Below are 288,358 nucleotides of genomic sequence, written 5' to 3' on the forward strand. Positions count from 1 at the left end.
CGATCGTTAGCGCTCCTGGATCACCGTCATATAATCTGGCAAAACACTTGGCCTCTCTGCTCCAGCCACACGTGGGGAAGACCGACACATACATTAAGGACTCAGGACATTTCATTGAGAAGCTTAAGAAACTGACATCCAGGTCAGCTTTGATGTTGTTTCGTTATTTACGAAAGTGCCACTCAGTGACGCTCTGGAGCACATCGATTCCATTTTCCCGCAAGACATCAGAAAGCTCTTCCATGCATGTCTCACCACGAGCTGTTTCACGTGGAATGGCGATTTCTACGAACAGCTGGAAGGCGTCGCCATGGGTAGTCCTCTCAGTCCAGTGGTGGCCAACTTCTTCATGGAACAATTCGAAGCACAGGTACTGGACTCGGCGACTTGCAAACCTAAGGTGTGGTACAGGTACGTCGATGATACTTTCGTGGTGTGGAGCCATGGTGAAGAACAGCCCGGTGACTTCCTAAGACACTTGAACAGCCTCCATGCCAACATAACATTTACCATGGAAGTAGACAAGGACAAGAAACTGCCATTTCTAGATGTGTTGGTCACAAGGGACGGCGGAAACCTGGGACACAGTGTGTATCGAAAACCGACACACACGGACCGATACCTGCACAAACTGTCAAACCACCACCCGAGCCAGAAAAGAGGCATGATTAGTACGCTCGTAACGAGAGCAGGACGAATATGTGAGCCGCAACACCTCAAACGAGAAATGCAACACCTGGAAACTGTCCTGAGGAGCAATGGGCACTCCACAAATTATATTAGAAGTGTAACAGAGCCAAACACTCGGCGAAGTAAGGAACCAGAAAAAGAAATATCGGGTACGGCCTTTCTGCCCTACATTCCCAGAGTGACGGACAGAATCGGCCGTATATTGCGCAAACGTGGCGTAAAGACGATTTTCAAACCCACAAGGAAGATCAAAGAGTGTCTTAGATCGGCGAAGGAGAAAAGAGACCCACTTGCAATGTCAGGAATATACCGTATACCATGCACGTGCGGAAAAGTTTGTGTCGGAATGACTGGACGATCCATTAACACCAGGATCAAAGAGCATAAACGACATTGCAGGTTGGGGCAGGTGGAGAAATCGGCCGTGGCAGAGCACGCACTGAATGAGACCGACGACGTATTAAAATTCGCTGACACGCAAGTTCTGGCTGTAGAGAAGCACTATCACACGCGCTTGTTCAGAGAAGCTGTGGAAATACAAAAACACGCGAATAGTTCGAACAAGAAAGAGGAAAGCCTTAAGGCACAGGAAGGAACAGTATTGGAAGCGAAGCAACCTCGGCCTCAACCTGTTTGTTCGTCAGAGAATATTGAAGCGGCACTAGTTGCTGTACAGAGAAGTCCCAGGAAATCGTGTAGAAAGGGAGCAGTGCAACTGGGAATATCCAGACGCTCCGTTCATCGCATTATTAAAAGTGACCTCCATATGTACCCATACAAGATGACCTGTGCACAGAAGCTCACTGAAGAACACAAGCAGCAGAGACTATTATTTGCTCAGTGGGCGGAGGATAGGGAAGAAACTCTCAACAACGTTTGGTTTTCAGACGAGGCGCATTTTCATTTAGACAGTGTGGTTAACAAACAAAATGTACGCTTTTGGGCCACTGAAAACCCGCAAGTGCTTCATGAACGACAACATTATGCTCCGAGGATTACAGCGTGGGCAGCAATTTCCAGTCATGGACTTATTGGACTCTTTTTCTTTGAAGAAACTGTGAACAGCGAGCGTTATTTGAGAATGTTTCGCAATAGCTTCATACCACAGCTTCTTGCTACAGCCTTGCCCTTCAACACGCAGTGGTTCGTGCAAGATGGAACAAGGCCACATACTGCAAACATTATGTTGGAGTTTTTACACGAGCATTTCGACATGCGGATCATTTCACTCAGGTTTCCAGGTCGCTTCTATGACGGAAAAAATTGGCCCCCCATTAGTCAAGACCTCAATCCACGTGACTTTTTTCTTTGGGGGCACCTAAAGGTAAAAATTTTCCCGAAACGTCCACGTGATTTAAAGGAGCTCAGAAGACTTATTCTTCAAGCTTGCAGTGAAATTACGGAATACATGTGCCGTAGGCTGATCACTAACTTCAGTGTTCGTTTGAAGGAAGTTAGGAAACGAAATGGTGGACATACTGAGCATGTGCTGAGTTAGAACAAATCTCCATGCACGACTCTTCATTGTACACTACTGGCCAATAAAATTGCTACACCAAGAGGAAATGCATATAATAAACAGGTATTCATTGGACAAATATATTATACTAGAACTGACATGTGATTACATTTTCACGCAATTTGGATGCATAGATCCTAAGAAATCAGCAGCCAGAACAACCACCTTTGGCCGTAATAACGGTCTTTATCCGCCTGGGCATTGAGTCAAACGGAGCTTGGATGGCGTGTACAGGTAGAGCTGCCCATGTAGCTTCAAGACGATACCACAGTTCATCAAGAGTAGTGACTGGCGTATTGTGACGAGCCAGTTGCTCGGCCACCATTGACCAGACGTTTTCGATTGGTGAGAGATCTGGAGAATGTGCTGGCCAGGACAGCAGTCGAACATTTTCTCTATTCAGAAAGGCCCGTAAGTACCTTCAACATGCGGTCGTGCATTATCCTGCTGAAATGTAGGGTTTCGCAGGGATCGAATGAATGGTAGAGCCACGGGTCGTAACACATCTGAAATATAACGTCCACTGTTTAAAGTGCCGTCAATACCAACAGGAGGTGACCGAGACGTGTAACCAATGGCACCCCTTTCCATCACGCCGGGTGATACGCCAGTATGGCGATAACGAATACACGCTTCCAATGTGCGTTCACTGCGATGTCGCCAAATACGGATGCGCCCATCATGGTGCTGTAAACAGAACCTGGATTCATCCGAAAAAATGACGTTTTGCCATTCGTGCACCCAGGTTCGTCGTCGAGTGCACCATCGCAGGCGCTCCTCTCTGTGATGCAGCGTCATGGGTGACCGCAGCCATGGTCCCCGAGCTTATAGTCCATGCTGCTGCAAACGTTGTCGAACTGTTCGTGCAGATGGTTGTTGTCTTGCAAGCGCCCCTATCTGTTGACTCAGGGATCGAGACGTGGCTGCATGATCCGTTACAGCCATGCGGATAAGATGCCTGTCATCTCGACTGCTAGTGATACGAGGCCGTTGGGATCCAGCACGGCGTTTCGTATTACCCTCCTGAACGCACCGATTCCATATTCTGCTAACAGTCACTGGATCTCGACCGAAGCGAGCAGGAATGTCGCGATACGATAAACCGCAATCGCGACAGGCGACAATGCGACCTTTATGGAAGTCGGAAACGTGATGGTACGCATTTCTCCCCCATACACGAGGCATCACAACAACGTTTCACCAGGCAACGCCGGTCAACTGCTGTTTGTGTATGAGAAATCGGTTGGAAACTTTCATGTCAGCACGTTGTAGGTGTCGCCACCGGCGCCAACCTTGTGTGAATGCTCTGAAAAGCTAATCATTTTCATATCACAGCATCTTCTTCCTGTCGATTAAATTTCGCGTCTGTAGCACGTCATGTTCGTGGTGTAGCAATTTTAATGGCCAGTAGTAAAGTATATGTTCCTTTCAGATTGTATTGACAGTAAAGTTTATATTCAAAAACAAAATGGTAACACATTTCGTGCGCCACCCCGTAGGTATCTCGGACTCGTGCGGTTTTTGCGCGTGAGGTTAGGTCCGTGTGCGCCATGAACAACAATTCGCCAGTGTTGCAGGCACCGCTGCGCACCACTCAGTGTCAAGGTCGAGCGCACGGCGCGACCTCTAGCACCCGCGATCCGCGGAGACCTGAAGGTTATGGGCGCGCTGCAGAAATAGTGAGGTCCGGGGGTGGCGACCGAGTTGCCGGACGCCGCCGAATGGCAATAACAGGAGCGATAAACAGACGCTGCGGCAGCCAATAGTTCGACAACGATGTGGCGTGTTGGCGGCGGGAGGTGCGATAACCCCGGGACCGATACGCGAGGCGGGCGGAGCGGCGCGGAGCTGTGGCGAGTCTTCTCCGGGACGGAACGTACAGCAGCCGACTGCTCTGCTCCGCTGCGTTACCCGAGACATGTCGGCAGCGAGAGCCGACTCCGCCGCTGCGGCTGCCAACTACTCCCACGGCCGCGTGCGCAAGAGGGCTCCTCCGGGCCGACCCCTCGTCTGTCGTGAGTACCGCAGCCTTCATACTCTCCTGTACTCCCCAGAGCGAGTGATCTGACAGCGGCGTGTAACTAGTGACCTACGTATGGACTCCTCAGTGCACGGCGTGCTCGCTGCATTTTCTATAATACTATACAGGGTGTTACAAAAAGGTACGGCCAAACTTTCAGGAAACATTCCTCACACACAAGTAAAGAAAAGATGTTAATTGGACATGTGTCCGGAAACGCTTAATTTCCATGTTAGAGCTCATTTTAGTTTCGTCAGTATGTACTGTACTTCCTCGATTCACCGCCAGTTGGCCCAATTGAAGGAAGGTAATGTTGACTTCGGTGCTTGTGTTTACATGCGACTCATTGCTCTACGGTACTAGCATCAAGCATGTCAGTACGTAGCATCAACAGGTTAGTGTTCATCACGAACGTGGTTTTGCAGTCAGTGCAATGTTTACAAATGCGGAGTTGGCAGATGCCCATTTCATGTATGGATTAGCACGGGGCAATAGCCGTGGCGCGGTACGTTTGTATCGAGACAGATTTCCAGAACGAAGGTGTCCCGACAGGAAGACGTTCGAAGCAATTGATCGGCGTCTTAGGGAGCACGGAACATTCCAGCCTATGACTCGCGACTGGGGAAGACCTAGAAAGACGAGGAGACCTGCAATGGACGAGGCAATTCTTCATGCAGTTGACGATAACGCTAATGTCAGCGTCAGAGAAGTTGCTGCTGTACAAGGTAACGTTGACCACGTCACTGTATTGAAAGTGCTACGGGAGAACCAGTTGTTTCCGTACCATGTACAGCATGTGCAGGCACTATCAGCAGCTGATTGTCCTCCACGGTTACACTTCTGCGAATGGTTCATCCAACAATGTGTCAATCCTCATTTCAGTGCAAACGTTCTCTTTACGGATGAGGCTTCATTCCAACATGATCAAATTGTAAATTTCCACAATCAACATGTGTGGGCTGACGAGAATCCGCACGCAATTGTGCAATCACGTCATCAACACAGATTTTCTGTGAACGTTTGGGCACGCATTGTTGGTGATGTCTTGATTGGGCCCCATGTTCTTCCACCTACGCTCAATGGAGCACGTTATCATGATTTCGTACGGGATACTCTACCTGTGCTGCTAGAACATGTGCCTTTACAAGTACGACACAACATGTGGTTCATGCACGATAGAGCTCCTGCACATTTCAGTCGAAGTGTTCGTACGGTTCTCAACAACAGATTCGGTGACCGATGGATTAGTAGAGGCGGACCAATTCCATGGCCTCCATGCTCTCCTAACCTCAACCCTCTTGACTTTAATTTATGGAGGCATTTGAAAGCTCTTGTCTACGTAACCCCGGTACCAAATGTAGAGACTCTTCGTGCTCGTATTGTGGACGGCTGTGATACAATACGCCATTCTCCAGGGCTGCATCAGCGCATCAGGGATTCCATGCGACGGAGGGTGGATGCATGTATCCTCGCTAACGGAGGACATTTTGAACATTTCCTATAACAAAGTGTTTGAAGTCACGCTGGTACGTTCTGTTGCTGTGTGTTTCCATTCCATGATTAATGTGATTTGAAGAGACGTAATAAAATGAGCTCTAACGTGGAAAGTAAGCGTTTCCGGACACATGTACACATAACATATTTTCTTTTTTTGTGTGCGAGGAATGTTTCCTGAAAGTTTGGCCGTACCTTTTTGTAACACCCTGTATACCAGTGTTGTTGACAGTAAGGTATCAAGATGGCGCCGACCGCCGTGACTTTACGCAGCGTCGCAGTTTCTAATGTCGAAGGTCACATGTCCAAATCTCACTTGGAGAATATTAAAGGAGGAGGAGGAGGGGAGTTTCACTGTGAATGTGATGTTTTTTCTGTATCCTGCAAATATACAGAATGCGAAATTAGTCTAAGCAAAGCAATAATTAAAATAAACAATACAATAGATGGTGAGTGTATTCAAAGATGACTCGATTATAAATCTGGAGTACCTGCCGTAAGGGCTTAGGGGTCAAACACCACATTAAATAGTAATCTAATATATAAAAATGATTTTATTTCTTCGTCTTCTATGTGTCCCTGTACTATTCACCAGGTTACGATGAAACAGAGGTGAGTTGTTGCGCTCACGCCTGCGAAGGTTTCTGTGTGAGTAAGAATCACTTACCGCCCATAAAGGTGCGTGTCAAAAGGTGGTGGACTAGAAGCTTAACTCGGGCACTTTTAGGGCAATTTCAGTCAAATTTTGTGTGTAAATGCTTCGTTATGTGTATAATTATTTATAAGAAAACATTGTGGCGGTAATATGCCACAGGGAAGTGTTACGGGACCATTGCTTTTCACCTGTAGATAGTGTCGGAGGTTCCATGCGGCTTTTCGCGGATGATGCTGTAGTCAACAGAGAAGTTGCAGCATTAGAAAATTGCAGCGAAATGCAGGAATATCTGCAGCGGTTAGGCACTTGGTGCAGGGAGTGGCAACTGACCCTTAACATAGACAAGTGAAACGTATTGCGAATACATAGGAAGAAGGATCCTTTATTGTATGATTATATGATAGCGGAACAAACAATGGTAGCAGTTACTTCTGTAAAATATCTGGGAGTATGCGTGCGGAACGATTTGAAGTGGAATGATCATATAAAATTAATTGTTGGCAAGGCGGGTGCCAGGTTGAGATTCATTGGGGGAGTCCTGAGAAAAAGTAGTCCATCAACAAAGGAGGTGGCTTACAAAACGCTCGTTCGACCTATACGAGTACTTAAGTATTGCTCATCAGTGTGGGATCCGTGCCAGATCGGGTTGACAGAGGAGATAGAGAAGATTCAAAGAAGAGCGGCCCGTTTCGTCACAGGGTTATTTGGTAAGCGTGATAGAGTTACAGAGATGTTTAGGAAACTCAAGTGGCAGACCCTGCAAGAGAGGCGCTCTGCATCGCGGTATAGCTTGCTGTCCATGTTTCGAGAGGATGCGTTTCTGGATGAGGTATCGAATATATTGCTTCCCCCTACTTATACCTCCCGAGGAGATCACGAATGTAAAATTATGGAGATTCGAGCGCGCACGGAGGCTTTCCGTCAGTCGTTCTTCCCGCGAACCATACGCCACTGGAACAGGAAAGGGAAGTAATGACAGTGGCACGTAAAGTGCCCTCCACTACACACCGTTGGGTGGCTTGCGGAGTATAGATGTAGATGTAGATGTAGTCACTCCTGAAGATGGGAGTGAGTGTGAGAAGATGTGACAGGTAAAAGTATTCGATATCGACCGATATTAGTGTGAAGTCGATAGTTTCCTGTTTCGCTAGTCTTATCAGTGACAGTCTTGACGAATTTCCACCCCTAGAGTTGCAGGTACAAAAAAATGGCTCTGAGCACTACGGGACTTAACATCTATTGTCATCAGTCCCCTAGAACTTAGAACTACTTAAACCTAACTAATCTAAGGACATCACACAACAACCAGTCATCACGAGGCAGAGAAAATCCGTGACCCCGCCGGGAATCGAACCCGGGAACCCGGGCGCGGGAAGTGAGAACGCGTTGCAGGTAGAGCGGTTGCAAAGACAGGGAGCTACCGACGTAGCCTATATCTGTAACTCCTGAAAGAATGTCTACCAGAATTGGCACAGATACCAGTTGCTGTCGAAACAAAATATATTTCACTTCCACTAAACTTTTGTGTCATGGTTTCATCGGTAGAAGAATTAGTTAAGAAACTTTCCCCATAAATTGTCGCCAAGTACGGAAATCACGTACGGCTTTTCCAACGTACCAGTTTGGAAAGAATAAACACCAACGTCAATGCAACCAGTTGCGCAATCAAGAAACAAATTGTGGGCGAGTCTGTCACCTAAAAACGATTGACAGCCCCATGAATGCCGATGAAATTTTAAATTATTTAGCTGAGCTCCACCAGCCTGTCACTGGAGATCGGCACACCAGTATTTCTTTTGCGCAACATTAATCCACCACAGCTGTGCAATGGAATCAGGCTCCCTTTCAAAAAACTGATATCAAACGCCATTGAAGCGCCACTTCTTAATGGCGAGTCGAAAGCAGAAAATGTGCTGCTTCCCTATATTCCCAGCGTTTCCACCGACATGCCATTTGATTTCAAACGACTGCATTTCCCCGTTTCCTTTAGTTCTCAATTACCATAAAAAAGGCGCAAGGTCAATCTCTCCAAGTGTCTGCATTAAATCTTGAATATCCATGCATTTTTCATATCCTGTAAATTGATTCTTTTACATTGCCTCGAAAAAAGAAATGGTCAAATGAGCTACGGAACATGTTGCTAATTAACTAACATGATTAATTATATGTTCCGTTTTCATTAGAGCGAGAGCCGAAAAAATCGTTTTTGCAGAAGATGGAAAACTCAAAAATATTGTATATCCCAAAGCACTTGAATAATATTTTTCAAAGTGAATTAAATGCACAAGATATCACTTTCTTTCATTTATTTTGTACATGTAAATGTGTTTGCTCTGTAAATGTGTACCTACATAGAAAGAAAAAGAAGCCCTGCTATGCATGCCGGGCTCAGATAGAAATAATCGTAATCGTAACAATAAAACAAACTGGCTGCTGCCAGTCTTAGTTTCAGACAAGACCAGAGTTGATGATATTGGTTCAATACAGTCGGAACTTGACATTGGAAATTTGTTTTGGGAATGGTCTAGTTGTCTGTGGAAACAAGGTGTGAAGGTACAGCAGAGTTTCCAACATACCTTCGTGGATGTCAGAATGATCTACATCGCTTGGAATGGCCAACATATCGCTCGGGCTTACATACATTTAATAACAAAGATCTCACACAACGGAGAAGCAACAGGACAGCGGTGACACTAGCAAACATGAGACATGGGTGTTGTATCTCACAAAAGATAACAAACGGAGTGATCATCTAATTACGAAATGAATTAATCCCTGTTTATTATAAAGTTCGCTGATGACACAAATGAATTACAGATTTTTAAAAGACATGTTAGATCACCAGAAATGGAGACAATAAGAAAATTGACAACTGTTGACATGGGATAGTGCTAATCTAGCACTTGAATATTCCGGTAAAGATTGGATAGTTTAGGTGAATCAGACAAGACCTAATCTACGCATATATCATAGATAGATAAATCTGTGTTGGGCAGGTGCTGATCACAAGAGTCCTCCAGAAGAATGAAAAAAACTGTACAAGCTATCAACATTTCTGACTGAGCCTTGAACGAGCCTTCATTCACTCGAGAAAAGTATTAAATTCGTGAAATGTGGTTACACTAACAATACAGTTACAAATGCACGGCATTTCTCATACCCTGCTCGCTAAGATGCGTTTTCTCAACGACATTCAGCACTCAGCCGTATGAAGCGTAGTGAGTACGGTGACCTGTCACAGATGCGATACATCAACTCTCTATCAGGTCAGCGGACGATATTCCCTTCAAGGTCCTCAGGCAAAGTCTCCCCCTCCGCATCCCAAACAGAAGTACCATCTCCTCCCTTCAAGTCAGAGAATCCCGTGTGCCAATAACAAAGGCTCTGCAGGGTGCGATTCTAGGCGCTACAGTCTGGAACCGCGCGACCGCTACGGTCGCAAGTTCGAATCCTGCCTCGGGCATGGATGTGTGTGATGTACTCAAGTTAGTTAGGTTTAAGTAGTTCTAAGTTCTAGGGGACTGATGACCTCAGAATTTAAGTCCCATAGTGCTCAGAGCCATTTGAACGATTTTCAGGGTGCTGGACAATGATACTTTTGTGACAATTCTTTGCCCCCCTAGTAAAGATTTCACAATACTGAGCAATCGTTACTCACCCATACATGCAGTTCTTAACCAGTTCTGTGTTACTCTCCCACTCCGCAACTATACTACTCGAGCCAATACAATCTCTGGTGGCCTGAACTCCTACTTTTCTGTTTATATGTATATATATTAACGAATGAGGAACCTTCTCACAACTCTTCAGGCCAGGGGTTATTCAACCCATGGAAAACGGCGCCGAGAAATCGGCCCATCGCATTACAAAGAGAAAGGAATCGCTGTCTACAATGAAGGTCTCTCGCTTCTCACGCAATGCGATCTTTATCTAACTTCCCAGAAGACGACCTATCAGCGAAGAAAACAAGGGGTCTTTGGAGCATGTTTTTTGCGTATGGCACAGCTTGTATACTGTCTAGTCACATTAATCTGACCACCTGTGTCATACGTTGTACTGTGCTGCTGTTAAAATGCTGAATAACCACCTGGTGCAGTGCGAGACGTGCGGGAAGGAAGGTACCGACACGAATGTGGAGCCGTGCCAACTCCTGTGCAGAGGCTAAATGTGCCAGGTCTCTCGACTGAGAATCGATAACCTGAACAGCCCGATCGAGGGGGTCCCACAGAGTCTAAATTGGGTTTGAATACGCATAATTTGGTGGCCATGGGAGTACAGTAAACTCATTCTGGTGCTATTCGAACCATGCTCGAACAATGTGAAGTGAGTGACAAGTTGCACTTTCCTGCTGGAAAATGCCATTGTGCCGAGGTAAAACAAAACCACATGTGGGTGTGGTAATAGTCCCAAAGGACACGTGCATACTGTAGTTGATCCGTTGGATTTTCCAGAATGGCGAGATCTTCGAGGCAATGCCACAAAACGTTCCACGCAGCATTACGCTCCCTTCTGGTAGCAGGGTGTATTAAAATACACTATTATACACATTCTCTAATTAATAGTGTATTTTAATACGACAGTGTGCCATCTTACGCAATTTATAACACTTGTAAGTAAGCATTGCAAATATGGATTCTTATACGGTTATATCACTCGTTATGTATTTCACTGTTATTGTCTAACCTGCTTTCAGAAAACCCTTGATAATGCCACTTTGAAGCCTAAATCATGATTGTGTAAGTGTAAATGTAACACTTTAAATAAACAATAGTCTAATGGCGGTACTGACTTTAAAGAAATATATTATGACTGTAGCCCCGCAGTATGCAAAAATCTTCCTCCACTGTACGTATTACACAATACTGTGATTCTGTTTCATATCCTACCCCACTTTTTCCTGAAGCCCAGTAAGGCTATCATCCGGCACCGTCGAAAAGCATCTACATCTCCTTACTTCTTGTTTGCCACTACACATGATGGAATGTAACATTTTCCAGACGTTCGCCTAACCCAAACCATTCTATCGGATTTCCACATGGTATAGCATTATTCATTATTCCAAATCACTCGCTTGCAGTCATCCAATGTCCGGGAGCGTTGCTCTTTTCACCAAATCGAGCGTCCCTTAGCATTGGCTACACAAATGTATGGTTTATGAGCAGACGCTGGACAGCTGTATCCCATTCTTTTAACTACCTACGCGCAGTCGTTGTTCAACCTGGACTGCTGGTAGTACTTCGGAAATCATGCGTGGTTGCTTCCACTGATGTCATGCAATTTTTTGTAGAACCACCCTCCGCGATGTTCGACTGTCCCCGTCCGTCAACACATGCGATCTGCCTGGTCTTGGGATAACTGTGAGTTTTCTTCGAGTTTCCACCTCACAGTCACAGCACCAACAATGGACTTGGGCATCCTTAGAAGGGCTGAAATGTTTTTGATGGATGTGCTAATCAGGTGACGTCCAATGACCAGTATACGTCAATAAGCTGTCTTGACCGACGTATTGTGCTGTACTCTACTGAGAACACAATTCTCTCGCCTCATTTTATACTGGCGGGTGTCCGCACCTCTTGGTCGTGTGGTAGCGTTCTCGCTTCCCACGCCCGGGTTCCCGGGTTCGATTCCCGGCGGGGTCAGGCATTTTCTCTGCCTCGTGATGACTGGGTGTTGTGTGATCTCTTTAGGTTAGTTAGGTTAAAGTAGTTCTAAGTTCTATGGGACTGATGACCATAGATGTTAAGTCCCATAATGCTCAGAGCCATTTGAACCATTTTTTTTACTGGCGGGGCCGTCTCTGGTGACATCTAGTGGTCAATCCCGCAGTACATAGGGGCGACCGGATACTTCTGATCAGATATTTTGTTACTGTTTTTACCTTAGAACAGCCTCTATGCAGCTAATTAAGGACACTATTTGTTTTGCTAAACACGCCTCTCCTCCTTTAAGGCAGCACTACTGTCTGAGGGCGCTGACATCGCTCTGGTTCACAAGCAGTACAACAAAAACGCATACAGAGCAATATCATCACATTCAGCCACTGAAGATATCTTAATAAATTGCCGCGAAACGCGTCTGAAAAAACAAATATTGTGTTTATTTAGCTGTATACAGGCAGTCTTAACCTAAAAGCATTCATACAATCTTTTCTAAGCAACTCCATCAATACTTTGACCTCTGTTCCGTCTGGGAACCGACCGGATAAATGTGAGATAATCTTCGCTTAAAAGAGTGTTAAATGGAGAAGCCAAAGACGTAATATTTTGCAAAGTAAATGAATTTGGGAAGGCTTAGTGGCAAGTAAACGATAAATTCACCAACTGCTTCGACCTCCAACCTGGAGGACCACTAAATTTTTTTTCAATGGTTTCTTCCTTTAGAAGTAGTCCAAACCTGAAACTGCATGGTTGAAAATGTTAGTTTTGGTCTGCCTCAGATGTTTTATTTCCCCAGTACTCCCCGTATAACGGGGGATGTTCCCCTATCTGCCATCTGAGTTTGGCTCCAATTGGGAGACTAACAACTGGAGTTTATTTAATGGAATTCTCCGCTATTAGCACATTCGAACTGATGCTATATGTAGAATATTTAAAACAATAGTCAGGAGCACTAATACATATGGTTCAGAGAGTTTGGATGATGACATGGTAACCAAACTCAAAATTAGTAGCTACAAAGATGAGTTTGTGCAGACAATCATCAGTGATAGAAGGAAAAGAAGAAAGAAAAGTTGAAGCAATTAGAGACAAAATGAATGTCGAAAATTAGGTTATTGATTTTATGTCCACGGAACGTAGGAAGAAAAGCTGCCAAAGTGTGTAATGGACTGGATTCCAAATAGAAGTAGGAAAAGGGACGACCGCCTAATAGTTGCGTCAAGGGGATTTTGTCATTAATATTGGAGAAGAATATTTCTGCACAGCTATAGGGGAATACAGAAGAACGGAGAAAAAAATTAGACACAACCTATATAGGGTGTTAGAAAAAATATTCCGTATTTTGCAGGACCAAAACGAGGTAAAAAAGTCCAGCAAACAAAGGCCCTAAAATGTGTACCTTAATATATATAAGTACCGTTATTTTAAATTAATGGATGGGCAGGAATAACTGGCGACAGACTAATAGAACCTTACATATTACCAAACAGGCTGACTGGTGCCTAGTAAGCATCTTGCCTGTCCTGCTAGAGGAGGCATCGTTCCGGCAACGGCTGGAGGTTTCATTCACACACGATGGAGCACCATCCCAATTTCCCAGACATATGCGAGAACAAATCATACAGACATTAAATCGGCCATGAATTAATTTTTCGGTGATCTCCAGTATGTTGGCCATCTCGTTCACTGATCTCAATCCCTTGGATTTTTCATTCTGGGGATACTTGGAATTTTGGGTGTAACCAAGTCCGTTTAACGAGCTACAGGAAAGTATCATCAAGGCCTTCCAGTACAGCAGCGAACAGCTCTTAAGGTATGCATTTTAGAGCCCATTTTTACTGGGCATTTTTTCATGTATTCGTGCGTGCTGTCACCTCTTAAAATATGGAATATTTTTTAATTACTCTGTATAGGTGTAAACGTTGTTAAATCAGAAATAATGTTTTTAAATTTCTCTTTTTGGGTGTTTATCACGTAACCTGTTGCTTAATGTCACTCACAAAATTGTGGGCAACATCACCTGCAGACAAAAGTAGGCACATTCATATCTTAAATCGTACTCACACTCAAAGTTCACTTCTTCATTTGTTTCATTACTTCAATACGTCGATAATTTTTTCAGCCGTTAAGGGCCCTAACATGACAAATTATCAGACGAAAAGACAGACATCGCCCACGTCATATCTCCAGGGTTCGTGCCGTATTGTTCAGACTGAAAAAGCTGATAAAACGTTTGCAGCGTCAAATTAAACTGTTCGAGCCTAGGAAAAACAAGGAAGGGGAAAAAGTACGAGCTGACAGTGTATTTGTAAACAAGGAATGTTAATTAGTGCAGCGACATGAAAAACATGTTTTTATACATGGAACAGAATAAAGTAGATGGCTTCGCCACTACCTCCAAGGAGTAATCTTCCCTGTCGGTTTCTCAAAACAAACAACAGTGCTGACCAAAAGTATTTGGCTTGATCGTCCAAGAGGAAGCAAACGTCGTCAGTTAGGGCTTTCAAGATTTCAAATAACAAAACGTGATTTTTTCCCTGATCACTTTGAAGAGAAGCTATGGTTCATAAGCTTTCATTAGGAGAAAAGGAAAATTCGGTACGATCGCACCGGCTTGCTAGCTGCATACCCTGTACCTTAATGTCGTGTATTTTCTAGCCGTTGAAATCTTAGAATTTTTTTTACGTACTCTTTTCTCACAATGTGACCTTGTTGCAAACTGCAAAATTAATTAAAGACATGGAATTAAAATGAATACTAATCTAAATTGTGAGTGTGAACAAAGGTATTAATCTAGCACGTTATTGCACTGGAATTACGTGTCCATTCGGTTATACCTCTTTTTGTCTAGATGAAGAGACTAACAGTAGTCTCGCATCATATTTGTTTTCCAGCGACTCTGGTACCGCATTTCCATCATTTTGATAACTTAATGAAAGCTTTCGCCTTGTTCTCCACTACCACTGTCCAACTTTTTAAGAAAAATACGAGGTGAATGTTCAGAAATTCAATCTTACGCTCATCAAAAAACCTCACAGCTTGAACATTCAAGAATGTTGCTTACAACAGAAGTAAAGTATGGGACTTTTTGCTGCCTAAAAACTTACTACGACCTCCTTGAATAGTTCGTAAGCCTACCTGAAACTCACGATCATTTCCATTTCGAATTTGGGTCCGAACGGCATTTTTCAAAGGTCCAACAGCCACGACTTCAGTTTCATTTCTCACACGTGAAGAAACTTCTAACAGAGATATTTCAAACATTCTCAAAAAATGATTAAGGCTTTCACAAAGTGTTTCATTAGGCCCATCTTGTACGTAAAGGGGCTAATATAATTTTTTGTACTAGTTATCTTGGAAGAAACGGTACTAAGTGATGCGTGACTGCTTTTCATGGTGAATCTTGCCCACTGTATTGTGTTTTTCGAAAGTAATAGATTGGAAACAAATACGAGATTGAACTTAATTTTCTGGACAATCTGCGAAATATTCACAGGCCTACGATTTCGTCTTCGTTGCCATCAACATACACTGCAGATATAACATTTAGTGCAGCCTTTCCCTGGCAAAAGAATGATAACAGCTCCAGTTAAATGGTAGAATTTTCCTCGAATGTTTTTTGGAGATACAGAGCCACCAAGTTGCACGTTGCAATGAAGAGAAGGCCACACCACTCTTTATGACTCTGCATATTGGATCATTCCGCAGGACGCCCGAGCCTCTTGTACACAGACTATCGGAATGCCACGAAATTGTGACGTCAGACGCGTGTTAACATTCGCGAGAGTTTCATGGGCTTTCCATCATGAGAAATACATCGAGAAGTTCTACACTGAAGTGCCGAAGAAACTCGTATAGGCAGAGATATGTAAACAGGCAGAATACCGCGCAGCGACCGGCAATGCTCATATAAGACAACAGTTGTTAGACCGGTTACTGCTGCTGCAATGGCAGATTATGAAAAGTTAAGTGAGTTTGAACCTGGTGTTGCAGTCGACGCACGAGCGATGGAACACAGCATGTCCATGGTAGCTATGGAGTGATTTTCCGGTACGACCGTTTCAAGATTGTGCCGCGAATATCAGGAATCCGGTAAAACATCAAATCTCCAGCATCACTGCGACAGGAACAAGATCCTGCAAGAACGGGACCAACGACAACTGAAGAGAATCGTTCAGCGTGACAGAAATGCAACCCTTCCGCAAATTGCTACAGATTTCAAGGCTGAGCCACCAACAAGTGTCAGCATGCGAAACATTCAACGAAACATCATCGATACGGGCTTTCGGAGCCGTAGGCCCACTCGTGTACCCTTGATGACTGCACGAGACAAAGCTTTACACCTCGCCTGGGTCCGTTAACACCACCATTGTACTGATGATGACTGGAAACATGTTACCTGATCGGACGAGTTTCGTTTCAAATTGTATCGAGCGGATGGAGATGTACGGGCATGGAGACAACCTAATGAATCCATGGACCCTACATGTCAGCAGGGGAATGATCAAGCTGGTAGAGGCTCTGTAATGGTGTGGGGTGCATGCAGTTAGAGTGATAAGGGACCCCTGATACGTCTAGATACGACTCTGTAAGGTGACACGTACGTAAGCATCCTGTCTGATCACCTGCATCCATTCATGTCCATTATGCATTACGGCGGACTTGGGCAATTCCAGCAGGACAATGCGACACCCCACAAGTCCACAACTGCTACAGAGTGGCTGCAGGAAAACTCTCTTGAGTTGAAACACTCCGCTGGACGCATTATTGATTATTGAGCATATCTGGGATGCCTTGCGACTTGCTGTTTAGAAGAGATCTCCACCCCCTGGAAGTTTTACTGATTTATGGACAGAACTGCAGGATTCATGGAGTCAATTCCCTTCAGCACTACTTCAGGCGTTAGTCGAATCCAAGCCAAGTCGAGTTGCGGCACTCCTGCTTGCTCGCGGGGCCCTACACGAAATTAGGCAGGTTTACCAATTTCTTTGGTTCTTCAGTGTAATTTCCCGTCCCTACCTTAGTGCCGACACGGAAACGCTGCATGAGCCGGCATTATGCAGGGGTCCTGTTGTGGGCAATAGAAGAGCCAGTGACGTGCCATGCTGCGAAAACCGTAGCGTGTGCAAGTAGCCAAAGGTGTGGGTATCTTCACTGCATAAATCGATCGCCAAGTTGACAACTCTGTATCCTGAAAACCAGAATAATTCTCCTGTGACACACTGGTGAAGGAACGAGGTCAGATACGCGGCAGGGCTTGTCATGTCGAGTGCATTTAGAAAAAACCAAGTGCAATTATCGAAACAGAACAAACACGCCGCCTTGTGCTTGTGTATCACTGCCTCCTAAGGTACATTCCGCGTGTTCGAACTGTGACCCTAGTATGTTTGTACTGGGTGGCTATACACAGTAATTAAAGTGCAGCAGCTACTCATGGAGTCCCAGTGTGGGTTATAATTATCATGTCGTAGCGAAACTTGGTAGACATGCTAAAGCGAAAATGCGGAACCGATTTACGCTGGAAAAAATTAGTTGTAATTTTGGACACCAGGTGCAAATCTGGCACAGACAGCATCTTGTTGACGTCTCTGATGCTCGTATTAAACAAACTATGTAAAAGGCGGTTAATAATAGAATCAACATTACACCTTTCTCCCTTGTCTGACTTTTTCTGCCCACGTCTCATTCTAACCCATTACGTATGGAAACATTTCTATACGTGTTCCTTGCTGTCACAACCAAATCGGAACTAATTTTTTCCTGCGTAAATTTGTTTTGCATCAACGCATTAGAATATGTACCCCAAGCTTCGCTGCCATACGACAATTACTGGACCTCTGTGACTAGCTGCACTTTGCTTGTAACCACGTTATAACCATCCGGTACTACAAAGTTTTGAAGCGAAGCCCCTTCTGCGTCCATTGCTTCAGGTTGGCTGGTTCTGGGTGAAGTGTTACTTGTGTGGGAAGCTGTGGTGTGGGACCTCCCGAAATGCACCGAGTGCAGAGTCAACAGTGGTTACTCAGCAGTAACATTCTGTATTAGCTGGTGCCTTCAATGCTAGTGGCCCAAAAGCTGGTTGCGTCTAGTAGGTAGCCTATGACATCCCCTGCTGAGACAGCGGTGGCTGGTGCCGGTTCAAAATGGTTCAATGGCTCTGAGCACTATGGGACTTAACATCTATGGTCATCAGTCCCCTAGAACTTAGAACTACTTAAACCTAACTAACCTAAGGACAGCACACAACACCCAGCCATCACGAGGCAGAGAAAATCCCTGACCCCGCCGGGAATCGAACCCGGGAACCCGGGCGTGGTAAACGGCTGGTGCCGGAAGTGGCCTTGTTGACACAAGTCGTCTCTTCATCTACATCCACATCTACATCTACATCTCGCTGCCATAAGCCCAAGCCAGGTGACGGAATACCGCTGGCGTCGGTGATTCTGACGGGAAGTGTGCAGCCCCCCTCCCCACCCCCCTCCTCACCCCCTTCCCGTCGAATCTAGAATTATCAGAGACTGCCTGGAACTCAGATGCACTCACTGGGCAACCTCGCCTCGGCAGACCCAATTTGAAGCTCGGAACCATCAGAGCTGTCTGACAGCTTATAAACCACCAGCTTCGCCTAGTTGTTGACGCTATTCTATGAGGCTGGAATAGCTTAGTCTCAAATCACGTCGATGAATAGTATCGTATCATTGTCATCCTTTCACCTTGAATTTTAATTCCATTCGTGAATCTTTCTTTTATTTCCATCGTTGCCCTTTTCTACCTTGTGTACGCGGTACTACCGCCATATTTATATGTGTTTACCTTGGTCACCTCAGAGTATATCAGACGATAACTGAGTGAGACGAAAGCCGGTTAAGTCAATTATTATCCGCAATTTAGTTGTATTTTTATTTATTTTGGTAGTACTGTCGTTTTATGTTCATGACGCATGCTTTGTTTATTTGTTGTTTGCGATTTTCAAGCTGCTAGGTTAGTTTCGTTATCGCTGCCGTGCTGTTAATCATGGTTGCTCCGCTGTCTATTTGCACCGAAGAAGAGCAACGTTCAGTGATCCGTTTCTTGTGGTCAGAAGGCGTCTCAGAAGCCGAAATTCATAGACGACTTTCGGTACAGTACGAGAACACTGTTTAGCCACAACGGAGTGTCTACGAATGGATTGAAAACATCCGAAATGGTCACACAAGTGACACGATGAAGGAGCCGGACGACCGTTTACCGCCACAAATGAAGAAACCATTGAGCGTTCACGTGAAATGATTCTCTTAGACAGACGATTAACTGTTGACGAAGTGGCACATCGTCCGCAAATAAGTCATGGTTCCACCTACGAAATCATCCACAACAGACTTGGGTTTCATAAAGTTTGTGCAAGATGGGTCCCAAAACAACTCACTGAGTTGCATAAACAAACGCGCTTGGACATCTGCAAAAAACATTTGGATCGCTATGGTAACGAAGGGAAAAACTTCTTAGACAGGATCATTACTCGTAACGGAACATGCATCCATAATTACGGGATGGAGAGTAAACGGCAGAGTATGGAAAGGGAACATCCAAATTCGTCGCGCAAGAAAAAGTTCAGGACCCAACCGTCCGCTGGAAAACTGATGCATATGGTTTTTTGGGACGCACAAGGTCCAGTACTGGAACATCATAGGGAAAGGGGCACAACAATAAACAGTGTACGTTACAGTGAAAGGTGTAGTGTTGTTGCACGACAATGCCCGTCCGCATACTGCTGCCCACACTGCTGAAACGCTACAGAAACTCAAATTTGAAGTACTGGATCATCCTTCATATAGTCCCGATCTTGCTTCTTCTGACTGTCACTTGTTAGGTCCACTCAAACAGGTATTAAGGGGCCGTCGATATGGCTCGGACGAAGCAGTGAAAGAAGCAGTGCATTCCTGGCTCGCAGCTCAACTGAGAACCTTCTTTTATGAGGGCATCAGGAAGCTTGTACAACAATGGACCAAGTGCGTTGAAACGCAAGGAGACTATGTCGAAAAATGAAGTTCTTGTAGTTTCCTATTTGATTACAACAAAATTTTATAACTACTTTGAGGATAATAATTGACTTACCCTCGTACATCAGTAGAGTGTAACATTCGCATTTCGTTTTTCTTAAACACGAAATTTTTTCTACCCGAAAGGCCGACTGGAGTGGCCGAGCGGTTCTAGGCGCTACAGTCTGGAACCGCCCTAACGCTACGGTCGCAGGTTCGAATCCTGCCTCGGGAATGGATGTGTGTGATGTCCTTAGGTTAGTTAGGTTTAAGTAGTTCTAAGTTCTACGGGACTGATGACCTTAGAAGTTAAGTCCCATAGTGCTCAGAGCCATTTTGTTGTATCAGACAACAAACGGCGCCTCTGTAATGACAAATTGTTAGTCGCGGTCATAACGGTGTTTCTGCGTAGCTGTGCGACCATTATATTGGAACCAAGTGAATTCGAACGTGGACTAATTGTTTGTGTTCGTATGGTGGATGCTTCCGTAACCCAGGCAGTCAAAATGTTTGTGATTTAAGAGGAATCGTACCAAAGATTTATACCACGGAGAAATATCGTCCGCTAAGACACAACGCGGCGAAAATTTGTGCAGTGTGATCGTGGCGGACGGGCATTGAGAAAGATTGTGAGGAAACATAAGAGGGCAGCAGTTGCAAAAATCATTGCAGACGTGAATGTCGTATTCGCAAACCCTCTCGGCAGCAAAACAACTCAAAAAGAGCTCCATAAGCAGGGAATCGCAGGGCGAGATGGAATTCCAAAACTACACATCAGTGGTGTAAAAGCCTGAAACAGGAAAACGAAGCCGTAAAACCAAGACTATGCAGCAATGGAAGAAAATCATTTTGTGGGTGAGTCTTGAGTCTTGTTTCGTACTGTTTCCAACTTAGGTCGAGTTTCCTTTCCAAAAGTGAAAAATGTCGTGGTTTCGGTGGCAATTTGGGCAGCCGTATCGTGGTATTCCATGGGTCCCACGGTTACTCCGCAATGTTGCATTACGGCTGAGGTATACGTGACCATTTTGGCTGATCAGGCCCATCACATGGAACGATGCTATGGTGGCGCTGTGTTCTAAGACGACAGGACGGCTGTACATGAAGTCTTCACGGGTTGTCAGCCGAGTAGCGCCGTCGTCTCGTAGCAACGTTTCGATGGAATGCGTCTCCATCATCTTCAGGCGAAGACAACCCGTAAAAACTTTATATATGGAATTCGCCGAGAAAGCCTGCACTCACACCACTTCGCCTGAAGATGAAAGAGACGCATTCCATTGAAACGTTGCTACGAGACGACGACGCTACTCGGCTGACAACCCGTGAAGACTTCAATATATGAAATTCGCCGAGAGAGCCTGCACTCACATATGATAGGACGGCTGCTCACACAGCTGGCTTTGTGACCACCACATCTCCTGCGACTGCCACAGTCGTCACATCTCAATATCATTGAGCTTTTATGGAATACTTCGGAGAGAAGAGTCCGTAACCTCTGTCCACCTTCGTCAGAGTTACCTGAACTTACCACTCTTTTGCAGGGAAGGTGTTATAAGATTCCCTTGAAAACGGTAAAGGATCTGTATTTGTCCATTTTAATATGACTGGAAGTTGTTTTGAATGCCAACGGTTTTTCTGCACTTTATTTTTCTCCACTCCCTGTTCACCAAAGTAACTAAGTCACTCTCCTTAAAATTAACTGATAGTCAATAAGACTACACTCTGCATATGCCTCATATTTATTTTAAATAAATAACTAAGAAAGTAATGTTGCCAAAGTTTTGTTTCGTTCAGTACAAAACCGGATCACTTATAAACAAATGAAATTACAAGAAATAAAAATGTTCAAATGTGTGTGAAATCTTATGGGACTTAACTGCGAAGGTCATCAGTCCCTAAGCGTATATACTACTTAACATAAATTATCCTAAGGACAAACACACATACCCATGCCCAAGGGAGGACTCGAACCTCCGCGGGACCAGCCGACAAGAAATAAAAATATCTCCTCTACCTGCGCTTACGACACCTTGTGTTCTTACGGTCAGTGCATACTGAGAGGCCACGCCTTGATAAGGTTTTCATTCACCTGTCGTTGACTTCTAATTGGCGTCTTCTAAAAATTTTTGAGAACGTCTCGTAGGACATGTAACTAACATTTTGTTTATCTTAGTGTACTGGCTTAGGACACGAGTTGAAGATTACGACAGAATAAACAACTAACTTACATAACACATACACAGATAACCTCACTGCTTACAAATTGCATATGGCCACTATTATATCAGATACAGCCATCTGTTTACAACAGCAGGTTACCCATTTCCCACGAACAAGAGCAGACTGTGTGCTTAATAATTAAGATTTGCGATGCTTTCGTATCCGAGAGGAACCCAATTTTTTCATGTAAGATGTTTCATGCGAGAGACAGGCTCGAATACTTACAACATTTGTGACACATTTATTGTATTTTTCAGAACCCATTAGTAAAGGAAAACCATTGTACTTACTCGGGAGAAATATGCATATTACGAGTATTTCATTACTTCGAATTCTAAGGCTATGACTTTACTTATTCTTGTTTATTAATTATGCAATTGAAATCATCCTCTTAGAGCGATTCAGCACTCTGATTGGTTTCTTTCTCTATCTACAGTTTTCACGGTAACAAGCACTCCTCAACAGTCTCCCCAAAGCATGGGCGAATGTTCGTAATGAATTTGTAAGGTAGGACGGCACAACAGCTATGAGGGTGGGTGATGATTCGTGGTTGGATAACGCAGTCGTAATTGGCACGGTAGCTCATCGTGTTCGGTTAGGGGACTGGCCACACTCTGTAATAAACTGAAGTTTGCACCGATGGATTCTGAGAGGTGTCGTGTGACATCCGCACAGAACTGCTGACGAAAAACAACGAAGAACTACGTAGTTATAACTAAAACAAAAGCCAGTAGAGTTGTTGCCCACGAAAGGTAGATAACCAATGTTCGAATCCTGGTCTGGCACACGGTTTCAATGCGCCGGGAACTTCTAATATATCTAATATAGTTCTTTAGTTGGTTTTCCTCGATTGTCTTTTTTTCTTCCCCAGCAGCCTGTCTTCCAACACGTCTTGAACAAGCCCTCTCGTCAATGTATGTCCAGTCCAGGGGAGTCAGCTACAATTTAATTCCGTCACAGGCACTGGTTCTTCTTCCGTAATTCATATTCAGTTTATTAAGGCAACATGAGTAGCTGAAACAGATATACATTTTTTTTGTACGCAGCGCTTTTAATTTACATATTCTGCCACTGTACATGTAAGCTACGGCTCTGACCTAGGCACCCTCTGTTCAGTGTCTGTGTGTGTGTGTGTGTGTGTGTGTGTGTGTGTGTGTGTGTGTTGTCTAGCCATGATCATTAGTGAGTGTTTGTTTATATGCATCTGGTCATTTATTAGTCGCTTGTTCCCTGTTAGGGCTTTTTGAATGTGACAGTTTTTCTTGTATGAGGACAGGAATTTATTGTGGTTATTTACTCTGACAATTCTCAGGCCTTGCTCCGTATTAGCAAGGCGATGGCAGTATTGCTTTAAATATACTGCAAATGTGTAGTGCTTAGTATAATTATTCTAATTACTAATATGGTATTTACATCTTGTGCTAAAATTTCCGCTTGTCATTCCAACATACCATGCATTGCAGCTTTGACATTTGAGTTGGTATATGCCTAACTCTTGGATCTGTTTCTCTTGTTGAAAGGAATGGGAAAGTTATGTACCCTTTTTATGCAAATCAATATTCACGAATTCTATCGTTACTGTACTGCAGCTCTCAAATGTGAAGTTGGAAGAACACGAAATAAACCATTTCATACGTAAAATGACAAATTGAAGATATATTACGCAGCTGCTACGACTAAACGGTGCACGTTGTCGCGAAAGACGCGAAAGGTTGTATTAGTGGACCAAAAGATATAGCGTCGTAATTTTGGAAACGCTGTTCTTCCTCCGGGATTGGACAGCGGAGGCTACTTGGAGAATGTCATCGAGCGAGTGTGGCCCTCTTCGCCTTGAACGTCTACACCGCGTACTGTCAATGCAAAAAAAATTTACACGCATGGCTGCCTGTTCCAAACGATAGGCGATGTCCGTAACCCATTTCTATAAACACAAAAAATGATAGTAATTAGTGACTACACTATTGGAACAGGCTGGTAAAATTCCGTCTCACATTTGTATGCACTTGCAACAGGTTAAATTTCAGTACTCATCCAAAAGTCATCAAGTAAACAAGTCCAGTAAACCAATAATAATTTCAGCAAAATATTTTCCTCTCTCAATTTTATTGTGTTCGTACAACATTACTTTCTCCGCTCATGGGCGTGCCGTGATTTTCTGTTGACAGTGTCAATCGCTTGTTATTACTCGGTTAAGAGGTTAACAACATGTTTCCCCTTCTAATGTTCCCAGGAAATCGATTTCTCATGTCTGTAGATGATTTTTGCAGCTACTATTGCTCACAACTTTACTGTATAATTCACATTTTTCAGAAAGTATATTTATTCCTTATAGCAGCTTATTCGGTGCCAAAAAAACTACTTACCAATCTCGATGGTACGTCTTCAAGTTTCAGAGCACGCATTTCCTTGTCTCCCACCTCCATAATTCTGAAAACTAACCATAATGAGCTCCCTTACGAGTTCAAAGCGAGACTACACGACTGCGATCCTACAGACTACACATTAGCAATGAGTGTACACTACTGACCATTAAAATTGCTACACCAAGAAGAAATGCAGATGATAAACGGGTATTCATTGGACAAATATATTATACTAGAACTGACATGTGATTACATTTTCATGCAATTTGGGTGCATAGATCCTGAGAAATCAGTACCCAGAACAACCACCTCTGGCCGTAATAAAGGCCTTGATACGCCTGGGCATTCAGTCAGAGCTTGGATGGCGTGTACATGTACAGCTGCCCATGCAGCTTCAACACGATACCACAGTTCATCAACAGTAGTGATTGGCGTATTGTGACGAGCCAGTTGCTCAGCCACCATTGACCAGACGTTTTCAATTGGTGAGAGATCCGGTGAATGTGCTGGCCAGGGCAGCAGTCGAACATTTTCTGTATCCACAAAGGCCCGTACAGGACCTGCAACATGCGATCGTGCATTATCCTACTGAAATGTAGGGTTTCGCAGGGACCGAATGAAGGGTAGAGCCACGGGTCGTAACACATCTGAAATGTAACGTCCACTGTTCAAAGTGCAGTCAATGCGAACAAGAGGTGACCGAAACGTGTAACCAATGGCACCCCATACCATCACGCCGGCTGATACGCCAGTATGGCGATGACGAATACACGCTTCCAATGTGCGTTCACCGCGATGTCGCTAAAAACGGATGCGACCATCATGATACTGTAAACAGAACCTGGATTCATCCGAAAAAATGACGTTTTGCCATTCGTGCACCCAGGTTCGTCGTTCAGTAAACCATCGCAGGCGCTCCTGTCTGTGATGCAGCGTCAAGGGTAACCGCAGCCATGGTCTCCGAGCTAATAGTCCATGCTGCTGCAAACGTCGTCGAACTGTTCGTGCAGATGGTTGTTGTCTTGCAAACGTCCCCATCTGTTGACTCTGGGATCGAGACGTGGCTGCACGATCCTTTACAGCCAAGCGGAATGGATGCCTGTAAATTCGACTGCTAGTGATATGAGGCGGTTGGGATCCAGTACGGCGTTTCGTATTACCCTCCTGAACCCACCGATTCCATATTCTGCTAACAGTCATTAGATCTCGAGCAACGCGAGCAGCAATGTCGCGATACGATAAACCGCAATCGCGATTGGCTACAATCCGACCTTTATCAAAGTCGGAAACGTGATGGTACGCATTTCTCCTCCTTACACGAGGCATCACAACAACGTTTCACCAGGCAACGCCGTTCAACTGCTGTTTGTGTATGAGAAATCGGTTGGAAACTTTCCTCATGTCAGCACGTTGTAGGTGTCGCCACCGACGCCAACCTTGTGTGAATGCTCTGAAAAGCTAATCATTTACATATCACAGCACCTTCTTCGTGTCGGTTAAATTTCGCGTCTGTAGCACGTCACCTTAGTGGTGTAGCGATTTTAATGGCCAGTAGTGTAATTTCCTTGTTTTACCAACCGCACTTCATCATAAATGTCAATATAGAGTAAAAATGGTTCAAATGGCTCTAAGCCATATGGGACTTAACATCTGAGGTCATCAGTCCCCTAGACTTAGAACTACGTAAACCTAACTAACCTAAGGACATCACACACATCCATGCCCGAGGCAGGATTCAAACCTGCGACCGTAGCAGTCGCATGGTTCCAGACTGAAGCGCCTAGAACTGTTCGCCCTTAATATAAAGTCACAAAGTGCTTACACTTATAGTCAATACAGCATGCGAGTAGTTTAGGTCGGTTTACTCTTAAATTCCAGGACCTTACGAGAAGATGATTGAATTGTTCATAGAACTGCTATTTGAGTTCCAATAACAATTCTGCAAGCAAATACATATATAGGGAAAGTTTCATGGTAAGAGCCAGTTAGCGTAATCTAGAGTTACATAATTGTTAACATTTTACCTCAGTTTTTTAGCTGATACGTAGTGGATGGAAAAATTGATGTCATCACGAAATACATCAAAATTTTGTCGAATGACCAGTTCTTCATATGGTGAAGTTACGACCCATTCGGTGGCTTGCACTTACAGTGTCCAGATGAACACTGAGAGGTTGATACAGGCCAACTGTTTGGATTCCCAGATCTACAGTCGATTTCTTCTCGTGGGGCCACTAGAAGCACGTAAATGAAACCACTATAAGCGTTCAATAAGTAAAACAACACTTTATTTCTGAAAGCAGGATGGATTCATTCGGGATTCCAGTACACCATATTGTTCCCCACTCTTTTGGATAAAAAAACTATTTTTCAACATAATCTCTGTTCAATGCGATTCAGTGCGACAGCCTTAAACCACCTTACTGTGAGGGCCTGTTTGCTCCATTGGTCGACGTCGAAGCCAATGTCTTGCTGCATCAACAACCTTCCCATCATCCACGTGGAGTGCATCCTCGATTGGGCGCAACAGACGGAAGTCGGCAGGTACGAGATCCGGGCTGTAGGATGGATGAGCAAGGACAGGATTTTCGGCAGCTCCTGTCAAGTGCGCAGACTTGGGTCAGGCCTTGAGTTATCATGGAGAAGGAGAAGTTCGTTTGCATTTTTTGCGTTTTTGTGGTGACGAACACGCTGAAGCCGCTTCTTCAAATTCCTGAGGGTAGCACAGCACACTTCAGCGTTGATTGTTGCAACATGAAGGAGGATATTAAACAAAATAACTCCTTCAGAGACCCAGAAGACCGTCACATAACTTTACCGGCCGAGGGTGCGGTTTTTAACTTTTTCTTCTGAGAAGAGTTGGTGTAGTGCCACTCAATGGGTTACTGTTTTGTTTTCGTTGCGAAGTGTTGAACCAACGTTTCATCGTCTGTTAAGATGTTCCAAAAAAAAACTGTCACGTTCAGCCTCGTTGCGAACAACACAAGCTATTCCTCACAGATGGTCCTTCTCTTTACGGTCCAACCAAACGAGCAGACAATTTTGAGCACCCCAGCTGCTGGAAGAGTGTCAGCACCACCAGCGGAGACATCCAGTTGTGCAGCAAGGTGGATGATAGTGATCCGTCGATCACCTCTAATGAGAGTGTTCTCCAAGTTCCAACATTGCAGGAGTCACAGCAAGCGAGAGATCGGACACGTCTGCGGGACATTGTTGCGTTGATGACAGAAGCCTGGCTTTTGTTCACTGTCAGATTTCCGTAGACATTGTGCAAGCGCCTATGAATAGCTGCAGTGTTCTGGTTTTCCGCCAAAAGGAACTCAATGACAGCCTTCTGTCTGGAACGCATCTACATTAGAAACGCCATTTTGAAGGCTGTGTACAGCGCTGCCACCTGTCGGAACATCATGAAACTGTAGGGGCTGAAGCGAAAATATTCCGCGATGTCCCGCAACAAATTCCGCATTTGTTCAAACGAAATTGGCCGAGAAAAAAATGTGTTGTATTACTTATTCAACGTCCCTCGTTCTTATCTGAATTAATTGTAAACTCGAAAACATTCCTCACAGTAATCCATAGCTTATTGATACTTGGCGTTTTCTGACAAATCGGAGGAGGGAAAGGGCGAACCACCTCCGCAATAAACTTCTACATCACAATTGTACAGAATTCCGTACGTCGCCTGCGTTCATTACTCGCCTTACGACGACGATTGTCATTCGTGACAACGATGCAGGCGATGTGACAGCGAGATGAGTGAGTCGTTAGTTAGCGACACAAATTTGAAGGCAAGTGTCGGGAATCAGAGCACATCGAGAGGCGACCCGTGTCTAGTGTTGTGCCTCATGTTTTCTCATAAGCTTCCCGCCCTTATCGCCTAGTAATAACACTGTAGATAAGCGCTCTGGACCCTGAGCTCCAGCCTGCAGTTTCTGGCCTGGCAGGTCGGAAGGATACTGTTGCGCCGGGGGTTCGCGGCTCGAGGCCCAGATTACATTTTAGAGCAGGTCTCAGCGCGTCGGTGTTAAAGGATAAGCATTGCCAGAAGTGAAGGTAGCATCAGATGCACCTCGAGGTAGTGTGATTGTATATCTGCCGTTCACTACACGCAAAGTATAGATGACGTGGAGTCGCAATGGACTCACATTCGCTATACCCATTGTGCCATCACGATGGGAGTTTACAGTCACTACCCCAAATCGCTTAAGGCCCATGCCAATAAGTACCTTTGTAAATGACCTGAGTGGCTTCTTTCCGCCATCCTACGCCTGTCCGAGCGCGTAAGCCGTCTGTAACGACCTCATCATAGTTACGAGAACCGGCTTTCAAATTTTGACAAAAACAACGAAAGAAAAATTGTTTGGTACAAATGATTTTCTAGTTTCTCAAGTTACACTGTGTGATCAAAAGTATCCAGACACCCCCAAAAACATACGTTTTTCATATTAGGTGCGTTGTGCTGCCACATACCACCAGGTACTCCACATCGGCGACCTCAGAAGTCATTAGATATCGTGAGAGAGCAGAATGGGGCGCTCCGCGGAACTCACGGCCTTCGAACGTGGTCAGGTGATTGGGTGTCACTTGTGTCATACTTCTATACGCGAAATTCACACACTCATAAACATCCCTAGGTCCACTGTTTTCGATGTGATAGTGAAGTGGAAACGTGAAGGGGCACGTACAGTACAAAAGCGTACAGGCCGACCTCGTCTGTTAACTGACAGAGACCGCCGACAGTTGAAGAGGGTCGTAATGTGTAATAGGCAGACGTCTATCCAGACCATCACACAGGGATTCCAAACTGCATCGGGATCCACTACAAGTACTATGACAGTTAGGTGGGAGGTGAGAAAACATGGATTTCATGGTCTACCGGCGGCTCATAAGCCACACATCACGGCGGTAAATGCCAAAGGACGCCTCGCTTGGTGTAAGGAGCGTAAACATGGGACGATTGAACAATGGGAAAACGTTGTGTGGAGTGACGGATCACGGTACACAATGTGGAGATCCGATGGCTGGATGTGGGAATGGCGAATCCCCGGTGAATGACATCTGCCAGCGTGTGTAGTGCCAACAGTAAAATTCAGAGGCGGTGGTGTTATGATGTGGTCGTGTTTTTCATGGAGGGGGCTTGCACCCCTTGTTGTTTTGCGTAGCATTATCGCAGCACAAGCCTACATTGATGTTTTAAGCACGATCTTGCTTCCCACTGTTGAAGAGCAATTCGGGGATGGCGATTGCGTCTTTCAACACGATCGAGAACCTATTCATAATGCACGGCCTGTGACAGAGTGGTTGCACGACAATAACATCCCTGTAATGGACTGGCCTGCACAGAGTCCTGACCTGAATCCTACAGAACACCTTTGGGATTTTTTGGAACACCGACTTCATGCCAGGCCTCACCGACCGACATCGATACCTCTCCTAAGTGCAACACTCTGTGAAGAATGGGCTGTCATTCCCCAAGAAACCTTCCAGCACCTGATTGAGCGTATGCCTGCTAGAGTGGAAGCTGTCATCAAGGCTATGGATGGGCCAACACCATACTGAACTCCACAATTACCGGTGGAGGGCGCTACGAACTTGTAAGTCATTTTCGACCAGGTGTCCGGATAGTTTCGGTCACGTAGTGTATTAAACATTAAAATTTAAATTTACGAGCGCCCGAAGCACTTCTGAGACCATTTCCCGCAATATAATAAAGGTAACTCATAAAAAATACTTTCGAATAGATTCTACAGATACTTTATCTACATGATTACTCTGCAATGAACAATTAAATGGCTGGCAGATGGTTCATCGAACAACCTTCAAGCTGTTTTTCCACCGTTCCACTCTCGAACAGCGCGCGAAAAAAGGAACACTTTAATCTTTCTGTGCGAGATCTAATCCTCTTATTTTATAATGATGATCATTTCTCCTTATGCAGATGGGCGTCTACAAAATATTTTAGTATTCGTAGGAGAAAGCGGTGATTGAAATTTCACGAAGGGATCATGCTGCAACGAAAAACTTTGTTCTAATGATTCTCATCCCAATTTAAGTACCATATCCTGGCATTCTCTCCCTGATTTCGAGATAATACAAAACGAGCTGTCCTTCTTTTGAAACGTCTCCTCAGAAAAATTATTAAATTACTGTGCTGATAAACCCCTTACGTTATTTGATTTTCAAACAGCTGAGCAGAACTGAACGTACTCAGACATTTCGCTCTTTACTTATTCTGATCAACACTAAACTGACACACAATATTTTTAGGGCAACACAATCTGACTTTCAAAAATCCCTACAAAAGAAAGGCCCTGACTAACAATAACCTATACCTTTCATGAATCACTTGCCTCACAAAAATCTTCGTTACTCGAACTACTGCAATACAGCGAGCGCCACTACTGCCAGCTAAATAAAAGATTCAAACTACTGAAGGCACTAACTACTGACAGGCATGCTAAGCAAATGAAAGATTTTGATAGAGAACAAACAATGTATTTACCTTAATAGTGTTCAAAAGTCATTTACTGTATCTGATGGACACACGTCCAGATCATCCGCTCTCAAAACTCCGCCATCTCTCTCCCCACATCCACCACTGCTGGCGGCTCACCTCCAACTGCGCAGTGCAACGCGCTGTTCACAGCCAACTGCCCAACACTACAATAGTAAATTCCAACAATGCAAACCAGCCACAGACTGCACACAGCATAGTCAGTGATTTTCATATAGAGCGCTACATGGCGTTACCAACATAAAAACATAAACAGCCTACTTACATAGCCCCCACGCTCCCCACAAAAAATGTTACAAATTGTTTTGGTTCCCATATTGTCTGTTTCTATGGTTGTCTCTGTGATATTCATTACCATGAAAATGCGATCTTTCTCTGTAATTATTATTATTCTGCCAACGGTTGTCATACGGGTGGTGTCTGTTTTGTTCACGATTTGCGTTGTAAGAATAGCCTTGTCGTGTCCAGTTATTATTTCTGTCATCGCGGAATTGTGATGAATGTGACCTGTAATTGTTGTGTTCCTGTTTTTGCGTTCCGCGATTGTCAGTGTCAAATTCCAATTCTTGTAAGATGTCGTCTTTGCAACGTCCTGCCAAAATAATATGTCGTAAATGTTCAGGCAATCGGATTAAGCAAATGCGGATGAGTTCTGAGGGGCTGTATGGGTTTGACAGGAACTGATTCTTGCGCAACATGTCTTCAAAATATTTCACAAGACTGGAAACTTCAGATTGTTCGAAATGTTTCATTATTATGATGTTATGTTTTACTCGGTCTTGTGTAGCTTGAGACCAATTAGATTAGATTAATACTAGTTCCATGGATCATGAATACGATATTTCGTAATGATGTGGAACGAGTCAAATTTTCCAATACATGACATAATTAAGTTAATTTAACAACATACTTAAGTTAATATAACAACTTTTTCATTTTTTTGTGTATTTATTTTTGTTTTTTTTATTTTTTATTTTTTTTATATTTTTTGTTTTTTTGTTTTTGTTTTTTAATTTATATCTAAAAATTCCTCTATGGAGTAGAAGGAGTTGTCATTCAGAAATTCTTTTAATTTCTTCTTAAATACTATTTGGTAATTGACCAAAGACTTTAGTGCCAGTATAATTCACCCCTTTCTGTGCCAAAGTTAGAGTTAATCTTGAATAGTGAAGATCATCCTTTCTCCTAGTATTGTAGTTATGCACACTGCTATTACTTTTGAATTGGGTTTGGTTGTTAATAACAAATTTCATAAGAGATTATATGTACTGAGAAGCTGCTGTGAATATCCCTAGATCCTTAAATAAATATCTGCAGGATGATCTTGGGTGGACTCCAGCTATTATTCTGATTACACGCTTTTGTGCAATAAATACTTTATTCCTCAGTGATGAATTACCCCAAAATATGATGCCATATGAAAGCAACGAGTGAAAATAGGCGTAGTAAGCTAATTTACTAGGATGTTTATCACCAAAATTTGCAATGACCCTTATTGCATAAGTAGCTGAACTCAAACGTTTCAGCAGATCATCAATGTGTTTCTTCCAATTTAATCTCTCATCAATGGACACACCTAAAAATTTGGAATATTCTACCTTAGCTATATGCTTCTGATTAAGGTCTATATTTATTAATGGCGTCATACCATTCACTGTACGGAACTGTATGTACTGTGTCTTATCAAAATTCAGTGAGAGTCCGTTTACAAGGAACCACTTAGTAATTTTCTGAAAGACAGTATTGACAATTTCATCAGTTAATTCTTGTTTCTCAGGTGTGATTACTATACTTGTATCATCAGCAAAGAGAACTAACTTTGCCTCTTCATGAATATAGAATGGCAAGTCATTAATATATATTAAGAACAACAAAGGACCCAAGACTGACCCTTGTGGAACCCCATTCTTGATAGTTCCCCAGTTTGAGGAATGTGCTGATCTATGCACATTATGAGAACTACTTATTTCAACTTTCTGCACTCTTCCAGTTAGGTACGAATTAAACCATTTGTGCACTGTCCCACTGCCACAATACTTGAGCTTGTCTAGCAGAATTTCATGATTTACACAATCAAAAGCCTTTGAGAGATCACAAAAAATCCCAATGGGTGGTGTTCGGTTATTCAGATCATTCAAAATTTGATTGGTGAAAGCATATATGGCATTTTCTGTTGAAAAACCTTTCTGGAAACCAAACTGACATTTTGTTAGTACTTCATTGTTACAGATACGTGAAGCTACTCTTGAATACATTACTTTCTCAAAAATTTTGGATAAAGCTGTTAGAAGGGAGATTGGACGGTAATTGTTGACATCAGATCTATCCCCCTTTTTATGCAAAGGTATAACAATAGCATATTTCAGTCTATCAGGGAAAATGCCCTGTTACAGAGAGCTATTACACAGGTGGCTGAGAATCTTACTTACCTGTTGAGAACAAGCTTTTAGTATTTTGCTGGAAATGCCATCAATTCCATGTGAGTTTTTGCTTTTAAGCAAGTTTATTATTTTCCTGATTTCAGAGGGAGAAGTGGGTGAGATTTCAATTGTATCAAATTGCATAGGTATGGGCTCTTCCATTAACAGCCTAGCATCTTCTAATGAGCACCTGGATCCTACTATATCCACAACATTTAGAAAATGATTATTAAAAATATTTTCAACTTCTGTGTTTTTGTTCGTAAAGTTTTCATTCAATTTGATGGTAATACTGTCTTCCTGTGCTCTTGGTTGACCTGTTTCTCTTTTAATAATATTCCAAATTGTTTTAATTTTATTATCAGAGTTGCTGATTTCAGACATGATACACATACTTCTGGATTTTTTAATAACTTTTCTTAATATAACACAGTAGATTTTATAATGTTTGATAGTTTCTGGGTCACTACTCTTTCTTGCTGTCAGATACATTTCCCTTTTCCGGTTACAAGATATTTTTATACCCTTAGTAAGCCATGGTTTGTTACAAGGTTTCTTACGAGTATATTTAAGTATTTTCGTGGGGAAGCAGTTTTCAAATGCATTTACGAAAATGTCGTGAAATAAATTATATTTTAAATTGGCATCAGGTTCACGGTACACCTCATCCCAGTCTAACTGCTGTAGGCTTTCCCTGAAATTTGCAATTGTTAAATCGTTGACTGAACGTACTACTTTGGAGGACTGTTTAGTATTGCTGAATGGAGCTATGTCATATATTGTAACTGGCTGTGCACCATGATCAGAAAGACCATTCTCAACAGGCTGAGCATTTTGCTTACAAAACACTCGTTCGACCTATACTTGAGTATTGTTCCTCAGTGTGGGATCCGTACCAGATCGGTCTGACAGAGGAGATAGAGAAGATCCAAAGAAGAGCGGCGCGTTTTGTCACAGGGTTATTTGGTAACCGTGATAACGTTACGGAGATGTTTAATAAACTCAAGTGGCAGACTCTGCAAGCGAGGCGCTCTGCATCGCGGTGTAGCTTGCTCGCCAGGTTTCGAGAGGGTGCGTTTCTGGATGAGGTATCGAATATATTGCTTCCCCCTACTTATACCTCCCGAGGAGATCACGAATGTAAAATTAGAGGGATTAGAGCGCGCACGGAGGCTTTCAGACAGTCGTTCTTCCCGCGAACCATACGCGACTGGAACAGGAAAGGGAGGTAATGACAGTGGTACGTAAAGTGCCCTCCGCCACACTCCGTTGGGTGGCTTGCGGAGTATAAATGTAGATGTAGATGTAGATTTATCTGGTTAAACTTATCTTGGTCTATAAAGAAGTTATCTATCAGTGAGCTGCTATCCTTTACCACCTGAGTAGGAAAATCAATAACGGGTGTCAAATTGAAAGAACCGAGTAACACTTCAAGGTCATTTTTACTATTACTCTCTTTCAGAGAATCTACATTGAAGTCCCCACAAATAATAATTTGCTTCCCCCTGTCTGATAGATAGCACAACAAGGAGTCCAAATTTTTCAGAAATAGATTAAAATTTCCGGATGGGGACCTATATACAGTTACAATTATAAATGTGCCTTTATTTAATTTAAGCTCACAGGCACATGCTTCTATATGTTTCTCTACACAAAACTTTTTTGTTTCTATACTTTTTGCACAATGATAACTTTTGACATATATGGCAACTCCTCCTTTCTCCATATTTTCTCTCATTACATGTGCAGAGAGCTTATATCCACTTACATTTACCTTATCCATATCAGTAACAATGTGATGCTCAGACAGGCACAGTATATCTATTTCATCCTCAGCTTCTAAATCTTCTATACAAACCAGAAGCTGATCTATTTTATTCTTTAAACTCCCAATATTTTGATGAAATATACTTACATTATTTTTAATTATACTTTTATGAGAACCTTTCCTTATTCTAACATTTGCAGTACTCTCCTGTCTGAGTTTCTCATTGTGCTTAGGCCTAGTTGCTATACCAGTGGTCACATGGTGTTCAGAGAGGCACATTATGTCAACTGGGTTGGGTGACTTTAATTCATCAATGCAATTACCTAGGACTGAGATACAACTTGGTGGAAATAAAATTTCTGGTGATTGGTGAAAATTTATAATTGACAGCTGTGATTGGTGATACAATGCTGAGAGGAATGCATGATAAAATTCTCCTTCACTGTGACAATCGTGAATGACCGATCGCATTCTTACAGCTGGTTCATTCTCCAAGAAGCCACACATAAATTCTAACCAGCGCTCCAATGACCAGTTGAGAGGAAAACAATGAGAGAATTGATGGAGCCATGTTTGTGGATGAATGTCGTTGCCATAATTCTTAAATGTTTTGAATTTACGTATAGTAATAAACAGCTTATAGTCAAAATCATCATGCCGGCGAGTCGCATATCAGTCATTGTTACTTCGTTTCGGCTGTTCCATCTCAAAATTCGGTGTACCTTGCCAACTTCTTTCATAATTTCCGAAGCGCCCTGTGTTATTATTTTGTGCCTGTTCCGTATTTCTATGTCCCTCTTCCCGTATTGGAGCGCGAGTGTCCTCTGAAATATGTAATTCTTGTATTACCTGTGTCAACTGATCTTGTCCTTCCCGGATTTCTCTTTTGTACTGTGTATTGATTTGATTCTGATTTTGTTTGAATTTTCTAATTTTTTCATACACTTCTGTGTCAGTGAAGGCTACCGGTCTTGTGTCATTCAGAGTATCATCTATCTTCATAGATATATTATTTAGCTGATCCGAAAGTTCGACTACTTTCGCTGATAATTAACTAATTCCACCCATGTGTCTTTCTGAACCAATTTTCAGAGTATCTACTGTGTCCTGTAAGTTTTCCTGAGTTTTTGCAAGTTGCGTAACTGAATCGGTAGATTACGTATTTCAAAGAAAGTAGATATACTGAACAAATCACCCTTGATTCTAAAGCGCCGAAGGGACCAAGTAAATAAAAACATGCAGCAGTAATTAATTATACATATTCCGAAATGTTTTTTCTGCAGACTGTAAAAACAAAATTTATGAGAGAATTTCGCTTTCAGTCCATTACGTTGTTGGCAGAGGGCATATCCAGCTTTTACGAATCGTTGCTCAGAAGCTGACAAAGTGCCTATACAGCCGAAATATTCAAAAGAAACTTTTTGTAGCTTTGCGTAGGTTTCACGAATGATGTCATTTCTTATTTCTCATAGATCTTGTCTAAGACCTACAAGCTGATCTTTCAAATAATAACTGAACTGTGGTAATAGGTCTGTTTCTATTCCAGTTTTCTCACGGATCTACAATATCTCCAGCTGCTAGCATGGGTGGTTCACTAGAATGGCAAATAATAGTATTTCGAATAACTGGATGCAGCTGCGAAAATTTTTCGTTGATATAGAACGTTGAATTACATCTAGTGGGTACTGCTTGAATTACCTGTTAAGCAGATTTTGGTCGGGTTAATCAGTAAAAGAATTATTTCACAGTAAACTAAAACATATACCTACAGGGTGTTTCAAAAATGACTGGTATATTGGAAACGGCAATAAAAACTAAACGAGCAGCGATAGAAATACACCGTTTGTTGCAATATGCTTGGGACAACAGTACATTTTCAGGCAGACAAACTTTCGAAATTACAGTAGTTACAATTTTCAACAACAGATGGCGCTGCAAGAGATGTGAAGGATATAGAAGACAACGCAGTCTGTGGGTGCGCCATTCTGTACATCGTCTTTCTGCTGTAAGCGTGTGCTGTTCACAACGTGCAAGTGTGCTGTAGACAACATGGTTTATTCCTTAGAACTGAGGATTTTTCTGGTGTTGGAATTCCACCGCCTACAACACACTGTTGTTGCAACAAGACGAAGTTTTCAACGGAGGTTTAATGTAACCAAAGGACCGAAAAGCGATACAATAAAGGATCTGTTTGAAAAATTTCAACAGACTGGGTACGTGACGGATGAACGTGCTGGAAAGGTAGGGCGACCGCGTACGCCAACCACAGAGGGCAACGCACAGCTAGTGCAGCAGGTGATCCAACAGCGGCCTCGGGTTTCCGTTCGCCGTGTTGCAGCTGCGGTCCAAATGACGCCAACGTCCACGTATCGTCTCATGCGCCAGAGTTTACACCTCTATCCATACAAAATTCAAATGCGGCAACCCCTCAGCGCCGCTACCATTGCTGCACGAGAGACATTCGCTAACGATATGGTGCACAGGATTGATGACGGCGATATGCATGTGGGCAGCATTTGGTTTACTGACGAAGCTTATTTTTACCTGGACAGCTTCGTCAATAAACAGAACTGGCGCATATGGGGAACCGAAAAGCCCCATGTTGCAGTCCCAACGTCCCTGCATCCTCAAAAAGTACTGGTCTGGGCCGCCATTTCTTCCAAAGGAATCATTGGCCCATTTTTCAGATCCGAAACGATTACTGCATCACACTATGTGGACATTCTTCGTGAATTTGTGGCTGTACAAACTGCCTTAGACGACACTGCGAACACCTCGTGGTTTATGCAAGATGGTGCCCGGCCACATCGCACGGCCGACGTCTTTAATTTCCTGAATGAATATTTCGATGATCGTGTGATTGCTTTGGGCTATCCGAAACATACAGGAGGCGGCGTGGATTGGCCTCCCTATTCGCCAGACATGAACCCCTGTGACTTCTTTCTGTGGGGCCACTTGAAAGACCAGGTGTACCGACAGAATCCAGAAACAATTGAACAGCTGAAGCAGTACATCTCATCTGCATGTGAAGCCATTCCGCCAGACACGTTGTCAAAGGTTTCGGGTAATTTCATTCAGAGACTACGCCATATTATTGCTACGCATGGTGGATATGTGGACAATATCGTACTATAGAGTTTCCCAGACCGCAGCGCCATTCAAATATACCGGTCATTTTTGAAACACCCTGTGTATAATATACGAAAAAAAGAAAATTGGAGTTACAATTAAAAATACGTCAGATCACCTGCAGCTTCGATAATTGCCTGGCATTTCCGGGGCATGCTTGAAACCCAGTTTTCCGCATACTCACATGGAGAAGGATTCCAAAAGCGTCGAATTCGCGGTGACAGTTGTTTAAAAGTGGATTTTGCTTCTGTTTGACGCAGTATTAAGAATAAGTTTAGCGAAAAAAGTATAGTAATCATTTTTTTTTCGACTTTTGGAGTTACTTTTCTGATTCTTCAAAGTCATCCACGTTTTTAACCAAATTTTAGCGTGTTACCCACTTTTGCACAAATTTCTTTGATTTCCCCATATATTTAGACGGCGCGGCGTGACTCGTTTTCGTACCTTTGGGGTGTCTACAGAGAAAAACAGCCTCAAAACGAGGCGCATAAGCTGCACTCATGTCTCTTCTTGCGTATCTCAGTCAAGAACTGAAAGTAAATTAATGCTTTATGGACAAGGACAAAGGTTTCCTCTATTGACTGTGAAAGAAGTAAGGCGATATATTTTTCCATCTGTGTGTAATGCCGATCACGCTCTTACTTAACAGACTGTAGTTCTTTTCGTAGCTGACCACTTTATACTTTACGGACCACATTACAATCCTTTTCACATGCTCAGTCAACTCATTCAGTGAGAAAGTCCTTTCTGTAGATTTTTTTGTACCAAATTGAGCATTAGGGTTCAGATGGTTCAAATGGCTCTGAGCACTATGGGACTTAACATCTGAGGTCATCAGTCCCCTAGAACTTAGAACTACTTAAACCTAACTAACCTAAGGACATCACACACATCCATGCCCGAGGCAGGATTCGAACCTGCGACCGTAGCGGTCGCGCGGCTCGGAACTGAAGCGCCTAGAACCGCTCGGCCACAAGAAGTGTTATACAGTATGAGTCACTATTTCCACCAAGAATAACTCCGAAAGTATGATAGGAGCTGGAAAGTTTGTGGGACAAATGTTGCATGGGAAACGGGGCCCATAATATGACGTTGGTTTTTTATTGCTAAGTGGTGTCGCTTCAGAGATATGAAGATCAAATTTGTTTTTAAAATGGGATGCTATTGTTTGGTACTTATTTTGTGATAGCGATTATAGCGACGAATCCGGTGATGTGTAACAGTAAGGTCTTTGAAGGTCAACGAAGGTCACAAAGGTGGCATGAACGTCCATTTACAGAAGATGTTCGAAGTGATGACCATTGGTATCAATGCAGTACTGCAATCTTCTTATCATGGATTGAGTGGTGTTCCTTACCACTTCGGCACTTATCGAAGCACATTCTCTGACAATTCTCTCTCGTATATCGTGCAAATATCCATCTCACGTGCCAGTGTCATGTAAACACCATTCGACGTGTTTGCAGTACAGCACTAATAGGAACGGTAAGACTAGTATCGTCGAATCAAGCGAATGTGAATGATGTATTCCTTCGAAAAACAAGTCGATATGCTTCTCATTTACGCAGAATGCTAACGATTTTCAGTGAGAGCTAGAGACTTATACGAGGTGCGGCTAGAAAAAAACCGGGCTGATGCTGGAAAAAAACATTTATTTACAATTATTTACAATTTCGTGTTATCTCCTTCAATGTACTCTCCTCCTCGGTCTCTACACCGCTCCATACGAATTTTCCACTGTTCATAGCAATGCTGCAGATCATTTTCGGTAAGTCCATACATTACTTCCGTCGCTTTTTCTTTTACTGTTTCAACAGTCTCAAATCTAGTTCCTTTCAAAGCTGACTTGACTTTAGGGAAAAGAAAAAAGTCACAGGGGGCCAAATCAGGTGAGTAGGGTGGATGATCTAAGATGGGAATGTTGTGTTTTGCCAAAAACGTCTTCACTGACAACGCACTGTGAGCTGGGGGATTGTCTTGGTGAAGAATCCATGACTTTTTTCTCCACAAATCGTTCCGTTTTCTCCGTACTCGCTCACGTAGGGTAGCCAGGACGCTAATGTAGTAATGCTGATTCACTGTTTGTCCCTCTGGTACCCAATCAATGTGCACAATCCCTTTGATGTCAAAAAAAAAACAATCATCATTGCCTTGAATTTCGATTTTGACATTCGTGCTTTTTTTTGTCGTGGAGAACCAGGAGTTTTCCAATGCATCGATTTTGTAAGAAGGTGGGATCACTTTCAATGTTTTCCAGGATGTCAGAACAAATCATTCTTCGGCGTTCCTTCTGTTCAATTGTGAGACACTTTGGAACCATTTTTGAACACACTTTGTTCATGTTGAAACTTTCATGAAGAATCTCCCTAACACTTTCCTTGTCAACTCCTGTTAACTCAGACACTGCTCTGATTGTTAAACGGCGATCTTGTCGAACAAGTTTACCGATTTTTTCAATGTTTGCATCAGTTTTTGCTGACAATGGTCTGCCAGTGCGAGTGTCATCACTGGTGTCTTCGCGGCCATCTTTAAATCGTTTAAACCACTCAAACACTTGTGTTCGCGATAAACAATCATCGCCGTACACTTGTTGTAACATTACAAACGTTTCACTTGCAGATTTTCCTAGTTTGAAACAAAATTTGATGTTAACACGCTGTTCTTTCTGTACACTCAACATTTTCCGACGCACAGACAAAACGCCAACTACTTAAAACAGACGCCACGGGCAGACTGAGTGCAGGAGGCAGATGAAACTCGAGCAGTAGGCGGAGCGAGAGTCACGTGACAGGCCACGCGACTTTCAGCCTTATTGCATTCGTTTTATTGTTTCACCAGTACTAGTCCGGTTTTTTTCTAGCCACACCTCATATGCTGAAAGATATCCTCAACGTATTCACCCTGCACGTCGTACATTTAAATATCTGTATGATAAAATGAGAACAACTGTATCTTTAAGGCATCGGAAACATATCCGGCAAAGGAAAGTTACTAACGAGGAAACGGAAATTGATACTCTTGCCACTGTGGTCCGAGACCCTTCTGTTAGTTCGCGTCAAATCGCAAGGGAATCTGGCATGAGCCAGAGGGTTGTTGTTCGTGTTCTGCATCGCCATATTATCCTTACCATATCAGTCTCCACCAAGAATTCGCTGGTACCGATTGCATGCGTCGCTTTGAATTCTGCCGATGGGCTCAACTTCAGATACAGTGGGGTGACACCTTTATTAATTTGATTTTGTTTACTGACGAGGCTACACAGATGAACCACGGAAATGTTAATACGCATGACATGCATTACTGGAGAACTGAAAATCCATGTTGGCTGCGGCAAGTTGCACACCAAAAACCGTGGTCAGTGAATGTATGGTGTGGGATTCTGGAGGACAAAATTATAGTCCCCTATTTCATCGAAGGAAATCTTAATGGTAGGAAGTACACCACATTCGTGCAAGAAACATTAGGTCTGTTATTGGAAGAAATACTGTTGTGTCACCGCCAGACACCACACTTGCTAGGTGGTAGCTTTAAATCGGCCGCGGTCCATTAGTACATGTCGGACCCGCGTGTCGCCACTTTCAGTGATAGCAGGCCGAGCGCCACCACACGGCAGGTCTAGAGAGACGTAGTAGCACTCGCCCCAGTTGTACGGACGACGTAGCTAGCGATGCACACTGACGAAGCCGCGCTCATTTGCAGAGCAGATAGTTAGAATAGCCTTCAGCTAAGTCAATGGCTACGACCTACCAAGGCGCCATTAATAGTACATTGCATGTATCTACAGAGTCTCACTTGTATCATCAATAGCGATGTATCAAGGATGGATTAAAGTTAAGTATTCCAGAAGCTACGTACTTTTCTTTATAGCATTCATTACGTATCCTGTTTCAGACCTCACGCCATCCTTCGTGAGCTTACAGCGTGCATTGCGGTCCCCTCAAACCACACTGTGTCGGCACTTCTGTCGACACATCAAATACCTTTAGGAACAAGGAACAGAATGTCGTATCATCACAATGGGTGTCCGGCACATTTTTCGCTGATGGCCAGAAATGAGTTGCAAGTCGTTGGATTGGATGCGGAGGAGAAGTGTCGTGGTCGGCTAGTTCGCCAGACTTGACACCTCTGTATTTTTTCTTGTGGGGATTCTTAAAAGACATTGTTTATGAAGTCGTTCCAACAACACTTGAAGATATTTTAAAAACAAATTTGATCTTCATATATCTGACGCGACCCCACCTAGCAACAAAGAACCAACGTCATCTCACGGTCCCCGTTGTCCCAAGCAACATTTGTCCCACAAACGTTTCAGCTACTATCGTACTTTCGGAGTAGAAACCTTTGTAAATGGATGGAGGAACATCTGTGAATCGGAGCTGCTCGACATCTCCGAATATATCACCAATGCGTTGCCAAGGAATGGATACTCGTCCATTGAGATAAAAAAAGAGCGTTAGGAAAGCCACGAAAATATCACAGCAGTGTAAGGGCTTCTGCAAAATCCAAGTTGTTCCTGCCGTTCATAAAAGACGTTACTAACTGAATAGGAAATATATTGACGAAACGGAATGCCACTGCAATCTACAAATCCACCCGGAAGATGCAGGAAAACCTTAAATCGGCCAAGGATGCTCGCAAACCGCTGGAACAAGCAGGAATGGACAGCATACCGTGTAGTCGTGCAGACGTGTACGTGGGTGCTACTAAACGAACCGCCGGAAAACGACTTGAAGACCACAAGGACATCTTTAGAATGGAGGAAACTGCAGCCAGGACAACGCCGGACTCTCTTTGGTAAGGGTCAGGCACAAGCGGGTACTATGAACAGCTAAACAGAGAGACCAAAGAAGTTAGTGAACGCCCCAACAACTGTGATCGGAAGGAGCTGCTGAAGAAGATGTGTACCAGTCTTATACCACGGAATGTTTAACGATAGCCGACGACAGCAACTGATATCAGCTATCTGCGATGAAGTTTTCAAACCATGTGACGTCGTGGCTGTGCACGGGAGTACGTGGAAACAGAATTTTGCTTCAGCCTGTAGCTAGTCAGGTTCTACATCGGACCTTCGAAAGAGCTGCAACCGACCTTGAAGATGTCCCTTGCAGATGGGGATGATTCGTTGGGTTTCAACAACAAATTCATCCGACCCCGACTAAAAACCAGAAATATTTCAGTAAATGTAACATTTCCGGCCATGGAAGTTTACATTTCGCTGTCAGTAAACTGCCTCGAAGTGCAGGAAGACCTGAGGATTATCAGCGCTTGGTGCTAAGACATCTTGGACTGTAATGGTAAGGCTACAATTGTGAGGAACAATACTGGAGGATCTATCGAACGAGGGTTTTGTAAGCTCCCTTCTTTACGTCAGGTCTTCACTTCGTCATGATTCTTCCACTGCATCTCAGTATGACACCAGTCATTCCTACAATTGGTTTTAAGTGGTCGTTAGACTGTAAGCCGCATAGTACTCGCGTACGTTGCATTTTGTGGCTGTTTACACTGATTGTCAAATAGTAATGGGTCTTATCTCCTGTTTGTGCACCCGAAAGCTAACGATGGGAACGATAAATACGAGACTGGAATTAATTGGTGAAATTCTCAGCAAATATAGTCCAGAACCGAAGGATCTAGCTTACTAAACGCCCCCGTTCCATCGATATTTGCAGTATGACTCCTCAGTGTGGGACCTTTCACACGTAATACAGAACTTGGTTCCAAAGAACAGTAACGCATTTCGATTAATAACTGCCAAAGCGTGACGGAGACTTTCATCCATGTCTAGTGGTGAAGACACGTCGTCAATCATGAAGACGTTTACTACTAAAATTCCGAGAGCATGCGCTCCTAGGAGGCCCAACCAGCACGTTGCCTTCTCCTACATATATATCTCGCGGAAAGACCATTGTGACAATATTAGACAGACTCGAAGTCATACGAACGCTCCCCAACAGCCATTATGCCGATGCACCATTCGCGGCTGGAACAGAAAGAGGGAGCTGACGTTCGCATACAAAGTACCACACACAGCGTAGGGCGAGTTGTGAAGTATGCCCGTAGATGTAAATGTTGTAAATACTCGAAAACCTGCGATGTCATTTTACTCGAAAGCGGTAGTCACTCACTAAAATCATTGACAACCGTCGCCTATGAGAATCAACCATGAAATACTTAACGACCTCGGAAATCCAGCCGTGTAGAATGCAAATGTCAGCCTGAGAATTGTTGGATGAGTTCCAAGGTCGTAGGATATCACCTACGCAGGATTCATTTATCACGCCCCCTACTGACCAGTTCTTGAATATTGTTTGTCGGGCTAGAACCCTTGCTAAGTACGACTAACAAAAGAAGGAGAGAGAGAGAGAGAGAGACCAAAGATTCTAAGAAGGGCTGCACGATTCCCGTAGGTTCATATACCCAGCAAGAGCGCGTCACAGACGTGCTGAATACACACCATTCAGACTTAGTACAAGTAAGGCATTGTGCATCGAGTAAAGCCGGTTAAAATACGAAGAGCTCACGTTCAAAATCGCTACGTGACCAAAAATATCCGGATACCTATTGTGGACATTAATAAGGGGTGTCCACCCCGATAGCTGAATGGTCAGCATGACGGATTGCCGTCCTACGGGCCCGGGTTCGAGTCCCGGCTGGCTCGGGGATTTTCTCCGCTCAGCAACTGGGTGTTGTGCTGTGTTCATCATCATTTCATCCCCATCCGGCGCGCAGGTCGCCCAATGTTGGGTCAAATGTAAGAAGACCTGCACCAAGGCGGCCGCATCTGCCCCGCAAGGACATCCGGGCCAATGACGACAAACGCTCATTTCATTTCCATAAGGAGTGTGTACCCATCGCCTTTATGACTGCTTGATATCTGCTTGGAACATTTTCAGTGAGCTGTCTGAATTACTTTCGAGGAATGGCAGCCCATTCTTCCTGAAGAGCCGGAAGAACAGACACCATGGTGTATCGTGACAGCGGTGAAGAATGAAATTTCTATGAATTACACACATCAGCTGTATATGGGACGTTGATAGAACCCAGGATCTCCTGCTTTCTACGCAGGGGCTCTAACCCCTAAGCCACCGAGCGCATAACAATTAGTGTGGCTGCGCGGACTTATCCCAAGCACGCCCCCCCCCCCCCCCCCCAGCACATCCACATCATCCATTTTCAACTGACTCCACACACTACGAAAGTAGCGCTCCCTGCAAATTAATCTTAATGGTCGTGGCAAGGACTATTCCCGCATGAGTTCGAGCGTATGTGCGCATTCCCCCAGAAATGATCCTTGGCTTGTGATCGGTGTAATTATTTGTGTATGGTGTCTGTTCTTTTGGACATGTCCGAAAGAACAGACACCATCGTGGGTCGTGATAACGTGAAGAATGAAATTTCAATGAATTGCAAACATCAGCTGTGTATGAGACGTTGATAGAAATCAACGGAGAGCGCCCTAATTCCTGTGTCCTTGGTGGCTTAGGGGTTAGAGCGCCTGCCTTGTAAGCAGGGGATCCCGATCGCACACACGTTTTCAACTCTCCCCGTTGATTTCTATCAACGTCCCATACACAGCTGACGTTCGTAATTCACTGAAATTTCCTAGTTCATTAGCTTTAGGACGTGATTCTGGACAGGGCAGTCCATTTCTGTCTCACAGATGGTACTATGTTACACTTACTCCTCTGTAGTTTGAGCATACTTCCTGTCGTACTTTTTAAGGATTTTGGATATGTGCGATGTCATGCGTTCCTCTGGTAATTCGCCCCCCCCCCCCTTAAGAAAAGTAAATGAAAACATAGGCCGTTAAGAGCTTACCTGTTTCACTTCTCAAGAATTCGATTAGCAATCCATGTGGATCTGAAGCTTGTACATTCTTCGTACTCGCAAGCACTCTTTTGACTTCTGCAGGCACAATAATTTCGTTCTCTTAATAAGATGCAGCCGAGAAGAAACGTCATTTTTTTTTTTTTTTTTTTTTTGCAAAGAAAATATCAAATGCTAATTTCATGCTGCACCTCTCTCTGGAGGAAGAATCCCATAAAATTTCTCTGTTTTGGCCTCCAAAATGCATAACTGAGAACACAGCACCCTGGTCTTATTGCGCTCCAAACTTCCTTAAAAGCGTAGCACGTTCTGTATTACAAAGCTACACTACTGCCCATTAAAATTGCTACACCACGAAGATGATGAGGTGCTACAGACGCGAAATTTAACCGACAGGAAGAAGATGCTCTGAAATGCAAATGATTAGTTTTTCAGAGCATTCACACAAGGTTGGCGCCGGTGGCGACACCTACAACGTGCTGACATGAGGAAAGTTTCCAACCGATTTCTCATATACAGACAACAGTTGACCGGCGTTGCCTGGTGAAACGTTGTTGTTATGCCTCGTGTAAGGAGGAGAAATGCGTACCATCACGTTTCCGACTTTGATAAAGGTCGGATTGTAGCCTACAGCGATTGCGGTTTATCGTATCGCGACATTGCTGCTCGCGTTGGTCGAGATCCAATGACTGTTAGCAGAATATGGAGTCGATGGGTTCTGGAGGGTCATATGGAACGCCGTGCTGGATCCCAACGGCCTCGTATCACTAGCAGTCGAGATGACAGGCATCTTATCCGCATGGCTGTAACGGATCGTGCAGCCACGTCTCGGTCCCTGAGTCAACAGGTGGGGAAGTTTGCAAGGCAACAACCATCAGCACGAACAGTTCGACGACGTTTGCAGCAGCATGGACTATCAGCTCGGAGACCATGGCTGCGGTTACCCTTGACGCTGCATCACAGACAGGAGCGCTTGGGATGGTGTACTCAACGACGAACCTGGGTGCACGAATGGCAAAACGTCATTTTTTCGGATGAACCCAGGTTCTGTTTACAGCATCATGATGGTCACATCCGTGTTTCGCGACATCGCAGTGAACGCACATTGGAAGCGTGTATTCGTCATCACCATACTGGCGTATCAACCGGCGTGATGATATGGGGTGCCATTGGTTACACGTCTCGGTCACCTCTTGTTCGCATTGACAGCACTTTGAACAGTGGACGTTACATTTCAGATGTGTTACGACCCGTGGCTCTTCCCTTCATTCGGTCCCTGCGAAACCCTACATTTGAGCAGGATAATGCACGACCGCATGTTTCAGGACCTGTACGGGCCTTTCTGGATACAGAAAATGTTCGACTGCTACCCTGGCCAGCACATTCTTCAGATCTTTCACCAATTGAAAACGTCTGATCAATGTTATCCGAGCAACTGGCTGGTCACAATTTGCCAGTCACTAGTCTTGATGAACTGTGGTATCGTGTTGAAGCGGCATGTACATCTGTACCTGTACACGCCATCCAAGCTCTGTTTGACTCAATGCCTAGGCGTATCAAGGCCGTTATTACGGGCAGAGGTGGTTGTTCTGGGTACTGATTTCTCAGGATGTATGCACCCAAATTGCGTGAAGATGTAATCACATGTCAGTTCTAGTATATTATATTTGTCCAATGAATACCCGTTTATCATCTGCATTTCTTCTTGGTGTAGCAATTTTAATGGCCAGTAGTGTATAAAAATTGTTCATGCTGCACCTCTCTCTGCAGGAAGAATCCCATAAAACTTCTCTCTTTTGGCCTTCAAAAGGCATAACTGAGAACACAGCACTGTGGTCTTATTTCGCTCCAAACTTCCTTAAATGCGTAGCACGTTCTGTATTACAAACCTAAGAAGGTGGTCGCCATGGCCATACTCCAGCCATTCTTAAACTGTGCAAGGCTGCAAGAATAGTGCATACACAAACCTCTACTTGAACTGCAGATCGCCCACCGTCTAGTTATTGTATCAGAAATTTGCTTTCCTCGTCATCCAGGTGGCCCTACGCGTCATCACCGTGTGACATCTGCTAAGTTGCGTTCCGGCAGCACCGAGCAGCCGCGAAACGTCCGGTTTGCCCGCCGCTGACCCGTCTGGCCGCGATAACCCGGGGCACAGGGAGGCGCCCGCTGCCAACGTGTCTCGAGGCCGCGTCCGTCCATTTCATAACAGGACAGCGCGCCGCTGGCGTACCGTTACGGCTCACCGCACAGTCTGGCGACACTGCTCGCTCACCACTTTGACTCCGATGAACCAAAACGTTATGAGCATGTGCGTAACAGCGTCCACCTTTGTAACTCAAAACAGCAGAGATTCTGCGTGGCATGGACTCGACAAGTCCTTGGTAGGTTTCTTGTGGTATGTGACACCAGATGTCTACAAACGGCTTAAGTCTTCCCGTAAATTAAGGGCCGATGGTCTGTAGGAGCTGAGCTGGCAAACTATCTCGTCAAAGGCGTGTACCATCTGCTCCGGTCAGGCGAATTTGGTGGCCAAGAGACCATCGTGAGTACACTATCACGGTTCTCAAATGACTATAGCATGGTTTTGGACTTGTGACAAGGCCATTATCCTGCTGGAAGATGCCGTCGCCACCAGGGAATAAACGGATGCAGCCGCTTCGCAATAATGTTCACGTAGTTCGTACCTGTCATGGTGCTTCTATTGTCACCACACGTCCCACTGATACACTGGTGAATTCTCCATAGCAAAACGCTGCCCGTACCGGTCTGCGTCTGTGGCGCGGTGCATGCCTTCAGCAGCCATTCGTCTGGATAATGTATTCCAGGCACGACCATTGACCTAGTGTAAAAAGAAACTTGAATCTACCGACCTGGTGACACGCTTCCTTTGATTCACTGTCCAGTATCGATGATCCCGTCTTTACTGCATTCGTAATTGACGGTATCGTTGGGTCAATAGGGAAACAAGTAAGGATCCATCTGCTGGGAGGCCTAACTTTCAATGAGCGCTGAACGGTGTGCTCCGAAACAATTGCGCCTTCACCAGTAGTGTCGTCTGTGGTCGGATATGCCACAGCTCGCCGCCTATTCTGCTCTACAGGGCGGGCAAGCCTCCGACCTCCACGTTCTCTGATGAATAGGGCACGTCCAACAGCGTGTCGCCTACCCGTGATTCCACAATCCTTCGACACTTCGCACGGATGTTCACAACAGTAACACGCGTACAGCCCACCAGCTGTACCGTATGCGAGATAGTCGTTGCCAGTACCGGGCCACAACAACCTGCCATTTGTCAAAGTCGCTTACGTCAGTGAAATCCCCTTTGTGACTCGTACTCTCGCTAGAATAAGTCCCCATTCCTCTCTGCTCTGCTTATTAACTTTCCTTACTGCCATGCCCAGCGGTTCATATTTTGCCTGAGTGGGTAGCTGCTAAAAATGGGACCCCACCACCGTCCTTAGAAATTGCAAATAGAAAAAATTCATATAAAGGAGACTTTTTATTGATAAAAATTGCAGAAAAATTCGAAATTACTCCTTATACATTATTTATTTAATTAAATGCTATTCATTATAAAAAAATCTTTTGTACGATGCAAAAACTGAGGCGCGCTTTGCGTTTAGCGAAATAAATGTATTTCGCAATCATATAAATCTAGTTTATTGATAATGTCGCAGGAAATATACAAAATAGCGATACGAATGAGTTGTTTGCAATCGACATAAAAAATAAAACTTTCATTCATTAGAATATATCCGGGAATCGTAATAGCGAGCGAACATAGCGCTAAACTCTGGAATTAGTCCTCTTGACCATTCATATTTTTAAAAACCCCACAACTTCCCTCAAGTTCTTTGTTTGCTCATTTTGTCTCTTTAAAAGCAGCAAAAATATACTTATCAATCTCTCTCCATCAAAAACCTGTTTTTGTAATATTTTACAATTTCGTCGATGTCTATAGGTTGGCCAAGACTACATTTTAACAGCGATTTAAAAAATATTCGCAGAATCTAATTTTTTTATATATGTTATTCATTTTTAGCCCAATTTGCTCTTTTTTTACAGTATGGCTATTATCGATCTCTCTAAATCATCATGCAATATACGTAGTAGCATCAGCAATCTGTCGTGCCTGTATGGGAACTGCATGTCAAAATTTTGGTGCAACAGAGAATCGACTAGCCGGGCATAGAGACAAACACTGCTTGACGAAAGTTAGTGACACAAATTCTTTTTGTATTGTACAAATGGTGCACGACGTGTCGGTTAGTTTGAAAAATGGTTGTTACAACTCGTCTATAATAAGCGCTTGGAATAAGCATCCTATTGCCTTGAAATTAAAAAAAAATACAAAAATAAAGTATATATAGCACTTCTCTGTGCCACCAACACTCGTTCCTATCTTTAGACTGATTACCTTGTACATATCTAGGCAGCATCCAGTCTCGCGGTTGGTAGCTGTCATAATATTTCGCCTCATCGGCATATATCTGCACTTACATGCCATCGGTTACTAAGATGTGAACTACTGAAAGCACGTTTAATTTCGCAATTACGTGACAGATTAAAGATAGTATGAAAGTGTAAATACATGTTTGCCCAATTTTCTCTGTACCCATACAATGGCCTTCTTCTTTTTCCAAAATGTGTGTGTGTGTCATCTCTACAACCTAATGATGAATTCCACATGATTTCCGAAAGCCCTACTCTTGTTAAACGTAGCTTTCTATGTTCAGTCACAAGATACAGAAACGAGTAGGTAGGGGTACTCCGGTTGATGGCTCGCATATAGGGCTCACGCCTGTGAAATTTCCGAACAGATATGCGACTGAATTGAATACTTCCTAGCGAACAGATCTGTATTTCGCTCTTAATTGAGTGCCGTCATCAGAGACAATGGTTGCTTCTGACGTTACGGCGTGTGAACAAATGGGAGGTCTAACACGATGGAGGCATGGACACAACCTCTAAAATATGAGTATGGAATGGCTGATTTGGGAGACAGCTGTCTGCTGGATATTTGCAAGGAAGCCTTATCAGACGCGCCGGTCATGTTCTGCATTTAAAATGAAGCTCTTGTTTTGACCACAAAATCCTAATTTTACTTTTTCCTTACGCTTTTCAACATTTCACCATTGTCAGAGGAACAGACCACTGTTGATCAAGTTATACTTTGTATGAACAATGGTCTGTTCCTCTGACAACGGCGAAATGTCGAAACACGTAAGGTAGAAATAAAGTAACTCTTTTGCGGTCAAGGCGAGAGTGTCATTATAAGTACAGTTGTCTATGTCCGATAACAGCATCAAAATCAGGGGATTATCTGCATAGACAAGTACATGGAAGCTTACAACAGAGACTACTGACAGCCGCGCGGGATTAGCCGAGCGGTCTGAGGCGTCGCAGTCATGGACTGTGCGGCTGGTCCCGGCGGAGGTTCGAGTCCTCTCTCGGGCATAGGTGTGCGTGTTTGTCTTTAGGCTAAGTAGTGTGTAAGCTTAGGGACTGATGACCTTATCAGTTAAGTCCCACAAGATTTCACACACATTTGAACATTTTTTGACTACTGACCGTTCCTCACACTTGCAAAATGACCATTACCTCAATAACTATTTTCTTGTGTACGCAGGTTCATAGGATATTTTTTTCTAGTTTTTATCTGTGCCGTATGTCCTGTAAGAATATGGGACACATTTTTTGAATCCCTTGTTATACTCTCAGTCACACCTCATGCGGTGACTTACGGAATATTTGAGTAGAAGCAGATATGGATTAGCGAGCTTTCCGCCGCCATGAAACAGATGGATCACTAGCTTTATTAGGTACGTCCCACCACTGCGGAAGTCAAGATTTATTCCGTGATATAGGTGCGTATTCTGGGTATCCGGAACTTTACGCTTAACTTCTGCTCTATTTTCTTCCCTGACGAGAGATGGAACCAGGGCTCGGAACAGGAAATCACATCGCCAGCAGAAAGCGAACGTTACGTTTTTTAAACTGTGTTTAAATGTCGTTGCAGGAACTGAGTGAGATTGTTTATGGGATTCTGTTTGCCGCAAGCCCACCCATAATGATACGAGTATATACACGTAGATTCCCAAGTGTCACAAGCTGACTCTGAGTATCTGTAGAGACCACGTTGTGCCTGACGCTTCCGGCCTCCAAGATGTAGAATCCGTGCTCTGATGGAAAGGGATATTCTTTTTATAGGCCTACATGACATCACTAGAACAGAAATACTGTTTTCATAATGAATTTTCACTCCGCACCCCATGTGTGCAGATTTGAAACCTCCTGGCTGTTTAAAACTGTGTGCAGTACCAAGACTCTAAGCTGAGACTTGTATTTCACAGACAACAGCTCGCCGAATAAGCTGTGTTCAAACACGACTCACGACCAGCCCTCGCAGCTTCATTTCCTCCATTACCTCGTATCCTATTTTCCTAACTTTACTTAAATTCTCCTACATACTTTGCGGATCTAATAATCCTTGAAGAAAGAATTCTGCCACGACCTAGCGCTAATGGAAAAAAAACGTCGTCAGAGGGAGAAAGGTGTCAGGTGTCGCCATTAGGGTGACCACGCACTATGAAGTAAGAAGACATATGGAGACAAAGTACTCATTCAGTATACCAACGCTGTGAAATACTCTCGCCACCACTCCTAAAAAGCGAAGTTTTGACGGCTTTCAGCTACGGCAGGGCGTCCAGAGCAGCTTACCAGACGAGAAAAACAAGTCGAGTGAAGTCTCTAGTGTTTCACGGTAGTAAGTGAGGTTTTGGTTTCCAGGTTAAAGCAGTCACGAGAGAGAACTCTATTCGCCTGGTTCACATAAATACGTAGTAGGCCTACTTGAATCAGACCATCTCCAACAATGTACTAGGATGTTCTCGATGTTCTCAGACAGTGTCCTGGTGTATACATGATGCTAAGCTACGTTGCCAGTGCCATCCTTGGCGAAGCTCGTTTGCAGTACGTGGCGATGCCATCAGTCACTTCTCTGGACTTACGTTCCAGAAAATAAAGCTTGAGTGACAGATCGTGTGCGGACTACCTGGCGTCTCCACCTACTGGGTGACTACCTCCTGAGGGTATCCATCTCCCTTGTGAAACGCGTGTTCAAATCTGGACTGGTTCCTGGCTACCCTGTCGCTGCACACGGGTCTTTCACGATCAGCTTATTGCTGGTCGTCACCCCGAGTGGTCACGCGTTTCGACGTCGATTATGCTGGGGACTGCGGTCCTTCTCCGCGATATATTCCGCGGCCCAAGGTCAGAAACAGCCTGGACCTGGCTGCCATTCGTCGTCCTCGACCGCTAAATTCACCTCGGTCACACTTCTCCGTGACTTTACCGTGACGTGTACAAGCCCAGTTTCGTCTGTCTGCCAGGGATGTCTGTCGACTCTGAGATCGTATCGAATTCTGAGAAGTGAAAGAAGCCGCTCTAAATTTCGTCACTTAGTATTTTATACGTTTTAAATCACTACATATGTCCTATGAATATATGCTGCTTCATATACAGGGTGTTACAAAAAGGTACGGCCAAACTTTCAGGAAACATTCCTCACACACAAATAAAGAAAAGATGTTATGTGGACATGTGTCCGGAAACGCTTAATTTCCATGTTAGAGCTCATTTTAGTTTCGTCCACCTACGCTCAATGGAGCACGTTATCATGATTTCATACGGGATACTCTACCTGTGCTGCTGGAACATGTGCCTATACAAGTACGACACAATATGTGGTTCATACACGATGGAGCTCCTGCACATTTCAGTCGAAGTGTTCGTACGCTTCTCAACAACAGATTCGGTGACCGATGGATTGGTAATGGCGGACCAATTCCATGGCCTCCACGTTCTCCTGACCTCAACCCTCTTGACTTTCATTTTGAAAGCTCTTGTCTACGCAACCCCGGTACCAAATGTAGAGACTCTTCGTGCTCGTATTGTGGACGGCTGTGATACAATACGCCATTCTCCAGGGCAGCATCAGCGCATCAGGGATTCCATGCGACGGAGGGTGGATGCATGTATCCTCGCTAACGGAGGACATTTTGAACATTTCCTGTAAGAAAGTGTTTGAAGTCCCGCTGGTACGTTCTGTTGCTGTGTGTTTCCATTCCATGATTAATGTGATTTGAAGAGAAGTAATAAAATGAGCTCTAACATGGAAAGTAAGCGTTTCCGGACACATGTCCACGTAACATATTTTCTTTCTTTGTGTGTGAGGAATGTTTCCTGAAAGTTTGGCCGAACCTTTTTGAAACTCCTTGTATTAACTATCCCTCTAAAAATCGTCGTCATTGGTACGATTTGTTATAGTTAAATATAAGGTAAAAACATACCAGCTATTAAAATCTTTAGGAGGTGTAAGACAAAAACAGTGACATACTGTTAGTCACCACAATAGCGTGGTGGCTAAACATATTGTATTGAGAAATAGAGTGTAATTTGTTTGCTGGTTCGAGTCGTGCTCCTCTCTTACCTTCTCTTTCTAAAAAAATTGTGGGACCTTCTCACTACTTTAACAGAAGTATCTTATTCAATATTCGATGTCATGTACATATAAGAACGCTCTTTCCCAGGAGTGAGTTGTCACTGACAATAGCTTACAAATCAAGAATGGAACACACAAATGTCAGTAAATATTCGAAACACATTGACCATCTGGTAAAACAAACTCTTCAGAATAAAAGGCATAGAAAATATGTAAGTTGACAGTGCTGCTGACGACGGTTCACTAAGATTCTGCGGTTTACTACGTCATCCAGGGACCAACGACCTGCACATTTTGTAATGTATGAAAGCTGCAGATATCCGAAAGAACAAACACCTCGGATTCTTATAAATAAGCATAGAAAAGACATACATTTGAAAATTAATTAAAAGGTAACGTTGTTTCCGCCGACTTTAAAGTAATGATTTTAGGAGACTTGTTTTCCAGACAAGAAGACCTTCAATCGCAGTACATGTGCAGACGAAATATACGATTCTGGGCTACGGTCGCAGGTTCGAATCCTGCCTCGGGCATGGATGTGTGTGATGTCCTTAGGTTAGTTAGGTTTAAGTAGTTCTAAGTTCTAGGGGACTTATGACCTCAGATGTTAAGTCCCACAGTGCTCAGAGCCATTTTGTACGATTCTGGTACTGGTACAGGATCTTTCCTGCTGCTGTTTCTTCTCGTTGTTTCAGTAACTTTCAACTGCAAAGGAAGAAATTCATTTTTCTCGCAAGGAATTATTATTTTCCGCACAAATTAGAATATACTTCGCACAACCATCACACTTTTACCACTGTGAGAGCTTACAGCATTTCAAAGAAAGGGAAGGTAGCAATAGTTTGCAAATTGCAATTAATTTACCAATTGCATAATGAGTTGCTGCTTTAACTCGTGAGCACGAATGGTACAGTCACAAGGATATTCCGCAATTACAATATTTTTACGATTTCAGAGGAGCGTTAATAGTAATACTTCATTTATTTCCTGGTGCTCAAAGCACGTTTAATTTTGTATATGAAACTAGACGACGTTATGTTATGTATATGTATAAACAGATCAATTAAAACAAAGTCAATTTACAGGTCGAATCGAATAAGATGAGGCAAGATGTGATTTATTCACTGGTGCACAACCCATAAATAGAGAACTTGCCCGCGAAAGGCAAAGGTCCCGAGTTAGAGTCTCGGTGGTCAGGCACATAGTTTTAATCTGCCGGTAAAAAATGGTTCAAATGGCTTTGAGCACTATGGGACTCAACTGCTGTGGTTATCAGTCCCCCAGAAATTAGAACTACTTAAACCTAACTAACCTAAGAACATCACACACATCCATGCCCGAGGCAGGATTCGAACCTGCGACCGTAGCAGTCGCACGGTTCCGCACTGCGCGCCTAGAACCGCGAGACCACCGCGGCCGGCAATCTGCCGGTAAGTTTCAACCCACAAATAAGTTTCCATTCATCAGTAAATAACGAAGCACGCACGAAGATTGTGCATTTGTAGACGGCATTTCTGAAATGAACCGATCCTGGTTAGCCACACTTTCATACTCAGAAGTAATTAGATACTGAAAGCAGCAACCAGTCACATTATTTTTAAGAATCTTTAACTCACAGCAGCAAGTAACCAGATGCGAGCCTCGTGCTACGGGAGATCTACTAATGACCTCCATATCAGCGGCGACCACACCTCTGTACTTAACACGAATTCAGTGGTGCCTTACTAGCGGTCCGTTAATCGAGTCCAGTCACATCCGCCACCCAAGTCGATGAGCACCCACCATCTGTCGAAACTGGGCATGTACACGTCGTAATGACGTCACCGAGGTGCTACCGTCCTGCTGACGTCAGCGGGTGACGCTGCCTACGCACGCCGCCACACAGGCCGTTCTGGTGACGACGACCGCTAAGATTCTGCGACTTACGGTATCCCGGGGACAACTGCATCTGAACACGAATACTAATCTAATTCATTCAATGACGCCAACAATCACATACAACGGATGCTGTGGATGAGCTGGTAATTTTTATACACCACAAAAAGCAAGGAGAAAAAATTTTCAGTGGCAAACTAATTACAAAAACAAACTGTGCAAGTGCTGACTTGTGTTTGTGTGATATTCTGTGCGACGGAGGAGCCACAATGCTTGCAAGTAGAAAACAAAAATGTTGTCTCTAACATTATCACATAAAAAATTCTAGGGTTTTTCCAGAATGAGATTTTCACTCTGCAGCGGAGTGTGCGCTGATTAATCTGCCAGGAAGTTTCATTCTAGGATTTATTCCTCCGATTTTTCCATTACAGCATAACCCCAGAAAGACAAATGAGAGGCAGAAAATGACACATGCAACGTCACAGAAAATATTTATGTAAACAAATGGACTTGAAAGCATGAATAAATTCTGGAAATTCGTTGGGCTACAGTGAAAAAATAAGTAACTGTTGCAGTTTTTCATTATTTACATCATCAATATCAATAAAGTGAAACCCGAGGAATCCTGTAATCTTTCACATCATAAAGTACACTGAAGCGCCGAAGACACTGGTATAGGCATGCCTATCCAAATACAGAGATATGTAAACTGGAAGAATACGGCGCTACGGTCGGCAACGCCTACATAAAACAAGTGTCTGGCACAGTTCTTAGATCGATTACTGCTGCTACAATGGCTCGTTATCAAGATTTAAGTGAGTTTGAACGTGGTGTTACAGTCGGCCACGAGCGATGGGACACAGCCTCTCCGAGGTAGCGATGAAGTGGGGATTTTCCTGTACGACCATTTCACTAGTGTACCGTGAATATCAGGAATCTGATAAAACATCAAATCTCCAACATCGCTGCGGCCGGAAGAAGGTCGTGCAAGAACGGGACCAACGACAACTGAAGAGAAGCGTTCAACGTGACAGAAGTGCAACCCTTCCGCAAATTTCTTCAGACTTCATTGCTGGGCTATCAACAAGTGTCAGCGTGCGAACCATTCAACGAAACATCATCGATGCGGACTTTCGAAGCCGAAGACTTGCTGATGTACCATTGATGACTGCACGACACAAAGCTTTACACCTCACCTGGGCCCGTCAACGCCGACAGTGGATTGTTGATGACCGGTAACATGTTGCCTGGTTGGACCAGTCACGTTTCAGATTGTACTGCGCGGATGGGCGTGTAGGGATATGGAGACAACCTCATGAATCCATGGACCCTACTTGTCAGCAAGGACTGTTCAAGGTGGTGGAGGCTCTGTAATGGTGTGGGGACTGTGCAGTAGGAGTGATATGGGACTTCTGATACGTCTAGGTGTGACTCTGGAAGGTGACACGTACGTAAGTATCCTGTCTGATCACCTGCATGCATTCATGTCCATTATGCGTTCTGACGGACCTGAGCAATTCCAGATGATCAATGCGACACTCCATACGTCTAGAATTGCTTGAGAGTGGCTCCAGGAACACTCTTCTGAGTTTAAACACTTCGCTGGCCACCAAACTGCCCACACATGAACATTATTGAGCATATCATGGATGCCATGCAACATGCTATTCTGAAGACCTCTATCTCTCGTACTCTTACGGATTTATGGGCAGCCTTGCAAGTTTCATGGTGTCAGTTCCCTCCAGCACTACTTTAGACGTTACTCGAGTCCATGCCACGTCGTGTTGCGGCAGTTCTGCGTGCTCGGGAGGGCCCTACACGATATTAGGCAGGTGTACCAGTTTTTGTGGCTCGTCAGCATACATTCTAGCTGCATGATTTCAAGATTAAAATTATATAAATATAATTATTAGTTTTCCTTCTAGGTAGCCTGGCAATATAGGGTGTATCATTTGCTTTACTAGTTATTGAACCACAGTGTTGACTCAATATCTAATCTATTTTTTTCTTGTATAATACACTCCGAAAACGCAAAAACTACCCTTTTACGTGAAATTTAGGTGAAACTATCACTCTGTGGGAGGTATGCTGTGATGAAACTTCTAATAGATTAAAGTTGTGTGACTGGTAAAGATTCTAACCCTTATCTTTGCTTCTCTTCAGTAATGTCCTACCAATGAGAATCACGTCCGTGGAGCATGTTAGCCACTGCATGCTCTTTCTGTCTTCTTTTCTTTTATTTTAGTTTGGTCTTTCGATAACCTGTTAGCCAGATCGATCTTAGAAATCTTACGTCCAAAGCTTATTTATTGACTCATTTGTCGTGAATACTTGACCTTCACTATCTTTCCTCCTTCACCTTTCTGATCTTCGCGACTGTCGTAATGTCGCTCATAAGCTGCGTTTTTTTCAAATGGTATCTTTGTGTGTCACCACTTAGGGCGACACTTACTGCGAATGTCGTTCTTCTTGTTATTCCGAGTGACTACAGGCCATCTTCAAAGGTAACTTATCTGAAATATTATAATTCTTGCACAAGCTTAAGTAAACGTTTTGAATACTAATATTCACGCAACCTATTCAGGGACAACCTTTCCCAGGTGAACAGAATTCGTGGTATCTTCTATTTGTCTTTCGTTGTAAACTTAATACATTACATGTTTTCCATAGTAAACTGGTTCGGACATTTTGTACACAAAATTCTTTGAGAACTCTCTTTGAAATGTGTATCAGTAGACTGAGCGTCTTTCTTAAATTCACATTGTGCACTGTTCGTTTTAGGTCTTTTCGTTGCCTTATATGTTCCTCCCAAATCTATTCAGTACCTAATCGAAATTTTCAGGAACCTTCTTGATATTTCTGTACTCCTCAAGTAGAGCTGTTGTTCAGGTCTAGTTCGCAGTGGTTCCAACAGAATTTTGTGTGAGTTTGTGATGAGTGATGTACTCTATACTTCGTCGCCCAAGTTGTTTCCTTTTTAGGGCTCGGAACCTTAATCGGTAAAAAATCCCTTATAGGATCGCTTAATTGTCGTCTGTTTCTCTGTCCGATTGGCAAACACCCCTTTCCTCAGGAACATACTAAGGACTTGGCGCTGTAAGAATTTTAAGGTCCTAAGTCAATACATCTACATTTATACTCCACAAGCCACCAAACGGTGTGTGGCGGAGGGTACTTCACGTGCCACTGCATTACCTCCCTTTCCTGTTCCAGTCGCGTATGGTTCGCGGGAAGAACGACTGGCGGAAAGCCTCCGTTCGCGCTCGAATCTCTCTAATTTTACATTCGTGATCTCCTCGGGAGGTATAAATAGGGAGAAGCAATATATTCGATACCTCATCCAGAAACGCACCCTCTCAACACCTGGACAGCAAGCTACACCGCGATGCAGAGCGCCTCTCTTGCAGAGTCTGCCACTTGAGTTTGCTAAACATCTCTGTAACGCTATCACACTTACCAAATAACCCTGTGACGAAACGCGCCGCTCTTCTTCGGATCTTCTCTATATCCTCTGTCAACCCGACCTCGTACGGATCCCACACTGATGAGCAATACTTAAGTACCTGATTTCGGAATCCGTGCCTGACCATGATGTAATGTAACTGAAATCTCCCCGTATCACCCTGCCTTTTCCAAGTATACCTCATCCTCTTGTGATTCCTGAACAGAGTATTCGCTATTACTTGCTGAAGTTTATTACAGAACTCAATGTTTCTCCTCTCTCATTCCTTGTCTTAAGCCCATGTTCACCTGTAAAATTTTCTTCTATTCCTCCCCCTACAACTGCATTTCAATCCCCCATGACTGTCAGATTTTCATCTCGCTTTACATACTGTATTACCCTTTCAATATCCTCATACACTCTCTCTGTCTCTTCATTTTCAGCTTGCGACGTCGGCATGTATACCTGAAATATCGTTGTCGGTGTTGGTTCGCTGTCGATTCTGCTAAGAATAACCCTCTCACTGAACTGTTCACAGTAACACACTCTCTGCCCTCCCATCCTATTCATAACGAATCCTACTCTCGTTACACTATTTTCTGCCTATACTCATCTGACTAGAAATCCTTGTCTTCTTTCCACTTCACTGACACCTACTATATATAGATTGGGCCTTTGCATTTCCCTTTTCAGATTTTCTAGTTTCGCTACCACGTTCAAGCTTCTGCCATTCCACGCCCCGACTCGTAGAATGTTATTATTTCGTTGATTACTCAATCTTTTTCTCATGGTAACCTCCCCCTTGGCAGTCCCCTCCCAGAGATCTGCAAGGGGGACTATTCCGGAATCTTTTGCTAAAGGACATATCATCATGACACTTGTTCAATTACAGGCCACATGTCCTATGGATATACGTTACGTGTCTTTAATGCAGTGGTTTCCATTGCATTCTGCATCCTCATGCCGTTGATCTTTGTTGATTCTTCTGCCTTTAGGGGCAGTTTCCACTCCTAGGACAAGAAAGTGCCCTGAACTTCTGTCCGCACCTCCGCCCTCTTTGACAAGGCCTTTGGCAGAATGTGGGTGATTTCTTATGCCGGAAGTCTACGGCCGCTAATGCTGATTATTAATCAGAATTTAAGCAGTGGTGGGAATCGAACCCAGGAGCGAAAACGTTTTGATTATGAATCAAAGACGCTACCCCAAGACCACGGATGCATATCTATATACATAACTAAGTTCATACTACACCTCGCACTCTACATATTCTGCATATGAAATATGTATAGACGTTGGTTACCATAAAATATTGTGGAACGAATTCCCGAAGGCACTGAACGTATGTTACCTTTCATCATGAACTGTTTTGCTATGTCTGCATATTCCTCCATGTGTTTTGCATTTTTTTAGTAGAAAGGGACTCCCTTCGACCTTACTGTTTTATGACTTCCTATAGTAAATCGATCCTTACATGTTATTAACTTTTCTCTTCATTGCTGTCAATGTTTATGTGAATATCTTGCCCGATTTTCTTCTTCCTCCTCTTCTCCTTTTTCTTTTTCTCGTTACGCCTACGTGGTCTTCATTCTTAGGTCACTCACCAGTCCTCGTTGTTAATCCACGAGGCGGATTCGATCGTGGATAGGTTCCCCTCCCCGTATCCAGAAAGCGGCGCTTGAACGCGCTCAAATATACCGACGGGTCATCTTGTAAAATGTTTAACGTGTACACCTAATTCAGGTTCCGCAACTTCCGCCTGTAAATAGTGCTTTGACACTGGTAACACGCTTTGTTCATTGTGCCAAAGTGCTAGATTTCTAACTGCAGCTGGTTCCAGCTATCTCTTTGCTTCGGACATATTTATGTTGCGACTCAAAAATGCAGTGTAAATGAATGAAATGAACTGGAGTGTCATTTAGGAAGTAGCGTAGCGCCATTTAATTTTTAACGTTGTTCTTGTGAGTTATTTTCGGTGAATTTTAAAGATGTCACTGTTAAAATGAAGAACGTCTGCAGGACATCTACACCTACATACATACTCCGCAATCCACCATACGGTGCGTGGCGGAGGGTACCTCGTATCACAACTAGCATCTTCTCTCCCTGTTCCACTCCCAAACAGAACGAGGGAAAAATGACTGCCTATGTGCCTCTGTACGAGCCCTAATCTCTCTTATCTTATCTTTGGGGTCTTTCCGCGAAATGTAAGTTGGCGGCAGTAAAATTCTACTGCAGTCAGCCTCAAATGCAGGTTCTCTAAATTTCCTCAACAGCGATTCACGAAAAGAACGCCTCCTTTCCTCTAGAGACTCCCATCCGAGTTCCTGAAGCATTTCCGTAAGACTCGCGTGATGATCAAACCTACCAGTAACAAATCTAGCAGCCCGCCTCTGAATTGCTTCTACATCCTCCCTCAATCCGACCTGATAGGGACCCCAAACGCTCGAGCAGTACTCAAGAATAGGTCGAATTAGTGTTTTACAAGCGGTCTCCTTTACAGATGAACCACATCTTCCCAAAATTCTACCAATGAACCGAAGACGACTATCCGCCTTCCCCATAACTGCCATTACATGCTTGTCCCAGTTCATATCGCTCTGCAATGTTACGCCCAAATATTTAATTGACATGACTGTGTCAAGCGCTACACTACTAATGGAGTATTCAAACATTACAGGATTCTTTTTCCTATTCACCTGCATTAATTTACATTTATCTATATTTATAGTTAGCTGCCATTCCTTACACCAATCACAAATCCTGTCCAAGTCATCTTGTATCCTCCTACAGTCACTCAACGACGACACCTTCCCGTACACCACAGCATCATCAGCAAACAGCCGCACATTGCTATCCACCCTATCCAAAAGATCATTTATGTAGATAGAAAACAACAGCGGATCTACCACACTTCCCTGGAGCACTCCAGATGATACCCTCACCTCCGATGAACACTTACCAACGAGGACAACGTACTGGGTTCTGTTACTTAAGAAGTCTTCGAGCCACTCACAAACTTGGGAACCAATCCCATATGCTCGTACCTTAGTTATGAGTCTGCAGTGGGGCACCGAGTCAAACACTTTCCGAAAGTCAAGGAATATGGCACCCGTCTGATACCCTTCATCCATGGTTCGCAAGATATCATGTGAAAAAAGGGCAAGTTGCGTTTCGCAGGAGCGATGCTTTCTAAGGCCGTGCTGATGCATGGACCGCAACTTCTCTGTCTGAAGGATTTCATTATATTCGAACTGAGAATATGTTCTAGAATCCTGCAACAAACCGATGTTAAGGATATTGGTCTGTAATTTTGAGGATCCGTCCTTCTACCCTTCTTATATACAGGCGTCACCTGCGCTTTTTTCCAGTCGCTCGGGACTTTATGTTGGGCAAGAGACTCGCGATAAATGCAAGCTAAGTAAGGAGCCAATGCAGTAGAGTACTCTCTGTAAAACCGAATTGGTATCCCATCGGGACCTGGCGATTTATTTATTTTCAACCTATTAAGCTGCTTCACAGCCCCAGGGATGTCAATCACTATGTCCTCCATGTGGGAATCTGTACGAGACTCAAACGGCGGTATGTTTGTGCGATCCTCATGCGTGAAAGATTTCTCAAATGCTAAATTTAAAATTTCAGGACGTGACTGGTATGATTAATTTATAAATTGAAACTGACGTGTATATATAACGGCACAGTATCAGTACGAGAATACCGTTAAAGTAATACTGAAAGTATATGTGCGTGAAGTTGACATATTATGTACTCATGTTACTTGCTATTTTTCACGTAGAATAACGTGTGTTCTCGAACAAGATTTCGCTCCGCTAGAGGACTTGGCGCTTGGTACGCTGCAGTGGGGCGGTGACGGGGGGGGGGGGGGGGTGACAAACCAGAGGCATACAAATCCTCCTTGCAGCCTGCCTGCCTCTATCTCCGCCGCAACCATTTAAGCAGGGCATGTGGTGTACTGAAGGACAGTGGTTAAAGCAGGCCAACGCCGGTTTCCCCTCGGCTGGCGAGCTTCATGGGACTCGTTAAGCCTGCTGCATCTGACAACAGATTGCGCTATCAGCCCAACGTGATTACACAGGTGTATGTTTGCGTAGATACTTTCATTGCAGTTCATTCATTATAACGGTGGAAGCAGCAAAAATCAGCAAACCAAACTTAAAGATGATTGAAGAGAAATTAACAGCTGGGGGAGTACATAACAGTCACGAAACAGGGCGCAATTCCTGCAGGGGAAAATTTGTCGTGCGTTGCATTTATGACGCCCTTCAAATAAATCGGTAGGTGACCCGCAATCCAAATTGTCTAAAAAGTTACTAAACACATGTTCTGGAACCTCGAGTATATTACGACGTGTTTGTAAATTTGACCAGCAATTTCCTCACTCCATAAATATTTTGAAAGAGAACAAAGACTTACTGGGCGATGGACTTGAGGCCATTTAGCAGTAGAAAGTGTATAAAAAATCACCGATTTTAAAAAATCTTAACTATTATGTTATTTGAGATATGTCCGCGAACAACGTACTGTTGGAAAGAGCGAACTCTCGAGTTTTACACGGTTCCCGCTAGGTAGCATCAGCGTGCGCCCACTTCAGTTCTAGTAGAAGTGGTGTCGAGGCAACAGAAAGCATTTATGTTCTACGTTTTGCGCAGTGCGGGTCAGTAACGACTGTTCGGCGCGACTTTCGTACTAAGCATGGTATGGATCCTTCTACAGCACAGAGCATTAGACGATGGCATGAACAATTCCGACAAACAGGTTGTTTGTGTAAGGCATATCCCCGGGCCGTCCCCGAGCGTCTGACACAACGTCGAACGCATTCGCCATAGTTTCAAATGGAGTCCGCAGAAATCCGTTCGCTGTGCAGCTCGACAAAACGAAAATTTCTGTTCCGACACTGACAATGTTGAGTGTTTATGGAAAAAGTTCAAGGCAATCGTAAAATGCGTTTTAGACAGGTACGTGCCGAGTAAAACTGTGAGGGACGGGAAAAACCCACCGTGGTACAACAACAAAGTTAGGAAACTACTGCGAAAGCAAAGAGAGCTCCACTCCAAGTTTAAACGCAGCCAAAACCTCTCAGACAAACTGAAGCTAAACGATGCCAAAGTTAGCGTAAGGAGGGCTATGCGTGAAGCGTTCATTGAATTCGAAAGTAAAATTCTATGTACCGACTTGACAGAAAATCCTAGGAAGTTCTGGTCTTACGTTAAATCAGTAAGTGGCTCGAAACAGCATATCCAGACACTACGGGATGATGATGGCATTGAAACAGAGGATGACACGCGTAAAGCTGAAATACTAAACACCTTTTTCCAAAGCTGTTTCACAGAGGAAGACCGCACTGCAGTTCCTTCTCTAAATCCTCGCACAAACGAAAAAATGGCTGACATAGAAATAAGTGTCCAAGGAATAGAAAAGCAACTGGAATCACTCAATAGAGGAAAGTCCACTGGACCTGACGGGATACCAATTCGATTCTACACAGAGTACGCGAAAGAACTTGCCCCCCTTCTAACAGCCGTGTACCGCAAGTCTCTAGAGGAACGGAGGGTTCCAAATGATTGGAAAAGAGCACAGATAGTCCCAGTCTTCAAGAAGGGTCGTCGAGCAGATGCACAAAACTATAGACCTATATCTCTTACGTCGATCTCTTGTAGAATTTTAGAACATGTTTTTTGCTCGCGTATCATGTCATTTCTGGAAACCCAGAATCTACTATGTAGGAATCAACATGGATTCCGGAAACAGCGATCGTGTGAGACCCAACTCGCCTTATTTGTTCATGAGACCCAGAAAATATTAGATACAGGCTCCCAGGTAGATGCTATTTTTCTTGACTTCCGGAAGGCGTTCGATACAGTTCCGCACTGTCGCCTGATAAACAAAGTAAGAGCCTACGGAATATCAGACCAGCTGTGTGGCTGGATTGAAGAGTTTTTAGCAAACAGAACACAGCATGTTGTTATCAATGGAGAGACGTCTACAGACGTTAAAGTAACCTCTGGCGTGCCACAGGGGAGTGTTATGGGACCATTGCTTTTCACAATATATATAAATGACTTAGTAGATAGTGTCGGAAGTTCCATGCGGCTTTTCGCGGATGATGCTGTAGTATACAGAGAAGTTGCTGCATTAGAAAATTGTAGCGAAATACAGGAAGATCTGCAGCGGATAGGCACTTGGTGCAGGGAGTGGCAACTGACCCTTAACATAGACAAATGTAATGTATTGCGAATACATAGAAAGAAGGATCCTTTATTGTATGATTATATGATAGCGGAACAAACACTGGTAGCAGTTACTTCTGTAAAATATCTGGGAGTATGCGTACGGAACGATTTGAAGTGGAATGATCATATAAAACTAATTGTTGGTAAGGCGGGTACCAGGTTGAGATTCATTGGGAGAGTGCTTAGAAAATGTAGTCCATCAACAAAGGAGGTGGCTTACAAAACACTCGTTCGACCTATACTTGAGTATTGCTCATCAGTGTGGGATCCGTACCAGGTCGGGTTGACGGAGGAGATAGAGAAGATCCAAAGAAGAGCGGCGCGTTTCGTCACAGGGTTATTTGGTAACCGTGATAGCGTTACGGAGATGTTTAATAAACTCAAGTGGCAGACTCTGCAAGAGAGGCGCTCTGCATCGCGGTGTAGCTTGCTCGCCAGGTTTCGAGAGGGTGCGTTTCTGGATGAGGTATCGAATATATTGCTTCCCCCTACTTATACTTCCCGAGGAGATCACGAATGTAAAATTAGAGAGATTAGAGCGCGCACGGAGTCTTTCAGACAGTCGTTCTTCCCGCGAACCATACGCGACTGGAACAGGAAAGGGAGGTAATGACAGTGGCACGTAAAGTGCCCTCCGCCACACACCGTTGGGTGGCTTGCGGAGTATCAATGTAGATGTAGATGTAGATGTAGACAGCTTAACATGTCCTCGATGCCCGTCTGGCGTGTGTTGCGTCGACGTTTACGCATGCAACCATACAAAATTCAGTTACTGTAAGCTCTTCGTGAAGCAGACAAGAAAGTGTGAAGCTCTGTAATTTCGTTCTTGGCAAGATGGAGGATGACAGTTTCCTTCCACGCTTAGTGTTGAGTGACGAAGCAACAATCCATTTAAATGGAAAGATGAACCGTCATAATGTGAGAATATAGGGTACGGAACAATCACATGAAGTTGTACAACAAGAGAGGGACTCTCCAAAATTTAATGCGTTTTGTACAGTTTCACGGGAAAAGGTGTATGGTCCATTTTTCTTTGCCGAGAACACTGTTTCAAAAATGGCTCTGAGCACTATGGGACTTAACTTCTGTGGTCATCAGTCCCCTAGAACTTAGAACTACTTAAACCTAACTAACCTAAGGACATCACACACATCCATGCCCGAGGCAGGATTCGAACCTGCGACCGTAGCAGTCCCGCGGTTCCGGACTGCGCGCCTAGAACCACTAGACCACCGCGGCCGGCGAGAACACTGTTTCAAGAAGCACATATCTCGATATGCTTGAGAACTTTCTTTTCCCACAGTTTGAGACTGATTCGAACGACTTCATTTACCAACAGATTGGGCACCGCCACACTGGCATCTGGAAGTGCGGGAAATTTTAAGTCAAATGATTACTGAACGATAGATAGGTCGCATTGGACCAAGCGATTGAGCCTTACATTACTGGCCTCCAAGGTCACCGGACCTAACTGTATGTGATTATTTCTTGTGGGCGTTTATAAAAGACTCTATGAGCCTCCGATACCAACGACAATGAATGAGCTGAGACATCCCATAAAGCAGCTGTGGAAGCTGTAACTCAAGGCATGCTCTCTGCAGTGTGAAAACAATTTCAATACCGGGTATTCTGAACACCTATGAAAAGGTATGAAAAAACTTTTTGAGTTTCCCGCTCCTCAAAAAACAAAATGTGTTTATCAGATTCAAAATAGAGACGTGAAAAACCGGATGATTGTTTTTGGTACACCCTGTATACGGGTTTTCTAAATGTAGGGTAAACATTGATGGAAACGGCAAAAATATGGCTCAGTGGATATTAAAAGCTTCGTTCTGGTGATATGTAAAGTAGTGCGAAGAGAGCTTAGTACGAAAGAAAAGCTTCTTCTTTCAGACATAAACATTTTAAGTTAACATTGTACGAAAAATGAACTTCTTGTCTGCTAAAATTCGTTTGCGGGAATTTAGAATGAACTATTTTGGTCACTTAAATAGAATGAAATCAGCGAACTTGCTATATTCACCCTGGTAAAAATAATTAAAAGTGATGTAACTGCGGTCCTATTTCGCTGGAACACTCCAAGGTTAAAGAAACTAGACTTCCACAGACTTACTTCAGTTGACGTTGCATTACAGTATATATCTTTAGGTGCTTAGATGCAAAGGATGTCGACTTTCAGAAATGGTTCTCATTAGTGCAGAGAACATGTATTAGAGGTGACCTGATGATGTTTGAAATTAAAATAGCCAGTGCTACTCGAAAGAGGGTGAAGCTGCAGAGAAAACCGTTCATTCGGAAATAAATAAGTCAGCCCTAAATACACCGAAAAGGAAAAAAAAAAAATACAAATAGAATCTCAAGATTTTAAACATGGCTGCAGCAGCAACTGTTGAAATTCTTCACGATAATGGATGACAGCCAAAAACAGTTGCAGGATAAAAATTTATTAAAATTCTTGACCAAGGTTTCGGTACATATAAATATTCGCTTTGACCCTGTGCCTATAGTCATGTTGTACAAATGGAGAAGATGTCTTAATTATTGACGACGCCTTTGGCACAATTGTTTTATTAATCTCCATTGCATGATGTAATTTTAGATTTTTTACTTCTGATGAAGGTATATTTATATGTACCGAAACCTTGGTCAAGAATTTTAATAAATTTTTATCCTGCAACTGTTTTTGGCTGTCATCCATTATCGTGACAAATAGAATCCACCATTTTCTGGCGTACAATGACCCAAAATGTTCATGTATATTTAACTGAGCCTCGTCTTGTGGTACTCGGGTATTTTCATAAACTTCTGAGCCCTACTCAAAACATTACAATGAAAGCGTACAGAATAAACTGCTACGTCACATAGCGCAGCGGGAAGACTACAGTAGCCTGCTATGCTGGGCATAGTTTGGTTTAGATGGGAGTAAAACAGCCGGCCCGTTCTGCTGATAACGCGCGGCAGCTAGCCTGCCTGGCAAACAGGTAGACATCGGCAGATTATAAGCGAAATGTGTGCGCCTGGGTGTGACAACTGGTGCTCGCGAAGATTAAAGGCTGTACTTTCAGAAGGTCATAACAGCGTACTATCAGAATTATGGCGTAAATTTTATCGCGGAATCGATTGTTGGATCTGACATCTTGCACATATTCTATCTCCTTAAAGTACGAGGTCGAATCCGTGATGTTAACTTGTAGGTCAAGTCCTTGTCACGAATTGTGAGTCAGCTCTTGCGGCGCTTGAGCTTTGTAGTGAAGAGAACTTCCTGGCTACTGTTAGGACTGATTTCCAACTTCCAGACAGTACACCGTTGAGTGATTTTGTCCAGATGTCTCTGGACGTGCCTAGCAATGAAGTTGAGGTTATGACGTACCGGTGTTATCGACGTACCGGTCGATTTCCCCTCCTGCCTGCTCAGTTACATCCTGTGTGTCTGATAGAGTACAGCACAGGACACATAACCGAACACTGCGACACCTCAGCTAGCACCCGTTTTATGCTGCTACGATAACTGCCATTTGAAACGTGACTGATCAGCTTAGGTAGGAAACTGAAAGATTCGATACCGCAACATTTAGTTCAATAAGACATGTAATCCCCCAGATTACAATTAACGGTATAATTATAGTGTAAATAAAATGTCATTATCAGTAATTCCTATCTTTTGATTGTTATGCAATGTATACAGTATGATGTTGAAACAGCGATGTGCTACATCTACAGAACTCGATCAGTTAGTAGTAATTAGCAGATTATGAACTCGTGTTTTAACGAGTTGCTCATTTTCAGTTGTCAGCCAGATTTCCTCGACAGTAACATATCCTGTGTACAGCTACTGTTCATTGTGTGATCTACATATGTAGCGGTATTCACTAATTTTCGGAATAATTATGAACATTCATGAGTCACTGTCAATCAGATACTATAAACAAACAATTAAAACCTACTTTCGGTTTGAGTGTCAGAACTTCTGATAATGCTGATAAAAGGTCTGTTCAATCAAACTCCTAAAATACTGTAGTAATCCTGTACCTAATTTACTTATTATGTAATTAACAAAACTGTGAAAAGTGTTGTTTGTGTTGCATATTTTATGTAAATTCCTGTGGTAACTTCTTTTCCGGACTGAATTGTCTATATTGATCGAATGATAGCAATTTTAACATTTCAAACTGTATGTTAGATTAACAAGATTTTTTTAACTGTAACTCGTAAAATTAACGCTAGCAACAATTTTCCATTTGTAATGAAATTTATAGAGGCTCTCTTTTGTTCCGACTTCTTCAACGTAAGATCTGTGTCGCATTGTGAAATAAAATATTATAAAAAGTTTCTCGGCGTGTCCTGAGCTTGTCTCACATTACACACTATACAAACCTAAAATGTGAATCTAGTTCTCGGGCAAGATCTCCAAGAGAAGGAGCAGATCTCAAGCTAAACATTATCCATTACTGAGTTACATGACCAATATTGTTTTATTTAATCGAGCACGTTACACTGCAAAGTGAATGGAATATTTAAGTGCTATCCAAAAGCAAATAGAAACGTAACACGTTCCTAAAAAAGAATTTAGTCTCCTTCAGAAGCGAATCAATCATCTTGAGCTTATTTCCCGGACAGCCTACGAAGTCTGGTTTACACATTGAGTCGTCATCACAAACGCGTTCAAATTCCTTTTCTGTGTCAAGGGAAAACGCCCACTGCTACGTCCTCGGCTCTTTGCTGTGCGGAGGTACTCGACAAAGCGCGGAGGTAGATGGATTCTGGAGTGCTCGGTGCGGAAGCCAACCTCTTCTGGGCAATTCCCCACTCTTCTCTCCTCCGCTTGTACTGGGTGTTAACTAACATGTGGGCAACCTCCTGGGAGTGGATAGAGGACTTACAGAAAAGCAAAAAATTTCTCAGCTACGTACTCTTTTTTGTGGTTACATGTTTGCTTCGTTTCTGTCTTTTTTTCAGATTTCCAGCTTGATTCTATTGGAACTTTTTTTTTTCAAATATTGCCATGTGACGGCAAAATGAAATGTTCAAAATGCCTATCATTAGCTCTAACACAAGCTACTGAACGGCACATCATGGATTCGCTGCCATATGGCAGGTGGCAGCTGTATCTGTTGAAATTCTTCTTGAACACGTCGGCGAAGGACGTCAACAATCGCAATAGGTCTTGAACACACTACAGGGTTATTACAAATGATTGAAGCGATTTCACAGCTATACAATAACTTTATTATTTGAGATATTTTCACAATGCTTTGCACACACATACAAAAACTCAAAAAGCTTTTTTAGGCATTCACAAATGTTCGATATGTGCCCCTTTAGTGATTCGGCAGACATCAAGCCGATAATCAAATTCCTCCCACACTCGGCGCAGCATGTCCCCATCAATGAGTTCGAAAGCATCGTTGATGTGAGCACGCAGTTCTGGCATGTTTCTTGGTAGAAGAGGTTTAAACACTGAATCTTTCACATAACCCCACAGAAAGAAATCGCATGGGGTTAAGTCGGGAGAGCGTGGAGGCCATGACATGAATTGCTGATCATGATCTCCACCACGACCGATCCATCGGTTTTCCAATCTCCTGTTTAAGAAATGCCGAACATCATGATGGAAGTGAGGTGGAGCATCATCCTGTTGAAAGATGAAAATAGCTCCCTGCTTGCTTTATTCGTCGACTTCCGCGGGCTACGCATGAAACTTGCCCGCACGCGTTCAACCTTTTCTTCGCTCACTGCAGGCCGACCCGTTGATTTCCCCTTACAGAGGCATCCAGAAGCTTTAAACTGCGCATACCATCGCCGAATGGAGTTAGCAGTTGGTGGATCTTTGTTGAACTTCGTCCTGAAGTGTCGTTGCACTGTTATGACTGACTGATGTGAGTGCAATTCAAGCACGACATACGCTTTCTCGGCTCCTGTCGCCATTTTGTCTCACTGCGCTCTCGAGCGCTCTGGCGGCAGAAACTTGAAGTGCGGCTTCAGCCAAACAAAACTTTTTGAGCTTTTCTACATATCTGTAGTGTGTCGTGACCATATGTCAATGAATGGAGCTACAGTGAATTTATGAAATCGCTTCAATCATTTGTAATAGCCCTGTATGTCCCTAAAATACCTCCAAAAATGAAAAATCTAATAGACTGAGTTCAGGAGATCGAGCAGGCCAACACGTTTCTCTCCGACGACTTACCTATTCATTTGGGAAACGCTTATTTAAAACCATTCTTGTTTCCAGAGCATAATTAGGTGGTGTCCCATCGTGCATGAAACACATGTTCTGGCGTAAGTGTAGTGGAACGACTGCCAGAACACTTAGATGTTCCATTAAGAAACTGAATGGTTCAATTGATCTGTCTCCAGTTATACCAATCAATACACTAACGTTAAACTGCTGTTGACATCTTGTCTTCAAAACTGTTAACGGCTACTCATCCGCCCACACATGAGTGTTGTAAAAATTCTGCACTCCATCCTGGTAAACTTTGCTACATTACTGAATAGCATGGTAGACAGAAAACATTCTTCTTGAGTACACATTCCCAGCAACCAAGTACAAAAATTTCTCTGGATTGAAAATCTTTTCAAAAAGACCTTGAAGTTTCTGAAAACGATATGCATTAATAAGCTGCTCTCATAACACCTTCCAAACTGTCACAAGACTGACATTCTCAGTTTTTGAAGTTTCTGGGGTACTGGTACAATTAAAGTCCTCAGTATGAGGAAGTACTTGATCTTCTAAAGCAGATGTCGTAACACTCTTTGGTATTGCACAATGAAATACCTTTTCTCAAAAGCGACTGTCTCCACAAGACGCTCACATATTATTTGAAATGTCTGGTTGTTCGGTAAATGTCCGCTAGGAAGTCTTTCAGCATACAAATGTCAAGTTTTATTCAGGCGCATTGCAGTTTGCAGCCCGCATCTCGTGGTCGTGCGGTAGCGCTCTCGCTTCCCACGCCCGGGTTCCCGGGTTCGATTCCCGGCAGGGTCAGGGATTTTCTCTGCCTCGTGATGGCTGGGTGTTGTGTGCTGTCCTTAGGTTAGTTAGGTTTAAGTAGTTCTAAGTTCTAGGGGACTGATGACCATAGATGTTAAGTCCCATAGTGCTCAGAGCCATTTGAACCATTTTTTGCAGTTTGCATGTTCATACATAAGGTGGATGCCTTCCTCGCGCTGAGCAGAATACAGTTTAGCCATAAAAGTGCAACACACAATAGTCCAGAAAGAATATGGCCGAAAAGGCATCACTCCAGTGACTGGGTAACACGTCCTCCCAAGCTGAGATCGCTATGGTAACGCACGCTTCTTCGGTAGCCCCCCTGTCGGAAACAGGCGATTCGGTTCCTGGTGGGAAAATGATGCTTAGTACACACAAAATACTAGTCCAATAAGAAATGCAAAAGTAAACTTCCACTACTGGTAGTGTTCTTAAAGTAAAAGAAGTTCATTATTCATTAGCAACTAAGATAAACAGAATGCTTTAACATAACACATCCCAAAACAAACAACATGTGAAAAGAAAAAAAAATAGCTTCCTGTAGAACCAAGCTGCAAATACGAAAATAAAAAGACATGAAGAAATAAATACGTAAAACAAAACAAAAAACTGTCAGTAACTAAGAAAATACGAAAAATTTGACAATATGTTTATACAACTTCTTTGCTTCCTTTTGCGTCTTCTATGTATTCCCAGACGTTGTTTCGATGTCTTCCTTTAATTCGACCTGGTGGGGATCCTAAACACTCGATCGGTACTCAAGAATAGGTTGCAATAGCGTCCATTTCACATCGCTTTGCAACGTTACGCCTAGGTATTTAAACGACGTGACTGTGTCATGCAGGACATTACTAAGGCTGTATCCGAACATTGTGCGTTTGTTTTTCCTACTCACCCTCATTCACTTGGATGTTTCTACATATAGAGCTACCTGCTGTGAGTTAACGAGCATTGCGCTCTCATTTAAGTATATGGCCGAATGAGTCAGCCTACAGGAATTGTAAAACGAACCCTGTCGTCCAGGACTGCGTGCCACAAAGAGAGCAGACTCACCACGAGATGGGGAAACTCACAGGCGTCTATTGTCTAAGCGCTGTAGTGTGCGAGTGAGACAGACGAGAATCCACGTCATAGGGAAACCCAGTAGATGGCTCTTGTGTTAAATATGGCGGACCTAAGATCGGCCATAAAGGGAAACATTTATGAAAACTACTTAATTCTGTAGTAATGCAGGGAATCAAGCCACAGTATTTTTAATCTGCCATCCTCCCCAAATTTTCATGCTGATCCCAATAAAACTTGCATATTGATCACATTTATAATAGTTTAGGATTTACTGTTAAACTGAAATTCACAAGTTTTTTATCAAAGACCTGAATGCTAAAATCTGAACGCTTTAGTCGATCTTAACAATCGACACTTCATATAGAAGCGCATCATTAAAATGACAAATGTTGTAAATATCAACTCTGAAACTTCATTTGTTTAAAAGATACAGAAAATTTAAATTATCAGTATTTACAGTTAAGCATCAGATCATCATTTCCTCCACACAAAACACATTGAACGATGACAGCATGACACCTTATTGAATCATTAGATAATGGAATATTTGTTGTAAAGTTTAGTGCATAACAGTTACTTTTGTTGTTTATTTATTTATCAGAAAGCACAATGGTGCAAGGCTACTGGCCGTGACATTCAAAGTTAAGAAGGAAATTGTATTGGTTTTATGTAAAAGAAATTAACGTTTATTATGTAATGGATATTAGAACGTGAAAGTGGACAAGCTTTGATTATTTAAATGTGTTGAAATGTAAAATAATGTAGAATAAGCTGCAGCCAATCAGGTGGACGGCTTCAGGAAAGGAAACTGCCCTAGTCAGTTGAGCGAGGATATTCGGCGCGCGGGAAACGCGGCCGGGGACGGGCAGAGGGACATTACTGGTGCAGAGGCGAAAGCGGACAGTTCTGGTCTCTGACACCGACGGTGACAGTTCGGACTGAGACGCGAAAGCGGACAGTCGGTCTTTAAATAGCTAGGAACTGAAACGACTTTGAAAATTTCGCGTTGTGTGGTAACGCGGGACTTAGTCTCTGAGCGGCGAGCAGCCGCTCGCCTGGTGTGAACTCCAACTTTTCGTGTAAATGTCGAGGTTGAGTATTGGATTTGAGTTTCGCGATGAGATTGTGAATGATCGAACTATGTCAAATGGATTTGTGCTCGAGTGTAACAGTAACTCTAAATACGACCACTTTCGCGATTAGTTTGCTTTCTGAATAAACATTTTTCTGGTCAAATCGCAACTGTGTGGCCTACATCATTTATGGGTCGTTAATTTAGTTCCCGATATTATTATTACTGTTATTATGTGTTACATTGACTTTGTATTTTGCAAACTTGCCATCAGCCAGACAATTTAACCAAAGGGTCACAAGTTTCTAATTTTGAGCGTTTAATGCGGTTCAACCCCTGGACGAGTTTGAGGCAAGACATTTCGACGAAGAGGAACCGCATGTGAGACCGAACATCTCTGAGATGTTAGCTCGCAGTGCCACTCATCACACCAATTAGAGATGTCGTCTGAGTCACCTTGTGTCATCCTGTAGTCACTCAATGAAGACCCCTTAGCGTGCAGCACAGCATCATCAGCAAACAGTCGCAGATTGATTCCCACCCTGTCCGCAGGTCATTCAAGTACTCGTATACAGAAAACAAAAGCGGTCCTATCACACTACCCTTACCTGATACCCTTGTCTCTGATGAACACTGGCCGTCGAGGACAACGTACTGAGTTCTATTATTTACGAAGTCTTCGAGCCACTCACATATCTGGGAATCTACAAGTCTTCCATATGCTCTTTTCTTCGTTAACAGACTACAGTGGTGATAATATTTAAACTTCCGCTGTTTGTGAGTTCTTCCATGAAAAATGAGAGATCATAAGACAACGAAACTTTGTGGAAGAATTTGTAAGGGTATACGGAAGAGAAATAACAAATAAACCATTGAAAGAAAAATATTTTAACTTTCATATGAGATCTCAAAAATGATATCGACAGGAAGTGCAAAATGGCTAAGCAGGGATGGCCAGAGGACAAACGTAAGGATGTAGATGCTTAGCTCCCTAGGGGTAAGATAGGTACTGCCTACAAAAAAATTAAAGAGACCTTTGGAGAAAGGAGAACCACTTGCACGAATATCAAGAGCTTTGATGGAAACCCAGTTCTAAGCAAAGAAGGGAAAGCAGAAAGGTGGAAGGAGTATATAGAGGGTCTACACAAGGGCGATGTACTTGAGGACAATATTATGGAAATGGAAGAGGATGTAGATGAAGATGAAATGGGAGATATGATATTGCGTGAAGAGTTTTACAGAGCACTGAAAGACCTGAGTCGAAACAAGGCTCCCGGAGTAGACAACATTTCATTAGAACTACTGACAGCCTTGGGAGAGCCAGTCCTGACAAAACTCTATCATCTGGTGAGCAAGATGTATGAGACAGGCGAAATGCCCTCAGACTTCAAGAAGAATATAATAATTCCAATCCCAAAGAAAGCAGGTGTTGACAGATCGGAAAATTACCGAAATCAATTTAATAAGTTACAGTTGCAAAATACTAACGCGAATTCTTTACAGACGAATGGAAAAACTGGTAGAAGCCGACCTCGGGGAAGATCAGTTTCGATTCCGTAGAAATGTTGGAACACGTGAGGCAATACTGACCCTACGACTTATCTTAGAAGCTAGATTAAGGAAAGGCAAATCTACGTTTCTAGCATCTGTAGACTAAGAAAAAGCTTTTGACGATATTGATTGGGATACTCTCTTTCAAATTCTGAAGGTGGCAGGGGTAAAATACAGAGAGCGAAAGGCTATTTACAATTTGTACAGAAACCAGATGGCAGTTATAAGAGTCGAGAGGTATGAAAGGGAAGCAGTGGTTGGGAAGGGAGTGAGACAGGGTTGTAGCCTCTCCCCGATGTTATTCAATCTGTATATTGAGCAATCAATAAAGGAAACAAAAGAAAAGTTCGGAGTAGGTATTAAAATCCATGGAGAAGAAATAAAAACTTTGAGGTTCGCCGATGACGTTGTAATTCTGTCAGAGACAGCAAAGGACCTGGAAGAGCTGTTGAACGGAATGGACAGTGTCTTGAAAGGAGGGTATAAGATAAACATCAACAAAAGCAAAACGAGGATAATGGAATGTAGTCGAATTAAGTCGGGTGATGCTGAGGGAATTAGATTAGGAAATGAGACAAAGTAGCAAAGGAGTTTTGCTATTTGGGGAGCAAAATAACTGATGATGGTCGAAGTAGAGATGATATAAAATGTAGACTGGCAATGGCAAGTAAAGCATTTCTGAAGAAGAAAAATTTGTTAACATCGAGTTTAGATTTAAATGTCAGGAAGTCATTTCTGAAAGTATTTGTATGGAGTGTAGCCATGTATGGAAGCGAAATGTGGACGATAATAGCTTAGACAAGAATAGAGGCTTTCGAAATGTGGTGCTACAGAAGAATGCTGAAGATTAGATGGGTAGATCACGTAACTGATAAGGAGGTATTGAATAGAATTGGGGAGAAGAGGAGCTTGTGGCACAACTTGACTAGAAGAAGGTATCGGTTGGTAGGACATGTCCTGAGACATCGAGCGATCACCAATTTAGTATTGGAGGGCACCGTGGAGGGTAAAAATCGTAGAGGAAGACCAAGAGATGAATACACTACGCAGATTCAGAAGGATGTAGGCTGCAGTAGGTACTGGGAGATGAAGAAGCTTGCACAGGATAGAGTAGCATGGAGAGCTGCATCAAACCAGTCTCAGGACTGAAGACCACACCAACAACAACATGAGAGAGTAACATGCGTTAATTGTGTACCATGTTAACATCACATGCTACGAACGTTGTTCAGTGTGGCGACCATCTGCATCCACGACAACGTGGGATCACTCTAGAGATCGTTCTACTGGTGCCGAAACATCTCAGATGGGATTCTGGCTATCTCCCTCGCTGTACTGATCTTCAGCCTCCAATGTGTGTTAGTGCCCAGTTGATAAACCGTGTCCTTCAGGTACGACAACAGCAAGAAAACACAGGAATACAAATACGATGATCTTCGTGGCCACGCAATTTGGAGCGATCGGTAATTCGAAATTCTGAATCATGTTCTTCAACCCCAGTGCGCAAAGAATATTTCTCCGTATTCTTTTAATGCTTAGATATTCGCGAAGAGCATAATCGCTATTGCTGTTCTTTTGATAAAACTGCTCTGCACACCTTTGAGTCGTGTGCAGCTCGCATCCTTGCCGTCCATAACTTGGCGTCTTGTAATAGCGGTAGTGGCGTCTCGTTTCCTTCTTGTGTTAATGGCCCCACCAAGTTTGCTAGTAATGTTTGTCGGCGAGTGTCAGCAGCAGCGGTTATCGATAGCCAGTACTGAGGCACTATCTTTGGTCCGACCGCTTGTATTCCTGGGTCGCCGTGTGCGTGCAGGCAGTTCGGCTTCGGACGGACCAGCGGGGAGGTCCGCAGCGCGAGTGCTGGCCGGGACCGCTGGCGGGGTGCAGGCAGTGTTGGATCGAGGGGCTGTAGCCGACGACGAACGCAGGACGTTTGAAGTTGAGTGAACCTTATCCAGTAGTGAAACCTCCACTGTTTGAGATATCGGTGTTGTTTGCTTGTTACTGCTCCCACAGTCGGTGGGACCAACCCCAACAAGTGGAGTCTGTCATGTTGGCGGAAGCTATTAGCCACCTTCTACTGCTTGATATTAGTTTGAATTTAGTGTTGTTATTGCTGAAGTGCAACCAGTGGTATGTTACTGCCTAGTGGCCGCTAAGGCTCCATTTACCTGCCCTGGAGGTTAGCGTAATTTGTGGCAGTGTGCTTTTCCTCGTCTTGCCGATGCCGTGTAATTTGACAGCTTTCTTGATTGGGGTATGGATAACCGTTTTCCTTTTCTACTTTGGTTATAGTTGTTCCTTCTGCATCCTGGTGTTTTAAATACCGGATTCTGAAGATGCAGTGCTATCTGTCACTTTGCCATCGCCTGAATTATTCCATCGTTGTACTGGTTATCTGGCGTTAGGTGGATTTGGCAAGAGGGTTGATCGGCGTTTAAACGGTCTCTAGTTTGAGTTGCCTTCCTTAGGTCAACATACTCTTGGCTGCCAGTTTCACCACTTGCACAGCTGTAGTAATCTTCCTCAGGTCGATCCGTGGTGCACTATCTGTGGATCACTCTGTCTTACTTGGTCAAGTTGTCATAATTTTTTCAAATTTAAATGGCTCTGAGCACTATGGGACTAAACTTCTAAGATCATCAGTCCCCTAGAACTTAGAACTACTTAAACCTAACTAACCTAAGGACATCACACACATCCATGCCCGAGGCAGGATTCGAACCTGCGCCGTAGCAGTCGCGCGGTTCCGGACTGCGTGCCTAGAACCGCGAGACCACCGCGGCCGGCTGGTATCGCAGCATGGTTAGAAAATTCTATGTCCTTAACTTTTTGACAATTGAAGAATCGAGCGCTATAGACTGTGTAGTTTCGCTGCCGACTATCTTATGTGTTCAAATCCCGCTGTTTATGTATACACTGACGCAAAAAATCGCAACAACATAAAACAATTAATGTAAAGCAATGAAATTTCAGGAATACATTTGTCTAAGTAACATATTTAAGTGACTAACATTGCTCGTGATAGGCTAATGTAAGTGCGAGATAAGCCACTGTAAATGTGAAATGCTGATACATTAGCAACCAATGTAACCGTGAGAACAGTAATTGCAAGCATGCAAACGTGCATGTATTGTGTTCTACAGGTGCCGTTTGTCAGTTTGTGGGACGGAGTTCCATGCCTGTTACACTTGGTCGGTCAATACAGGGATGGACAGTGCTGTTTCTCGATTACGATGGAGTTGTTGTCCGATGATGTCCCATATCTGCTCCGCAGGAGACCGATCTGGTGATCGAGCAGCCGAAGGCAACGTGTCGCTTCTCCGTAGAGCATACTGGGTTACAACAGCTGTATATGGGCGATCGTTAACCTGCTGGAAAACACTCCATGGTATCTACATCTACATCTACATGGATACTCTGCACATCACATTTAAGTGGCTGACAGAGGGTTCATCGAACCACCTTCAGCCGGACACTGTGGCCGAGCGGTTCTAGGCGTTTCAGTCTGGAATCGCGCTCCTGCTACGGTCACAAGCTCGAATCCCGCCTCGGGCATGGCTGTGTTTGATGTCCTTAGGTTAGTTAGGTTTAAGTAATTGTAAGTTCTAGGGGACTGATGATCTCAGATGTTAAGTCCCATAGTGCTTAGAGCCATTTCAATTTGAACCAACTTCACAATTCTCTATTATTCCAATCTCGTACAGCGCGCCTAAAAAAATGAACACCTATATCTTTGCGTAAGAGCTCTGATTTCCCTTATTTTATCGTGGTGATCGTTTCTCCCTATGTAGGTCGGTGTCAACAAAATATTTTCGCATTCGGAGCAGAAATTTGGTAACTGGAATTTCGTGACAAGATTCCGTCGCAACGAAAAACGCCTTTCTTTTAATAATGTCCAGCCCAAATTCTGTATCATTTCTGTGACACTCTCTCCCATATTTCGCGATAATACGAAACGTGCTGCCATTCGTTGAACTTTTTCGATGTACTGCGTCACTCCTATCTGGTAAGGATCCCACACATCGCAGCAGTATTCTAAAAGAGGAGGGACAAGCGTAGTGTAGGCAGTCTCCTTGGTAGATCTGTTACATTTTCCAAGTGCCCTACCAATAAAACATAGTCTTTGGTTAGCCTTGCTCACAACATTTTATATGTGTTCCTTCCAACCTGAGATATTGGTAACTGTAATACCTAGGTATTTTGTAGAATTTACGGCTTTTAGATTAGACTGATTTATCGTGTAACCGAAGTTTAACGAATTCCTTTTAGCACTCATGTGGATGATCTCACACTTTTCGTTATTTACGGTCAACTGCCAATTTTCGCACCATTCAGATACCTTTTCTAAATCGTTTTGCAATTTCTTTTGATCTTCTGATGACTTTATTAGTCGATAAACGACAGCGTCATCTGCAAACAACCTAAGACGGCTGCTCAGATTGTCTCCCAAATCGTTTATATAGACAAGGAACAGCAAAGGGCCTATAACATTACCTTGCGGAACGCCAGAAATCACTTCTGTTTGACTCGATGACTTTCCGTCAATTACTACGAACTGTGACCTCTCTGACAGGAAATCACAAATCCAGTCACGTACTTGAGACGATATTCCATAAGCAAGCAATTTCACTACAAGCCGCTTGTGTGGTACAGTATCAAAAGCCATCTGGAAATCCAGAAATACGGAATCGATCTGAAATCTCTTGTCAATAGCACTGAACATTTCATGTGAATAAAGAGCCAGTTGTGTTTCACAGGGACGATGTTTTCTAAACCCATGTTGACTGTGTATCTATAGCCGGCCGAAGTGGCCGTGCGGTTAAAGGCGCTGCAGTCTGGAACCGCAAGACCGCTACGGTCGTAGGTTCGAATCCTGCCTCGGGCATGGATATTTGTGATGTCCTTAGGTTAGTTAAGTTTAACTAGTTCTAAGTTCTAGGGGACTAATGACCTCAGCAGTTGAGTCCCATAGTGCTCAGAGCCATTTTTTTGTGTATCTATAAACAGTTTTCTTCGAGGTAATTTATAATGTTCGAACGCAATATATGTTCCAAAATCCTGCTGCATATCGACGTTAACGATATGGGCCTGTAATTAAGTGGATTACTCCTACTACCTTTCTTTAATATTGGTGTGACTTGTGCAACTTTTGCCGAGCGAACGGTTGTATATGATCGTTAAGTATGGAGATAATGCATCAGCATACTCTGCACCTACATCTACATACATACTCCGCAATCCACCATACAGTACGTGGCGGAGGGTACCTCGTACCACAACTAGCACCTTCTCTCCCTGTTCCACTTCCAAACAGATCGAGGGAAAAACGATTGCCTACATGCCTTTGTACGACCCCTACTCTCTCTTATCTTATCTTTGGGGTCCTTCCGCGAAATATAAGTTGGCGGCAGTAAAATTGTACTGCAGTGAGCCTCAAATGACGGTTCTCTAAATTTCCTCAGTAGTGATTCACGAAAAGAACGCCGCCTTTCCTCTAGAGACTCCCACCCGAGTTCCTGAAGCATTTCCGTAAAACTCGCGTGATGATCAAACCTACTAGTAACAAATCTGGCAGCCCGCCTCTGAATTGCTTCTGTATCCTCCCTGATAGGGGTCCCAAACGCTCGAGCAGTACTCAAGAATAGGTCGTATTAGTGTTTTATAAGCGGTCTCCTTTACAGATAAACCACATCTTCCCAAAATTCTACCAATGAACCGAAGATGACTATCCGCCTTCCCCACAACTGCCATTACATGCTTGTCCCACTTCATATCGCTCTGCAATGTTACGCCCAAATATTTAATCGACGTGACTGTGTCAAGCGCAACACTACTAATGGAGCCGGTCGAAGTGGCCGAGGGTTCTAGGCGCTGCAGTCCGGAACCGCGCGACTGCTACGGTCGCAGGTTCGAAGTCTGCTTCGGGCATGCATGTGTGTGATGTCCTTAGGTTAGTTAGGTTTAAGTAGTTCTAAGTTCTAGGGGACTGATGACCTCAGAAGTTAAGTCGCATAGTGCTCAGAGCCATTTGAACCACTACTAATGGAGTATTCAAACATTACAAGATTCTTTTTCCTATTCATCTGCATTAATTTACATTTATCTATATTTAGAGTTAGCTGCCATTCTTTACACCAATCGCAAATCCTGTCCAAGTCATCTTTATCCTCCTACAGTCACTCAACGACGACACCTTCCCGTACGCCACAGCATCATCGGAAAGAATCCTGATTGGTGTACAGTCTGGACCAGAAGACTTGATTTTATTTAAGTGATTGAAGTTGCTTCACTACTCCGAGGATATTTACTTCTACGTCACTCATGTTGGCAACTGTTATGAATGGCAATACAACAGATCTAATCACCAAAGTGACTTAATCACCAAACAGACGCACAAATTTTCAGTCAGGGTCCGTGGGATGACCACGAGAGTACTCCAGACCAGGTGAAGGTACAGTGTGTCTAGCATGCTGACTGGTCGGTTGGAGGCCCTCAACTGTCCTCTTCCTAACCAACACACGGCCATCACTGGCACTGAGACAGAACCAGCTTTCACCAGAAGTCACAACAGACCTCCATCCTACCCTCCAATGACACCACTGAAGTCGCAAATGGCGGTCGTTTGGGGCCAGTGGAATGCACGTTGCAGAGTGTCTGGCTCGGAGCTGTCCTTGAAGTAACCGATTTGTAACAGTTCGTTGTGCCGCTGTGGTCCCAGCTGCTGCTGAAGTTGCTGCTGCAGATGCAGTACGATGCCCCAGAATCGTACGCCGAACTCGTTGGTGTCCTCTCTCGGTATGCTGTGTGGCCTTCTGGAGCCCGGTCTACTTGCGACAGCACATTCTCCTGACCACTGTCGCCAGAAATGTGTACAGTGGCTACATCCCTGTCAAGGCTTTCTGTATTATCGCAGACGGACATTCAGCTTGTTGTAGCCCTATTACACGACCTCGTTCAAACTTAGTGAGGTGTTGATAATGGCGCCTTTGCCGCCTCAAAAGCTACAAGAGCCATTCTTATGCCACTGGCAACAAATTTTAATAGACAACATTTTTCGGAAGTAGAAACTGGTCTACCAGCTTCTGTTTATCTCGCACAACCCCTTATTGGTGTCCTGATTTTTTACTTCAATGTGTGACGGATGCGGACAGCGTGCGAAACACAGGTTGATTTTTACTCTTACACGGATCTCGAAAAGCATTCTATCGCTTCCCGCTACCCAAGTGGGCCATCTACTAACTCTCTGTCTTTTTTCCTTAAAAGGAGGTCATTTTCTTTCTTCTCAGTGCAAACCGTAAGCTCCTATCTACAAAGATGTGCACGTAGGAATTTTTGTAACTGACAAAACCCTGTTTTGCGAAGTATACGTGGTGCTAGAAAAATTTCTAAGCTCAGTGTTGTCGGTCTGAAGGATCTCGATCTTGGCATAACTTCTTTATTTGAACTGCCTTACACAAAGACACTAATAATTTTGACTCCCGATGAAAATTGATACAAGGTAAACTACAATGGTATGATCAAAATCGGAAACAAACACGAATAACTCAAAGCTATTGCCTCGAGCAAACATCGGCACTAACATCATGAACATAATGTCTAACGAGATCCTCATATCGTATTTAGTATTCGTAGTTTTAATCCTGAGCTGATATCAATTTCAGTCAAATTGCGACAAAGTGCTAGTCACTATTGCTTACAGGGGCGTGAAACTCCGGCTCCTGAGATGTTTAGACATCCTGAACACAATCCCGTAATCAAAATAATAGGTCGTCATAGGACGCAAAATAAAAAAATAAAAAAATGTCGTATGACTAGGGAATCCCGTCGGGTAGACCGTTCGCCGGGTGCAAGTCTTTCGATAGGATGCCGCTTCGGCGACTTGCGTGTCGATGGGGATGAAATGATAATGATTAGGACAACACAAAACCTAGTCCCTGAGCGGAGAAAATCTCCGACCCAGCCGGGAATCGAGCCCGGGCCCTTAAGATTCACATTCTGTCGCGCTGACCATTCAGCTACCGGGGGCGGACATAGGACGCAATATGGTTTCTTCAAGCGTGATCTCAGTAATCGAAAAATGTTTTAACAGTGGTCTCGTGAGTAACGGCTCGCTGCCCAGTTCATACTAATGGCGAAAGAAACCGGATATCACCACAAACTAAGTCTGCTTTTGCACGACAGACAGATTTCATTTCTTTTCCTACGCGATATAAGATTGGAACAAGGAAGTAACAAGAGAAACCTAGGTAATCGGCTGGATGAGTCAGCGAAAGAAGGACGCTGACAGTTGCAATGGGTTGGTCACAGCGGCTTCAGGGGTCTATCTCAACCAGTAACGTAACGCGATTTTGTGAACCACTCTATGGTAATGCCTCAGTGTTGAAACGGCTCTGTATACGGCTGATGTTTTCGCATGCAGGCGTTATCGCTTCACGCTTCAAAATTGGTTCAAAATGGTTCAAATGGCTCTGAGCACTATGGGACTTAATTTCTGAGGTCATCAGTCCCCTAGAACTTTTTTTTAAAAAAAAAAAAAAAAATCTTTATTCTCAATATTCTTATATCATACAAACAACCCACCACCTTATACAATTAGTGGGTCCTATTTGATATATTTGTATTTTATATTAGTACTACAGCTAACACAATTTGTTACTTTTCTGTTGCTCACACTATGGGCACTTCTATTTTCCTACATTGTTATATTCTACTTATGCTAAGCTACTTCTACCTGCAGCGTTTACATTTGTGCCAGAATAGTATAAACCTACATTGTTGGCCCTGTTCACCGAGCTAATCCCGGTGAACGTGCCCCTGGCACCAGGCTGGCCGGAGTTTCGATACGCTGCAGTACTATACTAATGGTTTCTATCCTAGCTTATCCTACGTCTACTCTATCTTAACCTAGTGTCAAAGTTAGTGAGTGTCTCAAATCGGTAGTTGGGCGCACCCTACCTCCTAATCCCAGGCATGGCGGATTCCAGCCGTAAAGCGGCTGGCCAAGTCCTCGCCTCGGCGGAACAGGTCAGAATGCGCAGAGTCTAATTTGGGAATAGTTAGGTCTTAATTGTTGTTCCTTAAATAGTCCCTTATCACTTTGAGTGATATTTCGTTAGATAATTTATTCAAGATTGTAAAGTGGTCCTCATGCCTGAGCAGGTGATACGTGTCGTGATTTGGTAATTGCTGACGAAGTTGCGCGGCTACATCGTCGAAGAGGTGGCACTCATACACCGCGTGTTCCGGGGTGCCTGGTGTGGCCCCACAGTCACACGCTGGTGTAGCCTGTTTCCCAAACCGGCATAGATATGCCGGGTAGGGTCCATGACCTGTGAGGAAGTGCAGCAGTCCTCGTGATGGTGTGAAGTGTTTTAGTTGTAACCTTTCCCTAATATTGGGCAGCAGTTCATGTGTTCGCCGACCGGTTTCCTCGTTATCCCATTGTTCTTGCCAAAGTTCTTCCCCCCTTCGTTTGATTTCAATTTTGTTCCCCACGTATATCCCCATCAAGTCAACTACTTTGTCCCTGTTTCCCTTTTTTATCCAGTACCATGCTGCCTGTTCCCGGATTTTAATGTCGAGCGGGCAGAGCCCCATCAGTACTGTTAGGGCTCCTCCAGGTGTAGTTCTGTATGCTCCCACTGATCTTAGTAACATGCTCCGCTGCACTCTTCTCACAGCCATGGCAGGCATAACCCTCGTGAGTCTGTGGGCCCAGATTCCTGATCCATATCCTACAATTGAAGTCAATATGCTATTATGATATAATTTGATTAGTTCTGGTGGTAAGTGAAATCGCTTATGTCCAATTGCAATGAGATGATTTAATGTTTCCAAGGATTTTTGTGTAACGGTATCTATGTGTGATGTATATGTCCACCTCTCATCGACGACTACGCCCAGGTATCGCGCTTCATGGCGTCGAAGAACTGGTGAGCCGTCTATCCTCACAGTTGGATTTCTAACTAGTTGTCCTTTTAAGAGTAGATATGTAGATTTTGTTGGAGAAATCTTCATTTTGGACAGGTGGCACCATGTACTTAGGATTGTTATGGCCCTTTCAATTTTCGGCTCTAAGTCTTCGCGGCTACGGCCACCAACCAGCAGAAGGAGGTCGTCCGCGTAGGCTATGCCCTCTAGCACATCGTCGCTGTTCTGAAGGTTGTCCAAAAGAGGTTCCATATTAACATCCCAAAAGAGTGGCCCCAGGACTGACCCCTGTGGACACCCCTTGGTGATCTTTTTGCTTACTCTTCCGCTAGGGGACGATAGCCAGACCTCCCTATTCTCACAATAGCTCCTGAGACAGCCATATAGCGACGCTGGGCACTCCTTCTCTCGCAATCGAGAGAAGAGCGAGGGCCACCACAGGTTGTCAAAGGCGCCACTGATATCCACCATGATGCCGACCACGTATTTGTGCGGGGTAGAGGCGCAGACCTCCGCAGCCAGGGCGATGGCGTCAGACGCCGATCTCCCGGTCCTGAAACCGAATTGTCTGTTACCCATCCCGCACAACACTCGATGTGCTGCCAGTCTGTCTGCCAGCAACCTCTCAAAAAGTTTCCCCAGTGTGTCTAATAGACATATGGGCCTGTAGGATTTGGGTTCTCGTGGATCTTTGTCTCGAATTTTCTTGATTATTACAACTGTAGCCCTTTTCCATATTTGGGGGAATTTCCCGAGCCGCAGACACTCGTTGTACAACTTTGTGAGAGGTGCCACCAATTGGGGAGCGAGGAATTGCACCACCTCTGCGGTGATGCCGTCTGGGCCTGGAGCCTTGCCTCTTTTAAGGGCTTTTATTTGTGTAGCTACTTCTTCCTCGGAGAAGGGATATACCATATTGTTGTTTCGGTATTCCTCTAGATCTTGTCTCCGAATCTGCTGTTGTGCCTCAGAGTCCTCATTTTCGCCATCGTCAGGCAGCAGAACACGGAGGAGGACCTCAGCAGTCTCCTGCCAGGTTTCCGTCATCCTGCCCTGATCCCTGACGGTGGACAACACCATGGGTGACCTGATCTTTTCCCGCACTAACTTATATGGTACACCCCATGGGTCTGTAGCTAGTTGCGTTTGTACATATTTTTCCCAACTCTGTAGCCTCACGGCTTTAAGCTCTTGCTGGAAGTGCTCCTTAGCCTCTCTATATCTCAGCAGCCAACGTTGCTTTTCTTCCCAGGCGACACTTCGCTGGTAGTACCTCCTGGCCCTCCTGACCGACTGGCGCATCTGTCCCAGCTCGGTTGACCATGGTGACGGAGAGGCCGCTACGGCTCTCCTCCTGGTTGGTACAGCGGCCTTTACCGCCCTTACGACTGCTTTCACCAGCTCCTCTGCGTATCCCTCGACATTTTCGTCACCGTCGGGCAATGTCGGTATTTCACACTCCCTTGCCAGGCGATCCCAGTCAGCTCTGTTGTAGTTTAGCTGTGTCTCCCACCCCATGTCCCAGCGGCATTCTTCGTCTCCCAATGAGAATGTGATGAGATTGTGGTCACTGGTTGTTACCTGGTCCCAGACCATCCAGTTTGTTACTTTGGTGGCGAGATTGGGCGTGACCAATGTAACGTCAATGTTAGTGCCCTCGCCCCCACCTCCTGCGTAGGTGGGCGGGTTTCCTTGCTTATTGGCGACCATTAGCTGTAGCGCCATGATGGTCTCTTCAGCCTTTTCTCCTCGGTCATCTCGTGTGCCGCTGAACCACAGGGGGGACTTGGCATTTATGTCTGCTGTAATAACACATCGACGTCCCCGCAACGCCGTGGTTACTTGTGTAAGCTTGTCTAGGAATTCATCTATTGTCCGGCCGTACTGGAAATACATGTTTATGATGTATAGTACTCCAGCTGGTGTTTGTAGTTCCACGACGTTGCAGTGATCGTCGGAAAACTGGGAGAGAACCGTGGCTCTTAGCGCTTTGTTGATGATCATTATAGCTGCTCTGGGTTCTGCTCCGCTGTGAATGACCTGCCAGCTTGCTGCCGCAAATGGGATTCGCCCAGCCAGGGAGTATGGTTCCTGCAAACAGAGCACATCCAGACTCCTCTCCTCCACGACTCTGCGGAGTTCCTGCATGACTAATTTGCTGTTATGTGAGTTAATCTGTCCTACGTTTAAATGGGTCTCGTGCATAATATGTTCTAATATGCGATTCGGGCCAGTTCTAGAACTAATTAAACCTAACTAACCTAAGGACTTCACACACATCCATGCCCGAGGCAGGATTCGAACCTGCGACCGTAGCGGCCGCGCGGTTCCAGACTGCAGCGCCTAGAACCGCTCGGCTACTCCGGCCGGCACGCTTCAAAATTGGCAACACCATCTAGACTGTTGTCTAAGGTAACCGAGCGTCCATAGAGCGTGCATATTGAAGGAGTCTCAGTTGATCAACTGAGAAAAATGAATTTCTTTTGTTTTAAATGGGATCTACTGCTGCGTTAAGAGCAGCCTCGAGAGATGGAAGTCTGTGCCAGCTTGCGGAACAGAAGAAACGGTGCATCAATGTCACAGACGCGTGAAAGAGCGTGGTCCAGATTTGCGTATCCCGGTACAACGAACAACAAACAGGCGACTTCTAAGAACTGTAGTCATTCAGCAGCCTGGACTTGACAAGTACGTGATTAATGGCGCGGCGTTATCAACGCAGGCGATTAGTCAATAGCTATGCCAGCGACTTTTGTATCTCCGCCTCCCGCTGTAGATTCGTTTTAATTAATTAACGTCTAATGACTTGTTCTGGCAACGTTGTGAGATAAGCACCCACGTGGAGCACTATGGCTGGATCTGGAAGGAGAAACCTACTGCTACACGAGGCTGCCAATGTGACGATCTGAGACACTATGGGAGACCACGCTATTACTGTGTGAGCCAAGACAAGGCACCAAGAAAGCAGTTGGTACAAGCAGTCTTCGGCACTGTGGTGAAGCGACAGCTAGGAAATGTTCACGTCTTATCCACGTACTCCTCTGTCTGCATTAAAATGCGATATTCTGCCGTTTTCTCATTACGCCATTTGTAGGCACACACAAGAGGAGAACAACGTTCTTCTTAAGCGAAGCTGAACTGAATCAGTTGTGAAGACTACAGTGTCAGATACGCCTACCAGCACAGTTAGTTAATAGACTTCTGAATTCTGCGGTCAATTTTCGTGGTGTTCGTGAGACTACAGTAGTTTCCTGGTGTTTTTCAGGTGTACTTTCTTCTGTTAGGAAATTCAAATTAAGTCTTTATTATTACACATGGTGTTCGGAAATTGCCGCTACGCTTTCCTAGGACTTTTTAATAAGAACCCACGATTGGAAACGTACCGTTCCGTTCTACGACGGTTTCAGTTCAGATGTTTAACTCATCCGATTCTGCTTGAGGAATTGAATTAGCCGTGAATCAGTACAATTATTAGGTTGTTGTTGTTGTTGTTATTGTTGTGGCCTTCAGTCCTGCGACTGGTTTGATGCAGCTCTCCATGCTACTCTATCCTGTGCAAGCTTCTTCATCTCCCAGTACCTACTGCAGCCTACATCCTTCTGAATCTGCTTAGTGTATTCATCTCTTGGTCTCTCTCTACGATTTTTACCCTCCACCCTGCCCTCCAGTACCAAATTGGTGATCCCTTGATGGCTCAGAACGTGTCCTACCAACCGATCCCTTCTTCTTGTCAAGTTGTGCCACAAACTCCTCTTCTCCCCAATTCTATTCAATACCTCCTCATTAGTTATGTGATCTATCCGTCTAATCTTCAGCATTCTTCTGTAACACCACATTTCGAAAGCTTCTGTTCTCTTCTTGTCTAAACTATTTATCGTCCATGTTTCACTTCCATACATGGCTACACTCCATACAAATACTTTCAGAAACGACTTCCTGACACTTAAATCAATACCCGATGTTAACAAATTTCTCTTCTTCAGAAACGCTTTCCTTGCCATTGACAGTCTACATTTTATATCTTCTCTACTTCGACCATCATCAGTTATTTTGCTCCCCAAATAGCAAAACTCCTTTACTACTTTAAGTGTCTCATTTCCTAATCTAATTCCCTCAGCATCACCCGATTGAATTTGACTACATTCCATTATCCTCGTTTTGCTTTTGTTGATGTTCATCTTATATCCTCCTTTCAAGACACTGTCCAATCCGTTCAACTGCTCTTCCAAGTCCTTTGCTGTCTCTGACAGAATTACAATGTCATCGGCAAACCTCAAAGTTTTTATTTCTTCTCCATGGATTATTAGGTAACGATTGGAAAGAAAACATAACGAAACATCCATTTATCACTTATACGTAGGTTGGAACTTAAATAGTGGCAACACCGCTGTGGAGACACTATGCAATGGGATCTACTGTTGTCGCTGATAGCACACGTTGTTGACGTACCTACCTTACCTCCAAGCAAATGGACTCGTCCGCCCTATGTCACCGGCGTGCACACAACTAGGGAAGTACAGTCACTTGTGAGCGAGCGATCTAAGGTAACGGTGTGACTATGTTTTCGAAACAGAAACAACGGAATTGAATCAAGATTGAATTTGCCAGAGGTCGTGCAGCACGACAGTGTCATCAAGGTCTCCAGGAGGCGTGCGGGGAATCGGCATTCCCGTACAGAACAGTGGCACATTGGGTACAACCCTTCAACAAAGGTCGGCGAACTGTTGCAGACGTGCATCCGGCAGGTCGTCCTAGGGTCTCTGGAGAAGAAGTGCATGCTGTTGCCGCGTTAGTGGACAGTGTTCGACGGCATACTATCCGTCTCCAACGAAACCGGATTAGCACATACGACAGTGCTTCGCATCCTGAAGGAACGTCTGGCTCAAATGGCTCTGAGCACTATGGGACTTAACATCTATGGTCATCAGTCCCCTAGAACTTAGAACTACTTAAACCTAACTAACCTAAGGACATCACACAACACCCAGTCATCACGAGGCAGAGAAAATCCCTGACCCCGCCGGGAATCGAACCCGGGAACCCGGGCGTGGGAAGCGAGAAAGGAACGTCTGGGCGTGCGAAAAATTGCATCACGATGGGTTCCACATGACTTGACGGAAATGCAGAAATGGATGCGTTACGATGCTACTCAGACGAACTTGGAGAGCTATGAGCGCGAAGGAATGGCTTTCTTACGCCGTATCGTATCACTGGATGAGACATGGGCCACATCGTACGATCCAAAACTGAAACGCCAATCCAACGAATGGCATCATTATGTGTCTCCGCGAAAGTCGGAAGTGCGTCAGAGCCCCAGTGTGGTGAAAGTTATGATGATTCTCGTGTACGAATGTGATGGTGTTATCCTAACGCATTGCTTTCCTCCACAGCAGACCGTCACTGCACAGTGTTACTGTTCGTTTTTGGAGCATCACCTGCGGCCAGCTTTGCGAAAGAAGCGGCGACACTTTCTGCTCTACCCACCCATCATTTTGCACGACAATGCGCGGGCGCATACAGTGCAAGCTGTGGCTGCTCTGTTCGGTCAATGGGACTGAGAAGTGCTTTACCATCTACCATACTCCCCGGAATTAAGTCCTTGTGATTTTGATTTCATTCCGAAGATGAAGGAACCACTTCGTGGCATTCGCTTCAGAACTGTTCCAGACATTCGACAGGCAGTAGACCGCTCCATTTTCATCATCAACAGAACAGGCTCTGCTAAAGGTGTACAACGCATTCCACATCGCTGGCAACGGATTCTACACAACGCTGGTGACTACTTTGAAAGACAGTAACAGGTGCAAACAGTCTTTTGTATCTGTTTTGTATATATAATTGTCACTATTAAACTTCCAACCCCCATATATTACGTGTTTACACTATTCCAAAACAAAAAAGAACCCAGCACACTCTACGTTCAGAACAGTACCGATACACTATAACAGCGGCTCGATGTGGCGACCATTGACGTTGTTACAAGATTGTACGTACGAAACATGTTCTGGTATACGCTCTCCATCCCATTGGTGTCTTCAGTTTCTAGTGAAACGGCCAGAACTCGTGCCAGCAGATCATCCTCTGACTCTACTGAAGTCTCGCAAATTAAACTTTGCATTTGTTGAGTGACGTCAGGTGACCGTCTGACTTAGTACACGTCATGTATATTGCATACCAGGACAAGCAAAGAGACTTTTCTATTTCTCTCAGGAGATATGGATACGTTACATATCTGAACTGAAACCGTCATAGAACGGAAACAATACGTTTTCGGACATGGGTTCCTTTTCAGAATACATACTCCCCATCATCTACAAGTGTTCGAAGTTTGTAACAGGAATTTCTGAACACTCTGTGATTTCATAATGCTCGCAGAATGAATGTTAATGGATGTTAACAAAATATTAACGAGAAAAGACATAATATCTGGCCAAAAACAAGAAAATCAGAAGTGATGCACCTTTGGCTGTACATGGATTCACTTTGAAGACAGTTGACCGTTTAAGGTAGCTGGGCAGTCTTTTTAGCAAGAACAGTAGAACGCGTATACAAACAGGTGCTCGTCAAGCAACAGCGAACAAAACACTTTCCAGTTTTATTAGAATCTTAAAGAAAATGTCTAACTTCAAAAACCGCTTATATCAAATGGTTCAAATGGCTCTGAGCACTATGGGACTTAACATCTATGGTCATCTGTCCCTAGAACTTAGAACTACTTAAACCTAACTAACCTAAGGACATCACACAACACCCAGCCATCACGAGGCAGAGAAAATCCCTAACCCCGCCGGGAATCGAACCCGGGAACCCGGGCGTGGGAAGCGAGAACGCTACCGCACGACCACGAGATGCGGGCCCGCTTATATCTATCGACTGCTATACCGATAACATTATACGGATGTGAAGTGTCAGTATTTAGAAAGAATGATGAAGAAAAACTGTTAATATTCGAAAGAAAAATACTAAGGCAATTTTTGGACCAGTATTTCACGAAAATAACATGGAATGTAGGATTAAAAAAATTAAGAATTAAGAGAGCTGTACAAACACCGTTACGTAATCGAAGTGTTAAAGAAGAGAAAGTAGAACTGTGCAGGCCTTGTAGCATGAATTACGGAAAAAACATTATCTTAAACAGCATTCAAAACGGGAGGAACAGGAAGACACAGAATCATGTGGACAGATAACGTCCTGGCGAACATAGGTAGGATGAACATCTACATCGAATGGACAAACAATGCACTCGACGGAACAAATGAAAGGGGCTCATAGAGCAGGCGTATCGTAGACAAGACCTGTGCCACTTTTGGAGTAGAGTAAAATAAGTGCTCACAGAATATGAACAGTCTTTCACCTTTAGTGTTTTTATTCCCCAACACTAATTTACTAGTCCGTATCGAATTTTGGTGGTTCATACGAATGCGTTAGACTCTCCTATTATCGTGACGTTGACATTTTCTTTTTCATTCTAAGAACTATCTATGTTTGCTCGTAATGTCTTCAGTATCCTCATCATTGCTATTTATTAATGGCAATAAAATAAGTTTGTATTACACAAAAGTCTACTGGAGAAACTTCTACATAAATCATCAGCAGCTCGTGGCGTAGTTGTTACTGTCACTGTTTCTAGATAACACGGTCCTGGGTTCGATTCTCTGCCAAGTCGGAGATTTTATTCGCTCGGGGACTGGGGCTCTGTTGTCCTAATCAGTTCATCTCGTCTTCATCACAAGTCGCCAAGTAGCGTCAGATAGAAAGACTTGCATCAGGCGGCCGAACAAAGCCAACCAATAATGCCATCATTCGTAGACCGTCGTTGTTCTTCCATTTGTCCCCTGCAACTACTACTTCACCACTTGGATCGATTTTTCTTTTTCGACAAAATATATTCTGGAGTATTCAGTTGTGAAACAGCTAATGCCAGACCACCTGGTCTCCCGTAACCCTTTAACTTATAATTCAATGTTTTTCATTATTTCTTTTAATTCTTCTAGTTTGCTAACCTTAAGTAATGGTCAAATTTTCCACGATAGTTACGAGCTCGCAATTATTTAGTGTTGCCTTTGGAAGAATTTTACGAATGACAACCTGAGAAGCTTTGCTGTAATATCCTGGTCACCACTCCTCATGATCAGTGACCTGACCGAGCGAGGTGGCGCAGTGGTTAGACACTGGACTCGCATTCGGAAGGACGACGGTTCAACCCCGCGTCCGGCCATCCTGATTTAGGTTTTCCGTGATTTCCCTAAATCAATCCAGGCAAATGCCGGGATGGTTCCTCTGAAAGGGCACGGCCGACTTCCTTCCCCATCCTTCCCTAATCCGATGAGACCGATGACCACGCTGTCTGGTCTCCCTCCCCAAAACCAACCAACCAACCAGTGACCTGACTGATTTCCTTCCTTTTTTCACTTCCATCGAACTGGCTGCCAAGCTTCAGGTATGTCTTCAGGAACTTTAACCTAGTGACTCATTGTCTCCTTCCAGACGCTCCCGCCATTCATCTTCAATAACATTACTTCACCTCCGGTGCCAGTTTGTTAGTTACAGAGTAATAGTGTCCTGTTTTTCCCATTGTAGTCATAAGCGACTAGACCACTTATGCCGGCGTCAGTCGGCCCCAGTGATGGCGGATGGCTTTGCCATGGTGATGCGCAAGTTGAAGTGCAACTTGATCAGATTAAAGGCCATCGGGCAAAAAATTTGTCACACCCAGGAGATATCTCACTGATATACTTTAATCAAATGTAATTCCAGACACCTTTACAAGTCTCATACAACTATGATGTATACATGCACATTGAGGTGGCGAATAAAAATTTGTAGCAAGTCGGATTTCGAACCAAGGTCTCCTGCTCACTTTTTTATTCCACAAAAACAGTAACTAAAATGACTAGCTTACTATTACATGACGTAAGTAAGGTGACAGCTAATTGCAGTCACCAATTAAAGCATTGTCCGCCCCGATAGCTGAGTGGTCAGCGTGACGAATTGCCGTCCTACGGGCCCCGGTTCGATTCCCGGCTGGTTCGGGGATTTTCTCCGCTCAGGGACTGGGTGTTGTGCTTTCTTCATAATCATTTTATCCCCATCTGGCGCGCAAGTCGCCCAACGTGGCGTCGAATGTGGTAAGACCTGCACCAAGGCGGCCGGACCTGCCCCGCAAGGGGCCTCCCGGCCAATGACGCCAAACGCTCATTTCCATTTCCAATAAAGCATTCATAGAATGAGGAACGGTATTCAGTCCTTAACATTGCATAAATTTAGCAACGTCCTCCTTTCGAGAGACATCTTCTCTGTCACCTTCAACTGATGGCAGTTCAGCATGCAGATTTTCTTCTTCTGCAGTCAGAAGTTCCTCTTCATCAATTCAAGACCCCACTTCATCACTCATCCTTGCTGAATACTAAGTCTCCTCCAGGGTAAATTATGTCGACAGATGAGCAGTCCTGATCAGCAACATCGCGAAGTCCTTCACTGCCTTGTCATTTCTGTCAGTCTCGGCCGTCTACCAATATCCTTAGGAAGTTCAAGTTCTTCCTTTGTAACAGGCACCAGATTTTTGCCATCATATTCTTGTATCTTGTATCCCTGCCGTGAGGTCAGGGGCGTCTTGCCACGGTTCGCGCGGCTCTCCCCGTCGGAGGTTCGAGTCCTCCCGTTAAGATGGGGAACGCGCCGCAGAAGTTGTGGAGCCTCTCTCCGGCACTGTTAGTGCTTCGTGTCCCAATCGATCCCCTATCCACGAGGATGCCACGTATCCCTAACCTATAGCAATTCTGATGAGCTCTAACAGGGAAATTAAGCGTTTCCGGACACATGTCCACATAACATCTTTTCTTTATTTGTGTGTGAGGAATGTTTCCTGAAAGTTTGGCCGTACCTTTTTGTAACACCCTGTATGTGTTCATGGTGCGTGGAGATTTCTTTAATCATTCCCTTCTGGGTGGTGATTATGGTGCCATCATCGATTTGCAGTTCATCCATGAAAATTCTTCTTCTGTTCTTGGAGTGTCTGACAAGATGGTACAACGGAGCAGTCAATGACTGACTTTGCTTTGGATTTTATCTTAAGTCCCTCCAGTTCCTTACGTTTCAAACTTATTAACTTTGATTTTATTTGTTTGATGTCTTTTAATCTTGTAGGAATTGCAGCTGTCTGATCGCAGAGGTCCCTTAGCACACTACGGTAGAATTCTAGTCTGTTTCCCTTCTCTAGCCTTATCTATAGTAAAATATATAAAACTTTCCTTAGCTTCGGTTTCGCCCGTCGGGTCCACCATTCTAGCACATCTGGAAAGTTGTTCAGTGAACGTGTGGAACAAAAACAGACTGATGTTGTTCCCCGCTGGACACACGTGCGAAAAGCTAGAACATTTTATTTTACCTTTGACTGGAGCATAGCTGTCCCAAATTCTGGCTATTGCTTTTTAACAATGTAATTTTACGATTTAGCAACATTTCATTCTGATGAAAACACCCTTAGTAAGTGTCGGACTCTAGATCAATGTACCTACCATTTATGTGCAACCGATTGACTGTTTAATCCTAAGCTGTCATTAGTTTGTCTTTCACTGGTCACTTTCGAGCGCTGTAGACGGAGTGTAACTGGTACCAGACCACTGACGCAAGCCATGGGGGTGAAGTGGTGTACATGTGGCAGTCGGTAACACAGTGTGTCCAATGAGTAATGGTCAGTATTCAGGGATATGGTAGGAAACATTATTCGAAGCACAAAAAGTCAAGTAAACTCTTAAATCCAAGCGTTAAGAGCCATGAGCACTTCTTCATCGTTGATACTTTGAAAAGAAATCTATGTTTTCCATATTTTGGAAAGAGATAGCGTAGTCCAAAACAAGAAGAAAATTTCTAGTAATCATGGCTCCGAACTACGTACCTTCAGAGCTGAGCAACTGATCAGCAGAAGAGATTTCTTTCATTTTATCGAAGATGAGGAAGTGCTCACAGGTCTTAAGGCTCTGAGCACTATGGGACTTAACATCTGGGGTCATCAGTCCCCTAGAACTTAGAACTACTTAAACCTAACTAACCTAAGGACATCACACACATCCATGCCCGAGGCAGGATTCGAACCTGCGACCGTAGTGGTCAAGCGGTTCCAGACTGAAGCGCCTAGAACCGCACGGCCACACCGGCCGGCTCACAGGTCTTAAGGTACACATTCTAGAACCCATGTTTACTATACTTCTTTGCTTCGAATGATCGTTCCTGTCATATCCATGAATATTGGCCATTCTTCCTGGGAGACACTGCATGCAATAAGCGCCGTAAAATAAGTCGAGACGCAGGCAGAATGGCAGTAAGAAGATATTGTTTCCGGACGTTCCCATGAACACACCATGAATGGAGTTATCCGAAGAGTACTTAGCGGCCAGAAAAAAGCACAGGTGATTCCCAGGGGCTGTAGGACAGATGCACATAATTATAGACCTATTTCGTTGACGTTAATTTGTTGTAAAATTTCGGAACACATTTATGCTCAAGAATTAAGAAGCATTTGGAGAACGAAAATCTCCCCTAAAAAAATCAACATGTATTCCGGAAACAGTGATCTTGCGATACTCAGCTTTCTCTATTCCTCTATGAGATCCATAACGCTGTAGACAACGGCGGTCTGGTTGATGCCGTGTTCCTTGACTTCAGAAAGGCATTTGACGCCGTCCTGCACTGCCATTTAGTGAAAAAAATTGCGAACTTGCCGAGTATCGGACCATATTTGCTACTGGATTCAAGACTCCCTTGCATTTGGAACTGAACACATCACTACTAACGCAATAAAATCAACAGACGTGAAGGTAATTTCCGTAGTACCTCAATAAAGTGTGGTAGCGTCGTTATTCTCTACAGTGCATATAAATGATCTAGTATAAAGCGTCGGGTGCTCTTTAAGGCTGTTCGCGGATGATACGGTTGTCCATAACGTAGTTGCAACGCCAGAGCACAGTATCGATTTGCAGAACGACCTGCAGGGGATTGATGAATTGTGCAGGCTCTGGCAGTTGACCCTGAACGTACATAAATGTAATATGCTACGCACACTTAAGAAATGGAAGCCCCTACTGTACAACTACGCTATTGATGACAATTTGCTGGAAACGGTATCCATCGTAAAATAGCTAGGAGTAACTATACAGAGCGACTTTAAGTAGAATGACTACGTAAAACAAGTAGTACAAATAGTAAGAAAAGCAAATGCCAGACTGATATTCATAGCAAGAATATTAAGGAAATGTAAATCATCCATGAAAGAAGTGGCTTACAAGGCTCTTTTTCGATCGATTCTGGAGTATTTTTCGTCGATCTGGGATCCTTACCAGGCAGGGCTGACAGAAGAGATAGAGACGATCCAACAAAGAGCGCCGCATTTCGTCACGGGACTGTTGGGACTGTTTAGCTTGCGAGGTGCCGGGGCTAGCAGTGTATTTAACACTAAATTGTTCTAGAATCTTCATACGGAAATGATGCTATAAACCCCCCCCCCCCCCTCTTTTCTAACTCCGACTTTTGCTGTTGCACATGGATTACGAAGAAACGCGAACTGACTGTAATCGACCCTGCAAGTGGAGTAAAAAAGAGTTTGGCACCTGCAATAATTTAATTTGATAGAAATTAATTAGATCAAGGAAAGTTTCATTAACCTAGTGAGAAATGAAAGGGTTGCTCTACCGATTAACAGAATGAAAGTTCTGTCCAAAATAACGATTTGATTTATTATGACTAAACTCAAAATAATAAACAAAACACATGAAACATTTACAATATATCAAATTGGATACTCAAATAAATGCTGTGAAGGTGAAGTTGTCCATAAACTAGATTGTGACATTTATGACCAAGTGGTATGTGGACGTGGACTGTGCAGCTGGTCCCGGCGGATGTTCGAGTCCTCCCTTGGGCATGGGTGTGTGTGTTTGGCCTTAGGATAATTTGGGTTAAGTTGTGTGTAAGCTTAGGGACTGATGACTTTAGCAGTTAAGTCCCATAAGATTTCACACACACATTTGGTATGTGGAGCCAATTCCTTGCAACTCAAATCTTAGGAGAAACACCCAGCCAATCCAACATTAATTGTTGCTACAGTAGTTAGAACTCAGACAATGAACACCCAAGGCAGAACAAAGTTAGAAAAGATGAACAGGCGCGCTCTGCTGAGCTCTGATTATCACCTAACAAAATTCCCTAATCTTCTGATGCTGCAGACATACATTACCAAGCTGTCTTCTTAACTGCAAGGACACGATCTGGCGTACCGGAGGCGATGGCTGGTTGCTTCGATGTCCCATCATGGTGATGATAATGTCGCGAGTATAGCTCGAAACAAATTATCTTGGTCTAGTTGTTCCAGACTAAAGACTTCCTAGCAATACAAATGCGTCTCTGAGGGAGATGAAGAAGGCCCGCCACACAATCAATGATGGTACAGTGATTGATTTTAACAATCGAAGTCACTCAGTAACTCCGAAACAGTCAACTTCAGCCAAAACTGCTCAAGACAGACAACATAGGCTGCTTGTACACAGAACGCTCAACTGACAACTGTACCCGGAAAGTTACGTTGAAGTCGAAACTTCAGCAACTTCGTCAAACAGTTAAGGAAGGCAGGCTGTCCAGAGCAGCGAGAGCTCAGTCTTGTAACCTACTCTGACTGAAAGGCGAGAGCCGACTTCTTCAAGAGCACCCGTACAAGCCGAACACAGAACATTCCCGCCCCCACGACAGTGGCCATGGTTAAAGGTTCCAATCAGCATTCGAAAACCGGTGGAAAATTCCACTCTATTGCCGACGCACTACTATTCCACCAATAGAAATACTTGGCACCAATTTCTGCGCCGATTTTGCTACGTCACGGAGCTATCCCCTGAGCAAGCCAATCACAGTTATGATTTTGCAGAAAACGCGGGAATTTGCCCACCAAGACTGCCTGGGAACACAAGTCATTCCCACGCTTTGCTGGTAGCCCGCCAGAAAGAGTTTTCACTAAGTTTCTCTGAAATAACGGAATCTCTAGCCCAGCCACTCCGTCAGGCCCCTGTGAGCTTGTCGCCCCTGCTCTTATGACAATGTCGGCGTGTGGAAAGCATCCACTCGACTCCCTCACACCCGTCGGCTTAACCCTTTCAAGATCAGCAGTATCCGCCTGTCTCCGGACCATGCGGGTGACCCGTGTGACGAGAGACGCTGCATGGGAAGTCCGCGTGTGAAGGAACAGCAACTTTTCGCCGCATGCAATTAGAGAGGAAAATCGCATTACTCAGAGTAAGACAGAAATATGAGAGGGGGCTCATGCCACCTCTCAAGCTGGTGCAAGAACGTTACTAAGATGCTCAAAAAACCCTAGTGGCAGACACTATAAGAGAGGCACCACAGAGAGGTTTATTATCGACATTTCGAGAGAAAACTTTCAGGGAAGAGTCGTGCAACATATTAATTTCTCCCACATACTTCTAGCGGAATGACCGAGACAAGAAAATTTGAAAAATTAGCGCTAATACTGGAGCTTACCGACTATCATTCTTCCCACGAGCCATTCGCGAGTGGAACAGGCGAGGTGGGATCAGTTAGTCGTCCCAGAAGCACCCAGCGCCACACCCCGTTAGGTGGCTTGAGAAGTATGATGTACATGTAGATGTAAATTTGTTGGTGTATCAACCTGCGCTGCTCGAAGTTATGGTGTCCCACTCGCAAACCATGTGACACAGCATATGACCAAAAATGGCTCAAATGGCTCTGAGCACTATGTGACTTAACTTCTGAAGTCATCAGTCCCCTATAACTTAGAACTAATTAGACCTAACTAACCTAAGGACATCACACAAATCCATGCCCGAGGCAGAATTCGAACCTGCGACCGTAGCGGTCGCGCGGTTCCAGACTGAAGCGCCTAGAACCGCTCGGCCACTTCGGCCGGCAGCATATGATCCTAACCGACAGTGATTGGAGTGCCACGTCTTGTCAATGACAGTCGGTTTCAAACCCAAAAGAAATTGCTACTGTCGATGAATGAAAGTCCATCTCAACCAATCTCCGAGCAAACTTTTTGCAATAGACATCTAAAGTCGGCTATAGGGCAAAAGTCCATTGCTCACAGCAGTACTTAAGGGAAGGTTGTGGTAGAGAGGGGCGAAAATTGAGTGAAGTTTAGAATTTCCTTTCATACGAGGACTTCTTTATGAAAACGGTGATTTTACCACTTTATTATACATGCATTCGTGTATGGAAAAATGTTTTTATCTTATAAAAGATTAAAAACGGCGTCTGCAGGACCTATCAAAGTATGCGCCTGGTTTGCGCGCAGATTCGTGGCTATTTCTGAAACACATAAAAAAACACGGTGCAGTTATGAAACATACGTGGAAACAAAAAAATGGCATCTATCTGAAAAGCAAGCCAATTTCTTCGCGTTTTCTCAAGTTCAAATGTTTTAAAAAAATGTACTTAAAATTCGAATACAAAAAGGCTCTCGCTAAGGCGTCTTAAATTTAATTATCTTTCATTTTCAACTTTTGTAGTCCTGTCTTCCTCAGTTGCGTGTAATATCACGGTGTATTGATAATTTTTACTTATGGATCGTCTGACAGCAACTGAATAAAACACAATTTTAGTGCCATTCGCGTTTCGCCTTTATTTTCTGCAAGGCATCATCAGTGGCAGGTTGCGTGGACAATTTCTTACATATTACGTTCCTGTTGCATTTTTGGTGTTGTTCTTCTTCTTATGAATACCAATTTGCGGTTTTTTTCCCACGTTCCACAGCACTATAAACTGAACGCTTGTTTCAATGCAATGTTTTGGTTGGCATTCATAAGAAGAAGAACAACACCAAAAATGCAACAGGAGCGTAATATGTAAGAAATTGTCCACCCAACCTGCCACTGATGATGCCTTGCAGAAAATAAAGGCGAAACGCGTGTGGCACTAAAATTGTGTTTTATTCAGTTGCTGTCAGACGGTCCATAAGCAAAAATTATCAGTGTACCGTGATCTTTCATTTTCTTTATATCAAATTAATCGATTTATCTGTCAGGGCTCCAGAACCCTACGCGCCCTGAAAAATGTTGTTTCGAAAAAACAGGTTTAAAATTTGGAGTAACAAAAAACCGTTATTCTCAAACTTAACGGCTAATGTGGGATGCGAAGACCATAGATGTATTCTTCCTCTTCCTCAGATAAGCTCTGGTGCTGAATCTGGTACTACATTTTCTCAATCCGGGCTCATTTGTCAGATTGAGACATTCCTTGCAACGGGGCGGCCAGGCATTGCATATCAAATAACTCCACGAAGTTTTTGCTATTCGTCCCTGTGACGATTCCTAACATGTTCATGGTCTTCATAATAGATTAATAATATTTCATGTATGTACCAGTAGCTATATATCCTGCTATTTCTGTAGTTTTTTACTCACAATGAAGATGTTTCGTTACCAGTTTCCAAATGTGCCCGTTTAAGCCCTGTTTGTCATTTTGCGTATTGGCACTGGTGCATCTTTTAAGCAAAACTTCATTGGACAGAATTTCATATAGTGGTGGAATCTTTTCGTGAACTAATTCATAGAGGGCCTTTAGCTGCGTATATTTCGGTTGGCGCACTGTTCCATTCAAAATGCTATAACTTCTAAAATAGTTTCACAACCAAAAACTCCTTTTCCAGGCATAATCTATCTACTTCAGGGATGCAAATTCTGTAAAGAAATCCATGTTTTCACCGATCTCTACCAGAACCTTCCCTTAAAGCTGTGTGTCTTTCAGCGGAATAAACAACACTCAAAATGACTGGGGCGTGTCGCCCGTTGCCAGATGATGCAAAGTGTCCAGTGTACCGAAAGACCAATGAGGCTTTTATCTCGCAATGTGTGGAGCGTGTAGCTCATGCTGCAGATGGTTCTGTGATGTTTCAGGGTGTTTTTCTACCATGACTTCCGCCCACTTATAACACTCTCGTCTGCTACTGCTGTACCTTAACCTCAAAACTGGAGGCAGTTTGCAAAACAGAATTATCTTGTTATAGCAATTATGGTATAAAGCAACCGAGCAGTGTTACCCTCTGAGAGGAATTTTGTTATGTTGACCGTGTTGTTCCTAACAGAGGTGGCTTATCGGAAATGAAAGTCAAAATTACGTAAATATTGGAATAGTAACATACAAAATTTTGCCTAGCTATATTGTTTACAGAATAAGGGAAACGGTCGCCAGCCTAATTAGGCAAGAGAAAGATTAACGTTCTCGTTTATGAAAGTAGGTATAAGTAACTATAATGGACAAACACAACCTAGACTTAGCCACACGCGAGTGCAATGAACTCTGACACACATATGTTTTAAGATTGAAGCTAACAACTGGAGCAGCACAAACTATTTACAAAAATTATAAGAGATACCGAAACACCCTATTACTTTCAGGCTTACATAAAGTGAATGGTCTTTATAACATTACTATTAACATGCACTTCTAATACACAAGATACACAAACACTTAGCAAACTTGAATATATAATGTTCCACAACTGCAGCTTTCTCACTTTTACTACAGCGAAACACAATACTGACCAAATTGCAAGAACTGACTCACCTTTAAGAATTTACTGCAGACAATAATGTGATCGTTTGCCTTATAAGCCTCAGTCTTAAGAACTTTTAATATTGAAGTTAGCAACAGCACTTTAAATAGCAGTTTTAATAGGAAGATTATTTTGAGCAAATAACATTTACTTTAACTCACTCTATTGCCACATTAACTTTAACTTTCCCTTTACTAAGTTCAATAGGCATTAATTAGCAAAACTCTAGGCTTTAATTTCTTTTAGTAAGGACACTCGGATATCACTTTAGCTCAAACGGAGAGGAACCTGAGAGGTGTTATGATGAGGAGAAAAATCAAGGTAGGTACATAAATTCAGATACAAATTACCTTATATTTCAGCGCATTAGCACGTCCATTAAGCTGATCCTTCACTATACATCATTATAGTATTACGTTGCAATGATTGCGCAATGTGGTGGCAACTGCCTGTTGGTTGGTGGAATTGTAGGCAGAATTGCTGGAAAAGCCTCTCTCGGAATCAGTACAATATGCACACTTTGCATAGCAGTGCACAGTTTGGTAGCTCATCTCCGACCGGTGGCTCGTCCCCGACTGACTATCAGTTCCACCTTTTCCACCTAGGCCAACCACAATTTGCGCGCGCTACACAGTTCCGTTCCCGAGGGGAACCACTACACCTTTTACATCCAGAATAACTAAGAGCCCTAAGTGAGGATCAGCAATTTACATAACAGCAAACAAATATATTAAATAAGACAGAACATTTTCACATATTGACACTTCTACAAAAAATTATTCACACAAAATTACAATCATATACAGTAAGTTTTGTTCCCTCCAAATGGGACAAAGAATTTAAATTACAGATACACTACTTTGCATAGAATCAAATCACGACATCAAAGGTTTGACAAAGAAAAGAGTACACAATTTTATGTTATCGATTCAAACACATTTACAGAAGATCAACAATGTGACATTAAATAAGCAAAAAAAAAAAAAAATCCATACAGCATAAGAGCTGTGGTGTTACACACTCGTTCGGGATACCATGAACTGGAACCAGTATGTTGATTTCTCAACATTCTCAGTGGCCAACCGTTATCTATTCTTGTACAGTTTCATAATGAATTCTGTATTGCGTCATTCCCGTCTTTCCTAGACGAAAACAGCCGTATTCGAGGGGCTGTACGTCTGCCTTCATAGTTTGATGATCGCTCAGGCACTCTATTACACCTCGACTCGTTAGCTAAGTCAAATGTATGTAATCTGGGACTGTTTTGGAACAGAGGGTGAAACGTTGCAGTCAATTTTGCGTAGATTACTAGCTCAACGACTGCCTTCAGCTGGATATGGCATACATAAAGAATCTAAAGGGGTCTCTGCCACGATATGTGGGGGCATTATCAAGGTTAGAGGCAGTGCTATACTGCTCCTGAGAGCGTAAGTAATATTTTGTCAGGTGTGATTATATCCCTTACGGCTTCTACTTCATAACGATCCAAAATAGACAATGTGCGTTTCCCAGTTAGTTAATATACTTACAGCAATGTTCGCAGACAGCAGGTGCATACCAAATGTGGACGCACAGTAGTTCATGCTTAATCATAGTGGAGCGGGAGGGAAACAACATTGCCAAGGGTGATCGCGCAATGATTGATCGACAGGACAAACACGCCGCTTATCGCTTATTTTGCCTGTCGCTCGGCTTAGCCGAGCTCCAGATAGACACAACGTATTAACTACATGGATATGACGTCAACTACGCGTTCTAGCAGATGCGGAGTCATACCGGAAATACAAAACTGGAGACCTAACACAGAGCAAAGTAACTACAAGAAGAGCGACCACCGTATTGACAATAATGTTAAATTCGCAGTAACCAATTATGCCTTCGTGGAACATCGTAAAACAATTCAGTAGTTGATATGATCAGAGGGAAATGAGAGTTGCAAGAAAATTGCTATATTTACCTTGATATATGATAATTACAATTAACAAATCAGAGATTATTATCACTGTGAATATTTTGTGACTTAACTAAGGATTCTGACTGTGTTAAACTTTATATCTTGATACGAAAATTAAGACACTGTGCGATAGCAGACACAGTTGTTCCATTGGTTTTAACTGACCTGTACAACAGGAAGCAAAGTGTGTCAATTCCACGCCGACTACGCAGCAAAAACGCTCAGAATTTGTAGCAGTCAGTTACGTTTTACCACATGTTTCCAATTTAGATCCTTATTCCATTTGCATGGTCAATAAATGAAAATATTGTCCTACTCTGCATATGACTCAAGCACAAGAGCACGGAGTAATACCAGTCCTGTTACTGAAAAGGAGGCTAACGAAATATTTCTAGGTAAATTAATTTTTGACAACACTTAGTGCATACTATTCACTATTTCTCATGGAACTAGAAAAGCTTTAAAAATAGTCTGCTCAGACAACACAAGAAATAGACTACAGGTGGGTCACAACTCCAAAACCCACACTCCAGAACCAATGAAACGCCTTAGTTTGGTTACGTTCATATAACGCATGATTTTTACAAATTATGATTGAAGAAACTAGTTTATTCTGCAAATTCCCACTCACTAATGACTTACGGAATCATTGTTTCGGCAAAGTGAAGTTGTAGGGATAGAATTTTTCGAAAACAAACGCGTGTTAGGAAAATTATATCAGATGTTAGTTCTATAAATCCTGCTGACACCTTCTTAAAAAAGTTGCATGCAAGTATATACAGTGTGAATTGGAGCTCCACCAATAAATTTCAGACGTGGTACTATGTACCACAACAAGAAAAACATGTACACTAAACATAGGCTCTAAAATGTATACACTGAGAGCTATCAGCACTTGTTCATCTTCGATAAAGTGAAACACATCTCTTCTACTGGAAGCTCCTATTTTTCTATATTTCGTGAGGACATACTATGGACCAAAACAAGAAAAGAAATGTTCAGTAAACGTCGGCTCTAAAGTGCATACCTTAAGAGCTATGAGCACTTGTGCAGTGGAAGAGATGTTTTTCATGGTACCGAAGCTGAACGTTTATCGACTCAGTTCTGGTGCATCCTGTATACAAGCTGCATCATAATTATCAACAAAAATTCACTCGGGTGAAAATTCCCATTAAACGTGGGTTCTCAAACAAGCCGTCTGTGAGGTAACTGCGAGTGTGCGGTTAAGAGTCGCCGTGAATTCAGTATCAAATATTGTCCCAGTTAATACAAATGTATTGGAAATATATTTTCATTGAGTCCCCATCTAATAGACTTCAGTTTTCACTCAAGACGTATCTTGACAAAAAGCATGATACTACTTCAGTACATACATGTTACTATTTGTGGTCCACTGATATACACTACTGGCCATTATAATTGCTACACCACGAAGATGACGTGCTACAGACGCGAAATTTAGCCGACAGGAAGAAGATGCTGTGATATGCAAATGATTAGCTTTTCAGAGCATTCACACAAGGTTGGCGCCGGTGGCGACACCTACAACGTGCTGACATGAGGAAAGTTTCCAACCGATTTCTCATATATAAACAGCACTTGACCCGCGTTGCCTGGTGAAACTTTGTTGTGATGCCTCGTGTAAGGAGGAGAAATGCGTACCTTCACGTTTCCGACTTTGATAAAGGTCGGATTGTAGCCTATCGCGACTGCGGTTTATCGTATCGCGATATTGCTGCTCGCGTTGGTCGAGATCCAATGACTGTTAGCAGAATATGGAACCGGTGGGTTCAGGAGGGTATTACCGAACGCCGCGCTGGATCCCAACGGGCTCGTACCACTAGCAGTCGAGATGACAGGCATCTTATCCGCATGACTGTAACGGATCGTTCAGCCACGTCTCGATCCCTGAGTCAGCAGATGGGGACGTTTGCAAGACAACAACTACCTGCACGAACAGTTCGACGACGTTTGCAGCAGCATGGACTATCAGCTCGGAGACCATGGCTGCGGTTACCCCTGACGCTGCATCACAGACAGGAGCGCCTGCGATAGTGTACCCGACGACGAACCTGGGTGCACGAATGGCAAAAAGTCATTTTTCGAATGAATCCATGTTCTGTTTACAGCATCGTGATGGTCGCATCCGTGTTTGGCGACATCGCGGTGAACGCAGATTGGAAGCGTGTATTCGTCATCGCCATACTCGGCGTGATAGTATGGGATGCCACTGGTTACACGTCTCGGTCACCTCTTGTTCGCATTGACGGCACTTTGCAGTGGACGTTACATTTCAGATGTGTTACGACCCGTGGCTCTACCCTTCATTCGATCCCTGCGAAACCCTACATTTCAACAGGATAATGCACGACCGCATGTTGCAGGTCCTGTACGGGCCTTTCTGGATACAGAAAATGTTCGACCGCTGCCCTGGCCAGCACATTCTCCAGATCTCCTACCAATTGAAAACGCTTGGTCAATGGTGGCCAAGCAACTGGCTCGTCACAATACGCCAGTCACTACGCTTGATGAACTGTGGTATCGTGTTGAAGCTGCATGGGCAGCTGTACCTGTACACGCCATCCAAGCTCTGTTTGACTCAACATCCAGGCGTATCAAGGCCGTTATTACGGCCCGAGGTGGTTGTTCTGGGTACTGATTTCTCAGGCTGTATGCACCCAAATTGCGTGAAAATGTAATCACATGTCAGTTCTAGTATAATGTATTTGTCCAATGAATACCCGTTTATCATCTGCATTTCTTATTGGTGTAGGAATTTTAATGGCCAGTAGTGTATGTTAAAGATGTTCTACGCATCGCCATCGCATGCAGATGCAATACTACACTCCTCTCTACAGTGTGTTCCGTATCATTTCCCAAAGTTTGATAAGACTGTATAGTTCGCTGATGCAGTTCTTCAGCTTTGTCGGCTGGAGTGATGTGCACTTCACTTTTGAGACGACCCCATATAGAAAATTCCAGGGACTGAGGTAAGGTAGTCTTGGTGGCCAAACTGTGAGTTTTCACGGATAATTTTAATACTTTTATCGTTACCAACATTTTACTGCTGAAAACTCAGCGCAAAGCGTGTTTGTGGCCCTAATTCCAAAAACATTGTCAAGGAATCGCATACATCTATTCAGCTACTTGCCACAGCCTATTAAATGTCTTGCAGATGATACGGTAGACGTCAACACTGAATTAAACAACTTTCCACAGGGCAACTCCTCCTCCTTCTACATCTACATCTATATTCTGCAATCCACCTTGCGGTGTGTGGTGGAGCGTACTTTGCTTACCATTGATATTGCTCCATTTTCCCGCTCCAGACGCGAATGAGTCACTGGAAGAACGATTGCGGCTAGGCCTCTGTGTGAGTTCGAATTTCTTAAATTTTATCTCCCTGCTACCCTTGTTTGTATCTTCCCCTTTTCCTCTATTAGTTCCATGCGGTACTTATCCCAGACTGACGGGCAATAATGATGTATTAGTCGAACAACGGTTTTTACACTACGACACTGAACAGAAACTGAATTTTCTCATTATAACAGTATCGAAGTGTAACAATACAAGTCAAGATAGATGTAACGGAACTTGAACAGCGTATTTGCCTCTATTGGTTACGGTAGAGAGATCGATCTTTCGGTCCCGTCTGTATGTTTATATATAATATTGCATGAATAAAGGCTGGGCGAGTGTAAAGCTATCGTTAAAAACGCACGCCGCACGATTTGTTACGATTTGATCGGTCATAATAATAATAATAACATGCTTTTGAATGCAATTAAAATATAACGGCGATACCTGTTTGGTGTTACTGGAAATAATATGTAGTAAATTAATGAGTAAGATAGCCAATCCTATAAGAAGAGGTAAAATTGGTCATCGGCGATACCTGTTTGGTGTTACTGGAAATAATATGTAGTAAATTAATGAGTAAGATAGCCAATCCTATAAGAAGAGGTAAAATTGGTCATATTGAGGTGTTTTGCTTTATATCGGAGAAGCCGATGATACGGCGTCATTTTTTCGTTTACTCTTAGGAATAAACAAGTAAAGAAGTGCTAATTGTGCGTTGTCAAAAAATATAGGGGCGAGTTTTAAATAACTACGGCGTACGATCAGAGTAACAGAGTAACAAAAGGACATTTAGTTACACGAAATCGCGGATAGCGAAGTGAGGTCATTAAATTGAGTACACCTACACGGAGGTCAATTCCGGGATAAATCTATACGCATCTCACGAGGGACGCGGTATTGAGGCCGTTTTTTTTTTTTTTTTTATTATTATATCGCGGAGAGCGGGCTCCAATTCATGAAAAAGAGAAAAACGTTAACTTTTACGCGAACTCTTAATAATAGCGGATCGGAGAGAAAAGTGTGTAATTGTCTTAAACCTAACAAACATTCGTGGAGGGCGGTGGATAAACTAGAAGAGTCAATAACAAAATACTGTATTATTATCATTGACTGTTGGTGTCGAGCAACCAAAACTGTTCATCAAAGGGTTTCGATGGAACTTGGGAGTTAGGGTTCAGGCACTCGCATATACTCAACATCAGAGTGTGAATGAATACTGAATGCGAAATAAAACTGTGAACAAAGTTACGTTAAATAAAACAGAAGAAACAAGACAGTTTGGTCGTATCTGTTATTATTCCATAAACTGTAACATTTCTTATTGTACGGAGCCTTTGTAGACGATCTTTATGACAATTTCCTTCGAAGGGATCTCGTTACGAGCTAAGTTTTGGGGACCTGGTCAAGAAGGGGTAGTTCGTAGATCCTAACTACTGCAGCTATTCTGGTATCAGGTGCTACCGTGTCCGTTGTGTGTTGTCAATGACTTGTTGTTGTTGTTGTTGTTGTTGTGGTCTTCAGTCCTGAGACTGGTTTCATGCAGCTCTCCATACTACTCTATCCTGTGCAAGCTTCATCATCTCCCAGTACTTACTGCAACCTACATCCTTCTGAATCTGCTTAGTGTATTGCCTCAGAACACGTCCTACCAACCGGTCCCTTCTTCTTGTCAAGTTGTGCCCCAAACTCATCTTCTCCCCAATTCTATTCAATACCTCCTCATTAGTTATGTGATCTATCCGTCTAATCTTCAGCATTCTACTGTAACACCACATTTCGAAAGCTTCTATTCTCCTCTTGTCTAAACTATTTATCGTCCACGTTTCACTTCCATACATGGCTACACTCCATACGAATACTTTCAGAAACGACTTCCTGACACTTAAATCTGTACTCGATGTTAACAAATTTCTCTTCTTCAGAAACGCTTTCCTTGCCATTGCCAGTCTACATTTTATGTCCTCTCTACTTCGACCATCATCAGTTATTTTGCACCCCAAATAGCAGAACTCCTTTACTACTTTAAGTGTCTCATTTCCTAATCTAATTCCCTCAGAATCACCCGAATTAATTCGACTGCATTCCATTATGCTCGTTTTGCTTTTGTTGATGTTCATCTTATATCCTCCTTTCAAGTCACTGTCCATTCCGTTCAACTGCTCTTACAAGTCCTTTGCTGTCTCTGACAGAATTACAATGTCATCGGCGAACCTCGAAGTTTTTATTTCTTCTCCATGGATTTTAATACCTACTTCGAATTTTTGTTTTGTTTCCTTTACCGCTTGCCCAATATACAGATTGAATAACATCGGAGAGAGGCTACCACCATGTCTCACTCCCTTCCCAACCGGTGCTTCCCTTTCATGTTTCTCGACTCTTATAACTGCCATCTGCTTTCTGTACAAATTGTAAATAGCTTTTCGCTCTCTGTATTTTATCCCTGCCACTTTCAGAATTTGAAAGATAGTATTCCAGTCAACATTGTCAAAAGCTTTCTCTACGTCTACGAATGCTAGGAACATAGGTTTGCCTTTCCTTAATCTAGCTTCTAAGATAAGTCGTAGGGTCAGTATTGCCTCACGTGTTCCGATATTTCTACGGAATCCAAACTGATCTTCCCCGAGGTCGGCTTCTACTAGTTTTTCCATTCGGTTGTAAAGAATTCGCGTTAGTATTTTGCAGCCGTGACTTATTAAACTGATAGTTCGGTAATTTTCACATCTGTCAACACCTACTTTCTTTGGGATTGGAATTATTATTTCTTCTTGAAGTCTGAGGGTATTTCGCCTGTCTCGTACATCTTGCTCACCAGATGATAGAGTTTTGTCAGGACTGGCTCTCCCAAGTCCGTCAGTAGTTCTAATGGAATGTTGTCTACTCCAGGGGCCTTGTTTCGACTCAGGTCTTTCAGTGCTCTGTCAAACTCTTCACGCAGTATCATATCTCCCATTTCATCTTCATCTACATTCTCTTCCATTTTCAGAATATTGTCCTCAAGTACATCGCCCTTGTATAGACCCTCTATATACTCCTTCCACCTTTCTGCTTTCCCTTCTTTGCTTAGAACTGGGTTTCCATCTGAGCTCTTGATATTCATACAAGTGGTTCTCTTTTCTCCAAAGGTCTCTTTAATTTTCCTGTAGGCAGTATCTATCATACCCCTAGTGAGATAAGCCTCTACATCCTTATATTTGTCCTCTAGCCATCCCTGCTTCGCCATTTTGCACTTCCTGTCGATCTCATTTTTTAGACGTTTGTATTCCTTTTTGCCTGCTTCATTTACTGCATTTTTATATTTTCTCCTTTCATCAATTAAATTCAATATTTCTTCTGTTACCCAAGGATTTCTACTAGCCCTCGTCTTTTTACCTACTTGATCCTCTGACTTAAAGTTACCATATCGCATGCTCTAAGATCGACGCGCCTTTCCACTTGGTATAACGGTGCCTCACGACATCAACGACAACGCCGACGACGAAGGAAGATACGGTAGAGAAGGGCGATCTGTTTTAATTGTTAAAAACCATCCAAAAGCCAAGATCGCACAAAATATATTTCTTATTCAAGACAAATGGTTTGAACACTCTTAGTTGTCATCTTTAGGTCTTAAACATCTTTTTTAGTCCGGCATATTGTAATATTAGTATCTGCTTCGATAGCTTAAATACACTCACATTCGATAATCTAACCATCCAGGCTCATAAAATCCATACAATTTGGGTAAAAATTTCTTAGATCGTCGCTGAGCAGCGACCACCTGATATTTCAAAGAATACTTTACGCGCCACGGCGCGGAATAAGAATTGTTCATAAACTGGATCGATAGAGATACTTTGTTTTCATATTTTTTGACAGCTGAAGACTTGTAATCCTCTTCTGTTACCACAGTCGTGGTATTTTTTAAAGACGGCGGACGCGTACATGGCGTGGTCCGCAATCACTAATTAGTTATTATAAAATGTTACTATTGTGCAGTGCTATGTAAGAATTTATGTGTGCAGCTAAGATGAAAGGTTGAGAATGTTAAAAGACTTTATTTAAAGAAACAGCCAGCAAGATATAAAATTGAAATGTACGGAGCCTATTGTTAGAAATACTGACTAAGGTAATTAAATTGGTTATTGTATTCTTAAATGCTGTAATGCCTGCTTATTACTTAAAGTATTTCTATGCTATCCATCTCCTATTAATAGCAACAGAAATAATGGTGTTTTTATAGTTTTCATACAGCTACCAGGGACCGACTGCATGTCAGCAAACGTCGTAGTTAAGGCAGAAGGCGCATTGCTATTTTACCTTGTTTGTGATTTAAATCCAACTTCTTTTAATGTGTGGTGTAGTATAGCAAAGAAAATTTCCAGCTCTGTGTGGTCCTTTAGGGTTCTCTGTTCGTAGTTGCTATGTCTCATATCCGGTCGTGATCGAACATGATCACGGCACAAATAAATTAAGTGGCAATGCGAACTCTGTTCTTGATCATGAGAACACAACGCCTTCTGACAAACGATTTAAGGTGAAATATAAACTATCACTTACAGTACTTAACTTTTTTGTAAAGTCTTTGCTCTTCCCGCCAAGAAGAGGTGCAAAACTCACAACAGATTTCTGAATCTTCACAAGAGAATAATAATTTGATAAAAATATAAATATTTTTAAAAAAAAGAAATACATCACAATATGTAAACAGATGTGCTATTGTGTACCCTATTTGTATCATGTAACAATACGTATATGGACATGGCTTTTTGGACAAAGTGCCATGTGTTTTTAAATATTTTAGCGATGACAAACCTTTATAATGTGCCGCGTTTCATCCACTTGACATCTTCTGTATGAGGTTCAGTGTAAGATGAACATGTTTTACTACGGAAAAAAAATGTTTAAGACCCGAAGATGACACTTAAGACTGTTGAAACCGGTTATCTCGTGAGCGTGTGGGTGCTATTCTGTCATTCTGTGCAACGGATTAATCTGAGATGTACCCTTTACCCTGTGGCTCCCGCAAGGTGCAATTTCCACCCCCACACTACTACAGAAGTCAGACAGACGCTCCTAACGTTCTAAAGAGAAATGCCTGAAAAACTTTCAGCAATAAATATCTTCTGGAGTCGTCTGCTGTAAGGAAATGACACAAAAATTCACAAAATTTCTTACGTAACAAGTGGGATACTTGGGTACTGGAGTAATGCTAGTTAGTGTAAGAAAAACATGAAACTAACGAAAATTATTACTTATTTTTGCAAAAATTCTGAGAAATCACAATGGCACTTTTAGTTATGAACTGAACAAGTTATTTCCGGGTTCTTTTCGGAATGTGAAGTTACGTCTTAATAGGATTCGCTTATGAAATTTCTATACAAAGTTTAAGATTGTTATTGACTTGGCAGAATGGCTGAGAGCTGCGCCTACTCAGCTTGAATAATTATCCGTTACAATGTTGCTAGCCTCGAGGCTGTCGCATGTGAAATGCAGTGAGGTGTACTGTTGTGGAGGAAATATGAGGCTCGCAGGAGCTGTAGTGCACAATACCATAAGCTGCGATGACTGCTGTCTGCACCACTCGCTGCTGACAAATAAGATAACTCTCGTTCTATCTGGATTGACCTTCGCTAATCAAACTCTCCCTACGCTTTGATGAAGTCAAGGACTCCTATTCGCCCCTAGTCTAACTATTGGCGTGGTACACCGGTCAGAGAACCAGTCCACCGCGATGCCACTCAAAAATTCGCTCGCAGGCGTTTAACTATAACTCTGACCGTTCGCGCCGCACAATAAGTGTGGCAGCCAACACAGTGAACAACGATTAATCACAAGGACTCAGTATAGAGTCGCACTCCGAATCGCTCTTGACAGAGGTGCTCTCCCAGTGAAGTACTGAGGAGAGACTTGTTCCTCCCTCTTTGAGTACACGTACGAGCGCACACGCTCTCGTTAGGTGTTCTCGCTCCAAGAACGACAACGGAACGGCCCCTCTCCATGCCAGACATGAAGAGGTATATCTTTCAGTCTCTTCCATTACTCCTTCAGCTCAAAGCGTCTGGAATATCTGCTGCTAATCAGCATTGCTCTTCTAGAACGGGAGAATGACGTTTCGTTTAAGGCGACGAATCCGGATATCTGTAGCATCGGCGTTTGGCGTTTGCTGTCTCCCTGTGAAAATCTCTGAAACTGCGTGCTATATTTGTAAGGAATGCGTAGGCTGGGCGCTCCCACACAATGTAGCGGAATTTGCTTTTAAGCCAAACACGGGGTCGTTCTTCCTTTCACTCGGGCAAACGCTGTCTGTTCTATGGTCAGTCACCGACCGACATAGATAGGCTGAGTTATCCTCTGAAGTAACCGGCCCCCCAGTGTACGGTTTTTGTCTCCTGAACTAAAAGCCCCTGCGACCATTGTGTCTTGAATGTGTGTGTGTACGCCAGTCTCGAGTATTTCAATCTCGGTGCATATTTGCGATTTATTAGTTATTTGCATATCGTTTACATGAATTCATACAACATTGACTCTATCTTATCGAGTTTGCTTTCGAATGAAGCGTCTTGATGTGCGGAATATGATTGTGAGGGCGGAATATGTAAGTAATGAAGGTCAGGAGACCACGACGTCTTACAATATTGAATAAAAAATATTTTGTGCGATCTTGGTTTTTGATTGGTTTTTAACTGATCAGAAACTTCAGATAAACTCTCAAAAATAATGTTTTATGTTATTTAATGCTCAACGCCTAATAATAAAGTAGGATTTCAGCTCCTCTGTTCCAGTGAGGAGACTCTTCAGATAACTTCTTAGAGATAATGTTTCGCCTGATTTTATAATTAACATTGGGACAGTTATACAGAATGGCGATAATGATGCTAAACAAAGAAGATCGACAGAGCAATGTACCATAAACGTGTGAGTGCGACCGCAGAAGGACGGCATGTAATTAAGTCCAACAGCACCCTCTCTGTGTGACAGGTCACTATTACGTCTAGCTTAATAAGTGATGTGACGTCAAACGAACTGAAAACATGGAAACACATACCAATATTCCTCTTTAACGTCGCAGAGTGACACATTCTCGAAATAAGTATATTATAGTGTGATTTTTCAACTCGTAGAAACAAGGGAAGTGGACTGATGTTTGAAGTCCCGTCAACAGCCGACGCGCACTAGGCATGCTGCTAAAGCAGTGGTAGATAAGTTTAACAACTTGATAGAAAAAGTCGTCCACAAAAAAAAGCGGATAATGAAGCTCTATATATGAGCACCAGAGGTACTGGTCTTCCTTTAGGCGACTCCACGTACAATTCAGCAAAGCAATACCCCGCCTCATACGACGAGGACGTACAAGCGTTCTTTGAACAATCGCGGATACCACCGCTTCCGTGACCTGTACTTAGATATTGCTCATCGAACGTCTCTCGATATGGCTGTTTTGCAATGTATGCCAACAACCAATGTTGATGCTGTCTGTACTCAGACAAACTGCGTGGACACAGACTCCGGAAAATATTCAAGTCCTCTTTTATGTGATGTTGCAATGACATAGAATCTGAGAGCAGCACTTGGCCGGCCGGAGTGGCCGTGCGGTTCTCGGCGCTACAGTCCGGAGCCGAGCTACCACTACAGTCGCAGGTTCGAATCCTGCCTCGGGCATGGATGTGTGTGATGTCCTTAGGTTAGTTAGGTTTAATTAGTTCTAAGTTCTAGGCGACTGATGACCTCAGAAGTTAAGTCGCGTAGTGCTCAGAGCCATTTGAACCATTTGAAGCAGCACTTGGGCGCTTCCATCTAGAGTGAATTCTTGTCATATTTCATCTTTAGTACTCTAAGCCTAACTTTTGTGTATTCTCAAATACGTAACCTAAGGGATGAAGTTTTCCTCTGTCGTGTGTGTCGTGCTTGGCCCTACAATTTTCAGAATTATTAGTGTATCCGTTGATGAAGGAGCATCGAAATACTCTGTAACTTCACTGACATCTTTTAATAGGATTTGGTGTCTGTACGCTCAGTGAGCTACATAACGACGACAAAGCTGTAATCTACATACAAAAATATAAAGAAGAAATTAGCAGTATATGTAGGTGTATCTTTTTTTCACGTTATTGTCTTTTCTCCCAGTTATTCCTTCATCTACTCCTTCTCTAATCAACAATGAAGTTTACATAGTACGGCATTAATAAATATTTATTTCTGAGTCATTCTCTTAAATGATATTAACTATTTTTCACCAAAATGAAGACGAATTATGAACAGCTGAATGGCTGTTGTAATGTATTTCTTTATGCTGGACGTTGCAGTCAATCACATACTTTGTCATAGACCGTAATTTTGAAACAGCAGGATGATAAAAATCAAGTGACCGTGAAACGATTGATGTATTAATAGCAAAAAATAGGTTTTCTTTAATTTAATAATAAAATTGTTTGGCAGAGGTACTTGAAAGTTACGATCAGTAAAGCAATTAAATTGGTTCTATAATGAAAAGTTTTTCTTCTCTCATTTCAGTAGTTCAACTGCATATTGCTTTCATTAATGAATCCACTGCAAAATGAGGAACTGGAAAGTTCTGTTTAATGACGAAAACAAAATAACGTAAGCGGACAGATGTAGAGGAGAGTGCGTGATATATAATTTACTACGTATGGCTCATTTTCATCTACACCGTTCTACTTATTCCAAATTTAATTTATACGGGTAGATGAAAGCCTTTCCGTCTGAGACTGTTGCTGCAGCGTATATGCAACATAGCGGGATTCCTATGCAGGTATATAAGCACCGACATGTAGGCAAAGGACTACGGTGGCATTCTTGTCGTTCCGACGTACGTGCGGTAAATGCGGAAACGTGACCTGTGGTGACGTTATTACAAAATGCAACCAAACAGGACCACTTTGCTGTTGTTCTTTCCTTGGCTGCCGAAGGAAAGCACCGGTACACATCTACAGTGGTGTAAATATTTACTGCATCACCTCTTACAGTTAATTTTTGTTACCATCGTTGAATGACTCGGCTAAATTTGCCTGATTTCTCTTGATTTCTACCAAAAATGCATATACATAATAATTTTTGTCAGTTTGTTTTTAGTCTTAATTTTTGTTTCTATAAAAATGTTTTTTCATAATTTAACACATTCTTGAAAAACGAGTGTAAGTGGATATGTCAGCTATTCTGAAATATGAATACTAATGTCAAAAGAAACACTGCATATTAATGTTGTAACAAAACACTGATGGATTTTAGTGTGTATTGCCTCATATGAACACACTCTTGCATTTAATACTTTGTTGCTCCACCACGCGCCTTAATCACCGCTTGGCATCGTGAAGGCATTGAAAGAATTAACTTTTTGATGTACTCCTCACTCAGTTCATGAAACCACACACGCACAAGGGTCTCCAACAGCTCCCACTTACTCAGTGGCTTCTTTTTGGTGACAGCATTTCCCACAAACTTCCAACAGTTCTCAATAGGATTGAGATCAGGGCTGTTTCCAGGCCGTTCATACTCTAACGCCATTTTGTCGATGGAAAGGATTTACCTGACATGTAGAAGTACGTCATAATCAACCAAGAAAGTAATCTGCTTCGTGTTTGGTACAAATATTCGTCATAAGAGTCACCTTCAAAGCTCTAAGGCAACGAGCTGAGTCATCTTGAAAAATGCAATTAGAAACGTCTCCAAACTGGTCTCTAATAGTTGGCAGAAGCTTCCTTTCAAGGATGCTTATGTAGACATCTACCTTGACAGTGCCCCATTGATAAAGTACAGACGACCTGTGTAGCAACTTTCTTTTCTGGCGTTAATACAACTGACCTGCCCATCTTCTCACTGCAAAGTCTCAACTCAAAATGGCAGTATAAACATTGGTTTCATTGTAAAACCAAACGACAACAACAAAGTTGTGTATTGTTGGAAAACATGCGTGAAGAAGTCAGATTATTGAGGCAAGAATATGTCAAAGTTTAGCAACAATGGGGCTGGTATAACATGAAGCAAACTGCTGCAAAAAGACGAAGTAATTCATGGTGATGCAATAAATATTTCCACCACTTTATCGGCGAATGAAGAATATGTACAGGGCAGTTAAGGCGAACTGCCACAAGGGGTGCTGCAGCTCCATGATGACGCACGTCCCCGTATCACAAATGTCGTAAAGCAGAAGTTTCACCAAATCAGGTGGGAGACACACGAGCGGCCGCCCTATATTCCTGATCCCTCCCCGTACGATTACGCCTTCCGTCCCTTAAAAGTGCCTTGACGGTCAACGCTTCTTACCGGATGATGATGTGCGGCAGGCAGTTGCGGACTTGTTCACGCAGCGGGACACGGTGTGCCAGACGAGTATCATTAACATGTTGCGATGATTTTGCCTGACTCGCATACCGTTTCTGGACTGTATGGTCTTTTCACGGAAAGTTTGTGATCGTCCCTTATACATACTATTAGTTGCGGTCTTCAGTCCAAACAGTAGTTTGGTGCAGCTCTCCATGATTATCTTGTGCAAGTGTATTCATTTCTACAAAACTTTACGTTAGACTCAGTTCTTTATTGAATTCAATCCGTGACCTCGCCCTACTATTTTTATTCCCAACATTCTCCTTCATTAGCAAATGAAGTATTTCCTCGGAATGTGTGCTGTCAACCTATCCCTTCTTTCAGTCAAGTACACTACTGGCCATTAAAATTGCTACACCACGAAGAAATGCAGATGATAAACGGGTATTCATTGGACAAATATATTATACTAGAACTGACATGTGATTACATTTTCACGTAATTTGGGTGCATAGATCCTGAGCAACCAGTACCCAGAACAACCAACTCTACCCGTAATAACGCCCTTGATACGCCTGGGCATTGAGTCAGACAGAGCTTGGATGGCGTGTACGGGTACAGCTGCCCATGCACCTTCAACACGATACCACAGTTCATCAAGAGTAAAGACTGGCGTATTGTAACGAGCCAGCTGCTCGGCCACCATTGGCCAGACGTTTTCAGTTCGTGAGAGATCTGGAGAATGTGCTGCCCAGGGCAGCAGTCAAACATTTTCTGTATCCAGAAAGGCCCGTAGAGGACCTGCAACATGCGGTCGTGCAATATCCTGCTGAAATGTAGGGTTTCGCAGGGATCGAATGAAGGGTATAGCCACGGGTCGTAACACATCTGAAATGTAACGTCCACTGTTCAAAGTTCCGACGATGCGAACAAGAGGTCCAAATGGCTCTGAGCACTATGGGACTCAACTTCTGAGGTCATCAGTCCCCTAGAACTTAGAACTACTTAAACCTAACGGACCTAAGGACATCACACAAAGCCATGCCCGAGCAGGATTCGAACCTGCGACCGTAGCTGTCTCGCGGTTCCAGACTGTAGCGCCTACAACCGCACTGCCACTCCAGCCGGCGAACAAGAGGTGACTGAGACGTGTAACCAATGGCACCCCACATCATCACGCCAGGTGATACGCCAGTATGGCGATGACGAATACACGCTTCCAATCTGCGTTCACCGCGATGTCACCAAACACGGATGCGACCATCATGATGCTCTAAACAGAACTTGGATTCATCCGAAAAAATGACGTTCTGCCATTCGTGCACCCAGCTTCGTCATCGAGTACACCATCGCAGGCGCTCCTGTCTGTGATGAAGCGTCAAGTGTCAAGGGTCTCCGAGTTGATAGTCCATGCTGCTGCAAACGTCGTCGAACTGTTCGTGCAGATGGTTGTTGTCTAGCAAACGTCCCCATCTGTTGACTCAGGGATCGAGACGTGGCTGCACGATCCGTTACAGCCATTGTGTAAGATGCCTGTCATCTCGACTGCTAGTGATACGAGGCCGTTGGGATCCAGCACGGTGTTCCGTATTACCCTCCTGAACCCACCGATTCCATATTGTGCTACCAGTCATTAGATCTCGACCACGCGAGTAGCAATGTCGTGGTACGATAAACCACAATCGCGATAGGCTACAATCCGACCTTTATCAAAGTCGTAAACGTGATGGTACGCATTTCTCCTCCTTACACAAGGCGTAACAACAACGTTTCACCAGGCAACACCGGTCAACTGCTGTTTGTGTATGAGAAATCGGTTGGGAACTTTCCTCATGTCAGCACGTTGCAGGTGTCGCCACCGGCGCCAACCTTGTGTGAATGCTCTGAAAATCTAATCGTTCGTATATCACAGCATCTTCTTCCTGTCGGTTAAATTTCGCGTCTGCTAGCATATTCGTGGTGTAGCAATTTTAATGGCCAGTAGTGATAGGTAATGTTTACTTTGTGAGACTCTAACACTGAGAGACATTCGGAATAGGTCCTACGTTAAAGTTAATTTTGTTGCTTAATATACCGAGTAACATAGTGAACTTCAGGTGTATATCTTTTTTAGATTTTGAACGGTAACTGCCACAAATCTTAATATTGAGCATTTAAGCAAGACAGTTTCTTTGCTTTCGCAGGCACGCTGCTCCTTAGTATTCTGCTGGCGGCCAGCCTGGGTGGTTCCGTCTTCATGTGGGCCCACGACGTCTACAAGAGGACTCTTCAGGACGTGAGTACTGCCCAAAGAACTACATAGTGGTGGCTCATTGCTCTTTTCGACGTAAAGAATACGCAAACTACTTTCTCTTGTTGCTACAGGACTGAGTTCTTGAACGCAGAATAGAATTTGGTGCTGTGTAAGGTGCCAGGATTTGGCCACTTTTACGTTAGCTTACCAACATTAGTATTGATAATAAAGGGACTGGCATGGGCATCAGATCATTGACTTTATTGAATTAAGATAAATATGAGGCACTCTCGAGCAGTATTCCCTGCATGTCTGCGTGATTAAGTCACTAACTTAAAGCGTTGGTGAAACGTCGTGGAAGTTGAGAATTGTGGAATATAAAGTCTGCAGCTGGCCTTAACTCGCCGGGCCGCCGTGGGCGGCAGGTAGCGGTCACCGGAAACGCGGGACAATACGGAGCTTTTGGGGATAGCCCTGCATCCGGAGCCACCTGTGCTGGGCAACACGTGGCGAAGACGGGAATTTCGCTTGCCTAGGGGCGATATGACCTACTCCAACATTGGGTAGAATCTCAGAAATGCCGTTGGAGGGATTTCGGTGGTGTTAGAGCGTTAGACATTGGCCGAAACTGAGTACTCTTCTGCCGCGTTTTCGTACGCGTGGAAGACGGGATAATTGTGGAGAAAGAGGACTTCGCCTTCAGCCATCGAGCGGTACGGACTTGGAGACGGCGTCTTGGCCATCGTCTTCGAAGGGAGATATACGGTCTGTATCGCAGCATTGCACCAACGCGTGTTCCGTGCAGAGTTCTGCGGTAGAGCTCTTTGTGTGCTCAGAAGCGAAATTTTCACCATCGCTTAACCACTTCCAACAACTTACCTAATATTATTGATCTTGTAGTTACCCTTGCGGGGTGCCGATTATTCATCAACGTAGTTGCTAGTAATAGGGGCGCATAATTGTAAATTGTTAATGTGCCATTCTCAGGAGTGTGTGAGTGGACAAAGAAATTCACCTCTTTTTTTTCTTTGTAAAGTTTGTCAGTTGTTGGAAATATCAAATTAAAAATGGTTCAAATGGCTCTGAGCACTATGGGACTTAACATCTGTGGTCATCAGTCCCCTAGAACTTAGAACTACTTAAACCTAACTAACCTAAGGACATCACACACATCCATGCCCGAGGCAGGATTCGAACCTGCGACCGTAGCAGTCGCGCGGTTCCGGACTGCGAGCCTAGAACTATCAAATTAAATGCCAGTATTACAATCGAATTATGGACTTCATTATAGTTAGCATTTACCCTGTCCCAGTAAGCTTTATATGTATCCTAGTCACTGCACAGCTTGCCCAGACGGGAAGGAAAGAAGGTTAGCGGTCTTCTCTGTCTGAGACGGACAAATAAGCTTACAGCTGTAGGCATCGGTACTACACTAAAACATAAACCCTCTTCAACATGAATCAACAACAGCTCCACAATTTCACGCTGTACTTCCAGACCCGTACTTCAGCGTTTTTCTACCATGTCTGAAGCCGTACTCCGGAACATTCTCCATCTCCTATCCAAACGAAACTCCAGCAGTCCACCACCCGACAACGGTATCCTCCCGTCAGAGACGGTTTAAGGCCCATCGACACAAGCCACCGCTTCTGACACCGAGCTGTAAGGAGCGCCAGAGGCGCCTTAACTGTATAAGATTTCTGTCCGGGACGTATCACTATCGTTAGCGGCCGCTTCGGGCGCCAAGTTGAGAGGGACGCCGGGGCGCCGGAGTGCAAGATACGTACACAGTGCGTAGCACAATAAGTAGGGCAAACAGACACGGGTGAAAGTGGAGGAAGGGGAGCCAAATGATAAGTTGCTTAGGAAGAAAAATGTTCTCGAACCGCTCTGTCGTCCTGCTACGTATGTATTCCGTAAGACAAAAATACTGTCCGTTTTTCGCACAATGGGGCTTCTTTCTTTGGTTCGAGACAATGTTTCGGCCATCTAAAAAGAATGCATGACAAAAGGTGACCAAAATTAATTTAAAGAGGTAAGAGAAGATAGCCACTTGGAATATGGAAAGCAGTAGTTACCTGTGAGGCAACGGCATCCAGAGACCTTCAGGAAGGAGATTGGCCGGACATAAAGACGTGCAAAATGGAAATCGAGAACCAGCGGCAGCCGTAAATAACAAAAATGGTTCAAATGGCTCTAAACACTATGGGACTTAACATCTGAGGTCATAAGTCCCCTAGACTTAGAACTACTTAAACCTAACGACATCACAGACATCCATGCCCGAGGCAGGATTCGAACCTGCGACCGTAGCAGCAGCGCGGTTCCGGACTGAAGCGCCCAGAACCGCTCGGTCACAACGGCCGGCCGTAAATAACACTCGCCATGTTATTGTGAGAAGACAGTACAGTGTGAATTTATTCCTTGTTCCCCAATTAACCAGCATTACTATCCTTCAAGTTAGGTCCTAAAATGATTCCGCGAGGCACCGGATAGGAACAGCCTGCACTGTGACTGTCACAATTCACAAACGCTTGGAGTTGGCACTAGAGTCAGATTTTATGCCTGAGATTCGTAACTGCTGTTAACACAAATTTGTGGAATTTTGAATGGAACAAATGCTTCTTTTTGTGAACCACTGTATTCCATTCGTGTGCTGTATTTTTCCAGTACAACCCAAAATTTCTTTTTCAGGTACAAACATAACGTGTCGCTGAGTTGGTTTAGCAGTCCCACTGTTGTTACTTATATGTCATAACTTACAATATAGAGAGTAATACCAGTTCTGTACATAGATACAACAAAAATCTAATATTACTTATTGTACACAAAACATAACCCAACAAAGATAAGCTCGTTCACAGAAGAACTCACTAGCACCAGATAACTTGTTGTCACTTCGAAACGCACTGTTGTTTTGATTCAGAATTACGTGAGAAGGCCCGCTCCTCAGTAGTTCACACTGCAGTGGCGGAACAGATGCTGCTACTAGCGCCAAATGTCTTAAACAACTCTTTGTCCGGCACAATCCGCAACTCGATACTACCTGACTTTCCCCCACGCAAGTTGTACGTGCGTAACAAACTGTAATGTTAGAATGTGCATTGCATCTACATCTACACACATACTCTGCAAGCCACCGTACAGTGCATGGTGGCTGTTACTCTACACAACTATTAGTCATTTCCTCACCTCTTCCATTCGCAAATAGAGTGAGGGAAAAACTACTATTTTTATGCCTCCGTATGGGCCCTAATTTCTCATGTCTTATCTTCGTGGTCCTTAGGCGAAATGTACGTTGTCTGCAGTAGCATCGTTTTGCAGTTAGCTTCAAATGCCAGTTCTCTAAATTTTCTCAGTAGTATTCCTCGAAAAGAACATCACGTTTCCTACAAGGATTCCCATTTGAGTTGCCGAAGCATCTCCGTAATACTCGCTTGTTGTTCGAACCTGCCGGTAATAAATATAGGAGTCAGCGTTTGAATAGCTTCGATGTCTTCCTTTAATCCGATCTGATGGGGATCCCAGACACTCGAATAATACTCAAGAATAGGTCGCACTAGCGTCCTATATCCGGCCTCCTTTACTGATGACCAACACTATCCTAAAATTCTCCCAATAAACCGAAGTCGACCATTCGCCTTTCCTACCAGAATCCTCACATGCTCTATCCATTTCATATTTCTTTGTAACTTTGATCCCAGATATTTAAACAACGTGACTGCATCAAGCAGAACTCTACAGCCCTCCTGTATCACCTGCCTCCATCCTTCTCTGTCCATCGCCTTCCTTCTCCAATTTCTTACCCCCATCGTCTTTAGATCTTCTTCCATATCGTCCAGCCACCTTTTCCTGGGTCTACCTCTTCTCCTTCATCCGTCAGGTTTACCCATGAAAACTTTCTTGACGCTCCGAGTTTTTGGCATTCTCTGTACATGTCCTGCCCATCTTATTCTTCCCTGCCTAAATTTAACATCTGTCCGAAAAGTGTTTGTAGTTCTACATTTGTCCATACTCTTCAGCCATCTTCCTCTCTCACTGCTCCAAAAATCCTTCTCAGTATCTTTCTTTCCCATCTCAGTAACCAGTTCTCCTCCTTTAATGTCAATACCCAGCCTTCTGATCCGTATACTACTATAGGTCTCAATATGGTTGTGTATATTATGATTTTTGTATTCCTACTAACATTCCTGGAATTAAATACATTCTGCAAGGCAATATAGCAACGATTTACACTCGCTATCCTTTATCGAATTTCTACTGGTACTTTATTGTCCTCCGTTATTACAAATATTTAAATGTTTCCGCTCTTTCATATTCTTTCCCATTCATTACTACTGAATTCTTTTGTTCGTTTATATTGCGCTCCCCCATCACCATCTACTTTGTTTTGTTTATGTTTACCTCTACTTCTCTTGCTGCTTCCTCTAACGCATCGTAGTTCCCCTTTAGCGCCCTTACATTCCTTACCTTTAATCCTACGTCATCCGCATATGCTACCACTAGAACTTGCCGATTAAGTATTGTCCCTCCTGGGTTTATCGGCATTTGCCGCATCACCTTTTCTAAAACTAAATTAAGTAGCATTGTGGAGATCACATCCCCCTGTCGTAGTCCCCTCCATACTTGGAATTCACCAGACAGTTCTTGCTCATTCTTACTTTACACACTGTTGTTTTCATAGGACACTGCTAATGCTGTATTCAAACATTACGGTTTTTGTGTACTCATCGCATTAACTTACTTTTTCTACATTTAAAGCTGGCTGCCATTCGTCACACCAACTACCAATTTTGTCTAAATCATCCTGTATCCTCCTACAGTCACTCAACTTCGACACCTTACCGTTCACCACAGCATCATCAGTAAACAACCGCCGATTGCTGCCCACCCTCTCTGCCAGATCATTTATGTATATTGAAAATAGCAACCGTCCTGTCACACTTCCCTGGGGCACTCCTGACAATATCATTATTCCTGATGAACACCCGCCGCCGAAGGTAACATACTGAGTTCTATTACTTAATAAGTCTTCGAGCCACTCACATATCTATGAACCTATTCCATATACTCGTACATTCGTTGACATAAGCTTTTCGGTCTCCAGGAAATTAATTATTGTCGAACCCAAAGTGTGTTCAAAAATTCTGCAGCAAAGCGATGTTTAGGATATTGGTCTGTAATTTTGCGGGTCTGTTGTTTTACGCATCTTGTATACAGGGGTCACATGCACTTTTTCCCAGATGCTTGGGACTTTGCACTGGGCGAGAGATTCGCGATAAATTCAAGCTAGCTAAGGGGCCAATGCCGTAGAGTACTCTTTGAAAAGGCGAATAAGGATTCTATCCGGACCTAGAGACTTATTTGTTTTCAATTCTCATTTGTTCGTCTACGCCAGGGATGCTTATTACAGTAGCGGGTATGTTTGCACGCTTCTCCAGTGTGGACCATAAACGCAAAATTTAAAAGTTTGACTTTAATTTTGCCATATTCTACTGCCACACTTGACTGGTCAACGAGTTAATAGCTGGAAATACATTGGAAAAGTTTAATAGTAATTGACCCTTGTTATTTTAAAAAAAGGCTATAAGAAGTCATGTGTAGTTATGGAATGGAATCTGCCGCGTGTGTCTCATAGGATGCATAACAAACACATTGAACTATCAAGTTGACAGACGATGATTATGGTTTGTAGACGTGGATTCATGCCTGTTTTCATCATCTACTTAGAAAAATATTAGTTCCTCCACGTTCGGAGGTTGGTGCTATTCGTCAGATGCATTCATTTAATGAAACGCCGCTTCAGTTGCTAACAGGTACTTTGTTAAGTCCACGATCGGTTTCGGCCATTACAGTCAGACTAGTTTCAAGTGGGTCTGGAAACTGTGATGTTAAGAAGCAACGTCAAATTCTTAATAAAGTACCTATTAGCAACTGATGTGGCTTTCATTAATTTAGGTGAGTGTTTTGCTGGTTGCCTCTCCCTTACTCAAGTTATCGGTACATAAACTCTCAACATGAAACATTGTTGGAACGTAAACTGCACAGCTTATGGTTTGATGAAACATGATCGTGTCTTTACTTCTCGCTGTAAGGGCACAGCAGTCTTGTAGTAAACGAGGAGGAGTGTGAGGCAATTCTCAAGTGGGAACATTTCATCAACTCAGAACAGAACAGATACCACACAAAATAAATACACAAGTGAACTGGCTACGTAATCTTTGGCGACGGGGCAGTTGAGTAAAAAGTTCCCAGTTAACTTGCCGTGTCATATTTGGAATAAAATCCAAAGCTTTCGATGACTTCCTCCATCATCGTAGTCAGGGCCTAAGTCTGACTGTTGCGAAACTGACAAAGCTGCTACTTTTATGCACCAGAGGACGGTATTCGATTGACTGAACTGCGACATGATGACATCACGGAGATGCCGCATGTTGAGTTGGAGCCCTCTATGTCCGTAAATTGCGTTTGCAATTTCTGTCCAGCGTCGCTTGTGCTTGGGTATCGCAGGAATCACGCAAGAACTTTCGGAGATGATTATTCCAAGGAACGCTTGGATAAAGTTCAATAGAATAAGAACAGGTCGTGCTAGGTGCACCTCCATGAGGCATAGGTGAAGTATACCGATATCTGCGTCTTCTGTGAGGACCATGGACAAGCTGAAGACCTATTAGTGCAAAAGTGCAAAGAATATCAAGTAACTATGAGAAATTTGCAGTCGATTCTATCATTACCTGGATGACTACAGTGATCATAAAAATCTAATATAAAATTGCTTCACTTCCAGAGAGAGTGTTTGAAAATGTTTCACATATCCCTACAGTAGCTAGTATTGGTTAAAACTAGAGTAGAAGTTCGTATAATATGTTCGGAAACCAATATCTGTTGAGATACGGACAATTTCACTTATGATGAGTGATGTGTAGGCTGTCTTACTGTTGCAGTTCGTAGCTCATGTCTGAATGGCTATAATTTCCTGGACACTGTTTCAGGCGTTGATACCAGTCATAGCAGCTCAACGATCTGCTGCGTCAGACAGTTGAGGTTGTGCAGCCCTCACAATATGTTACCGGAACAAGCGCAGTGATTCCGCGCAGTGTGAACAAACTTTGCTGTAAACAGGGCAATGGGAGCCTACTATTCCACGAGGGAAATGGCAGACATGGTATTCTGTCACGGCTTAGCCAATGGCAGAAACCGCAAGACCCGTGAACTGTATGCCGAACGATATCCACAATGCGCCATCCCATCTGCAAGAGTGTTCAGTGGGCTGTTCGGCGAACTGCAGACAATGATTCGCAACCGGATCAACAGGCCGCGACAGGGCTCAATCAGTTTGCTCGCCAGAGATGGAGAAGCACGTGTTGCGACATGTAGAAGTTGACAGTGAAACAGATGTGCGAGGAACTAGAGTTCTGTAGGTAGCAACCATACTCTTGCGTGGTAGTTCTATACGAACAGTTGCTTCCCCCCTATAATATGCAACACGTGCAAGCTGTTCGTCACCAGATCACCCTGCCCGATTACAAAAGAAAATGGTTCAAATGCCTCTGAGCACTATGGGACTTAACATCTGAGGTCATCAGTCCCCTAGTACTTAGAACTACTTAAACCTAACCAACCTAAGGACATCACACACATCCATGCCTCAGGCAGGATTCGAACCTGCGACCGTAGCAGTCTCGCGGTTCCGGACTGAAGCGCCTAGAACCGCACGGCCACCGCGGCCGGCGCCCGATTACAGTTCCGCCATTAGCATCTACAACAGATTGCTGAAGATCTGCAGTTCACAGCCTGCATTTTATTTATAATGAGGCAGGATTCACAATAGATGACACAGTAAAGTACCACAACACGCACAAGTGCGCACGTGAAAATCCTCGACGGGTCACTAAGGCGAGGCATCAAGATCGCTTCAGTATGTACGGGCACAAGCTATCGGTAACATACTCTTAGGACCACACACTTTATCAAACATTAACATGTGCTGCTTATCGCCGATTTCTGCGCGGTAAGAAGATAATGGCTTACCCCAAACTGATTCGGAAACAAGCTTCTTGATTCCCATTAGCTGTTACTGCATTTATACGCAAAGGGGCCCGGGTTCGATTCCCGGCTGCGTCGGAGATTTTCTCCGCTCAGGGACAGGGTGTTGTGTTGTACTCATTATCATTTCATCATCATCAGTGGAAGGCAACGGGAAACCACCACTGGAATCACTTCCCTAGACGCTCGTGCGGTGGACCTTTCTGACGAGGCTTCCCCCATGACAAGACCTGCCATAAGGCAGAACACAAAGGTTTTACATGCAGTAGGAATGGTTAAAAATGTTTGATATTCGCATAATGTAAGTACGGTACCAGCAAAGTTGCAATGTTGGTAGGAAAAACTTATAGCAGATGCTTTTAAGATATTCGTAATGGGTAATGGTTAAATTAGTTTTCTGATTGTTCTTTCATGTAGTTTTATTTGTTCTGCATTTTTTGGGAGTAGTTTTCTCCTCACTTCTCATTGTAACGTATGTTTCAGTTTCAACAACCTTTAATGTCTGTAACAGGTGGAATATGTTGGGATGGGAGGAGTAAAATTGAGCGCTGTTTATAATGGAATGCCTCACAGCAGTTAATAGTCCGTTCAGGACTTCGAGAGTTGCCCAGAAAGTAATGCACCGCATTTTTTTCTTCAACAATTCTTTATTGAACGTAATGAGAATTACACACACGAAAGAATGGTGTTTTATCTGTACATCATATTTTTTCACGTAATCTCCATCCCTTTCTATGACCTTCCTCCAGGGCGAAACAAGGGCGTGTATGCCCTGTCAGTACCAATCCTGGTCCTGGTGACGGAGCCAGTGCTTCACTGTGTCAATCACCTCCTCATTGTCCTCAAAATGTCTTCCACAAATGACATCCTTTAACGGCCATAACAAGTGGAAGCTTGCTGCAACATGTGAGGTGTGACAGCCGTGGATGGTCTCCCCAACCGCTGCAAATCGTGGAGCACCGCCGAACCGTCTTCTGATGACCTCACCCTCCGTGCCCAGCAACTAACTGTACATTGGTCGACAGCAGATGCTCCATAGACTTTGCACAAGCATTTGTAAATGTTCCCCACAGTTTCTTTCTCTGCAGTGAGAAATCCAATGACGGCACGTTGCTTGTAACGTACATCCCCTACAGACGCCATTTTGAAACTGTCCTGGCAGCTATGCTATCTGTCGGAAGTGACGGAAACTTGGCGCACTCACTCAGGAGACTTCAAATGATACATACATCACGTTTCGCATTCGTAGCATTGTTTTCAGCTGAGAAAAAAAAGCGGTGCATTATTTTCTGGGCAACCGTCGCACTACTAAAGTCGGCCCACACAATCTGGGGGGAGGTCGCTGTCTGGAAGAATATCATCCAGATGTTGATTATTATGTTTGCGGGACGTTAGGTCTTCGACGAAGCAATCTTCAATTTGTCTAGGGGGCAGGAGGGGCAGTTCAATCTTCCAATTTGAGATTCCTTTGAATTAAAATCATTTGGCAATCCCAATGACTGGATCTTTCTCCACCATGTCTACCCAAGATGAAATCTGCAGCCCTGTATATTCGTTTGAGGTCAAATGCAAGTAATTTCCTGGTGAACTGCCGTCTCAAAATAAACATATATAATGTGCGGGAAAGCGTTTCTGAAGAAGAGAAATTTGTTAACATCGAGTATAGATTTAAGTGTCGGAAGTCGTTTCTGAAAGTATTTGTATGGAGTGTAGCCATGTATGGAAGTGAAACATGGACGATAAATAGTTTAGACATGAAGAGAATAGAAGCTTTCGAAGTGTGGTGCTACAGAAGAATGATGAAGATTGGATGGGTAGATCACATAACTAATGAGGAGGTATTGAATAGAATTGGAAAGAAGAGGAGTTTGTGGCACAATTTGACCAGAAGAAGGGATCGGTTGGTAGGACATGTTCTGAGGCATCAAGGGATCACCAATTTAGTACTGGAGGGCATCGCGGAGGGTAAAAATCGTAAAGGGAGACCAAGAGATGAATACACTAAGCAGATTCAGAAGGATGTAGGCTGCAGTAGGTACTGGGAAATGAAGAAGCTTGCACAGGATAGAGTAGCTTGGAGAGCTGCATCAAACCAGTCTCAGGACTGAAGACCACAACAACAACAACAATGTGCGGGTTGGGGTTATATGCTATCAAGGACAAGGCTTCGTTGCATGTTTCATTTTTTTAGTTTGGAAGCAAAAAAAAATACAAATGAGAATTTTTTTTCATTTACCCCGTGAATTACAAATATTTGATGGAACAGCTTAGGGCAACTCCTGAAGGTCCCATCTATAAATGAAGTTCTCTACACTTTCAAAAAATCCAAACTGCTTTGGCATGAGAAACCCACAGTTCTCTTTCCAGGGTCATTCACAGTAAGTTGTTGGGCAGCTTCGAAAGGTTGCGTAATCGAGTACCATTAATATTTTTCCTTATTCGGAACAAGTCCTGAGTTGTGAGAGTGTCAGTATCACCGTTAGAGCTAACGCAAGGTGTATAAGTTTGGAGGGGCCTTCACACAAATTTTCTTCAGCCTCTTCTCTTCACAGAATTACTAACTCTCTGCCGGTTTAATATACAAGAGTCATGCTCTTCATGATTGTGGTCCAACTGAAAACCGACGATACAGCTTAAATAATTTAATTTTGCAAAACACTTACATGTTCTCCTCGTACACTTTATCCACCAACGTCATCGACGAGACACTTGTGGAAACAGAATTTATGACCGTCTGCCACCAGCACTTGCTATTATACAGTATCAAGCTCACCGCTCACACACACAGTGCACTGACTATGCACAGGCATGAGTGACCTGTCTGAGCGGCCGTGGAATGGAGTAGCGAATCGCCGCCAACTGAAAACGGATGTTACTGTTCGGCGAACTTATCGAAAGTGGGAAACAGGTCTTTTACTATTCGACCGCAGGGGCATCAATACGGCAGCAGTGAAGGTAACTTTCGTGGCTTCTGCAAGACGGGTCGCCACCCCATTTTCTACTGATCGAGCAACTGGATCATTCCATGTCAATTCAACCAATTTGAGAAAATGTTCCAGCTGATAGTCTCAGATTTAGCTGAAATTTAGCACAACAATGCTACCAAGTGTGGAACACTCATGTACAAAATTTTAAGTTCCTCTGCCAATTAGTTTCAGAATTATGGCTTGTAAAAAAAGGTGGCGTGGCCCGAAAATTGCAACCCGCAATCTATCTTCAGACCTAACTTCAGGTCTTAATAGCTTTGGAACTATTCTGCACAGTCCAGTGAAATTCTTACAACCCAGTAACATCCACTTAGAGAACACACTCTATGAATCAAAACACCAACAACATATTTCTGAGGGAAAATAAAAAATTCCAAAATGTGATTAAAAAATGTAATACGTTAAAAGGTATATATTGTAGGTCCCCTCTATGCCAAATATAATTCACTCAAAAAGGGTACAGTTTTTTTGTGGTAAGCTAAATGTGGCCTAAACACACACAGAACTCATCTCGTCCATATCAGTCACACAAACAGAGTTACATGCACACGAAAATACAAAAATTTGATAAATTATCTGAGAAACATGGATTTTCTAAGTGTGGTAGCACAAAAGGGACAAGTGATATCCAAGCCAAATTTCAAACACTGCATAAGTAGACCTTAATATGATATGTGGCAAAATTTCAACTTGTTATCGCAAGGCATTTGTGTACAATAAAAGTTGACAGAGATGTATTTGGTTACGCTTCTTTTAACACGATTTAGCAAGTAATAGTGATGATGCAGACAGCTTGTTTCAGATAAAGCTGCAGCAATTGTTGGGAACCATTAGGCAACAGAAAGTTAAACAATGGTAGTTTTCAGGGACAGAATGAGTCATTGTTAGGCAGGAACGACAAAGGAAACAAGCAACAATTACAGGTTACTCATGTTTTTACAGTACTGTGCTCCATCGCAACGTTTCGTGGTCGATGGATTGGCCGAAGAGGTCCGGCAGCATGGTCTCCTCGGCTACCAGAGCCGAATCCGTCGGATTTCTGGCTGTGGTAATTTTTAAAGGCATTAGCGCACGCCCAACCCATCGACGATATGCAGACGTTACAGGAGCGTGTTACCAATGTTTGTTTATTTATCTTGATCCAACATCAACTGATTACAAAAAATGTTTTTTTTGTTCCAGTCTTCTGGATAAGTCGGAGCCTTCTTACTAGGGTTACACATTATTGGCTGGCACTTTTATCTACACAACTTTTTCTAAATTTAGTTGAGAGAACAGAATTACATATATGGACTATACATAAAAAAATTTGTTATTGCCATACTTAGATTAAGGAATCTACAGTTTGTAACACAGTATTCATATCTTACATTCAAGTGTTTACAGTTTGTGACACAGTCTGAGACTACATATATTTTTAGATAGATAGTCTTCCATCATACGAGTGTACTAAATCTAGAAACTCATTTATTGAATATACAGGATTGTTTAGGAGCTATAATTTTAATTTCGTTTTTAGTTTTGTAATGGGCAGTTTGGAGATATTAGGTTGCAAGCAATTCAGTAGCTTTATGCCTGCATAGTGAGGGCTTTTCTCATAAAGTGTTGTTCTATGGGAGATGATGTGGGGTCTCTCTCTACCTCTAGTGTTGTGATTGTGTATTTCTTTATTAAGTGTTTTGTTACTGTTTACTGCCATAATGATTATCTTCAGCACATACAGTTAGTATTTTCAAGTCTTTAAACAAATTTCTGCAGGACTCCTTGGCACATTTCTTTCCCATAATTCTGAGTTCCTTCTTTCGTAAGATAAGTACACTTTTCATATTACCTTTACTGCTGGATCCCCATACCTCTATCCCATAGCTTAGATAGGATTCAAATAGTGCAAAATATATTTGCCTCAAAGTGGTGATGTCACAAAAAGGTGTCAGTTTTCTTAGGACATATATGATAGTACATAGCTTTTTGCAAATATCATTCACATGATCAGACCAGTTTAATACTGCATCAAGTGTCAGGCCAAGAAATTTGGTCGAGTATTGTTTTTTAATGTATTCATCACCCATTAAGATTTGGTTTTCATGAGTTTTTTGCCTCACAAGATCAAATTCAATATAGACAGATTTATTTGTGTTTAATTTTAGTTTGTTTTCGTTAAAATATTGCAGAATTAAGCCTGCTGCAGTATTGGATTCCACCTCGAGCTTCGAATAGCTTGGATTGTAGCGTATTAACGTGGTATCATCTGCATATAAGATAGCTGTTGCATGGTTTGTTATGGACTGAATATCATTAACATAAATAATCAATGTCTGAAGCACTGCTCGAATGGAGCCAGGTGTGTTTGAAAGAACGAGTGATTCACTGCGAATAAAGGCTGAAGGATGTTTCAGGATGCGTAAGTAACCACACGCAATACTGCCTACAGTATGTAGTTTTACTTAACAGGCAGATGGGGATGAGAAGACACATTAGTCTATATCCAACAGGTAGTGATTTCCGGACGGATCATTGTATGAAATTTTTTTCTTGTTTTGACCGATAGTAACTCCTATAGAAAAATGCAACGCTATCTTAAAACAACCTATGTATATGTTATACAATTTTATATTTGTATGTTTTGAGGCTATGTGCACTGGCGTACGATCAATAAATTTGCGGCAGATGGTTGGGGATGACTCACGATTAAATCTTTGTGCGTGGTACGCACTGTTACAGAGCGTGGTGCTGGAAAACAACACGCAGGCGTTCATGTGGTGGCAGAAGCCGCCGGTGCAGCCACTCATGAAGATCTACGTCTTAAACTACAGCAACCCCCAGCAGCTGTATGAGGGCAAGGACTTGAGGCCGCGTGTCAACGAGGTCGGGCCCTACACATACAGGTGAGGCCGTTACCAAGTCAGTCTGACACATTTCCGTGCTGGCCTAAGGGATACTCGTTTCTCTTCAGTAAACTTTTTAATGCGATTCTGTCTGTTTTAATTATTCGGGAGTTGACCGTCTGCTTTTAATCTTTCGTTACTTTTTGCGTTTAATTTCATTGGGAAACCGTTGAGATTGAACTTCATATATACATGGATGGACATGAGAAATGAAAGGTTGCAATAAATTTTTCATCTGTGATTATTACTTTACGTATGAAATATTCTATTGCAGATTAATAAAAATGAATTTCTTTGAATATTCAAAAATAATGATTCAAATTTTACTTTTATTCAAGTACTAAAGCTGTTTGTGCAAGAATGAAAATATTATTGTCCATCGAACTTAGCAAACATTTTCACGTTGCAGTGGCTTTTTGTTTAACTGGATATACTCCGACTGTCTTTGAAGCATAAGACTATCTTTACTATATGAAGCCGGCCGTGGTGGCCGAGCGGTCCTAGGAACTTCAGTCGGGAACCGCGCGACCGCTACGGTCGCAGGTTCGAATCCTGCCTCGGGCATGGATGTGTGTATTGTCCTTAGGTTAGTTAGGTTTAAGTAGTTCTAAGTTCTAGGGGACTGATGACCTCAGCTGTTAAGTTATATATATATATATTGCTAAGCTCTCATGAAAATTATCCACTTTTAAATACACTTTACGATATGTTCAGAATATATCACTTTTTTTGAATGAAAATTTACAAAAGCTGCATCTTGCTTCCGCCCGTGAATGCACAGGATAAAATCCTCTTCCATTCAGTCCGTGCAGAAGACAGGCGATTCTATTACAATATATTGCCTATTTATATCTTAACTAATTCTTGTACAGTCTTTGTCATTTTTAATTACATATCGTTTCTTCTGTGGCGGTTTTCACATCCTCCGCCACAGATAGTATTTCACACTCTTTGAATAATCATTATAGTAGCAAAATTCATAATTATCGTTTTCCTCACAAAATTAAGTGTCCTTTTGACATTCAGTTAACAGAAATACATATGAATTATATGTTACAGTGAGCATTATACATCGAAATGTTCTTTTAACTTTCACTTTGGATGCGTGCTGCCAGAGAACGTTACAACTTTATATCTAGACTGTCGGTGAGTGGCCCGTGGCGGAACGGAGAATTCGCTAGTCATTCCGGTACTTCTATATCCTGTCATCGTGTGGTATGGTACACAATTATTAAGTTCCCAATGCATTAAAATCGCTTACTGAACAGGGACAACTCAGACCCGACACAGTGAACACACAATTATCTGCGTCAATACAAAAGAAGTATGGTGCTACATTGGACATAAAGTAGCAAACGTACTAAGAACTACAGCCAGTGCAACCACTCTGGGTAAACTACTCAATCCTATTCCCAAAAGCTCAAAGAAATCCACTCAACTGGTTAATGGGACAGACGGTGTTCTACATATTAACAAAAGAAAAAAAGCGAAGAAGATTTTTTCATACACTTGACTGCACAACATCACCAGCTTGAACAGATAAAAAACTATCGACTGAAACATGCAACTTTTTCAAAGAGAATTTCGATGTAGACTTGAATGTTTAAAAGTCATTGTCTGAATTTAGAGTTTTATTCTCATTTATCTCTGCATTAAATTTAAAATGTTATTTGAAGTTTTAAAGAAAACAAATGGTTTAGTTTACTGCATTGATAAACACTTAAGGGCGTGTGAGTTGACGTAGGCGAACTATGGCACTGTATCTCCAGATCTTCAGTTGTTTTCATTTTATTTGTATTTGTTAGAAGCAGATTAATTAGTTACGAGGAGGGAAAATAATGAGACACTGGAACATGGAACCATTTTTGGTGTTGTTTGTAAATATATACGGCAGAAGATGCTAGTTAATTTCATAGCTTTTCGTTTTACACAAAGAAGTTTACAGTAAAGTAGACCAGAAGTGCTTAATGACTATGATATTATCAGACTTTCAGTAGTATTCGTTTTGAGCCATGTAACACAGCAGAAGACGTTTGTTACAGGGAAAGAAGAAAATATATGGAATAAAAACAGCCACCAGTTGCGGAAGGAAGAAGTCAAAAGCTCTGGAACAAAGTTTCAACCCATATAAAATGTCCTTCTTCAGAAGTCTTATCACGTTTTACATGCATGCCAATAGGCTTAGTCATAAATAAAACGGACAATAGTAAAAACAGCCGTCTACCTTTGTTCAAAATGGTTCAAATGGCTCTGACCACTATGGGACTTAACATCTGAGGTCATGAGTCCCCTAGAACTTAGAACGACGTAAACCTAACTAACCTAAGGACATCACACACATCCATGCCCGAGGCAGGATTCGAACCTGCGACCGTAGTGGTCGTGCGGTTCCAAACTGAAGCGCCTAGAACCGCTCGGCCACATCGGCCGGCGTCTACCTTTGTCATACATAAAATAATACACCTATTAGATGTGGCGTGTGTAACCAGGAACAGATAAATAAGCAACTGCACATCAGATGTGGAGTGTGTGGCCAGTAACGGATAAACATACAGCTGCAAGAGTTCTGAAGAAGGCATATTTATATGAGTTGAAACCTAGGTCCGGAGCTTTTGACTTCTACCTTCCGCAACCATGCTTAAGATTCTAAAAAGGAAGAAAAATGTTTTGGTAGGGGAACACGTTGTACGTAGATGACAGTTTACCCAGGAGCACACTATGTTTCTTTGTCGTGCCTTGTCTAGTGACAGATTTTAGAATCGCAAGAAGGAATACGCAGCAGAGACTGCCGTATACAGTTCCCGGAAATTTCTACAGTTTTGTTGTTGTTGTTAGACATATGGTTCTGTTTTGCGTAACATCAGTAAATATGTCGCGTTCTACTCATTTAAGTACCGTATGATATATGAAAGTTATTTGAAATATGTATTTAATTCTTCAGGTACACAGTTTTACGGTAAGTAAAATGCTATATATTTTTTATAATTATTTATGTAACATGTGGACAGTTAAACCATACTTGATCGGCCGTGTATCATCTTGTGGCTTGAAACAGAGGAAGATCTTCTGATATGGAATGTGTGATACTTGCAGAGGAGCTGAGTTCCTTTAACGTCTTAACAATTTTACCTGTCTTGAAGATAGTAATTTGTGTTAGTTTTCAACAGCTTCTATTTAAACATGCTTTTAACTACTAAATTGTTTCTAACAATACTTACATTAAATTTGCTTTCACTTACTGATTATTGGTGTATAGTAGAGTAATAATCTAACAGACAGAGAATTACGTATTGACGAGATTTTATGGGTTCCAATGCTATTAAATTTCGATCTAATATTGGTACTAAGAACATGTCCATGTTGCACCTTGGAAAATGTTTTCACGTTTGGAAAAACCTTAGTTTTTCCAAAATAATTTTTGTAATTTTAGAAAAAGACTGTGGAACATAAAAGATGAATGCCATCTTTCAAAAATGGAATAGCAAAATATATTAAATTTCTATTACAGAGCTGGCTAGAAACGAAAGTCTAAAAAATATACCAAGGTACAACAGTCCGCCTTCAGAAGACTTTAGTGAATTTAGTAGCCGCTTCTTTTAGCAAATGGCAACTATCTACAGGAAAAGAGGGATGATATACATTCTGGGCAAATCGCATATTCTAATGAAGAACTGAAATTTAAAGGCAATGAAGCCAGGCGAAGAAGGCAAGTCATGGAAGGAGAAAGTAAAAACGGTTGTGAGTCCAATCCTCACCTGAAGCATTGTTCTGCTTCACATCAGCCGGCCCTGAAGTATCGTGGTTATAAAACTAACAAAAATAATTGCTCTGAACTTCACCTGTGAAAGGCAAGTTCCCATGTTCAAGTCACGGTCTAACACAAAGCCTTCATTCACCACTCCACTGTGGAGTGTAAAATTCATTCTGCTCACATTAAGTTGGTAAAACTGAGCTATAGACGTCGAGCTATATCTCTTGGAGCTTTTACGGTTATCTGAAAATCACACCGGAAAACCGAAAATTTTTTGGAGAGGTCGTCCACTAGTTCTCACGAAAGATTACTTACTGCTTGAACAACTGTTCAATAAATGAAAAAGACTTGCAAGTACGTTCCAAGAATATCAGATTTCTATGCCACTCAAAAAACTCCAAGTTTGAATATGTGTGTTCAACGGAATATCCCACTGAAATTCAGAAGTTATCTGGAATGAAATACAAGGAGCGAAAGCCTGATTACATCTCGTAAAGAAAACAGACAGCAGTCACAAGTCTCGAACTTGAAAGGAAAGTCATAACTGATTAAGGATTGAGACAGGGTTGTAGCTACCATCCTTACTAGTCAAGCTGTAAACACACTAATGGCCATTAAAATTGATACACCAAGAAGAAATACAGATGATAAACGGGTATTCATTGGACAAATATATTATACTAGAACTGACATGTGATTACATTTTCACGCAATTTTGGTGCATAGATCCTGAGAAATCAGTACCCAGAACAACCACCTCTGGCCGTAATAACGGCCTTGATACGCCTGGGCATTGAGACAAACAGAGCTCGGATGGCATATACAGATACAGCTGCCCATCCAATTTCAACACGATACCACAGTTCATCAAGAGTAGTGACTGGCGTATTGAGACGAGCCAGTTGCTCGGCCACCATTGACCAGACGTTTTCAATTGGTGAAAAATCTGGGGAATGTGCTGGCCAGGGCAGCAGTCGAACATTTTCTGTATCCAGAAAAGCCCGTACAGGACCTGCAACATGCGGTAGTGCATTATCCTGCTGAAATGTTGGGTTTCGCAGGGATCGAATGAAGGGTAGAGCCACAGGTCGTAACACATCTGAAATGTAACGTCCACTGTTAAAAGTGCCGTCAATGTGAACAAGATGTGACCGAGACGTGTAACCAATGGCACCCCACACCATCACGCCGGGTGATACGCCAGTATGGCGATGACTAATACACGCTTACAATGTGCGTTCACCGCGATGTCGCCTAACACGGATGCGATAGTCATGATGCTGTAAACAGAACTTGGAGTCATCCGAAAAAATGACGTTTTGCCATTCGTGCAGCCAGGTTATTCGTTGAGTACACCATCGCAGGCGCTCCTGTCTGTGATGCAGCGTCAAGGGTAACCGCAGCCGTGGTCTCCGAGCCGATAGTCCATGCTGCTGCTCGTGCAGTCCGCAGCTTGTGGTCGTGCGTTAGCGTTCTCGCTTCCCACGCCCGGGTTCCCGGGTTCGATTCCCGGCGGGGTCAGGGATTTTCTCTGCCTCGTGATGACTGGGTGTTGTGTGATGTCCTTAGGTTAGTTGGGTTTAAGTAGTTCTAAGTTCTAGGGGACTGATGACCATAGATGTTGAGTCCCATAGTGCTCAGAGCCATTTTTTTGCTCGTGCAGATGGTTGTTGTCTTGCAAACGTCCCCATCTGTTGACTCAGGGATCGAGACGTGGCTGCACGACGTTACAGCCATGCGGATAAGATGCCTGTCATCTCGACTGCTAGTGATACGAGGCCGTTGTGATCCAGCACGGCGTTCCGTATTACCCTGCTGAACCCACCGATTCCATATTCTGCTAACAGTCATTAGATCACGACCAAAGCGAGCAGCAATGTCGCGATACGATAAACCGCAATCGCGATAGGCTACAATCCGACCTTTATCAAAGTCGAAATCGTGATGGTATGCTTTTCTCCTCCTTATACGAGACATCACAACAACGTTTCACCAGGCAACGCCGGTGAACTGCTGTTTGTGTATGGGAAATCGGTTGGAGACTTTCCTCAGGTCAGCACATTGTAGGTGTCGCCACCGGCGCCAACCTTGTGTGAATGCTCTGAAAAGCTAATCATTAGCATATCACAGCATCTTCTTCCTGTCGATTAAATTTCGCCAGTAGTGTACTATGAGGTGTCAAAAGTCATGGGATACCTACAAATATCGTGTCGGACCTTCTTTTACCCAGGGTAGTGTCTCAACAAGACGTGACATGGACTCAGCGAATCGTTGGAAGTCTCTTGCAGAATTATTGAGGCACGCTGCCTCTATAGCCGTCGATAACCGCGAAAATGTTCTCTGTGAGGATTTTGTGCGTTAAGTGACGTTGCATAAATGTTCGATGGGGATCATAATGGGCGATCTGGATGGACAAAGCTTTCGCCCGAATTGTCCAGAATGTTCTTCGAACCAATCACGAACAAGTGAGGTCCGGTGACATGGCACACTATCATAGATAAAAATCCCATTGCTGTTTGGGAACATGAAGTCCATGAATGGCCGCAAATAGTGTGCACATAGCCGAAGGTAACCATCTCCAGTCAATAATCAGTTCAGCTAGACATGTAAACATAGCCCACATTGTAGCACACCAGCTAGCACCAGCTTCCACAGTGCCTTGTTGACAGGTCCATGGCTTCGTGAGGTCTCTACCACACTCGAAGCCTAGCATCAGCTCTTACTAACTAGAATCGGGACTCAACTGACCAGGCCACATTTTCCAGTCGTCAATAGTCCAGGAGAGGTGCTGCAGGCTGCGTCGTGCTGTTCGCAATGCACACTCGCGTCGGTCGTCTGCTGCCATAGCCCATTAACGTCAAATTTCGCCGCACTGTACCAACGGGTACGTTCGTCGTACGTCCCACATTCATTTCTGCGATCATTTGACCAAATGTTGACTACACAAACTTCAGCAGCAGTGACGACTCTATGCAAGCCTGCCGCCGTGGCCGAGCGATTCTAGGCGCTTCAGTCCGGAATCGCGCGATTTCTACGGTCGCAGGTTCAAATCCTGCTTCGGGCATGGATGTGTGTGATGTCCTTAGGTTAGTTAGGTTTAAGTTCAAATGGCTCTGAGCACTGTGGGACTTAACATCTGAGGTCATTAGTCCCCTAGACTTAGAACTACTTAAACCTAACTAATCTAAGAACATCACACACATCCATGCCCGAGGCAGGATTCGAACCTGCGACCGTAGCAGTCGCGCGGTTCCGGACCAAAGCGCCTAGATTTAAGTAGTTCTAAGTTCTAGGGGACTGATGACGTCATATGTTAAGTCCCATAGTGCTCAGAGCCATTTGAACCATTTTGAACTCTATTCAAACGACGCTGCTCTGCCGGCCGAAGTGGCCGAGCGGTTAAAGGCGCTACAATCTGGAACCGCACGACCGCTACGGTCGCAGGTTCGAATCCTGCCTCGGGCATGGATGTGTGTGATGTCCTTAGGTTAGTTAGGTTTAAGTAGTTCTAAGTTCTAGGGGACTGATGACCTCAGATCAGGTGTTAAGTCCCATAGTGCTCAGAGCCATTTGAACCATTTTTTTGGACGCTGCTCTCGGTCATTAAGTGAAAGTCGAAGACGTTGTCCGTGGTGAGAGGCAGTACCTGAAATGTGGTATTCTCGACACACTCTTGACACTGTGAATCGAGGAATACTGAATTCCCTAACGATTTACGAAATGAAAAGTTTCATACGTCTAGCTCCGACTACCGTTCCGCGTTCAGAGCAAGTTAATTCCTGTCGTACGGCCATAATCGCGCCGGAAACCCTTTCACATGAATCACCTGAGTACGAATGACAGGTCCGCCAACGCATTGCTCTTTTGTACCCTGCGGGCACGATACTACCGTCATCCATATAAGAGTATGTGCATATCGCTGTCCCATAATTTTCGTCACATCATTGTATAGCATACAGTAAAAGAAACCGAGGTGAAGTGGAGTGGATAGGTCTTGAAAAGAGTTCATAAAATGAACAAGTAAGACAAGGATAATGGAATTAGGAAAACCTGGTATTCTACGGAAAGTAGAGTGTATTTTTATACCCTTAATCACATAAGAAAGTGAGAGAATTAAAAAAAGCGGATAGGTTAAAGCTAAATATAATGGGATTTAGATCATTGGGGCGGCAGAAAGAAGAGGACTGTTAGCCAGGTAAGCATAGAGATGAAACAGGGCTAATGAACAGGAGTGTGAATTACTCTTGGACACATCGTGGGAGCAAAATGGCTCTGAGCACTATGCGACTTAAGAACTTAGAACTAATTAAACCTAACTAACCTAAGGACATCCCACACATCCATGCCCGAGGCAGGATTCGAACCTGCGGCCGGAACGGTCGCTCGGCTCCAGACTGTTGCGCCTAGAACCACACGGCCACTCCGGCCGGCTCGTGGGGGCAGACAGTGATCAATGTAATTACTAATATTACTAATAGTTACTATTAAAATCAGTCTTGATCACAAATTTATATATTCTGGTAACTGGTTTCGACCCCACCTGTGGTCATCTTCAGATCTACAAGTCAAATACAAAGTCTGATCAGAGGACTACATACATTAAAGAAAATTATATAAAACTACAAAGTTATAAAACGATGAATTACCAAAATGCTGTATGAGCAGGAGCCTCCTTCTGGTGGTAAATCACTGCTAGATAGAGCAGTGCAAGTCTTAATTATATACTGGAGACTCCGCCCAATTTTTACAGAATGATGTCATCGCTAACCAATGAGTTAAAAGTCAAATAACAACGTAAAATTTCGTAATTAAAGAACAATGAGAAGAATGAAAAATAAAAAACATGGAACTTAGCTGGTTCAACAGCTATTGTCAGATAAAATATGTAAAAATATTAAAAATATGAGATAAATAAAAACCGTTTCGACAGTCCATGGGTTGCCTTCTCTGAGCCTGTTGGAGAACCATTTAGAACCTGCTAGTTACCATGGTAAGTATAGACGCCATTCCAAAGATGTGGCAGCAGGCTACTCTCCAGCGAAGGTGTTGTAATATCGATAGGCAAACAATGTCACGTCAGACGACGTACCATGAACAACAGCATGTTGTTATGGAAATGATAGACGCTCTGCCAGGGCGCTTTCCATTAAGGAGGCTGCAAACCGTTGACTGACGTATTGCAGTAAATGCTGCACAGATACAAGTGCAAGGTGTAACAAGAGACATCCATTTGTATAGATTATTCGAGAGATAATAATTAGTTCTTGGAAATGAAAACTGAGGAAGAAAGTAATCGATAGGGCACAGTACTTGTGCATAAAAATGCATATATATATATATATATATATATATATAGGAGCGTCATAGGCAGTATATATATATATATATATATATATATATATATATTGCAAATTTTACATGTGCCAGTATTAAACGACACTGCTGTGTTTTATTTTACATGCCAGTCTTATAAACAAAGATATAGTTAAAGTATAAAAAATAGTACTAGAAGACTAAGAATAAAACAATGGTAGTGTAATGTACGGAATTAACAGGTACCTGTGACTAACACTGAAGCAGGTGACATGCATTATTGCCCACTAAAATGTATGCACAAAATTATAATAACAGTTTATATTACCTTTTGTTTCTTAGTAAAATGTAAAGGAAAAGGAAAAACTGAAGAGTGGCTAAAACTTATGAGACAGGCTATGTTATTATAGAATATCACTTGCACATAAGTATATAAAAATGCTTATGAAACAAATATAGAAACATAAATCGCGTATATACCATTAGCCAGAAAGTAGAGGGAATTTAAAATACAATGTTACAAGCCGTAGTGTCAGAATATTAAAAGGATTAGAATTTGCACTACGCATTCTTAAAGGGAGACAGAGTAAACATTCTAAAAACAGATTGTCAGTAATAAAATAATATGTGGTAAAAATAATAAAGGTTAGAAAGTATAAAAAGTTTTTAAAGGTTTGAATAATTTTTAACAAATGAGAAACAGAAGAGTGAGCAACCAACTGCACGAACAGTTCGACGACGTTTGCAACAGCATGAACTATCATCTCGGAGACTATGGCTGCGGTTACCCTTGACGCTGCATCACAGACAGGAGCGCCTGCGATGGTGTACTCAAAGACAAACCTGGGTGCACGAATGGCAAAACGTCTTTTTTTCGGATGAATCCAGGTTCTGTTTACAGCATCATGATTTTCGTATCCGTGTTTGGCGACATCGCGGTGAACGCACATTGTAAGCGTGTATTAGTCATCGCCATACTGGCGTATTACCCGGCGTGATGGTATGGGGTGACGTTGGTTACACGTCTCGGTCACCTCTTGTTCGCATTGACGGCACTTTGAACAGTGGACATTACATTTCAGATGTGTTACGACCCGTGGCTCTAACCTTCATTAGATCTCTGCGAAACCCTACATTAGAGCAGGATAAAGCACGACCGCATGTTGCAGGTCCTGTAAGGGCTTTTCTGGATACAGAAAATGTTCGACTGCTGCCCTGGCCAGCACATTTTCAAGATCTCTCACCAATTGAAAACGTCTGGTCAATGGTGGCCGAGCAACTGGCTCGTCACAATACGCCAGTCACTACTCTTTATGAACTGTGGTATCGTGTTGAAGCTGCATGGGCAGCTGTACCTGTACACGCCATCCAAGCTCTGTTTGACTCAATGCCCAGGCGTATCGAGGTCGTTATTGCGGCCAGAGGTGGTTGTTCTGGGTACTGATTTCTCAGGATCTATGCACCCAAATTGCGTGAAAATGTAATGACATGTCAGTTCTAGTATAATATATTTGTCCAATGAATACCCGTTTATCATCAGCATTTCTTCGTGGTGTAGCAGTTTTAATGGCCAGTAGTGTAACAGCGCCGCGGCACTAACATCAGTTCATAGACTCCTTGGAGTCCAACAAACCGGTACGGATAATAATAACAAGATGTGGTCGATCGTCGTGGAATCAACAAATTGGCTGTACACCCGAAAGCACGACGTACATCAGTCACGTCGATTAAACCTGAGAGATCACACCAAGTCATTGTGACCGAACTACATCCTTCCGCAACTGTAGTGTGGGGAATAAATTATTTCACAGTGGTAGAGGTTGAACCTTCCACTTATCACTGGTTAAAGCATGGATGGCGCCAGCGAGTTGTGATACGCGGTCAGCTGAGTAATGACGTCAGCGCCAAGAAGACAGTTTCTGTGTTTTGCGTCACGATGGCTGCCTGGTGGTATTCACGTTGACGCAGCGATGACACTCTTCCAGATGTTGGCTGACCTACGTAAGCGACTTTCGTGCGCCGCCTTATCAAGGAAGAGAATTTCATCACAGCGACTCCAACGCTGCAGTTTCTTTCGCCGGCGAACTGAAGTCCATACTCGTGTCCGAGTGCGAGAGTAAAGTGCATGAGGTATCGTCACGCTTGCGCGTGCGCTGTACAAAACGCATGAAGATGTGTAAGAGACAAAACTCTGAGGGATTCCGAGAACTACAACTACACAACCACAACGGACAAAAAAAATTACTTCCCTCCATAACAGTCGAGGTGCATTACGAAGCCTGTGAATTCACCAGTCTGGAACGTATGCATGCAGCCTTGTAAACACAAACGTTGTCATCTTGGAGCACAGGAGCGTCAATAGCATACTCATAACGAAGTAGCAGAAAGAGCAGCGGCTCGTCATGAAACAAAAAAGCACCACCAAAATATGACAGAACCATCCACAGCCAGAACTACACCCTCCCCACACTGAGGCTAGAGACCTTATAGGGACGTTGTTGCACTCGAATCCTTAAATCATTTGAAGAGGCAAAATTGTCAGGCCTGGGGCCACACGTCTGCAGCCAGCTGCTGGTCAGTTTCCCCGTTGTTTATCACGTTGAAGACTTGCAGCCTTTGGTTTAGATGCAGGTATCTTGATAAAATATAGATATGTCCATAGTCTTTCCCAAAAATATCGACATACACTCCTGGAAATGGAAAAAAGAACACATTGACACCGGTGTGTCAGACCCACCATACTTGCTCCGGACACTGCGAGAGGGCTGTACAAGCAATGATCACACGCACGGCACAGCGGACACACCAGGAACCGCGGTGTTGGCCGTCGAATGGCGCTAGCTGCGCAGCATTTGTGCACCGCCGCCGTCAGTGTCAGCCAGTTTGCCGTGGCATACGGAGCTCCATCGCAGTCTTTAACACTGGTAGCATGCCGCGACAGCGTGGACGTGAACCGTATGTGCAGTTGACGGACTTTGAGCGAGGGCGTATAGTGGGCATGCGGGAGGCCGGGTGGACGTACCGCCGAATTGCTCAACACGTGGGGCGTGAGGTCTCCACAGTACATCGATGTTGTCGCCAGTGGTCGGCGGAAGGTGCACGTGCCCGTCGACTTGGGACCGGACCGCAGCGACGCACGGATGCACGCCAAGACCGTAGGATCCTACGCAGTGCCGTAGGGGACCGCACCGCCACTTCCCAGCAAATTAGGGACACTGTTGCTCCTGGGGTATCGGCGAGGACCATTCGCAACCGTCTCCATGAAGCTGGGCTACGGTCCCGCACACCGTTAGGCCGTCTTCCGCTCACGCCCCAACATCGTGCAGCCTGCCTCCAGTGGTGTCGCGACAGGCGTGAATGGAGGGACGAATGGAGACGTGTCGTCTTCAGCGATGAGAGTCGCTTCTGCCTTGGTGCTAATGATGGTCGTATGCGTGTTTGGCGCCGTGCAGGTGAGCGCCACAATCAGGACTGCATACGACCGAGGCACACAGGGCCAACACCCGGCATCATGGTGTGGGGAGCGATCTCCTACACTGGCCGTACACCACTGGTGATCGTCGAGGGGACACTGAATAGTGCACGGTCATCCAAACCGTCATCGAACCCATCATTCTACCATTCCTAGACCGGCAAGGGAACTTGCTGTTCCAACAGGACAATGCACGTCCGCATGTATCCCGTGCCACCCAACGTGCTCTAGAAGGTGTAAGTCAACTAGCCTGGCCAGCAAGATCTCCGGATCTGTCCCCCATTGAGCATGTTTGGGACTGGATGAAGCGTCGTCTCACGCGGTCTGCACGTCCAGCACGAACGCTGGTCCAACTGAGGCGCCAGGTGGAAATGGCATGGCAAGCCGTTCCACAGGACTACATCCAGCATCTCTACGATCGTCTCCATGGGAGAATAGCAGCCTGCATTGCTGCGAAAGGTGGATATACACTGTACTAGTGCCGACATTGTGCATGCTCTGTTGTCTGTGTCTATGTGCCTGTGGTTCTGTCAGTGTGATCATGTGATGTATCTGACCCCAGGAATGTGTCAATAAAGTTTCCCCTTCCTGGGACAATGAATTCACGGTGTTCTTATTTCAATTTCCAGGAGTGTATGTCGGTGATATTCTTCCCACTGATACATCAATATCGAAATAGCAATATCGAGTGCCATATTTTTATTTTATGCTACATTTTTCACAATTTTCGGTAAATATTTAAATTGTCCTTTTCTAATTGTAGTAGAACGTAATTTTACTTTATGAAGGAGTCTTACTACCTTTTGAGCTTTCGTCACGTATAAGTAGCACAAACAAGTAGTCCGATAGCATTGTCGGGAGTCGGTGTGAATAGAATAAAAAGATTTCCGATGTAAAGAAATAGCACACCAGTTGCATTAAAAACCAATTTTTAACGCAACTAGTGTGCTATTTGTTCATATCGGCATTCTTCAAAAACAGTTGCTGAAAATGGTGAACAAAAATCTAAATGACAAGACCAATCTTTGCGGTGTGCCGAGACGTGTGAGGGCAAATACTGACGTAGTGGGCACTAAGCGCTAACAACAGAAACTGCAACGTTTAATTTCACCGCGAAAATTTTGACACTACAGCTGCAAGATCGCTGGCATCGGCAGAAATGAAAAAAAAAGAAGAAAACACAGGAAAGTCGACATGAAGTGTTCCTGACAGATCCGCTATGTGACGAAACCGAATGACGAACCCATCGGACACCTTTTACTGTGCCACTCACATGCAATTACCATTGTTGGCAAAGTGGTTATCACCAAGCGTGAACGCGCTCTAACGAAGACGATGCGGCTGCTAGCTTGTTGGCGTACAGAATATCTAAATCAGTACTTAAATATACGACTCTAAAACCGTCCGTACATTTACAATTTACAGCTGACATTTTTATGGGCCGGAACGTCAATATTTTTTCCATCGATTTTTCGCCCTTCTTCGATATAAAGAGGACCAATAATGATACTTTTTTAAATATCGATATATCAGATTCCCGATATTTTTAAAAATATCGACAGTCCTATCTTAGTGTAATCAATTCTCTTTTGCGAGGTGCCAGACTGCACTTGTTCATTGCATGCATTGTTCACTCGGAAACTGGTTGAGATGAATCTTCGTTCACTGATAGCAACAACTGCCACTGACAAGGTGTGACACTCATAGCAAATAGAGAGTCTAAAAAGAACCGGACAAGTGCGAGTAGGACTCGGACGTGTACAATAATAATAAAAATAATAGTAATAATAATTTCGTCTGTCCCAATCGCGTGCTGCAAGTCTTTCTATTGAATGTCACTTCGACGACTTGCGTGTCCCTAACCGACCCCCAATTATCCAACCGGGAAAAGGAAAGATACAGGGAATCCGAACCACGAGCCCGCATCTCGTGGTCGTGCGGTAGCGTTCTCGCTTCCCACGCCCGGGTTCCCGGGTTCGATTCCCGGCGGGGTCAGGGATTTTCTCTGCCTCGTGATGGCTGGGTGTTGTGTGCTGTCCTTAGGTTAGTTAGGTTTAAGTAGTTCTAAGTTCTAGGGGACTGATGACCGTAGCAGTTAAGTCCCATAGTGCTCAGAGCCATTTGAACCATTTGAACCGAACCACGTGTTTGTTTTTGGTGACTCCTCAAAAAGATGAGAGGCGACGGCTACGTGGAAACAAAGACTGAAAAATCCGTAATGCGAATGAGATTCGATCACCCGACCTCGCAGTTTCCAGGCATGCACTTTACCGCTAGATGAGCAGGCTCGACATGTGTATCCACAGTTCGTCTGTTATCTTTCGGTGAGCGAGATGATATAATTACAAATTAACAATTTTCGTATTTCTTACTTTACTTGTACTGTGAAACCTTATTTCTTGGCCTACAGAGTCCGCCAGAAAAATATACACCACTTTAAGGAACAGAAATTATTACTTGTGTGTTTATTTTGCATTTAATAATTGATCACACATGTTGTACAACCTCCAGTTTAGCACGTGGTTACTTTAAATGTTCAAAATGTTCACCGTTGGCGGCCTTACACATAACAGACCGACGAGCGGTCGCAGCAACTACGTCAGTCAATGTTACAGTGGAGATCGCTGCACAGCTCGCTGTTATCTTCTGGCGAGGTTCCTCCAGCGTGCGTGGTCTACGTCGATAGTCGTTATCTTGCACAGTTCACCACAAGTAAAACTCCATAGGTGTTATATCTGGTGACCGTGGAGGGAACTTTATGGGCCCGCTTCGTCTAATGCAATGCCCCAGAAAATTGTCATCCAGGAAAGGATGGTGGTAGTGTGGTGGCGCCCTGCCCTGTTGGTACAATATCTCTTAACCAGCTCCATAAAGCGCAGGTATACCTGGCAAAATTTATGTGCGTAACATTGCCAGGTACACTTCCCCAGTGACAGTAGCATCAAGGAAACAGGGTTTTACTGAGCACCTAGATGATAGTTCACACCATATATTAACCCCTGGTAGAGCGACCGCTTTATCCACATAAAAATGTGGATTTTCCGGTGGCCAGTACACACTGTTATGCCGATTCATGGTTCCATTAAGTTTAAATTGTGCCTCGTCACTCCACACTACCTTCGACACAAATTGTTCATCAGTTACCATTTGCTGATATCATTCGCAAAAATGCATTCGGCGATCAGGATCGTCATTAATCGCTCGCAGCTTTCAGAAATCTTCGTAGCTTGTACTGCTAACCCCCACTTCAAGTGCACATTGCGTAGCAGACTTCTCTGGAGAAATAATAAACGTTTCCAACACGAGAGCCGACGAATCAGGACTTTAGCTGTACGTTGTCTTCCTGATCTTCCTCTATGAATATCACAAGTTGTCCCATGCAATTCCAACTGATCAGTGATGCGTTTAATTGTTAGGTTGGTTGGCGGTTCTGTTTAAAACTCCCGCCTCCACTGACGTTGCACTTCAACGGCATTATCAAACTTGAAAAACCACTTCACAATACATTTTCGTTGCTCGAATGTCAAGCGTGCTCCAGCCACCTTGTTTTCTCAATATCGAGATGGAAGTACTAACATCTGTTGAGCCAAATACCATACTACAACATGTCTGTGTAAATATAAAAATAAATTAATTGTGTTTGCATAAGGCACCTGTGTGTCATCTTCTGTGGGTCAGTTTTTATTTCTGTAAAGCAAAATACAAAATTTGTAATAATATATCTATTTTAGGCCTAAGAATTGCAATATGTGCATTTTGCTTTGTTTTGTTAGACGCTCACCTTATAATTACATCACTAAATGAAGTGCATTCTTATATATCAGTTTTTGTGCCCTTTTTCGTCTTTTTTTTTTTTTTTTTTTTTTTTTTTTTTTTTTTTTTTTTTACAGCATGTCATCTGCAACCTAGTTTGCAGATGATATGCTAAATTATTATAAATTTGGTATAATACTTCACAGAAATAAAAACTGATCCACAGAAGATGACAGGTAGATGTCGAAACATGTCTGAGTAAATATAAAAATAAAAAATTAATTAATTAGTTAACTGTGTTTGCATATGGCTGATTTTCAAAACAAACCAGTCTCCCCATCTGTTTATAACTACGACAACTTACAGTTATTTGAACCCGCTTACTGAATTCAAACTTTGATCTTCTTCTACAATTTTTACCCTCCATTCCTCACACTTTTGCATGTTTTTTCCATTAATGAATTGACAGTTCAGGCTGTGTTCTATCAACCGACCCCTTCATTTAGTCAAGAAGTGCCATAAATTTCTTACTTCCCTCATTCGATTCAGTACCTCCTTATTTGTTGTTCGACCTACCAATCTAATCTTGAACATTCCTCTGTATTACAACATTTCGAAAACTTCTGTCTTCTTTTCGTCAGAACTGCCAATCGGCCACGTTTCACTTTCGTACAAGGCTATACTCCAGACGTACACCTTCAGAAAAAACTTGCTAACACACCTGGGTGTTCTGCGAGTTTTACTGTTGTGTGTAATCTCTGCCTGCTCTCCGACCAACCAACCAACAGTCTGGTTGGAGTCCACACAGCGAGTACACAGAAAGGCAAAACTCGCAGCACCTGAAGACGATGGCTGGGCCTACAGTGCAGAAAATGGAAACAATAGCTCGGCAGAACAGCCAGAAGCTCACTATTAATCAACAATGCCGAGAAAATCTGAGAGACACCTTCAGTTTATACTAGATGCTAACAAAGTTGTCTTTTTCAGTTATGTTTTTCTTCTTATTGCCTGTCTCCAGTGTTTCCAACCCTGGCCATCATCAGGTATTTTGCTACCCAAACAACAAAATTTATGTACTACTTTTAGTATGCCACTGTGCTGAGTGCATGCCACTGTGCTGAGTGCGGAACACGTGGAACTACGATACTGTTTCTCTTCTGAATTTCTACAAAAGTGAAGTGAAACTAAGAACTGAGTTTAAAAGGGCGCAAAATTGTCAAAAGTGAATGTGCAAACAAAATATTTTTTCGACTTTTGCTTATGCTAAAAACGAAAAAGCAATGGTTTGCAGAATATGTAAACAAGACGCAAAAATACCAATGAATAAAAGCTAAATGCGTCTAGTAAATTATTCTTTAATTATAGTAAGTCTAAGACGGAAGAGTTAAGAGTAATTCATTGCAACAGTTGCTGTGGAAGAGGGCAACACTAACAAACCTGTTATGCGTTCATTTTTCCAACGCTTTATTCAAAAGTGGAACGCTTGAGACATAATCTGAAATTAGTTCCTGAACCCTCTGCCAGACAGTGAATTGTGATGTGCGGAGTAATCATGTAACTTACATGTCGACGCAGATGTATATTTATGACGATAAATATTTTCTTTATGAGCATTCTTGTTAAGACATTAATAACGCATTATTCCCACAGCACACGTTTTTTAAATGCCTTTATTTCGCATTATTTGTCATTTTTGTTAGGAGATGAAGACCAACCAGACGAACGCTTCTAATTATCATGTATCCTAGTTCAGACTCAAGAGGTGTTCTTTTAAGAAAGGTTTAATATCGTTTCTAAAATTTGAATTTCAAAACACGATAAACACAGTAAAATAGTAGATAAAAGAGCTGAAGTTAATGCCGTGTCTGTTGATTCCCGTAAAACTTGTAATACAGTTCTGCACGGTCACGTTGTAAACAAAATACGTACATACGGATTATGCCAACAGATACGCAGTTCGAGCGAAGAACCATTATTTTAATCTAATTGTAGACATGATGAAAAGCGAACGTACTGGCGTACTTCACGGTACTGCAATAGTACAAGTCGTGTTCATATGACCTGGTGATAGTGTTGGCAGTTGCGGACAGGGAAGTGAAAGCTGTAGAAATTTGTTACGAAATGCAAAGAGAACCGTAGTTTCTGAATACATAGTGAAAATTTTGACAGTTGACTCTAAATAGAAATAAATGTAATGTAGCGTGTGTAAATACACTATGTGATCAAAAGTATCCGGGCACCAGGCAGAAAGTGGCTTTACAAGTTCGTGGCGTCCTGCATCGGTAATGCTGGAATTCAATATGTTGTTGGCCCACCCTTAGCCTTGATGACAGCTTCCACCCCGCAGGCATACGTTCAATCAGGTGCTGGAAGATTTCTTGGGGAATGGCAGCCCATTCTTCACGGAGTGCTACACTGACGAGAAGTATCAATGTCGGTCGGTGAGGCCTGGCACGAAGTCGGCGTTCCAAAACATCCTAAAGGTGTTCTATAGGATTCAGGTCAGGACTCTGTGCAGGTCAGTCCATTACAGGGATGTTATTGTCGTGTAGCCACTCCGCCACAGACTGTGCATTATAAATAGGTGTTCGATCGTATTGAAAGGTGCAATCGCCATCCCCGAATTGCTCTTCTACAATGGGAAGCAGGAAGATGCTTAAAATATCACATTAGACCTGTGCTGTGATAGTGCCATCCAAACCAACAAGTGGTGCAAGCCCCCTCCATGAAAAACACGACCACACCATAACACCACCGCCTCTGAATTTTACTGTTGGCACTACACACACTAGCAGATGACGTTCACCTGGCATTCGCCATACCCTCACCACGTATCGGATCCCCACATTGTGTACCGTGATTCGTCACTCCACACAACGTTTTTCCACTGTTCAATCGTCCAATGTGAAAGCTCTTTACACCAAGCGAGGCGTCTTTTGGCATTTACCGGTGTGATGTGTGGATTGCGAACAGCCTGTCGACAATGAAATCCAAGTTTTCTCAACTCCCGCCTAACTTTCATAGTACTTGCAGTGGATCCTGAAGCAGTTGGGAATTCCTATGTGATGGTCTGGATAGATGTCTGCATATTACACATTACGACCCTCTTCAACTGTTGGCAGTCTCTGTCAGTCAACAGACGAGGTCGGCCTGTACGCTTTTGTGCTGTACGTGTCCCTTCACGTTTCCACTTCACTATTCTATCGGAAACAGTGGACGAAGAGAGGTTTAGGAGTGTGTAAATCTCGCGTACAGACGTATGACACAAGTGACACCCAATCGCCTGACCACGTTCGAAGTCCGTGAGTTCCGCAGAGCGCCCCATTCTGCTCTGTCACCATGTCTAATGACTACTGATGTCGCTGATATGGAGTACCTGGCAGTAGGTGGCAGCACAACGCACTTAATACGAAAAACTATGTTTTTGGGGTGTCCGGATACTTTTGATCACAAAGTGTGCACCTCCTGCAGGGAAAGCGCCAGAACGTCACCCAGTAAGTCAAAATGCGGACGAAGTTGTGTGTTGAGTGATCGTGACGGACTGTTACTGAAGAGAATTGTCATGAAAAATAAGAGGGCGACAGCTGTAAAAATCACTGCAGAACTGAACGTCGCACTCGCGAACCCTGTCAGCACCAAAACAAGACGAAGGGAACTCCGTAAGTTGTGAATTGTTGGGCGACCTGGAATTCTAAAACCACTTATCAGTGACCGAAATGCCTGAAACAGGAAAACGTGGTGCCGAATCCATAAAACCTCGACTGTGGAGCAAAGGAGAAAGTAATTTGGTCTAATGAGTCTTGTTGCACACAGTTTCCAATTTCTGACCCAGTTTACTTCCCAAAAGCGAAACATGGCAGGGGTTCGGTGATGGCCTGCGCAGACATATCGTGGTGTTCCTTGAACCCCATGACTTCTCTGGAAGCTCGCATTACTGCGAAGGATTATGTGACCCTTTTGACAGATCAGGTCCAGCTAACTCAACAGTGTCTGTGTTCCTCTGTCGAAGTGTTCTAAGACGACAGGGCCCTGTCCACACAGCCTGTGTCATCCAGGACGGTTTTGTGAGCACGTGGATAAATTATTTCCTGGCCACCACAGTCAGCAGATCTCAATATTATTGAACCTGTGCGGTCTACTGTGGATAGGCAGTCGAATTAAAGCGAGACTAATGGAAAAAGTTAGTAAACTGTCTATTATTTAAAAAATAATTGCCATAACCTTAAGCACATTTATCCCCCCTGTGACACAAGACGGTCAGCGCCTTCATGGAAAAATATTTGCGTTTGACTGCGGAACCATAATCGTGCCCAGGTGTGCACCTCTTCATCCGAAGCAAATAGACGGCCACAGATTTCTTCAAGGTTCTAAAAATTTGGAAATTGCATGAGGCAGACCAGAACTGCACGGTGGATATGTAAAGGCTTCCCAGCAAAACTTCCGCAGCTTAGCCGAAACAATGGGAAAGTAATGATGATCTTTTCCTCTGGCTACAAGGGACCGTTGCTCACCGACTTTGTGGAACACGGCGCCACAGTTTAAGAAAGGCAGGATGTGACGCTTTGCCAGGTCCAAACACCCTGGAATGTTGACGGACCAGATCAGTCTGTTGCAGGATAACGCTCGCCCACTTCTTGCCAAAGCTTTTTCGACTACGCTACACAGTTTTTTGCCAGGAAGCCATTACACGTCCTCCGTACAGTCTTGATTTCTCCCCAGGCGATTTCGACATTTTTTCATCCCTGAAGAAAGACTTTCGTGGCTGTCTTTTTACTTCGGACGGACAGGTGAACACCTGGATATTATCATTCTTCCGTAGGCAACCCGAAAACATTTTTCCATGAAGGCATTGGCCGCCTTGTCTCGCAGTGGGATTACCAGCAGTTTACTTACTTTTTTTCATCTGTGTTGCCATTTGACTGGCTCTCATTAATTCCTGGTCGTTTAAGGGGACCTGGACGTGAATGGGCTGCACTTTTATACCTCGCTCTCAGTGCACATTACTCTTGATCTACAATGCGGAGGAAGGTGTGGTTTTTTACCAACAATGAATGATATTAACTGAAGCTGTAAAAGAAAATTTATTGAAATAGCTGTTATATTTTAAGAATTACAGTATTTTGCCTAATAGATGGTTTATAATACAGGTTCCCATTCTGGTACCATTTTCTGATCCATCATCAGTCTAATAGCATTCAAACTGTCGCAGGGTGCTGTCAACATTCATAGGAACACATTATTCCTCTCGTTTTGTAGTTTGGAGTATATCTGAGGAAATAGAAAGACCCTTGTTATACCACATTACTATTTTATCTAAAAAATGCCGCTAAAATTATACACAGAATGACAAACATAGATCATTTCTGCGATGTATTAGGCATAATACTAAGATACTATCCCATTCTTCACTTAAGAGAAATTTGGTGAACATGGATAAAACCATTGTGAAGTTACATGTACCTAATGTTCTGAAAATGTAGTTTCGAGAAAATGAGAAAAGAATGTTCAGTGTTTTTGACTCACCGTATGCCTCTTTCAGAGCATTCCAGCGGCATAATCTTGCTGGCCAGCTGCTTCTTTATCCTCTGTAGACTTCTTCAGAAGCCTTTTCCTTACTCTGGACTCTAGTGGTGGCTTCCACAGCCCTTTCAGCTTCAACTAGTCGCTGACGGTCTATGGCAGTCAGAGCAGCTATCATATTATTTCCTGGCTGGATGCCTAATTTGTCCGTTACTTTTGTCCTGCTGATTACACCAACATTGAAACAGATGCCAGCATCCATCAAATCATTTTTGAGTACTGTCCATCCAACAAACTCTGTTTTTGGTACTCGTTGCCACGCGCAGCTGTTGAAACGCTCATTAGGTTTTGTGTACGGACATGTAGACATTTGCTAAGTAATTTTGTGTCTGCAAGGTCCCTGTATAGTAGTTTTAATGTTTCCATGACTGTGGCAGGGAAGAAATGTTTATGGTGATATTCCTTGCCTGTCGCATGAGCGTGGCTGATTTGCAGACATTTGTTGAAAGAGCGTTTAAGACCAAATCAACAACTGAAAATTAGATAAAAAATACATTTTTTGAAACTTTGATAAAATTGTCTTTCAGATGGTGACAAAAACATGTTTTCGAAAATTTCAGTCATTTCATGCCCAGATTCCCTTAATGTTCGTGAGAGTTCAAGTGGATAACTTTTTAAAAACAACATCGACGACCTAGAAGCAAAAATAAGGCATCAAAATTAGTAAATAAACGAAAAAGATACCGTATATTAGTTATCTGTACATTAATTTCTGTCAGTGAACCCGAGGGCCTACTTGCTAGCCAATCTTGACACTGCCAAACACAGGAACACCATGCCCTCACGGCTAGGTGTTCCAATTAGAGTTTACAGCAGAAGTGTCCACTAAAGTCTGTTGAATCAAATCAGTTACTACGCCAGTGACCTAAGCTCACAAAGGGAAAAAACTATCAAACAACCAAGGCCCCAAAATCCCCTAAGTGGCCTACTACGAACAACGGGCAATTTGAAAGGCGCGTCGTCAACCATTGTGGTAGTAAATTTACGCGCCTTTAGTTATAGCTCATCTTCCTTTGAGTTATATCACAAACATAATGTTGAATACAGCAATTTAATTTACAAACAAACGGCAACTAATCACTGTTAACCGATTTTCTTAGTACTACAAGAAATTTGCCAGGTGAGCGCCAATTTTAGCATTCCGTTGTTTGGTACTCCAAATCTCTGAAGTGAAATGTATTTGGCATCATATGATTTTTTCGCTATCTGATACGCCGCATTATCTAACTGTGCGGTGTTCTCACCAAAGTCTGAACTATTTTACAGCATCACGAAGTGAAAAACTTTCCGCTTCATTTCCAACAGTACTCTCAAATACAGCAGCTACAATTAAAAAATGCCAGACAAGTGCGAATAGGTTTTGATGAGTGAGTTAACGAGTATCAAAAAATGTGAAATAAATGGCCACATCTCTTGACTGCAGTGACTTAGAAGTTTAAGTTTTTTACACCTCCAAGGAACCATAAACCTTAGTATTTGACATAAATTTCAACTTGATACCCCGCCCGTGCCTTAGCAAAAGGGGTCTTAAGAGACGAACAGGCAGACAAATACAAAGTGACCGACTGAGGTATGGAACCCTAAAAAAGGATCGTTAAATGAGTGATATATCACTTCAGAAAATGTTAAGTGCTATGACAGAAAAAAAGTGGCTCTGAGCATTATGGGACTTAACAGCTGAGGTCATCAGTCCCCTAGAACTTAGAACTACTTAAACCTAACTAACCTAAGGACATCATACACATCCATGCCCAAGGCAGGATTCGGTCCTGCGACCGTAGCGGTCTCACGGTTCCAGACTGACGCGCCTAGAACCGCACGGCCACACAGGCCGGCTATGACAGAAAGTCCCCAATATTAAACATCTAAACATTTCACGTACCTGTGAAAGATGATACTGGTTTTCATCCAGAATTTATTTGCGCAATTAAACACTGTATAACTCTTCACCATTTGCTTCGCCTACTCTAGAATTTATACGCAGCACAGTTACGACTAACAAATACTATACATACGCACGGATAAACACATAATATTCGGTTTGTGTCGTTAAAAGTCACAATAAACACCTTCTTAACAGACCACCATAATGACGTCCACCCGAATGGTCAAAATATCCCACGACCTCAGCGCCCTCCGGAAGCCTTAGCAAACTATATTGTTTTACAGTTTACAAGTTTCGTGAAAGGATGTGAGAGATGATGTATGGAGATATAATAGACCTCAGTTTATCGAGAATGCGATAAAATAGTGTTGGTCGGCACAGACGAGTGAGTGTCTTGTGTTTGGCAGGATGCAGCTGGAACGGGTCAACGTCCGCCTGCACCCGGACAACACGGTGAGCTACCAGGAGAAGCGCAGCTTCGATTTCGCGCCGGAGCTCTCCGTTGGCAACCCTGACGTGGACAAGGTGGTCGTGCCCAACATCATCCTCATCGTGAGTAGCCTATTCAGGTGGCAACACTGAGTGTCCATTTTGCGTGCTCTGTGACTCCTGTCAGCCAGACATATGCTACCTTTCCTTCAATACTCCCGCACCACCCCGCCATTTCTTCTTATTTTGAATGTAGAAAAATATTTAATGTTTTAATAATTAATATTTTGTTCTTGATAAAACAAATTCTCTGATATGCAAAGCTTAAGGGGACATTGTATGTCCTATGCCACCAGTGTTAAATTATCGAATTTTGTGACCCATTATCTTGGAAAATTTTTAAGACACCAACAATTTTCTATAATTATTGAACGCACCTTTCTAGATACACTGAACTAGAATTATTACATAAATTGTGTTGTGGCGCATGTTATTTTTTTTTTCAAACACTCAGTTTTTTGACAGAACTTTGTAAATAAATGAACATAAAAACAAAAGAATTCTGGATATTTTAATTATTCTAGTTCCATATGTATTCAATCTTCCACTTGGCATGCTGTGAAAATTTCATGTCTCTACCGTCAGTACTTTTTAGAAAACGGGACATTTATTGTAAAAAATGTTCAGAGACATTGAGGTTTAAAGCTTTTGTTACTACAAATTCTTATACAGACTTAGATTTCTGCGTCATTTATGCACTATAATTGCCCTGGCCTATAGTCTATGTCTTCTTCAGTGTCACAACAACCCAGTGCTTGCCTCCTCCTTTTCTTTCTTGTTTCTTTTGTCATTTGCTGAGCAGCTAACTCTGCTTCACGTACACGAAGCTCATCCAGTTCCTGCAGTCCTTTAGCTGTGTTCTGTCCAAAACTTACCCCTAACTTCTCCAGAACCTTAATTCTTTCATAGTTCCCACCATTAAAGTTATTACAGCATCAGACACTGCTAACGTTAGAATCATAAGGGCAACAAATACATTTTTAGGCACACGGCACCACACAACATTATTGAAGGACTCATTCACATTCTGGGTCTTCCCATGTAAACACTTCTTTAGTAGCTCAGGATTTGCCAGATCTCTGTAAATAGGTCTGATTGCCTCCATTACTGCCAAAGGAAGATGATGTTTATGTGTAAATTTATGCAGGGTGCCACAAAATTCAACTTGCCTATATTTTCAACAAGTGTTTGATGGAGATGTCAACAAAGCATGACATGGTTTGCTTCACTGCTAGCACACGTGTTTTCTAGTACTTCAGAAAATAATTCAGGTCTCACATATCTGTTAACTGCAAATTTGCGTTTCTTGAAGTTACTTCTACGCTTACTCATTTTATTTACGTATAAAAAGCAATAGAAGTTAGCTTACTACAAAAATAGCCGATAATCACACTACTTTCAACGAAAACTAGTATCAGAAACAAAGGACTAATTAGTTTATTTGTAATGCCGTTTCTGAGACGTACCAGTAGGCGCAAAAGTAATTCAGAGCCTTCTAGACTGTGTGGTTCCCAAGGTATGACTGCTCAGCTCTGGCAGTATACGCGTAGCAGCGAAATTTGACAGTCACACGCAAACACTCAAAATATTATTTGAAGGTCTCACAATTGTCTGATTATAATGTATTATACACTAAAATGTTCAGGAAAGTCCAAAGTACATTATGCAGTATAAAACAGAAAATGTCAAATTCCAACGAACTTCACGTACAATGTCCCCTTAAGTACCTGGAAGCAATACGCAATGAGGCGAGCAGAAATTACGCTTGCAATTAAGAGACAATAATTACACTGAACTCACGGCAATTCATGATGGGTCTTGGACATTAGAAATGGTGGCACATCGTTCTTAATGGGATGCATGCTCTGCAACGTGCCCCCATGCTGTCCACAAAGTTGGTAAGGAGTACTGTGGTAATGCGTAACATTCCTCCACCATTGTGATTGGCAAGTGCTAGTTGGTCATTTTGCTGTAGTACGTCTCTCTACCGCATCCACTCGTGCTCTGTCGGATTTAGGAAGGGTCACAGATAGGCCTGTCTATACGCCGGATATTCCCTCGTTCCAAGGGCGCAGCTCGATGGGGTCGACCATTGTTATCCATTAAAATAAAGTGAGATCCAAATGCACCCCTGTAAAGACCTACAATGGGAAAGAGTACAGCGTCACAATAAAGTTGAGAGTACTGTGTTCGAAGTTCCTGAGGCGAGGAAGCCCATGCAAAATTATGCCTCCCCGCAACATAACACCTGGATCACCAAAAAACTGATGTTCGACAGTGTTGCTGGGTGCCTTACTTGTGCCAACATCTCGCCATACGAGAGTAGGTCCAGCCCATTCCTCTGACTTAAATCCCGTCAGACTCGTGTGGGATGTGGTCAGGAGCACAGCCACATGCACAAATGAGCATCCAGCAATTGCCAACCGCGCTGCTAGAGGAATGGAACGCCCTACGGTAATAACTCCTTACCAACGTTGCAGAGCAGGCATTGTGGTTAGTGATGCTCACGTACCCTATTACGAACCATCTCTCGCCTTTCGTATTGTCCAGGGAACCACTATGACTCACGGTGACTTCAGTGTAATTACTGTCTTTGAATGAAAGTGTCATTTCTGTTCGTCTCACTGCGTATATCTTTCAGTTACCTTCTATACTATACGGTACTATACTATGCTATAACAGTTCTTTCTGCGTATGCTCCAAGTTTCATAGACCTTTCCTACTTGGAAGTGAATGATTGTGCTAATGTTACTTTCGTCCTTACGTTCTCCACGCGTGTATATACCAAGGGTTGTAACTTTAATAGTGGCAACTATTTATTTACAGCTCGTGTTTCAAAGCTTTCCTTCCCTTCAAAGTAGTCACCAGTATTGTGTGTAACCCGTTGCGAGCGATTTTGAAGCCGTAGGATACTCTTAGCAGTGCCAGTTGTGTTGACAGTTCACGGTCTATTGCACGATGAACAGTTCTGAAGCGAATGCCGTTAAGTGTTTCGTTCAGTTTAGAAATCGAGTTGAACTCACGAGGGCTTAAGTCAGGGGAGTGCAGCAGGTGGTATAGCACTTAGCAGCCCCATCAGTCAAACAAATCAGTAACAGCTTGCACTGTACGTGCTTGAGTGTTGTCCTGGAAAATGATGGTCAGGTCCTACATTCTACATTCTACATTCTTCATTGATACTCCGCAAGCCACCCAACGGTGTGTGGCGGAGGGCACTTTACGTGCCACTGTCATTACCTCCCTTTCCTGTTCCAGTCGCGTATGGTTCGCGGGAAGAACGACTGTCTGAAGGCCTCCGTGCGCGCTCGAATCTCTCTGATTTTACATTCGTGATCTCCTCGGGAGGTATAAGTAGGGGTAAGCAATATGTTCGATATCTCATCCAGAAACGCACCCTCTCGAAACCTGGCGAGCAAGCTACACCGCGATGCAGAGCGCCTCTCTTGCAGAGTCTGCCACTTGAGTTTGCTAAACATCTCCGTAACGCTATCACGCTTACCAAATAACCCTGTGACGAAAAGCGCCGCTCTTCTTTGGATCTTCTCTATCTCCTCCGTCAACCCGACATGATACGGATCCCACACTGATGAGCAATACTCAAGTATAGGTCGAACGAGTGTTTTGTAAGCCACCTCCTTTGTTGATGGACTACACTTTCTAAGGACTCTCCCAATGCATCTCAACCTGGTACCCGCCTTACCAACAATTAATTTTATATGATCGTTCCACTTCAAATCGTTCCGCACGCATACTCCCAGATATTTTACAGAAGTAACTGCTACCAGTGTTTGTTCCGCTATCATATAATCATTCAATAAAGGATCCTTCTTTCTATGTATTCGCAATACATTACATTTGTCTATGTTAAGGGTCAGTTGCCACTCCCTGCACCAAGTGCCTATCCGCTGCAGATCTTCCTGCATTTCGCTACAATTTTCTAATGCTGCAACTTCTCTGTATACTACAGCATCATCCGCGAAAAGCCGCATGGAACTTCCGACACTATCTACTAAGTCATTTATATATATTGTGAAAAGCAATGGTCCCATAACACTCCCCTGTGGCACGCCAGAGGTTACTTTAACGTCTGTAGACGTCTCTCCATTGATAACAACATGCTGTGTTCTGTTTGCTAAAAACTCTTCAATCCAACCACACAGCTGGTCTGATATTCCGTAGGCTCTTACTTTGTTTATCAGGCGACAGTGCGGAACTGTATCGAACGCCTTCCGGAAGTCAAGAAAAATAGCATCTACCTGGGAGCCTGTATCTAATATTTTCTGGGTCTCATGAACAAATAAGGCGAGTTGGGTCTCACACGATCGCTGTTTCCGGAATCCATGCTGATTCCTACATAGTAGATTCTGGGTTTCCAGAAATGACATGATACGCGAGCAAAAAACATGTTCTAAAATTCTACAAGAGATCGACGTAAGAGATATAGGTCTATAGTTTTGCGCATCTGCTCGACGACCCTTCTTGAAGACTGGGACTATCTGTGCTCTTTTCCAATCATTTGGAACCCTCCGTTCCTCTAGAGACTTGCGGTACACGGCTGTTAGAAGGGGGGCAAGTTCTTTCGCGTACTCTGTGTAGAATCGAATTGGTATCCCGTCAGGTCCAGTGGACTTTCCTCTATTGAGTAATTCCAGTCCTGCAGAAAGTGTCATCACTTCTGTTTCTATGTTGTTCATTTTTGGTTAGGTTAGGGTTAGGTTAGTGTTGTTTAACGTCCCGTCGACAACGAGGTCATTAGAGACGGAGCGCAAGCTCGGGTTAGGGAAGGGTGGGGAAGGAAATCGGCCGTGCCCTTTCAAAGGAACCATCCCGGCATTTGCCTGAAACGATTTAGGGAAATCACGGAAAACCTAAATCAGGATGGCTGGAGACGGGATTGAACCGTCGTCCTCCCGAATGCGAGTCCAGTGTGCTAACCACTGCGCCACCTCGCTCGGTGTTCATTTTTGGAACACAACCTACGACCAGATTATAGATAGAAGTGATGACATTTTCTACAGGACCTGACCATCATTTTGCAGGACAACGCTCAAGCACGTACAGTGCAAGCTGTTACTGATTTGTTTGACTGATGGGGCTGCTAAGTGCTATACCACCTACTGCACTCGCCTGACTTAAGCCCTCGTGAGTTCAACTCGATTTCTAAACCATTCAAAGATAAGGGAAGTTAGAGCTCGTACTGAGGCGTTCAGACAGTCGTTTTTCCCTCGCGATCCGCGAGTCGAAAGGAAGGGGGGGGGGGGGGGGGGGGGAATGTGACTTTGGCGCGAATTGTGCCCTCCGTCATACACTGCTTGGTGGCTAGCGGAGTATATATGTAGATGTAAATTGAAGGAAACACTTCACGGCACTCGCTTCAGAACTGCTACAAATTCTTCGGGCAATAGACTGCTCCGCTCGAACTTTCAACACAGCTGGCACTGCTAAGAGTATCTTACACCTTCCAAATCGCTGGCAACGGGTTATACACAATGTTGGTGACTACTTTGAAGGTTAGTAAAACTTTGAAACACGTATCTATTTTGTACGAGCTGTAAATAAATAGTTGCCACTATTAAAATTCCAACCCTCGTACTTCAGTCACTCGCTGCGCCAAATACTCAGCCAGTGTTTCTCTAGCTGTTTTCCCAGTTTTCATTTCTTCCGTTTTTTTAACAATGATCTATGGCGCTTTTCAGACACAAAGATATGACTAAACGTTTTATCGGCTTGATATCTCGTAAAAAGGAAACTAATTTCCTTTTGATTACAGTTTTAATCTCTGTTCTTCTAGACTGAGGTGGTCCCGGTCGCCTACGGTGGACTGGAGGCTGAGCGGTGACCTCTCCAGTTGTCAGGATGATAGGAAATGACTGTAGACGCATCAGAAATGCCAAAGAAACATTATTAATTCGTGACACCTTTATTCCTGCTGAGAACAATGTGGCCCGCGTAACACAGGCTGGCTGAGCTTGGTGATATCAACGACCTTCCCTCAGTCCTCGCTGACTTGGAGCAGTGACACCAGCTCTGGGCCGCACCACTCTTGCTGGCGCAGTGCCGCCGGCTCAGCGGCGGACAGCAGGCCGCTGTGCGTAGGAGGCTCCAGGTTGGAGTCCCGGCGCTGTTGGCACGAGAAGCATTCTCGTAGTGCGGAGTGTACTCTATCCCACCCCGTCTTCTTCCCTGCTCCTCCTGCTGGCTCGTCTGCAGTGGACGGGCGGAACGGGCTGCAGTCCCCCAGTGCCGTCGGTTCACCCGGTTGTGACGGCGGATGCACAGGACCTAGGCCCCACACGATCTCGACGACAGCTCACTGATGTGGTCAGCATTGGCGGCGAGCGAGTCTGCCACGATGTCTGCTAATCCTGGGTTGATGATTGACAGCGGCAGCAGAGAGGACCAGAGCTGGTACTGTCCTCTCACGTCTGCTGCTGGATGGGCCGCCCTTACTGCAACATCTCCTTAATAAAGATTAACATGTCGACCACCAAACTGAGCGCTACGCAGCATCCCAGTACACATCTAACTGCAAGTGTAACTGCGAGTGTCTTGTTGCTATCAGAGCTGTCGTATTTAAAGGAAGCACGAGCGACGTCCTGACGTCATGCTCGTTTGTAATGAACTCATTTGTTCCACTTATACTGCTGATTTATCTGTCGTACTCGCCCCTTAGGTGTTCTTGTGACAGAGTTACATGTTGTTATGGCAGACTTACACGAAGTTATGAAATGCAGTACAGCTGACGCTATACCTCTGTCTTACACTTCGAAAGTCTCCGCCTAACACAAACCCGCGTGCTAAGCAATTCTCTCTCGGCTGTCGTGTGTAACCAGGCCACTGCTCCTGCGTGACGACTCATTCCGATACATGTGCAATCCTCTTACCTCTTGGCTAACCTACTGCCTCTGGCTCTCGGCATAGGCAACGAAACTTTGACAATATTCCACGTTTCCAACTCTTTACTATTCTGCGACACTACAGTGGAACGACAGAAGTAAAACTGCTCAATGAGAACTATATGGCTGCAGGGTGTTCTAACGATACAGGCTGCGCGGTGAAGCCTGAATTGACACCCAGCTACCACTTCCAAGGGCCGTCCGAGCCTTGGGCGCTGGCTGTGGCCGGCTAACGAACTTATGGGGACTCAACCCTGCTTGCCGCTCGAACGTTCAGTGCGCGCCGAATTATGTACGAGTCAGAATTGACCATTTGAAAATTTTAAGCGACCGCCGGAGAGCTAGACTGGCAGTGGCTAGGCTACCTTCACCCTATCCGAAGGATAGAGGGGAGGTGTACCGTCCGATATCCGGTCATTCCGTGCCGGGCCGTGAGGGGCAAAGGACGTGTCCTAGCATGCAGTGCCGGGCCGAGCTGGGAAAACACGTGTTTTGGTAGTACAAGTGGGTAATGTATGTGTCTGGTGGTGAGAGGTGGAACAGGAAAGTTATATTAACTGTGGATGACCTTATGCGTAACTGGATCTAGCGCAGCGATGCTTCCTAAACTTAGAACCGTAGGTATAAGATCGGTAATCTTATTGTTGTCTTGTTGCACGTTAAGAAGCAACTAACAGTTGGCTACTTCGGTCTGCAGAATAAACTACTGATTACAAGATTGCATTTTATTTATAATTACACTCCTGGAAATTGAAATAAGAACACCGTGAATTCATTGTCCCAGGAAGGGGAAACTTTATTGACACATTCCTGGGGTCAGATACATCACATGATCACACTGACAGAACCACAGGCACATAGACACAGGCAACAGAGCATGCACAATGTCGGCACTAGTACAGTGTATATCCACCTTTCGCAGCAATGCAGGCTGCTATTCTCCCATGGAGACGATCGTAGAGATGCTGGATGTAGTCCTGTGGAACGGCTTGCCATGCCATTTCCACCTGGCGCCTCAGTTGGACCAGCGTTCGTGCTGGACGTGCAGACCGCGTGAGACGACGCTTCATCCAGTCCCAAACATGCTCAATGGGGGACAGATCCGGAGATCTTGCTGGCCAGGGTAGTTGACTTACACCTTCTAGAGCACGTTGGGTGGCACGGGATACATGCGGGCGTGCATTGTCCTGTTGGAACAGCAAGTTCCCTTGCCGGTCTAGGAATGGTAGAACGATGGGTTCGATGACGGTTTGGATGTACCGTGCACTATTCAGTGTCCCCTCGACGATCACCAGTGGTGTACGGCCAGTGTAGGAGATCGCTCCCCACACCATGATGCCGGGTGTTGGCCCTGTGTGCCTCGGTCGTATGCAGTCCTGATTGTGGCGCTCACCTGCACGGCGCCAAACACGCATACGACCATCATTGGCACCAAGGCAGAAGCGACTCTCATCGCTGAAGACGACACGTCTCCATTCGTCCCTCCATTCACGCCTGTCGCGACACCACTGGAGGCGGGCTGCACGATGTTGGGGCGTGAGCGGAAGACGGCCTAACGGTGTGCGGGACCGTAGCCCAGCTTCATGGAGACGGTTACGAATGGTCCTCGCCGATACCCCAGGAGCAACAGTGTCCCTAATTTGCTGGGAAGTGGCGGTGCGGTCCCCTACGGCACTGCGTAGGATCCTACGGTCTTGGCGTGCATCCGTGCGTTGCTGCGGTCCGGTCCCAGGTCGACGGGCACGTGCACCTTCCGCCGACACTGGCGACAATATCGATGTACTGTGGAGACCTCACGCCCCACGTGTTGAGCAATTCGGCGGTACGTCCACCCGGCCTCTCGCATGCCCACTATACGCCCTCGCTCAAAGTCCGTCAACTGCACATACGGTTCACGTCCACGCTGTCGCGGCATGCTACCAGTGTTAAAGACTGCGATGGAGCTCCGTATGCCACGGCAAACTGGCTGACACTGACGGCGGCGGTGCACAAATGCTGCGCAGCTAGCGCCATTCGACGGCCAACACCGCGGTTCCTGGTGTGTCCGCTGTGCCGTGCGTGTGATCATTGCTTATACAGCCCTCTCGCAGTGTCCGGAGCAAGTATGGTGGGGCTGACACACCGGTGTCAATGTGTTCTTTTTTCCATTTCCAGGAGTGTATATCGTTAGGCCTAACCTTATTAAAAGTGTCTGTCGCCTTTTCAAAACTAAATTCTGTGGCGACCAGCTACGTTATATGCTAATCTGTTTTGTTTCTCACTTTATCATGGTGTGATCCAGTGCGTAAATCAGAGGCCAAAGAAGAGAGATGCAGGCAACGCTTGATGGAGCATGAGGTGCCAGAGCCTATAACCAACAACAGATCACTTACTAAATCAACAACCGTGACATTATACGCTGCAGTATTGTACGAAAGGATAACAGTAATCGAGAAAAGAGTGAAACGGGGATGTAGTCTGTCCTCGACGTTACTGAGCCTGTACATTGAGCAAGTTGCGAGGAGAACCATTCATAAGTTTAGAAAGGGAGTTAAAGTTCAGTGAGGAGATCTAGATGTTTGAGGTTTGTCAGTGGCTTTTGTAATTATCAGAGACTACAAACGACTTGGAAGAGCAGTTGAAAGGAATGGATAGTGTCTTGAAAAGAGGTTATAAGATGAATGTTAGCAAAAGTCAGACGACGGTAATGGAGTGTAATAGGATTAAATCAGGTAATTTTGAGCGATTTTGATAAGAAAATGATACATTAAAAGTAGGAGATGAGTTTTGCTATTTGGGCAGAAAAACAACTAATGATGTCCGAAGCAGAGAAGATACATTCTAAGATTTAAAAAAAAGAAAATAAAGAAAAAATACGCACTACGAAGGAGTTATCCGAATGCGACGAAAGTCGGTAGATGTTGTGTATGTTTACGGACAAACAAATGATGATCCCGGCTAGCAAGGTCGCAAAATCTCTACGCAGTTGAGAATGTTTGAAGCTTTATCGGCTGGGGTTTCCAACTCGCTCGAGATTTTGACGATCTAACGCGCCAGCCGGACAGAATTTGGCACAAGATTCTTTATGAGGCCATCCAATAACTCTATCAATCAACACCAAGCCGATGCTGTTTGCATAAGGGCCAGAGGTGGACCAATGAATTACTGATTTGCTCAATTTCTGAAGATTTTTCTCTTGAATAAATCATCCAGTTCTTCAGAAATTGTAATCATTTATTTATCTGTACATGTAATCACATCTACTGATTTCCGTCCCATTTTAACCATTCCTTCACAGTACACCGCGGTTCTTTTTTCTGTCTTTCTTTATTTCTCAAAGTGTTTTAAATATGCCGAAAAGGAAAGAATTTCTAAAAAAAAATTATTTGTAAACATCTAATATTAACTGAAGTGTTAGGAAGTACTTCCCGAAGATATTTAAATGGAGAGTAGCCTTGTGCAGAGGTGAAACGTGACGATACAGAGACACACAGAGAATAAAAGCTTTTGAAATCTGGTTTACAGATGAATGCTGAAGATTAATAGGCATATGGACTAACTAATGAGGAGGTACCAAATCGAATGGCACTACTTGACTAAAAGAAGGAATCCGCTGACAGGCCACATTCTGAGTCATGAAGGAGTCATCAGTTTGATAATGAAAGGAATTGTGGGGATAAAAATTATAGAGGAAGATCGAGACTCAAATACAGAAAGCAGAATGAAGTGGATGTAGGTTGCGGTACTTATGAAGTGACGAACAGTCTTGCACAGTAGATGTATGAGTGGTCAACGAAGCTGACTACCATGTGGAGTACCCTGGTTCGATTCCTGGTAATGCCAGGGACTTTTCGGTGGGAAGAGGCTCACGATGCGAACTGAGGAGTTACTTGAGGGAGTAGTAGCGGCCTCAGGTCACTAAAACTGACTACGGCCGGGACAGCTGATCCTATGACCGTCCACACCGCATTCAGTAACGCCATTTGGAGAGGACAACAGGGTGGTCAGTAGGTACCGTTGTGCCCGCCGAGCCAAGTGGATGGAGTTAACGTTTTCAGTTAGGCTTGTTTACGTTGAGGGTCAACCACCAGTCCTCGTCCCAAACGTCGATTCTGCCGCAGGACACCCTACGTTCCCCTGCAGTTTTCCAGCGTTGCGACTTTTTTATATACAGGGTGGTCCATTGATAGTGACTGGGCCAAATATCTCACGAAAAAACTACGAAGAACGAAACTCGTGTAGCTTGAAGGGGGAAACCAGATGGCGCTATGGTTGGCCCGCTAGATGGCGCTGCCATAGGTGAAACGGATATCAACTGCGTTTTTTTTAAATAGGAACCCCCATTTTTTATTACATATTCGTGTAGTACGTATAGAAATATGAATGTTTTAGTTCGACCACTATTTTCGCTTTGTGATAGATGGCACTGCTGCTCGGTATCCTGGACGACATCATCCAAGTGTCCGGACCGTTCGCCGGATAGTTACGTTATTTAAGGAAACAGGAAGTGTTCAGCCACATGTGAAACGTCAACCACGACCTGCAACAAATTATGATGCCCAAGTAGGTGTTTTAGCTGCTGTTGCTGCTAATCCGCACATCAATAGCACACAAATTGCGCGAGAATCGGGAATCTCGAAAACGTCGGTGTTGAGAATGCTACATCAACATCGACTGCACCCGTACCATATTTCTATGCACCAGGAATTGCATGGCGACGACCTTGAATGTCGTGTACAGTTCTGCCACTGGACACAAGAGAAATTACGGCACGATGACAGATTTTTTTGCACGCATTGTATTTAGCGACGAAGCACCATTCACCAACAGCGGTAATGTAAACCGGCATAATATGCACTATTGGGCAACGGAAAATCCACGATGGCTGCGACAAGTGGAACATCAGCGACCTTGGCGGGTTAATGTATGGTGCGGCATTATGGGAGGAAGGATAATTGGCCCCCATTTTATCGATGGCAATCTAGGATTGGATTGGATTATTTGGGGGAAGATACCAAACATCGACGTCATCGGTCTCATCGGATTAGTGAAGGACGGGGAAGGAAGTCCGCCGTGCGCTTTCAAAGGAACCATCCCGGCATTTGCCTGCAGCGATTTAGGGAAATCACGGAAAACCTAAATCAGGATGACAATCTAAATGGTGCAATGATGCTGATTTCCTACGTAATGTTCTACCGATGTTACTACAAGATGTTTCACTGCATGACAGAATGACGATGTACTTCCAACATGATGGATGTCCGGCACATAGCTCGCGTGCGGTTGAAGCGGTATTGAATAGCATATTTCATGACAGGTGGATTGGTCGTCGAAGCACCATACAGTGGCCCGCACGTTCACCGGATCTGACATCCCCGGGTTTCTTTCTGTGGGGAACGTTGAAGGATATTTGCTATCGTGATCCACCGACAACGCCTGACAACATGAGTCAGTGCATTGTCAATGCATGTGCGAACGTTACGGAAGGCGAACTACTCGCTGTTGAGAGGAATGTCGTCACACATATTGCTAACTGCATTGAGGTTGACGGATATCATTTTGAGCATTTATTGCATAAATGTGGTATTTACAGGTAATCACGCTGTAACAGCATGCGTTCATCAGAAATGATAAGTTCATAATGGTACATGTATCACATTGGAACAACCGAAAAAAAAAATGGTTCAAATGGCTCTGAGCACTATGGGACTTAACTTCTGAGGTCATCAGTCCCCTAGAACTTAGAACTACTTAAACCTAACTAACCTAAGAACATCACACACATCCATGCCCGAGGCAGGATTCGAACCTGCGACCGTAGCGGTTGCGCGGTTCCAGACTGTATCGCCTAGAAACGCTTGGCCACTCCGGCCGGCGGAACAACCGAAATAAAATTTTCAAGCGTACCTACGTTCTGTATTTTAATTTAAAAAAACCTACCTGTTACCAACTGTTCGTCTAAAATTGTGAGCCATATGTTTGTGACTATTACAGCGCCATCTAATACAAAGGGAAAAAAGTGGTCCAACTAAAACATTCGTATTTCTTTACGTACTACACGAATATGTAATAAAAATGGGGGTTCCTATTTAAAAATACGCAGTTGATATCTGCTTGACCTATGACAGCGCCATCTAGCGGGCCAACCATAAGGCCATCTGGTTTCTCCCTTCAAGCTAGACAAGTTTCGTTCTTTGCAGTTTCTTCGTTCGACGCTTATTTCATGAGATGTTTGGCCAGGTCACGATCAATGGACCACTCTGTATACCCGCAATGGAATCGCGCTACATTGCATATAGGCTGCAGCAACGTCCCCAAACAAACTTTTTGATCGCCCCATATACAATATGAACAGTAAAGGTCCCAATACGCTTCCCTGGGGTACGCTCAGAGTTGTTTCTATACCTGTCGACGACTCTTCACCCGAGAGAACATGCTGTGTCTTTCCTACCAAGGAATCCTCAATCCAGTCACAAATTCAGCTCGGTAGCGTGTTCGAACGTACCTAAGGTGACATTGTCTGTGTCGGCAGACGGCGGTGAACGAGCTGCGCGAGCTGTTCTTCGTGTACCAGGTGGCCACGGACGCGGCCATCCGCAGCTTCGGCACCAAGCCCTTCGTGCAGGTGCCCGTGTCCAACCTGCTGTGGGGCTACTCGGACCCGCTGTTCGACCTCGCCAAGCTGCGCCACCCCATGCCCATCGACAAATTCGGCCTCCTAGCCACAGTGAGTATACCAGCTTCCACATACTGCTCATCTCATCTTGGTAACACGGTCCATTGCATCCCTGAACTGCTTCAAAAACTCGCAACTGTTGCCGATGTCTGCATCAGGATGTATCGCTGCCTCCCAGCACACGCCTCATATCTTTTTCTCTTTCTTTCTCTCTTTCTTTCTTTCTTTTGCTACCGCCTTTATCCCACATCGTGTGCAGGGTCGGCAGGGTTAAGTACAGATTTGGCATGGTTAATTGTAATTTTAATAAGTCACAGATGCAAAATACTGAGGCGAATTCTTTACAGACGAATGGAAAAACTGGTAGAAGCCGACCTCGGGGAAGATCAGTTTGGATTCCGTAGAAATGTTGGAACACGTGAGGCAATACTGACCCTACGACTTATCTTAGAAAATATATGAAGTAAAGCCAAACCTACGTTTCTAGCATTTGTAGACTTAGAGAAAGCATTTGACAATGTTGACTGGAATACTCTCTTTCAAATTCTAAAGGTAGCAGGGGTAAAATACAGGGAGCGAAAGGCTATTTACAATTTGTACAGAAATCAGATGGCAGTTATAAGAGTCGAGGGACACGAAAGGGAAGCAGTGGTTGGGAAGGGAGTGAGACAGGGTTGTAGACTCTTCCCAATGTTATTCAATCTGTGTATTGAGCAAGCAGTGAAGGAAACAAAAGAAAGGTCGGAGTAGGTATTAAAATCCATGGAGAAGAAATAAAAACTTTGAGGTTAGCCGATGACATTGTATTTCTGTCAGAGACAGCAAAGGACTTGGAAGAGCAGTTGAACGGAATGGACATCAACAAAATCAAAACGAGGGTAATGGAATGTAGTCGAATTAAGTCTGGTGATGCTGAGGGAATTAGATTAGGAAATGAGACACTTAAAGTAGTAATAGAGTTTTGCTATTTGGGGAGCAAAATAACTGATGATGGTCGAAGCAGAGAGGATATAAAATGTAGACTGGCAATGGCAAGGAAAGCATTTCTGAAGAAGAGAAATTTGTTAACATCGAGTATAGATTTAAGTGTCAGGAAGTCGTTTCTGAAAGTATTTGTATGGAGTGTAGCCATGTGTGGAAGTGAAACTAGGACGATAAATAGTTTGGACAAGAAGAGAATAGAAGCTTTCGAAATGTGGTGTTACAGAAGAATGTTGAAGATTAGATGGGTAGATCACGTAACTAATGAGGAGGTATGGAATAGAATTGGGGAGAAGAGGAGTTTGTGGCACAACTTGACAAGAAGAAGGGACCAGTTGGTAGGACATGTTCTGAGGCATTAAGGGATCACAAATGTAGCATTGGAGGGTAAAAATCGTAGAGGGAGACCAAGAGATGAATACACTAAGCAGATTTGGAAGGATGTAGTTTGCAGTAAGTACTGGGAGATGAAGAAACTTGCACAGGATAGAGTTGCATGGAGAGCTGCATCAAACCAGTCTTTGGACTGAAGACCACAACAACAACAACAACAGTTGTAAGAGGTGGCCGGATGCCCTTCCTGACGCCACCCCGTAACCCCCGGAATCGAATTAGTGTACCCCAGCTGTCTGCGTCTAGTGTAAATCGTGAAATAGTGTGAAGGTGTTTCAAATGTCTGCGAGTCGTGTAACTGAGGCGGGACGCGGGGACCAGCCCGGTATTCACCTAGTAGGATGTGGAAAACCGCCTAAAAATCACAGCCAGGCTGGCCAGCACACCGGACGTCGTCATTAATCCGCCGGGCAGATTCGATCCGGGGTCGGCGCGCCTACCCGAGTCCAGGAAGCAGCGCGTCTGCGCTCTCGGCTACCCTGGCAGGTATATCATTTTCTATTTCCTTTAACGTTATTTCACTCTCCTCGTCCCAAGGGGGGCAATGTGGAGGATGGATTGTCAACTAAAAACGCTGAATTAAAAGGCGAGACATTTACAAATTTATGAGGATGAGGATGAATTTAATGAAGCTTTTGTGCAAAAGAAACATAATTTTCTTCATTTTTTGTGTTCTGTACCTAAATCTGTAAAACCGTAACACTAATGGGACCAATTTGTTGTCTGTCTGTCTATCTGTCCCTATGACTGCTAAAAACCTTTTTTCTCAAGAACGGTTAGACATATCAAGTTGAAATTTATGTTACACACTAAGGTCAATTGTCCTTTGTAGGTGTGCAACACTTAACGCTTCTAATACAGTCAAGAGATACGGCTATTTGTGTCATATACGTGGGTAATCCCAAAAGTAAGGTCTCCTATTCTTTCATAAGTACATAGACCTGTTTATTTCTACAATGGTTTACATCAGTTTACAGCTTCAACATTTAGCTATTTTTTGACATAATCACCATTTCTGTCGATGCATTTTTGTAGACGCTGTAACAGTTTTTGTATGCCCATGTCATACCAGCTCGCCGCCATACTGTTGAGATAGTTATGAACTGGCGTGATTGTTGCTTGGTCTCAGGTGTAAAGTGGTATGCCCAGGTTTCGTCACCCGCGACAATTGAGTCCACAAAGTTGTCCTGTTCGGCTGCAAGGCGGTGATGAAATGTGCAGGAGCCGGCCTGAGTGGCGGTGCGGTTCTAGGCGCTTCAGTATGGAACCGCGTGGCCGCTACGGTCGCACGTACGAATCCTGCCTCGGGCATGGATGTGTGTGATGTCCTTAGATTAGTTAGGTTTAAGTAGTTCTAAATTCTAGGGGACTGATGACCACAGATGTTAAGTCCCATAGTGCTCAGATCCAGTTGAACCATTTGAAGTCCGCGGGAAGCATCAACTCGTTGCCGCAAGTGGTCCTCAGTCAGCATGCGTGGCACCCATCTTGAGCACACCTTGCGGTAGTTCAATGTTTCCGTCAAAATTCTGTGAGCGGTGCTTCGGGAAACCTCAGGAACCAAAGTGCAGAGATCATCCAGGGTGATCCGCCGATCTCCACGCATGCTTTTCTCAACCTTCAACACTGTCTCCTCAGAAACTGACTGTCTCCCTCTTCTTGGTTCGTCGTGAATTTCGGTCCGACCAGCTGCAAATTCTGTACACCACTTACGAACATTTTTGACATCCATGCGCGACTCACCATACACTTCCGTCAATTGGTGATGGATTTCAATCGGCGCAGTGCCCTTTGCCTTTAAAAACCGAATAACTGCGCGCAATTCGCACTTGGCAGTGACATCCAACGGCTACTCCATTCTCAACGGTAGCCAAGCCAAGACTGAGCGCCTCAGCGCGGCGTGAGCATGTTTACACACAGCGCGTGAAGCACTCTTCATAACAGTGTGACCAACTGCCACACAATAAAAGTTCTGTACTCATAAAAAAAATAGGAGACCTTACATTTGGGATTACCGTCGTATTTTGACACTCGGAAACTCACTCATCAGAATGCACAGGCTACTTCCCACTAGCCTAGAATCTTGGAGTTTTGGCAGTTAAAATAGAAATCAGAAAATTGTTAATCTGTGATTATGTCATCTAAAAAGGTATTTCATTTGTCATTGGTTATTCAATTTGAAATTTAAACATTCTCTAAAGTCTTCGAATTCCCGAGACCGATATCTTGCAGCATCTGTTTCCACAACAGGTAAAACTCGTACGTATTCTCGGTTGTAAGGATGGATGTACTGTCTATATGGATACTTAAGTTTGTACAGGACCCTCAGAGCGCGAGCCCCACTCGTATCTGGCCATTAATTTTCTTTGTCATCTAAGACATGAAAGCTAAAAGGTAAAATAAAAACAAGAAAAATATATGCAAATCACGATTTAGAAACTGTCTTAAAATTGAAGCAATGCACTGTCACCACATATTGGAAGACCTGCCCAAGAAGAAATGGAAAGATTACGTGCCCGATAGGGTAGGAAGTGTTACATATGGAAGACTGATAAATGGTATCCATGGGGTCAAAGTGGATGTTGGACAGACAGGGAGTGTAGGTAAGGCCGTAATCTGAAGGAGGAGGAAGGGGGAGGAAAATATGGGGGCGGACAGGAAAAAGGATGAGATGGGTGGAATGGAACTTTATTTGGTGGGATGAGTACATGTCTGGACGGATTTCATTGTACAGGAGAAGTGGACGGTTGAAATATCGTTCGGATATGATACAGAGAGTGTGAAGGTGCATGGCTGGTGGAATTTGTCGGTACAGACGTGTGGGTGTACTAGGAACGTAAATTAGAGAAGAGACAATAGCGTTATTGGAGTCGAGTTTACGAATGGTGTAGGTTTTTCTAAGGTGTCCAATGCAAGCGGGGCAGAGGGTTAGGAAACCGGTATAGTCAACATACTGAAGCAGATGTCGACCAGCGTACAGGAGATAAAGAAGAGGAAGGAAAGCCTCATATATAGAGTGAAGCTGTTAAGATAGAACATCGAAAATACAGGGTGTGTGACCTAGAGGAAAACGCAAACAAATGCTTATAACGAAACAATTTGACATTTTATGTTGTTGGGTAAATACGTAATCCATATAGCCACTCTCCAAGATGTGATCCTCACCATGCCGTAAACAGTGCTGAGCCGTATGACACATGCGAACGAATGTTTACTGTGCTAGCAAGCAGACGTTCTCCTAATAGTCGATATCTGGACGGCGTAACGAAAGGTGTAGGGTCTAGTGCGTGCCATGGTTAGCACAGTTAAAATCTGCAGTACATGTTCAGCGTCATGCAAATAAGGAATGGAACGTGGATCATCCGACACATAAATCTTTTTATCAATCGGATAGAGCTCTTCGACAAACTGGAAGTTGGATTTGAAATGTTTAGAAACATCCTCAAACGACTGTAAATGAAGAAACCGTGGAACGTGTGTTCGAAGTATTAGCTAGAAGGCTACATAAATCCGTTAGACAAACTGGTAGGGAATTAAACGTCCCCCATTCGACTGTGCACGCCACTGCGTACACATGTCTCGTGTTGCGTGCATAATCACAGCAGCGGGTGTGGTTTTGCTATTGAAATACTGCATTGTATAGACGGAAGCGACGACTACCTCATTGCAGTGCTGTTCAGTGATGAATCTACCTTCTACATCTTTGGCAAAGTTAAAAAGCATAAATGTCGAACTAGGGAAGTGAGACTCCACGAGAAGTGTCTGACTACGAAACGGACTCACGAAAAATTAATGTGTGCTTGGGATTACATAAACATGGTGAGATGGTCCATTTTTCACAGAGCCTGCAGTGACGGGACACACCTATGTCAACATGTTGGCCAAGTATGCAGTTTCACAAACTCCTCCCGAAGTCAATTTCCAGCATGGTGGTACCCTCCACTACACCCTCCTCCTCCCTCTACCCTCCACTACACCCTCCCCCTGCCCTTACCCTCCAATACCCCTTCCCCTCCCCTCCACTAGCCCCTCCCCCTGCCCCTACCTTCCACTGCCCCCTCCCCCTGCCCCCTACCCTCCACTACCCCTTCCCTCTCAACCCCCACCCTACACACACACCACAGGTCAACAATCTGCCTTCTCCTTCCCACCATCCTGACACTCGAATATTAACTTTCAAATAAAAAAAAAATCACTCCGTCGTCAGGCCACGAGTGGCCTATCTGGACCATCCGACCGCCGTGTCATCCTCAGTGGAGGATGCGGATAGGAGGGGCGTGGGGTCAGCACACCGCTCTCCCAGTCGTTATGATGGTTTTCTTGACTGAAGCCGCTACTATTCGGTCGAGTAGCTCCTCAATTGGCATCACGAGGCTGAGTGCACCCTGAAAAATGGCAACAGTGCATGGCAGCCTGGATGGCCATCCATCCAAGTGCCGACCACGCCCGACAACGCTTAGTGTGATCTCATGGGAACCAGTGTAGCCACTGTGACAAGCCCATTGCAACTTTGTAATAGATTTATTATTTTTTAATGTTTTACTTGAATGTAATTATATTTAATCTTAATGTGACCAACACCTATGTTCGACGTCAACGTACAATAACCACTGATAGACGACATGGGGCGGATCTAGCTGTGGAGGGTCTGTAAAGGGTATTGGAGAAAACAGTACCGTCGTTGTCATAATGCAGAAACGGAGGGATCTATCTAACGTCCAAAAGGCCACGATCATTGGCTTTCAGATCAAGATTGAAACCGTTTCCGAAACCGCTAAGTCTGTAAACAGTTCACCTGCCACCGTGGTTAAAGTATACCGTGCATGTCAAAATGGCACTATCCGAAATCGGTGTCGAGGCAACAGTTGTGCACCACGGACCATAGATGAGAGGGATGAACGACAGCTGCGGAGATGTGTACGGGCGGCTGTTGAGCGACTGACTGCCCAGATGAATCAAGGGTTTACCAGCAGTGTCTCCTCAACGACCGTTCGGCGAACGCTGCTACATGGGGCCTACGCCGCAGGCGCCTTGTTCGTCCACCCATGCTGACTGCTGCTCGTCGGCGACGAAGGCTGGAATTTGTGTGCTAGTACCGAAACTCGACGTCCACTGAATGACGACAGATGGCCTTTTGAGATTAATCACGTTTCACGTTGCATCGAACAGATGGCCGTTGGCGTGTACACGTCTGAAAGCAAACACCTTGCAACAATTGTCGGTAGGGTCCAGGCCGGAGGAGGACACCTTATGGTTTGGGGAATGTTTTCGTTGCCTGGGTGACGTCATCTTCCTGGAAGGTACAATAGATCGACATAAGTATGCACCTATATTTGGGAACCATGTCCACTCTACATGCAGTGTGGTTTTCCTCGGCTTGATGGCACCTACGAGCAGGGGAATCTTACGTGTCAAGCAGCAGTGTATGTGCGTTCTTCCAAGAAAACCAGAATGAGTTTATTGTACTCCCCTGACCATCAAACTTTTCAGATTTAAACCTAACCGAAAATCTGTGGAACCACCTCAGTCGGGCTGTTCGCGCCGTGGCCCTCAACCGAGAAACCTTACAGCTTGCCACGGCACAGAAGTCAGTATGGTTCCATACCCTGACACTACCTTCCAGAACCTCACAGACTCTCTTCCTGCACGTCTCGCAGTGGTGCACGATGCAAAAACTAATTATCCAGGCTTTTGACAGGTTCTCACTTGAATGTGAATGTACAGAGTATAATGAATAAAACAATAAAGGAAAAAGTACTTACATGGACTCCCTAGTGCTATACTTTTTACAGACTTAATCTACTACTGCAATACATAAGAGCAAAAGGGACGTCTCTATTTCCAACTGTGCGCACTCTGGAACTGCATCCCACGGCATCAAGCTTGCAATTACAGCTGCCGCAGTAGAGGATTCTTTTCGTTGCCTGCAGTAGATTTATAACTTACCTGAAGATATTATTTTCAAGAGCAATCGTCAAATAACAGCACTGAATGTCGTTGCCACACTATCTCGAAATCCTGCAACGGGGTGAAGTGCATCCAAACGAGCGATTTTGAAAAAGGCTGTGAAATCATATCACGCTCTCAGTTGTAAAGGTAATGTAGTTCCTGCTTTATCTTTAAACTAAAATGTTTTTTCTGGACATAATATTGTAATTTGTCGATCTACGACAACATTGTCGTTGCAACAGTACCAACATGTAGATATACTGTTTGCCCCACATCCCTTCCTACTATTTTTCTACTTTTTAGTAAAACAATAGTTAAATCTGCTCCTGTTCCTTCAGTACATCATCCGGTGTCCACAGTTACTGATATCTCGCGTAATCTCACGTAATAAATAAGTACCCTTGTGACCCGAACAGATTTTCAACCCTCCGTTATACGGTTCGAATTTGTCGTAATTGTGTTTTTTTCTGATTGGTGGAGAACTGCAGCCTGCACAGCATTCTAATTTGACAGCTGGTATACACGTGTTTGGGACTAGTTTTCTACAATATTACGCAAGTTGCGTGGGTTTCACAGGTCATTTTACACTACTGGCCATTAAAATTGCTACACCAAGAAGAAATGCAGATGATAAACGGGTATTCATTGGACAAACGTATTATACTAGAACTGACATGTGATTACATTTTCACGCAGTTTGAGTGCATAGATCCTGAGAAATCAGTACCCAGAACAACCACCTGTGGCCGTGATAACGGCCTTGATACGCCTGGGCATTGAGTCAAACAGGTCTTGGATGGCGTGTACAGGTACAGCTGTCCATGCAGCTTCAACACGATACCACAGTTCATCAAGAGTAATGACTGGCGTATTGTGACGAGCCAGTTGCTCGGCCACCATTGACCAGACGTTTTCAATTGGTGAGAGATCTGGAGAATGTGCTGGCCAGGGCAGCAGTCGAACATTTTCTGTATCCAGAAAGGCCCGTACAGGACCTGCAACATACGGTCGTGCATTATCCTGTTGGAATGTAGGGTTTCGCAGGGATCGAATGAAAGGTAGAGCCACGGGTCGTAACACATCTGAAATGTAACGTCCACTGTTCAAAGTGCCGTCAATGTGAACAAGAAGTGACCGAGACGTGTAACCAATGGCACTCCATACCATCATACCGAATGATACGCCAATATCGCGATGACGAATACACGCTTCCAATCTGCGTTCACTGTGATGTCGCCAAACACGGATGCGACCATCACGATGCTGTAAACAGAACCTGGATTCATCCGAAAAAATGACGTTTTGCCATTCGTGCACCTAGGTTCGTCGTTGAGTACACCATCGTAGGCGCTCCTATCTGAGATGCAGCGTCAAGTGTAACCGCAGGCATGGTCTCCGAGCTGATAGTCCATGCTGCTGCAAACGTCGTCGAACTGTTCGTGCAGATAGTTGATGTCTTGCAAACGTCCCCATCTGTTGAGTCAGGGATCGAGACGTGGCTGCACGATCCGTTACAGCCTTGCGGATAAGATATCTGTCATCTCGACTGCTAGTGATACGAGGCCGTTGGGATCCAGCACGGCGTTCCGTATTACCCTCAGAACCCACTTATTTCATATTCTGCTAACAGTCATTGTATCTCGACCAACGCAATAGGTTACAATCCGACTTTTATCAAAGTCGGAAACGTGATGGTACGCATTTCTCCTCCTTACACGAGGCATCACAACAACGTTTCACCAGGCAACGCCGATCAACTGCTGCTTGTGTATGAGAAATTGGTTGGAAACTTTCCTCATTTCCACACGTTGTAAGTGTCGCCACCGGCGCCAACCTTGTGTGGATGCTCTGAAAAGCTAATCATTTACATATCACAGCATCTTCTTCCTGTCGGTTAAATATCGCGTCTGTGGCAGGTCATCTTCGTGGAGTAACAATTTTAATGGCCAGTAGTGTAACTAAGTTTGTATGGAACCCACGGTGTGCGAACCTAACCCTCCCCCTTATCCAGATTTTTATGGATGATAATTCGCGACCACGTCGAACCGATTGGTGGAGGAGCTGTTTGAACGAGAGGATATTTGATGAAAGGGCTGGCTTTCCGATCCGATTAAGAACGCGTGGGATTCGTTGGGGAGACGCATGGCAGTACGTCCACATGCACCAACGATTAGTAAACAGTTGTCAGCTGTGTTACCAGCGAAGTGAATTCTCTACCATGAGAACTCCTTACCAAACTCGTGACCAGAATGGGAGCACGTTGGCATGTTGCAGAGCATGCTTTGCTTTTGGTGGTGATCACAAACCCTATTAAGAACCATGTCCCACCTTTCGTAATGTCCGGGCACCATCATGAATTCCTGCGACTTCAATGTACTGCCTTTGAGTAAAAGTCTCATTACTGTGCGCCTCGTTGCGTATTTCTTTCACTTACCTCCTGTGCCAAACTGCAGCAGTTCTTTCTGTGCACGGTCCAAGTTTCGTGGAATGTATTTTCCGATACAATCTGCTCTTCAGTACTTCCCTACTTTCCCCTACACTGAAGACTGGCAGCAGTTGTTGCGACTTGAGGTTTAGATTAGATTAGATTAGATTCACTTTCATTCCAATTGATCGGTAGTGAGGAGGTCCTCCAGGATGTACAACATGGCAGAAAAACAACAATACATGACAAACATTTACAACTAAAACAAATAAGCTAATGTACCATTCCACAGGTCCCAAGTGGAATGATCATCATTTTTTTTATTGAACACTATGAAAAAGTCATTTTACAAATACTAATGCACTGAATTTATTATAAAAAAAGTTTATTTATCTATTTATAAGGTAATAAAAGTGTAATACAACTACTATAATACTTATTTACAATGAACACATTACTGCACTGAAATGTTGCAGAAGTTAGATTGTACTTACACACACACACTATTGTGTCTGTGTATGTGCGGATGGACATGTGTATGCGAGTGTATACCTGTCCTTTCTTCCCCCTAAGGTAAGTCTTTCCGCTCCTGGTATTGGAATGACTCCTTATCCTCTCTCTTAAAACCCACATCCTTTCGTGTTTCCCTCTCCTTCCCTCTTTCCTGATGAAGCAACCGTTTATTGCGGAAGCTTGAATTTTGTGTGTATGTTTGTGTTTGTTTGTGTGTCTATCAACATGCCAGCGCTTCCGTTTGGTAAGTTACATCATATATATATATATATATATATATATATATATATATATATATATATATATATATATATATAATGGATGCTACCAGACCAGCTAAACAAGTAATGGAATTCTACGAAAATCGAAGTAAAGCTAAATTTGAGACAATAAAATGGATTGCTGCTATAAAAGAGGACATGAAAGAGGCAGATATAAAACAAGATGAAATTCAAGACAGAAAATTATTTAGGCAAAAAATTCATGACTGGGTAGTTGGTCAAGCTGAAAAACCAAAGAAAACTGGAACCACATGGTCTGATGAAAGGAAAAGAGCTCATTCCGAGAGAATGAAAACAATTTGGGCAGAGAGAAAGTCTAAAAGAAAATAACTGAATGCCCCGTGATTGTACTTCGCGTGGTCCAGTAGGGCCCAAACGTGAATAATAATATTTGGTTGTTAAGCTTTTTATGGCTGCTGGCAAGTTATTGAAAATGTGTGTTCCTGAATAATGCACACCTTTTTGTACAAGACTAAGTGGCTTTAAATGCTGGTGAAGATTATTCTTATTTATAGTATTGATTCCATGAATTGAGCTGTTGGTTTGAAAAAGTGATATATTTTAATGACAATTTTCATTAAGGAATAAATATATTGGGAAGCAGTAGTTAGTATCCCTAGTTCCCTAAACAGGCTTCTACAGGATGTTCTTGGGTTCACACCACATATAACTCTTACTGCACGTTTTTGTGCCCGGAAAACTTTAGCTTGGCTTGATGAATTACACCAAAAAATAATCTCATATGACATTATGGAATGAAAGTAAGCATCGTATGGAAGCTTTTTCATTTTCATATTCCCTATGTCTGACACAATTCGCATTGCAAATAGAGATTTGTTAAGACGCTTCAGCAGTTCTCTCTGGAGGGCAAACAGTGCCTGCTGTAAAGACCAGCTACATCCAGATACATGGACTCCTGCCGGACCTTTCAACATAGCTTCATCGTGTTGCAGAAGAACGGCGTGGATCAGCGACGGCTGCGCATCGGCACGGGCGCCGGGGACCCGAACAAGCTGGGCGTCTTCACCAGCATTGACGGGCACTCCTCACTGGGCAAGTGGAGCACGGCAGATTGCAACAGCATCCAGGGCACCGACGGCTCCATCTTCCCACCCTCTGCTGTGTCAACACGCGCCACGCTGCACCTCTTCCAACACGCCCTCTGCAGGCGCATCCCGCTCGAGTTCAGGCACCATTCGCAGGTACTCCGACCTCTTCTTCACTTCACTCTGCTGTCAAAATTCTTGTTCCAACATCATCCAAAAAGTTTCTCCCATGTTTTTCGAGCTCTTCCCACTTCTCTACATCCTTTACTAGGTTTATTTTTCGTTACTTATGTCAATTATGAAAGGAGAAAATATGAAAAGTAGCACATGAAGTAGACAAAAGGAAATACAGATGCTTAAAATTGAGTTAAGAGAAATTGGAAAATTACTAAACAGCAATGGCTAGAGCATAAATGTAAGACTTTAGAAGCACGCATAAATAAGTGCAAGAAACATGCCAACTGTACAAAAATTAAAGAGACTTTTGTGAAAAACAGAAGCATCTGTATGAATATCAAGAGCACGGATGGCAAACCAGTAAGGGAGAGTGTTCTACCTGGGAATAGCGCACTAGGAACCCAATGTATTTCCTGGTCAGTGCTTCAATCTAGCGATAGATTTTAGAATCGCATAAAGGAATACACACTAGAGCCGACCATAAACAATTCCCAGCATTTTCTAATGTTTTTATTGTTGTGTTTTATGCAGCGTTCGTAAATGCTGTGAGATCTAAATTTTTAGTTGTTGAATAGTACACTGAAGAGCCGAAGAAACTGGTCTACTTGCCTAATATTGTGTAGGGCCCAGTGAACATGCAGAGGTGAGGCAACACAACGTGGCATGGACTCGGCTAGTGTCTGAAGTAGTGCTGGAGGGAACTGACACCATGAATCCTGTAGGGTTGCCCATACATTCGTAAGAGTACAATGGGGTGGAGATCTCTTCTGAACAGCACTTTGCAAGGCATCCCATATATGCTCAAAAATGTTTACGTCTGGGGTGTTTGATGGCCAGCAAAAGTGTTTAAACTTATAAGAGTATTTCTGAAGCCACTTTGTAGCAATTCTGGGCGTGTGGGGAGTCGCGTTGTCCTGAAGCAATTGCCCAAGTCTGTCAGAATGCACAATGGACATGGTTGGATGCAAATTATCAGACAGGATGCTTACGTGTGTGTTATAACAATATATTTACTTTTGTGCGTTAACATACAGCTATAATTGACGGTGGAAACATATTTGCAGAGAAAAGCACATAATGATACATATGTTGTATTTTAGGCCAATAGACATAGCTAGTTATTATAGTGGTTTTGAATACCTTTATTGGTCAGGGCTAAATGACTATTGGAAATATAATTGTTTTTGGATAGCTCAACATGAATTTCCTAAGGGACCGAAGTTTATCATGCATTTACCAGTAGAATAAGATGCGGAGAAACTATTTCGCCGTATGCAACTTCCATCCGATTTCGACGAAACAATTTGTGACTGTAAACCATCAAAATTTTCAGAATCATAAAATGAAAATAAATACGTATGGTCATGAAGTAGTGAGCCATAGGTTCTATACTAAATAATTAGTCCATACACAAGTTCCATTTAACTTCGAATTTATGGCAGTCGATATATAACAAACTTACATCTTTTAAACATTTCCAGGTACACGTCGCACAATATAGCTTCTCACATGAATCTACTGCTATGCAATATGGCACTTTCACATTACACTAAAATAATTTTTTTAAGCGATCATAATACTACGGCATGACATGCGTGTCCGACACAAATTACGAGAGACAGAAGAATGAGTAACTGTTCATCGAGAATATCTCGTACATCAAAAGAATGTGTAAAAATGTTCTTCTTTTGTCCGCCTTTCGCGCAGCGGCTTTCAAAGTCGATGGCTCTCTGTATCTCTGACGGTGCTTCCATAATAAACACGTCACGTCACAGGACGTTATTTGCTAACTGTAGCTGTTGCCGAGCGACTGCTCGGTTAGTGAATGATTTAAAATGGTATGGCAATCACGTAATGTTACGGTGTCGCCTGTCAGCGTTGTATCTACACGTATCAGGTGTCCCCTGTCATTCCAACCACTCACGACCCTCGCCATTGCAGAGCCTCCACCAGCTTGAATAGTCCTCAGCTGACATGCACAGTCTACTAATTCATGAGGTTGTCTCCATACCCATACACGTCCATCCGCTCGATATAATTTGAAACGAAACTATTCCGACCAGACAACATGTTTCCAGTCATCAACAGCTCAGTGTTGGTGTTGACGAGCCCAGACGCTTTGTGTCGTACAGTCATCGAGGGTACATGAGTGCGCCTTCAGCTCTGAAAGCCCATATCAATGGTGTTCTGTTGAATGGTTCACACGCTGACACTTGTTGATGGTCCAGCACTGAAATCTGTCGCAATTTTCGGAAGGGTCGCATTTCTGCCACGTTGAACGATTCTCTTCAGTCATCATTGGTCCCTACTTGCAGGATCTTTTCCTGGCCATAGTTATGTTGGAGATTTGATGTGTTGCCAGATTCATGATATTGTCGTACGGAAAAGTCCCCATTTCATCGCTATATTGGAGATGCTGTTTCCCATCGCTCTTGCGCTGATTTTAACACCTCATTCAAACCCACTTAAATCTTGAATACTTGCCATTGTAGCAGCAGTAACCATCTAACAACTGCGCCAGACACTTGGTACCTTATATAGGTGCTGCCGATCACAGGGTCGTATCCTGCCTGTTTACATATATCTGTATTTCAATACACATGCCTATACCAGTTGCTTTGGCGCTTCAGTGTATATTAAAGCAATTTTGAGGATATTGTTAGTTCTTCAGTTGCAGAATTTTAAGGTGAGTAGAATTCTGTATATCTTTGAAATTAGTTACTAACATGTGAGCAATTAAGCCACCTTAACCATCGTTTTATCCAATGAAGCGCCAAAGAAACTGGTACAGGCCTGTGTATTCAAGTACAGAGATATGCCAACAGACAGAATATGGCGCTGCAGTTGGCAACTCCTATATAAGACAACAATTGCCTGGTGCAGCTGTTAAATCAGTTACTGCTGCTACAATGGCAGGTTATCAAGATTTAAGTGAGTTTGAACATGGTGCTGTAGACGGCACACAAGCAACGAAGTGAGGGTTTTCCTGTATGACCATTTCACGAGTGTACCGTGAATGTCAGGAATCTGGTAAAACATCAGATTTACGTCATCACTGCAGCTGCAAAAAGATCCTGCAAGAATGAGATCAATGACGACTAAAGAGAATCGTTTGACATGAGAGAAGGACAACACTTCCACAGATTGCCATAGATTTCAATGCCGGGCCAACAAGTGTCAGTTTGGAACCATTCAATGAAACATCAGTGATATGTGGTTTTGGATCTGAAAGCCCATTTGTGTACCATTTATGACTGCGCAACACATAGCTTTATGCCTCGCCTGGGCCTGTCAACAGCAACATTGGACTGTTGATGACTGGATACATATTGCCTGGTTGGACGAGTCTTGATTCAAATTGTATTGAACCGATGGATGTGTATGGGTATGGAGACAACCTCATGAATCCGTGGACGCTGTATGTCAGCAGGATACTGTTCAAGCTGGTGGAGGTTCTGTAATGGTGTGGGGCATGTGCAGTTGGAGTGAAGTGAGACCCCTGATAAGTGTAGATACACCGCTGACAGGTGACACACACGTAGGCATCCTGTCTGATCACTTGCATCTAACTATGTCAATTATGCACTCTGACAGACTTGGGCAGTTGCAGGAGGACAATACGACTTCTCACAAGTCCAGAATTGCTACAGAGTGGCTACAGGCACACTCTTCTGAGTTTAAACATTTCCGCTGCCCACCAAACTCTCCAGACATATCTGGGATGCCTTGCAATGTGATGTTCAGAGGAGATCTCCAACCCCTTGTACTCTTACAGATTTATGGACAGCCCTCCAGGATTCATGGTGTCAGATCCCTCCAGCACTACTTCAGACATTAGTTGACTCCATGCCATGTCATGTTGTGGCACTTGTGTGTGCTCATGGGGGCCCTACATGGTATTGGGCAGATGTACCAGTTTCTTTGGCTCTTCAGTGTACCTTGAGCAGAAGTTCACCTCACCATTGAACACATGATATTTGCAAATAAACTAGATTCCTTCATGTACAAATAGTTTTTTCTGCCTTGAAAATAGAAATTGGTGTTAGTTGCAAATAACTTCTTTTTCAATATGTTTTTAAACTGTAACTGTTTTTGACAACCCATGTTTTTAAAATGATTTAATGTAGCAGAGTGATAACATAACACATAGATTATTATATACAGTACTGACATGATTTTCTTGCTAGCAATGCCTCTGAATTTGATAGCACACTTGTTTATAGATGCATTACCATTTTCCTCTTTAGAACAGTTTTTTGCCTCTGAAAAAGTTTTACTTCTCCAGAGCAGTTTCTAAAATTTCAGAAAAAGGCTGCAGAACACACATGTAGTGAATGCTATCATTTGAAAATGGAATAAGGAAATATACTGAACTTCTATTACAGGGATATTTAGAGGCAGAAGCCTGAAAAGTGTTGCATTTAGTTATTCAAAGCAAGGAAACAAGATAGCTGGATTTGTCCCTGAGTCTCCCAAATTGTTAGCACTTTTTTAAAATTTATTATACAAGAAAACAACAAGAACTTTACTTAGACTTGTTGCAGCTGATTAATTTCCTCACTCACTGAGGGGAATATGGCCACAACTTTTTTTGACAGAATAGTGTAGTACCATTTTTCTCTTTGGAAACTTAAACTATACTTAATAAACGGTGCACTCAATGGTTGATTGATGCAATAGGGCCTAGTGTGGCTACCACAAAGTTGTTATGATCTCAGTTTCATTGTTCATGAAGATAAATGTTGTATAGAGACTAACAGTAATGACTGTCTATTCAAGGAAATTTATGAATATATTTGCCTTATGTTTTAAAGGTATTTGATAGCAGGAGATGTACATTTTCCATACTTAAATTTATGTTTCAATCCAGTCATTCATTGCTGAATGTAGTCAATCCATTAACTGCAGATAATTATTGGGTAGGAACCTATGTTTCAAATTTCATGTAGATCAGGTTTTCATTTTTTTTTTTTTTTTTTTGTCACAAGTCAGATTCAACATCAGAGTAAAAATTTCTTGTGGTTACTCACTTTCCATCATTGAATTGCACAGACTGCTTTCAACACAAGAACCTTCACAATTCAGGTCAGTCAACCACTCACTATTTTACAAGTCCCATCAAAGCTCTTGATGTCAAGTCAAAGATATCTTTTATATAAAATGAAAATACAATACAAGGATTTATTTGAGTTAATATAAAATAACATCTGTTGCTTTTAAGATTTTTGTGCATTTGTTACAATAACTGGAAATTAAGAAAATTAATTTTGTAAATGAAATAACTATTGTTAAATCTCCCCATTCTGTAATATAATTGAAAATTTAAATAACAACTTTACCAATCATTGGTATATTTAATGTGAAAGGACAGGATCATACACATAATTCATTATTTATTGATAACAATATATATATAATAATTATAGTTGATAGTTTATTCCAAAAGTGAATGTGCAATGATTTATTTGAATTTTTACATATAAAAACGGGAAATGAAACTTCCTGATTCCATGCCACAACATTAAACGAAGAGACCAATATCTGATGAAATGAATCCCCATACCCTGAACATATTGCAAAGTTCAGTTCTTATGTGATTGCTTTTGTTTTGTTCTGGGACCATACAAAAATGGTAGTCTATGATTTAAATTACTAGCATAAATGAGTGGTAAAAGTGCTTGCTATAATCATGCAAATAGAAAACTGCAAAATGTGGACAGAAACACAACAACTTTTAGAAGTTTATTACCCCACAAACAGTTTTCATGTAGAAATCTCTAGCAAAAGTTATGATATTCTCTACACGTTCTTCAAAAGTATTCACAAAAATAAACATAAACAATAGTAAGTTACTACTGCACTGAATATCATGATTTTTTTAGAGAAACCCTCTAGATGCATTTAAGCAATGTAACCAGTGAATCTTTTGTGGATATCCTAGAAGAAATCAGTTTTCAAGTTGCAGACACAATGCAACTCATACCTCAGGACAGAGTAACAGGGCTATCGCTTTTCACAATACACATTAACAGCTTAACAGAACATTGTAGTGACTCTCTGAAGTACTTCCTACATGAAAAGATTGTCAAACAAGACATGCTGCCTCAATTAATCTAGTTAGGAACCCAAGGGAGTAAGTGAAGTTTGTTATCACCAAAAGTATTAGAACATGCTAAAATTTCCAATGTTCCTTGGGTAAAAATTTGTTTACTAATGAACAAAGGCATAAACAACCATAAAATATTTAAATGTGATCATCTAACCTGAATTTCATGCGCTTCAAATGACATCTCAGAATACTACTGAAAGCTTTTCCAAATGGACATGCTAAATTCCTCTCTTCTTAAACCAAGAGTTCAAGTTTTCAAAACAAACTTATTATTCAACTAAAAATGTGATTCTTTAGAGGCATGCAGTTCCCTCATTTTGAAAATCTAAAGGGACAAAAGACAGGAAAATCCTCAGCAGAATGTGTTAAAATTTTTATATGATTTTTATATCTAATACTTTCCTCTTCACTTAGTCTATACCATTCTTCAGTTTCTAATAACTGCCCCCCCCCCCCCCTCCCCAGTGTTAGCTGTTTCACATAAATCAAATAAGTATGAACATAAAATGTTTTAAAAGGCAAATGGGTGCTATAATTTATGAAAAATAGACAAAGAGACTGTTTAAGAGCAGCAAAGAAGAAAGATGTCTTGTGATTAGCTGCAAAAAGCAACCATGGAGGTTATAGATGTAAGGCAGTCTAATATTTTGTGGCACTGTCTGATTTCTTTGTGCCCCTCCTTCTTCAGGTATTATAGTCAGTGACAATGTTAGTGGCCTCTGCCTGCGAAGCTAACAAGCAATTCTGCATTGTAAACCTGGCAGAAAGTACATAGACAGCAACTACATTACATTCCTGCACCTTCACAATGTTGTGGATCGGCTTGCCTGATTTTACTTCATGTTTGAAAAATTAATATACTTTAAAAATAAGGTTCATGTTTTTGAAACATTTGATGCGTTCTAAGGGCATCAGCCATTATGAGAACACTCACAGAACACACAAAATATTACAGAAATGAGTCAGCTGTAGTTTTGCACACATAAAATATGATAGGATGCTCAAAGATGATGGAAGTTTACACAGTATAGAACATGGAAATATGTTGAGCACTGATTGGCTAGCTGCATTGCTGTCTACTGTGCATCCCTAGCCAAGGGGTCATGAATGCTGTTGCAGACTGTAGTAGCCTACTACAAGCAATCACTGAGTAATATACTGTACAATTCATCACAACTTACATCAATTAAGTTTTGACTTCCTAGCTTCATAAAAGAACTGAAATTTATAGAATAAACTGTTTGAACTCTAGCATCACAGTAATAATCTGGGTATTAATACTACACAGAACTGAGACTCCCAAGTTTTATCTTTATTTTATTTTATTTTTTAGAAGTCTCCATTTAAAAACTATTCTTTTTTATATTTGTTTCAAGGTGGCTGGTAACATTCCAACACTCCGCTTCCAATTTCCAAGAAATGTGTTTGATTCAGCATATCGAAATCCAGAGAATGCTTGCTTCTGTCATCCAGATGCTGATTTTTGTCCTCCATCAGGAGTATTTAATACTTCAGGATGTACTTTTGGTAAGAACATCACACTACATTTTTTGCAGTAAGCTTCATAACAAATCACCTTTTCATAATAAGTGTTTAATTTAAAGCTTGACAATAAGGAATTATACCAGTATTTATCACTAGATGCATTATCTGAAATTAAGAGTAAACTATAAGCAAACTTTAATTCAAAATGTTTCAGGTGCACCTATCTTCTTATCATTCCCCCATTTTTACCTAGGGGATCCAAGCCTAATAAATGCTGTGGATGGTCTAACACCTAATGAGACACTGCATGACTCATATGTTGATATATATCCGGTAAGTTTTAATGTTTTATAAGCCTCAAAATGTAAAGAACTCTAGCATTTTAAATATCACAGAGCATTTTCCATTAAAAAATTATTTGTTCCTAAATACAAAGGTGGTCATTATGTAAATACAATATCACACTTGTACATTGTCAACACAGGTATTAAGTTCAGTAGTAACATACTAAATTTTTATTGCTGACTATATGCATCTTGTTTATATGTCAGCATCCTCTCCACTTTAGACAAAATTCACACATTTAGAATCACTCATGCAATCACTATGATGCCAAACTAAGTTGTTATGTAACATGATTGGATAGATAAAAATATCTACTCACCTGCCAGGAGAACGCACATATAAAAATGCAAGCTTTTGGAGCCTATGACTTCTTCTTATGACAGAAGGGTTGAAGGGAAACAGAGAGGAATAAAAGAAAAGGACTGTCAAGGTTTAGGAAATGGGTAGCGTTATGGAAAAGTAACCCAGAATCTGGGCCAGGGGAGACTTACTGGATGTGATAAGATCCAATCCAGTAAGCCTCCTCTGACACATATATAAATATATATGACAGATAGAGGGAAACATTCCACGTGGGAGATATATTATTATTATTTTGTTGGGACCCTGTGTCAGAGGAGGCTCACTGTATCGGATCTTATCACATCCAGTAAGTCTCCCCTGGCCCAGATTCTGGGTTACTTTTCCATAACGGTCCCCATATATATATATATATATATATATATATATATATATATATATATATATATATATATATATATATATATATATATATATATATATATAGAGGGAAACATTCCACGCAGGAAAAATATATTTAAAAACACATATGATGTGACTTACCATACGAAAGCGCTGGCAGGTCGATAGAAACACAAACAGACACATACATACACACAAAATTCAAGCTTTCGCAACAAACTGTTGCCTCATCAGGAAAGAGAGAAAGACGAAAGGATGTGGGTTTTAAGGGAGAGGGTAAGGAGTCATTCCAATCCCAGGAGCGGAAAGACTTACCTTAGGGGGAAAAAAGGACGGGTATACACTCGCACACACACACTCACACATATCCATCCACACATACACGTGTGGATGGACATGCGTGTGTGCGCGAGCGCACACCCGTCCCTCCTTCCCCCCAAGGCAAGCCCCCCCGCCCCCGGGACCGGAACGACTCCCCACCCTCCCCCCCAAAACCCACATCCCCTCGTCCCTCCCTCCCCCCCCTCCCTCCCGATGAGGTAACAGTCCGCCGCGAAAGCCTGAACCCCTTGTGCATGCCCGTGTCTGTCCGTGTGCCCATCTACCCGCCAGCGCTCCCGGCCGGCAAGTCACATCATCTTTGTTTTTAGATATTTTTCCCCAACCGCTGCCCCACCAGGAAAGAGGGAAGGAGAGGGAGAGACGAAAGGAAGTGGGCCCCAAGGGAGAGGGCAAGGAGCCACTCCAACCCAGGGAGTGGAAAGACCCACCCTAGGGGGAAAAAGAATGGGCACACACTCGCGCGCGCACACACACACACACACACACATCCATCCACACATATACAGACACAAGCAGACATATTTAAAGACAAAGAGCTTGGGCAGAGATGTCAGTCGAGGTGGAAGTGCAGAGGCAAAGATGATGTTGAATGACAGGTGAGGTATGAGTGGCGGCACCTTGAAATTAGCGGAGATTGAGGCCTGGTGGGTAACGGGAAGAGAGGATATATTGAAGAGCAAGTTCCCATCTCCGGAATTCTGATAGGTTGGTGTTGGTGGGAAGTATCCAGATAACCCGGACGGTGTAACACTGTGCCAAGATGTGCTGGCCGTGCACCAAGGCATGTTTAGCCACAGGGTGATCCTCATTACCAACAAACACTGTCTGCCTGTGTCCATTCATGCGAATGGACAGTTTGTTGCTGGTCATTCCCACATAGAATGCATCACAGTGTAGGCAGGTCAGTTGGTAAATCACGTGGGTGCTTTCACATGTGGCTCTGCCTTTGATTGTGTACACCTTCCGGGTTACAGGACTGGAGTAGGTGGTGGTGGGAGGGTGCATGGGACAGGTTTTACACCGGGGGTGGTTACAAGGATAGGAGCCAGAGGGTAGGGAAGGTGGTTTGGGGATTTCATAGGGATGAACTAACAGGTTACGAAGGTTAGGTGGACGGCGGAAAGACACTCTTGGTGGAGTGGGGAGGATTTCATGAAGGATGGATCTCATTTCAGGGTAGGATTTGAGGAAGTCATATCCCTGCTGGAGAGCCACATTCAGAGTCTGGTCCAGTCCCGGAATGTATCCTGTCACAAGTGGGGCACTTTTGTGGTTCTTCTGTGGGGGATTCTGGGTTTGAGGGGATGAGGAAGTGGCTCTGGTTATTTGATTCTGTACCAGGTCAGGAGGGTAGTTGCGGGATGCAAAAGCTGTTGTCAGGTTGTTGGTGTAATGGTTCTGGGATTCCGGACTGGAGCAGATTCGTTTGCCACGAAGACCTAGGCTGTAGGGAAGGGACCTAAGGTAAGTCTTTCCGCTCCCGGGATAGGAAGGACTCCTTACCCTCTCCCTTAAAACCCACATTCTTTCGTCTTTTCCTCTCTTTCCCTCTTTCCTGACGAAGCAACGGTTGGTTGCGAAAGCTTGAATTTTGTGTGTTTGTTTGTGTTTGTTTGTGTGTCTATCGACCTGCCAGCACTTTCGTTTGGTAAGTCACATCATCTTGTTGACTTATAAGGGTTTAGAATTGTTTTTATGTACAATTTTTAGCACTTTTCCTGTTTAATTTCAGTTTTTCTACTTCAGCATTTAATAATGACCTTCCTCAGTTCATGATTGCTGCTTTTATCTATTAGTACACAACTTAAATCACTACAAACCCTTCATTATGCAATTTTAATAACACAGTGTTTGAATAAATGTATGAGTAGCCTATAACAAACTACCATTAACAATTGCCAACTTGGAATCAGAAGAAATCTTTGCTCATCTTTCCTGTGCAAGAAACATACAAATCCCCTCATTGTAATCAAGATATTTTTCATCTGCTCTTCTTCTTCTAATTCTTCTTCTTACTGATATGTTTGGTCTTTCCACCTTTCCTTCGTCAGCCTAATAGTCTTCATCCCTTTGACTAATATGAACATACCCATCTTAAAATGCAAGTGCCATTTATATGCATTTAGATCTATTGTGCTGTATGTGATCTCAGTAACAGCAAGATTTAGAAAATTTCTCTGTCTATCATCTTACTTTATTTTTTAAATTCTTGTAAGGTGTTCTGTTAATGAAACTGAATCTTCTCAATACATTCCTAATATATTAAAAACAAAGATTCCATGACTTACCAAATGGGAAAGTGCTGGTAGATAGACACAATAAAAAAACACACAAACACACACACAAAATTTCAGGCTTTTGCAACCAACTGTTGCTTCTTCAGGAAAGAGGGAAGGAGAGGGAAAGACGAAAGGATATGGGTTTTAAGGGAGAGGGTAAGGAGTCATTCCAATCCTGGGAGTGGAAAGACTTACCTTAGGGGGGAAAAAAGGACAGGTATACACTCGCACACACACACATATCCATCTGCACATACACAGACACAAGCAGAAATTTGTAAAGGCAAAGAGTTTGGGCAGAGATGTCAGTCAAGGCGGAAGTACAGAGGCAAAGATGTTGTTGAATGACAGATGAGGTATGAGCGGCGGCAACTTGAAATTATCGGAGGTTGAGGCCTGGTGGGTAACAAGAAGAGAGGATATACTGAAGGGCAAGTTCCCGTCTCCGGAGTTCTGACAGGTTGGTGTTAGTGGGAAGTATCCAGATAACCCAGATGGTGTAACACTGTGCCAAGATGTGCTGGCCGTGCACCAAGGCATGTTTAGCTACAGGGTGATCCTCATTACCAACAAACACTGTCTGCCTGTGTCCATTCATGCGAATGGACAGTTTTTTGCTGGTCATTCCCACATAGAATGCATCACAGTGTAGGGAGGTCAGTTTGTAAATCATGTGGGTGCTTTACACGTGGCTCTGCCTTTGATCGTGTACACCTTCCGGGTTACAAGACTGGAGTAGGTGGTGGTGGTGGGAGGGTGCATGGGATAGGCTTTACACCGGGGGTGGTTACAAGGGTAGGAGCCAGAGGGTAGGGAAAGTGGTTTGGGGATATCATAGGGATGAACCAAGAGGTTACCTTTACAAATGTCTGCTTGTGTCTGTGTATGTGCGGATGGATATGTGTGTGAGTGCGAGTGTATACCTGTCCTTTTTTCCCCCTAAGGTAAGTCTTCCACTCCCGGGATTGGAATGACTTCTTACCCTCTCCCTTAAAACCCACATCCTTTCGTCTTTCCCTCTCCTTCACTCTTTCCTGAAGAAGCAACAGTTGGTTGCGAAAGCTTGAAATTTTGTGTGTGTGTTTGTGTGTTTTTTTATTGTGTCTATCTACCAGCGCTTTCCCATTTGGTAAGTAATGGAATCTTTCTTTTTAATATATTTTTCCCACGTGGAATGTTTCTTTCTATTTTATTCATTACATTCCTAATGTTGTTTTCTTCTTGGAAAGAGCAAATTTAGTGTAGGAAGTTGAAACAATTTGCCATTTCCTTTTTGTACACCTAACAGATTGTGGTCCATTAAAATTAAAGAACTTAAACCTTACAGATCTAAATACTCCAATTGTACTCCACACCATCACATTGAGTTCATGACTGGGTCTTTATTATCTGATCGCCATTGAATAAAACAGTCATTAACTTATCCTATTTAGTATTTCACACCTTGTGATTATAGTTCATAATAAAGGTTTCTCAAATATATTTAAATAAATTAACATTCTTCAGCACTGAACAAAAGTGCATGAATTTTCTTAAATGAATTTTTATCTACAAGTCAAGTTACATACAGGGCTAGGACTCAAAATGTTCCCCCTGGTATTTGGAAACAGCACTGCGGCTTCTTAACTACCGTCTTTCTGTTACCCTGTCAAACTCAACATGGGCTATCTTTCTAGTCGTCACCACATAGCTCTAATGGGGAACAGAATGAGACTACATCCCAATGTGCATCCCAAAATTATGTCTTTATCCAACAGTAAACTTTGAACTCAAAAGAGCTTACATGGAACATTAAAACTAACTGTGAACAACATTTTTGGTGTGTCACCTCATGTCATCTGTATCTGTATTCTGTCAGGGTAAGGACTTATTGTAAGGTAACATTTCAAAGAGATGCTTATATCCTGCTTTGAGCTAAACAACTTGTGGATAGCCTCCTGCCACATCAAATTGTTGTACACAGTTTAATTTTATAATGTCTTTTGCCTCAGATGCTAGTCTGTGAAATAATTCAGGGAATACAGTAGTATGGAATTCTGCAAAGTGCAAATAACAAATGAGAAAATGGCATCATAAGATTTGTCATCATTTCTGTGATTACTTGCTGAGGGAATATTGGAATAAATTTGCTGTTAAATTGCAGAATGATGTGATCCTATCATTTAAGGAGGACAACATAACAACAGCTGTTAAATCCTTATGTGTACCAGATGTACCTTTTATGTCAATTTTGAGTTTGATATGTTATGCTGAGACATATCCAGTGATGTCATACAAACTAATCATAAATTTGTATGTATAAATTTCTAAAGCTGTTTCTAGAAATCAATTTGCCTCTTGCAATAAGTCCTAAATTGCACTGTATTCTTCATTTGAGCTTCTTTGCATTCTTCTTGAGTTTTGCACTTCTCCCTGTTTCAGAGAAATCTAGAGGCTTTCTATTCTTATAGTTCCATAGTTTTGCTAACAGGTATCCTCATCTATTTTTCACAAGTGTTCTGGTCCATGTCTGAAAAACTAAAGGCCCTGATATCTTGGGCAAGTATATGATGAAATACTTCCATTTCTTGAATTTCCATCACATCTTGTTTATAAAATATAATGATTTCTTGGTCGCTAAAAACTGTATGGTGTAACCCTTCTGCTTCAGATATATTTGGAAGAACTGACACAAAATATTTCAGTCACAAAATTCCACTATTCTCAAACAATTAACTGAGATTTTTCATTATCTTAAGTGTTGTGAAGTGAGAAATGTTGATGCAGCTGATGATCATTGACAAGTCTTCATCCTGCTTTGCAGCAAAAGACATGGATTTTTCATCCTTTAATTACATATCTGATGTGGAAGAGGTTTAATATTTTTTCAGATAAATTTTGACTTCCATGTATGTACAGCAATAAAGTTTATATCAGCAAAGTAAGTAACCTAAAGGAGGTTAACTTAAACTGTATAGATTCAATCACTCACTACACACCAGTAATTACACATTTATTTCCTAGCTTTGATCACCAAGAAAAACAACAGAGTAAATAAGTAATCTGATCACCACACTTTTACATAACCTAGTGAGGTGGCGCAGTGGTTAGCACGCTGGACTCGCATTCGGAAGGACATCAGTTCAATCCCACGTCTTGCCATCCTGATTTAGATTATCCATGATTTCCCTAAATCTCTCCAGGCAAATTCCGGGATGGTTCCTTTGAAAGGGCATGGTCGATTTCCTTCCCCATCCTTCCCTAATCCGATGAGACCGATGACCTCAATGTTTGGTCTCTTCCCCCAAACAACCAACCAACCAACTTTTACATACACAAACTGATCATCAATAACTTATGGTATATCAATCAGCATACCGTATTTACTCGAATCTAAGCCGCACCTGAAAAATGAGACTCGAAATAAGGAAAAAAAAAAAAAATTCCCGAATCTAAGCCGCACCGGAAATTTGAGACTCGAAATTCAAGGGGAGAGTAAAGTTTTAGGCCGCACCTCCAAATCAAAACAAAGTTGGTCCATTGTAATAATGAGACACAATTTAGGTCGAATGAATGACGATACAGCTACAGTAGTTTGGTTCGAGTCGTAAGCTTAGCAGTTAAGCTTTACCAGGTAGCCATTGCTATGCGTCAGGCGCTCCGTCCGTATTTATACGGGTACCCTTCCTTTTTCGCGTGCTTCGATTGCTTATTTTGCTTTGATCTGATAAGTGCTGTTTTCTTTGTTATAGGTGTTTGCGTCACTCTAAGCTGAAAATGCATTACTGTACTGTGTCACGCAATGTTTGTCGCATTCTGATAGTGCGTGTTTACGGTCTGTCGCCGCTCGCGGCATAGCTTGCTTTTGTGCGCGCTACTGCCGCTTACAATTCAAAAAAAAGAGAGAGTAATCGTCTCACTAGCGAAACAATGGCAAGAGACTGTTATTTGTTGTTACTTACACTGCTGCTTTCTTTGATAATGATCAACAAGAACCAAATAATAGACTGCGTATGATAGAACATGTTCTGAACGAGAGTTAGGCAAAAATGTTTCTCCGTTTGAAAATCTTTGCGGCCGGTTCTTTAGCACATCAAATTCTGCACAGAAATTAGTCATCTTAGAATTAAAAATCTAGTCAGTTGCCGTGCTTCATTTCTGACTGTATCACTATTAGACATAAGAATAATATGAATATAAACATGACACGATACGTATATTCTCCCGCGTTTGCTGCTGTCTCACTCTAGTTTCGTAGTTTATTAGGCAGGCAGGATTTAAATGAGATAGCAGCAAACACGAAAGAATACATGGCAAAATGTTTATATTTGTATTATTCTTATGGTGAAGAGAATACTGCATGTGATTCACATTTCATCAGGTTCCTATTAGCAACCATCTCTTCTCACAGGTAGGAAAAAATTCAGAAAGTAGAGTTGGCCATATTGACAAACATCCCAAACAGTCTTGCATGTCGGATTTTTGTAGTACATTGAAATTCTGCTACATTCAAAGATGAACAATACGGAATTTGTATTTACTTCGTTGGATAATGTATGAAAATGCAGTGGTCGAAACTCGGGGCGGAGGAAAAAAAGCTCGTCTTCCACCTTTTTTTTTTAAATTTATTTACTGACGCGGAGGTTTTGGCGCCAGTATTTATCTTTGTGCCTACAAAGCATGCCTGTGTAGCGCTACATATATTTGACGGCAGAAGTTAGTTGTGGCGGCACCTACCAACATTTTTCAGAACTTCCACTTGTTTTGCACTCGATTCTAATCCGCAGGCGGCTTTTTGGACTACGAAAACTGGAAAAAAAGTGCGGCTTAGATTCGAGTAAATACGGTACTTCTCTCTGAAACTGCAGCAATATCTGTAAAATTATATTATTTCTTTTCTTTTATGATAATTGTTCATATGGCATGCATGAAACTGTGAGGATTATCACAGTGCAACGATGAACTGCTCTGTAGACATTTGGTTGCGGTGGAATTGAATGACCAGGAACTTCAAGTATTATGACAGTTAGGTGGGAGGTGAGAAAACTTGGATTTCATGGTCGAGCAGCTGCTCATAAGCCACACCTCTCACCAGTAAATGCCAAACAGTGCCTTGTTTGGTGTAAGGATCATAAGCACTGGACGATTGAACAGTGGAAAAACATTGTGTGGAGTGACAAATCACAGTACACAATGTGGCGATCTGATGGTAGGGTGGGGTATAGTGAATGCCCGGTGAATGTCATCTGCCAGCGTGTGTAGTGCCAACAATAAAATTTGGATGTGGTGGTGTTATGGTGTGGTCATATTTTTCATTGAGGGGGCTTGTGCCCCTTGTTGTTTTGCATGGCGCTATCACAGCACAGACCTACATTGATGTTTTAAGCACCTTCTTGCTTGAAGAGCAGTTCAGCGATGGAAATTGCATCTTTCAACATGATTGAGCACCAGTTTATAATACGTGGCCTGTGGCAGAGTCGTTACATGACAATAACATCCCTGTAATGGGCTGACCTGCACAGAGTCCTGACCTGAATCCTATAGAACACCTTTTGGATGTTTTGGCACACCAACTTCATGCCAGGCCTCACCGACCAACATTTATTCCTCTCCTCAGTGCAGCACTCTGTGAAGAATGGGCTGCCATTCCCCAGGTAAACTTCCAGCAACTGATTGAACATATGCCTGCGAGAGTGGAAGCTGTCATCAAGGCTAAGGGTGGCCCAACACCATATTGAATTCCAGCATTATAGATGGAAGGTGCCACGAACTTGTACGTCATTTTCAGCCAGGTGTCCAGATACTTTCGATCATACAGTGTATATAAAGAGTAAAGAGTGGAAAAGAGTAGGACACATCAACCAATGATATCACAGTAATAAATCAAATTTTGAATTAGGAAATATTAAATATGGAGTCTCAAAATGTCCAGTACCTAGCTCATTTCTGTTCTTTACCTGAATAAATGACTTACATGGGAGATTAGAGGATTCTTCAAAAAAAGTTTTGTTTGCAGATGATATAAATACATTAGTAAAGGGCTCGAGTAAAAGAATAACACAGACAACCAAGATAATAGTGGAGCAGGCCTGCCATTGGCTCACAGTTTGTAAATTAAATTTTGATCTTGCAAAATCAAATGTTTTGCAGTTACAAACAAATAAAATTGGCTTACAGGTATGAGAAACAGAGATCAGTATGCACTGCACACTAAATGAAACACTGTGTATCAACTTTCTAGGCTTTAGTTTTATCTTCTTTCCACTTAACAATGTCTCTCATTGTGTCAACATGTGGACGGAATGCTATCACAGTTCGCATATATTCACTCAACACTGCCCTATGGCAGGATCCTCTGGGTAAAAGCAGTTAAGGTAAAAAAATTATTCTGCAGCAATGTGCAGTATGAATATATACCAGTCATTGCTGTAATGCTTATTTACATTTCCAGTATATGCGTAACATTTCTACCTTTTCTCCATTGGTGTAAGTTGTATTTACATAAACATTCCACTGAAGATGACATTAAATGATCAGTTCACATTTGTCTTGTGTTCCTGTTTGTTTACTATTAACTCCAGCAATTGGATGGGTTACCTTACCCTGGATACATCCACAGTGTGCTAGTACAGGAGAGTCAAAGTCAATTTCATGTTACAAAACTTTCTGACAGATTAAAACTGTGTCCCAAATTAGGACTTGAACCTGATACCTTCACCTATCAAGACAAGTGTTCCATTGATTGAGCTATCTAAGCATGACTCATGATACACCATCATAGCTTTACTTGAACCAGTATTATTGTACCTCATCTCTGACCTTCTAAACTTCACCTCTCCTGCATACCTTACAGGACTAGCACTCATGAAAGAAAGGATATTGTGGAGACGTTGCTTAGCCCCAGCCTGGGAAATTGGTTCCAGAACAAATTTTCACTCTGCATTTTTAAATCAGTACACACTCCACTGCAAAGTGAAAATTCATTCTGGAAACAAACCACAGGCTGTTGGCTAACCATGTCTCTGCAGTATTCTTTCTTCCAGGGGGGCTAGTCCCAAAGGTATACACGAGAATTCCTCTGAAGTTTGAGAGATAAGAGGTGAGGTACTGACCACCCAGTTATCAGTCAGGATGAATGGGCATAGGCAGAGGGTGTATACTTTCAACACACAATATCCTGTTGCGGAGCATGCTGTACAACATGACAGTCATGACCTCAGTGCCTGTTCCATCACAAGTACAGTCTACATTCTTGCCCCAGACAACACTTTCTCAGAACTCCGCAGGTGGGAACTAGCACTACAACATGTCCTCAGTTCTCGTCACCTACCTGGCCTTAATTTACATTAATTCCTTCTGTCTCAGCACTTATTTGCTGTAACTACTCCTTTCTTCATTCCATTTTAGTTTTTACCGTTTTGCATTTTCTGACTTGTCTACTTTTCGTCGTCCCTCCTACCACCTCTGTTACATACAATGCACTTAGCTTTTCACTCTTATTAACTCCTACATGATGTTTTAGTAGTAATTTCTGTCTTCCACCTTTAAGCTCTCAGGTTTTCAAATCTCATTGAGTGCAGTCCCCAACAATCAGTCTTTCCTGCTCATCCTGTCTGGTAAATCTCCCCTGACATGGGGTTATGTGTGACTTTTCTGAACTGTACCCCTTTCCCTAAACCTCTCCAGTCCTTTTCCTTCACTCCTCTTCCTCCCCTTCAACTCTTCTACCAGAATAAGGAGCCACTGGCTCCGAAAGCTTGTAAAAGTTATGTCCTTTTGTATGTGTGTTCCCCTGCCACCACTTGGTGAGTAGATTCTTTTATCTGTCCATTTACATTATAATACCAATAATTGATTATTTGTCTGAGTGGTATGTTGCATGTGTGTGTGCATGTTGAAGTGATCTAGAAAATATTCTCATACTCATCAATACTGGTTGTTAGTATACCTTACAATAATGCCAACTGTGACTGCCTCCATCAATTTCTCACTTCCAAACTTTCTCCTCCACAACAGTATTTATGGAACATTGTGTGTCAGTTAATTAATTAATTAAAAGGGAATAAAAATTATCAATGCTGTTCAAAATTTGTGCAGAAACTGGGTGTTCCTCTTGCTGGCTGGTCACGAATTCAGATCAACATCATGGTGAGGACCACACCATATATGCAGACTGTCAAATGTTTCAAAGATAGAACAATTTTACCTATTGCTTGGATTGAAATGGTAAGTAAAATTTGTACTTGTACAGTAGATATGTTAACAATATTGTATTATGTTATTTGTATGTTTTTGTTTGAAACAGCTACTGTGATAAAACTAGTAATTATATATGATGTGCAATTTTTCTCTGACCTCAGTTTTGTTCATGTGTGCCATTTGTCTTCTTCTGTAGAAGAACAGTTAGCTTCTCCTACATTAATCACTGTATAGTACTACCTTTAACTCCAACATTTTCTGTACTGTTCCAAATTGCAGTTCACTAGCACTGAAATAACTGCTGCTATTATTACTAGTACTTCCATCATAGTTGTATTCAGGGTAACTTACTAATACTTTCACTTTTACTATGACTGGACAATAATTAGCTTTTAGCAAATGTGAATGGACTACAGAATCCAGATCATATGGAGAAGTGTCTGTCTTACTAATACTCCTAGTATAGTGACTGACTGATCTTTTTGCCTTATGTATTAACAGCTTCCTTTTCTCAAATACTGGACCAAGTAGCCATTTGGCTGAACTGGTTCTCTCTTGTTCCTGGTCCTTATTGTCCTTCCTTGTCTTGTGATGAAATGTTTGTAGTGGTGTGCCGCTTGACACACTCCCTTCAGTTAAATCTCAGTATGTAACATGGCAGAGAAATAGACAATGGAAGAAGCACATAAGGGCAATAGCACAAAAGTCAAATGGTTGACTTCAATTTACTGGGAAAGTTCTAGGAAAGTGTTGCTCATATATGAAGGAGACCACATATGGAACACAGGTACAACCCATTCTTGAGCATAACTTGAGTGTTTGGAACCCCCAATGAATCAGATCAATGGGAGACATCAAAACCATTCAGAGGCATGCTGCTAGATTTGTTTTTGGTATGTTCAGTCAACTTGTGAATATTGCAGAAATGCTCAGTGAACTCAAATGAGAATTCATGGAAGGAAAATGACATTCGTTTTGTGAAACACAATTGAGCAAAATTTAGATAACTAGCACTTGTAGCTAAATGCAGACCAATTCTATTGCCACCAGCATACTTCCTGTGTAGGGACTGCAAAGAGAAGATAAGAGAAATTGGGGCTAATACAGAAGCTTATGGACTGTTGTTTTTCCTTTTCTCCATTCACAAGCAGAACAGGAAATGGAATGGCTAGTAGTGACAAAAGGTGCCCTCTAACATGTATTGTGTGGTGACTTATGGTGTAATGCGTAAATGTAGATATAGATGCTTGTTGCCCTTATAATCCAAAATGAACATCATCATGTCATTACAACATCAAAAATCTCTCTAAACCTCATTATGTTGCAGGTATTTTGACCCCTTAGACAATATTTGCAGGTAACTGTAAGGAACATGTGTAGAGTGCAATGTCATGATCATATTGTTCACGAGAATGAGAGAGAGAAGTGAGACAGTGAAACTGCAAGGCCTCCACCTCTTGTACAGCAGCAATAGACCACTGAACTGGACATTCACAGCAAACTAAATGGCTCACCATCTAGAGTATTACATGCCCTGTTTCCTCAAGACATTTCATACAGTTTTGTTCTTAACATGTCCATATAATTAACATTTATGTTTAATTTACAAATGTTTGAATAAAATTATGCAAAATCTTACTTGGAATTTGTAAGTACAAGAATCATCTTAAAATGATGCGCATATCTTAAAAACATAAAGAACAAAAGCTTTTTCCCAAAAACACGCCTAATATATACATCTATGGGAATCAGGTTGCTTAGCTGCCGTAATAACCTGAACACCACTTGTATGAAACTCGTATTTATTCTAAGTGCACAATTACACGTATACACACATAAACAAGCCTCGCGAGCGTCACAGGTCGAAACGTAAAAACCACTGCACAAAGGCAAGACCCACGTCCTAAGAGCATGTCAGTGTGCAGAGATACCACTCTTCTCTATTCTGGTGGTTGATGACCGCCACAGAGGCCCCCCTTCCAGTGCGGAGAACAGTGAGAGGTAGGTTGACGTGGTGATCGGTCCATGGTGTTCAAACGGTGACAGGTACCGTTAGTAATCATGCCTATCACCTGCGGGACACCCTGGGGAAACACACTGGGACTAAGTGGGGTAACATGCACTACATTAGAGGCAGGAATGTCACTGACCTGCAGGAAAATGCATCATTGTGGAGGTATCTGCGCCTCGGAGGAGTTCTCGTGGGGGGGTATCCAAGCAGTGCGGAAGCGTCCCCTGCTGCCTTCTGTGCGCATGACAGTTTGGCTGACGTGGTGGTGATCAGCTGTTGCAGGTGCGCATTTTCGGCGTGAAGGTCGGTGATCTCGAGGTACTGGGTTGCCGGGTGCGACCGGGAGGCGAAGAGCTCTGTCATGAGATGGGCGCATTAGGCAGTCACGTTGGGCAAGGTATCACAGTGTGTGGCAGGGGGCAGGGGGAAGGTGGCGAAAATCCCTGGTATCCTGTTGCCGGAAGCATGATGCAGGAGGGCTGCTGCCTCGAGGTCTGGCGAGAGCCCGAAGTTATGCAGGAAATCCATACCGATAACGGGGCAGTCAACATCCGCGATGCAAAATGTCCAGGTGCAGCGTAAATCAGGCGAGAGATTTAGTTGGAGTTTGGCTGAACCATGGACGCAAATTGTAGAATTGTTGGCTGCTCGCAGTGGCACGGCGGGCATCAATGTCGAAGATGGGGCGCTCAACTTAGGAATGATGCTAGCATCGGCGCCCATGTCCACGAGGAAGTAGAGTGTGCTCATCCTGTCGTGGATGTACAGTCTGCTGGCATGGTGGGCAGTGTGGGTGGTCAGTCGATAAGGTTTTTGGTGCACTAAACTGCTGGTGTGAGCCGTGGCACCTATTCTGACTCGCACTTCCCGTTTGGGTAGTTGCGGGGTGTGCGACAAGAACGCAGTGTCACTGAATGTGATATGATACTGGCGTAGTGGGTATGCTGGGTGTTGTGCCTGAGCCGGCGAGCCAGCAACGTCACGTGGCATGTTCTGTTGCGTCCCTGTGGAGATGGGCGGGGCAACCGGTCGAGGAACTGTAACAAGCATGGCTGTCTGGCCACCAGGGGGCTCCATTGGCTGTTGCTGTGAGCTGTGCACCCAGCCTCTGCTGGCTGGCCAATGAAATGTAGTAGACGTGTCACCAACATTTGGAGTGTCAGAAAAACAGGAGGACGTGACCTGGTGATTTTTGATGATGGAATATGCCTGGTCTGCCAGTCATAGTTTTTCCTCCAGAGCGACGTTTTGGTAAGCCAACAGGTGTAGTTGGAGGTCTGGCGGTAATTTCACAAGTCACAACACTCAGAGTGCACGGTCAGGGAGTAGCTCCTTGCCCATCTGGGCCCTTAAATGATGCCAAAGTTGTGAAGGCGTACGGTCCCCTATTGACACGTCGTGAATTATGTAGTGGATGGCTTCTGCTGGAGGGCATGATTAGCGCTTGATGATGCGAACTCTGGTGATGGCATGTTTGAGCTGGCTTTGGTGGCGAGAGCAATAGGTCACTGACCAGGTCCAGTTCATCGTGGAGGTGGGTAATTAAACAAATGAAACGTGCGTCGTCTCCCCACACTCCATGAATGTCCAGAATATTGTCCTGTAGTTGTTGCAGCTTTGGAAACCGCCCTACAGGTGGCTGCTGTGGCTTTGTCAGAAGATGGCGATGGAGGGGGGGGGGGGGGGGGCAGCGGAGTCCCTGAAACTGGTATAGGGTCGACTGTCTGTACTGTAATGCAATTAGGCCTCTGACCACACGACACACATGGTGCAGGAACAAACATGGTAGGCGCGGGCATCGCGGCTGCTGCAATGCGGTCGCATGCTGTTGGTATGTTGGGAATGTAGTGGTATGCGCTTCAGGCGAAAGTACCTGGTTGTGTGTCGGGCTGGTATGTAACATATTCATATGGGATGTTGCTGAGCACTGTGGTGAGGGAAGTTCTTGTTTCACCTGCAGTGTGAAGTCCGGAAACTGCCATGCGTTTGGATACACTGCAACATGTGTGGGCCATGGTGCGTGAACTGTACTAGTGGGGTTATGTTGTGCACACGGGTTTAACACTGTAGACGGAGCTGTTGATGGCTGAATTACTGGTAATTCGTCCATGAATGAAATTGTAGGCAAACTCATGGTGAGCTCCGGGTCACAAATCATGTGGTTGTGTGTCGGGCTGGTATGTAACATATTCATATGGGATGTTGCTGAGCACTGTGGTGAGGGAAGTTCTTGTTTCACCTGCAGTATGAAGTCCGGAAACTGCCACGCGTTTGGATACACTGCAACATGTGTGGGCCATGGTGCGTGAACTGTACTAGTGGGGTTATGTTGTGCACACGGGTTTAACACTGTAGACGGAGCTGTTGATGGCTGAATTACTGGTAATTCGTCCATGAATGAAATTGTAGGCAAACTCATGGTGAGCTCCGGGTCACAAATCACGTGGTTGTGTGTCGGGCTGGTATGTAACATATTCATATGGGATGTTGCTGAGCACTGTGGTGAGGGAAGTTCTTGTTTCACCCGCAGTATGAAGTCCGGAAACTGCCACGCATTTGGATACACTGCAACATGTGTGGGCCATGGTGCGTGAACTGTACTAGTGGGGTTATGTTGTGCACACGGGTTTAACACTGTAGACGGAGCTGTTGATGGCTGAATTACTGGTAATTCGTCCATGAATGAAATTGTAGGCAAACTCATGGTGAGCTCCGGGTCACAAATCATGTGGTTGTGTGTCGGGCTGGTATGTAACATATTCATATGGGATGTTTCTGAGCACTGTGGTTAGGGAAGTTCTTGTTTCACCTGCAGTATGAAGTCCGGAAACTGCCACGCGTTTGGATACACTGCAACATGTGTGGGCCATGGTGCGTGAACTGTACTAGTGGGGTTATGTTGTTCACACGGGTTTAACACTGTAGACGGAGCTGTTGATGGCTGAATTACTGGTAATTCGTCCATGAATGAAATTGTAGGCAAACTCATGGTGAGCTCCGGGTCACAAATCACGTGGTTGTGTGTCGGGCTGGTTTGTAACATATTCATATGGGATGTTGCTGAGCACTGTGGTGAGGGAAGTTCTTGTTTCACCTGCAGTATGAAGTCCGGAAACTGCCACGCATTTGGATACACTGCAACATGTGTGGGCCATGGTGCGTGAACTGTACTAGTGGGGTTATGTTGTGCACACGGGTTTAACAATGTAGACGGAGCCATTGATGGCTGAATTACTGGTAATTCGTCCATGAATGAAATTGTAGGCAAACTCATGGTGAGCTCTGGGTCACAAATCACGTGGTGGTTCATCATCGGGTAACGGTGGCAGGAGGAAAGGTGAAAAACGCGCGTACTGTGGTCGTATCGAAGAAGTCCAGGGTCACCACTATGGGAATCGCATCGCTTAGCTGCTGTAATAACCTGAACACCACTTGTATGAAACTCGTATTTATTCTAACTGCACAGTTACACATATACACACATAAACAAGCCTTGCAAGTGTCACCGGTTGAAATGCAAAAACCACTGCACAAAGGCGCACGCCAAGACCCGCGTCCTAAGAGCGTGTCAGTGCACAGAGATACCACTCTGCTCTATTCCGGTGGTCGATGACTGCCACACATCTATTACATAACATTGAATTGTGATAAAACTGAAACAGATAGACAGAATCACATGATACCTCACATATAAAAAACTATAAATGAACTGTTCAATACGAATGACTGTATTATTTCCAACTAGTCTGTATTAATCAAGAAAATACTCATTTCAATATGCTGCAAAGCAGAATAGGTCAATGTAGTGAAGTAACACATAAACCCTGAGGCTCTAAAACGTGGCAGAGAAATTCTCAGCACTGTTCCCTTAACTCATGTTTGGCTTAGTCAAATCAAACTTGATCTTTTGGTAGTAAAGAAGACCCAGTGAAAATAACTAAACATTTGAGGTCCAATTAACTCAAAATCCCTTTCTGTACCAATACAGTTTTTTTACATCAATTTGCAATCTCTCAGAGGTAATTTGAATAAACTACAATACTGACTGCTGTGTAGGACTGTCTGATGTGAAGTGCCTTAGTTCCATTCAGCAACTGATTATATCACTCTTCTATAGTTTGTTTCACAGCTGGTTGTCATTGCTAGTGGTAATATTATTGCTGCTTGTAACAGTGGTGCAGAACTCATGTCCCTTCCTGTTGCTGGCAGCAGCGGTGGCTCTTGGTTCATGTGATTTTGGATGTTTCCTACCTCAGTATCCACAGTGGCCAAAACTGCATCTTGGAGCTCAATACTGGTGCAAGTTACCCAGCAGGTATGGCAGCCAGAGCAGCATACAAGAACTGGATTTTTAGGTTGGAAATAATGCTGGGCAGTCAGTGATAGTTGCTGGCTGTCTTGCTGGAGTAAGCCAAGCACTGTCTATGATTGGGCATGGTTGGCACCCATGGAGTGACTTGGCTGGACTCTTCACCTCCTTGGGTGTTGTATGATAGATTATTAAGGAGATTGTTAGCACTGTTGTACAATTTGCTTCCCACAACATGTGGACCTTTTTTGAACCTTTTTTGAACCTTTTTTGTCTTTATAGTCTATATCTTCAGGTGTACTTGGAACATCTCTATAAACAATGTCTTTTATGAATCCCCACAAGAAAAAATCCAGAGGCATCAAGTCTGGTGAACAAGACTAGTCTTACCGTTCCCATTAGTTTGTATTGCAAAACCGTCGAATGGTGTTTTCATGTCAATGGCACATTAGATGGCTACACCGTATTTGGTGAATATTTACTATTTGCACAATATATGAAAGAGAATTGTCAGAGCATGTGCTTTGATAAGTGCCAAAGTGATAAGGAATACCACTCAATCCATGATAAGAAGATTTCAGCACTGCATTGATACCAATTGTCATCATGTCAAACACCTTCTGTGAATGGATGTCCATGCCACCTTTGTGACCTATGTTGACCATCAAAGGCCTTACTGTTACACATCATTGGATTCATCATGATAGATGCTATCAGAAAATAAGTACTACACTATAGCATCCCATTTGAAAAAACAAAATTGACTTTCGTATCTCTGAAGTGACTCCTCCTAGTAACAGTAAAATATTATGGCCCTCATTGTCCCTTGCAACATTTGCCCCACAAACTTTTCAGCTACTATCATACTTCCAGAGTTATTCTAGGTGGCAATAGTTAGTGACTCACCCTGCATGTGCCAATACCTGCAGTGGAGAATATTCTGACCGCATTTGGCTAGTGTGACTTTGCATGTGTTGTTACCACCCGTATACACCACTGGAATAGCCCCATAAAGTCCACTTACAGGCATTCTCCAGGGTCCTGTGTTGATGACTAGAACTGAAACTGTTGATGGGGTGATGACTATGATGAAATATGAGCCTTGCAATGTGTGATCGTACTGACAGTGTACTTGTTCATATCGTGCCAGTACACATAACAGCAATAGTACATATTCGGTTCTGATGATTCCCCAATGACCCCAATGGAGTAGTGTTAAGACTGCCAATTGGAGGGCCTATGGATTGTCTGTGTGGTTATGTTCAGTCACTGCAGAGAAGAGGAGAACTCTTTGACATACACAAAAATGACGGCATCTAAGGGGAACAGGCTTTTGGTGTCCAATTATTTTCATTGGAGTCCTACAGACCAGATTTTTTGTAGAAGTTTATCTTCAGCCATTGCTTCCACTACTTACAAAGCTTTCAGTCAGTTTTCTGTGGGGACTATTTGGTGATTTGCACTCAGTATGAGAACAGATTGTGGAGAAGAGTCAAAGGCTTCATTTGGTCCCACTAGGAATCACAAGCTGCATTGGCATGGTGTACTGTGGATTGAGATGAAATTTTACATTGATAGCTACTGAGAAAGATATTCCAGCGCACAATTAAATGCTTTAGTCAAGGGCAAAGATTGTGAGAAGAGTTTTATGATCAGTAACTAATTTAAATGAAGTGCCAGACTCATATTCACGGAGTTTTTGAAAGCTGAAAATTCTAGATAGGACATCCTTCTCTATTTGTGATTAGTTAGTCTGAATCATTGATGGAGTTTTTCATACATAAATAATTTGGCACTCTGGTCTATCTAATGCACAATGAGATAGCTGCAAGCCAAACCCATTCTGAAACACATAAGTTGCAAGAACAAGGGTGAATAGGATTATGTGAGATGCTTAAATCAAAAAACATCTCAGAGCAGAAAAAGTGCACTACCTCTTTTAAATAACTGTGTGAATAACGGAATGGCACACATCAATATAAATGACAAAGAGAGGAGTGAAGCATTCCTAATGACTGCAAAAAAGCACTGACCATTCCCATTTTCAAGAAGGGTTATCAGACCATGCACAAAATTGTAGACCTATATCTTGACGTCAGTTTGTTGCCCAATTTTTAAATATGTTCCACTCATTCATTATGAAATTTCTGAAGACTGAAAATCTCCTGTGTAGGAATCATTGTTGGTTCCAGAAATGATAGTAATGTGAAACCCATTCCACTCTCTTCATCCATATGCCCAGAAAGCAGTAGATGCTGTGTTCCTTGACCTCCAGAAGGCATTTGACAGCTCTGTACTGCTACCTAATGAAGAAAATATAAGAATACAAAATATCAGACTAACTGTGTGACTGGACTGAAGAATTTTTAGCAAACAGAGCACAGCCTTCATTTTGAACAGAGAGAGATCTTCAGAAATTAAAGTAACTTTGAGTGTGCCCCCCAAGACCATGTAATAAGACCATTACTTTTCAAGATATATGTAAATGATTTAGTAGATAACATCAGAAGTTCCATCAGGCTTTTCATGGATGATGCTGTTGTACACAGAGAACTTGAAATCCTATAAAATTATTGTGAAATGCAAGAAAACCTGCAAAGGATTGACACTTACTGCAGTGAATTGCACTTGACTCTCAACATAAACAAATGTAATGTATTGGGAATACATAAACAGAAAGCTCCTTTACTGTATGATTACAAGACTGCAGAACAAACACTGGAAGCAGTAATTCCAGGAAAAATCTAGGAGTATGCACATGGTGTGATTTGAAATGGAGCAGCCATACAAAAATTAATTTTGGGTAAAGTAGGTACCAAACTGGGAATCATTGGTAGAATCATTAGGGAATGTAACCCATCAACAAAGCAAGTAGCGTACAAAACATTCATTCCAGCAATCTTGAATACTCCTCATCATTCTGAGATATGCGCCAGATAGGATTGATAGAGGAAATAGAGAAGATCTCAAGGAGAGCAGCACATTTCATTACAGGCTCATTTAGTTAGTGCAAAAATACCTTGGAGAAGCTCAATCAACTCCAATGGCATACACAACAAGAGAGGCATTTGGCATCATGATAGGGTCTACTGTTAAAATTCCAAGAGTGCACATTCCTAGAAGAGTCAACCAATGTGTTGCTTTCTCCTACATATACCCCACAAAAAGTCTGTGAAGATAAAATTAAAAAGATTTGATGTCACATGGAGTCTCACCAGCAATTGTTCTTTCCATGAACCATACACAACTGGAACAGGAAAAGGGGGAAGTGACAGTGGTACACAAAGTACCCCCGATATACACCATAAGGTGACTTCCAGAATATAGATATACATTTACATGCAAAAAGCATGTTCATATTCTGAAATACATTTAAAAAGATTGCCAACTTTGCAGAAATCTTTCTGTGGTGCTGAAAACTACACTGAGGTGGCAAAACTCATGGGATACCTCCTAATATGGTGTTGTATCGTGTTTTTCTCAGTGTAGTGCAGCACCTTGACACAGCATGGACTCAACAAGCCACTGGAGCTCTGCTGCAGAAATATTGAGCCATGCTGCCTCTAGCAAGTGAAAGTGTAACTGGTCCAGGATTTTGGGCATGAACTGACCTCTTGATTTTGTCCCATAAATGTATGGTTGTATGCATGTTGAGCAAATCATTCACTTGAATTCTCCAGAATGTTCTTCAAACCAATCATGAACAATTTTGGTCTGTGACATGACGCATTGTCACCCACAAAAATTCCGTTGGTGTTTGGGAAAATGAAGTCAATGAATGGCTGCAAATGGCCTCCAAGTAGCCAGACATAACCATTTACTGTCAATGATAAGTTCAATTGAACAACATGACCTAGTCCATTCCATGTAAACACAGCTTGCACTGTTATGGAGCCCCCACCAGCATGCACAGTGCCTTTTTGACCCCTTGGGTCTGCTCCAAACTCGAACCCTACCATCAGGTTTTACCAACTGAAATCAGGACTCATCTGACCAGGTCACACTTTTCCAGTGATCCAGGTTCCAACCAATATAGGCACGAGCCTAAGAGAGGTGCTGCAGGCAATGTGCTGTTAGCAAAGGCACTCACATCAGTCATCTGCTGCCATAGCCCATTAACACCAAATTTCAATGCACTCTCCTAATGGATGTATTTGTCATACATCCCGTATTGATTTCTGAGGTTGTTTCACAAATTGCTGCTTGTTTGTTAGCAATGACACATCTACACAAATACCACTGCTCTCAATAATTACTTGAAGGCTATCGGCCACTGCTCTGTCCATAATGAAAGGTGGCACCTGAAATGTGGTATTCTAGGCATACCCTTGACACTGTGGATCACAGAATACTAAATTTTCTAATGATTTCCGAAATGTAATGTCCCAAGTGTTTAGCTCCAATTAACATTCTGCATTCAAAGTCTGTTAATTCCTGTCATGCAGCCACAATAACATTAGAAACCTTTCCACATGAATCACCTGAGTACAAATGATAGCTCTGTCAATGTACTCCCTTTTCATATCTTGTGTGCATGATATTACTGACATCTGTATACATGCATATCAGACTCTATGGTGTGGTAAGGTTGTGAATAACTTTAGTGTGCATCTCTGCTGCCCACACACTGTCCTTGCCCATGAAATACCATACATATTCATCATCATGGCAGAAAAATGCGCTCTTCTGTGAATTGCAACACAGACCCAACTGTTGTAGCTGAGTGAGCACTCAGCACAGATTGCATAAATAGTTCTCTTGGTCTGTTTCTGTAACAAATAGATCATCCAAATAATTTAAACAATTTTGCAATATTACACAAAAGGTAGAAAATAGCTAGCACAGATACTATTATTTTTTTTAAATTTATAATGCCATTACTGGAAGATTGGCAATGGAATAGTCAAATGCATTAAAGGAACCATGACAAAGATATTAAGGCCATTGTGTTGATGGACTACAAAGAACCATAAATGAAGTGTGACAGCTTTGTATGTGGCTAAAGCATACCACACACCAACACCTGGAACTGCTCATCTGTATTCTACCAATGAAATGGTACAAGGTAGGAGAGGGATGGAGCTTAGTTGTTTATATGTCTCCCTGTGATTATTGTGACAACTGATGTGTATGTGCACCCATATCCATCCACAAAGAGCCCATCTTGTGTCATCTGGATGACATCAACTTGCACCAGTGATGGAGGCCTTTCTACTGCTGGTGCTGGAGCAAACAGGTTAAATACCTGGCCATTCACAAGTTGTAAAAGATGCCCAGTATTGGATGAAAGTTTTGTGGTCATGGTGGTAGAAATGTGCAGGGTAGGGCAGGAAGGAAACTCCTGATGATGCTTGTGGGTCGAGCTGGCCTGTGGTGCCTGGTGAGGATGAGGAGAGCCTGATGCTGTAAAGGCATAGTCTGCAGGCAACAGGGTCAACATCCAGGCTCACTTTGTCATTTTGAAAGCTTGCACAATGACTGGCATTGCTCCCCACTGAGACTGGTAATTTGAGGATGTCAGTTTGGATCTGCTAAATGGAGATGTCCTGAACCAGCCTGTCTCATATGACGATATCTTTATACAATTTGTCACAGTTACCCACCACATAAGTTAATTTTCAATACTGACTGATGTCTTGAAATTTGGTGGCCCATGGTAAGTATGACAGTACAGGTTGTTCAGTAATCTTGAGCTCTACCAATGCATGGTTGTTGTTTTTTTATAACATCAAGCCCCAGTAGATTGTCATATCCACAGTTCTTGTGGGTTTTTTTATGCTCCATAGCTGAGTGATCAGCACAACTGACTGCCCTGTGGAGGACTTGGTTCAATTATTGATACTGCCAGGGTTTTCCTTGGTGGGAAGATTGGTACATGGTGCACTCAACTTTAAAAAACCAACTGAGGATCTACTCAACCAATTAGTAGTAGTTCCAAGGTCAAGAAACCCATCAGTAACCAGGAGAGCGCCGTGCCGATCATATTCCCCTCCATACCGCGTCCAATAATGCCACTGGCAGAGGATGACATGGTTGTCAGTCAGGCCAGAAAATGGAACTTGACCTTTTGGGCAGTGGTTTGTCAAAGGTTTCATGGCCATGTTGTCACATAAAGCTTAAGCAGATTTTAAGTGACTGAAAAACAAACAAGAACTTCCCATATTATTTGTTCATTATCATTCAGTACCGATAAAGACATACAGCATGAACCAAGTAATAATAAAACTAAACTCCATCTGAACAGGCCATGAAGGCCCAATGGTACCAACCAGCCACTGTGTTATCCTCAGCCCACAGGCATCACCGGATGCAGATTCGTTTTGTTTGCTGATGATACAAACATTGCAAAAAATAGCAAATCAAGTGTAGTTTTAGAAAGATTGGCTAATACAATATTTGTGGACATTAATCAGTGGTTTCTAGCCAATTCTTTGTCACTAAACTTTGAAAAAACACACTAAATGCAGTTCAGAACTTGTAAGCGGTGTCCCACAAGTATATGCCTGGCATACGATGGCAAGCAGATAGAAGAAGTGGACAGTGTTAAATTCTTGGGATTACAGCTTGATAATAAATTCAACTGGGAGGAGCACACCATAACTGCTGAACCATCTTAACAAATCTCTATTTGCAATGCAAATTGTGTCAGACATAGGGGATATAAAAATGAAAAAGCTGGCATACTATGCTTACTTTCATTCCATAATGTCATATGAGATTATTTTTTGGGGTAATTCATCAAGCCAAGCTAAAGTTTTCTGGGCACAAAAACGAGCAGTAAGAGTTATTATATGTGGTGTGAACTCAAGAACATCCTGCAAAAGCCTGTTTAGGGGACTAAGGATACTAACTACTGCCTCTCAATATATTTATTCCTTAATGCAATTTGTCATTAAAAATATATCACTTTTTCAAAGCAACAGCTTAATTCATGGAATCAATACTAGAAATAAGAATAATCTTCACAAGGATTTAAAGTCACTTGCTCTTGTACAAAAAGGTGTGCATTATTCAGGGACACATATTTTCAATAACTTGCCAGCAGCCATAAAAAGCTTAACAATCAGTGAAATTCATTTTAAGAGAAGTCTAAAGGATTTATTGGTGGCCAACTCCTTCTAGTCCATTGATGAATTTCTCAGTAGAACCAACTGATTTGTGTGTGTGTGTGTGTGTGTGTGTGTGTGTGTGTGTGTGTGTGTGTGTGTGTGTGTGTGTGTGTGTGCACCATTTCAGTGCAGCAATGTGTTCATTGTAAATAAGTATTGTAGTAGTTCTATTACATGTTTATTACCTTATAAATAAATAAAAAACTTTTTTTTATTTTAAATTCAGTGCATTAGTGTTTGTAAAATGATTCTTTCATATAGTGTTCATTAAAAAATGATCATTCCACTTGGGACCTGTGCTTATTTGTTTCAGTTGTATATATTTGTCATGTACTATTGTATTTCTGGCATGTTCTACATCCTGGAGGACCTCCTCACTATGAAGCAATTGGAGTGAAAGTAAACCTAATCTAATTTAATATGGAGGGGCATTAGGTCAGCAAACCGCTCTCCCGGCCGTATGTCAATTTTCAAGACTAGAGCTGCTACTTCTCAATCAAGGAGCTCCTCAGTTTGCCGTACAAGGGTTGAGTGCACCCCACTTGCCAACAGCGCTCAGCAGACTGGATGGTCACCCATCCAAGTGCTAGCCCAGCCCAACAGCGCTTAACTTCGCTGATCTGATGGGAACCAGTGTTACCACTGCTGCAAGGCCATTAGTCCAAGTAATAGTGGCCTGCAAAATATTTACAATGAGATAGATGTAGAAATAACCCTTGTTAATGAACTTCACAGATGAGTCTGGAAATGGCCACCACTGACATTGATACAGCACAGTGTTAAATTTATCAAATGGTGAAATAAACATAGGAGCCTTGCCTGAGGGATGGCAGCAAAAACATTTTCAATGTTCTGCTGTAGCTCTACCAGTATGTGAGGATTAATTGAATACACCTGACCTTTCAGTCTGCCCCACTGGTAAGAATCACAGGGAGAGAGATCAGGCAGTCAAGGTAGCCAGGAGATAGCACTGTCTCTGCTCATTGTCTCATCCTCACTGAACACTTCATGCACTCATGACAGTGTTGTCAAGGCAGGTTTGGTTGTTGCTATGTCCTGCTGAAAATATCCATAGAAATGTTCATAATCCGTGAGTTGATCTACATTTGGATTAAATAGCTTCTGGGGATACCAGTTAGCATTAACAGCTCAGTGAAAGAACTGTGTTATGATGGGAACACCAGAATTGCATACCAAACACCAATCCTGAGATTATGCAAATGCTCTTCAAATTACTGATGGGATTTTATGATACACAATGGCACATGTTCTGTGACTTTACATAGCCTGACTGGCTGAATCAAGACTCATCTGATGAAATGAAAGACTAGCTGTCAAAAAGTCATGGTGTCACTTCAATCAGAAACCACCAGCAGAACTCAGCAGGTGAGTTCTTCTGGATGCATTAAGTCATGCACGACAGAATATTTTATCATCAGTTCACCTGTTCATTAACAGGGATCAGTTCCTGATGAGTCCTACAAATATTTTCTGTGTCACTTTTATTTTGCCCAACCTTTATTAGTACACTTCTGTCAGGTATGGTCAGTGTTGCCATTATATGATTTAATAGAATTAAATCATCAGAATCAGTGTGCTACTAACTGTCATAACAAACTGAACAGTCTCTAGAACTGTCTGTAACTGGCCACATTCATCTATGATGGATTAATGTGACGGCTCATGACATCATTCCTATGGCATCAAATAAGCCATATATCATAATTACAAAATATCTAACAAATCAAATGTATCTTTCTACAATTCCAAAAGTCACTGAAGAGCAATTTTTGGTATGATTCAGTGGATCAAAATAGTATTTTGGACCCATCACAAATTGTTGGTTTTACTTGAATGCAAATTATGTTTATAATATTTTGATTGGATTGTGTTGAATAGAGATAAAAGGGCTGAAAATATTAATGTTTTCATTAATGCACTGGGAGTAGACAACATTCCATTAGAACTATTGACAGCCTTGGGAGAGCCAGTCCTGACAAAACTCTACCATCTGGTGAGGAAGACGCATGAGACAGGTGAAATACCCTCAGACTTCAAGAAGAATATAATAATTTCAATCCCAAAGAAAGCAGGTGTTGACAGATTTGAAAATTACCAAACAATCAGTTTAATAAGCCACAGCTGCAAAATACTACTAACACGAATTCTTTACAGATGAATGGAAAAACTAGTAGAAGCCGACATCGGGGAAGATCAGTTTGGATTCCGTAGAAATACTGGAACACATGAGGCAACACTGACCCTATGACTTATCTTAGAAGCTAGATTAAGGAAAGGCAAACCTACATTTCTAGCATTTGTAGACTTAGAGAAAGCATTTGACAATGTTGACTGGAATACTCTCTTTCAAATTCTAAAGGTGGCAGGGGTAAAATACAGGGAGCGAAAGGTTATTTACAATTTGTACAGAAACCAGATGGCAGTTATAAGAGTCGAGGGACACGAAAGGGAAGCAGTGGTTGGGAAGGGAGTGAGACAGGGTTGTAGACTCTTCCCAATGTTATTCAACCTGTGTATTGAGCAAGCAGTGAATGAAACAAAAGAAAGGTCGGAGTAGGTATTAAAATCCATGGAGAAGAAATAAAAACTTTGAGGTTTGCCAATGACATTGTAATTCTGTCAGAGACAGCAAAGGACTTGGAAGTTGAATGGAATGGATAGTGTCTTGAAGGGAGGATATAGGATGAACATCAACAAAAGCAAAACGAGGATAATGGAATGTAGTCGAATTAAGTCAGGTGATACTGAGGGAATTAGATTAGGAAATGAAACACAAAGTAGTAAAGGAGTTTTGTTATTTGGGGAGCAAAATAACTGATGATGGTCGAAGTAGAGAGGATATAAAATGTAGACTGGGAATGGCAAGGAAAGCGTTTCTGAACAAGAGAAATTTGTTAACATCGAGTATTGGTTTAAGTGTCAGGAAGTCGTTTCTGAAAGTATTTGTATGGAGTGTAGCCATGTATGGATGTGAAACATGGACGATAAATAGTTTAGACAAGAAGAGAATAAAAGCTTTTGAAATGTGGTGCTACAGAAGAATACTGAAGGTTAGATGGGTAGATCACATAACTAATGAGGAGGTACTGAATGGGATTGGGGAGAAGAGAAATTTGTGGCACAACTTGACCAGAAGAAGGGATCGGTTGATAGGACATGTTCTGAGGCATCAAAGGATCACCCATTTAGTATTGGAGGGCAGTGTGGAGGGTAAAAATCGTAGAGGGAGACCAAGAGATGAATACACTATGCAGATTCAGAAGGATGTAGGTTGCAATAGGTACTGGGAGATGAAGAACCTTGCACAGGATAGAGTAGCATGGAGAGCTGCATCAAACCAGTCTCAGGACTGAAGACCACAACAACAACAATGCTTTATAAATATCATTTAGGACACTGTCACACATATGAAACAAACTATGTGTATTAAGATGTTTCAAACTTGTTCATTTTCCTGTAATACTTCAGAATGCTTTCAAATAAGCTGTTTAAAAGTAACTCAAGCAGTGCTCTCATATCATGCTTTGCAGGATTAATTCATGGAAGCTCATTTTCTCACATGATTTGGTGGATACTTGCAATTATGCTTCTTCATTATGTAGCTGGACTCAGGCCAAACAGTTACTGCTCATACCAGCTTTCATGGGACACCCAGTGTCAACAGAAAGCATCAGTTTGTTTCCCACTGCAAACAAAATTATTTTTAAATCAGAATTTTATGTGGCCATTCAATAGAGCAGTCCCAAATTAGTCTGGTCCAGTACTCATCTTATTGATATGTATTAAGAGAGAGAGAGAGTAAAACACTAAGAATAAACAGTACTCCAGCACCAACAGAGCAGTGCTACATGCTTGGTGGTAGCCATCACTGCTGGCCAGGACATTGCTGTCACTGCTGGAGTGCTCTTTATTCTTTGAGTTTTAGAGTCCCTGTTAAGGCACACTGATGAAACAAATATCACAGTAGACTAATTTGGAACTGCTCTATCAAATAGGCACACATAATTCTGCTTCAATAAGCACTTTGTTTGTAACAGGAAAGAAACTGATACTTTCCATCAATACTAGTTGTCTCATGAAAGGTGTGTTGAGCACTATTCATTTGGACTGAGTTCAGCTACAGAATGCAAAAAATAAATTCCAGATATCTGCCGAAACACTTGAGAAAATGCACAAGAAATATGTAAAAAATAAAATACACACATGTACTTACCCAATTACCTGCACCCCCCACTACTGTTGCTGTTTGAGGGCCAGCTAGTGATATTCCAGAGTAAGTGATATTTCCTGCCCCAATTAATTGCACAGACATACTATGTATGAACTCCAGTCTTCATGGTTTCAATCAGATATTGAGATGGCGCAAGTGTGGGCTGCAATGAGGTGGGTGGGGCTAACCTGGGACAAGTCAACTGCTGCTATTCATGCAGGTGTTGAAACAACTGCTGTAGTTTCAAATTTTATGCCACTGCATACTGTAGGCTTACTTTCTGCAAAAAAAGTTCTCAAATCCTCTTCACCAATTTGCTGTGACCTAATGCAACTGATAAACATCCATCCAGGGACAACTAGCTTATTTTATGCTAGATGTATATGCATATAAAAATGGATCCTTCTATCAAGAAAACGTGAGCACTAAGACCTTGCTGTTTAGTGCCATCAGCCATAAATCATCATCATCATCATTATCACCAAGAAAACATCACATTATGTATTAAATAATGCAGTAGTTCTAGACAATAAATATTCTTGGGAATATTCAGGCAGCTATTTAAATCCATCACCAGTCATTAGTAACACTGTGGGTGAGGAGTTAGAGTCTGTCAGGCAAGTATACTTCTTATGAGCCCTGGTAATGCTTCCAAATTAATCACCTGCTGGTGAGTGCTGTGGGTGGAGTCAAAGCCCATGAGATGCAAGAGAGTGAAACAGCAGTGCTAAAGTTTGAGGGAGACACTGCAATGATAGCAGATTCCAGTGGCAGATGGCTGGTCCACTTTGGCAGGTTCCATGATGTGCACTGTCTTTGTTCCACTCTGTGGCAGTCATATTGTCCTTCCATAGTTTGCTTTGGGGCAGTTAGAATGACTGGCCTTAGTGATATGTTCTTACCTCTGCACATGGTAGAGCTGTGGAATCACACTGTACATGTCATACACATCCATAGCTGTTAGAAAAATAGGAGTATTAATGGGATGAAGAGTGGATGGAAGTGAGGGACAACAAGTTGCAGTTAGAGAAAGTAGCTATTCAACCTTGATGTTCCTCCTTTCATGTGAATGTGGGGATATTGACATTAATTGTAACTAGTTGTTAGTATAGTGCACAGAAGTTATCTGCAGTGGCTGCTTATGCCTGTTAATGTATAACTTGACTTCTTCCACATCCATGAAGGATCCCCTTCCTGATGTGGTATATGGAGTACAGTCTGTGAATAAATTAAACTTCAATAGCAAACAGTAGCTTTGACATGTGTCTGTGTAGGAGATTGTATTCTAATGCTTGACTTTTCACTTGAGCCAGATGATTAACTAATATGTGGTACCTGTAGCATATACAATGTCTGTATTCGACCTTTAATGAAGAAATTGTCTATTAAACATTTGAATGTGCCAAAGTATGTGACACAAGTAACTGAGTGGACTCATTTTGTTTGCTGCACTAGATACAGCCATATTTCAATTCTTTCTAGGATTATATACACTTGTAGTCCTTGCATGCTGTTCCAGCACAGTCTTCTGTCTTCATCATCACCCACAATATTGATCTCATTCCCTTAGCAACAACTAAAGAAGTCAAACCAGGGGCATCAAAATATTTGTTACTCTTCTGGCAGCAAATTTTTCAATTTTTCCACTGGTAATGTTCACAATGAAAAATAACACAAGATGAAGTAACTGATGAGTACAGCAACCTGATGGTTTCCAGGTTAAATGAGATCTTGAAAATTTCACAAATAATATTACATTGCTTATTTGCCTGTGAGATGGCTGAAAAAATGTAGATACATTTATGTTAAATTTATCTCCCTCACTTCATTAACTGAAGTGGTATGATTTATATTCTCACCACTGCATGCTAGAAGGCTAGAAATGAGTGCAGAATCTGAAACATGTCTTGTACTGTAAAGTAAATAAATATGTTGCATTGGAGATCCAAGAATGCTGTTATTCAATAACTACCACAGCAAAGTAATAAGGTTAGAACCAGAAGTTGTGAAATTATATTTATTTGCATAATCATGTGGGTGAAGTATCCTACTCAAGGCAGAGTAATTTTCCCGTCATAACCAATGGCAGTAGCTGCAGAGTCAGGAACAAAGGACATGTTGGAATAATTTTTTGTTGGTCAACAAATGAGAAGAGTTCACAGAAAGACTTACTGTTTAGTAGAAATCATAACAGTGAGCTTTTGTTAAAAATAAATTTGTCCTTCTTTTGAAAAATTTGTTAGGGTAATTACAATTTAATTCTTTTTGACAATGGAGCTTAATGGTACCTTACTAAATTGTGTTGCCAGGAAATGACATGCATGTAGGCCCATCAGCATTCTTTGTTTTAGAAGCAGTATTATGCCAAGGCATTAAATTAATTAAGAACCATCAGAAAAGGGGGGAACATGAAAGTGAGATTTAATGTGCCTCATCAATACCAAATGTGCAGTATCAGAATGTAAGTCATTTTAAATGGGGCAGAATTGTGGGTCCTGAAGAATGGGGTTTGTCATACTGCTGCATTTTAGTTCAGACAAGATCTGATGTTATGATTGTGTTATTTGTGCAGTTCCAGTGGATACAATACAGCTGTATGTAGCAAAAAGCAGGTGCTAGAGATTACAATGTAGCCACAACATAGACTGGCCTCATCTTGGCCCATAGCCATAATAGTAGTTTTAGCAGCACTTACACACGCACACACACACACACACACACACACACACACACACACACACACTTTTGTTATATATACTGCTTAATGAGATGGAATGTCCCTTATTGCAGTAATAATTAAATTTTCATTCATTTTATATTTATTATACATTGACATGAATGAATCTACAGTTAGTATTTTACTTTCGTCGTACTACAATTAACTATCAAGCATATGTTACATAATAATCATCACTGTTGTTCACAGGGCCTAGATGATTTACCCAGTGACTTCCAAAGTTTGTTTGTACATGTGACGTATAGTGCTCGTGTGCTTCAACTCATTCTGCTGTATGGGCTGCCCACTTTAAGCCTGGTCTTCTTGTACCTGTTATGGCGACAACTGAGGCTGTGTAGGAGTAGTCAAATACTAGTGCCGACCAGCAGTGCATAATTTATTGTCAGTATGTGAAACTCATTAATTTTAATCAAAGAGGGCTGTTAATATAATGGCAAAAAACTGGTTTATGTAAAGTTCAAATTATGATGCAGGTATATATTAGCAGTCATTCTGAAGATGCTTGCAGAGTATGGATTGTGAGCTACAAACTTGTACTCTGCATCTTGTTTCTTATGACACTATGTCTCAAACTATTCATGAACTGTTGTTTGCTTTATTTCAGTATTTTTCATGACATTGCATTTTTTGAAAATATTTTTGTCATTCTGTAAGTAACTTATAGGCAGTTATTTTGTAGTAATAACATACATGTCATTTAGATTCAAGTTCAGATAATTGCTCAATACATTTTTGTGTTGTAATATATATTTTTGAAATGTACAAACTATACGTTGTTTTTGTATTATACAAATCATATGTTGTGTCTTGTTATTGCTAAATGTATCTTTGTTGTGTTATTGCTGTGATTTGTACAAAGACTTCCATTGTTGTTTGTGTATGTCTCATGTTTCTTGTTACGTTTCACTTCCCATTTAAGATGCCAAAAGCTGATGGCAGACTTATAGTGACAATACTGTGTTTAAACCAAGCTTAAAACATATAGGTCCTTTTTACAGTCTGTTCTTGTACAACAGACATAAGTTTTACAAATTTTAAGCACTTAATACATCAGAAAATAAGGTTTTTACATACAAACTGAGAATAAGACAAATATTTATCTTTGTGATAAATCTACTGTATTGCTTTGGCTGAGCATCTTGTTGGTGACTGAAGAATAAAATGGCCCAAACACATTAACTTTTGTGAACTTCATTTGATCTCTTTCAATAGCAGATCCTGCCACATTTTACAGTACATTCACATTTTTATTGTGCACTTACTAATCAGAAACCAAATGCAAAGACTTTAGATTTACTTTTGCAAAGATTACATCAACCACAGACAGACATTAGTTCTAAAAATATGGCCTCTAATGATATTACACAATTCATTATGGCACTAAAAAGTGTCAATTCCTCTGGTGCAATGGCTATGATTCTAGCAGAGCATTCAAACATTGTGCTGACTTGTTTCAGCAAGTGTGAACCTGGGATAGTGAGTTGAAAATAGAACAAAAAACTCTAAAAAGAATTTTGTTTTGTAAGCGAGTGAATCAAGAAGAAATAATCAAGAAATAATAGTTTCCAGCCAACATTATGAAATGAAATGGAATACAGGAAAATGGTTGAAGCACAGAAAATTAGACTTGCACAGTTGTTAGTTAAATGAATAAACATGCATATAATTTGTAACAACACATTGCTGTTACCACTGTAGCAAATGAAAATTGTATTCTTAACCTTCACGATTGGAAGATGTGCTTAATTGTGGTCTAATGATTTCACTGTTTAGAGGGAAATAAACTGATGTTTCAGTGACCATCTTAAGAACACTAATGTATGTATATATAAAATCAGCCAGTTCTATTACTTAATGATGTGGCCTCTTTGAGTCGTGTAACAAATCATCACAGCAAGATCTTCCAGTTCTTCCGATGCTGAACTTCTTGTTGCCAATTGAATCCCACTGTCTTCCTTACATCTCTGTCCCATCTGTCAGTGGTCTTCCTCTAGGTCTTTTTTTAGTAAATATCTCAATGTGTTACTATTATTGTTATTATTATTATTATTATTATTGATGGGAATATGGAAAGACCACACATCTATTATCATTAGGGAAACAGTGTCCTTATTATTATTATCGATGGGAATATGGAAACATCACATTCATTACCATTATGTAAACAGTGTAATTCAAAAATGAACATTTCACAGTTAGCAGTGTTGTGATGAATCACGCAAAACAACAGTTGTAAGAGAGGTGATGAGTGTTAAGTGCAACAGTCTGCTGTGACTAATTACCTGGTTATGCTGTATGTGCTGTTCACCTGGCAGAAACTAGTTGCTAGTGGAGTAATGTGCCCATAAAGGCTCCACGTACATTTGTATACATATTGTATTTTCTTCTTGTGTTATTCTAAAACTGTATGGCAGACATATGCTTCTGCCCCTTATTGCAGATTATAACTGGGCTGGTGTTGCCACTCATAAATATACTGCTAGATATCCTGGTCAACATCACCCAGATGAAAATATGTTTAGTTGTCTGGAACTTCATCTTTGGGTTCTCTCCTTCCACAATCATGTGACAGAGGTCAACCACAGATTCAGTGTACTCCAGCTACTGAGGAAGCATACAGCGAAGTACACATAGTGTTGCAAGGCAGCTGTGTGTCCCACACTGCACAGCCATTAACATGCTGCATAAACATGTGCTGCACTCCTTTCGTTATTGTTTAATGTAACACCTTCATACTTCAGACCACTATCTGTGAAAGCAATTCTGCGAATGGTTCCAACAACAGGAAACCAATTATGATTAGTTAAACACTGTAATTTGGTTGTTTGAAGCAGCATTTACTCTTGATGGTGACTTCAACAAGCAAAATGCCTATCATTGGTGCAACATTAACTGACAAATCACCTGCAACCATGGATATCGAGTTTGCTTTGGCATGAATGTCTGGGCCACAATACTGGGAGATAGGAGTTTGGGTCCCAACTTGTTACCTGACCAACTGACTGCATGAAGGTATCATCCATTCCTCTCAAGATATCTGGCTGATGCACAGGAAGATGTTCCTCCTCATAGTTCGATAGAGGTTATGGTTCCAACATTATGGTGCACCTCCACACTTTGGAAATAATATGTAATGACATTTAGACCCAACATTTTTAAGGAAATGGCTTGGATGAGGAGGTCCAATTGTATGGCCTCCTCATTCACTGACCTAAATCGTCTGGATTTCTTCACGTGGGGACATTTGAAGGAGCACATGTATTCTATTCCACCAACACATGCGGAAGAACTGATAGCGAATGGTCCTTCTGCTTTGGATCTATGAATGCAGCCATGTTCTGAAGAGTCCAGAGCTGCATTATCCAACAGATAGCAATGTCTGGATTTGCAGGCAGGTTGCTTTGAGCATCTGCTCTTAGGACAATGCATTCTATTGTAAGCATCATGCGGTCATTAATATGGAAATTATTATTGTCACTGGTTGCTAATTGTTATAGTTGGGCATACATATGGCATGTAGGACAAATGACTAGTAGATGCTGAGTTATTTAACTGTGCAGTAACCTTTAGCATCTCAAAATTGATAATGTTTTTGTAGTTATTCTGTCCTATGACAGGCCATTTGTTTCAACTGTCTATTTATAACTTGTTTGACCATGTCTTTGTCATGTTCACTATTACAAAACACTGTACTATGTAAATGTTGCATATGTGTGGCTTAATAAATGGTGTATACTACAGTGTTATATGGCAGAATGAAGCTGGGAAATAAAAATAAATAAATGTCTTGAACCAGAATCGAACCATTAACCTCCTTTCTGCTAACACAAAATTCTATTCACTGTATCAACTGTGTAGCACTACAGCTATGTGATTACAGTGTTCCCATATTGTCGATATTTAACATCCATTTACTGCCAGAAATGTGCACAGGATGAAATTTTGTGACAGACATTTTTGTATTTCTAGTATGTGAGGAATCACACTGTGAAGTCTGAGTGCAGGACGAATGTCACATGATTTGTGTGGTTATTCCACACGTGAAAATAAACCAAAAAAGTCCTTTGAACATGTATACAATTTTTGATCACTACGGAATTGGAGTGGGTTGAAAAATACACATCCATGAATGAATATGAAACAGATGTGATTATTACTTAATGAAATGTTGCGTAGGCACCGTGGCAGACAGAATAATGGTGGGACAGATGACTGTTGCATCCTAAGTGAGGTGTGGGTGTTTTCCAACAGATGGCAGCACTGTGAAGTTGCACTGAGGCAACAGCTTTAAACATACCCAGTGTGCTATTGTGGGCTGGATGAGTGAGCAGTTGTGAGGAAATGTGCATGTTGTACTTGAGTATTCTTTAATTGATCAAGCCCACCATGTCTGTGAATACCAACATGCTGCAAATGTTCACCTAAGCAAAATACGCAGACATGTTGTTTGTGACAAAATACCAGGGACATTTCCCTGATCGACGAACCTCTGTGCCAGGGTATTTCCCTGGGTTTTTCAAACATTACGTGAATCCGCAACAATACCCAGTGTGAGGCTATCCAGTCAGTTGAGGAAAGGGAAGACATTATTGCCTTGGTACAATGGAGTCCCACCACATGATGCATTAGCCCTTAGCTTGATATTCAACAAATGCAAGTGTGGTGTACACTAAATTCTGTGGCCTTGTACCCATTCCATGTGCATCATCTGCATCCAAGTGACACAGTAAACAGACAACTATTTTGTGAATGGTTGGCTGTACTTAGAGATGTCATGCAGTGCACTTTATTTACAGATGAGGCTATATTTACACAACACGGTGTCATGAACACCCTCAGTTCCCATACATGGGTGATGGAGAACCCACAAGACCCTAGAGAAACAAGACCCAAGTTAGGTTCTCAGTGAACGCCTGATGTGATATGACTGATGATCTGCTGATGGTGCCTGTGTTCCTGATAAATCACATGACAGCCACACCATACACACATTTCCTGATAGACGACTTACCTGCACTTTTGGAAGACATGACGTTAGAGCAACAATGGAAGATGTATTTGCAACATTATGGATCACTGATTCACTGTACCAGGCAAGTAACCCAGTTTCTTGTTGTTCACATCACCAATGCTGTTGCATGCATTAAAGTCTGCCAAGATGATGATTGATGTGCTGCAAAAAATATCCTCCAATGCATTGACAAGTGCATTGAGATGGGTGAATGACTTTTTTGAACACCTCTTGTAGGAAGAATCAGTCATCTGTCCATTATCATTCTGTCCCCCACAGCACCTGCACAGCATTTTGTTAAGTAATATTCACACTTGGCTTCCTAATCATTCGTGGATGTGTGTAGTCTTCAACCTGCTCCTGTTCCATAACAATCAAAAATTGGACAGATGTTCACAGGACTTTTTTGGTTTATTTTCACATGCAGAATCACTACACAAATTATGACAGTGCTCCAGAACCACCCTGTATGCGTAAGCTGACTTCTTCTTCTTCTTTCTCTCTCTCTCTCTCTCTCTCTCTCTCTCTCTCTCTGTGTGTGTGTGTGTGTGTGTGTGTGTGTGTGTGTGTGTGTGTGTGTATGTGTGTGTGTGTGTGTGTGTGTGTGTGTGCGTATGTGTACACAAACAGTACCATATGAGTTGCATAAATTAGCTTCACTATTTTGTGTCATTCCACCATCACCATTCAGTGATTGTATTAAAACTTGTATGTGTCATGATAAACTGCATATTTTAATGCATTTATGAGTGCCACACAAAGTCATATTATAGAGTCAGTGGCCAGCTAAATGTGTGGTTTCTTCAAATTTTTCAATAGCACATTTGCTCAGAAACTCATAACAACTAATTTCAGTATATGTCTACATCATAAAACAAATATTTTTAGACTTTTAGGTGGCTTACAATTTTTGCAGATTATGAATTTCACAGTATATTGACAATTGTGAGCTACAGTTGTCTATCTTTTGGCAGCAATATCTTGTTTGGAAAATTGTTTTTTCATTGTTTCATTAGCTACTGAATGTGATTAGAGCTATGACCATCATAAGTTGTGCTCACTGCTGAGCATCATGATCCCATGAACCAAGCATATCCATCCTGGATGGTTGCCAGCTTCCCTTAGTGCCTGCTGAACAGATAGACTGGAGATATTCTTGATTTGATCAATCCATCTGCTCACTGCTCTTCCTTTTGGTCTCGTGCCCTCAATCTTTCCTTTAAAGATTATTTTCTCTAGATTTTCTCTATCTCTTTTCGCAATATGGCCAAAGAACAAGAATTTTTTCAGTGACTCAAAGAGAAAGGCATCTGGAGCTATCGAGTTGTTCACTAATGGACACATTTGTTCTTCTTTTGGTCCATTTTATGCGAAGCATCCTACGCCAGCACCAAAGCTGAAATGCCATCAATGCACTGTTTGTCTCTGGCCTTGAGTGTTCATGTTCCACAACCATAAAGGAAGACAGAAAACATGAGTGTTTCAACTAGTTGGATCTGTGTGCTATTTGTTATTGCTCTGCTCTGCCAAATCTTGGTGAACTTCTTCATAGCCATTCGCCCTAGGGTGATCTGTCTTCTTATCTCATTCTTCACAACTTCTCATGCTGCAGATGGTTGACCAAAGATAGATGAAGGAATGCATGACTTCCAGTTCCTTTAATTGACCTGTGAGCTGGATCTGATCTTCTCAATCAGTTATCATGAGTTTGGACTTATCCTTTATTCTTGTTAGTAGCTCAGCAAGTTCATCTTCACTGTTGGCTAAAAGCACAGTGCCATCAGCAAAATGGAGGTTGTTGATAGTTCTCCTACCAATTGAGATGCCTTTGGTCCAGCCAAATGACATGTTATGGGTAGATTTTGTACAGTTGTGTAGATAGGACATGACCCTGTCTCACACCTTTTGATACTCTGAAGGAATCAGACGTGCCAGCACTTGCCTTTACAACTGCAAAGTGATTATTGTGTAGACTTTTGATCAATGCTGTCAAGTGAGGTAGGACACTGAACTATGCAAGCACCTGCCACAACTTTTACCAGACAACACAGTCAAAGGCTTTCCTATAGTCAAGGAAGCAGATGAAAACAGAAATACAGAAGTCTCGCAATTTTTCTATTATTTGTCTTATGCTGAGGATTTGTTCACGAGTTCCTTTCCCTTCAATGAAATCTGCTTGTTCTATGGATACATGAGGCTGAATGTATGGCTTCAAATGTTGGTTCAGGATGTAGAGCAAAATTTTACTTGTGTGAGACATGAGGACAATAGTTCAGTAGTTGGAGCAGTTCCTGATAGACCCTTCCTTGTGTAAGGGGACAAAGAGAGACTTTGGCCAGTCATCTAGCCACTCCCCAGTTTCCCATGTTCTTTTATACAATAAATGCAACACATCAACACCTTCCACTCCCATTTCTTTGATAATTTCCCCAGGTATACCATCTACACCAGGGGCCTTATAATTCTTCAGATATTGAATCGCATTCTCTATTTCACTGCATAAAATTGTAGGTTCTAAAGTAAGTTTCTCAACCACTTGATTGTCCATACAGTTGTTAATTCCAGAGTCCAGCTTTTCACAGTACTGTTTCCACCTCGCAGCAATGTTTTCCTTGTCTCTGACAGGGCTACCCTTCTCGTCATCTACCACCCACGTACGAGGATTAAATTCACCTGTGATGTTGCTGATTTTCTTGAAGAGATCATGTACCTGACTGTGATTATGATGCTGTTATATTTCATTACAGATACCATTAATGAAATGTGCTTTGTGCTTTCTACAATTCTGTTGTATTAATCTGCACAGGTTCTTGTATCCATCTTTATTCTGGCTAGTGTGGATATCAGTTTTCTCCAGATGGCTTCTCTCTTCAATCAACTGCAGTGTGGACTGCGATATGCAGGGATATCTTCCACTCTGTGATTGTTCTGCTGTCAGAAGTGATGAGGAAACAACATTCTTCATTTGGTCCCATACTTTTGATGGTGGTGCTTCCTTATCAAAACTGATATTGTGGAGTTTTGCTCTAACAAGTTCACCAAATTTGCGAATAGATTCCTTGTTAGTAAGTCTTAGCTGTCTTTCTTCACTCTTCTTGGTAGATTTAAGCTTAATGCACATTTTCATGGATAGCAGAATGTGATCACTACCACAGTCAGCTCCAGGAAAGGTTTTACAATCTAAGACTGAAGTCTTCTAATGTCTTCACACTAGGATGAAGTCAATTTGGCTTCTAAATCTATCACCAGGTGATATCCAAGTGTACAGTCATCTTGGGTGGTGTTGGAACATTGTGTTACAGATGGACATGTCATTACTCACACAGAAATCCAGTAAGTTCCTGCCTCGTTCATTTCTCTCACCAAGACCATAAAGTCAATGACGGATCATAAGTGCGAGTCTTGGGTAGTATCTCCAACTTTAGCATTGAAGTCGCCTTGGATTACTGTCTGTTCTTTGGTAGGGATCTTACAAAGGACTTGCTGCAGTTGGTCATCGAACTTCTCCATCTCCTCATCTGACACTGTTGCTGTAGAAGCATGGATCTGAATTATGTTTAGTCTGCATGGGGAAGCATACAGTTTGATAGAGATGATCCTGTCATTAAAGGGTTCATAACCTACAACACAGTTGGTCAGAGTTCTAGTAACAACTATTGCAACACTGTTCTTGCTTTGGTCACTAGTCCCTGAAAAGTACACAGTGTTCCTTCCTTGAGTCATGAAATGGCCACTTCCTCTCCAGTGAGTCTCACTAAGTCCAAGAATATCCAGGCCATGTAGGTCCATTTCTCTTTCTACTATGGCAAGTTTTTCTGCCTAAATTAGCCCATGTACATTCCATGTTGCGATCTTTATTACAATGCACAGAGATAATTTGCACTGTGATATTGGTCTAGTGACTTCTCTCAATCCTGCCCCCACCCCCTGCCCCGCCCCCACAGCTTGAAGCTCCGGATAATTTAGAACTGAGCAAAGCCATGGGGTTCTCATGGGAAAAGTATCAATGGTGGTTTTCCATTGCCTTCCAAAGACCTTCATTTCCTGTCTGCTCACCGACTCTGTTTCCTGCTGGGGTTGGTTGCCCAACCTTCCTCTGAGGTGCTCGGCATCACGTATAGGTAGGAAGTTGGAGAATTTGCAGACGTTCTGCCTGCTTTATTTATTTCTTCATTTGTTGTACTCGGTGTCGACGAACTGTGTTGCTACACTGGCTGAAAAATGGGTTGTGGAAGTACAACATAGACTACTTTAAATGCTGTAGCCAACAGAGGCACAGTTATGTTTCACTGTATTTTACACACACTTTTCAAGATCCCCAATATTACACAGTTACATGGCCAGTGCACTATTGTTTAACTTTCAGTAAGCCTCATTAGTAGTTAGCAGGGTAACCATCCACACACTGCTACAATAGTTTACGGCTGAACATCTATGAGCAGTAAAGCCTAACCACAAAGTTCACAGTCCTTGACGAATAATGAGGTACATATTGAGCAGATACTGTCACTGTTTTAACACACGGCTTAATTGTGTAACACTTATTACACTGTTAAGTTGATGCATTGTTGTCGTTCTAACCAACACAGGTTCCTCGTCTGAAACTCAGCTGTGGACTGACTGTCTTGTGACGAAAAATTGGGCCCTTATCTATCATCACAATAATAGGTGCTGAAACTACACATTGTTTGAAGCTAAATTTACATAAATTAAAATTAAAACTTAACTCATTAAATCAACTGAATACATCAAAAAATTGGTTCTTTTGAACAGTTTTGTCTACTATGAGGTTTAAGCTGAATTATTTGTTTAAATGATGGAATTAACAGATATTATTATGCAAACAATAGTTTTGACAAAACTGTTAATTACCTGGGAATTAATTAAAGGCTGGCTTTGCTAACATATTTTCAAAGAGAGCCAAATAAATACTTTAAGATTACTAGTATTTTGTATTCCAAATGTTTATAATTATTACAGAATTTATATTTGTTTATATGTCAATAATAGAATTTATGTTATGAAAGAATTACTGATTTCATCCTATAACAAAAGATACTAACTAGGAATTGTTAAAATAAATAAGAAAATCAATTACATACATAAAACTAAGCACAAAATTAGATCTGGGGTTATATTCTATAAAACCAATTGCCAATCTTTCTCTTTTATGAAAATGCAGATTATATTTATGTATGATAATGATAAATAGTTAAAAGTAACAAAACGAATTTAAGGAGGCAGATGGCAAAACAAGAGGGGAATTAAAATTATTCCAGCTTGCTTTGTCACATCACCCCCTCATTGGATTGACCAGATAGATATTACTAATAGCTACTAAGCAATTCAATGACCACAAGTGATGCCATAAATTGGGTTTAAAATCTACACACAAACAAATATTATGTAAGAAATCGTATCAAAAGTACAGTACATATGTCTCTTCAAATTTATAATTATATGAACTGGCCATATGAAGATCCCCATAGAAAATATTTACATACAGTGTATTGTACGATGTCGCAAAAGCTTCATAATTTATACTTTTAACAAAATTTTGCACCTTCATCATAAGTGACGTCCTTTTTGGGTAAGCAAAGATTACAATTAAAGATACATATCATTTAGGCAAGTCCTTTCTTGCTTATCAAAATAAATCCTCTTGGGTAGCAAGGAAGTTAAATTACACTGCACACTGCAGTTCATGTTTAGACAAAATATTTCACTTGCTCAATGTGTAGTACCCTTAACACTTTTAATGAAATTTTACACATTTTCTCACCAAGTTGTCCATGCCTTCAACAGGTCCAAGTGGCAATTAGCAAGGAAATGCACCATAATTATTTCCCTTGGAGGTTGTTCTCCTCCACCACAGTACATGAAAAAATGAGACGAAATACACTACTTTAATACACTTACTTTTACTTCTAACTTAATTGTAACAAAAATAATGATTGACACTAATGGCAAATGAGTCGTTACTTCATAAATTAATACATTACATAGTTCTCATAACATCACAATACTTAGCACTAAAACTGACTACAGCACAAAAGGTGTGGACTAGAAAAAATTTTAAATCAAGTGCAGATTACACTACAAAACATAACTTTAAGTCATGACTGTCTGAAACTGGTAAAACCTAAAAGATTTGGGTTTCTTTTCCAACTGCAAACTAACAAAAACTCAAGAAGTGCAGTAGCATAAATTTACTAATCATTATGTTATTGAAAAAAGAATAGAGTTGCCATCACATAACTTAATTGCTATTCAACTCAAAATTAATGGGATGGAAGTTGTACCAAATCATTGCTCTATTTCTCCACTCTGAGTACTGCTCTCATTCAAGCAGAAAATTAAAACACCACAAAATGTTACCAAGTAGTTTACCTTTCAGAATATTCACATCAGACTAGTACCACAGTTATCAGTGAATCAACAAAATTATTGTTCTTTGTCCCAGTGTTACCATTTCAAGTTCATAATTCCTCAGAACACAAATAGAAGTTTTCAGATAACCTAATTGCACAATATATCCAGTACCCAATGTTACCTGGTTCACAATTAGATCATCAATACAGTTAAACCACATTTGTTTGTATACAGGTACCTTTTTCATTAATCACGTCTGTCAGCACCATTATTTTACTTACCTTTCTTACCTTGTCGGCTAATGGAGTGCATTCTCAAAAAATATCCCTACTGCAGAGACAGTCTTCCTAACCATTAAGTCCCGAACATTATTCATTATTTTATTATTTCCTTATTGCTTCATTAACTAATAAATAAACACCTTCTCTGCTTATCCAATGCAAAATTGACTCTACTGAAAAACACTCCACAGCAATAGATCCTTATGCTAAGGCAAACTTAACTCTCATTAGTGATCAGACATAACTATCACTTAGAAAAACTATTATTTCACTGTAGTCCATCAAATTGCTTGATATTCTAGCCTGAAGGCTGATATACATACAAACCATGCTTATTCTTCCCACATACACAACTCCTGGCAGCTATGTTTAAAGTTGTAGCTCCTTAATGTTAAACAATGCTGTACCATGACACACTTCTATTGGTAGATAGTTATCTCAACATACTGATGGCATTGAACAGAAATGCTTCTATTATATCACAATTAATATTAAGACCTAGTATCCAAGATGGTTCTCACTGTACATTGCCTCTGCTGCAGCACTAAAATAAACTAACTTCACAATGACCTGATTACTTCAGATGTTGACTATCCTCCAACTACGCTGACACCTTTCACTTTTCTGTTTATCTTATCTCTTTGTATGACAAATTCTTTAACTATTGTACCACTTTACTTTCTTCTGTCCTCTTATGATTCCCTTACTTACACCTAACACAACATAATATACATATACACACAGATAACACTAGAGAAACTTTTTCTATAATATTTATTTACTGCACAAAATTACATGAAAGTCGAATATAGAATAGCTTTGATTCACTTATAAACTACAGATAGGATAAGAGAAGAGTTTGACTGTCTCAGGAAACATGAAAAATGAACCAGACAGCTGGGGTAAGCATTATCACCATGTAATGAATCCAACACAGAATGCTGAGCCCCCTACTTGTCAATTGCACAAGAAATTAGTCACAAATATTACATCCCTGCTGAGATTTTGAATCACTAAGAAATTGCCTTCTAACAGCTGTCCTACCAATTCCACAGTTAATAGTACCTCTTGTTTCACATTCTTTGACAGCTTACCAGTACCACCAATAATTCTTATTCCAGAAATATGCATTACTACTATACCCTCAGATTCATAAAATGCCTGTGAAATGCCATTCAAGTCATTACCACTGTCTGTATACACTTAACATGTATCCCTTGAACCCTTGCTGTTATTACATTATTACATGGAGCCACACTTGGTGTTTACTTGCCACATGATCATCTTCATACAACAAATCCTCATTAATACTTTCCCTGGAAAAACTATCATCCTGCTTATTAATATGATTATCAGACACAGTCAAATGACAGATAGCATGGTCCTCTTCCTTATGACCACTATCAAACCCTAAATTTTCATTAGGCCTAATATTATCCTCCTTTATTCTTTCTTTACTTACCACAAGGCCTTCATTATCAATTATAAATTCAAATACCTCTTGCTCATCAGTACTGAATTCATTACTGCTATCATCATTACATCTACTGTCAGAATCAGACCCACTGTCACTTTCACTGTCCTCAAATACTTGGCTAATTAGTTGATCCTTGTCTCCAGTATTAGACCACAAAGCAACACACCTGAATCCCTTACATTCCCTGCCTGTGGTGGATGTTCCTCCAGATATTATGCCAGTGGTAACCAATTTATTTTTGTTCTATGATGTTCTTGTTACGAAATTTCATTAAGTTCTGGTAAACTTTTTTGATTTTGATGTCATCTTTCTCTGTTTGTCCCATTCTAATGTAGTTATACTGTACGAATAAATGTTTTAGGTAGTAAAGTTCATTTGCGATGTAGTGAGCACCAATTGGAGCATCCATGCTGGCCGGCACTATTTCATTTAACAGAAATGCTGCAATGCTATTAGCTAACCACTTCCACAGTTTAAATGCTTTACAGGTGTACAATGCTTGTACATTACTGTATATGTCTGTAAGATTCAAAGCACCATTGTCAGTCAGTAAAGTCAACATTAGGCATTTGGCTTTGAACACCTGGCAGCAGCTGATGAAGTGGCCCAAGGCTGCTGAAATCATGTTTACACTTCTCTCGGCATTGGCAGGGGTTGTGCCGTGTAATTTATTTTGGATGATAAATAGATGTTCATGAGAACTACTCTTTGTATTTCATCAAGAGTATGGAGATGGTGCTGACGTATACAGGCACGGATAGTGGTGAGGATTCTCCTGTAGTTCACTGCAACTGTGTACCAGTTACTCCTCATAAATTCCACCCTAAGACATGTCACGGTGACAGTTTCCTTTATTGGTCCTTGAATGGGAACTCCTAAACCACTTTCAGTATTCATTAAGCCACACTTATTTCTGTTCAGTTTCGCACCAGATACTAGTTCATATTTGTTTATTATGTCTAGTGCTTTCTCTGTATCGCCATTGTCTTTAACAATAAATACAACATCATCGGCATACGCCCTGTAGACAGTCTTACAGCCAGGTATAGTGAGTCCTTGGAGGTTGTGGCTCAAGCCAAAAAGTAATGGCTCAGCGGCTATTGCGAAGAGTGACATAAACATTGGGCACTCTTATCGCACCCAACTTTTCTTTGCAATGGCCTGCTGGACTGACAGTTTACCATAATTGTGGATGTTGAATTCTGGAGAAAGTTGTTAATAATGTTGATAAAATAATGGGGAAAGTTCATGGCACGCATGGTGTGGAAAAGATAAACATAATGGACTCTATCAAACGCTTTCCCAAAGTCCAATGATATGATGGCGCACTTTATTTTACAGGCTGCAGCAACTGAAATAATATCTGTGTAGTCGCACACTGTGTGGTAGATGGATCTGTCTTTTCCTACGCTCAATTTATCTGGTCCAGTGACTGTGTTCAGTGCTGATCTTAATCTTTCATTTTTTGATGCAACAAATATTTTATAATCAGAGTTGAGGAGAGTGATAGGTCTTAAATTTGTTACTGATCGTCCTGCAGAATGATTCGGGATCAGGACTATTGTCCCTTCAAGGAAGTCGTTTGGGACGCTGTTGGCAGGATTCATGAGTTCGTTACAGATACACGTTAATTTGGGAATCAGCTGCCTTCTGAACATTTGATAAAATTCCTCCGGAATGCCCTCAGGCTCAGGAGACTTTTTTTCTGGCTTCGTGTTATAGCGACTACGACTTCCTCTTCTTTAATTTCAGTTAACAGGCTGTTTGCTTCCACCGGGTCGAGCATGCGTGTTAATCACGTTGTGAGGCCGTTTTGCACCGTGATATCCGTTTTAGTATTGCCTAATAACTCTACGACGTATTTATGAATTTCGTTCTTGACGTCACTTTGCTGTGTCAGTAATCTTCCGTCAGAAGATCTTAGTTCGGTTATTATTTTCTGCGATGTCCCTTCCTTTGAATTATCACATGATATATATGTAGATGTTTGTGCTCCTTGTACGACATCTTTTAGTCTTGCTCTCGCTTGATGACCTTCAATCTGTTTCCGTTTCAGTCCGAGAAGTGTTGCTTGAATTCGTATGATTTCCGCATAGTTAGCAATTACTGACACATTAGATTGGTACAGGACACGAAGGACTTAGAAATAATATTCTACTGTCCGTTTTTGCCAAAAGTTTTTCTCGCGGGAGTAATTCATCTGCAATTTTCTGATCGCAGGTTTGACAAATTTCTTCCACTACGTCAGTGCCGAGGTATATGAAGCGAATTTCTTTCTCGCATTCTTTCCATATGGTACTGAAGATTTCATGGCATTCAGGGTCTTTCAGGTGATCCATGTTCAACTTCCACAAACCCCATCCCCTGTACTTCTTTTTTAAGTTCATTGTACACGTATACAGTGTGATCCGAAAACATAGTGGATCATAACTCAATTTGCAAGACGTGCGTTTTCACGTCTACTGTTAGCCTACATAGATCCTGTCAATGCGACTCGCGGAATGGTTCGTGTTGTGAGTGAAGCCCGGCAGTGCCCTCTCAGGTGTCAACCACATGGAATTATTTAATTCCCGCTTCGAGTTCTGCACAGTTATTAAAATTTGACGTTTGATCTTTTGCAGACAGCACACAGTTATAGTCACTCCCAAAAATTATATGCTCGTAGCGTCCACCAAAAAGAGGGAATATGTCATATTTATAAAATTCAGTTCTTCACCTCCTATTCCCGGTGTCAGATGGTGCATGGATATTTATAAATCGCGTATTATGAACGGTGGCTGCTAAACACCTGGCGTTTGCCAGTTTCTCGACATCTCTGACAATGATTCCTTCTTTGGTGCGTATCGCTATTCCGAGGTCACGGTCGTGACCTGGATTTAAGATTGCGTTGTAACCTGTTATTGCGTCTAGCCTAATATTTATTACTTCCTGTAAAGTAATAATCGATATCGGCGGCATAGAGCATATTTTTCAAGTTCTGAAGGTTTAATTCGCTACGGATCTTGTTTATATTTAACGTCCCGATTCTATAGGCTTGTAATGAAGTCTACAAATCGTTATAGTCCGTTGTCGACGAAGCCTAACGCTCCTCATGCAGTGGACATGACGAAGTCTCGTCCCCCATTTCCTCCTCTTGTTCGCTGAAATCATATCTCCTTTTATTATAGGTTTGACATTTCCTTCAGTCCCTCATCTGCAGAGAATTCCTCAGTTTTTTCAGCCCAGTTTCTTGCATCACTGCCGGCCGCTGTGACCGAACGGTTCTAGGCGCTTCAGTCCGGAACCGCGCTGCTGCTACGGTCGCAGGTTCGAGTCCTGCCTTGGACATGGATGTGTGTGATATCCTTAGGTTAGTTAGGTTTAAGTAGTTCTATGTCTAGGGTATTGATGACCTCAGCTGTTAAGTCGCATAGTGCTTAGAGCCATGTGAACCATGGCCCACGCTGAGATGGAGCCGTGTTTTTGAATTCCTTCCTCGTAGGCCGTTTCGCCTCGCTATCCTGCGTCTATGTCTCTACTTTTCGGAAGTCGTCTTTGGCCGCTGGGGTTGGGGTCTGTGGGTCCCCATCCAAATTTATAGATGTTGCACCAATGATTTTGCGACCTATTTGTTGTGCATTTTCAAGCAAGCACTGATTGTACCTTTTGGGTAGCGTTAGGGCTGGGAGGGGGTTATCCACCGTTCTTTATGCTTCTTGGGAGATGGCCCTCATTTGACTCCCTTTATTCTCGAAAGCCGTGCTGGGTCTTGTGCAGCAGCTTCGTCCTCGTCTCACCTTGCATTTTGTCCAATTTTTCCGTCACCTTTGGAACCACATCCTTCTTCTGTGATAGGCGTCGTTTCAGGCGACGAAACGACAGTCGTTGCTTCAGTAAATCATAAGCTTTGGTCACGGTCTTTTCTGTCGCCACTTCTCACCACTGTGAAAATCGATGTCGTAGCAGCGTGGCCACGGGTGACGTCAGCAAACGTCGCTGGCAGGGTCCAGGGTCGTCATCGTCACGGGAATGACTGCTTTCCCTGCCGGTAGCTGGGCCACTCTCTGCTGTACACAATAGGAACGAACATGTCAAATCCGTCCGCAGACAGATAAAGTGGCTATAACCGCATATGTAAACATACGATGGGATGTGCTTCGGAAGATCTATTTTTATTTGCTTGGCACCATTTAAAACTGGAAACGTTTGAAAGGACGTCCGCTTCTCCGCAACGTTACTAATCTGTTCCACAATTATCGGAGATCCGAACCTTTCCAATCCCGAATCCTGCATGATCGCCAACATTTCCATCACAAAAATTAAATTTAATACACTACTGGCCATCAAAATTGCTACATCACGAATATGACATGCTACAGACGCGAAATTGAAACGACAGGGCCGGCCGAAGTGGCCGTGCGGTTAAAGGCGCTGCAGTCTGGAATCGCAAGACCACTACGGTCGCAGGTTCGACTCCTGCCTCGGGCATGGATGTTTGTGATGTCCTTAGGTTAGTTAGGTTTAACTAGATCTAAGTTCTAGGGGACTAATGACCTCAGCAGTTGAGTCCCATAGTGCTCAGAGCCATTTGAACCATTTGAAACGACAGGAAGAAGATGCTGTGATATGCAAATGTTTAGCTTTTCATAGCATTCACACAAGGTTGGCTCCGGTGGCGACACCTACAACGTGCTGACATGAGGAAAGTTTCCAACCGATTTCGCATACATAAAAAGCAGTAGACCGGCGTTGCCCGGTGAAACGCTGTTCTGATGCCTCGTGTAAGGAGGAGAAATGCGTACCATCACGTTTCCGACTTTGATAAAGATCGGATTGTAGCCTATCGCGATTACGGTTTATCGTATCGCGACATTGCTGCTCGCATTGGTCGAGATCCAATGACTGTTAGCAGAATATGGAATCGGTGGGTTCAGGAGGGTAATACGGAACGCCGTGCTGGACCCCAGCGGCCTCGTATGAAACTTCGAGATGACAGGCATCTTATCCGCATGGCTGTAACGGATCGTGCAGCCACGTCCGATCCCTGAGTCAACAGATGGGGACGTTTGCAAGACAACAACCATCTGCACGAACAGTTCGACGACGTTTGCAGCAGCATGGACTATCAGCTCGGATACCATGGCTGCGGTTACCCTTGACGCTGCGTCACAGACAGGAGCGCCTGCGATGGTGTACTCAACGACGAACCTGGGTGCACGAATGGCAAAACGTCATTTTTTTCGGATGAATCCAGGTTCTGTTTACAGCATCATGATGGTCGCATCTTTGTTTGGCGACATCGCAGTGAACGCACATTGGAAGCGTGTATTCGTCATCGCCATACTGGCGTATCACCCGGCGTGATGGTATGGGGTACCATTGGTTACACGTCTCGGTCACCTCTTGTTCGCATTGACGGCACTTTTCACAGTGGACGTTACATTTCAGATGTGTTACGAGCCGTGGCTCTACCCTACATTCTATCCCTGCGAAACCCTACATTTCAGCAGGATAATGCACGACCGCATGCTGCAGGTCCCATACGGGACGGGCCTTTCTGGATACAGAAAAAGTTCGACTGCTGCCATGGCCAGCACATTCTCCAGATCTCTCACCAATTGAACACGTCTGGTCAATGGTGGCCGAGCAACTGGCTCGTCACAATACGCCAGTCACTACTCTCGATGAACTGTGGTATCGTGTTGAAGCTGCATGGGCAGCTGTACCTGTACACGCCATCCAAGCTCTGTTTGACTCAATGCCTAGGCGTATCAAGGCCGTTCTTACGGCCAGAGGTGGTTTTTCTGGGTACTGATTTCTCAGGATCTATGTACCCAAATTGCGTGAAAATGTAATCACATGTCAGTTCTAGCATAATATATTTGTCCAATGAATACCCGTTTATCATCTGCATTTCTTCTTGGTGTAGGAATTTTAATGGCCAGTAGTGTAGATCCGCCACACGTTCAGTGACCTTATCAGAGCATTCAGCATGCACCATTTTTACGTAAAATGTCCTACTCACAATCGATGAATGGATCCCATTTATATCAGTAAAACTGAAGTTTCCTATAACACGCAAGAACTGATCTACGACGAAAGATCTAGGTCATCATCAAACGCGAACTTCAAAGTGTCTTTTCTAAATGGATGCGTCATATTTATGTACGATTCATCTTTAAATAGGCACTTAGCTTAAACGCCACAACAGCGTCCAACTTTCCACATACATGTCAGCACGCGGCCAGCTGCGAGTACGTGAACAACGTGCGTCCGTATAGATCGGGCGCCGAAGCAAGACACCGACTGAGCCACCCAAGCACGACTCACGACCGGGCCTCACAGCTCTACTTCCGCCAGTATCTCGTCTGCTACCTTACAAACTTCACAGAAGCTCTCCTGTGAACTTGCAGAACTACCACTCCTGCAAGAAAGGATACTGCAGAGGCAGGTCTTAGCCAGAGCCTGGGGGACGTTTCCAGAATGAAATTTTCACTTTCCAGCCTCGGTCTGGCACACAGTTTCAGTCTGCCAGGAAGTTTCATAACAGCACATACTCCGCTGCAGAGTGAAAATTTGATTTTGGACTACATACCTTTTATACCCTTTCTAATCTCAGCCCTTCGTTCTTCAAAAAAATGGTTCAAATGGCTCTGAGCACTATGGGACTTAACATCTGTGGTCATCAGTCCCCTAGAACTTAGAACTACTTAAACCTAACTAACCTAAGGACATCACACACATCCATGCCCGAGGCAGGATTCGAACCTGTGACCGTAGCAGTCGCACGGTTCCAGCTTCGTTCTTCGCCTTCCATTTTTTCCCTTTTTGATTCCTGTATATATGCCACTCCCTAAAATTTATTCCTATTTTCCGGAGAAATTCGAACATCTTGCTCCATTGTGCGTTATCCTACACTTTTTCTGGGTCGAAAAATCCTATGAATATATCTTTATTTTCCTTAAGTATTGATTCTATTATCAAGAGCATGTTTAGAACTGCCTGTCTCGTGCATTTACCTTTCCTAAAGCCAAATTGATCCACAATTTACTTTTCTGTTCTTCTGTATACTATTATTGTCAGCAATTTGGTCCGGCCGGTGTGGCCGTGCGGTTCTAAGCGCTTCAGTTTGGAACCGCATGACCGCTACGGTCGCAGGTTCAAATCCTGCCTCGGGCACGGATGTGTATGATGTCCTTAGGTTAGTTAGGTTTAAGTAGTTCTAAGTTCTAGGGGACTGATGACCTCAGAAGTTAAGTCCCATAGTGCTCAGAGCCATTCAGCAATTTGAATGCATGAACCCTTAAGTTCTTTCACTAGTATGTACTCATTATCTTTGGGATTGCGTGGGATGACATTTTTCCGGAAGTCTGATAGTATGTGAAACTTCCTGGCAGATTAAAACTGTGTGCTGGGCCGAGAATCGAACTCGGGACCTTTGCCTTCACAGGTGGAGTTCGAGTCTCGGCCCGGCACACAGTTTTAATCTGCCAGGAAGTTTCATATCAGCGCACACCCCGCTGCAGAGTGAAAATCTCATTCTGATAATATGTCTCCAGACTCACAGATTCTACAAAACCAACTTTAACGGACGTTTGGTCGCCACATCCTCCAGTGATTTTAGAGATTCCGAAGGAATATTATCTACCCCTTCCGCTTTATTTGATCGGCAGTTTCCCAAAGGTCTGTTAAACATTGACACTGTGTCTCCTGAATCTTTCACATCCACCCTCAGTTCTTTTTACATCTCGTCGTTAGACAGTTATTCCCCGCCGTTGCTAGAGGTCTTCAATGTATTTTTCCCTCCTACCCACTCTCTGCTCTGCACTCTTCTTTAATTCAATCGAAAAGATAAGGTCGTTTTGATACAAGGACGTGTAAGACCACCTTCTTCTACAAGCTGGTTCTCCGTTAGCTGCGCAAGATAATTTCGGGACCTTAGGTTTAGTACAGTTCCATACGAATCCATGTCTGAATCACGTGAGTCCCGCTGTCCCGCAGCTTATAGCTGGTAAGTTGAAAGCATATGTTGTAGGCATCTCAGCCAAGGGGAAGCTTTTTATTGTGATGTCACTTCGACAGTGGTTTTGGTGTCACTTTCGCTGTTTGTTCACTGAACTACTTATTTGGTCTGACAAGAGAGAGTGGACTCGTTTCTAGACTTTCTCACCACAGAAAAGTCATAAGTGGTCATCAGGAATCGAACACAGGATCTCCGTTTCAGTACGCAGCTAAGCTACACTTTTGACCGCAGAGGCGACAACAGACTCCCGCTGTCAGCATAACATTAGTGGGAAACCAGTGCGATGTTCTTCGAATTAAAGTTCTGTCCATTTATTTATTAAAATAACAGAATTTACCAATAGTAATAAACAAAAATGTAAGCTCTTACTGAACTGACGTTTCCAAGTTGCAAGTTTCATCGGAAAGTGCCGGTTGTGTGAGGCAAATTAACAATAACCTGAAAGCATTTCGGAATGTAACTAACTACTCACTGCAAAGATCAGTTCAAAATATTCAGAATTTTCACTTCACATTGTGAGCACATTTATCAATCAATTATGCACATAAAAAGTCTTGATAATCACTCCACAAATAGCTCTGTCCATGATCATAGAACTGAATCTAGATCCAACTTAAGTTTACTAAAAAAGAAGGAATATAAAATTCAAAACAGCATTTTGTACCATGAAATAGAACTGTACGATAAATTATCTAAGGAGATTACTGTGATTACTAAAACAAACTTATTTAAAAAGGCAGTTGTAAATGTTGAACAATACATTCCATGAAGTGACGGTGGACTTAAGTAAATCGATTATGAGTTTGGTGACGATTTAACGAAACTACACCAGTACATAAAGACAAATCATTTCCGAACTTTATGATGTCTTTTTTAACTGGAAAACGTTGCACCCAAGTTCTACACTGGGTACTACAACCAAATTATCATTATGGAGAGGTGTTGACGCAGTTCCTCAAACAAGTAAACTGTAAGTTGTGGTGAACAAAATGGAAAGCAAACATCATCTTCAGAGATCTTATGTCAGTTGATTGTGCGTGTAGTGTGTCTAGTGTATGCAGTGACAGATGTTGAGAAATGAATTAACAGTACAACCCTGGTTTTTCTATATCGTATCATAATCTCTTTACAAGAACATTTAAACAAAAGAGTATTGTATACTAGAGATAACCAGAAAGATTGGACTTGTATTCGGCTCTCATCCCCATCCAGACACTGGGATTTATGCAAATGCCTGTACGAGGTGCATTCAAGTTCTAAGACCTCCGATTTTTTTCCTCCGGACTGGAAAGAGATAGAAACATGTGCATTGTTTTAAAATGAGGCCGCGTTCATTGTCAATACGTCCCAGAGATGGCAGCACTGTAAGGCAGATGGAATTTTACCGCCACCGGCGAGAATGAGAACTGTTTTAAATACTTAAAATTGTGACGTTTTCCTTACATGAACAGCGTGCAATCATTTGTTTTCTGAATTTGCATGGTGTGAAACCAATTGAAATTCATCGACAGTTGAAGGAGACATGTGGTGATGGAGTTATGGATGTGTCGAAAGTGCGTTCGTGGGTGCGACAGTTTAATGAAGGCAGAACATTGTGTGACAACAAACCGAAACAATCTCGGGCTCGCACAAGCCAGTCTGACGACATGATAGAGAAAGTGGAGAGAATTGTTTGGGGGATCGCCGAATGACTGTTGAACAGATCGCCTCCAGAGTTGGCATTTCTGTGGGTTCTGTGCACACAATCCTGCATGACGACCTGAAAATGCGAAAAGTGTCATCCAGGTGGGTGCCACGAATGCTGACGGACGACCACATGGCTGCCCGTGTGGCATGTTGCCAAGCAATGTTGACGCACAACGACAACATGAATGGGACTTTCTTTTTGTCGGTTGTGACAATGGATGAGACGTGGATGCCATTTTTCAATCCAGAAACAAAGCGCCAGTCAGCTCAATGGAAGCACACAGATTCACCGCCACCAAAAAAATTTCGGGTAACCGCCAGTGCTGAAAAAATGGTGGTGTTCATGTTCTGGGACAGCGAGGGCGTACTCCTTACCCATTGCGTTCCAAAGGGCATTACAGTAACTGGTGCATCCTACGAAAATGTTTTGAAGAACAAATTCCTTCCTGCATTGCAACAAAAACGTCCGGGAAGGGCTGCGCATGTGCTGTTTCACCAAGACAACGCACCCGCATATCGAGCTAACGTTACGCAACAGTTTCTTCATGATAACATCTTTGAAGTGATTCCTCATGCTCCCTTCTCACCTAACCTGGCTCCTAGTGACTTTTGGCTTTTTCCAACAATGAAAGACACTATCCGTGGCCGCACATTCACCAGCCGTGCTGCTATTGCCTCAGCGATTTTCCAGTGGTCAAAACAGACTCCTAAAGAAGCCTTCGCCGCTGCCATGGAATCATGGCGTCAGCGTTGTGAAAAATGTGTACGTCTGCAGGGTGATTACGTCGAGAAGTAACGCCAGTTTCATCGATTTCGGGTGAGTAGTTAATTAGAAAAGAAATCGGAGGCCTTAGAACTTGAATGCACCTCGTATATATATGAAGCATTCATTGTTATTAAACTGTAATATGATGATATGGGAATATCCGTGTGAATATGAGGCTCAGATGGGTAGAACTACTACTGGAATTACTACTACTACAACAACAACAACTACTACTACTACTGCCGTGGCTGCATTAGATTATTTGCGTCACCAAAGTTCTCACGATACAAAGCGACTAACAGCTTCATCCACCTTCAACCCAAAATCTGGCGTCACGAGTTTTCCTCCATGAATGGTTTCCAGGGCTGGATCTTCGTTTCCCAGGGTGTTGCGCACCCAACTTTCTACACAGAAAGATTATTAGAGCCAATAATAAATGTTTGGAGTGGTACTACAGGGAAACTATGGTCCAAGAAATTTTAAAGGAAGAACTAAGGACAACCTTAAAACCAGTCAAAATGTGGAAAAGCAGCTAGACCAGACTAAGAGAGTCCAGAGAGTATCAACTTTATATACACAGACATTCTCATCTTCCTGAAGTTGCTAATATTTCTACACCTGTCTGATATCTGAAATCATAAAACTGAAAAGATACTTTAATGCTAAACTGCACACTAGTTACAAATTCGTCATCCTAATGAACTGTACTGTGAAAGTGTTAGTGAGAATACTGTGCAACCGGTTACAAAGAAGTATAGAGGCAAATATCAGCCAAACACATTTCATTTTACGAGGAGTCTCGAAGCAAAAGATTCCATATTTTCTTCCCAGATGTCAGCAAAAAAAGTCTGGTCCAACAAGTAGATGTATTAGTTACTTTATAGATTATAAAAAGGTATATGTCAATGTTAAACCCCACATCCTTATTGATCTGGTTAAACACCTGGACACAATAGGAAACACATCAGCACAACCGAAAAACTCTGCGTAAGAAAATGAATTATATTAAGATTGGGGATCAAGTTTCAAATGCCATCAGAATTCTTAAAACTGGCACACAAAGATGTATACTACTTCCAGTATTTTTCAGCTTATATTCAGAAGCTTCTTTTCATTTCGAAAAGCGTTGAATGACGTGAACAGTGGCACCAAGGTCAGTTGTCCTCGTTTAAATTATAGCTGTTACGCACGTGAAGTTGTAGTTCCCACTGGTAACTTGAAGATCTTTAGCTCTTTATAGGCAGAATCATCAACAACAGTAAAGAAATTCGATTTGATATCGGTAAAAAAAAATACAAAAACAATAATTATGGTCATGAGAAGAGAAAAGATTATGTGTTTGTCAATTTCAGTGAGAAAATATTTGTGATAGTCAGTAAAATCAAAAACGTGGTATGTTGGCTGACAGAGAAACGTCATTATGATAAAGAGACAGAAGCTAGAATTGGCTATGGGCGAGCAACGTTTGAAACATCGTACGTGGTGGTGAATTATAAAGTATTCTGCGTTACCTGCACTGCTGTATGGCTTAGAACACCTGAAACCTCATCCAAAGACAGGCTGAACGCTTCTGAAATGTGCTGTACCGCTGCAAGGTAACCTACAACCGCCACCAAGCGCAGGAAACTAGCTCCTTGCAACTCATCGTGGTAGAAAATTGTGGACCTCGATGGAGTGTAGGTTCGTGGTTGCAGAAACTCCGAGACTGATTACACATTCCAGATATAGCCACACGGATTAGAACAGCTAAGGGCAGGGATCGATGTTCTACGAGGGCAGACCCAAAAGAAACCGGACTGTTGTCATAAAAAATTTATTGATGAACCTTTTTACAAAATTACTTTAGTCACCTTCAAAATACTCTCCATTACATGCGATGCACTTGTCAAGTCTCTTTTCCCACTGTTGGAAGCATGTTTGGAACTCTTTAAGTTTGATATTGTCCAGTGCCCTTTGCGAAGCTATTTTTACTGCCTCCACATCGTCACAACGCTCCCCTTTTAGCGGTTTTTTTCATTCGTGGAAATAGGAGAAAGTCGCTCGGGGCTAGGTGCGGTGAATACGGAGCATGGGGAACTACAGAAAACGTCTGAGATGCCAAATAGTGGGTCACTCATACGGCTGTGTGTGCTGGAGCGTTGTCGTGATGCAGAAACCAGTCACCTGATCGCCAAAGTTCCGGGCGTTTCCTCCTCACATCCTCTCGCAGATGCCTTAAAACATTCAAGTAAAAGTGCTGGTTAACAGTCTGGGCAGGGGGTACCAATTCCCGATGCACAATTCCACGAACATCAAAAAAAGACAATGATCATCGTCTTCACATTTGAGCTCACTTGCCTTGCTTTTTTTGGTCTGGCAGAGTTGGGAGTCCTCACTGGCTTGACACTTGCTTGGTTTCTGAGTCATACCCGTAACACAAACTCTTATCCCCTGTAATGACTTTGTTCAAGAAGTTTGGATTACGTGCAATCTCTGTATTCAAGTCCTGACAAACATTCATATGGATGGTTTTTTGCTCCTGTGTGAGAAGGCGCGGAACAAATTTAGCAGCAACACGTCTCATGTGCAAATCCTCACTCAAAATCTGCTGGCACGAGCTCCAACTGATTCCTGTCTCTGCTGGAATTTGGTCGATCGTCTGGTGACGATCCTCGTTGATCTTTTGGTGGACCTTTTCAATTCTCCTCATTTCGCGGTGTTGAACGCGTCCAGAGCGAACTTGGTCTTCAACACACATCTCATCACGTGTAAAGCGCCCAAACCACTCCAAAACCTGTGTGCGGCTCATAGCGTCCTCCTGCAAAGCTTCCTGGAGCGTTTGGTGTGTCTCCGTTGCAGTTTTTTGAAGCAGGAAACAAAATTTCACACACACTCTTTGTTCTTTTATAGCTGGCATAACGACTTCGCAGAGGTAACCCGCCAACAGTCAGAGAAACACAATACCACACTTGCACGTTCAGCTCTACCAAAGCCCTTGTAAAAAATAAGTCCACTACACTGACGCAGTCTGCACAGCTGTTTCACGAAGGTCTCTACTAACACCATCTAGCGTGAGAACCATGCACTACGTCTACGAGCGGCAGCGCCCTCGGAGTCCGGTTTCTTTTGGGTACCCCCTCGTATGACGATCAAAGAAAGGACTTGTAACAACTCTACACTCTTCACATGTTGTCTGTTAACTCACTCAGAGATCATACTGGCACCGAAAAGTAAAATAACAGACATAAGACCGAAATACCGTATTCGGTATATCGAAATTATTTCGCTGTGGAAGATCGTAACACAGTCCTTCCTTTCAATCAACGTACGAACGTCGAAATAGTAAATACTGAGACAAGCGATCACGGAACAGAAAAGCAATTACAATCGCTTAGTAGTGGAAACCAGATGAGACACCTGTAAGATACTACAAAGATTATCCGAAAGAACTCGCTCCCCTAGTACCAGCAGTTAACCGTAGGTCGCTGGAGCAACGAAAGGTACCCAATGTCTGGAAGAAAGCTCAGGTCATTCCCTTTATCAAGAAGGTCCGCAGGATAGATGCACACGATTACAGACCTATACCTTTGACGTCAATCTATTGTAGAATTACGGAACATGGTTTATGCTCAAGATTATGTCGTTTTAGGACAACAAAAATCTCCTCTATAAATATCAAAATGGATTTCGCAGATATCCTGTGAAACTCAGCTAACTCTGTTCATCCATGACATCCATAGCCCTGTAGACAACGGCGCTCATGCTGATGTCCTTTTAATTGACTTCTGGAAGACATTTGCCGGCCGGAGTGGCCGAGCGGTTAAAGGCGCTACAGTCTGGAACCGCACGACCGCTACGGCCGCAGGTTCGAATGCTGCCTCGGGCATGGATGTGTGTGATGTCCTTAGGTTAGTTAGGTTTAAGTAGTTCTAAGTTCTAGGGGACTTATGACCACAGCAGTTGAGTCCCATAGTGCTCAGAGCCATTTGAACCATTTTTTTGGAAGACATTTGGCGCTAGCCCGCACTGTCGGTTATTGAAAAAGATACGTCCTTACCGAGTGGCGGACCAGATCTGCGACTAGATTCAAGAATTCCTTGCAGATAGAACACAAGAAGTCACTGTTAAAGGAACAAAATCTAAAAATGTAAAGGTGATTTCTCGGGTACGCCAAGGAAGTGTATTTAAATAATCTAGTAGAGAGCGTCAGGTGCTTCTTAAGATCGCTCGCAGATGATGTGATTGTCTGCAATAAAGTGACAACGCTAGAAGACGATATCGATTTGCTAAATGACCCGCAAGGATTGATGAATGGTGCAGGCTCCGTCAGTTGATATTGAGTAAATAAATGTAACATATTGGGCATACATAGAAAAAGAAAGCCACCTTTGCACAACTACACTACTGATGAGAAACTGCTGCAAACAGCATCTACCGTAAAATATTTAGGAGTAACTATTCAGAGAGACCCTAAGTGGAATGACCACATAAATCAAATATTAGGATAAGCAGACACCAGACTGGGACTCATAGGAAGGATCTTAAAAAAAGTTACTCATCTACTATGTAAGTGGCTTATAAGGCACTTGTTCGACCTGTTCTTTAGTATTGTTCACAAATCTGGGACACATATCAGGTAGATCTGATAGGGATAGAGAAGATTCAATGAACAGCGGCCTGTTGCATCACGAGGTCGCTTAGTCAGCGCGAGTGCATTACCGAAATGTTCAACAAACTCCAATGGCAGACGTTACAAGAGAGGCGTTGTGCATCACGGAGCGCGTTTTGCTATTGACATTTCGAGAGAGTACTTACGAGGAATTGTCGGACAAAATATTACTCTCTCCCACATACATCTCGCGTAATGAACCACGAAGACAAAATTCGAGAAACTACAGCCAATATAGAGGCTTACCGACATTCATTCTCTTTGGGCGACTGTAAAGCGAATACGGAATGAATGGGTTCTAGAAAATCACACACAAAACTTTGAAGAATTTCAGCGGCCTCACGCGACTAGCGCCCGATGGGGATACAGACTGTTCACTCAGCTTTGCAGGATCATACAGCCAATCACGTCATCCACCTTGAGCGACAAAATGCGTTCGTGTGCAGTAAGACGGGTACATTATGTGATCAAATGTGTCCGGACACCCCAGAAACATACGTTTTTCATATTAGGTGCATTGCGTTGCCACCTATTGCCAGGTACTTCATATCAGCGACCTCAGTGGTCATTATACATAGTGAGAGAGCAGAATGGGACGCTACGAGGAACTCATGGACTGCGAACGTGGTCAGGTGAGTGGGTGTCACTTGTGATTGGGTGTCACATCTGTACGCGAGATTTTCACACTCCTAAACATCCCTAGGTCCACTGTTTCCGATGTGATAGTGAAGTGGAAACGTGAAGGAACACATACAGCACAAAAGCGTACAGGCCGACCTCGTCTGTTGACTGACAGAGATCGCCGACAGTTGAAGAGGGTCGTAATGTGTAATAGGCAGACATCTGTCCATACCATCACACAGGAATTCCAGACTGCATCAGGATCCACTGCAAGTAGGATTTGTATGACAGTTAGGCGGAAGCTGAGAAAACTTGGATTTCATGGTCGATACGGTGCTCATAAGCCACACATCACTTCGATGAATGCCAAACGACGCCTCGCATGGTGTAAAGAGCGTAAACATTGGACGATTGAACGGTGGAAAAACGTTGGGTGGAGTGACGAATCACGGTACACAATGTGGCGATCCGATGACAGGGTGTCGGTATAGCGAATGCCCGGTGTACGTCATCTGCCAATGTGTGTAGTGCAACAGTAAAATTCGGAGGCGGTGGTCTTATGGTGTGGTCGTGTTATTCATGGAGGGGGCTTGCACCCCTTGTTGTTTTGCATGGCACTATCACAGCACAGGCTTACATTGATGTTTTAAGCACCTTCTTGCTTGAACAGCAGTTCAGCGATGGAAATTGCATCTTTCAACATGATTGAGCACCAGTTTATAATACATGGCCTGTGGCAGAGTCGTTACATGACAATAACATCCCTGTAATGGGCTGGCCTGCACAGAGTCCTGACCTGAATCCTATAGAACACGTTTTGGATGTTTTGGCACACCAACTTCATGCCAGGCCTCACCGACCAACATTTATTCCTCTCCTCAGTGCAGCACTCTGTGAAGAATGGGCTGCCATTCCCCAGGTAAACTTCCAGCACCTGATTGGATTTAGATCTTGGAGCCACTACCTCCCAATCGGGTAGCATCACGAGGCTGAGCGCACCCCAGTCCAGTCATCCCACCAAGGAAAAATCCTCGGCAGTACCGAGAATCAAACCCGGATACCCCGCATGGCAGCCGTCTACACTGGCCACACGGCTATGGAGGCAAGTAATTTGGGTAGCAGACATTAGATTTCTAAGGCTGGAGGCTGCGTCCTATCTTTGGCGTCTTAGTGACGTTATCTTTCGACAAGATAATGCAAGACCAGCCGTTGCGCATTCTGTCCTGACCTTTCTCTGTTTTTCGACTTTTGCCCTAGTCAGCACGTTCTGATCTCCAACAAATTTAACTTCCGCTCATGGCTTTCCAAGAGAGTGGCACACCACCATATACGAGTCACTATGATTAATAAACTAAGACAAAACTGGAGCAGGGTGGAACAACACACCCAATTCTGTCATCTCATTTCGATTCGGTTAGCAGTCAGGTTAAAGCCATTGTTTACCTCCGAGTCACCTACAAATTTGATAAAGTATTCATCCTACTATACTGAACATGCACAATAAGCGGTGTTTCAGTTTTGGTAGCCAGGCGCGCACTTAACACCTGGTAGTAATTATTTTGTTAAATTTTGTGACTGAATTAGCTCAAGCTATAAAGGCTGGGCGTCCACTAGAGCGCCGCGCGGGGTAGCCGAGCGGTCTAGGGCGTCTTGTCACGGTCTGCGCAGCTTTCCCTGTGGGAGGTTCGAATCCTACCTCAGGCATGGGTGCGTGTGTCGTCCTTAGCTTAAGTTAGTTTAAGTTAGATTAAGCAGTGTGTAAGCTTAGCGGCCACAAATTTCCATTTTGCACTGGAGCGGTATTCGTCCGACTAGTTGGACAGCCGTATACGGCTGCACGTGGGAGCTAATCCCGAGACATGTGACGCCATTGGCACGGGTCCACTGCACACGCTCAAGTCAGCAGCATACGGCTGGGTAAGGCTGCGACCACAGTGGCTCCCATATCGGTGATTCCGCCGCCGACCGACATCGGCGGGTGACGGCCGATCTTTTCAAATCAGTACGCTACTACGTGGGGGTGAGGTCACACTATAGCCTATCCTATCTCCCGAACGTACAGACTTCGGAAAACAGCTGAAATTCAGATCAGTTTATTTTCTTCGGTCAAATCGACCGACGCTCTCGCACACGAAATACGGAGCGTGAGAAACTGATACGTTTAGTCCAAGAAAGAGTGAGTCTGTGGCATCCAGGGGATGAAAATATCACAATCTGGATATAGTTCGGAATCTATGGACTGAAATCGCAGGTTTATTCGAAACCTCAAACAGGTAAAATCTTTATTCGAAATTTTGGGTATATATAACCTCTAAAGTTAATTTGTTTAAGTGAACAGGGTGGCGTATCTTATTTGCTTATAGCTTCTGTACTGGATCTTTTTTGTGGTAGGTTGTCATTAGTTGCCTGTAAATTATTATTACTGATTACTTGCGTTTTATGCCAGCAGGGTAATGATATTGCTAATATGAAGTGATTTGCAAATGTGCTGTATATCTCACAAGCTGCGACATCTTCGCCAAAAAACATAGTGACCCGTATATGTAATAAGTTACCTTTAATTTGCGTCTATGGTCACAATCTTTTTGTATAGCAGATTACCGGTTTCGGTCTTTAATGACCATCATCAGATCTACAGCAAAAATGGGAAAAATATAAATACACTCGCAAACTGTATACAGCTTAAGAACAATACATAGACCATACTGAAAAGTAGTACTGACAAAATTTACATTTGTGCGCTTTAAATATGAAGAGGCATACCTGTTTCATAAAAACAAAGTCCTACTGTACTGCAGCCATAGTGGCATCGTTAAATGTTAAATGCGGAATCAGCACCAGTATCGTCAAATACATATAAATAACATCACATGCACGAGTCATGTTGTCAACTAACCTTCAGTGACTGTCATTTAGCACACTTGTTTTAAACAGTAGTGCTACTGACAACTCCTTTTCAAGATCACCTCGAATTATGGTTCAAATGGCTCTGAGCACTATGGGACTTAACATCTGAGGTCATCAGTCCCCTAGAATTTAGAACTACTTAAACCTAATTGACCTAAGGACATCACACACATCCACGCCCGGGGCAGGATTCGAACCTGCGACCGTAGCGGTCGCGCGGTTCCAGACTGAAGCGCCTAGAACCGCTCGGCCACCTCGGCCGGCACCACGAATTATCTCGAGTTCGCAAGAGAACGTTTCTCCCGTCATCTCATATATTCGTAAAACTTGGCTGGTTATTTCGATGACTGAGGACAGAGTGTATAGCATTCGCCTATTTCTTTACGAGACAGGAAAGATCATTCACATGCATTCGGATCTCTTTAATAGAAGAAATCGCTACGCAGCACTCTTATCCAAACACAGAGGCGTCGTGGTATCCACCCCACGCTAAGACGTTAAAATCTATCCTACTTGAAACATAGAATAGATTCTAACCTAGTCTAACCTCCTTGGCCCTGCCAGAAATTGACGGAGGAGATCGGGCGCACTATGATCACGCTATCGGCCGATGTTGTCGGGCGACTTCTGGAGAAAAACTGGAAAGAAGACCAAAGATACGTTCACGCCATGTAACTACTATTCTTTCATTCGTGCACTTCCAGTGAGGAAATAAAAGTCGTAAATCTATCTGCACTGACACCACAATGTTCACTGACAAAAGCGTATATTTTTGTCGATTGTGTTTGTTGACAAGTGAAGGCAGCTGCTAGTTCTTCCCCTTCCTTGTCAATTACAGTGTCCTGTAAAAAGAATACATATAAGTTGAACTGTAATGTCAACATTTTCAGGCTTATCAGTTTCAATATTGCTCTGCAGTAATCTTCATTTACTAGTCATTATTCCAAACGCTCATTCTATGACTTGTCAAGCCTCTGACAGACACTAGTTGAGAGTAGTTCGCATCGGTCCAAGTTTTGACATCGGGAATGATCAGGTAAGTCTTCAGGTGAGTCGCCGGTCGTGCGTCGGTAGTTACTCGAATGATTTGGACGAGCTTAATCGGTCGGCCGTAATCATACGTACGACCTGTTAGTCGGACGATTACGGACACAGTGGACGTCCAGGCTAAAACGAAGACAGTGACCGTTATGAAGACCAGTAAAGCATGAAGTACACTAATGGCCATAAAAATTGCTACACCACGAAGATGACGTGCTACGGCCGCGAAATTGAAACGACAGGAAGAAAATGCTGTGATATGCAAATGATTAGCTTTTCAGAGCATTCACACAAGGTTGGCGCCGGTGGCAACACCTACAACGTGCTGACATGAGGACAGTTTCTAACCGATTTCTCATACACAAACAGCAGTTGGCCGGCGTTGCCTGGTGAAACGTTGTTTTCATGCCTCGTTTAAGGAGGAGAAATGCGTACCATCACGTTTCCGACTTCGATAATGGTCGGATTGTAGCCTATAGCGATTGCAGTTAATCGTATCGCAACATTGCTGCCCGCGTTGGTCGAGATCCAATGACTGTTAGCAGAATATGGAATCGGTGGGTTCATGGGGACAATACGGAAAGCCGTGCTGGATCCCAATGGCTTTGTATCACTAGCAGTCGAGATGACAGGCATCTTATCCGCATGGATGTAATGGATCGTGCAGCCACGTCTCGACCCCTGAGTCAACAGAGGGGAACGTTTGCAAGACAACAACCATCTGTACGAACAGTTCGACGATGTTTGCAGCAGCATGGACCATCAGCTCGGAGACCATGGCTGCGGTTATCCTTGACGCTGCATCACAGACAGGAGCGCATGCGATGGTGTGCCCACGACGAACCTGGGTGCACGAATGGCAAAACATCATTTTTTCGGATGAATCCAGGTTCCGTTTACAGCATCATGATGGTCGCATCCGTGTTTGGCGACATTGCTGTGAGCGCACATTGGAAGCGTGTATTCGTCATCGCCATACTGGCGTATCACCCGGCGTGATGGTATGGGGTACCATTGGTTACACGTCTCGGTCACCTCTTTTTCGCATTGACGGCACTTTGAACAGTGGACATTACGTATCAGATGTGTTACGACCCGTGGCTCTACCCTTCATTCGATCCCTGCGAAACCCTACATTTCAGCAGGATAATGCACGACCGCATGTTGCAGGTCTTGTACGGGCCTTTCTGGATACAGAAAATGTTCGACTGCTGCCCTGGGCAGCACATTCTCCAGATCTCTCACCAACTGAAAACATCTGGTCAATGGTGGCCGAGCAACTGGCTCGGCACAATACGCCAGTCACTACTCCAGATGAACTGTGGTATCGTGTTGAAGCTGCATGGGCAGCTGTACCTGTACACGCCATCCAAGCTCTGTTTGACTCAATGCCCAGGCCTATCAAGGCCGTTATTACGGCCATAGGTGTTTGTTCTGGGTACTGATTTCTCAGGATCTATGCACCCAGATTGTGTGAAAATGTAATGACATGTCAGTTCTAGTATAATATATTTGTCCAATGAATACCCGTTTATCATCTGCATTTCTTCTTGGTGTAGCAATTTTAACGGCCAGTAGTGCAAGTCATCCACTAAGATTATGCTTGGCGCCTGAGAAACGATCTCCAAAAGCACACGACCGAGTCCACGCCACAGCCGTAGAGCGGCAGCAGCTGCAGTTCAAGCGTAGAGCGCGTGCATACAAATTCTGTGTCCACGCGCCTGTGCTAGCGGCTCTGAGAGTTTCCGTTGTGGCGCGTGCGGCTGACACGCAAGTGCACTAGCGCATAACGTACACAGCAATGGGCGCCTGCGCATAAGTGACGTCGGGAAACCCATTCAGAACTAGACTCGTTACTGCCACCACCATCATGGGGCCAGTCTGTACGTCGGCTAATAAAATTCAACTTCACTTCCTCACAATCACCTTTTTCACTTCCAGCATTTGGCCGTTTTCTTGTTTTGCCTATTACCGAACCCATTGCTTCCTCGGGGTTCCTTGACTTTTTCTAGCATCTAAGTTAATTTTTATTCTGCACAGTTAATCTTTCCGCACTCATTCTTTCGAGATATTCGTTTGAAAAATGTATCATGAGAAATGGCTGTAAATTTGCTAATCTTTGTGGTTGTACACCTGAACCATGGAGGTGTAATATGGGGAGATGTGTTGTGTGTTCTTCATCATCATTTCATCACCATTGACTCGTAAGTCGCCGAAGTGGTGTCAACTAAAAAAAGTTAACTAAGATGGTATCTGTTCTTCCGGACATGTCCGAAAGAACAGATACCATCTTAGTAAATATATAGTTAAGGCTCACCGGCCACTTGACCATCTTCTTCTTCTGCGCGAATGCGCAAACAGTGCCCGAACTATTACGAGAATCGGCTACACGCCGCGAGTAATGAGTATAATGGGCGTGGGCACTACGAATGTAGTGCGGGACAGTACGATGAGAATGTGCGTTTCGCGGGAGGCGTGCCAGAGATAAATCCCTGCAGTCGCGGTATCCTCTGTGTCCTCGGTGGCTCAGATGGATAGAGCGTCTGCCATGTAAGCAGGAGATCCCGGGTTCGAATACCGGTCGCGGCACACATTTTCATCTGTCCCCGTTGACGCATGTCAACGCCTGTAAGCAGCTAAGGGTGTTCATTTCATTGTAATTTCAAACTAAAAAAAGGACTTACAATACGGCGGCCGAACTTCCCGCATGGGGCCTCCCGGTCACCAATGCCATACGATCATTTCATTTCATCACAAAGTTGAAGCCGACGTTCGCCATGTTAGTTGCCCCAGACTAGATTAGATTAGATTAGATTAGATTAATACTAGTTCCATGGATCATGAATACGATATTTCGGAATGATGTGGAACGAGTCGAATTTTCCAATACATGACATAATTAGGTTAATTCAACAACATACTTAAGTTAATATAACAACTTTATATTTTTTGTGTTTTTTTGTTTTTCTTTATTTTTTTTTATTTTTTTTTTATTTTATTTATTTTTTTCTTAATTTATATCTAAAAATTCCTCTATGGAGTAGAAGGAGTTGTCATTCAGAAATTCTTTTAATTTCTTCATAAATACTTGTTGGTTATCTGTCAGACTTTTGATACTATTTGGTAAGTGACCAAAGACTTTAGTGCCAGTATAATTCACCCCTTTCTGTGCCAAAGTTAGATTTAATCTTGAATAGTGAAGATCGTCCTTTCTCCTAGTATTGTAGTTATGCACACTGCTATTACTTTTGAATTGGGTTTGGTTGTTAATAACAAATTTCATAAGAGAGTATATATACTGAGAAGCTACTGTGAATATCCCTAGATCCTTAAATAAATGTCTGCAGGATGATCTTGGGTGGACTCCAGCTATTATTCTGATTACACGCTTTTGTGCAATAAATACTTTATTCCTCAGTGATGAATTACCCCAAAATATGATGCCATATGAAAGCAATGAGTGAAAATAGGCGTAGTAAGCTAATTTACTAAGATGTTTATCACCAAAATTTGCAATGACCCTTATTGCATAAGTAGCTGAACTCTAACGTTTCAGCAGATCATCAATGTGTTTCTTCCAATTTAATCTCTCATCAATGGACATACCTAAAAATTTGGAATATTCTACCTTAGCTATATGCTTCTGATTAAGGTCTATTTTTATTAATGGCGTCATACCATTCACTGTACGGAACTGTATGTACTGTGTCTTATCAAAATTCAGTGAGAGTCCGTTTACAAGGAACCACTTAGTAATTTTCTGAAAGACAATATTGACAATTTCATCAGTTAATTCTTGTTTCTCAGGTGTGATTACTATACTTGTATCATCAGCGAAGAGAACTAACTTTGCCTCCTCATGAATATAGAATGGCAAGTCATTAATATATAATAAGAACAACAAAGGACCCAAGACTGACCCTTGTGGAACCCCATTCTTGATAGTTCCCCAGTTTGAGGAATGTGCTGATCTTTGCATGTTACGAGAACTACTTATTTCAACTTTCTGCACTCTTCCAGTTAGGCACGAATTAAACGATTTGTGCACTGTCCCACTCATGCCACAATACTTGAGCTTGTCTAGCAGAATTTCATGATTTACACAATCAAAAGCCTTTGAGAGATCACAAAAAATCCCAATGGGTGGTGTTCGGTTATTCAGATCATTCAAAATTTGACTGGTGAAAGCATATATGGCATTTTCTGTTGAAAAACCTTTCTGGAAACCAAACTGACATTTTGTTAGTACTTCATTTTTACAGATATGTGAAGCTACTCTTGAATACATTACTTTTTCAAAAATTTTGGATAAAGCTGTTAGAAGGGAGATTGGACGGTAATTGTTGACATCAGATCTATCCCCCTTTTTATGCAAAGGTATAACAATAGCATATTTCAGTCTATCAGGGAAAATGCCCTGTTCCAGAGAGCTATTACACAGGTGGTGAGAATCTTACTTATCTGTTGAGAACAAGCTTTTAGTATTTTGCTGGAAATGCCATCAATTCCATGTGAGTTTTTGCTTTTAAGCAAGTTTATTATTTTCCTAATTTCAGAGGGAGAAGTTGGTGAGATTTCAATTGTATCAAATTGCATAGGTATGGCCTCTTCCATTAACAGCCTAGCATCTTCTAATGAACACCTGGATCCTACTATATCCACAACATTTAGAAAATGATTATTAAAAATATTTTCAACTTCTGACTTTTTGTTCGTAAAGTTTTCATTCAATTTGATGGTAATACTGTCTTCCTCTGCTCTTGGTTGACCTGTTTCTCTTTTAATAATATTCCAAATTGTTTTAATTTTATTATCAGAGTTGCTGATTTCAGACATGATACACATACTCCTGGATTTTTTAATAACTTTTCTTAATATAACACAGTAGTTTTTATAATTTTTGATAGTTTCTGGGTCACTACTCTTTCTTGCTGTCAAATACATTTCCCTTTTCCGGTTACAAGATATTTTTATACCCTTAGTAAGCTATGGTTTGTTACAAGGTTTCTTACGAGTATATTTAACTATTTTCTTGGGGAAGCAGTTTTCAAATGCATTTATAAAAATGTCATGAAATAAATTATATTTTAAATTGGCATCAGGTTCACAGTACACCTCATCCCAGTCTAACTGCTGTAGGCTTTCCCTGAAATTTGCAATTGTTAAATTGTTGACTGAACGTACTACTTTGGAGGACTGTTTAGTATTGCTGAATGGAGCTATGTCATATATTGTAACTAGCTGTGCACCATGATCAGAAAGACCATTCTCAACAGGCTGAGCATTTATCTGGTTAAACTTATCTTGGTCTATAAAGAAGTTATCTATCAGTGAGCTTTTATCCTTTACCACCCGAGTAGGAAAATCAATAACGGGTGTCAAATTGAAAGAACTGAGTAATACTTCAAGGTCATTTTTCCTATTACCCTCTTTCAGAGAATCTACATTGAAGTCCCCACAAATAATAATTTGCTTCCCCCTGTCTGACAGATAGCACAACAAGGAGTACAAATTTCTCAGAAATAGATGAAAATTTCCTGATGGGGACCTATATACAGTTACAATTATAAATGTGCCTTTATTTAATTTAAGCTCACAGGCACATGCTTCTATATGTTTCTCTACACAAAACTTTTTTGTTTCTATACTTTTTGCACAATGATAACTTTTGACATATATGGCAACTACTCCTTTCTCCATATTTTCTCTCATTACATGTGCAGAGAGCTTATAACCACTTACATTTACCTTATCCATATTAGTAACAATGTGGTGCTCAGACAGACATAGTATATCTATTTCGTTCTCAGCTTCTAAATCTTCCAAACAAACCAGAAGCTCATCTACTTTATTCTTTAAACTCCCAATATTTTGATGAAATATACTTACATTATTTTTAATTATACTTTTGTGAGAACCTTTCCTTATTCTAACATTTGCAGTACTCTCCTGTCTGAGTTTCTCATTGTGCTTAGGCCTAGTTCCTATACCAGTGGTCACATGGTGTTCAGAGAGGCAGATTATGTCAATTGGGTTGGGTGACTTTAGTTCATCAATGCAATTACCTAGGACTGAGATACAACTTGGTGGAGATAAAATTTCTGGTGATTGGTGAAAATTTATAATTGATAGCTGTGATTGGTGATCCAATGTGCTAGAATTGTGCTGTTGAATTTCTTTCCTAAACTGAAGATTTGTTTCAATCCTGACCTCTCGTAGAACTTGACATCTTTCTGTCTTACCTATCCTAAAAAAGGTGCTGCTCCAACACCTGTAACCACTGGTATTTTACCATTCATGGCAGTGCCTCCCCCCCTTAAATTTCCTGCTATTACCCCAGCCAGTTTCCCCTTCCCTTTCCTGTTGAGATGTAGGCCGTGCCTGGTATAGTCCCACCTACTGAGATAATCAACAGGAACCACACCAATATGAGCCCCCGCACCCGACACAAGCAGCCGTTCCAACTCCAAATTAACTCTCCCAACAGAAGAGTTCAAATGAGGCCAGTCATGGCGTCTCAGGACAGATACAAATTCAACATTGGGCTACCTTGTGCTGGAAGTGTTTTGATTTTAAAAATGCCAATTTGCTTCATTTACGGGTGCAGTAATCACTCTCATTATTGTCTAAATAGTAAATGAACCCCATTTCATTCATAAGCTATAATTTCTTTTTTGTACATCAATTTTACTATAGATTTCCTATAAGTCCAGCTCTAAAAACTTTCTGGGTGGTCGCTGTGAGACGGAATGATTGAAAAGTGCCCAATCATACAAAATATGTTCTCATCATTTTCGGGAAGAATACGTAGACCGAACATCAGTGTCGTCCAGCTCTAAAATCTTTCTGGGTGATCGCTTTGAGACGGAATGATTGGAAACCGCCCAATCATACAAAATATGATCTCATCATTTTCGGGAAGAAGACATAGACCGAGCATCAGTGTCGTCAGTCCGTGTTAAGAAAAGTACTGGATCGCGAAAGCAGTCTTTCACATAACACACTTCTCTTCTTTGTTATTTGGGGCACATAACAACGAAATACATTGTATTACTAGACAATTTATGCATTTGTGACCAGAAAAAGTCTGAAAATTTCTTCCTCGCGCTATGTTATTCGCGAAAGCACTGTAATATTTTCTACTTTAACAACTATTTCGAACACACGACAGAAACTAAGAACAATAAGCAATGGTAAATAGTAGTCTGCTAATGGTTTGGGGCATCTAACATGGCAGCGCCGGCTTCAAAGCAACGTACAGCGTAAGTCTGTAGCACCATCTCCTCCATGACCTGAAAACACCGATAAAATACAGAGTGAGTCAGGAGGAAAGGTACATGCTTTGATGGGTTATGTTATTAGTTACTCCGAACAAAAAAATCTTCGTAAGGACATATGCCCTATTCCCATTGGTTTCTGAGACAGAACAAATGTAATGTAGACTGTTATTTATTTTCTGTATCATTCAAACATTGTAATTGTTTACAATGTACCACAGTAGTGTGGAGGAAGCTGAGACGACCAATTTGATACAGAACACTTGTGATCTATCAAGTCTGGAAACTGACTCAAAGTGGTGCACTAAAAGTATCTAAGCTACAGAGAATGCGCATTGCACGACATTTTCAGTATTCACGCACTCTCTTCAAGCAAACTATTAGTTCTAGGAAAAAAATGGATAGCACCTTTTTCTGGAATATTTAATCAAATTTAACTGTGTATTGCGACACGTTTTCGTTGGAGCATGCGGTTTCCGAGTTATTCAATAAAAACGTTCAAAAGTGTTATTACATGTGTTCTGTTTCTGAAACCATTTGGAATAGGATATATGTCGAACAGGAAGTTTACCGTTCAGTCTCTCATATTATCGTCCTTCAAAGCAAGCACCTATCACCCTGACTCAACCTGTATACCTTCGGTTACCAGACGTAATCAGAGATATATATCGTCCATGCGTTCAGATATAGAACCATAAATGTTGCCAAATTTACAGCCATTTCTCATTATACAAGCGCTCACAGCTAATACATTAATTCTGATACATATTACATCACTCCAACTGTACAGGCACACAGGGAAGCGTTTCAATAATCAACTCCGTCCAGCCATAACCACTAACGAAAGAGACGTAATGTGTCAGTTCCTGTGCATCCCTTTACAGCTCTCAGAAATTTTATCTTTGTTGTTTGTATGCAACTTTCTTGGTATTTATTTACATACTGTGACTCATTTCCGTGAACATCCGAGGAGACTGTCATTGCCTTATAAAAGTTCAATCTTCCTTCCTTTTATTTTCATATACCTGTTTGTTGATACACATATATTCCCAAACTTTGCTAAAATCATCTCCATGTCTTAGTCATGCACACATGGGACCTGTTCTGTTACTCTAAGTTTTGACTGTGTAGGGTGTTATCCTTTAAAATGCATTGATTTTATCTTCTTTTCTGAAAGAATCAAATGATATTCTTCACAGATCTTACCAAATAAACCGATTCCCCTTGGTAGATCATCTTCATTTTCCGCCAGCAATGTGGCGTCGTCCGTGTGTCAAAGGCAATTCAGGCCGGCATTTACGTGAAACGTAACTTCCCGTTAAAATGTCCTTACATTTCTGGATTGCACCATCTATATAAATGTTAAAATGTGTGAATGATATGCTGTACCCTTGACTAACTTCTTTGTTTGGAGTTATACGCTGTGTTAGAGTACCATTTATATATAAAATTACAGTCGTGTGTTCGTACAAACTCTTTAAAACGTTTAGTAGGTGTTTCGGATATCCTCATTTCCTCATAATTCTCCACAGTTACTATAAACATTATCGAATGGTAACAGAATGTTATTCTAATAAATCAGCTGTTGATAACAGAATTAGATTACGAAATGAGACACTAAAAGCAGGAGATAAGTTTCGCTATTTGGGGAGCAAAGTGACTGAACATAGTCGAAGCAGAGGGGATATAACATGCAGACTGGCAGTAGTAAGATAAGGGTTTTTGAAAGAGAAATTTGTTGACACTGAATATACATTTAAAGTGTCAGTAAGCCTCCTCTGAAGGTGTCTGGATAGAGTGTAGTGTAATACCTAAGTGGAAGTGAACGATAAGCAGTGCAGACAAGACGAGGACTTGAAATGTGGTGCTGCAGCAGAATGTTGAAAATCAGGCGGTTAGATAGAATAGCTGTGATACTGAATCGAACTTCCAAAAAAAGAAATGTGTATCAATACTTCACTAAGGCAAGCCATCGGTTGATAGGACATATCCTGAGACGTCAAAGAATCGTCAATTGGTACTGAAGGGAAGTGTGCGGGAGGTAAGGGGGGGGGGGGGGGATGGTTGGACATACCTACTATACTACTATACAGGTTTGTCAGAAACAATCTGAATAGCTTGTAAGGGTGTTGCAGTATAGGTTGTGCTGAGTCAATAAGCATTGAAGTTAGCCATTTAACTGTTGAGTGTGCAAATTCAAGCGGCCCGCCAATGACGGTGTCGCCGAACGCGTTTTTCGTTTAGTTTCCCAAAAACCGAATAGCGGAGCGATACAAAAATTTGGCATGGGACGGTAATTAGGATCGAACCAGAGCCAAAGGCTGAGCACTCTTGCGCGCTGTCATCTACGCTGTGAAAACAACCGACAGAAATTGCATCTGGCGGGTCGTCTGAATTTGCGCGCACAACGTCCTGTTTGTCTAACATCTATGCTAATTAACTCGGAAACGGTGCATCGTTCCGAAATTTTTTTCTTGTCACTTATTTTCCACCACAACCTACCCTGCAACACCCTTCAAGCTATTCAGACTGTTTCTGACCACCCTGGATAAAGACAAGATGTCATTTAACGTGGTTACCAAAAATCTCGAAAAGTTCCCGACGGATATACTTCAATGAATGCTCACAGTCAGGAGCTTGGCGTTGTACAAACGTGTGAAGCCAGCAGGCAACCATGCCACGGACGCGCACTCGTGCTTCCTACAGCTCCCTGAGCGAGTTTTAAAGGGGTCAAATTGTGGCCTTCCGAGTGGTGGGACGGCCTTTCGGAGAACTACCACGCAAGTCGGGCGTGCTGCGTCAGTTGTGGAACGACGCTAGTATCAGTGGTCACGTGAACATTCTCACACCAGAATGAGATTTTCACTTTGCAGTGGAGTGTGCGCAGGTGTGGCAGATTAAAACTGTGTGCCGGACCGAGACTCGAATTCGGGACCTTTCCCTTTCGCGGGAAGGTGCTCTACCAACTGAGTTACCCAAGCACGACTCACGCCCCGTCCTCACAGCTTTACTTCTGCCAGTATCTCGTCCTACCTTCCAAACTTTACAGAAGCTCTCCTGCGAACCTTGCAGAACTAGCACTCCTGAAAGAAAGGATATTGCGGAGACATGGTTTAGCCACAGCCTGGGGGATGTTTCCAGAATGAGATTTTCACTCTGCAGCGGAGTGTGCACTGATACGAAACTTACTGGCAGATTAAAACTGTGTGCCGGACAGAGACTCGAACTCGGGACCTCTGCCTTTCGCGGGCAAGTGCTCTACCAACTGAGCTACCCAAGCACGACTCACGCTTGGGTTCGCAGGAGAGCTTCTGTAAAGTTTGGGAGGTAGGAGACGAGGTACTGGCAGAAGTAAAGCTGTGAGGACGGGGCGTGAGTCGTGCTTGGGTAGCTCAGTTGGTAGAGCACTTGCCTGCGAAAGGCAAAGGTCCCGAGTTCGAGTCTCGGTCCGGCACACTGTTTTAATCTGCCAGAAAGTTTCATTCTCACACCAGTTCAAAAATGTGTGTGAAATCTTATGGGACTTAACTGCTAAGGTCATCAGTCCCTAAGCTTACACACTACTTAACCTAAATTATACTAAGGACAAACACACACACCCATGCCCGAGGGAGGACTCGAACCTCCACCGGGACCAGCCGCACAGTCCATGATTGCAGCGTCTTAGACCGCTCGGCTAATCCCGCGCGGCCTCACACCAGTAGACGAAGTTCTGGACGTCCACGCAGCACAGACGCCTGCCAGGTCCTCGTACTGTGAGAGCAGCACTGGAAGATCGTACGGCTACCACAGCACAGATAAGAGGGCTTGTGAGCCCAGACGTGTCAACACAAACTGTTGACTTGCGAACTGGTTATTAGCAGTGGGACTACTGGCACGCACACCTCCAGCCTGTATTCCACTGACGCCACAGCTCGACTTGTGGTGTCAGGGGATCACTTGGGAGATAGAATGGCGCGTCGTGGTCCTCGGGGATGAAAGGATATTCTGCCTGAATCAAGTGATGGTCGTTTGCACGTACGAACGCACCTCCGTTACAGACGCCACTGCCGCGCGGGATTAGCCGAGCGGTCTAAGACGCTGCAGTCATGGACTGTACGGCTGGTCCCGGCGGAGGTTCGAGTCCTCCCTCGGGCATGGGTGTGTGTGTGTTTGTCCTTAGGATAATTTAGGTTAAGTAGTATGTAGGCTTAGGGACTGACGAGCTTCGCAGTTTAGTCCCATAAGATTTCACACACATTTGAACATTTGAACAGACGCCATTTTGAAGGCTACCTATAGTGCAGCCACCTGTCAGAACTTCATGAAACTATGGGGTCTGAAGTGGAAATATTTCACGATGTCCCACTACAAATACCGCATATTTTTCAGCCGAAACTGTCAAAAAAGAAATGTGTTGCCTTACTTATTGAGCGCCCTTCGTATAATTTTAAACAAAAATTATATCCACTACAATGTGCTGTTTTGTCTTCCTCGCAGTCGTTTTTTAACTCCTGTTTATGGCTTATCGGCTAATAATTAGAATACTACTATGGAATCTGAATAGTCCGAAACTTTGTAATCCCACCCATTCATATACTAAAACTATGCGGAATCCTGTCACTGAACTGCTATCCTCATAGGTCCAGCAGTTGAAGAAGTCTCTGTCTTATACCCCATACAGCAATGTTTCAGTTTACAATCAAAGTTTCGTCTGCAACAAACGTAAAAAGGTTCACGGTCAGAGAGGAGGGAGAAGATGAGAGGAACAGAGAGAGGTGGGTGGAATTAGACATGGAGAAGGAGCAGATGGACGGACGGAGGGGGAGGAGAAGGAGATGGGCAAAGAAGAGGGGAAGAAAGAGACTGGGACGTATAGCCAGTTCCCATATACATTTAACAACTGCGAAACTTTACTGGTTTTGCTTATGATGAAATACAATAAGTTTTCGAGGTGCAGACACGGAAGCCAGTAATGTCGCCGTGTTCCTACTGTTCTATGTGAGGCATCTGCACCTCTGTGTATGTCTTTTGTGTCCTGATTCAAAATGAAAGAAGGAAAGTGAATAGTTTCGGAATGAGGTTACGGAGAAAAATTCTTGAAGTGAAATGAACTAACAGAATGAGGAATGGAGATGTGCTTCTACGAATAAATTATGAAAGGAGGCTAGCGCAAATGATAAGATTGAGGAAAGCATCCAGGCTGGGACACATATTGCGTAGAGATTACCTGCAACTTAAGAGGAACCGAAGTCTGATATTCTGCCTGTCAACTTGGCCAACTTGGTACCTCAAGTACTCATTCCTTATTATGATGTAGATCGCTGTGTTACGAAAGACGCTCCTTTCCTACGCAGTAATATCTGGCTTGTCTGCAGACTCCCAGATGATGCGATCCGGGATGCCGTTTCCTCCACAATCGCAGTCGTATGTTGTGATCTACATCTACATCTACATTTATACTCCGCAATCCACCCAACGGTATGTGGCGGAGGGCACTTTACGTGCCACTGTCATTATCTCCCTTTCCTCCTTTCCTGTTCCAGTCGCGTATGGTTTGCGGGAAGAACGACTGCCGGAAAGCCTCCGTGCGCGCTCGAATCTCTTTAATTTTATATTCGTGATCTCCTCGGAAGGTATAAGTAGGGGGAAGCAATATATTCAATACCTCCTCTCGAAACCTGGACAGCAAGCTACACCGCGATGCAGAACGCCTCTCTTGCAGAGTCTGCTAAACATCCCCGTAACACTATCACGCTTACCAAATAACCCTGTGACGAAACGCGACGCTCTTATTTGGATCTTCTCTATCTCCTCTGTCAACCCGACCTGGTACGGATCCCACACTGATGAGCAATACTCAAGTATAGGTCGAACGAGTGTTTTGTAAGCCACCTCCTTTGTTGATGGACTACATTTTCTAAAGACTCTCCCAATGAATCTCAACCTGGTACCCGCCTTACCAACAATTAATTTTATATGATCATTCCACTTCAAATCGTTCCGTACGCATACTCCCACATATTTTACAGAAGTAACTGCTACCAGTGTTTGTTCCGCTATCATATAATCATACAATAAAGGATCCTTCTTTCTATGTATTCGCAATACATTACATTTGTCTATGTTAAGAGGTCAGTTGCCACTCCCTGCACCAAGTGCTTATCCGCTACAGATCTTCCTGCATTTCGCTGCAATTTTCTAATGCTGCAACTTCTCTGTATACTACAGCATCGTCCGCAAAAAGCCGCATGGAACTTCCGACACTATCTACTAGGTCATTTATATATATTGTGAAAAGCAATGGTCCCATAACACTCCCCTGTGGCACGCCTACTTTTAGTAAATAATTGTAGTGTGGCCTATGTACCTTGGGCGAAAAGTACGACATTTGTTATGTCTTTCCTTTGTATTATGGAGTGACCGGTCAGTTCTCCTCGCTGTTTCTATCCTGTTCCAGATTCCCTACAGGGTTGTTCCATCTACACAACAGGACAGGAAGTTCGCCGCGTATTTCGAATGTTCGGTTATTTGTTTCCGGATACACGCTTCTGCTTTTGTCGCAGCTGTAATTTTTCTGTACGACAGGAAGTTGGATGCATTGTTCCGTGACTGAATACTTCCCCCACTAAGTGCGAACAGGACGCGCCATCACGAAAGGCCTTCTGTTGTGGTAGGACTTTGCTGCTTCCTATTGTACACTACTGATGGATGAGAAGCCTTCGAAGCTCGAACACGTTTTAGCACTGAGAATCGGTGTCAAAATACCCTTATACACCATCCTAAAACATTAGTTTAGGTTTTCCTAGGTTTTTAAGCCCTTTCAGGCGAAATCCGGATTGCTTCCTCGCAAGACGACCCATCTTGCACCGTATCTAATAATCCAGAAGCAAAAGACATAATTAAATCCTACTTTCGAGGACGGAGCATGTTTTCGTTCGTGAAGAGCAGAGCTTCTGAGTAAGCAGAGGTAAAAGGCACGCACGCCTCATTTCATGCCATTTAAATTGGTTGGGCAACATTGAAGTGCGCGCTCTGTTCACATTTTGCCAGTCAATGACGGGCTGTGAGTAGCTTATCGTGCTTCAAGGACTGTGAATAATTACGTCGTCGGCATAAGAGATATTATTTATTTACGTCCATACGTCTACCAGGCGCTTACGGAAAAACAACAACAATAATAGATAACAATAGGTGTACTGAAAAAGCTTGTCGCCTGACCCTGCAGCAGAGTCTGTCTTAGGAATGAGGGTGGCACATCATACATATATACTGATGGTTTTGGAAACAGGAAGATGAATACATATCACTGCAATAAACTTTTTACGAGGTACCTAGTATATGACACTACGCAAATGATTAGGATTGCAGAAATGTGCATCATAAATTACTTTGAGAATTAACCCGCTCACGGCTAAACTTTATTTTAATATTCACAGTATTTGAAAATTAAAAAGCCAAAAGCTGTCCTGTGAGCTGATCAAAAATACACTTTCACTTACAAAAAAAGTTTTAAGCTGACCGCTTTTGAAATTTTGTGAAATGGGGAACATGTGTCCCACGAACCTAAATAGGTCTACGTTTCACGTGAACCTAGGATTTACAAAGCCAGATTTTTGTCTTTAGAGTGATTTTATCGGGGTTACAAGTAGGGAAAAGAGTATAATAAATCAGCACCACCCTCCTTTAATCTCATGACAATTAAAAGCTTGTAACACTGCTAGTAAATATTCAACATAAAATTTCAAGTTGGCGTTGTACCTACGGCCCAATGTGGTGTTTAACCTGGAGTGTGTCTACGATGCATTTCAGGCTGTAGGTAGTCCTGTGATACCTTTCAGGGATCTTTTCCGTACAGTGTGTAACACGCCAGGGAGTACAAATGGGTGGGCTACCTTTAAGCTGGTTGTCGATTCCGCTTTTCTTGACCGTGCGCCCTGTCCACACCACGTACCTGGTATACCCGCGGCGCTCGTATTGTTTTGTTCCACACTGCTGCTGGCTTGGCTGAAATTATCTATCGAATTATGCAAGCGGGTTTAGTGGAGCAACTCAACGTTAAAACACAACACTGTTCGACGTCTGGTATGAACAACTATATTCTGAGACGATTAAAGGAAATCGCAGGTTGCACTGTTCACATTCTAAGTCGTAAATGTTTATCCCAATTAACAATCTTGATGATTATCTGTCCACAATATCACTCAAGCGTACGCGTAACCGACACGACGCGGGTGAATGTTGACGATGCGGAAGCCGAATGATCGAACGAAAGTTCTTACGCTCGTCACACATACAGATATCTGGTAATAGTCCTCCTTGACGCTAGTAATGATATAACACTGTTCGTAAAGTTAATTTTTTCAGTTTCTTAGTTCTCACTTGTAAGAACGTGCGCGTAACCGTCGCGGCGCGGCTGATTGTTGATAAATGCGGAACGCGATGACCAAACGCACGTCCTCACGCTCGCTAAAAGACACTGGCACTAGACTGCACTCTTTTATGGTAACTAATTTTTACTGATTCGCATTAGTTCATTCTTGGAGACCGAACACGGTGCGGATGATCGATGCTGTGGGACACGCAACGAGAGATTACATAAATACGTTATTGACGCCACTGCTCATTTTCAATTACTTCTTGACGCACTTTCCCTGAACCATTTCCATATATCATCACTTTACTGTAATAGCATTTATAGCAACGCTTCGACTTCCATACTAACAATGCTTCTTACATGCAGAGCTATCCACAACACAACATAACAGTTCGGTGTCCCGCGCACGGCTCAACAGACGCGGCTGCCGGAAAGATACTCCGCAACCAAGCCAGCGATATGACAGTACGCTTACAAGTGACTAGGTCCACTTATTCAGATTACCGTAAATACAAAGCAGGGTTCATTTCAGCATTCTTGATGAACAAGCGTTGCCCTTTCTCCTGTATCTTCACTTGAGGATATCAGGCCCTCCCGTCTTCCAAGATTCAACAGCAGTGTTCACAAGACTGCACCCTTACTTTCCTGGTTTGACGAACACACAGGCATCGGCACAGAGAATTCTACATACCAATTGTCAAACGTGTGATTTTGTACCACAACATGTTTCGAGACTACATTACCCCTTATCAAGTGCTTAAGGCTTCTATGCATTATGCACCGAGAAAAGTAAGAATCCAGCAGCAACCATGCGTTGCCAAATATAAACTATTCCTAGAGAATCTCATGTGTGACATGCTACACTATCAAGACACAGTTTTAAAGTAAAACTCTTTATTTTTCGAAATATGTTTGCTGAACTGCGAAGTCTTTTAGCATCATCTGAATTGGGTATGGAAATTTGAGCCGGGCCTGGACTCGAACCCGGATTTTCCACTTATCGCGAGTTAAGTTCATTACCATTTAGGCTGTCCGTATACGCTCTACGAACAAATCCAAAATTCTATATGCCACCCTGTCTACATCTTTACGTGGTAGTCTAATTTATTCAGCCCTTAGTGCTCGCAGCTTTACTTGTATTCCCACCGCAGGAATTTTCGTATGTTACCAATGAGTACTATGTTGTGTTGTGGTCTTTAGTCTTGAGACTGGTTTGATGCGGCTCTCCATGCTACCCTATTCTGTGCAAGCTTCTTCATCCCCCAGTACTTACTGCAACCTACATCCTTCTGAATCTGCTTAGTGTATTCATCTCTTGGTCTCTCTCCCTCTACGATTTCTACCCTCCACGCTGCCCTCCAATGCTAAATTGGTGATCCCTTGATGCCTCAGAACATGTCCTACTAACCGGTCCCTTCTTTTTGTCAATTTGTGCCACAAACTCCTCTCCTCCCCAATTCTACTCAATACTTCGCTCTGAACAAATGTGGAGACATTAGTTATGTGACCTACCCATCTAATCTTCAGCATTCTTCTGTAGCACCACATTTAGAAAGCTTCTATTCTCTTCTTGTCCAAACTATTTATCGTCTATGTTTCACTTCCATACATGGCTACATTCCATACAAATACTTTCAGAAACGACTTCCTGACACTTAAATCTATACTCGATGTTAACAAATTTCTCTTCTTCAGAAACGCTTTCCTTGCCATTGCCAGTCTACATTTTATATCCTCTCTACTTCGACCATCATCAGTTATTTTGCTACCCAAATAGCAAAACTCCTTTACTACTTTAAGTGCCTCATTTCCTAATCTAATTCCCTCAGCATCACCCGACTTAATTCGACTACATTCCATTATCCTCGTTTTGATTTTGTTGATGTTCATCTTATATCCTCCTTTCAAGACACTATCTATTTCGTTCAACTGCTCTTCCAAGTCCTTTGCTGTCTCTGACAGAATTACAATGTCATCGGCGAACCTCAAAGTTTTTATTTCTTCTCCATGGATTTTAATACCTACTCCGAATTTTTCTTTTGTTTCCTTTACTGCTTGCTCAATATACAGATTGAATAACATCGGGGAGAGGCTACAACCCTGTCTCACCCCCTTCCCAACCACTGCTTCCCTTTCGTGCCCCTCGACTCTTATAACTGCCATCTGGTTTCTGTAAGTACTATAGCTACACCCAATACAGCTGGTGCAGGAAAAAATTAGTACACCTTTTTAGAGGTTTCCAGTTCAATCAACATTTATTATTGCAAAACTGCGTATGGACTACATGAAATTATTGCCTTTATAGATCAATAGCACATACATATTAGTATGTGGCGTAGCCCCCGTGGGCGGTAATGCAGATGCTGACTCTGCCATCAAGTCGATCGTCTAGATGACAAACACTGTCTTGGGATACATTATGCCATGCCTGCTCGACCTGCTCACCTAGTTCTGTAAAAGTTGTTGGTTGATGAGTCGCACGAGTGATTTTTGGTCCCATCATACCACATACTTGCTCAACTGGAGACAAGTTTTGAAATCATGCTGGCCATGGAGGTTGCTGCACGTCTTGCAGAGCACGTTGAGTTTCATGCCCAGTGGGCGAGCATTGCCCCATTGCAACGACACGTCATCTTCCTGCTGCAAGAACGGCAAAAGAACGCGTCTAATAATATTCTGCACGTAACAGCCGCTGGTTAGCGTCCCCTCTAGAAAGGGTAGCTTTCATCTCACACTAGGTGAGGAGAACCCTACGTCATAATGACGTATCGCTACGTCATCGTAACGTAAATAACCTAAATCGTCTAAATGAGTACGTATATCGATCCTTGCAGTTGTACCGATAACGTCAAAGCTAAATGTAAATACATGTGTACAAACGAAGTGGCAGGAGGAGTTGTGTGATATGCTCATCCCAGCTGAATGAATTGTTAAATGTAATCCCAACAATTTGCGATGTTATTGTGTATTTCATGAACATAATTAATGTCTGAGCGAAGGACCCATAACGAAATAAAAAAAAAGCTTGTCATTCTTTTTAAATCCGATGAATCGTGCATAAATCGTGTGGACAGGAAAGTGAAGTAATTAATTATTAAGCTGCAATCCAAAGAATGTGGGATGCTATTGTGTGTTTCGTGAACGTAACGAATATCTGAATGAAGGAATCATAACCAAAACGAAAGTTAAAAAAGTGTTTAGTCATGTTTTCAATCCGATTAATATTGAATAAATCATGTGGATAAAAACGTGAAATAGGAAGCAATTAAAGTGTTTCGTATTTTATAAGATCCAATGAATTACACATAATTCATGTGGACAGAAGCGTTAAACTGAGAAACTGAAGTGGTTCTGAAGATAATTCCGAATGTTGCTAGAAACATTAAACCATGTAGTTCCATTTAATTTTGCCTTCGTGTTGTAAATCAACTAAGAAAGATAGCGAAATCTTTCAGACTATCTTCATGGATCTGCTCGAAAGTTCTCACATCTCCGTTATAGCTCATGTTCAGAATGACGTACACGTTAGCAACACCGGACAGTAGGACAATGAAAGCACATAAAAAATAACAATGCAGATTTAAGACGTACACAACAGTCAATATATACAGAATGCACAAAACGGTCGATAGGACAACTCGTGAAACTTATGACGACGCATGGCTACGTCACTATGGCGTAGGGCTGTCCTCACATAGCGTGAGATGAATGCTGCCCCTCTAGAAACACCAAAGATGAACGAGAGTTGTAGCTTATTGCACACTCATAGTATAAGGTCTGAGACGCGGCCATTGTGTCTTGGACGATTGCGCTAACGAGACAGTGCTCACCAGGTTAATGTCATACGCGTCAATGGCCATTACCAGCGTGCAGGCAGAAGCTGCTTTCATCGCTGAAGACAACCGTGCGCCATTTCATCTTCCAAGTGATCTTCTGACGGCACTAAAGCCGTGCACGTACATGCTGTGGAAGATGGAAGATGTGTCAGAGGTGTGCGTGCCCATAGTCACACCGCTAATAACCGCTTTGCAACAGTTCGTGTTGACACGTCTGTGCTGTGATAGCTGTACGATCTGCTACGGATACTCTTACAATTAGGACTGTTGACATTTTTAAAAATATCGGGAATCCGATATATCGATATTTCAAAAAAAGTATTGTTATCGACAACTGATGTCGAGAAATCAATCGCTACATCGATAGAGGAATGTCGATTTTGGACAAAAAGGTAGCGGCTGCACATTGTAAATATACAGCCAGTTTTAGAGCTGTATATTTAAGTACTGATTTACCCGCCAGGGTAGCCGAGAGCACTAACGCACTGCCTCCTGGACTCGGGTTGGCGCGCCTGCCCCGGATCGAATCTGCCCGGCGGATTAACGAGGAGGGCCGGTGTGCTGGCCAGCCTGGATGTGGTTTTTAGGCGGTTTTCCACATCCCACTAGGTGAATACCGGGCTGGTTCCCACGTTCCGCCTCAGTTACACACGTCGCAGACATGTGAAACATGTCCGCACTATTTCACGATTTACACTAGATGCAGACAGCTGGGGTACACTGATTCCATCCCTGACGGTACAAGGCGGCGGCAGGAAGGGCATCCGGCCACCCCTAAAACTAACCTTGCCAAATCCGTTGTAACCACGCCGACCCTGCGATCACTGTGGGACTATGGTGTAAGTGAAAGAAAGAAAGAAAGATTTAACTACTGATTTATTATTAGATATTTTGTGCATCAACAAGCTAGTAGTCTGCTTATTCTCTGTAGAGCAAGAATTGAAAGGAAAACAATTCACGTTCACGCTTGGCGATAATCACTTTGCTAACAATGGTGACTGCTGGTAAGTGGCACAATAAGAGGTGTCTTCTCATGAGTCCATCGTTCGCTTTTGTCACATATCGGATTTGCCTGGAACACTTCATGTCGACTTCCCTGTATTTTTTCTTTTTTTTTCTATTATGCAAACGCTAGCGATCTAGCAGTTGTAGTGTCAAAATTGCGTTTTGAAATTAAACGTTGCTGTTTCTTTTCGTAGCTCCGAGCACCGATTATGTCAGCATTTCCCCTCACATGTCTCCCCCCACCGCAAACACCAGTCTTTACATTGAGATTTTTGTTCGTCAGTTTCAGTAAAGAAATAGCACACTACTGGCGTTAAAAATTGCTTTTTAACCCAACTGATGTACTATTTCTTCGCATCGGACATCTTGTTATTTCATTCACACCACCACCCCCAGTGCAAGCGGACTTCCTCTTTGTGCCATCTATACTTGCTTCACAATATCAAAGAGAAAGACCGGAAGTGATGAAAGGTCAAAAAGTAGCAAGACTCCTTCACACAATTTCAAAAGAACAATTTCAAATATTTATAGAAAATTGCGAAAGAAATATAATATATCGATATCTTATCAACAGTACTACTTACAATACGACGATCCTGGTGGGCACCTGAGCTGTATGGATGTCAAGAACTTCGTCTACAGACGTGAGAATGTTCACGTGACCACTTACACCAGCATCGTTGCACAGCTGGCGCAGCACGTCCAACCTGTGGCAGTTCTGCGAAAGGGGCATCCCGCCAGACGGAAGGCCACAATTTGACCACTTTCAAAATCGCTTCATTGCAGATAATTTCATAACTATCATGGCCACAGCTAAAATAGTCGTCAGTCGAGTACGCGATGCAAAAGCGAGGGGATCGATGTGAACGTGTGGCCTATGCAGCCGCCTCGGTCTCGCAGGGGCTGGCCGATCGCCGTCCGGCGGTACTTGCGCCTCCGCCTGCCCCATCGACCACCCCACTTATGACGACACAGGTTACGACAGATGTAAAACGGGTTATGGCGACCTCGGCTTCGGAAACGGTACACTCTGGCAGAACTACGGATGACAACAACTGAAAATCTACACAGCACGTGGCCAAACAGGGCTACCCCGGCAGTAGTAACAATCCTCAGTCCTACCAACACCACCGATGGACACACAAAAGGATTTCTCATCACAGCAACCAAAGGCGTCACCATCAACTTCTGTAGGACGTCCCCTCCCCCCGCCCCGACAACCTCTGGCGACAGCAACTTCAGACCTACTTCTATTTTTCAGAGACCCACCTCTGGCTCACACAGTCCTGCAAGCTCAGGAAGCGACGGCCTTGTCACAGTCATAGCAACCTACTTGAATCCACAGAGACAATTCGACGAGCAAGACTCTTATGACCACTTATATCGGTTTCTTCTATGTGAAGATCTAACGGCAAAGCACTATAGGTGGAACTCTCGCCACAACAACCCAAGGGGAGAATAATTGAACACCATTAAAGAACGCCTGGGCGCAGTTATCTTCGGCAGTGACGATCTGACACACTTTTTGCACAACAGAACCCACGGCACTGATGCTCTCAATGTGGCGAATCTAAGGAACCTCTGCCTAGACCTCCAACTCACCATCATAGTGGACCTCACCCCGAACCACCATAGGTTCACCAGTACAATCAGGAACGCTACGGACCACATGCAACTGCCCAAATCTATGGACACGAACTGGGATCAGTACGCTGCTCTCCTGGCCTACCCATTCTGTTGTTACTTCTTCACTACTGGCAACACAATACTCCCCACCTTCTTTTATACTGGTGGGTCCACCTGTAGTGACATCTAGTGATTATTTCCACATCATTTAGAGGTTTCTGGATACTTTTGATCAGATAACATATGTATTTATGTAAAACGTTTTATCTTAATGTATTTTCTTTAGGTTGATTATATCTGTGGAGGGCTGAATGGGGTCATTCAAAAGATAATCAAAACGTTTGAAATATACAGAAGAAAGTAGTGTATGTTTGCTGGATTTGCTTTCAGACTAACGTGTCTAATGACCTCTCTGTTTAGTCCCATAAACCCCCTCCCACACAATTAATCAATCAATCAGATTAATATCGACGCTGTGGTAGGCACATTTCTCGTCATATGCAGCTCAACATTGTTCTGCTGAAACATGATACGTTGAGTTTCCTGGAGAAGACTTAGTGGCACTGGATGTCAACCCTCTCTGATATAGTGGCTGCTGTTCTAACTGCCCAGAGCCCACTGCAGATGAGAAAGCATTTTTCTGTCTAATGGAGTTCTGTATCATTACATTTAAACATTATGCCAATTAACAATGCAAGTCGCTACTTGCACTAAAAAAGCAGGAACGAAGATTTAATAACACATCGATGATTAGATTATTGAAGACACAATGCAAGCTTGGACTGTAGGAATACACAAATGTATTTGGTAATCTTCGCAGTCTGTTTTAAAAGTGCAGTCTTGACATTCCAATTAGGTGATTCGAGGTTGCACCACGGTTGCATATTTAAAGGGTAAAGTTTTAATCGGACTTGGAGCCTGCGATGGAGTGCCAGGACAGAATCAGGTCACAGCCAGAGTCAGTTGTTGCTCCCCAATGAACTGCACGCTCAGCAGCTTGGCAACCTCCTCCATGTCGACACACCACATGCGCTGATGTTGGGCCTGCCCTCAGGAAGAAACTATAGGCCGATTACGACAACTGGATCGTCGCTCTAGCCCAGAACATTAGGCGCGACCAACAAACGCTGTCTTTACCGTGAAGTCAACAGGGGGAAACAGTATTAAAATTCGACTGAACCGTCGAACAGCTGGGCAGTTATGTGTTCAGCTCTGCACCACTGATTCAGACGCATCCACCATTGCCAGGACACGAACACTGCCTGCTACCTTAGCATCCGAGCGCCAGGGCTGACCAACACTTTGCCACCATGCCGTGAGTATGACGTGAAGGTCCAGCCATGCTCGCCATCGCTGGGGTAACAAAACAAGGCCTCTGTCAAGTGGGCAGTACCAAGACCTTCTGCAGTGGAGAGTATGTCGGTGGCCACACTATGTCCACAGCGTGGCAGCATCTTGCCATCTCAGCTCAGCGTACTCACATCAACTCAGAACGCTGTCTCCCTAGCAGCACTTGGACAACACTCACTGTATACCATCATCGGCTGTCCCAATACTGGAATATTACAGGGGAACATGGGACCGTGCCAGAGGGTAGGGTGCACTCGGAAGACCGTCTAAACTAAATAAATCAATAAAGAACTGTTGTATGATTACCGCTGGTTTATCTGAAACTTCCTCAAACATCACACCTGTCTCTCAAACCATTTATGAATCCTACAATGTCCATAGAAGACTCAAGCACATTCTGACAAACAAGAGCTATTCATATTCCACTTCTACCCCATTGCCTTTTGGTGTCAGAAGTGAGATTTATTTGGAGACAGGTGGATCAACGACGATCAAGAAGATACACAGCGTGCTGATGGCAGAAGACTGCAAGCAATGATTCGTCAGGGACAGCATGATATGAAAGTAGCAGCCTGAACACTAATATTCACTTGTAGGATTCCCCACATCCTTTACTCTGGCATATATACTATTATTAACTACCAGCTGATTGACAAACAATACGTTCATTTCTCACACACTAGCATGCAACTTCAGAATAGTTGTTGTTGTTGTGGTCTTCAGTCCTGAGACTGGTTTGATGCAGCTCTCCATGCTACTCTATCCTGTGCAAGCTTTTTCATCTCCCAGTACCTACTGCAACCTACATCCTTCTGAATCTGCTTAGTGTATTCATCTCTTGGTCTCCCTCTACGATTTTTACCCTCCACGCTGCCCTCCAATACTAAATTGGTGATCCCTTGATGCCTCAGAACATGTCCTACCAACCGATCCCTTCTTCTGGTCAAGTTGTGCCACAAACTTCTCTTCTCCCCAATCCTATTCAATACTTCCTCATTAGTTATGTGATCTACCCATCTAATTTTCAGCATTCTTCTGTAGCACCACATTTCGAAAGCTTCTATTCTCTTCTTGTCCAAACTATTTATCGTCCATGTTTCACTTCCATACATGGCTACACTCCATACAAATACTTTCAGAAATGACTTCCTGACACTTAAATCAATACTGGATGTTAACAAATTTCTCTTCTTCAGAAACGCTTTCCTTGCCATTGCCAGCCTGCATTTTATATCCTCTCTACTTCGACCATCATCAGTTATTTTGCTCCCCAAATAGCAAAACTCCTTTACTACTTTAAGTGTCTCATTTCCTAATCTAATTCCCTCAGCATCACCCGACTTAATTAGACTACATTCCATTATCCTTGTTTTGCTTTTGTTGATGTTCATCTTATATCCTCCCTTCAAGACACTGTCCATTCCATTCAACTGCTCTTCCAAGTCCTTTGCTGTCTCTGACAGAATTACAATGTCATCGGCGAACCTCAAAGTTTTTATTTCTTCTCCACGAATTTTAATACCTACTCCGAATTTTTCTTTTGTTTCCTTTACTGCTTGCTCAACATACAGATTGAACAACATCGGGGAGAGGCTACGACCCTGTCTTACTCCCTTCCCAACCACTGCTTCCCTTTCATGTCCCTCGACTCTTATAACTGCCATCTGGTTTCTGTACAAATTGTAAATAGCCTTTCGCTCCCTGTATTTTACCCCTGCCACCTTTAGAATTTGAAAGGGAGTATTCCAGTCATCATTGTCAAAAGCTTTCTCTAAGTCTACAAATGCTAGAAACGTAGGTTTGCCTTTCCTTAATCTTTCTTCTAAGATAAGTCGTAAGGTCAGTATTGCCTCACGTGTTCCAGTGTTTCTACGGAATCCAAACTGATCTTCCCCGAGGTTGGCTTCTACTAGTTTTTCCATTCGTCTGTAAAGAATTCGTGTTAGTATTTTGCAGCTGTGACTTATTAAACTGATAGTTCGGTAATTTTCACATCTGTCAACACCTGCTTTCTTTGGGATTGGAATTATTATATTCTTCTTGAAGTCTGAGGGTATTTCGCCTGTTTCATACATCTTGCTCACCAGATGGTAGAGTTTTGCCAGGACTGGCTCTCCCAAGGCCGTCAGTAGTTCCAATGTAACGTTGTCTACTCCGGGGGCCTTGTTTCGACTCAGGTCTTTCAGTGCTCTGTCAAACTCTTCACGCAGTATCATATCTCCCATTTCATCTTCATCTACATCCTCTTCCATTTCCGTAATATTGTCCTCAAGTACATCGCCCTTGTATAGACCCTCTATATACTGCTTCCACCTTTCTGCTTTCCCTTCTTTGCTTAGAACTGGGTTTCCGTCTGAGCTCTTGATATTCATACAAGTCGTTCTCTTATCTCTTCAGAATTATAGCTTTGTATTTTCATGCAAATTATATTTGCGGTACCCAAATATTACATACCACAGTCGCCATGCAGACTTCTGCATGGCTGCATGCAGACTTCTGCGATTTGGCAGACTTACTTCCTTAAGGCTTTCGAGAGGAATTCGAACAGTTTGAAGTTACATCTCAACATATTAAGAGGAACGAGATACCGTATATCTATATATGTTAGACAATTCATTTTTGCTTTTAGTTGCTCCATAAGATACAGTTTGTCATATATTTAATAAGTGTTAATTTTTAATCGTTTCTCATAGTGTATTTAATATTATTCGATGTTATAACGTGTTTCTCATACACACTCATTTTATTGTAGCTCCTTTCAAAATGGCGCAAGCCCGAAACATATAAGGTGTATTACAACCAATGAAAACTATAGTCAAGATAAAAGTGTTATTATACTATCCTATGCCAGCCTCTTTATCTCTCCATTATTGCTGCAATCTAAAACAATTTTGACATGCTTACTGTACGAATATTTAAGCCATGGCCTTGTAATACCAATTTCTAGAAAATTAGTTTTTGTATAAAATTTAATGAAAAGATTTGTGACCAAATACGATGTTCATGTCTGCGTCATCTGTGTAACACAAGAAGACACAGTCTTTAAATCTCTTTTAGAGAACAAGTAGGAGAAGTTGACTCTTCGGATTTGTCTTTGCCGCGTGGAGTGGCCGCGCGGTTTGAGGCGTCATGTCGCGGACGGCGCGGCCCCTCCAAAAAAATGGCTCTGAGCACTATGGGACTCAACTGCTGTGGTCATGAGTCCCCTAGAACTTAGAACTACTTAAACCTAACTAACCTAAGGACATCACACACATCCATCCCCGAGGTAGGATTCGAACCTGCGACCGTAGCGGTTGCGCGGTTCCGGACTGTACCACCTAGAACCGCTCGGCCACCCCGGCCGGCCCTGTTGAAACACCAAATACGGTTAGCTTCGTTAACGGAAGCACGCACCATATGAGTATCAACAATTTTCCCATATTCGCACGTACTGAGGTCCGAGTTAACACGCTCAAAACAAGGCAGACCACTGTTCTGACCTCGGCACTTGCAAAGCACTGATATGTTGCACAAGTTCGTGGTTAAATTGAATAGTGTAACCTGCAGGCTTGACTAGCAGCTCCATTTGTTTTCAGACGTACATTTATCGCGATCTTTCCATATTTTTGTCCACAAACTGTACATTCAAGACATCCAAAAACAGTTTTCAGATGACGCTTTTGACCCTAAAAATATGTATACTGGTAAGTTTCAACTGGGTAACAATTGTTTACAACGGCCTAAGAAGTTTCGAAACACAGCAAGTATCAGCGAAACTCCCTGTTCCAAACTATGAAACTACAGAGAATCAACTTGCAGAGTAACCTGTGTCAGCTTAAAATGAAAAATATATAAGTTACGCAAAAATAATTGATATGCAGTGATCACACAACATTGCTCCAAATACGTGTGCGCCTCAACTCCTAGAATATTGTTTAAATGCGTGGGACCAATACCAAATAGGTCTACCTAGGAATACTGATCGTATACAAAGGAAGGCAATAGGAGTGTTCACAGGTTTGTCTGACGCATGGTCGAATGTCGTGGTAATGCTGAAACAACTGAACTGGCTCTGAGCAGAACTTAGAACTACTTAAACCTAACTAACCTAAGGACATCACACACATCCATGCCCGAGGCAGGATTCGAACCTGCGACCGTAGCGGTTGCGCGGTTCCGGACTGTACCACCTAGAACCGCTCGGCTTCTCCGGCCGGCCCTGTTGAAACACCAAATACGGTTAGCTTCGTTAACGGAAGCACGCACCATATGAGTATCAACAATTTTCCCATATTCGCACGTACTGAGGTCCGAGTTAACACGCTCAAAACAAGGCAGACCACTGTTCTGACCTCGGCACTTGCAAAGCACTGATATGTTGCACAAGTTCGTGGTTAAATTGAATAGTGTAACCTGCAGGCTTGACTAGCAGCTCCATTTGTTTTCAGACGTACATTTATCGCGATCTTTCCATATTTTTGTCCACAAACTGTACATTCAAGACATCCAAAAACAGTTTTCAGATGACGCTTTTGACCCTAAAAATATGTATACTGGTAAGTTTCAACTGGGTAACAATTGTTTACAACGGCCTAAGAAGTTTCGAAACACAGCAAGTATCAGCGAAACTCCCTGTTCCAAACTATGAAACTACAGAGAATCAACTTGCAGAGTAACCTGTGTCAGCTTAAAATGAAAAATATATAAGTTACGCAAAAATAATTGATATGCAGTGATCACACAACATTGCTCCAAATACGTGTGCGCCTCAACTCCTAGAATATTGTTTAAATGCGTGGGACCAATACCAAATAGGTCTACCTAGGAATACTGATCGTATACAAAGGAAGGCAATAGGAGTGTTCACAGGTTTGTCTGACGCATGGTCGAATGTCGTGGTAATGCTGAAACAACTGAACTGGCTCTGAGCAGAACTTAGAACTACTTAAACCTAACTAACCTAAGGACATCACACACATCCATGCCCGAGGCAGGATTCGAACCTGCGGTTCCAGACAGTAGCGCCTTTAACCGCTCGTCCACTCCGGCCGGCGCGGCCCCTCCCACCGGAGGTTCGAGTCCTCCCTCGGGTATGGGTGTGTTCCATAATCTTTTCCGTTTGATTCAATGATGTTCACCAAATCCCGTAATTCTTTTTCCCCTGTGGACAGAAGGACCATGTCATCAGCAAACCTCATGAACGTCTCATATCCTAACATTATTCTATAAGCGTCTACTGATTTAATTCATTCCACTAGGTTTGTTCTACTTTTGTTGATACGCGTCTTATAATTGCGTTTCAAGATCAATTCTGTTCAAATAATCTTACTATCCTGTAATACCTCGGACAGAATTATTATATCATTGGCAAAACCCCAAATTTTTAATTTTTTCTGTCAGCACTGTCCCTTTCCGACATTTCGTCTTAGTCATCTTGACTGCTAGCTCAATGTACAGATTAAACAACACCAAAGAAAAACTACATTCCTATCTTACTCCCTTCTCAACTACTGCTTCCCTATCATGTCCTTGACTCCTGTAACAGCATTCCCTTTATTTTACCGACTGCCAATAGCATTTAGCACTCTGTGTTTTATCCCTCTTACCTTCGGAATTTCAGAGTCTATTCCAGTTGATATTTTTCAATAGCCATTACAAAAAATGGTTCAAATGGCTCTGAGCACTATGGGACTCAACACCTGGGGTCATCCGTCCCCTAGCCGGCCGCTGGTGGCCGAGCGGTTCTGGCGCTACAGTCTGGAACCGCGCGACCTCTACGGTCGCAGGTTCGAATCCTGCCTCGGGCATGGATGTGTGTGTTGTCCTTAGGTTAGTTAGGTTTAAGTAGTTCTAAGTTCTAGGGGACTTATGACCTCAGCAGTTGAGTCCCATAGTGCTCAGAAACATATCACATCCGTCCCCTAGACTTAGAACTGCTTAAACCTAACTAACCTAAAGACAGCACACACATCCATGTCCGGGGCAGGATTCAAACCTGCGACCGTAGCAGCAGCACGGTTCCGGACTGAAGCGCCTAGCACCGCTCGGCCACCACGGCCGGCAGCCATTACAAATTTTTAAATTATGTATAGGCTTTTTCTAGCTATAACAAGTGTATGCTTCACTTGTTCCTCGAGACTGTCGTCTGAGGATTTATGTCCAAACAATCCTTGTCCTAATTCTTCAAGAAAGTTCCTGAAATCGAAGCTTCCTTGCCCTGCTATGGATATCACTACGCTTCAAGAAATCTCCACACCGTAGCTGAACTTACGATCTACGCATGATCCAATATGTGTTTGACATTCAGGCTTTGGATTAATAAAGATTGGCCATACTCTAATACATGGGCGTGACCCTCTTTCCCAAAAATGTTTTTATGAAAATTTATGCACTCTTTTAGCCTCTAAGTTTGCTAACATAGCAGTGATCATTTTCTTACAAGGT

General features: G+C 42.7%; 1 protein-coding gene across 1 annotated transcript; it reads left to right on the forward strand.

Annotated features, from left to right (window-relative positions):
- Positions 1–4,056: 4,056 nt before the first annotated feature.
- On the forward strand, positions 4,057–226,849 carry LOC124711197 (lysosome membrane protein 2-like). Its single transcript, XM_047241127.1, has 10 exons — positions 4,057–4,224; positions 122,307–122,398; positions 136,111–136,274; positions 160,436–160,580; positions 173,925–174,119; positions 185,564–185,812; positions 193,319–193,469; positions 193,642–193,760; positions 205,172–205,300; positions 225,860–226,849. Exons 1-10 carry the CDS (start codon positions 4,128–4,130, stop codon positions 226,043–226,045), a joined length of 1,527 nt encoding a protein of 508 aa, XP_047097083.1. The 5' UTR covers positions 4,057–4,127; the 3' UTR covers positions 226,046–226,849.
- The last annotated feature ends 61,509 nt before the right edge of the window (positions 226,850–288,358 follow it).

Source organism: Schistocerca piceifrons, chromosome 8 (genome assembly GCF_021461385.2).
Source record: "Schistocerca piceifrons isolate TAMUIC-IGC-003096 chromosome 8, iqSchPice1.1, whole genome shotgun sequence".
In the NCBI taxonomy this organism is placed as follows: Eukaryota; Metazoa; Arthropoda; class Insecta; order Orthoptera; family Acrididae; genus Schistocerca; species Schistocerca piceifrons.

Excerpts from the sequence above, each read along its gene's own strand:
- LOC124711197 (XM_047241127.1), top strand. The coding sequence starts at position 4,128 with ATGTCGGCAGCGAGAGCCGACTCCGCCGCTGCGGCTGCCAACTACTCC. Across the intron at positions 160,581-173,924 it reads TGCCCAACATCATCCTCATC|ACGGCGGTGAACGAGCTGCG; the intron begins GTGAGTAGCCTA and ends CTGTGTCGGCAG. Across the intron at positions 185,813-193,318 it reads AGTTCAGGCACCATTCGCAG|GTGGCTGGTAACATTCCAAC; the intron begins GTACTCCGACCT and ends ATTTGTTTCAAG.